Source organism: Trichosurus vulpecula, chromosome 8 (genome assembly GCF_011100635.1).
Source record: "Trichosurus vulpecula isolate mTriVul1 chromosome 8, mTriVul1.pri, whole genome shotgun sequence".
Lineage (NCBI taxonomy): Eukaryota > Metazoa > Chordata > Mammalia > Diprotodontia > Phalangeridae > Trichosurus > Trichosurus vulpecula.
Genome location: NC_050580.1, coordinates 141,636,088 through 141,879,880, shown reverse-complemented (window position 1 = coordinate 141,879,880; position 243,793 = coordinate 141,636,088). Strand labels below are relative to the sequence as shown.

The window sequence follows — 243,793 nt, the reverse complement described above, 5'->3', positions numbered from 1 at the left end:
TTTGTATCACATAGAGCTAGCTATAACCCCTAAAAAGATCCAAAATCTACAACAGCAAAAGTAGGTTTATTTTTGAAATACTGGTAGAATATCTATTTAAATGTGTGGGGTAAATGCCACCAGATTTTAAATATTCTAGGCATTGGTGTCAAACCCAAATAGAAATCCCTGGGGGTCTCATACTGACTTAGAAAATCAAGTGTTAACATTATCTATGCTGTACTGGGACAGCTAGGTGGCTCAGTGGTTGGAGTACCAGGAATAAGTCTTGCTGAGTTCAAATTTGGCCTCAGGCATGTACTAGCTGCGTGACCCAGGACAAGCCACTTAACCCTATTTGCCTCAGTTTCTGGGCTCTGGGCAACCAAAACTTTACAAGGATTGATCACAGTTTCAGCAGAACAATATTAAAAATTTTCATAAAAGTTTGAGCTGCTGGGGCCAATATGTACAGATAGCCAAGAAAACTTGATTTCTGGAGGTCCGATTTCAAGATAAGTTGGTTTTAGAAAAAGAGGAACTCTGTGACTTCCTGTGAACTTTTAAATGTTCTTACTTTCACAGCTTTTACCACTGCTGTACCCTGATTATTTGTGGGTCTGGGGATACTAAATTAGAGCTTATTATAACGCCATTCAATATATCGTAAAATTCTAAGTGATTTTATTATTCAAAGTACAAAAGGGATCTAATTATGTAGCAGTTTTTTTGGAAAACCCTGCAACAAGAAACCCAAAGGCTCCAGTTATTTCTGTTATAATTAAACTAGAATTTCATAGTTGGGAAGCACTTTAGTGGCTACCTATTTGCAAGAAAATTATTAAGGATAAGAGAAGAGAACGTCAGAATTGTTTGGAGTCTTACAAGCTCAATTAGATCCAATTCAGTAAAGAATTCACAAAGTGAACAGTAAAATTCATCCGCGGAACACGGTTTTTGCATTATTTAAACCCTGAGCCATTTTTCCAAGCTCGTAATCTTTGATTCTATTATTCACCTATGTTCCAACGTCAGCTTAAACTCAATGTCTGCAAAATAGAACTCTTCGCCTCTAAACTTTTAGCTCATGCTCTCAGCTTCTCCATGCCTGCAGAGGGCACCCCTCTCTCTTCTCACAGTCACCTAGATCCAGAACCTCCGAGTCATCTTTTGATTCTTGCCCCAGGGCACTCTAGTTGTTCCGCTCTCCAGAGCGAACAGTCCTAGGTTATGCTCGGGAGGAGCCGAGCCCCCGGGGTCTGCACTGCCTGCGGCCTCGCTACCAAGTACCCTCCCCACTCCCACTAGTTTCTTTGCGAAAGCCACAGGCTGCGCCCCTCCCTACACACACCTGGAACGGGCCCCCACGTCTCTGCCTCTCTGTTCCAGTTCAGGTGTCACTAATGCTTTCTCTGGCCAATAAATCAACAAGCATTGTTCATTCCTAGGTTCCAGCGGGCTTTTCCACCGACTTCCATTAGGATGTGGGCTTCTTGAGAGAAGGGGCTCTTACTTTTCCATTTGTCTCTCCAGCCCTCTGCACGTAGGAAGGAGGAAGGGGGTACCCGGCAGATATTTACGGAGCGCCTACGACGTGCCAGGCGCGGTGCTAAGGGCTTAACAAAAGCTTCGCTCATTCACAAATGCCTGTTGACTTGATTTGCAACCGACAGTCTGGACGATTAATTGTGCCCTTAAATCCGGGAAGGCCAGCTTGAGCCTCGGAGGCGGGGATGATGAATACCCCTCCGGAGGACTTTTCTGGGCTCACCGGGAAGTGCTGACCAGCGGGTGTGGCCCGGGCCTGGCCCTGGTCCCACCTCCCCGCCCTAGGGACTCAAAGTGACACCCCATCAGCCCCACAGCTCCCTCGGGCCCCACGAGGGAGATCCCATATGGAAATAACGAATCCCCGAAGTCTGATGACTAAAAGGCATGAGTCTAGGGAGCTGTCCAAGGGAGGGAAGGGAGGGGAGCGAGAGGAGGCCGGCACGGGGACCGAAGCATCTAGCGCTCCGGCCACCACCGCCTCCGAGCTCCCTCCGGAGCAGCCGGGGCCGTTTGGCCCCCGTGTGCCGCCGTAGAAGTCCGCTCCCCGGGTCTCCCTGCTCAACATGGCCGCCGTTCCCCGCGCCCCCGGCAGCCCGGCGGAGGACCTCTCGCGGAGGGGCTGCCGGCCACACAGAGTCGCGTGCCCCCTCCTCGGAGCAGCGGTGCGCGCGCACGCGGGCGCGTCCTCCCACACACCTCCACCTTTACCTCCGCTCTCCGCTCCCTTCCCCCTCCAAAACACCCTCCCGCGGGGTGGGACGGGGGCGGAGGCGGGGAGGTCCCTTCCGGGGGCTGGGAACTCTAGGGGCCGCGTCACGCCTGGCTCAGCCCCCGCGGCTCCTCCTCCTCCTCCTCCTCCTCCCCGCTCCGGGCACTCCTGTCTCCGCCCGCCCAGTGGGGAGGGGGGGGGGGCAGCCAGAGACCCAGACGGCCTGGGCGACTCCTCCGGGAAACTCCGTGGCCGTGGCTGGGGAAGGAAGAAGGCAGCCCTGCCTGCGCCGCTGCCCGCTGCCCCCCGCCCCTCACCGGGGTGGGTCACCCCACCACCCCTGCTGAGAAAGGGTGGGAAGGAAGGAAGCAGCCGCGGGGGGCACCATGTTCTCCAAGCCGCCCCGACCCACCTTCAGGTCCTACCTCCTGCCGCCGGCGCCGCCACCTCAGGTAAACAGCCTCCCCTCCCCCCGCCGCCGACCAGATCCTGGTGGGACCAGGACGGGGGGACGGGGAGTTGAGGAGGGGGCGCCCCTCCCCCACCTCAGAGTGTTGGGCTCGCGTGGGGATTGGGGGGGGCGGGGAGAAGGTCGAGACTTTTCCTCTTTTGACTCCGGTGGTTCGCGCTTCGTGTCTCCCAGGTGGGGAGGAGGCGGCCCACGAGTCCCGTGTCCCACTCGCGGAGCCATCCCACGAGAAGGCTTCTTCCTGTGGTGGGACCCTCACCAACCTCACGCCACCCCCGCCCAACATCCCCACGCAGGTTCGAGTCCCCAACCCCCCAAAACACCGACCGAGCCCGGATCGGAGAAACTCTCCCTTCCCAAGTCTTCCCCCGCCCCGCCTCCCGCAGTCGGTCCCGGGGAAACTTTTAAAAGTCTTGTGCCCCGGCGAGGAGCTCCTGGTCGGCGTCCATAACGCCGCTCCTCCGTTAGCGTGGAAGGAGCTGCTCCGACCCTTCCTGACGGGCCATCGCGGCTTAGGCACTGGCCCTCCGGATGCCCTGCTGCTGCCGCCGGAGAGCGAAGGTTGTGTTGGAAAGGGTAAATAATCGCCGCGACCATTGGGGGGAGGGAAGCAGGGCGGTCCGCGAGGTTTCCGTGGGAGCCTCGAAGCGTCAGGAGCTGTCTCTCTATCTAGATAGCAGGAGGGCTTAACATTGCGGTTTATGTGGTGCCTGTCACAGACCGCTTTGGCAGACCGGTGGAGCTTGTGGACCCCCTCCTCGGAATGTCGTTCAAGGCGTGAAATAAAATGCAAAGGAGGCCAACTAGCCTGAAAGGCAGTTATTAAAACCTTCTGAACAAACCAAACTCGTTAGACCTCAGGTTAAGAACCCTCGTCTTGTCTTAGAAGCGCTCGCTAAAAGATGAAAGAGTTTAAGGGCTTGTTATCAACCTAGGGGCCTTAGGCGTTAGTAACTGATGGATTGGGAAAATTTGCTTAACTTTCTCATTCTAAATAAGAAAATCAAAATTTTGAATTAAAATTTTTTAAACCCTTTAAAGAAAGTAAAAGAGATTCTTAAATTTAAAGCTTCTCTAATGTATTTCAGGATGAAGAGAAGAGGAATCCTGAGCCCAAGATTAAAAAGCTGGAACCAGTGCTTTTGCCAGGTAAACATTAATCAGGACCTTGACTGATATTTCATCTGAATGCTTCTCTAGTGGGCTGTCATTAGTAGAAGGGAGGTCTTGCCCCCAATTTTTCTAACTTTCTATACACTTAAGTATAATGGCTAATAGCACCTGTCAAGAATCATGATAGTATGAATACAGATTTAGAGCAGGAAGGGATGTTAATGGTCACCCTTTACAGACCAGCAAACTGAGGCCAAGGGAGAACTACACACAAGTAGTAAGTGGCAAAATTCTGACTCCAAATCCAGCAAAAGCCAATTAAAAAAATCTGGAAATAACTACGTAGTGAAAATAGTCTGCTTGGTGTTCATTTGCAACAGTAAGAATTTAAAGTGGTAGATTGACAGAGAAAATATTAAGGTCATGCTTTTAAGAAAACTTTAATGGTTTTTCAGTGCCTTTCAATTCTTTGTGGATAGCATGATTTAGTGAATATAAGACTTTTCAGAGCTTTCCGTTTATAATTCTACTTTGTATTGGACTTGTGTGAATGTCAACATTATTTGCAAAGTTTCTCTGCTTAGCTTTCATTAAAAATCATTAGGATCTCTGACAGGAGGGGATTTTAGAAATTATCCAGTGTGTTCGGTTTTTTGTGTTTGTTGATTTTTACAAAGATGAGGAAACAGGTTAGTTTGCTCACTTTCACACAGGTAGGTGATTGAATCCAGGTCTTTTGACTGCTGGTCTGGTGCTCATTTTACTAAATTAGGTTGGATTCTTTAGGAAGTATTAAGAAAAGGACCTTGAACTGTTTAGAGTATTTGCTGGGGAAAATATCCAAATCTCTAGGAAATTATGTTTGGAACTTAAAATGTAACTGAAATACAAGTTATTATGTGTGCAGTTTCTGGAGATTTTTTTAAAGTTATTTTATTCTATTCATTTCAGCAATTTAACAGACATTGGGTAACTACTGTATGCAAGGCACTATACTAAATCTAAAGTATTTCTGTGAAAACTTGAAGCCTTGGTAGAGTTAATTGAATGAATATATGGACTTTAAATTTTGTTTTAAAATTTAATGTAGTATGTAAGAACCCATTGACAAATACCAGCTAGGTCTTCTAAAGTGTTGTGTTAACTGCTAACAAAATGAAACTTGAATACTTAGCTACAAATACTTTTTTAATGTTTTTCTTTTTCCTCAGAGTAAATTTATAAGAAAACTTTAATACAAATACATGCTCTAATTCAACACATTCATAGCCACTTTAGGGACTTTTTGTATAAATATTCTTTTTAAATATGAAGCAGTGCTACTTTCAAATGTGTGCCTGTGAGCTATCTAAAATTTAAATTCTGTCCAAACAAGTAAAGGTTCCAAATTTCGATTCTTAAAGATATTTTCATGATTAGTTGAATCATTAATAGGGATTACATATTTTTACTTATTTTTAAAAATGCTTTTCATTTAAGCTATGATAAGCTGAACTTTTTTCTTCTCAATATGAATAATAGTAAATACTGACAAAAATTAGAATTAAATTATTCATTGAGTAGCCATTGCCTCCTCTTAAAAAATAATATAAATTATTTTAATGTCAAAAATATTCAAGTCATTCTGTTTACCTTGCAAATAATTAGATTTTATGCTTTTTACACTTAAAAGATTAAAAATTTAATGTGTATTTTTGCTTTAACTTTCTGAAAAATACTTAATTTACCATTGTTATTCAGCAGAACACTTAGTGACTGTCTTCTATGTTCAAGGCAATTTAGGTTATACAGAGATGAATAAAATCAAGATCCTCGACCAAGACAAGTCTCTTTATGTTTTTCCTTTTTCTGTCTTGGCTCTCCACCTTCAATTTTCATCAATAAGACTTCAGGGCCACCCAAAGAGCAAGACTGTTAGACCTTTTTCTAGAACATATTGAACAATATATTACTGTTAGAAACTGGCCCTGGCTTTTATTGAATCCAGAAACCAAGAAAAAACTCAACCGTGTCACCTGTGACTTTAGATAAGCTTGTAGACAAAAAATAATTGTCAAAAGATCAAGACTCATAATATTCAGAGTTAAAAGGCATCAAGTGCCTACTGTATACCAGGCAGCATTCTAAGTGCTGGAGATTAAATTAGACGAGATTAAAACTATTTTCTTCTTTAAGGAGGTTATCTCCAAAGCGGAAATGTATACACAGATAAGTACAAAGTATGTAGACAGTATATTCAAAGGAATTTCCTTGGAGGCAGGGGAGCACTCCAGCTGAAAGGATAAAGAAAGGCCTTATACAGAAGGGACAGTTGAGCTGAGCTAGGGATGCTAAGAGACAAGGTGAATTTTCATTTTACAGATGAAAAAAAATCAATGCTTAGAAAGGTGAAGTCGTAGAGCTATGAAATGGTAGTGCCTAAAATTCTGGTATTCTGACTCATGATTCAGTCTGTTTTCTCCTTTATCTCCGCTACCTTCTATAGTATTATCTGTATTAATTTTGACATTTAGCTCAGTGAACTAATTTCAGTTACCTAAATAGTGAATTCTTTAAGAGTTAAAATATGAAATCAGAGAATCATCTAAGTACAGTAACCATTTACTTAGTTTGGGCCTAATTCAAATGCTTTTAATTTTTTATCATTGGAGTAAAATTGTAAAAGAAGTGATTCGCTAATTTTTTATGCCTGATATTTTTACACATTTGATTTTCTGATGTATCTCTCCCACTGACCCCAGTTACCACATCTGACAGCCTATGAAACATTCCACCCCCATATTCTCACACTTCTCTATTGAGAGAAGTATGTTCTTTCTTCTGTTTCTGCATATAAGCTTATTACTGTTTTTGTTATTGTAATCATGTGCATATAGTCCTCCTGATTCTGCATTAGTTGCTCAATACTAGTTCATACAGATCTTCCTATGTTTCTCTGAATTCCTTATCTTTATACTTCTTACAGCACAGTAATACTTTATTTTCACATGCCTCAGTTTGTTGAACCATTCTCTAGTTGAATCAGTGTCTAGTTATTTGATACCAGAAATAGTGCTGCTATGAATATTTTATTATATGCAAATATACTTAGTTATTGTACATATTGTTATATGTAAATGTAAAAAAATTACGTTGATCTTTCTGCTTTTGTCATCTTTAAGGCATATTCCCTGTAGTGGATCACCAGGTCAAAGGGTATGAACAGTTTAGTGACTTTTCTCCCATAATTCTAAATTATTTTCTAGAACTGTTGGAACCAGCCATAAAATATATCATAGATAATCCAACTTTGTCTATTTCCATCTGAAATCATTTTGCTACTTTGAGAGGTATGGGGTAAAACCTCAGAGTTGTTTTACTTTATATATCTCTTATTGATTAAGCATTTTTATATGGTTGTTGACAGGGTTCAGGAAGGACAGAGATCAAAAACTTGTAGACATGCCCATATATCATGAATATTTTCTTTGGGAAAAGAATTGATAAGCAGTAAATAACATCACAAGAAATGAAATTTCCTCTATTTTAGCAAACAGAAAGACTTGTTGTTGATATTTGAGTCATTCCTGAATCAGCTTGTCTACATTACAGACAACCACATTGTCAGCAAAGATCAGAATCAGTAAAGAAGCTAGAAGAAAGAATAATTCTGAGAAAAAGATGACATATAGTTGAAACAGTTCCATCTTGAAGAATTTAAATAAATAATTGATAATAAAAATGTATGATGGACACTGGAAGGGCCTCAACACCAGTTATTATAATTTTATACAGAAGTTTAATGTTAATTATTTACTACAACAAGGGAATCAAAAAGAACCCAAACAAGACATAAAAAAGTTGCGTGAGCAAACATTTGACATACTTGCCAACTGGAGAGAAATGGTAGCTAAAGGCTACTGTAATTAAGACTATAAACTTGTTTGTAAAATCTCACCAAGCATGATGGATTATGGTCAGTATTGCCTCATAAAGCAGAGAGAAGCAGTGGGAGATTTAAGATCAGTTAGCAGAATTTTTCTAGAGATCTGACTGAACAAGTCATCCTGAGAGTATTTAAGTATGACAATGGAAGCAGGACAAGTATAAAATTGGAAATGATCTGTAAGGATTTTTATAACAAACAGGACAATAGAATCTGTACACTTGCATTCTAACATGACAGCCTCATGTATGTTGATAGGAAAGGTGAAAATTGCATTAATGAGAACAAAGAGGAGGAAAGCAGCAAGATTGGACCTAGTGTCTAAAAAGGAGAGAGATACAACAGCATTGTGAGAATGTTGACAGGAAGAGAAAGATGGGGGGTGGGGGAACCTGACCTCATTAATACTGAAAAAAGGCAGCAGAGAGAACAACAACTACAAAGCTTACTCTCTTATCTGTACAAAATCTTAGAGATTCATCTAGGCATCAGTGACATCTGGAGGTGTTAGTAGGGAACAAGGCAGGCTTTTTTTTTGTAATTGATATTCTACAGTGGACCACATCTTTACCTTTTTTCAGAAAGATATAGAGGATAGAAGATTGCACTATGTTTATTGTTTGATTATGAAAAAAGCATTTGATTCAGCAAATAACCACCTTTCAAGCCTCTTATCCAATAAAATATTTGCCATTCATACATTAGAATCATTCAGGAATCCTTGAAATATGTAACAGAAGTAACTCCGATCAGTGACTCACTAATCATAAATGTCAGAATCATACAACTGGGAGATGTATGTTCACCAAAGATGCCACTGTGATGGAAAAATCAAGCACAGAATTAAACTTTAAGAGGTCTGCTGGATGCTATTTATATGAATTTTGTTTTTGGATACTTGTTCCTACTCCCAAATTATCTTGTATTTAAATACTTCATTTTTTTGTATTTGTTCTTTTTATTCTGCATACATTTGTACATGTACTTAGCTATTACATTAGAATGTAAACTCTTTGAAAGTAGAGATTATTTTTCTTTTCGTATGCCCAGCACCTAGCAGAGTACCTGGTACGTAAGTAGGTGCTTAATAAATAATTGTGGATCAGCCATTGATTGGGTGACATTATGATGTTTACCTGAAGCTCTGGAACATTGTAGAGACTCCTGGAGGAGATCTAAAGTCATTCAAGAATTTGGCTTGACCATTCACATAGGAAAGACTAAATGGATGAAAAATATCTGTTGTCCAGATTATGACATATTGTAGAGCTTGTCCATCAGTATGCATATTTGAGACAGCTCAAACAGACAGATTGGACCCAGAAATAAATAAGAGGCAAAGAGGCTAGATTGCCTTCAGGAATTTGAAGAGCTCCCTAAATGATTCCAAACTTCTCCTGAAAACAAAAGTCAATCTTTTTAATACTAACACTGATATTGTATGTTTGTGAGACACAATGCAAAAAATCTTCAGGGAATTGAAAATGAATATCACACAGAAGGCAGTAAAAAGGCATTGCTGAGTGGAGCAGGCTATAGCATATGACTAATTTGAAACTTTGGAGAACAGGATTAAATGATGTCAAGAAAGGAATGTGTGTTAGGAAGAGAAGATGGGCTAGTAATATAGCACAGGTGGATTTCTTGAGTGCTCCACTAGCATCCCCTTTATGTGGGGAAAAAAAGCAAGGAAGGCTTCTAGCATGTTGGGTGGGACCTGCTATGGCAAGTTTATAAAAGGACATGGATGAGTTATTCAGTATAAGCAGATATCTGCATCAATGGAAGGAATATGCCTACCAGTCAGTGAATTCAGAAATTAAGCATTTAGGTTGATTATTTGCATCTATTCTTTTGAGTACTTTTTTCCATATCTAATAGTAACTTCATTTATATTATTGTGTAAATTCTTGGGACACTGTGGATCATCTAACCTACCTGTTCTCTCTTCTGCCTTCTCCCTTACTAATACCTCCAAGAAAGTCCACCAGAATTCATATTAAGAGAAGTGTTACTTTATTTTGGTGAATTTTTCTAGATTTCAAAACACCAATGATCATAGTGATTGAAGTGATTCCCAGTCATTATAGTCATAAGCTGACCAGGAATTCATTACAGAAACAAAAATATAGATGTTGTCCTTCTAAAAGCGGACAATCTGAGGATCCTTTAAAACCAGAATTTTGGTCTATACTTTGAGAAGTACTCCTGTAGGCATAGTTATATTTCAGTAGATTTGGTGTATTTAAATCAATTTCACCCTATTATAAGTATAATTAAAACTAGGCATCATTCATTGAGCATCCATCCTATAATGCAGTTATATATTTAAAAGAATTGGAGAGAAAAGGTAATTTATTTTTCCTACCTGTTTCACTCAACTTCTTAAGTATATATTTTCCTATTAGTTATGAAGGCCCTGCATCTTAACAGAATGTTTAGGATATAAATTGTTTATTTGAAATTATATTAATGAACAGTTGTACATTTTTCTTGAAACTTTCACTTGGTATTTCCGCCACGAGTGAGAAAATAAGTAGCTAAAATAAGATTTTATAACTTTATTTTTTATTTCTAACAAAATTAAAGAAACATTTGCACAGCGCACTTTGCAACCACATCAGCTGTTCCCCTGACATTGTTAAAACCCAACCCTGATGGATATCAATGAAACATTTATTTTGAGGTACTCAACTAATTTTTCATTTATAAACAAGCTTTTATGTATGATAGGGATTGGGACTGGACCTTTGGGTTTACATTGATACAAGGAACCCCAAGGTGAGAAATGCTCTCTATCAATACTGGTATATTATGAAGGCAGAATTTATGATTTCAAAGAGAATCATATATATGTCTGAATGGTTCAGAACCACAGGATATAAGGAATTCTCTAAGTAGAAGGCAGAAGAATTAAAGCATTTATTCAAGCTCGAAAGTAACAGATCCACGAACCAGCGTCCCCATTTTGATACTTCAGTCAAAAGCTTCCAGGCCCAATAAGTCCGCCTCACAAAAGTAACCAGGAGGCCACAGAGAAGCATGATGGTATTAGACAAAATCACATACATGCTTCCCCTGTCCGATAAAATTACCCACTGGCCTCAAGTCCTTGCTCAGCATTCCTCGGTCCACACGCAGGTTGGCTCTACCGGCAGCTCCTGCTTCAGCTTTATCTTCAGCTTCGACTGTAGCTGTCTCTGGCTCCAACAGAAAATCAATCTTCAAGCTGTCTTCTCTCCTCTTATAGAGTTTTTGATGTCATCAAGCGTCATCTGAATGACCAGAGCTTAGGCTCTGGTGATTGGTTCTTGAGTTGGCCCCTCCCCTTAGGACCCTGGGAGATTCACATCCACATAGATTAGGTTAACACCTAATAGAGCATGGCTCTGGAGTTAACACCTCCCCTTAGCCAGCCCCACCTTGGGCACTACCCCAGTCACCAGTCTACCCACAAAGCCCATAATAGGGCTTTGGGCCTGGGGCTTAGCACCTAGTAAGGCTTAATGAAATACACTGAGTTGCTCAAAGAAAACAAAGGCCATTTTGCTTACCAACACAACTGGTCAGCTTCTCTGCCACTTTTAGTCTTAGAGGTTTGCCTAAAACACAGAGACTAAATGACTTTGTCCATTCACGTAGTTTACGTCACAGGCGTATGAATTTTCAGGGTTGTGGAATTCTGTGTCCTTTTTCATGAACTAGAATCTAACCTTGAGTGGTTCCTTAAAAGAAAATGTGAGTATATTAGGTACTTCTATCTTTAATATGTTGAATCACTTCAGGTTTTGCACTCATTGAGTGTGTTATAGAGGGGATTCTTCAGGTGTGGGTTACACTAGCTTTGAGAAGCTTTCTAACTTTGAAATTCTGTGAGGATAACCTTGAGAGAGAAAGTGATAATGGCCATCTTAAGAATAAGTAAAGAATTCATGACCCAACAAGAGATAGCATTACAAAATGCAAAATGGATAATTTTAATTATATTAAATTGAAATGTTTTTGTACAAAAAAAGCCAATGCAACAAAAATTAGGAGGGAAGCAGAAAATTGGGAGAAAATCTTTACAACTAGTATCTCAGATAAAGGCCTCATTTCTAAAATATACAGGGAACTGAGCCAAATATATAGGAATACAAGCCATTCCCCAATTGAGAAATGGTCAAAGGATATGTATGAACAGGCAGTTTTCAGAGGAAGAAATTAAAGCTATCTATAGGCATATGAAAAAATGCTCTGGATCACTACTGATTAGAGAAATGCAAATCAAAACAACTCTTAGATACCACATCTCCTGTCAGATTGGCTAAAATAACAAAGCAGGAGGATGATACATGCTGGAGAGGATGTGGGAAAATTGGAACATTGTTACATTGCTGGTGGAGTTGTGAGATGATCCAGCCATTTTGGAGAGTAATTTGGAACTATGCCCAAAGGGCCATAGGAATGTTCATACCCTTTGACCCAGCAATACCACTTCTAGGGTTGTATCCCAAAGAAATCACACAAGAGGGAAAGGGACCCATATGTACAAAAATATTTATAGCGGCTCTTTTTGTGGTAGCCAAGAATTGGAAATTAAAGGGATGCCCATCAATTGGGGAATGGCTGAACAAGCTGTGGTATATGAAGGTAACGGAATACTATTGTGCCATAAGAAATGGTGATGATACGGACTTCATAACAACCTGGAAAAACCTACACGACATAATGCTGAGTGAGCAGAGCAGAACCAAGAGAACACTGTACACAACCACAGATATATGGATTCCGTGAGGACCAACCCTGACAGACTTCGCTCTTCTCAGCAACACAAGATGTAAGGACAACTCCAAGGGACTCACGATGGAGAATGCTATCTACATCCAGAGAAAGAACTGTGAAGTTTGAATACAGATTGAGGCACACTACATGCTCGCCTTTTTTTCTTCTCTTTTGTTTTTGTTTTTGGGTTTTTTTTTTTTGGTTCTGTTTCTGCTTTCTCATGATCCATTCCATTGGTCATAATTCTTCTCCACAACTTGACTAGTGTATAAATTAATTCAATACAAAGTTGCACATGGTAGTTATGCGAGATTCCATGCCGTCTTGGGGAGGGAGGGGAGAAAATCTGGAACTCAATTATGTAGAACCGTGTGTTGTAAACTAAAGATAAAAATAAATAAATAAATGAATGAATGAATGAATAAAAAAGAATAAGTAGATAAGGAATGTAATATGCAAGGCATAGGTTGATGTATCTTCCAGAATTTAGGAGAGTGGGTTTCATGAAATTTAGAGAAAATATAGATAGGATCTCATGATTTGAGACTCTTCTTGAAAAGGCGGTCAGATCAAAAGGAATGAGAAACTATTAGGATAAAATTTTGGTGAAACATTTAAAAAATGATTCCATTGAGGTACTGCTGTATATGTTTAAATCATGAATACCACAGCCTCCAAAGAATTAGTTATAGGTCACCAAAATGGCAATGGAAAGACATATTGTAGCTGTATTTTTATTTTTTGTTTGAATCTGTGTTTATCTGTGTGGAGTACTCTTGGTGTTGAAATTTCCTTCCACTGTTACAGATCCTTAGAAATTGTAGTCTTAGAGAGTTGACTTGGATTCTCTGAGGTTAAGCTACTTGTCCATTGCCACATAGCTAGTATGTACCTGAGACAGGTTTTGTTTTGTTTTTTTTGGCTTCGAGTCTAGTCCTCTATCTGTGAATGTGAGTATACTGCAGAGTATTGTTAGCAATGACCAATTGTCAGGAGGAACTGCGTACAAGAATCTATGATTGGAATGGGAGGTGGGATAGTCATCTTGTGAAAGTGAAATCTTAGTTCCATTTTCTCTTATATACTGTCAAGAGATGTAGAGGAAAGCCCTTAGTATGCTGCAGAGATTCCTACTTGAAGATTTTGGGGAGGATCTAGATAAGACTTTTTTACAAGACAAGTAGGTATGGATGACTTGCACACTTACAGCTGGAAGGAGTACTCATATCAGAGATCAGATATACTGAAATATCAAGGGGCGAAAGGGGGAAGTCTCAAAAGAGGCTGACTGTGGCTTTCCAACTTGAAGGGAGCTTAAAACTGAGAACAAACAAAGGAGTGGCATGACCAGTGACCCTGGTCACGAAGGATAAAGCCCTGAACCAGCTACTTCTAAACTTTAAAAATATCTGAAATTAAAAACCTTAAAAGTTATGAGCCAGAGAAAGAATAATAACTGACATTTGCATAGCACTTTGCATTGAAGCACTAAACATATATTACTTCTTTTGAGTTTCACAGTAAACCACTGAGTTAAATACTACAAATATTATTCTCAGTTACCAATGACAAACAGGTTAAGTGACAGTAGAGAAAAGGTAGAATTACTTGTTATTTTTATGTGTTTTAAAAAAATGTTTTATAGATGCCTTTTTTATGTCAAATATTTACACTACTCCCCCATCCCATGAACCTTCCCTTTTAACAAAGAAAAACATTTAAGCAAACTATTTTGTTATAGCTGTTTTCTTTGCATAATGGGAAGTTGATAAAACAAAGGTGAGTAATAGGAAGTTCAAATCTAAGATCTTGCATAGAGGATGAGAGAACTTAGCTGCCTTAAAGGAGTAGCAATCACCTATCTTTGATGAATTGCAACCTGGAACGTTAAAACTATTTGCAGGTACGATCACCCAATTGCTGTGAAGAGAACATTGAGGAAGCTCAGAGAGGTGACATATGACTGACTGGAAATAGGCAGAAGCTCTCTGAGATCTTTGGTAAAATTGCAATGTGCCTCAGAAACTGTCTCATTTAGCCCCTTGTTTTATAGAAGAAACTGAAGACCAGAGAGGTGAAGCAGCCTCCCTAGGTCAATATCGGTGGTAGTGGCAGAGCTGGGATTGGAACCTACCTCTCTGACACTAAAGCCAGGGGCTTTTTAGTGCTGTTGTCCCAGTTTTCAGAAATTAGAAGAAAATAGTTTCTTCCAATTATAGACCCATGAGTTTGACTTTGATACCTGACAGAATTTCAGAATATGCTATTAAAGGGTGACTTATGAGAACTTAGAAAAGAAAGGGCTGATCTCTGTCAGCCAGTATGGGTTCATGAAGAACAATAAAAGCTATTTTAAACTCATTTCTTTTTTGCCAAGGTAACATAAGTTAAATAGATATAAACCTGGATTTTAACAAGGCATTTAACGAAGTCTCTTTTCCTTTTGCGACCATTCTATATTCCTTAGTGTTGGGCTCTCAGTTTTTACACTCTTAATTTCTGCCCTCATATTAGGAGATTTCAACATACAAATTTATATTCCCTCAATTACTCTAAATTCTCATTTCCTCAGTTTATCAATTACGATTACCTACTTCTCCACTACACCTTAGTTAGATACAGAAATGATCATACTTTTGCTCTTACCATCACACACGAGTTTTGTATTTTCATGTTTGTGAACCCTGAAATTCCTTTATCTGGTCGTAACCATTTAGCGTTCCATCTTTCCCTGTATCTTACAGTCCTAATTCTGTTCTTTGTCCTTATGTCTTCTAAACCTTCCACTGCTCAGTTCTTTCCCAGGTGGTCACTGCTGCACTGGCTGGCTCCCTTGCCCATCTTGACCCCTTCGTAAGTCAGTTTTACTCTGTACTGCCTTCTGTGCTTGAATTCCTTGCCTCCTTGTCCTGTCTCTAGTCATGCTTCATCAAACCCCAGCCTTGGGTTGAACCCACTGTTCTTCGCCTTGGCTTCTATTCATATGCTGCTGAATGAAGTTGGAGAAAGTCATGAAATCATGCTGTCTTTATCCAAAATAAGTTTGTTGCAGAATCTCATCCTCTGCAGCAAGGCAGTGAGGGAGAAGGGAGACAGGAATGGAGGCACCAGATTATAAATTTAGAATGGATATATAAATAGCTCTATCCTACTAGCTCTACTATAGCTCCCTCCTTTGTTAACTTTTATGTAGTATTACTACCCTTCACGCATTCTTCAGTCTAGTCAAAATGCCCTACCAGCTGTTCTCCTTACTCTGGGCCTTTGTCCAGTTGGTCCCCCATGTCTGAAATTTCCCCCCTCATCTCATTAGAATAATCTCTAGTTTCCTTCAAACTGAGGTATGACCGCCTACGGGTATTTTTCCTCTTTCCTCCAATTATTAAAACATTCTCTCTTGAAATTACTTTTCATTATTTTGAATTTGCTTTGTATTTATTTATTTGTGTATGTACTTTGTCCCTGAAGTAAGCTGGACTCCTTGAGGGTAGGGACAGTTTTGTTTGTCTATCTCTAGTGACTAGCAAGTTGAATGATAAATGTTTGTGGAAATGGAATGAAAGCCTCTTGAGGACCAGGACTGTCTTCTACCTTTGTATCCTAGCCTGGGCCTTATGTGATTGTGGAACTAAGTTGATTTGAATTCTTTTAAAAAAAAAAGGAAGAGCTGCTTCTGTAGGTGTAGTTCAGTTGAGTTTCTTGTGACCCAAGGTCCTTAAGCAGTCTGCATATTCACTCTAGGGATATTATTGAGGAGAGTCTTGCTTCTGGAACAGATGAGGCAAAATGATTTCAATTTTGGCAAACATTTCCAAAGATCAGTTTTTAAATGAGAAATGTCTATGATTAGATCAAGTCCAAAATAGGTAATACCAGGTTAAAAAGATTTTGTATGTATTTTTATTGATAGATTTTTATTTAAAGAAAAAAAACTTGTATTTTGGAAAAACACTTTTCCATGCACTTTTTAACCCCTTCTCCCCCCTCCAATTTTTAACCTGCCTCAGGCAGCAGCCTGCCTTCACCTGTTTTCCTTCTTGGATGGCATTTTGAGAACTGTATTTGTGTGGCTATGTGGTTGAAGCTGAATATATTTCATTAATGTAAAAAAACTGGATTCTTGGCTAAGGCAAGTTGCTTTTAAATGGAAATTATTGTAAATATTTTTCATTTTGGAATGCTTTAGAAACCATTTTAGAATAGAAGATAGCATATTTATACAAAATGCTATTTTTGAATAAGTTTCTTCCCAGTTCTCTTAGTACTTATTTGTACACCAGTTTTTTAAACATAAGAATCTTAAAAAGCAAACACTAGTTTCTAAAGTAAAAAGGAGCAATTCATTTTGTGCTGTTATATATCTCTTTATTCTCATTTAAAATATTTCAGCACCTTTCAAAGACATTTTTTGTTTATTAAGTAAAATATTAAGTAAGATATTAAGACCTATAATGATTTTGTGGCCTCAAGTGTCACTTTGGAAGAAAAAAATACTGTTTACTGGATGAATAAATATAATAGGTAATACACATTTTAAAATTAAGTTAAATATGAATTTAGATGCATGAATATTTTCATACATGATGAGTTATCTAGAATAACAAATGTCCTTTTTAAAAAAAAATTAGGACCATGAAACACACAGAGTATTTTAGAGGCCGGGTGGCTTAATATAGAAAGAGTGCTAGACTTGCTATCAGAGAGGCCTAGGTTCAAATTTCAATTCTGACACTTAGTAGCTGTATGACCACAAGTATGTCACTCAGTATCGTTTAGCTCTAGTTTCCTGATCTGTAAAATGGGGATAATGATATCCATAGTACTTTCCAGAGAAAGTGAGAAAGGTACTTAACCTTGTGGTAAACTTGTGGAAGAAAATGTATGGGCTTACCATTTATACTTTGTCTGCATTTTGGGGAAGTGTCCTTAGGTATGTGATAATGGATCAGTGTGAGTATTGAGTACTACCTCATGGGGCTCTTAAAAATTAAATGAAGTTAAGTGAAGAGTAAATGAGATAATGTATATATGATGCTTTGTAAAGCTTAAAGCACTATATAAATATAAGATGCTGTTAATTCTAAGCATATGCTTATACCCAGGAGATTTTAATTGTTAGTTTTGGTTTGCTTTTAAAAGTTCCATTTTCAGTGTTCTTATAGTGAATTATATAGCCAAGAAACTTTGATTATATCACCAAATGTTTAGAATTTGATTGTTTTGACATAATCATGTGTATAAGAGTTGAATATGATGGACAGGCATGGATGGTTCCTACTTGTGTTATTGAAGGGAGCTTCTAGATAGATGAGATTGCAGGTCTATTTGAGTCACTTTACTATGGAAACCTTAATTTACTAGGCAAATGAAGAGATGATCAGACCGTATTCAAGTGGTACTCACTTTATAAAATAGAAGCTAAGGCTGTTAGAGTATGTGAAAATAAAAGCCTTTCCATCCATTTGACTCCCTCTTTCTCAGAGCTGTGGCGGGAATTAGAGGGTTAGGGTTGTTTGGTTTTTGGTTGAGTGTGTGTGTGTGTGTGTGTGTGAGAATAATCTTACACATTGTTTTTTAAAAAACTTAACATTCACTGTATGTGGCATAATACAGGGTGTTCCTAAAGTCTGGACACATAGGCAAAAATGCATGTTTTCAAGAAATGAAATGAATGAAATTTTCAACAACATTTTATTTAATTGGAATATTAACAAATAACATCTTCAATATGATTTCCATCATTTGTGATGCAAAGGTTGATGCACTTTGCAAGATTCACGTGAACTCGATGTAATAACTCCACATTGCTGTCAATTTTAGCACATTCACTCTTTATGCATTCGATAAGTGTGTTGTGTCTGTGATTTTCATTGAGTACACCTTCTCCTTTAGCATACCCCAGAAAAAGAAGTCACTGAACAACACGGAGTCTTTGGTGAAATGGTCAATGAGATGTTAATGAGATTGCCTATGTATCCAGACTTTAGGGACACCTTGTAGTTACATTATGATTAGAAGCAATAGTGTGTTGATAAGCAAAATGGGCTCCTTAGCACTTAGTTCAACAAGTGCCCTTGAAGAGTTTGGCTTTTGTTTGCTTTGACTAATTCAGTGTATTTCATGGAGTCTTACTAAGTGCTAAGCCCCAGGCCCAAACCCCTATTAGGTGTAAAACCTTAGTGGTGTGGATTGGCAACTAAGGTGGGGCCCAAGGTGGGGCTAACTCCAGGGAGGGCCTAGTTTACATGTCTGGGAGAGCAGAGGCTCTTAGACCACGTGGGCTTAAGTCACCTCTTTGTGACAATTCTAGGTCACATGGGTAAGTCCATGTGTGACTCACCCCTGACACTGAAAAAGATATAAAAACCAGGGGTTGGCTGTCTGTTCCTTGGAGCTCATTCCCGCAGCAGTGGTGGCACGAGTGACTCTGGGCCAGCCCTTGCTCTGAGCTCCCGGGCTGAACCTAGATGTTGGTAACTATGAATCTGTATTGGGTCTGTCTGTTGATGTTTGTACTTTGTTTGTAATTTGCTCTGAAGTTCAGTGTGCTGGTCTCTTCCTCTGAACTAAGTGAATGATATCTGTGTGCTGAATTAAAGTAAGCTTGCCAACCCCTTCCCCTTGCTTTCCTTAATTAAGCAGATCAGAAGAACCTGTGCTGCTGTGGTGCTGGCTGTGGGTGGATCTTACACCCCCACAGAAGCTGCTAGCCGAATTGTGGAAACAAATGTGAATGTGAGTTTTGTAATTAATGTTTGTAATTAAACATTAGCACAATAGAACTCCATTACATTCATATACCGCAACTTGTTCAGCCATTCCCCAATTGATGGGCATCCCCTCAATTTCCAGTTCTTGACCACTACAAAAATTAACTGGTGTCTGGTCAAAGCGATTATGAAATAATAGATTTAGATCTTCAAAGGACCTTGAAGGTCATTTAATCCAACCCTTCTCATTTTATAGATGAAACTGAGACCCAACAGAAGTTAATTGAACTTCCTGTGATCACACAGATAGTTTAGTGGCAGACCAGAATTCTAGCTGAGATACTGTGACCCCAAGTTGAACACTTGAAGTTCAGTACTCTTTCCATTACATTCCCATTTAACTTGATGTATGATACTTATGTGAAGGCAGTGCTGTAAGCTGTTCATTCTTACCGTTTCATTATAACTGAGTCATCTTAATTCCCCAAAATTTTACTGAGGCATATATCAGGGAAGACAGCACACAAAAGGAAGCTGAATTGGGGAGGCTGCCCAGCATGGAGGCATGATGATGGTAGAGTCAAAATCAAGGAGTGCTTCTAGTAGGAAATGAAGAATTGGCTGATTTCTGAGAAGCAAACAGTGTGATGCAAATAAAGTGAATGAAATGTTCTTACCAAGGGCCAGGAACCTGTAGCCTTGAGGCCACATGTGGCCTTCTAGGTCCTTGGGTTAGGCCTTTTGACTGAGTTCAAGTTTTCCAGAACAAATCCTTTTATTAAAGGGATTTGTTCTGTGAAGTTTGGATTCAAAGGGCCGCACTTCCTCACCCCGGTCCGCACACTTTGATCTGGTGATTCTTCTACTAGGTGTATATACTCCAAGGAGGCCATGGAAAAGAAAAAAATCTTCATATGCCCTAAAATAGTTATAGTAATGCCTTTTGTGATAGTAAAGAATTGAAAACAGAAATGGATGTTTATTGATTAGGGAATGGCTAAAGAAATTGTGCTACATGAATGTAATGGAATATTACTGTGCCATGGGAAATCGTGACCGTGAAAATACAGAGAAGCATGGAAAGGTTTATATTAACTGTACAGAGTGAATTAAGTAAGCAGAGCCAAGAAAACAATATACCTGATGACTACAATTAATGTAAGTGGAAAGAGCAACCACAAAACAATCAGAAGTGGGTATCACAAAATTACAAAGAATTAACATGACTCCAAAGAAGGGATAGGAGATTTCCACTCTCCGCCCCCATTTTCATGCCTTTGTAGACACAAGAGGTACATGTGTAAGGCAGGTTAAAGGTATTTTCAGACTTTTTTTTTTTGATGTCTTGATTGGTTCTGTTGATTTTTTTTTTTAAATATTTGTTAAAGGGAATGGCTGGAAGGGCCAAAAAGGAGGAAATTGGGAAAATTCTGGTGATTTAAAAAAAACTAAAAGATATCAGTGGGAATTTATTTTTTAAAAAAGGGAAAAAATTGTGTAATAGAAAAAATAGCCTCTAAGAAGTTATGAGCTTTACTGCATTGACTTTTTTAAAAAAATATTTATTTGATAAATTGAAAGCCCTCTTTGGTTTTCTTCCTCACTTAGAACTATTTGTAGCATGGTGTATTAAAAATCTTGGAGTTAGGAGTTGAATTCAGGGTTTAAGTTTTGGTTTTGATCTTTTCCTGTGACCATGAACTTTGTCTCCTGTTAAATTATTAGTCAATAAACATTAAGTGCCTACTATATTAAAGCACTATGCTAAGCACACTGCGGGTAAGGCAGTTCCTGCCCTCCAGGAGCTCACAATCTATTGGGGTTAGACAATACATTAAAAAATAGAGGTGATAATGGATAACAATGGAGATTATAATTGTACTGTGGATCTCACAGAAATGAGAATGGGATATGGGTTAAGTCAGGTTTGTGTTTGAAAAACAACAAATTTGGTAGTTTTATGTTGGGTGGATCAAAAGCAGGGGAACCAATTAGAAGGCTCATGTAGCAGTCCCAAAAGTACAAGTGAAACTTTAAGAACCAGATGTTTTGGTTTAAGGATTTTATTGTTGTCAGAGTTTTGTATATTCTCTCCACTGGAAATTACTATAATTCGCTTTAAGGATTTTTTTTAGTGGATAGCCAGTAATAATGTTTATTACCTCAATGAATTGAGTTCCCATAGAATTTAATATTAAAGAAACTTCGAAGATGGAAATTTCATGTCTTTGATATAACCTTAATACATTTCCATACATAAGCATTTGATGAGTTTAGATTTTCTCCTTGGGATCCAGATTTACCTGGTTTTTAGTAAGTTTCTTGTGTTACCTTGAATCATAAATTTAATTTGTATTAACTTGGGTTTTCACATTGTTACTTTGTGTAGTTTTATGTAAGAAGCAGTCTTTAAGATTTTTCTAACTTCGTATAAGTTTATTGACAAATCTCATCCTCTAACATAATTGCTTGACTGTTTGAATGACGTAAAGTATTGACTGCTGGGTTTGGAATGGTTTCTGACTATATTAAGAAAGAGATGTAGTGCTTGCTTCGGCAGCACATATACTAAAATTGGCACGATACAGAGAAGATTAGCATGGCCCCTGTGCAAGGATGACAACAGATTCGTGAAGCATTCCATATTTTGTTTTGGGGGGTTTTTTGGCTTTGTTTCTTCTTTCTCATGATTCATTCCATTGGTCATATTCTTCTTTACAACTTGACTATTGTGTAAATAAGTTTAATGCAAAGTTATGTGTAGAAGATATATTGGATTCCATGCTGTCTTGGGGAGGGGGGAATCTGGAACTCAAAATCGTGCAGAAATGAGTGTTGTAAACTAAAAATAAAAATCTTAATAAAAAAAGAATAAAACAAAAAAAGATGTAGCCACATTGCAATAATATTCACTGTGCTAAACCAGGCCCCTTCATTAACATTTAAATAATGTCACTTAAGAGTTAAGACTTTGTAATGTTGATATTTTTCCTTGCAAGAGACCTAGGCTCAGTTTTTAAAAAATATTTACATTTTATAGGTGTGAGTAGAATTCAGTTATTCCTACTGTTCGGTTTAGTCACAGAATGAGTTCTGTTATTCTCCATGTTTAGCATAGTGTACCATTCTCTCAGATTTGAAAAAGAGAAAAGGCTTCCTTTTCTTCTGGCTATAGTCTTATATTTATCTCTGGTTCAGATAGAACCAGACATGCAGATAGAACAGAAAGCATTATCTACCATGAGAAGGTACAGGGGTTGCAGTAGTACAACCTAGAGAATTATTAAGACTATAACCTGCTAATGTTTCCCAGAGAGCTACACACCTTTTGGGGCTATCCAACTAGATTTCATAGAATCTTAGCTTTAGGGGCTATGGTGTAACTTACTTGTACAGAAATCACCTCTGCATCTTCCGGAAGACCTCTAATGATAAGGAACTAAATACCCTACAAACCAGCCCATGACAATTCTAATTGGTAGTGAGTTTTTTCTTAAATTAAGTCAAAATCTTATTCTCTGAAGTGTACCCAGTTCTTCTTGTTCTTCTTGGGCCAAGTAAGACAAACCTAATTTCTTTTCCACATGACTGCCCTTTAAATACTTGAAGACAACTTAGTATCTCCTTCTTTTGTACGTGCTCTAGTTTTTAGCTTGTCACTGTCCTTAAAATGTGTTGATCAGCACTAAACACAGAATTCCAGATATGGTCTGAACAGAGAAGAGTGTTAAGACTATCACCCTCTTTATTTTTAACATTGTGATTCTGGTAATAAAGAGAGCTAAGCTTATTGCAAAGCAAAGACTTAAATTGAAGAAAGTAGTGAAAACCATCAGACCATATAGACATGATATAAATAATATCTCTTATGAATATGAAGCGAAGGTGATAAATAGATTTAAGGATTAGATCTGGTAGAGCGCCTGAAGAACTGTGGACAGAGGTTCTCAATATTGGAGGCAGCAACAAAAAACATTCCACAGAAGAAGAAAGAGCAAGAAAGCAAAATGGCTGTCTGATGAGGCTTTTACAAATAGCTGAGGAAAGAAGGTAAGGAAAGGAGAAAGGGAAAGATATACCCAGCTGAATGATAAATTCCAGAGAACTGCATGGAAAGATAAGGTTATCTTAAATGAACAGCGCAAAGAAATAGAAGAAAACAAAAGAATGGGAAAGAAAAGCAGTCTCTTCAAAAAAAATTAGCACAATCAAGGGAAAGTTTAAAATGGGTACGATAAAAGACAAAAATGGCAAGAATTTAAGAGAAGCAGAAGAGATTAAGAAGAGGTGGCAAGTCATTTCTAAAATACGTAGAGAACTGAGTCAAATTCACAAGAATACAAGTCATTCCCCAATTGATAAATGGTCAAAGGCTATGAACAGGCAGTTTTCAGAGGAAGAAATTAAAGCTTTCTATAGGCATATGAAAAAATGCTCTAAATCACTATTGATTAGAGAAATGCATATCAAAACAACTCTGAGGTACCATATCACCCCTATCAGAGTGGCTAACATGCCAAACAGGAAAATGATAAGTGCTGGAGAAGATGTGGGAAAGTTGGAACACTAGTTCATTGTTGGTGGAGCTGTGAGCTAATCCAACCATTCTGGAGAACAATTTGGAACTGTGCCCAAAGAGGCTATAAAAATGTGCATACCCTTTGACCCAGCAATCCTGCTTCTAGGGCTGTATCCCAAAGAGATCATAAAAATGGGAAAAGGACCCACATGTAGTTGGATTGGTATGGCACTGAATAGATAGATTAATTTAGGTAAAATTGTCATTTTTATTATATTAGCTCGGCCTAACCATGAGCAACTGATATTTTTCCATTTATTCAGATCTGATTTTATTCGCGTGAAAAGTGTGTCATAGTTATGTTCATATAGGCCCTGGGTTTGTCTTGGCAAATAGACTCCCAAATATTTTATAGTGTCTATAGTAACTTTGAATGGAATTTCTCTTTCTACCTCTTGCTGTTGGGCTTTGTCAGTAATGTATAGGAATGCTGAGGATTTATGTGGGTTTATTTTATATCCTGCAACTTTGCTAAAGTTGTTTATTATTTCAAGTAGTTTTTTACTTGATTCTCTAGGATTCTCTAAATAAATCATCATATCATCTGCAAAAAGTGATAATTTAGTTTCTTCTTTTCCTATTCTAATTCCTTCAATTTCTTTTTCTCCTCTTATTGCTACAGCTAAAGTTTCTAGTACCAAATTGAATAATAGGGGTGATAATGGACATCCTTGTTTCACCCCTGATCTTATTGGGAATGCATCTAGCTTATCCCCGTTACAGATAATGCTTGTCGATGGTTTTAGGTAGATGCTATTTATAATTTTAAGGAAGGTTCCACTTATTCCTATGCTTTCTAGTGTTTTTAATAGGAATGGGTGTTGTACTTTGTCAAAGGCTTTTTCTGCATCTATTGAGATGATCATATGGTTTCTGCTAGTTTTGTTGTTGATATGGTCCATTATGCTAATAGTTTTCCTAATATTGAACCAGCCTTGCATTCCTGGAATAAATCCTACCTGGTCATAGTGTATTATTCTCATGATGAGTTGCTGCAATCTTTTTGCTAATATTTTATTTAAAATTTTTGCATCAATATTCATTAGAGAAATTGGTCTATAATTTTCTTTCTCTGTTTTGACTGTACCTGGTTTGGGTATTAGTACCATATTTGTGTCATAAAAAGAATTTGGTAGGACTCCTTCTTCACCTATTTTCCCAAATAGTCTACAAAGTATTGGAATTAGTTGTTCTTTAAATGTTTGATAGAATTCACATGTAAAACCATCTGGCCCTGGAGATTTTTTCCTAGGGAGTTCATTGATGGCATGTTCAATTTCTTTTTCTGAGATGGGGTTATTTAGAAATTTTACTTCCTTTTCTGTTAACCTGGGCAGTTTATGTTTGTGTAGATATTCATCCATATCTCTAAGGTTGTCAAATTTATGGGCATACAGTTGGGCAAAATAATTCCTAATTGTTGTTTTGATTTTCTCTTCATTAGAGGTGACCTCACCCTTTTCATTTTTGATACTGGTAATTTGATTTTCTTCTTTCTTTTTTTTAATCAAATCAAATTGGCCAAAGGTTTATGAATTTTATTGGTTTTTTCATAAAACCAGCTCTTTGTTTTATTTATTAATTCAATAGTTTTCTTGGTTTCAATTTTATTAATCTCTCCTTTGATTTTCAGTATTTCTAATTTGGTATTTAATTGGGGGTTTTCAGTTTGCTCTTTTTCTAGCTTTTTCAGCTGTATTCCCAGATCATTGATCTCCTTTTTCCCTATTTTATTCATGTAGGTATTTAGGGATATAAAACTTCCCCTAAGAACTGCTTTTGCTGCATCCCATAAGTTTTGGTATGTTGTTTCATTATTGTCATTCTCTTGAATGAAGTTATTAATTGTTTCTCTGATTTGTTCTTTGGCCCACTCATTCTTTAGAATTAAATTATTTAGTTTCCAAATAGTTTTTTGCTTATTTTTCCATGGTTCTTTATTAAGAATGATTCTGATTGCATCATGATCTGAAAAGGATGCATTGACTACTTCTGCTTTTCTGCACTGGATTGTGAGGTTTTTATGCCCTAGTACATGGTCAATTTTTGAGTATGTGCCATGTACTTTTGAGAAGAAAGTATATTCCTTTTTATCCCCATTCAGTTTTCTCCAGAGGTCTATCATATGTGCCTTTTCTAAAATTCTGTTTACCTCCTTAACTTTTTTCTTATTTATTTTGAGGTTAGATTTATCAAGTTCAGAAAGGGGGAGGTTGAGGTCTCCCAATATTATAGTTTTGCTGTCTATTTCTTCCTGTAACTCCCTTAACCTCTCCTCTAAGAATTTGTATGCCTTACCATTTGGTGCATATATGTTAAACAATGATATTGCTTCATTGTTTATGGTGCCTTTTAGCAGGATGTAGTGTCCTTCCTTATCTCTTTTAATTAAATCTATCTTTACTTTTGCTTTGTCTGAGATTAGGATTGCTACACCTGCTTTTTTTACTTTAGCTGAGGCACAATATATTTTACTCCAGCCTTTTACCTTTACCCTATATGTATCCCCCCCGTTTCAAATGCGTTTCTTGTAAACAGCATATTGTAGGATTATGGTTTTTAATCCATTCTGCTATCTGCTTCTGTTTTATGCGAAGGTTCATCCCCTGCACGTTCAGAGTTATGATTTCTATCTGTGTCTTTTTCTCCATCCCAGTTCCCCCTGTTTATACTTTTATTTCTCCCTTTCCCCTTCTCCTCCTCAACAAAATTTTGCTTTTGACCACCGCCTTCCTCAGTTTACCTTCCCTCTTTATTCCCCTCCCTTATCTGTTTCCCACTTGCTACTTCTCCTCTCCCTTCTGACCACCCCCTTCCCTTTTTCCCCCCTTCCCCTCCTACTTCCCGTAGGACAAGTTAGATTTCTAAACTTATCAGGGTATGTTATTCCCTTCTTGAACTAGATCAGATGACAGTAAAGCACAAATACTGCTCTTCTCCCTCCCTTCTTTCCCTCTACTATAATATGTTTTTGTGCCACTTCATTTGGTGTAATTTACCCTTTTTTACTACCTCCTTACAGCTCCTCTCATTGCCCTCCCTTTATATCTCTTACTTATATTTTATATCTTTACATCAGTTAATTTATACAGGCATTCACAACCTATGTATATCCCTTTCAATTGTCATAATAACTGTACCATTCTCAAGACTGACTTATATATGTATGTGTGTGTGTGTGTGTGTGTGTGTGTGTGTATATAGATGTAAACAACCTGCCCTTATTGGTAAATAAGGTTTGTGGGGTTTTTTCCCCCAGGTTACCTTTTTATGTCTCACTTGAGTTTTGTATTTGGAGATCAAATTTTCCATTGAGTTCTGGCCTTTTCATCAGGAAGGTCTGGAATTCCCTTATTTCATTGAATATCCATCGCCTTGCCTGAAAAATTATGCTTAGTTTTGCTGGGTAGTTGATCCTTGGTTGTAGTCCCAGCTCCTTTGCCCTTCGGAATATCATATTCCAATTTCTCCTGTCTTTTAATGTGGAAGCTGAGAGATCCTGCGTGATCGTGACTGTAGTTCCACGATATTTGAATTGCTTCTTTTTGGCTGCTTGCAGTATTTTCTCCTTGAGTTTATAGTTCTGAAATTTGGCTATAATATTTCTTGGTGTTTTCAGTTTGGGATCTCTTTCAGGGGGTGATCGGTGAATTCTTTCAATGACTATTTTGCCCTCTGGTTCTAGGACCTCTGGGCAGTTGTCTTTGATAATTTCTTTGAAGATACTGTCAAGGCTGCTTTTTTCATTGTGGATTTCCGGTAGACCAATAACTCTTAAATTGTCTCTCCTGAATCTATTTTCCAGGTCAGTTGTTTTCCCAATCAGGTATTTCACATTTTTTTCTATTTTTTCATTCTTAACGTTTTGCTTTACTACTTCCTGGTGCCTTATAGATTCATTAGCTTCCACTTGCTCAACTCTAATTTTTAATGAGTTAGTATTTTCATTTTGCTTTTGAGTCTCCTTTTTTCAATTGGTTGATTTTACCTCTCATGGTGTCATTTTCTCTCTTTAGATTCTGTATCTCCGTAGCCATTTCACCAATCTTATTCTTTAGGGACTTGATTTCGTCTTCTTTTAGCTCCCTAATTTGGTTTTTAAAATCCTCCTTTAGCTCTTCCAGAAATGCTTTTTGGGCTGGAGACCAGTTCATATTACCTTTTGAGGTATCAGACACATCTATAGTGTCATTGCCGTCCTCTTCCATATTGATATTTTGATCCTGCCTGTCTCCATAAAAAGAATCTATTGTCCTCAGTTTTTTTGTGTTCTTCTTCATGTTGGTTTGCCTTTTGCTGTCTTTACAACGAATTTCTACCTTTGGGCCTCAGGGCTTTCTGTCCCAGCTTTCTTATTCTGGGAATTGTGAGTCTAGAATTATAACCTTCAGTTTCCTGAGGTGTGGGGAGGGGTCTGTTTCCCTGGTGTCTCACTCTCTATGGGTGCTCTCCAGCACTTGCTTTTCAGCAATGGTCTCAGCTGTTTGTTGTTTGAGCTGATGACTGGCACTTCCCCTGGGGGAACAAGATTACGTCTGGGCTCCTGGTGTTGATCCCTGTCGACTCTGCCCCTCTAGGACTAATGAGCTTCTACTATTTGTCCTGTGAGGCCCCACTACTTTCTCCTCTGTTTCAGTTCTCTTTTTTTTCCCCCAGTAATTCTCCGGGTGAGGGGGGAGGGATTAGAGCCGTTTACCTGACCATGGTGTCTTCCGGAAGTTCAAGAAGCCGAGTTCCTGGGCTGCCAGCGTCTGGAGTTGGTATTTTCCCGGCCGGTGGCGTTGAGCTGCCTCTCGTCGCTCCCACAGACTGCCATCCTGTGTTGGGAGTCCTGGGGATCTCCGCCGGTTTCGGGCGCCCAGCTTTCTCCCAGCCTGTCTCCCACGTGCATTTCCCAGCCAGCCGCTTCCGCTTTGGTCTGGAGCAGCTCCACAGCCGAGCACTCTCCGAGCCTACAGGTTCGTGTCTTCAGCCTTTCAGACTCTCCCGGCTTGGAAATTGGCCCCACGCAGACTGCTCGCGGTTTCTGACTCTCTCAAATCTGTTCAAATTCACTTTTTTATGGGAATCTGACAGACCTTGTGAGAGAGCTCCAGTAAGACGCTGCCTTCATGCGGCCATCTTCAGGACCCACATGCATAAAAATATTTATAGCAGCTCTCTTTGCAGTGGCCAAGAACTGGTGAGGTATATGAATATAATGGAGTTCTATTGTGCTATAAGACATGATGAACAGGTGGACTTCAGAAAAACTTGGAAAGACATACATGAACTGATGTTGAGCAAAGTGAACAGAACCAGGAGAACATTGTACACGGTGGCAAGTCCTTAAAGAGATAGGAGTACCAGATCATCTTACTTGTTTTCTGAGGAACCTATATTCAGGCCAAGAAGCAACAGCCACAGTGTACAAGGACTGATTTTGACAGACTTAGCCCATCACAGCAAAATGCAAGGACCTAAAATAATTCCAAAGTACTCATGATGGAAAACACCATCCACATCCAGAGAAAAAATTATGGAGTCGGAATGCAGAATGAAGCAGACTATTTTCTTTTTTATTTTGTTTTGTTTTTCTTTCTCATGATTTCTCCCATTCATTTATTCTGTGCAACATGACTCATGTAAAAATATGTTTAATAGGAATGTATGTGTAGAGCCCATAGCAGATTGCATGCTGTCTTGGGGAGGGAGGGGGAGAAAATTTAAAACTTATGGAAGTGAATGTTGAAAACTAAAAATAAATTAATAAATTGGGGAGAAAAAGAAGAGGTGGCAAGGATACACAAAAGAACTATATAGCAAAGATCTTAACATCACAGGTAACCATGATTGTATGTTTATTGATCTAGAGCTAGACATCTTGGAGAATGAAGTTAAGTGGGCCTTAGGAAGCATTGCTAACAATATGGCTTGTGGGGGTGATGGAATTCCAACTGAGCTAATTATTTAAAATCCTAAAAGATGTTGCTGTTAAAGTGCAGCATTCAGTATGCCAGCAAATTTGGAAAACTCAACAGTGGCTACTGGATTGGAAAAGATCAGTTTATGTGCCAATTCTAAAGAAGGTCAATGCCAGGGAATGTTCAAATTACCAAACAATTATGCTTATTTCGTATACCAGCAAGGTTGCACTTAAGATTCTGTAGGCTAGGCTTCAGCAATATGTGAACTAAGAATTACCAGAAGAGCAGGCTGGTTTTCAAAGAGGCAAAGGAACTAAAGACCAAATTGTCGGCATTCACTGGATTATGGAGAAAGCAAAAGAGTTCCAGAAAGACAGATACTTCTGCTTCATTGATTATACTAAAGCCTTTGACTGTGGATCACAACAAAATGTGGCAAGTTCTTAAAAAGATGGTAGTACCAGATCATCTTGTCTTCTAAGGAACCTGTATTCAGGCCAAGAAGCAATAGCTAGAACCAAACATGGAACAGTTGATTGGTTTAAGTTTGGAAACAGAGTATGGCAAGGCTGTATATTGTCACCTTATATATTTAAATTACAAGCAGAGTACATCATGCAAAATACCAGACTTGGTGTCAGAAGCCAGAATTAAAGTTGCCAGGAGAGTATCGGCAGTCTCAAGATTGGCAGATGACACCTCTCTGATGACAGAAAGTGAAGAGGAATTAAAGAAATCTCTTGATGAGGATGAAAGAGGAGAGTGTAAAAGCTGGCTTGAAGCTTAACATAAAAAAAAAATCTTGGCAATTATTCTCATTACTTTCTGGCAAATAGAGGGAGAAGAACTGGAAGCAGTGTCAAGTTTTATATTTTGAGCTCAAAGATCACTCAGGACAGTGAATGCAGCCATGAAATTAAAAGACACTTGATCCTTGGAAGTAAAGCTATGGCAAATCTGGACAGCATAAAAAAAGTGGAGACATCACCTTGTGGACAAAGGTTGGCATAATCAAAACTGTGGTTTTTCCAGTAGCAATGTATGACTGTATGAGGTGGGCTATAAGGAAGGCTGAGCACCGCAGAATCGACGTTTTCAAATTGTGGCACTGGAGAAGAATTTTGAGAGTCCATTAGACAACAAGGAGATAAAATCAGTCAATACTTATAGAAATTAATTGAGGCAACTCACTGGAAGGTCAAATACTGAAGCTGAAGCTTAAATACTTTGGCCATATGATGACAAGATGGGATTCATTGGAAAAGACCCTGATATTGTAAAAGATTGAAGGCAAAAGAAAAAGGGGATGGGAAAGGATGAAGTGGACAGATAGTGTCATGGAAACAAAAAACATGAATTTGGACAGACTTCGAGAGAGAGTGGGAAATAGAAGGGCCTGGTATGCTGTGGTCTCTTCAGGGGTGGGGAACCTGCAGCCTCAAGGCCACATGTAGTCCTCTAGGTCCTCAAGCACTGCCCTTTGATTAAAAACAAATTTCACAGAACAAATCCTTTTATTAAGGGGATTTGCTCTCTGAAGTTTGGCGGCAGGTTCCCCACTCCTGGTCACAGAATCAGATATGACTGAACAACAAAAGATCTCATTAACCTTTTGGCTACCTTGTCATTTAATATATTGAACTTACAGTTCTCTAAATATCAGTCTTTTTCATTTGAACTTTTGTCTAGTTACACTTTCCCCAATGTACTTGTGTAGTTGATATTTTGAAACCAAGCATAGAATTTTACATGAAAACCTATTTAAATTTCATCCTGCTAGATTTATCATTCTAAGCTTATCATTCTAGCCTATTGAGATGTTTTAGGATTCCAATTCTCTTACTCTCTGTATTTATTATTGCACACAACTTTATGTCCTCCGTGCAGTTGATTAACATGCCTTCATTGCTTTCATTCATGTCTTGCTACTGGGGAGGCTGAAGATCTCTTGAGCTCAGGAGTTCTGAGCTTCAGTGGGCTGACCTCATTGGCTGTTTCCACATCAGTATAGGGGATGAAGGGTGTGATTCATGTTGCGTAAGGACTGGTGAAACTACACAGGTTGATAACAGGAATCTGAGTAGCAGTAGGATGTGACCTTCCCTGCACTGCTGGCCCAGATGAATTAACAACAGGTCGAAGGATCTGTTGGATCTGTGACCTTCGTCTAGAAACCAACCACCATGTTGACAGCAGTTCATTAATTATCACTATTTGTATCCTACAGTTCAACTAGGTGTTATTTTTTGTTTTTCTTAAAAATCCTATTTTTCTTTTTGTAGGGGTTTGAGGTCTTTATTTTAGTCCCACTATCATCAGTCTTAGCATAGGACAATTGCCAACTCCCCTGTGTAAACTTGTTCTGCCAGTTGACTGAAATTTGCTAACTTTTAAAGTAAGTCAGTGTTGAGAGTTCAGTGACTTTGTATTAAATTTCAGTCAGTGTTAGGGTACTACTATTATAATTATATTCATTTATCTTCTCCAGTTTTTATTCACTTATCTACAACTTTATTAAATAAAGTTGGGTGTTGCCACTTTAACAGTTTTAGCAAGAATACAAGATTTTTAAACAAGTTTATTTTGAGATGGTAAATCATGTTATTCATATTAAACAACAGTTAGTTTTTATTTGAAGGACATTAAATAAGACATTAGTTTTTGTTTCCATTAATGATTTTGATAATAAAACAAGACAGTTCACATATATCTCTGCTTCAATTTCCTGCCATTGATCCTAGGGCCACTCACTAATCACTCTAGTCAGTGGCAGTCATGGATTTTTAAAGATCAAGAACAGACCATAAATATTTAGTTCTGCCCTCACTTTTCAGAAAAGAAAATTGATGCCAGAGAGTGATTTGTCCAAGGACAAAACAGAGCTCAAATCTGAATATACTTCTTCTAGTTCTCAGCCTAATATTTGTTCTGCTATACTAGAGCAGTGACAGTATGGTTTGAATATTGTGTTTTAGAATTTTAAAGTTGAAAGTTAACCATATTTTAGTAAATCATTGAGAATTCTTATTTTTGATACATTAAAATTTTTGTTTTAAAATATTTTAAAATGATATTTCCTTTAGTGAATGCTGATGAAAAATTTTTAATTATGAATTAAGTCATAATGTTAGCCCAGAGAGAAATTTTATATTCCTTTGTCCTGCATGTTATATAATAAATGTGTATATTTTTAACTTTGAGAAAATGAAACAGTAAGTGTTGGTCTGGGGAAAAGTAAAAGTTAATTTATTTAAAATGATCCCAACTACTAACACTTAGAAAGGAGATATATAACTTACTGCTTGCCCAGGATGACTTCAAATGAAATAGATTCAATCAAATTAAGATTAAGTAAAAAAAAAAAGTGCAAGGCATGAGGGTGTGTGTAGCTGCACCTAACTTTTCTATTACTACACCCAGAATAAAGCTGAAATCTTGGAGAAATAAAATTCCTGAATGACTCTTCACCAGGCATTATCAAGAATCAATATTAATCAGAATTAACAATCACTTATTAAATGACTGCAGCATTCTTAATGGCAAGAGAAATAGTTTGAACCATGTAGTGTGAGGAAGGAAATAATGTATAACGAAACTGGAAAGTTAAGTTAAATCCAGGTTTTGAAGGCCCTTACAAGCTATATACAATGTGTTTGTTTTGTCCTAGAAGCAACTGGAAATCATTATAGCTTATTAAACTAAGATGGTGGTTTTAGAATGGTGAGAAGGCAATGGATGGAAAAAGTATTGAAAAGGTTGAAGTGGCAAGATTTGGCAAATGATTTTATATGTAAAATGAGAGAAAGTAAGGAATTGAGTGATGCTGAGTGTTTGGGAACCTGAAAAACAAAGTATTTTTACATGTGAAATGAAAGAAAGTAAGGAGTTGAATGATGCTGAGAGTTTGGGGACTTGAAAAACTAAAAGTATTTTGTTGCCCTTGACAGAAATAGGGAAGTTTGAAAGAGGGTTGGATTTTGTATAAGAGATCTAAGTTCTAATTTGGAGACATTGTTTCAGATGATAATGGGACATCTAGTTTGAAACGTCTAATAGCTGACAAGGCAGAACTGGGAGGGAGGAGAGAGATTGGTGCTAGACAGATACAGATCTAGGAGTTGTCTGTATTGAGATGATTAAGCCCATGAGAGCTTCAGAGGTTACTAAGTGAGAATGGATATATAGACAGGAGGGTCTGAGGATGCACCATATTTACTCAGTATGACAATAAGTCAGAGGGATTGAGGCATGGTCAGATAGGTAGAATGAGAACCAGAAGACAGGAAACATAGAGGAGAAGATTGTTAACAGTGTCAGATGCTGTATAATGTTCAAGAAGGTTGAAGGATTGAAAAAAAATCCATTGGATTTATAAAAGATCATTGGTCACTTTGGAGGGAGCATTTTTTTCAGTTGAGTAATGAATTTGGAAGCCCGATAACTGTCATTTAAGGAGTAAATAAAAGAAGAGGAAGTAGAGGTAGTAAGTGTAGACACCCTTTGCTAGGATTTTGGCTGAGATAGGAAAAGAGATGGTTAGTAGGGTCTAGAGAAGATTTTTGTTTTGTTTTATTTTTTATTTTTTGGATAGGTAAGACTTTAGCATGTTTGTAGATAGTAGGAAAAGAACCAGTAGATAGGGAGACATTGAAGATGAAGGAGAGGAAGAGGATATTGAAGGGGAGCAGTCTACAGAAGATTAAAAAGGATGGAGTCGTGAGTACATGCAGAGGGGTTGGGATCGGCATTATCGGACTTGGGAGGAGAGTAGGACAGAGTGGAGAATGTTAGTAATTTTTGAGATGAAAATGAGGGAGTTCGTGGCCTGCTGTTGACTAATATATGGCTCCTGACAGATTATTATGTCTTGGGCTGTCAGATCAATAAAGGAATCCATTAACCTCAAGGACCTAGAACTTGTGAAATACCAGGTATTCCCTATGTGTATATGCTGTAGCCTTCTGGAGAGGATGTTTTTGCGTATATTTCATTTTCTCTCTTAAGCTGTGATGCATCTGAAGACTATATCATCATTAAGCCAGAATCAAAGATGTTAAAAATAGGCTAGAGTTAAAGTGTTAATATTAACGTATTTTAGTGCACGTAATAAATTTATAACTGTGAGAGTATTTAACTTGAGTCTTTTTTTTTCTTTTCTAAAGGAGAAATAGTTGTAAATGAAGTCAATTTTGTGAGGAAATGCATTGCAACAGACACAAGTCAGTATGATCTTTGGGGAAAGCTGATATGCAGTAATTTCAAAATTTCATTTATTACAGATGATCCAATGCCATTTCAGGTTTGTTTCTTACTTATAAACATTTATCTGTTTAATGTTTTTTACCATATGAGATATTATTGTATAAATTTAGAATTCAATGGAAAATGTAACACATTTGTTACTTTAGCAAATACATTAATTACAGCATTTACAACATAGAGGAATTCAAAACTGAGTTTAAGGAAAATATTTGGATATGCAGAGAAAATACAGTGTGTTCTTCTATGGATTGGTGCCATTTTAGAATTTACTTTGCTTGAGTATTAGAAGATATCATTTGGGTTTTCATCTTAGGCAATAATTATTTTCTTTATTCTGATTCTAAAAATACGTAACTTTTACATAAATTGAAAGACAATTGAATTTTTAAAGCAGAAAATCATATTCTCATAATTTAGAACAAAGTAATGAATTCTAAATGTTTCTATATTTATACTTTGTAACAGATTTTTTTTATTAAGTCTTTCTAGACTGATGTTACAAAATAGAATTGAAAATATTTGTAATGTTATATCAACTTGCTGGAAACCAATAATGTACAATGCATTTATATTAAAAATTGTTTTATTAATGTTCTTTTTTATATCACTGTTACTTCCTAGTAATTCCTAAGCAAGGAGTTTTCTGCTTCTCTTTTGAACCCTGCTTTAGGCACAGTCAAGCAGAACAAATGAACACATTTGTCATGTCTGAAAATGTATGTCTTGTACCACATCTGTTGTCCACTACCTCTTTGCCAAAAGGCAGGAGGCATACTTCTGTAATGTTGGTTTTTTTGAAAAGGCTTTAGCCATTAAATTCAGGCTTTAGACTCCAGGTAAAGTGGAGAATCCATCAAGGAAGATTATTTTTTTAAAAAATTTACTTTTTCCTCAACATATGTGTTTTTATTATTTTCATTTCTTAGTTCTATTAAAAAATAAAAAAAACTAGTTTCTCAATGAAACTTTCGAATACAGATATCAAATATGAAGTGAAATGGTGTGTGCATATATGTGTAGATGTGTGTATGTGAATACATATATGTAATAAATATTACATCTACTTGCCAATATATTATATATATATTTTTATAGGATTTAAGGAACACTGTGTGTGTGCGTGTGCATATGTATACATGTATATATGTAGTTGGTTTAGTTTATATGCCTTTAATAACTTGTTTGGTGAGTGTAGCATTTTCCTTGTCATTCTGATTATATGAATAATAGTTGAGAAAATGTCAGTCCTAGCAATTTTTTCACCATCTAAACTTTTTAATATGAAACTACATTTGTATCAAAATGCTTCCTATTTGTTGCAATTTTTTGGCATGAAAAAAGGCTCAGTTTCCTCTTTTGACTTAGAATTTCTTCTTGCTGTCAGATTCTCTAGATGAGCACTTCTAGGTTGTAGTAAGCTGTTTCAAGGCCAGAATTCTCTTTTTTGTGTTCCTTGTCTTTAACACAGTGCTTATTAGCACATAGTAAGTATTTAAATACTTTTCCTTATGGCCATATGCCATTGAAAAATACTGAGTTTGAGCATTGTGTTAGGGCAGTGCCTGTATGATACATTTATTCTATTCCTGTGAGACATCATTTTACTCTTTCTGCTCTGACTCCGTCCTTAACTCTGCAACCACAAATCAGGGGAAAATTTTATAATTGCCCTATTGACAATAATGTGAATTCTTCATAAGTGAAGTTAAGTTTGAAAATAATAAAAATACTAATAGCCAGTGAGTAAATAAAATGTAGCTTGCCAAATGATACTTTAAAAATTCAAATAAAAAATCAGTTCTTGAATAAGCATTTTACTCAGATAATTTTCCTCAATTAATATGAGTTATTGTAAATGGCATTGAAAGAGGAATAATTTTGGTGGTAGAGCTAAATGCTTTCTACTACAGGCTATATAGTACCTATAAGTATTTATGTGTAAAGTGAATTATATTCCCAAGTTCACTTTAAATGTGATTATAGCTTCATGTAGAGCTATCCCTGGAACATAGCATATAAACACGACTGCCTCCTCTAGACTTTTAGCAGTTAGGTGGTGCAGTGGATAAAGTATGGGGCCTAGAATCAGGAAGACCTAAGTTCAGATCTAGCCTTAAACACTTAGTAGTAACTCTGTGATCCTGGGCAGATCACTTAACCTTATTTGCCTCAGTTTCCTCATTTATAAAATAATCTGGAGAAGGAAATGTCAAACCACTCTGGTGTCTTTGCTAAGAAAACCCCAAAATCGGGTGATGAAGGAGTTGGACATGACTAAAACAACTGAACAACAGCAAAAACTTTTAAAGAGACAGCAACGACAATAACATCGCACATTCCTGCGTTCTACATTTTAATCCACTTCATTACACGTGAAATCTTGATGAGACTACAGTTTATCCTAGGTTTAGACTATCATAATAATTATATAGGCCCATATTCCTCTTGTACCTTGGCCTTGGTTGCACATTTTTTATTTTCCTTATTTTTAAAAGTGCCATAAAAAACTTCTCTAGACTTTAGAATATAGGTATTTAACTCAGTACGGCTGAAAACTTTTTAAGCAGAAATTTTTTTTATTTCAGAAATTTCATTATAAAAACCTTCTCCTTGGTGAACATGACGTCCCTTTAACATGTATTGAGCAAATAGTAACAGGTATGTACATACTCTTGGTAAATTATTTTTAACATGTTGATTTTGCTCAAGAATTGGAATATTGATGCAAGAGTCTAAAGTTACTTGGATTTCCATTAACTTTATTTTTTGATCTGTAAAAAGTTTCATCAAAGTTTATATTTGATGTTAAATGTTATTTGGGTTTCAACAGGATTATGAAGCTAAATAACAAGGTAAAAAGAGTGAATTTGAAGCTGTTATTTTGCAGCCACATGTAAGTGAAAAGAGTGCTGGGCTGTGGAGCCAAAGGACTCGGTTTCAAATCCTCACTCATGCATATGCTGCCCCTATGATCTTGGTTATTTTATTTGAAACTTCTTGAGCATTTATTTCCTTATCTCTAAAATAGAGATAATATTTGTATTACCTATTTCACAAGATTACTTCATAAACCTGAAATACTATTCTAGGGGTTGGCAAATTAGGACTCTTAGGCCAAATCCAGCCCACTGCCTGTCATTTTGTTAAAACCATTTACATTTACATTTTATAAAAATCACTCTTTACTCATAGGATATACAAAAAACAGGTGGCAAGCTGGATTTAGCCCATGGATCCTTGTTTGCTGACCCCTGCACTAGATGAATGAGTTATGTCATTATAAAGTAAATGAATGATTTTTGTGGCATGGGTATAAATTTTTATATTGTCTTGGTTGCTGCTATTATTTTTGAGTTAACAGATTTCAAATTTAACAATTTTATCTGGATAGTGATAATTTTTAGTAGTTTAATTTGAAAAACATTTATCTAGTTTCATATAGTCAACCCCCAACCTCTTCAAAATACACTCAAGGACAGTTGAAAAACATTAAAGACTAAATGAAAGCCTAAATTACTTAGTATTCAAACTATGATAGTTTCAATATTTTAAGTAAAATTTACCAAAACATTGTTTATTGATGGGCTGTGGAAATTATGCATTTAAAAACATAATTTAACAATGTTCTTTCTTTAAAATCTTCTTTCATTTCAGTAAATGACAATAAAAGGAAACAGAAGATCCTAGGCCCCAACCAGAAACTCAAATTTAATCCAACAGAACTAATTATTTATTGCAAAGATTTCAGAATTGTTCGATTTCGCTTTGATGAAGCAGGTCCTGAAAGTGCCAAAAAGGTAACATGCCAGTCAGTTTTAGGGTAGTCTTTTCTTTAATAGTATGCTTACTAATTTTTTGGAGTTCTTACTCTTTATGAAGCTTGAATAATTTGGTCCAGTATCACCTAAATAACTACATAGCTTACAATGCCTTGCTTATAGTAGGCATTTAATGTTTTATCTTGTTTTGAATAGTTAAAATATATTCTATTAATTATTATTAATATTTAATATTTTAAAATTATATTAATAATCAATATTAAAATATATTAACTGTCATTGCCTTGAGCTTGGTTCTCCATAGAGCCTACTAAATAAAGCAGTATTCAGCAAGAATCAGTCATAGGCGAAGTTAGAGCTCGTGAATTTGATGTTCTCTTGCATTCTGGGAAATGTTCACCTACCATTTAGTGAGGGAAGTTAAGGAGAGGAAACCCTTTGTTCCTATCCCATATTTTGGATCCTGACAGAACCAAGTCAGGGGTCTTACTTATCCAATATTGACTCTCTGGTAATGCAGTAAATGTCAGGATATTGTTCGGAATTTTTATTTAGTATCATACCTCTCCCCCTGCTGCTTCTCCCCCCCTACTTCATTAAGGAGTACACATGATCCTTCTGTCTTATTTTTGCTACGTATTTGGAGTAGCAGTATGTAATGGTGCAAAGAGAAACTTCACTCTTATGAGTTAACGTCAATCCACAAGCTTTTATTAAGCCCTTGGTATATATCAGGCACTTTGTTAGGGACTGGGAATACAAAGACAAAAAACAGAACAATCACTCTTCGTGACCTAATTATACACAGAATAATTGGGGCAGCTAGGTGGCGCAGTGAGTAGAGCACTGGCCCTGGAGTTAGGAGGACCTGAGTTCAAATTCGGCCTCAGACACTTGACACACTTATTAGCTGTGTGACCTTGGGCAAGTCACATAACCCCAATTGCCCTGGCTTCTCCCCTCCCCCCAAAAAAAATTCTTAAAAAACCAAAATAGTTAAATGTAAGGTTGGGAGTGAGGATATTAGCAATTAGGGGTGGTATTAAGAAATTTTGTGTTAGAAGGCGGTGTCTAAGCTGTATCTTGAAGGAAGGAAGTGGATTCTGTAGTGTAGAAGTGAAAAAGTAGTACTTGCCAGACATGTTAGCCATTATGAATACACAGAGATAGGAAATAGGTTGCACTTGCACTCTTTATGGAACTCCTGCTATTTTTTTTTCAACTCATGGGCCACAGGACTAATCCATTTTTTCTCCCTCAACTGAGGGGAAAATGTGTATTAAGTACTTTTTTCTATTTATATGAAACTGAGCAAGGTCTTTAATAAGGGACTAGAAAAACCATGTTCTGTTTTCAGGCTTTATAACTTAAGCTAAGATTAAAAACAAAAAGAATAGAACTCATCCATTGAAAAATAGTGAAAATAGTTAAAGGATTAGAAAATATTGCTGCATAGAAAACTGAGAAGGCAGTGAGACTATGAGATGGAAAAAAGAAAGGAAAGGAAGAGCCAAGATAATGGAGTGTCAGGAAAAAACTGTGGAGCTTAGTTCCCCATCACTATTCCTCCACAAAGATCTACGAAACATACCAGACCGAGTTCTGATTGGGAAATCCAAGAAAAAAAATTAGTCATTTTTCCTGCCCAGGTTAGCTTAGGGAGATAGACAAATCTATAGACCCTGGGTACAGGGTCTAACTAGAAAACAGTTTCAGACCTGTATAAGGGGGCCCAATTTTGTGCAGGGTAAAGGGACAGGTGCCAGTTGGCAGCTGTATTGTCTAATACCCAGTTCTGTGTCACATATCAAGGGTGGCCTAGGGAAGGGATCTGTGCTTCGGGGTGGTAATCCAGGGTGAGGCATGGTTGTGGGCCCTAGGTTGACTTCTTAGCAAGGAATAAGTTCAGGATCAAGCAGCAGTTGTGTGACTGACCCCAGGAGTAGAGTATAGTCTCAACTCCAGTCACCAGTCCAGTCTGAAGCTTACTGATGGTCACTGAGTCTAGCAGTAGTCTACTAGAACTCCAACCAAGGGCAAACCTACAACTTGTTGCATAGTCCCAAATCCAAACCAGAAACCTGCAGAGTTCAAACTAGGAGAGACTGTCTTGAATCAGACTACTTGAGAGTACTGAAAATTTATAGATTTCCCCAACTGGAGCTGTCTCTGAGATCCTGGAATAACATAATATTCAGTACCCCCAAAAAAACAGCAGTAGAACACTAAACTCAGCTCAGACTTTCTCTCTGGAAGTGGATAGAGCCTGGCCTTAACATAAAGTATGAATCAGGAAATAGGCTTTAATAATGAACAAACAAGAAAAATCCCACCATTAAGAGCTATTATGGTGAGAAGGATGCATAAGACATAATCCCAGAAAAAGAGAATGACTCCAGTATCTCTACAAGCAAAGCCTTAAAGAAAAATACAACTTGAGCACAAATTCAACTATAGTTCCTGTAAGAGATGAAGCAAGATTTTTTTTTTTAAGAATTAAAAAATGATTTAAAAAACCAAATGAAGGCAGGGGTGGGGGTGGGATAAAGAGTCTGGGGAATGGGGGATGGGAAAAGAAATGAGAGCTATGAAAGAAAGAATTGAAAAGAGAATCAGTAGCTTGGAACAAGAAATACAAAACCTTGCCCAAGAAACAAACTACTTGAAAAGTATAATGGACCATGTAGAAAAGCTAGTGACTGCATGCTACAATAAGAAATATTAAAATAAGTCCAAAGACTGAAAAAATAGGAGAAAATGTAAGTTATTTTTGCAAAAACAGCTAGAAAACAGATTGAAGAGAAATAATTTAATAATCCCTATACCGTTCTTCCAAAAAAGTATAGACATCATGTTTTAAGAAATGCTAAAACTTTTTTACTTTTATGCCCAGATCTCTTAATATCAGAGGACAAAGTAAAAATAGAAAGAATCCACCAGTTACTCTTTTCAATTCATTAAACATTAAGTACCTGCTATGTTTCCTAGGGATACAAATAAGAAAAGGGCAGACCCTGCCCTAAAGGAGCTTACAATCTAATGGTAGAACACAGTATATAAATAGAAGCTGAAAAGTGGAAAGGAGATAGTTTGATCCCTGGAGTTGAAACCAAGCAGAACTTGGAAAATGGAGAGTTACCTGGAAAGTTCTGAGCTGAGTCCTTATATAAAGGGAAGCTTTGGGAAGAGTTAATTGCTGCAACCTCCATTGAGAGGGAAGAGGCAACTGGTTCTGTAGAATTGAAACCAAGCAGAATTGTTGATGAAGAATTGAGAGTTTCTCTTGAAAGAAACCCCAAGATGAAAACTCCCAGGAACATTATAGTCAAGATTCAGAGTTTCCAAGTCAAATTAAAAATAACTGCAAGCAATCAGAAATAAACAATTCAAGTTTGGAGGAGTTACAGTCACAATCACATCCATTTAGCAGTCACCCTTCTAAAGGAACGAGGAACTTGGAATACTATGTATCAGAAAGGCAAAAGATACAGGCTTATGACCAAGAATCACTTAACCAGCAAAACTAATACGTCAGGGAGAAAAATTCATCTTTAATGATATAGTATAGTGCTTGTCTCACAACCTACAGCAAGAAACCCTAAAAAATATCTCGTGTTTCTTTCTCTTTTTAAGTAAACCTTATGTTGTTAATAGGCATAAAAATACAACTAAGTTATAATTAATGAGAAGTCAGATAATGCAAAATTTGGCTAATTACAAATCACAGAATGATATCAGGTCACATTTAATGTGAGCCAAAATTCAGTTAATGTTATGTATATGTTCCTAGACTAAAGTTTAACATACCACTTCATGTCGGTCTGCAATTGCCTAAGATAGAGGGCCTGAGAATGGTTTTCTGTTTCTATGATCTTAAAAGAAGAAAAAGGTGGGGAAGAAAAATATACTGAAGGTAGGAAAAGGAGAAGGAGATTGGGTAATACTGTTTCACATAATTGGGGTATCCGTATAAAATTAACAACAAAGAGGAAAGAGTAGGGGGAAATAGCTGATTTCACTCTCATTTGAACTGATCAAAAGAAGGAAGAATACACTCGAAACTGGGTATAGAAATAGAAGAGGATAGATGAAGGGATGGGTTAATCCTAAACAAAAACTCTCTAGGTGGATCTCAAAAAGGCATTTGAAAGAAAAGGCAAAAAAATGGTTAAGAACTTGTGATTGGATATTGGGAGAGGGAGAAAAAGGGAGCAGGAGACCGGAAGCAGGTTATCAGACCTAGAGCTTTGGTGCTGAGCACATTTCTTACTTAACAAGATGGAGCAGGAAACAAATAGAAGGAAAAGCATAAGAGAAGAGGATAGAGGGAAACAAGAGTTACTGTTAACCATCAATGGGATGAACTCATCCATAAAACTGAAGAGGATAGCAGAATGGATTAGAAAGTAGAATTCAGCAGTATGTTTTTATAAGCATTAAAGCAAGGGCTGGATCAAAATTGACCGTGTTTCATCTGAAGTAAAGAAAAAAATAAAGACAGCAATCATAATAGACTAGAGGATAACTAAAATAGGCTTAAAAAACATAAACTGGGAAACTACATGTTGTTGAAAGGTATCACAGTGTATTAATATCAATACTAAAAGTGTAACAACTAGCATAAAATTAAATACTTTAAAAGTTAAATCAGTTACAGGAAAAGAGGGACAGTAAAACTACAATAGTGGGTAGACCTAAATAAATCTAAACAAATAAATAAATGAAATGGTGGATTGGAGCACAGAACAAAATCATAAAGATAACCTTGATTTAAAAAAAAAAGTACCAATACAAAAAGCAAAAATGATGAATTCATAACCAATAATGAAAAAATAAAAATAATTATCAGAAAATATTTTACCCAATTACATGCCAAAAAGCTGACAATCTAAAGGAAATGGATGAATATTAAAAAAAAAAAAAGCAAATGTCCAGATTAACAGAACAAGAAATAGAGCACATAACTTCAGTAGAAATTGGATAAGGCATAAAAATATTTTCACACAGATACAATCAATGCAGTTAAAATTAGAAGAGAAACAGGTAAATGGAAAAAAAAAATCTTGGTAGCAAATTTCTCTTACATTGGGCTTGGCTGGAGTCAGGAAGACTGGAGTTCACATCTAGCTTTAGACACCTACTAACTGTGTGACCTTGAGCAATTCAGTTCGTCTCTAGTTTGCCTTAGTTTCCTTAGCTATAAAATAGGGAGATGTATATATACACACATATACATATATATACATATACATATACATATACATACATATACATATACATATACATATACATATACATATACATATATATATACATATATATATATATATATATATATATATATATATATATATATATATATATATATATGTATGTATATATATATATATATATAAAATTTTTTTTGGAGAGGGGAAGGCAGGGCAATTGGTGTTAAGTGACTTGCCCAAGGTCACTCAGCTAGTAAGTGTGTCAAGTTTCTGAGGCTGGATTTGAACTCAGGTCCTTCTGACTCCAGGACCGGTGCTCTACTCCCTTTACCACCTAGCTGCCCTGGAATATATTTTTAATAGCACCTACTTCCAGTATTGTTGTGAGGATCACATTGCATATTTGTAAAGCTCTGAGTGCAGTGCCTGTCATATAATAGTAGTTGTCCTTCCTGCTCGAAGAGAACCAAAGTAGCATCATTATTTTAGTCAAATTACAGTGTGACCGACTATGGCTAATCAGACCAATACAAGCTTGGAAGGCTGTACCACAGATTGGCACAAATAATCTGTATGAACATTTGGAGTGTGCATCTCATGTTTCTTTTGAGCTACTGCAGTTCTGCTTTGTTCATAGAACTTAGCCCGTTCTTTGAGGGGTCCTGTTCAGTGTTCCATGTCTCACAATCAGTTACATAGTTCTTCAGAGAGTATTCTTGTATTGCTTCTTCTGACCACTATGTGAGCACTTGCCTTGTGTGAATTCTTTGCAAAATAGTCTTTTAGGGAAATGGTCAATTGGAATTTGAAGCCAGCCTATCGGAGTTGAGCTCTCTGAAATAGAGTTTGAAGACTTGACAGCTAAGCTCAAGAAAGTCTGGTACCTTATCTTGCCAGGTGATCTTAAGAATATTCCTAAGACAATTCAAATGGAAGCAATTCAGTTTCCTGGCATGGTGCTGGTAGACTGTCCAGGTTTTACAGGCATATGACAATGAGGCTAGCACACTGGCTTTGTAGACCTTCAGTTTGGTGTAGGCAGTCTAATACCTCTTCTCTCCCACGCTTTTCCTTTGGAGCTTCCCAAACACTGAGCTAGCTCTGGCACTGCGTGTGTTAGCCACATCATCTGTGTGTGTATCCCTGGAAAATAAACTGCCAAGGTAAGTGAACAAAATCTCTCCATTTGTTGTAACCAATGTTTCCACATATGGATGATGCCATGCTGGCTGGTGGAGAACCTCTGTTTTCTTGGTGTTAATGACAGCCAAAATTAGCACAAGCAGCAGAAAATTGATCCATACTCTGTTGCCAGAGGCTGCATTGAGTACACAATCATCTATGAACAAAAATTGGAGCACCAGCTCTCCCTCCACTTTAATCTCGGCTTGTAGCCTTTTCAAGTGAAATAATGCACTATCGCTGTGACAGTTGGCTTTGATGCTGTTTTCATCCTCATTGAAGGCATCTGACAACATTACTGGAAACATAATAAAAAGCATGGGAGCAAGCAGACAGCTCTGCTTTATGTCATTGGGACTGGGAAAGCGTGAGAGTGTTGTCCATTATCCAGAACCCATGCGAGTATACCATCATGAAACACATACAATACTGATGAACTTCTCCTGGCAACCAAATTTTTCATGGTCTTCCACAAGCAAATCTGCTGCTGATGATGATTGATACAGGGAACTGATTCAGATGATAAGAATAAAAACAGTTCCCCAATTAATAAATGGTCAAAGATATGAATAGACATTTTGCAAATGAAGAAATCTAAGCTATCAATAGCCATATTTTTAAAAATGCTCTGAATCTCTAATTTGAAAAATACAAGTGAAAACATTCTGAGTGTATACCTCACACTCCTTTGATTGACAAATACTGGAGAGCCTATGGGAAAAGAGGTACATTAATACATTTTTGGTGGATCTGTGGACTAGACCAGCCATCCTGGAAAGCAGTTTGGAACTATCCCTCCAAAACTAGTGCATGCCTTTTGACGCAGCCCTACTGCTACTAGATCTATACCCCAAAGAGATCAATACAAGAGCAAAAGGACCCACATGTACGAAACTGTGACAACTCTTTTTGTAGTGTCAGAAAATTGGAACGTGGGGTGGTGCCCATAATTTTTGGAATAGTGGAACAAATTATCATATGTAAATGTTTAATAAATTATCATATGTGAATGTTATGGAATACTGTTGTGCTGTAAAAAATGAAGTGGATAGTTAACAGAAAGATTTGAGAACACTTGAATGAACCAATGCAGAGCGAAGTGAGCAGAACCAGGAAAAAAATTATGTAGCAACAACAGTATTTTAAAGATAATTTTGAAACACTTAGGATCTCTGCTAGATAACAGCGACCAAACACAATTCTGTAGGACTCATAATCATACATTTTACCTACCTCAGGATAGAAGTAATGGTCTTAGAGTTCAGATTGAGACTTTTTTTTTTTTTTTTGGACAGTGGTCTGTGTGAGGGTAAGCAGAGAAAAAAACACTTCTGTTGATTGAAAAAATATATAAAGAGAAAAAAAGGTTACACGGGGGTTTTATATGAAGGGCTAATATATGTTTTTTATTTTGATTAAGAAAAGACGAGTGAAAATGATCAAGCAGTTTTTGAGGTAAACCTAAGGAATTGAAGAATTCTGCTACTATTATACATTATGGTCGGGCAAGATTGTGTTGGAAGGACTTAAAGAGACTGTCTTCTAGGAATGTTTTGATGACTTTCCCAGCAGCAAATATACCTTTCTGTTCTAGGCGTTGGTATTCTTACATCATCTTAGAGACAACACAAACTTACTGACACTGAGATTGTTTTCACTTTTCTCCATAATGACACTGGAAAAGAGAAGAAAAAGGGAAGAGCTGAAAGCTGCCCTCAGTTATGTGAGGGCTGTTACGTAGAATGGGAAGTTGACTTGTTCTGTATTGCTTCTATGATCAGTCAAGTACCAAGAATTTATTTAGTGCCTGAAGTGTGCCAAGTGGGAGAGAAAATGCATTTATATAGTGCCTACTATCTACCAGGCACTGTTGAGTAATTTTCAAATATTCTCTCATATGATCCTCATAACAACCCTCCAACAAGGTAGGTGTTGTTGTCATCTACATTTTTGTTGTTCAGTCATTAGAGTCACGTCCAACTCTTCATGACCGTATTTGAGGTTTATTTGCAAAGATACTGGAATGGTTTGGCATTTCCTTCTCCAGCTCATTTTTTAAGATGAGGAAACAGAGGTAGACAGGATTAAGTGACTTGCCCAGGGTCACACGGCTAATAAATGTGAGGCCAGATTTGAATAAGATGAGTCTTCCAGACTCCAGGCCCAGCACTCCATCTACTGTGCCACTTAGCTGGCCAGAGTCACGTAGCTTGTAAGTGTCTTTGGCTGGATCTGAACTTGGGTCTTTCTGATGAGAGAGAACATACCATAGGTAGAGTATTGAATAGACAGAGAATTGGCCAGAAAGACCTGGGTTCAAGTTCTGCCTCTATTATATACTGACATATAGTATGTGACTTTGACCTAACCTCTAAGGGCTGTTGGCTGACTCTTTTTAAGACCATAAATAGTGGGGAAGGTCCTGACGTGCATTGGTAAAGAGACTTTCCTCTGTGTGCCCTAGTTGAACCATCTAGAGAATTATATTTCATTCTGGGTAACGTATTTTAGAGATTACATTGACAAGGTTGACATTGACAGTGTTAGCCGTCTTCCAGTATTCAAAGGCTAATGCATGGAAAACACCATTGACTTTGTTTTGCTTGACTTCAGTGTAGAACTAGAAGCACCTGGTAGAAAGTGTAGAAAGGCAGTTTGCCTCATTATAATGAAAAACTTCCTTGTAATTAGCATTTCCCCAAATAGAATGGACCCCCTTAGGAGACAATAAGTTCTTAATCACTAGAGAATTTTAATTAAGCTGCTATTGGACCATTTCAGATGTTGTAGAAGAGATTCCTGTTTAAGTATGGGTTGGACTGGATGACTTGAGGTGTCTTCTGACTTTGACATTCCACGATTTTAAGTCACAGGGAAGCAATTTTTGGTTTAATAAAGGAAAGCCAGCCTTCACAACTCTTGAAAACTGTCTTTGAAGTTGTATGAAGATTGCAAACTGCAACCATTTATCCCTGATGTAGCTAAATATAAGTAATGGAAAACTTTTAAATTAGATCTGTTACTCCAACAATAAAACAGTTTGCTTCATGAAATAGTAAGTTTTCTTCCACTATAACTGGGTGACTAGATAGATATTCATATACTGCTAGGGAGTTGGTATTACGCTAAATCCAAAATTTCCTAAAGTCTTTCTAACTCTGAGAATTTGTGATTCTCATGTTTTGCTAATCTAAGATATCTTTTCCTCATGTAGAATGATTTTAGGACCAAACTGATAGAATGTATTTGTAAAAGCATATTGCTTAAGTATTATCACTCATACTTAAATATGCCACTGTTCTATACTGTAAGAAATTTTGCTCAAAATGAAGTTCTCAGGACTAGATTATTTCTTTATTTGTAGTTTGAAATGAATGTGCAGTGTATTTCCACACAGGACCCAAGTGATTGCCAACCTAGTCTCTTGTATACAGTTATCCAGAGTCTAAGCATCTGGTAATGGTGAAAGCATAGAAATCTTGTATGTTTTATAAGATGAAAAATTATAATTATCTGTTAATGAATCTGTTTGGTAATTTTCTGAAATTTCATTTTTGCCTTGCATACAGTGAAACATGAATTGAACTACTCTAACCATTAAAATTAAAATCTTAATCTCTTAAAATCACAATTGGAAAGGTGTTCAGATTTAATGAAAACACTGAAGAACTTCCAGCCTTCTTTCCTTTCCTGAACCCGTTCTTTGTATGGCTCTTCAACTTATGGGAAGTAATTGCCAAGTTACTTATCATATTTGATGGTTAAGAAGAGAATGCTTTGTAAACCTTAAAGCACAAGTATGAGTTTTTTTTTATTATTATAATTGTGCTTCCGAAGCCTTGGCTGCTTTTGTTTCATTTTTGCCTTATCCCTACATCCCTAGCACCTAGTTCAGTGCCTAGAATATATTAAATTGATTAAATTGGCTTTAAAAAGATCATTCAAAATTAGTTTATTTTAAAACATTCCCATCTTTTCTCCACAGTATCTTCATTCTGTACTACTATTTATTTTCTGCAGTAATAGAGTAAACAATCTTTTGCAAAAGCATGTATAGATAAATTTTGGGGTGATAATTATTCTTACCATGTAGTAATTATTGATGTATAATTTTTCACCTAAGTGAAACTATAAATTTTGCAAGTCTGTCAATTTAGGAGTTGCTGTTAGAAAAAGAAACTGGAAGTGAAAATAGTCTCATTAAATAGTATACATGAAAACTATGAAGAATAAAGTTTTATATCAAAATAGTTACATCTTTTTGGCATTCCCTTGATTCCCAAGCAATCAGTTCTCAAAATGTGCTATGATGGCATGTATATTATGTATAAATGTGTACATATGTATGTTTGTATACACATATTTTATTTATGGATTGCAAAAATAAATTACACAAACACATCTAGGTAAATCCTTGTCTCCAATTTAGACTAATATGAGTTACCAAATTTATTTTCAAAATATCTGCAAGCTTCTTTAGACTGCTTTAAATGCAGATACTGCTGTACATACCCATTTGTTTCCTTGTATTAAGTGCCCCCCTTTTAGTGAAACAGCTTTTTTGCCTTCTTCACTTTATTTTTATATAGATGTATATTTTTAAAGGGCATTTTAGAAATAGATCTTATCTTCTCTTCCACCTTTTTTTTTCTTTTATAACAACAAAATGTGTACTCCCTGAGTTCCCAGTTAATTTTTCAGTTAAACAGGTACAATGGCTAATAATTATAGCTAATATTTATATAGCACTATCTCTCAAGCACTGTTCTAAGTGCTTTATAATTATCTCCATTTTACCAATGAGGAAACTGAGGCAGGCAGGTTAAGCAATCTGCCCAGAGTCATACAGCTAGTAATGTCTGAGTCTGATTTTGAATTCAGGTCTTTTCGACTATAGGCTTAGGACTTTATCCAGGCCCTTATTGAGTTATCACTTAGCTGTTTGGCTAAAGACTGAAGTCCTACAATTTTGTTTTCCTCACATCTTAGAGGAGGTAATATTCACATAGTAATTTGGAATGCTTTCCTCTATGTGCATGTATGGATTTCATATGTTTGCTTTTTATATACTCGTAACCTATTGATGGTATCATTTTTGGTTATAGGTCTCTCCATGCATGTGCGCTCATACACACATACACACAGGGTGGTTCATGCGATCACATTCTTTGTTTTTATTTGTTACTAAATATCTGAACTTTGGGGTCATATTCTTCACACATATTCATGCATATGAGAGTACTCATATATGATACTAATTAGCTTTGTAATTAGTCATAGTAATTAATAAGAATGCATAGAGAGCTTTCTTCGATTACTGGGAGATTTTAGAAAATGGAAGCTGTGGTTGTATGCATAGCTCTCTAAAGATTTAAGACCCTTAACAAAGAAATGGAAAATCCAGAGATATTTAAAGATGGTGTAATTTTGGAGTTCCCTCCTAAAGATAGCAGTCTTGGAAAGCTTTTTAAAGAAAATGAGTACTGAGCAAAGATTTGAAGGAAGAGGAAGGCATGATTTGGCAGAGGAATAGAAAGGGGCTTTCAGCAAAGTGTACAATATGAAAGATGGCTTGAAAGTGAAGAAGATAAACCAAGTATTTGTTCTGTATGGAAACAAGACTGTCTTAGGGTATAGTCATGTAGCTATTCTGTTCTTAAAATTTTTAGGCAACAATTTGGTGGCGAGGCTTAGGGTTTAAAATTAGGTGATTTGACTTATGGTGAAGAGAATTGGGAGCATTAGCAGGATTCTAAGGGGAATGTCAATCAAAATGACATTTCAAGATAAATATTGTAGATTGTAGAAAGAAGGAGATTCTTGGATTCAGGGTAGCAGTTCATGGGATTGCTGTGTCAATAAAGATGTAAGGTGACTAGGGCCGAAGATAACAATCTGTGGCCATAAGGAGAGAGAAAGCATGCAAGTATAATAAATGTTTTATAGGAAAAAAGCAACAAGACTTATAGCAAATTGAAATAATGGAGAAATGAAGATGTTACCAAGATACAGATCTAGAAATAGAATAATGATACTTATGATAGTGAAGGGAAAATACAGTAGGAATGGAAAGAATTTAAGAGGGGGGTAAGCAAAATGTGAATTAGGCTTACAGATTTTAATAAATATCAATATCCTATAAGCAATGAGAAAGAGACAATGAGTGAGAAGACATAGTTAGAGATTTAGATTTAGAAAGAATTTTCAGCCAAAGCTAACAATAAACCCTAGCCCATCTTATTTTTAACTTACTGTTTTAAGATTAGGAAATGAAGGGAAAATCGGTAAGTAAGATGAATTTTCATTTTTCATAGAAATTGTTTACATGTAGAATATGCGTGCTGAATATTATCATTATTATGTCTGAATATGTGGCTCTCATTTTTAGCAGTGTTAGTGAAGTCATCGATATTTCTGCCTTTGTTTTCTAAGATAAAGTGTCCTAAAGATATGCCTAAATTCAGCTTAGCTTTGAACTCTCCATTTATTTTAAAGAAGATTTTTAGGTAACATTAAAATATACAACACAACAGGATCTTTAGCCTCCAAAATGTTTTACCAGACTAACCAAAATTATCTTGCTTGCTTACTGCTAAAATAGTTAAACTCTGCCTCTCCATTATATTTTAGATCAACTTTGACTCACGTTTTCTACTTTTCTGTTCATAGCTAGGGAAGCAGGATAGTGTAGAGTAGTAGTGTCAAACTCAAATAGAAATGGACCCCTGTAGCCATCATCTGAACTTAGAAAACCACAAATTAACATTATCTGTGTTGTATTTTATTTTTATTTATTTTGTTAAACGTTTCACAATTACATTTTAAGCTGGCTCAGCAACGCTTGGTGTAGGATAATATATGTCTTAGATTTTATAGAATTCTTAATCAGGTCATGACTCTGAATCTTACTCTGACACTGGCAAGTCTCCTAACCTCTCTGAGCCTCAGTTTCTTCATCTGTAAAGTAGAGGTGACAGTACTTGTCTTACCTACCTCATATGGTTAATGTGAGAACCAGATGTGATGATAATATGTAAAACATCTTTAGTAAAAATTAGTAAAAAAAAATTGGCAAATTGGCACTAACATGCTGTAGAAATGTCAGCTATGATGATGGACTATTTATTACATTTCTTCCTATGGTTTTTTCTCTATAGTCTTACTTTGGTACCAAAAACCCAAAGAAATATCTTTTTGCCCAACAAACTACTTTTCTTAAAAAATAAATTTTATTAATATTTCTTGTTCTAATGTCATCTATATTTCCCTGTTTATCACCTTTAAAAGAGTCATTCCTTATAACAGAATAAAAAGCGGTAAGTAAAACTAACTCATTGAAAAATTTTTATGTTATATGCAGAATGTGCAGTGTCCACACCCGTGATCCCCTGCTTCAAGCAGAAAGATACCTGGGAAAGGGTAGTGCCCTTTTATCTCTCTTTTTTAGGTCCAACTTCCGCACATTCATACCAAAGTGGACTTCTTTGCACCACTTTGTCTTTCATTTTCTTATGAGTCTTTCTGTTCATTGAATTTATTTTGTAGGTCTGGTGAGCATGGGCACTTTAATCTGTTGTTGTCGTGGCTAAGTCATTTTTCAGTTGTGTCCAACTCTTCATGATGCCATTTGAGGTTTTCTTGGGCAAAGGTGCTGGAGTGTTTTGCTGTTTCCTTCTCCAGCTCATTTTACAGATGAGGAATCTGAGGCAAATACAAGGTTAAGTGACTTACCCAAGATCACACAGCTAGTAAGTGTCCGAGGCCAGATTCGAACTCAAGGAAGATGAGTTTTTCAGAATCCAGGCCCAGCAATCTATCTGCTGCATCACCTAGATGCCCTTTTAAAACCTGTGCTGTATATAAAAGTTGGCACATGCATGTTTAATAATAACTTAGCAATAATAAAATATTGTTTTGGGGAAAAACACGTCACTTCTTTTAAAAAATTTTTTGGAGCATTAAACTTTATTTGCTCAAAAGTTGTCAAAAGATGATTTTTACCAATACTGTACATTTAATAGTACCAATTATTTTAAATGAAAATTCTAAGTGTAGAATTTTTCCTAGGTGTGCCTTGCGATAGCTCATTATTCTCAGCCAACAGATCTCCAGCTACTCTTTGCATTTGAATACGTTGGGGAAAAGTACCACAATCTGGGTAAATATGCACATGTTGAATATTATTACTTTCATTTTGCATTATATAATTTAAAGCTATTAGGTTTTCATGTAGAAAATTCCAAAATACAGAAGATTTAAAGGATATCATATGCAGTAGTTAAAAGGCAAACATTAGGAGAATTGGCAGTTGTCAGATTGTCATATGAAAAGGACCCAGGTCAAAACCAGCCTTCTTTAAATACAGTAGTCATGTCAAATGTTTTACCATAGGTCAGTCTGACATATATTCTGATTAAAGAGTTTTCTGTTGGATTTTTAAAAATATATATTTTATTAATTGGTAGCTTAAGTTATGTTTACATATCTTGAATTGGGAAGAAAATAAGGGAGAGTTTAAAAGTATATAATCTTCGAAGTGACATAAACAGAAGCTGATATAAAATTGTTTAGTGAAAGCCACTTAGATTTTTAAAGTAATAAATTTCTATTTCTGATAGTAGTTCATAGTTAGGGTTTTGGAAAAATGTATTTCTGTAGGAACTAACATAAGACAGCCAGCGTCTATCTAGGCAGGCATTATGGAAATGGAACAGTTCTGCCAACAAATCTCAGGAGTCAATAGTGGTACCAGGTAGCACTCATCTGTATAGCTCTGCACATTCTGTATTTATATGAATTAAATTTTTATCCTTTTTTTTGGAGCGGGGAAGGCAAGGCAAATTGGGGTTAAATGACTTGCCCAAGGTCACACAGCTAGCAAGTGTGTCAAGTGTCTGAGGCCAAATTTGAACCCAGGTCTTCCTGACTCCAGGGCCAGTGTACTACTTACTGCGCCACCAAGCTGCCCCTATGAATTAAATTTTTATAAAAATTAGGGAATACCTTGATCAAGAAAAATCCTTATTTGCTAGTGACTGTGGATTGGCTCTTTTGCCCTACCTATGAGGAGAAAAAAAAAAGTGATTCTAGTCAACCAGCAAATGCTTATCAAAGGACTGCTATGTGCTTAGCACTATGGGGAATATAAATTTCATGTGAGGCCTAGTCTTTGCTTCCATTGAGTTGTCAATTTAACAATAGCAACATGATTTACAAATATGAAACCAAAAATAATTTATAACTATTACAAGGCTATTCCCAAAACAGAAAAGGTTGTGTAAGTGACAGTTCATTTGAAATTCAAAATATATTTTCTCTTTAAAATTGCCTTATAAATCATGGGTAGGTGTCTAAATAAGATGGTAAAAGATCTATTTAACCCATAATATCCATAAGATATAATACTAAGTAAAAATTAATATTACTGGGATTACACTGATATTACTAGTAATAAACCATACTTTTAGGAAGTTACTTTTAAGATCTTGGGAAGAAGGAACCATTTGATTCAAGAAAGAGGAGAACTTTATCCACTCAAGTGGATATGAGCTCAATCTAAGCATAATTTTGAAATAAGTCAGGTTTGTCTTTGGCATCTTCTCACTTCATAGTTTTCATCTCCCTCATTAACCAGTGATCTTATGTCACTGAGTATCTGACTTTGGTGTGCCAACCCAACATTTTCCCTTTCTCTACTTCTGAACCTGTGTTTGGCCTAAAAACTGCATTTCTTCTCCCTGCCACCCAACCAATAACAGCACCTATGGCATTTAGGGGCTCTTTTGCCAGTAAGAAGGGCATAATGAGTTCTTCAAGGGCTCTTGGTATCTATGAGTTGTTTGTAAACCTGTGTAACCAAGTGATACATTGTGTGGTACAGACTGTAAATATTGGACTTGAGTGAAAACTAGATTTGTCAACAAAGATTTCTAAAATAAACTTTTATAACTTATTGTATAAAACTCTTATTTCATAAAAAAGCATTTTGATAAAATTCATATGAAAACATTTTAACATAAAATTTTATAAACGTATGTAAAGTTTACATAAATTTCAAGCCCAAACTTGAAAGATAGGTTGGAGGGAGAGAAATTATTTCAGTCAAGTTAGTAGCACAGATAAAAACATTTAGAATGAATATAACATTTCTGGAACAGTGAAGAGACTCTTCACTGTTAAAAATTATCGCTGAAAATGAAGTTGATTGGATAAGATTGGAGATTGACTATAGAGTGCCCTGAAAGCCAAGCACAAGAATAGATTTAGTAAGCAATAGAGAGTTACAGTTTCAAAGCAGCAAACTAATGTGATTAAAACTAGCTGTTGTGGAAGATTAGTGTCACAGGAAGATGGCTTCAACAGATGTTAATATCACTAGCTGTAATCTGGGCATGATATGATGGGATCCCCAGCTAAAGTAATAGAAGTGGGGATGCTGAAGTAATGATTTTAAGGTAAAGATGACTGATTTTGTATAAGTAAATGGAAAGGCAGAGAGATGAAATGAAAATTGCTTCAAGGTTTTGAGCCTTCACAACTGAAGCAATAATGATGCTTTTTAAAGAGACACAGTGAATTTGGAAAGATATTTTGAGGGGTAGAGATGATTTTAATATGAGACCTGATGAGTTTGATGTAATAATTTTACATCTAAATGAAATTGTCTATTAGGTAGTTGGAGGTAATGATCTAAAAACTAGATAGTTGGGAACCTTCAGCATAGAAGATGCTGAGGCCATTGAGAATCCATGAATCCTTCCGCAGAGACAGCGGAGTGAGAATGCGGGATTAAGGGCTAACACTACAGTTGAGAGTGAGAGAGAGCAAGGGAAGTAATGGAAGGCCTGACCAGGAGAATGGTACTGAAGTTACTCAACTCCTCCAGTATTTCCTAGTTAGTGTTAACCCCTCACCGAGGGCATGGTCAAAAAGTGCCAATTGTAACAGAGATTGAGGACAGGGGAAGAGAGAAAACTGTTTGACCTTGTTAGTAAAGTGGTTGTCAGCAACCAGTTGCAGTAGAGTGGTAATGAAAACTAGATTGAAAGAGTGAAAGAGGGAGTATAAATAGAAGCAGTAGACTTAAACTGGTGAAAAGTTTGATAGTGAGGAGATAGATATAGTATCTAATTAGGGACAGTTTCTTCAGAATAGGTGCTTCCTATGCTTGACTGCAGAAAGAAAGGGGCCTTTGGAAAGAAATTATGGGATGAAGGGGGGAGTAAGGTTCTTCAAACATTGAAAAGGAATGGGTTCAGTCTAGGCCAGAGGTAGAGCAGTTAGCTTAAGAGAAAATAAGGGATACCTCTTCTATGGACATTTGATAAATGTGGAATCTCTATAAGTAGTAGGCAAGACCTCCAATGAGAGTAACCAGGGAAGGGAATTGGAGACTTAACCGAAAGTAATTATAAAACACAACTTTTAAAAATTGTAAATTACATTGATTTTTCTACAGCTAAAAACATTAATGGAATAGACCCTGGAGGTGGAGGAGTAACTGGTGGTAGTAGTCAAAAAACTCCTTTATTTGAAACTTTCTCTGATTGGGATAGAGAAATCAAGAGGACAGGTGCTGCAGAATGGAGAGTTTGTTCAATTAATGAGGGCTACATGATATCTACCTGGTAAGTTTTTTTTTTTAATATTAACATTTGGCAAGAAAAATTTCTCTTTAGTAATTAAATTGTATAGGCATTGCTTTTGATTTGTGATATTAACTTTAATTACTGATGATCTCTTAATCTTTTATGAAATCCTCATTCCCTTTGACTTTTGCAGTATTTGATACTGTTAGCTACTTTTTCCTCTTGAATGTTATTCCTTGGGTTTTCATGACACTTCTCTTTTAGTTTTCCTCCTACTCATCTTTCTGTCCCTTCTTAGTCTTCTTTGCTGGATTGTCACCCGTAATGCATCCTTTCCCAAACCATACCCCTAAGGTTCAATCTCGGGCCCTCTTTCTTCTCTCTCGTCTCTCTCTTATGACTTCATCATCTCCTGTGGGTCTAATTATCATCTCTGTGATGATCTCTCAGGTCTATATTTCCAGCGTTAATCTCCCTTTAGCGCTCCAACCTGTGCCACCACCTGCTAACTGGATGTGTGTGTAGATATATATCCCTTAAACTCTAAAATGCAACATACCCAAATATATACATACACACACATATGTGTGTGTGTATTTCTCCCATAAACCTCTGAAATGCAACATGTCCAAAACTGAGCTCATTATTTTCCCCCTCAGTCCTGCCTCTCTTGAACTTTTGTCAAGGGATCTACCATTCTTCTAGTCAGCCAGATAAAGGATCTTGATGTCATCCTTCACTTGTGTTGGAAGTAGCTCTAACATCAGCACTCAAGCCATTGAACAGTTAACAGAAGGAGGTTTATTTTGCTCTAACACAGCAAGGATACAAAACAAGGATATGGTGGCCCTTAGCTTCTCTGGACATGACCCCTCTCAACTCCATATGGAAACATGTCTGATCACTAGGGTACGAAATGATGAAGGACATGATGACTTGTGTCGTCTTAAGAAATCTACCAAGTCTGAGGTGCCTTAGCTGCCTATGGCTGGGATATTTTGTACCTTTAGGTAACTTCTGTCCTTTTTAGGACAGCCATTTCGTAAGGATTAGGGAAGGAGAAGAGGGCCTGGGCCTCTCCATGTTGTGGTTGGGGGAATAGAAGCTGCATCCTCCCATTTTTGCCTTCACTGAATCTCTCACATCTTGTCCCCTTCTCTTCACTCACACAGCTACCACCTCAGTTTAGGCCCTCATCACCTCCTGATAGGTTTCTCTGCCTCAAGTTTCTCTCAGTCCTTGCTTTATCTACACGAAATCCCAAACTACTTTTCCTGAATCTCATGTCTGACCATGTCCCTCCAGTAGCTCTGTAAACTTCAGGATTTAAAGTCCTTCAAAACCTTGCCCTTTCCAAGCTTATTACACATTATTCCCTCCCACATACACCTTGGTCCAGCCAAAATGTCCACTGTTCCTCATTAATGGCACTCCGTCACCTACTTCCATGCTTTTTTTCTGGCTGTATACGTCTAGATAGATTCATTCCTACCTTTAATCTTTCAGAAGACTGCTTAAGCATCACCTTCCATGTGAGGCCTTTCTTCATTGCCACAATTACTTATAGTTTCTCCCAAATCTCCTTCTACCTGTTTTGTATATACCTACATATGCACATTTTCTCCCTTGGCTAGACTATATGCTCCTCCAAAGGGGAAGAGGGAAGGAAGAGAATAAGCATTTATCTTGTCCCTACTATGTGCCAGACATTTGCACTAAGCTTTTGTTTTATTATATTTTTTTACACATATCTCATTTTATCTTCATAACCCTGTGAGGTAGGTGCTTATTATTCCTATTTTATAGTTGAGGAAACTGAGGCATATGGAGGTTAAGTGACTTCCTTATGACTAGCTTTCACAGCTAGTAAGTGTCTGAGGTCACATTTGAACTCAGGCCTTACTAATTCTAGGCCCAGCCTTCTGTCTACTGTGCCATTAGCTGCCTTATTTCCTGGGGCCAGGAAACTGTTTTTGCTTTTGTCTTTGTACCCTTGTGCCTGCCAGGTAGTAGGTATTTAATAAGTACCTGCTAATTGAATAGTACTGTATATTCCTTTTGTTAACCCTAGTCTTAGCATGTGAAAGATCCTGTTTATCCCTATTCAGTACTTTCAAAGGTTGACTTCTCTATTCTGTTTCATTATTTTCCAAATAGCACATCAGAACATAGTTCTACCTTCATTCTAGCTTAGTTCTAGCTTCTTCCTGAGTGTCCTGCCCCAAGGATTTTCTGCTATAGCCCCTATCAATTCACTTGCTTTATTCTACACTCCAGAATCAGAATACAGCTCTATGTTTACCTCCTTTGTTTTTTCTTTCTAAAGTATCTTGTCACTTTTTTATAACTGCTTTGCATATATTTGCATAAGTACTAGTTATCTCCCCCATTAGAATATAATAAGCTCATTGTGAATAGGGATCACTTTATTCTTTGTACTTTGGATCACCTGTGCCTGGAACTAGCACATAGCATCATTGATTGATTGCGTTGGTTGTGATAGAAATTTTCAGTATATAAGTGCTTGACTGACAAGCCAGTAATCAAATAGTCTTCTACCATTTTGTATTTAAACAAAAGGAACTAATGAAATGAAAATGTTTACCATAGCCAAGAGTATTTTTTAATAGTAATAGATTGCTTTTAAAAAGAAGCTTTATTTTGAAAGTCACTTAGGAATTGCTTTCTGGAAAATTTGCAGGAATGAATTATAAAATTTCATTTTTAAAATTAAGATATTCAATTTAATAAGCTGGTTTTGTGAAGAATGCAGTATGTAAAACCAAATCAAGTTTGAACCTCTGACACCAACAGTTTTACATGAAAACTTAGCAGAAGTAGAATTGTTTTAAACTTTTTAAAAAATTAATATATTAAACATCTTTTATATAAAACTACTTCTGTCAAGACTAGAACATATCCCGAACCTTAGTGTTCCTAATTTTAAAGACAGATAGCCAAGGAAATAATGATTAGCAGGAAATCCCTGGGAAAGGAAATGGCTTCTCGGGTACTTACTATCTGTAGTTCCCATCAGTACCTAGGTCATACAAGCTCCTTTAGAGAAGAGATTTTTTGTTTTGTTTTGATTTTTTATATTTCTTTTCAATGCCAAGCATGGTGCCTTGCACAAGTAGGCACTTATTAAATACTTCATTTGGTATTCCAAGTAACAACTCTTCATCTGGGGGATGAGTGGCAAAGCAATAGAAATGGGGTGACATGAACAGAGAGATAGGGCTGACAAGCAAGAGATGCTATTTTACAGAACTTCCTGCCCCATCCCTTATGACCGAAGCCTGAGGTCTGTATCAACAATACATTGTTTATTGAATGCTCACTTTGTACCAAACACTGTGATAGGCCTACAAAGAATTCCTCTGACCCACCAAAGATTTATAGCATTCTTAGAGATATGAAACAGATAAGTAGTTCAAGACCTTATATTGTTGTTCAGTCATTTCAATTGTGTCCAACTTGTGACCCCATTTAAGGTTTTCTTGGCAAAGATACTGGAATAATTTGCCATTTCTTTCTCCAGCTCATTTTACAGATGAAGAACTGAGGCAAACAAGGTTAAATGACTTGCCCAGGGTCACAGAGCTAGTAAGTGACTGAGGATGGATTTCGAACTCAGGTCCTCCTGACTCTAGGTCCAGAGCTCTATCTACTGTGCCACCTAGCTGCCCCAAGACCTTACATGCCTTGTATCAAATGAATAAAATAGGCATTAAGCCCTACAGGAGTTAGAACAATGAAGTCAAGAACTGCTAGGAAGGAGCAGCAGGACTTGAACCAGGGCCTTGTTGTGAAGGACCTGAATACCAGGCCCAGGAGTTTGGGCCTTGTCTTCTTGGTGGCAGAGAACTGTTGAAGGTTTTTGAGGAAATAAGAGATACTATGTCCAAAGTGATGTTTTTAGGAATATTAATCTGGCATCATTGTGCATAGTAGATTCTAGAGGAAAGACACAATGTAAGTAAGAGAAAAGGATACTGGCTTCATTGATGTTCCTCACACTTGACACCTCAAACTCCCAAGTGTTTTAACTGCCTGAATTTCTCTCCCTCTGATCTCTGCCTCCTAGCTTCCCTGGCTTCCTTCAACTTTAAGCTAATGTCTCACCTTCTACAAAAAGCCATTCCTGATCTCCCTTAAAGCTAGAGCCTTCCCTCTATTGGTTATCTTTATTTTATCATTTATGTCTTCTTCGTATATAATTGTTCCCTTGTTGTATCCATTAGACTGCGCTCCTTGAGAACAGAGACTGTCTTTTGCCTTTCATTGTATCCTAGGACTTCATCCAATGCCTGGCACATAGGTACTTAATAAGTGCTAGTTGACTGACTGACATATAGCAGTCCAACTCTGAGGTGTTAAAGGATCGGAATAGGGTGAGGTTGTAGGAATGAAAAGGAAAAAATCAATTTCAGAGGTGTTACAAAGGACAAAATGAACATTGGGAAGAAAGGAAAACTCCAAAAGACTCTTAAGCTTCTGAGATTGGGAGAAAGATGGACAGAAGGAAAAAAAAAAAACAAATCCAAAGAAGAACTCATTTGGAGAGAAGGATGTTTTGTTTGACATGCTGAGTTCAAGGTGACAGTATCTTGGTGTAGATGTTCTGTAAATATCAGTGTGTAAATCGAGAGGTTCACCATACGGATGTGGGAATGAAAATTTGGAGAGGTTCAGTAGTCAGAGATGTGGGGCTCAAATTCAAGCTCAAGGCCCATTGCTCCTTCTTAGCAGTTCCAGACATCATTGTTCTAACTGAAACTCAGGAGAGAAGTCAGGAATGGAGATAGATTAAACAGTTTTTGTCTAATCTAAGTTAGGTGGGATTCCTTTCTGGAAAGAAGGTTATAGAATAAGGAACAGTTCACTAAGAACTGAACTACGGGACATGCCTATAGTAACTGGATTGAGAGGTAGAATGGGAGCCAGCAAAAGAGAAAACACAGAAGTAAGAGAACTAGAATAGTGTAGAATGTCAAAAATCAAGGAAGAAGTTTCAAGGAACAAGTTAGTAAACAAAATATTAAGTGCTATGGACAATGCGAACCTGGAAAAAGAAATTCTGTTTAGTGATTGGAGGGGAGATCATTGAAGTAGTTTCAGTAGAATAATGGTAGCCTAATCCAGATTTCAATGAATTAAGGAATGAATAAGATGACAAGGAAAGAAATAAGGCAAATTATTGGTGGATAGGGTAGTAAAGTAAAAAAAAATGACTTGTTTAAGACAGGGAGAGAACTCTGAGGGTACTTTCTGGCAAAGGCAAAGATTGAAAAGATGGAAAGTGGGAGGAGAGTTGATGAATGAGACCGAAGGGGATAGGATCAAGAGCATAGGTGGATTAGCCTTGAAAATAGGGTCATCTCTCGAATAATGGAGCAATGAGGTCTGGAATCACAATCCTAAATAGGACTCCTAGCAATTTCCCTCCCCTCATAAATCCTGTTTTCATCTTGCCAGTGGTAGAGAGGGAGAGTGCAGTGTGTGAGGGATCAGAAGAAGGATTCCTTCCCCAGAGAAGCTAATATTGAACTAGAATTGCCAGGTGTAGTTCTGATAATGGGGTCAAGAAACTCTTGTACATTTCCAGATAGTACACCTTTAGGGGAAGAACAGAACTGAACCAACCTCCAAAGCATTTGCCTCTGTTTAGGAATGTCTTCTACCTTACTTTGTATTGACTTAAAATTGTCACGTATTTTAGTTCAACAGACTTTGGAGTGACAGCCACATTTTAGTCTCTGTTCTTGCATTTAATGTGTTTCGTTTACTAGGAAAGTTAAGGCATAGACAATTAGAACCGTGAAATTTTGAGTTTGGAGGGAGGACTTCCCGCTATAACATCTTTGTCAAATGTCATCTTGTTTGATCTGAATTTCCTATTTTTCCCCTTATGAACTACAAACATACTTCCCTACCATCCCCTGGCCGTACACCTAGCACACCTGAGTATGTATGGAGCAGCTTTGGTACAATAGAAGGAACGTTGAATTTGGAATAGGAAAGCCTGAATATTCATCCTAAGTCTTTAACATTTTAGCTGTGTGACTTTGGCCAAGTCACTTAAACTCCCTGTTCCTCATTCTCATCTGTGAAATGAGAATATTAATTTCTGCACTGCCAACTCTGTTGTTGTGGGGGATCAAATGACATATTAGATATAAAGGACTTCTTAAAAGTTATTTTAAATTGTCAACTACTAGTAGTAAGCAACAGCATATTTTCAATGGTGGACCAACACTGAAGAAGTTAGTATAAGGATCACCATTGAGAAAATGTTTGATCATGAAAGTAGTTTATCTGGTTAGGTGATCTGAGCAACATGTAACAAATGGCCCAGATGCTCTCTTGGGATGCTTAAAATATAAAAAGGACTTAGAAGAAAGCTCTAGCATGATGCATGGAAAGGCTGTGGGAGAATGTAGACAAGAATGACAGGATTACAAAGTGTTGATAGAGGAGAATGCATATAGATGAGATCACAGATCCATTGAAATAGTAACAGCTGGCATTTATACAATACTTTAAAACTTACAGAATACTTCCTCAACAATAACTACTCTCTGAGGCAGCTAATCTAGCTTTAATTATCAGCATTTTACAGATAAGGAAAACTGAAACCCAGAAGGACTCAGTGACCTACCTAAGATGACATCAGAGCTTGGTTTTCTGCCTCTTGCTATTACATTTGGAAACTGTTTGTATTACTGACTTCTACAAACTTTTTAGGATTAGTAGGACAATGATTTTATAGTGATCTTAATATGAAGGTTTTTTTTCCCTTCCCTTTCTAGCCTTCCAGAATACTTTGTAGTTCCATCTTCTTTGGCAGATCAAGATCTAAAGCTCTATTCTCATTCTTTTATTGGAAGACGAATGCCAGTGAGTGTGAATTTTATTTTATTTGATTAATATTAAGTAATATCTTGTGGCAGGTTTAGTAATTGTGCTTTGTTTCTTTCTAGTTATGGTGCTGGAATCACTCTAATGGTAGTGCTCTTATAAGAATGGCCCTCATAAAAGATGTATTGCAACAGAAAAAAATAGATCAAAGGTAATCAAGAAATATGCCTTCTAGTATGAGATGTTATTATTTTTCACAGATTATTTGGAGGTACAATAATGTGTTCATCTGATAAGGTTAGAGAATTACTTATCTACCACTTCTTTAAGCTAAGACCCGAAAATCTAAGAATTAATATAGATCAAATGAGATAATATGTATAAAGTGTTTTACAAACCTTTAAATCTTATGAAGTAGTTATATAAATGCTAGTTATCATAAGTTTTTGGGAAACTTACTTGAGAGCATTAGCCTTTATTAGTAGCAACAGAAAAGTTGTTATCACTCACTTCAAGAATTTCCTTGACTTCAACCCACTAGTCTGTTGAATGGGCTTCATATTAGAATATTAGCATATTCATATTAGGGTTTAAAGCATAAAAGGGACCTTAGCCACTCTTTAGTCCATCCCCTTTATTTTGCAAATGTACAGTTGAGAAAACTAGACCAAATGTTGTAGATCTAAGTTTTATATCTGAGGCCAGTGAATTGCAAAAAAATAGCCAAATCACATTATATAAATGACTCGTTTCATGGTAGTGGTGATAGAAACGTTGATTAAAAATACATAGCAATTTGTGAAGAAAATAGTATTTAGAACTGGAAAGGACTTTAGAAATTATTTGGCCTTACTTCCTTTTATATTTGAGGAAGCTGAGGTGCAGACAGGTTAATTGTTTTGCCCAAGATTACCTATAAGTTAAGACAGAATCAGGATTTGAACTCAAGTCTTAACCTCTCCAATCTAGGGTTCTTTCTACCAGCATTATTAAAGAAGTCATATTTAATGAAAGAAGGAAGAATTCGGTATCCCTTAGGATCATAGTTCTCATTTTTCTCCTTACTATAGCTGTATCAATCAGCAAGGTTCCATTGAAGATGTTGACTACTAGTGCTAACGAATTTATGGATAGCCTTTTTTCTTTTTCTTACTTATTTTTACCTCACTTTTAAACAAATTGGAAATTTTTACTCCATAATGTATATTTTTGACATTTATTTTACTAATATCAATACTGATTTAATAGAAATTTTTCTGTTAAAGGGAGGATTAATTCACTGCATTAGAATATATTGTATTATAAGTTAATGGTAGGAATTTAAAGTTAACTAGTAATCTTTTCTAAAATGCTTTTTACCATTTAAAACTGATTGATTCTTGAGAAGTGAATGAGTTTGCTTTTTTTACATATAGTAACTAAAGGATTTTGTTTTTATCAGGATTTGTAATGCAATAACTAAAAGTCATCCACAGAGGAGTGATGTTTACAAATCTGATTTGGATAAGAATTTACCCAATATTCAAGAAATACAAGCTGCCTTTGTAAAACTTAAGCAACTGTGTGTTAATGGTAATCTCATTATTTTTCTTTTTTATATAATTGATAACAACAGGAACTTATGATAGATATAAGCATATAGATAGATGTTTTTGTGACATTATTTGATTCATATGTCTAATAATTTGTGTACAAAACCAGAATATTTGTTATACATGATAAAAGACTTAATGAATACAAAGCTATTTCTTAAACTATATATTACAGGTACTCAAAACCAGGTTTTGGAAATAGAGAAAACAGAGAAACAAAACTGTGGCATGCATGCCTTTTAATTTAAGTTGTATTAGTGGCAAATTAAGATTTAGTCTAACACCTCCAAAACAGCATCTGTAATACTCTTCATTTTAGAACCTTTTGAAGAAACAGATGAGAAATGGTTGTCCTCACTGGAAAGTACTCGGTGGTTAGAATATGTAAGGTATGTATAAACTTTCTTTTGAATAGCATAAATATTGATACATTTTCCTAACCTAAAGATTATGAGATGTAATATATGAATCATCAGCAAAATGCTAAACAAATTCATAATAGTTATTTGATGTAAATATATAATTATATATGCTTATATATAATAAACATTATATAAAAATTATAATTTGATGTAAATATAGCATAAGGTATTCATATTTGATTTTAAATATTTGAATATACTATTAATTGGCCTTTATATATTTAATAATTTTTTCTCTTTTTCTAGAGCTTTCTTAAAGCATTCTGCTGAACTTGTATATGTGCTGGAAAGTAAACATCTGTCAGTAATCCTTCAAGGTACTTCATTAAATTTCTTACAATTCTTTTTCTTATGATAGCAATTATACTCTGCATTCAAGTAAATCATGTTTACATACCAAATACACTATTGTCAAGTATAAGGAACACTTGTTAATCTCTAAGAATGGAATGAAATTATAAATGACAGATAATCCCAATTATACTTAGTTTTAAAAGTATATTTCAAAATACATATAGTGATAATAGCATTGGTCTTGGAGCCAGAGGAACTGGGCTTGTTTTTTGGCTCTAACATTTACTAGCTTCTCTAAGACTCAGTTTCCTTATCTATAGAGCAGGGATCATAATACTCATAATATCAACTTCACAGAGTTGGTATAGAAAAAAGTGCTTCTTAAACTAAATTATTTTCATTATTATTATTTCATTCATTCAGTTTTTCTGGTAAGTGGATGAAAACAACCTCTTTCATATAGCACAGTACTTTAAGGCTGATGATGTACATGTAATCATTACAATGCCAAGGCTTATCCTTAAAAGATTGTTCTTTTTCTCAACTTTGTTGTCTTTTAGGTTAATGCTGTGCCTGATTTTGTTTTGCATCTAACACCTGCTAAATTATAGACTATGAGTAAACATATGTAATGTTGTCAAGAAATGATTTAATTAAGCAGAGTAGGTGATAATGAGAACTTGAGTATAAGTTTGGCTGTGTAGAGGCACTAATATAAATATTCTACTTGAGACATGATTGTGTAATAGCATACTTTATAAGTAATAACTTGTATCCTAGAGATATTGTTTAGGGTTGCATTGAAAAGAGTAAAGGTCCTAGAAAGATGTGAGCTCAAAAATTTAACCTTGGTTAAGTCACCTAAGCTCACGGACCTTCAGTTTGTTTATCTGGAAAATGGAAATATTTGTATTGCCCGCCATACAGGGTTGTGAGGTAAGTGCTTTGAAAACCTTATACTGTATAAATGTGTTTATTATAAGTCATAATAATAAAATGTTTTAAGATAGACTTTTAGTTTAAAAGTACATTGTCATATTTTACTGTTTGAACTTAAGAAGATATACTTTGGCTCTCTTTATTAAATTTTATTGGTCACTTGGCTATAGAATGTTCATTTACATTGTAGTTTTTTTTAATCAATTTTAGTTGATACTTTAAATGTTCATTTGAATTTTGTTAATACTGATAAATTAAGCACAGTAATCAGGTATTTCAACCTCCTTAGAGTGTTCTTGTTCATTTGTTGATTGCCTATTACTTTTTAAAATATTAAATTTTTATGGATTTGTATGTATTTTAAAATATCTGACTTGGTTATTAAGTTCTGTTTGCTTCTACAACAATCTTTTCAGACAATTTCCATTTTTCCTCATCTAAATTGCTTCCCTTTGGATCTTCAAAATTTTATTTTTGAGTTTCCTATCCTTTCTGGGCTAATTTTCACTCTAAAATTGTAGTTGATAGCGTCTTACCTATTCTCCTGGACGTTTTTTTTACCCTATAGCCTTAACTTTCTTAATGGATAACAGGAAGTTATGAATTCAAAAAGTAGCCTCTGAGATATTTTTTAAAAAATACTTAAATGGATATGTGAGTGAAGGAAAAGCTTTTATTGAGCCTGTACTGTGTTGAGTCCTGGGGCTACAAATACAAAGGCAAGACAATTTTTGCAGTGTAGGGAACTCATGTTCTAATGGGGGAAGTGATGCATATAAAGAGATATGGTGGCCAGAAAACATTATAAAGACATAGGGGAGTCATTTGACATACTTTTTTCCAAAACAAGTTGTTAGTATTGTTTTGATTACTGTTCCCTGAGCATAGGGTAGAAAGGACAATGAGGATGGGTTAATTGGATGAATGGAGTGAAAAATATTGTCTGAGTTAGATATGGAGGGCTATGCATGTTTGCACTAGTTGAGTTACCAGTCAGGACAGGATGACTCCATGTTGGTAGTTATGAATCTTCCAATACTAGGCGTAAGTCATAAATTGCATTCATTAAGATCGTCACAGAGTTCCTGAAACCTTCATTCAGGTCTTATTTATGATACATAATACAAGCAAATTTGTTTTTACCTTTTATTTAGCTCTCTCACCAGGTGACTTCATAAGCTGCCATAGGTTTAATTATCATCTCTATGCAGATTTTGAGCTCCAGTCCCTTATCCCACCTGCCTATTGAACATTTAAAAGTGGATGGCCCTCAGTTGTCTTAAACTCAACATTCCTAAGCAAGTACTCATCATCTTTTCCCTAAAAATTCTAGTCATCTTGGTGTGTAACCTTAATGTCATCCTTGATTCCTCCAGTTCACCTTATGTATCAAGTTAATTTCCAAATCTTACTTCTATCTCTATAACGTCGCCTGCATCAATTCCCTTCTCTTAGTAGTTCAGGCCCTCATCACTTCATGCCTGGACTATTGAAATGGCCTGATCAGTTCTTCCTGCCTCAGATCTGTCTGCTCTCCAATCTGTCTTCCAGGTATAACCATGTCACCCCCTTTCTCAGTAAACTCTAGTGGTCGGTTTTTTGTTACCTTTAAGGTCAAATATGAACTCCTCCATCTGGAATTTAAGCCTTCACAACCTGGTCCCATTCTGCCCTTCTACTCTGATTATACGTTAATGCTTCTTTATCATTCCTATGGTCCAGCCAAACTAGCATTACCGTCCTTCTTATGTGGCACTAGCTGCCCCCTGTGCTGTGAATGAAATTACTTTTGTATCCACTTACGTGCCGCCTTTCATATAAGACTTTCGCTGGTTCTCCCTAAATGCTGGTGCCCTCCTCCCACTCCAAATAACATTGTTTCTCTTTTGTATATGCCTATTTATTTACATGTTTCTCCTGATAGAATGTAAGTTCCTTGAGGTTAGGGGCTACTTTATTTCTACATTTGTATCCCTGGTGTTTAGCATAGTACCTTGTACTATGGATGCATCTGAATGCTTGTTGGTCAGTTGAGTGTCCTATATAGCTTAATTATTATCCTGAGGATCTTGCATAACAAATAATTTATAATTTAATTAAATTATAATTTAATAATAATGATAACTTATATAGACTTTAAGGTTTGTAAAATACTTTACAAATATCATCTCATTTTATCCTCACAACAACCCTGAGAGGTAAGTGCTGCTATTATCCTCATTTCACAAATGAGGAATCAAAGGCTTAATCAAAGGTTAAGTAACTTGCCCTGGGGGTGGAGCCAAGGTGGCAGCTCAAAAGCAGGGACTTGCGTGAGCTCTCCCCCAGGACCCTCCAAACACCTGTAAAAAATGGCTCTCAACAAATTCTAGAGCTACAGAACCCACGAAACAGCAGAGGGAAGCAGGGCTCCAGCCCAGGAAAGCCTGGATGGTTGCGGGGTAAGGTCTATCACACTGTGCTGGGAGCAGAGCCCAGCATGGGCTGCGCCAGGACCAACCAGACCGGGAGCCAGGCAGAACAGGCATAGCGCCCTAAATCAGTGAGCTGTGGCAGTTACCAAACTTCTCAACCCACAAACACCAAAGACAACAGAGAAGGTTAGTGGGAAAAGCTGCTGGGTCAGAGTGAAAGGAGTTTGCCTTTGGCTACTGCACCAGGGGCATCAAAGGTGGTGCAGCTCAGAAGCTGCTTCCAGAGCTACAGCTGCAGTTGCCTCTGGCCCCAGGCCCACCTGGTGGGAGGAATTAAATGGCAGATCAGAGCAGGAGTGCAGAGCCTGCTTTGCCCTGCCAGAATCTGGGCCACAATCATGGTTACCGGTTCTTGGGGGAGAAGGAGCCCTGGTGTAGCAGAGCTTGCTGTGTAGAAGTAGCTCTGAAACAGCAGCGCAGCCCCTAAAGCTTGGGACAAAGTACTCTCTACTCTACAAGCAGTCATACCCCGACGAAAAACTCAAGGGTCAAGTGGTTGGTTGGTAACATGAACAGGCAGTGAAAATGGTGTCAGATTCAGGCTCAGACTTCAGAATCTTTTTTTGGTGACAAAGGAGACCAAAACATACAGCCAGAAGAAGTCAACAAAGTCAAAGAGCCTATATCAAAAGCCTCCAAGAAAAACACGAACTGGTCTCAGGCCATGGAAGAGCTCAAAAAGGATTTGGAAAAGCAAGTAAGAGAAGTAGAGGAAAAATTGGGAAGAGAAATGAGTGATGTGAGAAAACCAGGAAAACCAAGGCAATGACCTGCTAAAGGAGAACCAAAAAATACTGAAGAAAACAACACCTTAAAAAAATAGACCAAATCAAATGGCAAAAGAGCTCCAAAAAGCCAATCCTCATTCAATCATTGAAAGGCAGAATTAGCCAAATGGAAAAGGAGGTCCCGAAGACCACTGAAGAAAATACTACCTTAAAAATTAGATTGGAGCAAGTGGAAGCTAGTGACTTTATGAGAAATCAAGATATTATAAAACAGAACCAAAGGAATGAAAAAGTGGAAGACAATGTGAAATATCCCATTGGAAAACCCACTGACCTGGAAAATAGATCCAGGAGAGATAATTTAAAAATTATTGGACTACCTGAAAGCCATAATCAAAAAAAGAGCCTAGATATCATCTTTCAAGAAATTATCAAGAAGAACTGCCCTGATATTCTAGAGCCAGAAGGTAAAATAGAAATTGAAAGAATCCACAGATCGCCTCTTGAAAAAGATACCAAAAAGAAAGCTCCTATATTGTCACCAAATTCCAGAGCTCCCAGACCAAGGAGAAAATGCTGCAAGCAGCCAGAAAGAAACAATTTGAATATTGTGGAAACACAAGATAACACAAGATCTAGCAATTTCTACATTAAGGGTGATCTGAGTAGGCCATCTCCAGGTTCCTTTTGAGTTTTAAAATTCTGTTTCTGGCCTTCAGTTACCTAAAGGAACCCATTTTTACATGATGCAAGATAATTTTTATTTAGAGAATTTGACCTCTGGTCTTCCCAGCTCCAGATCCAGCATTCTATCCATTGTGCCACCCAGTCACCTATCATATGATTGTGATTCTTCTGCAAATGCTAGGTCAGATTCCAGAGGGAAAGAGGATAAGCTTCTTTTATACAAAGTACTTAGTAAAAGTAATGGCCTTTTTAATACAATAATGTTCAGCAAGCAGTGTTATTTCATTTCCATTGCTCGAAAGGAATTTGCTTTTTTTTTTTTTTTTTTTTTTTTAGAAAATTTTAAAAAGCAAAACTGTATTTTGATTCACTTAATAAGAAAAGCATATAGAACTATAGAGACCAGACATGGTAATCATTGAAGCAATTAGAGATTTTTTTGTCCTTGCCACAGTGTGTGACATTTTTCTGTATTTTTAAATCTTTTTTCTTTCCCACAGAGGAAGAAGGAAGGGACCTGAGTTGTTTTGTAGCTTCTCTCGTACAAGTGATGCTGGATCCTTATTTTCGAACAATTATTGGATTTCAAAGTCTGATACAGAAAGAATGGGTCATGGCAGGATATCAATTCCTAGACAGATGTAACCATTTAAAGAGGTCTGAGAAAGAGGTATGAAAAAAAACTCTAAATGGATTTTCATTAAGTTCTGAGTATACAGTTGGTAAAATATGTGTTATTACGAGACTGATAATAAAGTCCAAGTGTGATTTTTGAATCCATAGTGTGTTAAGTATCTCTTGTGTCCAGAGCACTCTTCTAGATGCTGGGGAAGACACAAAATACAGATGGCACCATCACTAACTCCACAGAGAGGGGGGAGGAAAAAAAAATGTATATACATCCATAAGTATATCTATATATAACCAAAGGTTTTGAACATGAGACTGGGTGAATAGCAATACCTTAGAGGTTAAAAGGAAGAACGATTTTAGGAAGGAAGAAAATGAACTTGGTTTTGAACACATTGAGCTTGAGAATGTGGGTGGGACATCCAAGTGGAAGTATCCCATAGGCAGCTGAAGATGCTAATCTAGTTCTCAGAAGAGAAATCAAGGCTAGAGATACAGAATTGGGACTTACCTACATAGAGGTGGTAATTAAAGTTATGAGAGTAACTGCTACCACTGAGTATAGAGAAAGGAGAGCATCAAGCATGGAACTTTGAAGATTATTCATCTTAACCAATTTGTGAGCAACAGTCAACAAGTATTTATTAAGTAATCAGACTCTGCGCTAGGTGCTAGGGATAGAACTACAAAAGGGTGACAGTCCTTGCTATCAGGGAGCTTTCATTCTACTGAGAGGGTAAAGTATGTTCACAGGTAAGTAAATATAGGAGATGGAGAAAATAAATATGAATTGATGCACAATGGGTGGCACTGTAACAGAGAAGGATTTAGAAAAAGCCTTTTGAAGATAGTGGCACCTGAATGAGCCTTACAAGAAGCTACAGGAGATAGCAGTGAAGACAGCATTTCCCATATGAAGGTGGACTGTCATTTATAGGGTGCAGAAGTAAACCAGCTTTGCTGGAATGATATACCAGGTGACCCAAAAGACTTAGGACAGTTTTAAGCCTTAATACCTTAAAACTGCCCTAAGACTTTTGGGTCACCCTGTGTGTTCAGCCTGGAGAAATAGCTTGGAGCCAGATTGTTTAAAGGGCTTTAAATGCCAAACAGAGTAATTTATATTTTATCTTAGAGCGAATGAGTAGCCAATGAAGTTTCTTCAATAGGGATGTGATATGGTCAGATCTACCGTATAAGGGGAAAATAAGTTTGGTAACCCTATGAAGGACAAATTGGAGAGGGGAAAGACCATACCATTAGGAGGCTATTATAACATAGCCTCTTATTATGAGGTGATTATAGCCAGAACTAGAGTGGTTTGGCTATGAATAAAGAGAAAGAGACAGATTTGAGAGATAATAAGATGTGGTGGAAATGTAGAAGACTTGATGGTTAATTGGGTTATGGGAGTGGTACCTGAGAGTGAAGAGTTAATGATGACTCTCAGACTGAACTTGATAAATTGTGAACCTGGAAAAATGGTGGTACTCTTAACAGAAATAATGAAGTTTAGGAGAGGAATGCATTTAAGGAGAAGGGTAAGAGGTTCAGTTTTGGTTGAGATTTCTTTGGAACATCTAAGTGTAGCTGTCTAGAAGACAGTTGGAGATTGGGAACTAGAGCTCAGGAAAGAATTGAGGGCTGTGACTATAGATTTGGAAGTCATCTGCAATATAGAGTTAATCATCACCTCCATGGAAGCCATTGAGGTCACAAACAAAAGTCCAGGACTGAAGACAAGGAGTATGAAGCATTTTAAAGATGTAGGAAGAGACTCAGAAGACTAGTGTCAGAAGCCAAAGGGAAGTTAGTAAAGGATGTGATCAGTTTTAACACGTGCTACAGAGAGATCAAGGACAATGAACTAAAAAAAGGAAACTTGAATTTCATGATTCAAATCTGTGATCATTGGTAACCATCAGGAGAGTAATTTCACTCGAGTGGTTGTGGCAGAAATCACATTGGAAGTGGTTAAGAAGAGTGTGAAAGCGGATTCATTAAATAAGGAAAATTTTTTAATGGAAATTTAGTGGGGGAGAGGAGATAGATATGGAAAGTGAATTAGAATGCAAAAGGTCAAAGGAATTTTATTTTAGGATGGGAAAAAACTCAATGTTTTGTAGACAAAAAGGGAAGGAGTCAGTGGAAAAGCAGAGATACAAAATACAAGAGAAAGGGCAAACTGACTTCTGCATCATGGTACATAGTGAGGGATTATTAGCCTTAGAGAGGAGTGGGGAATGAGATAGTATTTCAGAATATCACATATTCCCTTTTTTATATATTGGAATATACTTTAAACATTCTGGGGGAGTTCATTATATAAAGAAACCTTATAGTGCTTCTTTTTATGATATAAAAATGTGCTTCTGAATTACCTGTTTTTATAAAGTCAGAGTTTGGTACACCATATTTTCTTATAGTAGGCCTCATCTGTGCCATTTAAAAAATAAAGTAGTGCTTTTGTAAGGGGCAGAATTTAACACTTGAATTAGAAAGTACTGGATAAATGTGAGCCATTGTTATTGCAGATATTTGGGTTTTGTGCACATTAGACTAATTGTAACTGGGAATTTAATACTATTTGTTCCTTTAAGCTTAGGTTTATTAAGGCAAATAAACAATGTTCCTGGGACCAAGTACTTTTGGCTGTGGTTTTTTCTCCCCTGAGTTTATTCTTTGTTATCATTCTAAAGAAAATAGATATGCTCATAAATGTGAACAGCTGAGGTACTAATTTTCTGTTTTGTTTTGCTAGTCTCCCTTATTCCTGTTATTTCTGGACTCCATCTGGCAGCTGTTAGAACAATATCCAGCAGCCTTTGAATTTTCAGAAACTTACTTAACAGTGCTGTATGACAGTACACGGATCTCATTGTTTGGCACTTTTCTTTTCAATTGTCCTCATCAACGAGTAAAACAAAGCACAGTAAGTACAGTGTTTTCGTTTTAATTAGCTTCTATTTCAGTTTTAGTTCTGTTATGAGGTTATCTAAAAGTTTAAAGAAGAATTCAGGAACTTTTTTTATAAATTGTCAGTTTTTAAATCTAAATTTGTGGAGTTAGTTTGTTTTTAATTAAATTTTAGTTTTTGTTGTGAACTTAGTCATTAACAGGCTTTCAGTATACAAAGAAAAACAATAAAGAGGCTTGTATTAGAAACTAAACTGTCGTATTTATGTTTAAGAAATATATACTAAATGTAATAATGTAGTAACAAAACTGTTGTATTTGTTATCCCTTCAGCACTTTTTTTATTCTTTTATTAAATTTTCATGTTGTTGTTAGTTTTTTTTAAAAAAATAAACTTTTTTATATTTGGACTGTTGCTACTTTATGTCTTTATAGGACAGTTAGTGAACTGAATATTTTCTGAATTTCATTAAAGTGGAGGAAAAAAAGGCAAGATCATTTCTCTGTATAGAGTAGAAAGGAAGAGAAAGAAAGCTTGCTTTGGAGAGAAGAATTTTTTTTATTAGTGTATGACTGCTAAGTTATAACCTAAGAATGTCAAATACATTATAGTATAATCATTTTAGATTAAGGCAGTGATGGAGAACATGTTTTTCTATAACAGTCCATAGACCTACAGAGACTCAGTCACTGGCTAAACTGTGAGTAGGAAGTAACAATCAGACTTTTAAAAGCAGTTTTTGAAGAAAAGAGTAATAGACTGTACATGAAATATGAATATAGAAATATATTCCTATTTTGGGACTAAGCCTTTTTAAAATGTGCTATGAGCCAGATCCAGAATTCTTTTAGCTGTAAGGGCTCTAAAATACTAGCTCACTGTTTTCTTTTCTCACAAGTAGGCATCTCATAATATTTTGGTGCCACAATGGAGCTATCATTTTTTTTTATGCATGCACTCCCTCCAGTGATAGTGATTAGAACACACTTGTACTTGCCCATCCTGTACAACTCTTGTCCAAGCCCTGTCCTTCCTGGAGCAGAGATCATCCCTCCAACTTGTATGGATCCAAGTGGACCATGTGGGATATCCGTAGTTATTCCTTACTCTAGCTTTGTAATTTTGCTGTTTTTTTCTGATCATACATTTCTCTGATAAGTTCTTTTGTGTTTTGTCTTCTATATAATTCCTTGTGTATGCTGTCCCATAGACTGCTTATGGCACAACATGGTTCTCCATTGCCTTTGAGTGATCCTCAATTTTGGTTGAGTTCTTGAGTCAGCTTTTTATTTTTTTCTAGCACCTCTCTTGTTGTTAGCTGTTAGGTCTTACCATTGTCACTGTGCCTGTTTCTAGGAAACTATTCTTCAGTCAAACAAAAAGCATTTAGTAAATGTCTGCTATGATCCATGGTATAGTAATACCAAGTACTGTGCTAGTCACTGGGGATGGAGACACAAAACTTAAACAATTCCTACTCTAAAAGAACTTAAATTCAATTGGGTTAGGTTAACGTGTACATATATAAATATATACAGAAAAAAATAGAAAAATTTATGAGGTAGTTTAGGAGAGAGAGCAAATTGGGGCTATTAGATAAGATTTTTTAGGGGGTGGAACCAAGATGGAGGTATGAAGTGAGCATTTTTTTTCTGTACTCTCTTACCACGTTCCTCCAAACAACTTTTAAAAGCTGTCAAATTTGAGTTTTGAATGGGAATACCAACAAAAAGTCGCAGTGAATCATTTTTCCGGCCTAGGGCAGCACAGGAAGATAGAAAGAGAGGTCTACAGACTCTGGGGTGGGGGCAGACCAGGTGTACCTGGGATATGATGAGAGCAACAGCAATAACAGGACCACCAGTACCAGCAGCAGCACCCAGGGCCAGTAAGGGGTAGAATGCCTGGTTAAAAAGATTCCAAGGGATAGACTCCTGTGTGCCAGCATTGAGTGCAGGATCAGGCATTATTAGGTAGCTCTGTTATCCTTTACCTAGTTCTAGGCCACAATTCCAAGGTGGAAAGGAGCAGTTGTAATTGCAGGAGAACAGGGACCCTACCTATGTAAGGTTGAGAGCACAGACCAGGAGGGCAGTGATGAGAAGAGCCTCTTGAAGGAAGAGGAATTTGATGAGATAGCTATGAGAGGGGTTATATTCCAGGCATGAGGTGGTCAGAGCAGCAAAGGCAAAGAGACTAGCCATGTATGAGGAGCAGAGAGAAGGTCAGTTTGGCCAGACCATTGATTGTGAGGAGGGGAATATTGCGTATGCTTTTATAATGAGTCATAGTGCTGGTGTAGGGCCTGATTGAAGGTCTGAGGACTGCATAGATTTCGTGAGATCTCTCCTAGTTAATAGGATCAAGGAACTTGAGCTAGAAGGGACCTCACAGACTGTATAGTCTAACCCCCTCATTTTATTGATGAGGAGCAATCTCTCTGGCCCTCAGAATGGTCTACCCAGTGTTGTCCAGTTAGTGTCAGAGATGGGATTTTGACCTCTGACTCTAGAAATGACTGCCTTTCACATCATGTCATGGTTGTTTATACGTCTTACTTTAGTTTACTTCTTAAGGTAGCTAGGTGGTACCACAGTGCAGAGCCATGGGCCTGGAGTCAGGAAGACCAGAGTTCAAATTTGGACTCTCTCTAGCTGTGGGACCCTGCGCAAGTCACTTAACTTCTCTGTGCCTCAATTTCATCAACTATAATTAAGATAATAACAGCACCAACCTTCAAGGGCTGTTGTGAGGATCAGATGAGATACTGTTTGTAAAGTACTTGGCATGTGGTAAGCGTTCTAGAAATGCTTATTAAACCCTTTTTTTCCTCCTGATTCTTTGTTTGGAAAGACATCTTCAGGACTTAGAAACATTCTTACATACCCTGAATGAAGGATACACTGTAGACGTAAATAGCAGTATCTCAGCTTTGTTATGCTAATTTCCTGTCTTACCTGGCATTGCTATGTTATAGTTTAATTTGCCTTTGTTTTGTTTTTTTTTTTTTTTAAGGAAAAAAAACTCTTGGCAAACCCAAACATGAATATATTCCTTTGGTTTATTGTAAACATTTCATTTTAGTGATATAATCTAATGTAATCTTGAGAGTAATCAATATTGATTCTTTGCAATTCATGGAAAACTGGCCACTGATTTACTACTAATGTTGCTGTTCCATAACCTTTCAAGTAACAACACAATTATAAATCCAAAGATAATTTTAGCTGTCTTCTATTCTGGGAACACATCAGGTGCTTGGGACAGGTGTTTGTGACAGATCTGCTACTTAGGCTCTAGAGACAAGGCCTGTAACTGCAATTTCAGTAAGAAAACTCCCTTGACCGAGGCAGATGAGCAGTTGTTTTACAGTTTATAGGACACCAAGAGGTTAAATAACTTGCCCAGTGTTGCACAGCCATAGTGGTCAGAGTCAAGACTAGATCTTCCTGGCTTTGAGGCCAACTTTCTTTACACTTTCACAGCATTGGGGATACAGAGAGGGACAGTCTCTGTGCTCGAAGAACCTCTGTTTTACTTGGGTGTGGACTGTGGATGGGAAAAAATAGGTGACATGTTTCCAAATAAATGTAATACAAGATAAAATTTGGCTAGTGCTAGAGAGAGACATTGTGCTGTAGTGAAATTTTGAACATGAGAATTCAGAAAATTAAGTATATCCTGAGAATGATGTCTCAACTTTGAAGTGAATTAAATTTAAGTGAGGCAGAGCTTGGTAAAGTCATCAGCCTCACTCTTTTCTCCAAAGTCATCAAAGTTCAGTGGCAAGACAGAAGTCAAGATGACTGGCTATGGCCTGGGAAACAGTGGATGAAGACCTTGGCCTTTCTAAATTCAGGTCTTTGTTAGGACTTAGTTTGTCTGAAGTAAAGCCTGTTCAGTGACTTAGAGCTAGGCAAGAACTGAGACCCCAAAAAAATGGCCTAACTTATCACAAAAACAGCAGTCTAGGAGGGGAAGACCCTTAAAGTTTTTGGCCAGAACAGAAAACAATTGCCGTTCATATTCATTCTAAGCCATCACCTCAGGCAGCTAGGTTGCAGTGGATAGAGTGCAGGCCTAGAGTCAGAAAGACCTGAGTTCAAATGTGGCCTCAGACTTGTCAGCTGTATGCCCCTAGGCAAGTCACTTAGCCCTGTTTGCCTCAGTTTCCTTATCTTTAAAGTGAGCTAGGGAAGGACATGGCAAACTTCTGCAGTATCTTTGCCAAGGAAACCCCCAAATAGAGTCACAAAGAGTTGAACATGGCTGAAATAAATGAATACCTTAGATGGGTTCAAGTCAGGAAGAGTTGAACTCTGGGAGTCAGAATTCAAGACAGACAAGTTGTACCTGGTCCAAAAGGGGGCTCATAGATTTAGACCTAGAAGGGGAAACCTTAGAGGCCATCTAGTGAAATGCCTTCATTTTATACAGGAGGAGACTCAGGTCCAGGGTTGCTCAGGGCTTACAACTATAAGTGTCAAAGCAGGATAGATTGAGGAAATTTAAAGTGTTTTAACCTGGAGAAGAGGAGATCAGGAGAAAGGAATTGGTTGTCTATGATAGCAATGTTCAAGTAAATGCTGTTGAAACAATTTTTTTTTGAACTATACGTTATCCTTTCTGGAATCATAGATTTTCCAAGTGCCTTACATTATCTGAGGTGGTCAGAGAAGATGGAAATCCATGTGTGAATTTTCCATATAACTGATAAATTGACTTGTAAAAGTGCCAAAACTTATTTTATTTTTAACCATTTTTGATGGAGACATTTCTAAAATTTATTGAATCCTTCCCTGCAAGTATAAATTAAAAGTACTGAACACAACTTGCCTTTTTTAAAAAATGAATTTTTGGTTTGGTTTTTTTTACATTGCTAAGCTGGTTTCCTCCCCTTTCAAACCAGAGAGCTATCCCGTGTAACTAATAATATTTTTAAAGAAAAGAAAGAGAAATCAATAAAGCTGATCAAGAAGCCAAAGAAGTATGAAAATTGTGCATTATATCACATGGTGTCTATGATCTCTTCATCTTTACAAAGAGGAGGTTGCTTCTTTGGAGACATGTTTGTAATTTAGAAATATCCACTTTTGATTATTTTGTGGTTTACATTGTTATGGTCATTGTGTATAGTGGGTTTTGTTGTTGTTTTTTGGTTTGTTTTTTTTTTTTTGCTCTGCTTATGTCTTGTTGCGTCAATGCTTATGTTTTCTATGAGTCTTTATATTCATCATATTCATTGTTTCTTAATAGCAATTATAGTCCATTTTATTTATATACTATCATTTGTTTATCCATTCCCTAATAAATAAGCTTCCATTTTATTTCCAATTCTTTGATGTTACAAAAAGTGCTGCTATAAATTTTTTATTGTGTGTATAAGCCTAATAGTGGAATCTTTGGGTCAAAGTGTTTAGACATTAGTCACTTAATTTGCATCATTCTGAATTGCTTTCCAAAATTGTCGTGTTGATTCACAGGTCCATAATGAGAAGGGAATTATGATTTTTATGTTAATCTTTATGATATGTGATGAATATACCAATAAATTAAAATTCTGAAGAATTGCCTTTTCCAGCTTGTAAGTCAGAGCTTATAATGCAGCTTGAAATGATCATTCAAACTTTAACAGTGCTCACAATCACTGCCTTGTACCTTAAGTGAAGTGAATCAAAGATTGTAGAACCTGTTTCCGTCACACAACTCTGGTTCTCTGCCCTAGGGAGGATGGTCACAACCCCAAAGACTTGACTCCAGAATTGTTGTGAGATTTGTGGGTTTCTCATGGGAAACCGCTTAAGCTTGTTGTTTGTAATCCACCTTCCCCCGTCCCTTCCCACTTGATTTATGTATGTAATCTCTGTCTTCACTTCAGCAAGGTAGAATTCTGGTCAAGAGAATTCCCAATTTGCAAATCTGTTTCTCATAATGAAACTAATTAATTATATAACTGTCTGATTATTGGCACTTTGTCTCTGGCCTGCTGTTTTGTCATTCTCAGGTTAGAGACTGGCTCAGTAAAATCCTGTTAACATTAATTGCCGTCAGCAGTTTTTAAGGGGTGGACATAGGTGGAGCCTCAAGCTCTCCAGTACAGGGGAGAAGTGACAGGTGCCACTGGATCTTTTTTTCCAAGAGTCCCAACTCACCTCTCTGACAGGTTCAGTGCTCACTTTTCACTTCATTGCAGGTTTAACCTTTTGATAAACAGCTCCTGATTACTGGCTCCTTTATAGCGGTGTTAACAGGATTTTTGCTGAGCCAATCCCTAACCTGAGAATGCTCGGTGCTGCACAAAGCAGGCCTAGAGACAGGAGTGCCAGTTATCAAGTAGTTTAATTAATCACCTTCAGAGCAAGGAATGTTCTCTTAGCTGAAATAAAAGCACAGGTTATATACGTAAATCACAACTAAGAAAGGGCAGGGGTTGGAGGAGGGAGGAAGGTAAATTACAAACAATCATTTAGTGGTTTCCCATGAGAAACCCCTAAGTCCCACACAACAATTCTGGAGTCTAGTCTTTGGGAGATGTGGCCACCTCCCCTAAAATACAGAACCAGAGTTCTGTGATGGATATAGGCTCTACAGCCTTTGATTCGATTCACTTCAGGTACACACAGAGGAGGATGCCAGTGATTGTGAGTCTTGTCAAGGTTTGATTGATCAGTTCAAGGTGCATTGTGAATCTGACTCACTAGCAGGGAAAGGCAATTCTGCAAAATCTAATCTATTAGTATATTCATTACACATATTATATTGATTATTATAAAAATTGGAATTCCCTCCACAGCAGAGACTGACTTTCTGCTTTTATTTGTATTCTCAGTGCTTAGTAAAATAGTAAATGGATAATAAGTACGTCAGGGTTGGTTTGATTTGCTTTTTTCTTATTAATGATTTATAGCATTCTTTAATATGGTTATTATTAGCTTATAATTTTTATTTTAAAAACTTTGTTTTTATACCCTTCAACCATTTTTGTACTGGAAATTGAGATATTGTTTATCTTGCATAGCAAACTCTTAGAGAAATTTGATACATTTTTCCCCCATTCAAGCACTTCTCTTTCTAGGTACATTAGTTTTGTTTGTGCTTAAACTTTTCCATTTTAAGTAATCAAAGTTTATTTGTTTTATCTTTTATAATTGCCTTTTATGTTTGGTTAAGAATATAGCTCCTACACAAAGCTGTGAAAGTTATATGATCTGCTTCTCTTCTCATTTGTTTTATGGTATGTTCTTTAATATTAAGGTCATGTATTCATTTAGAATATATTAGGGAATTTGGTGTAAGATATTTTAAGCCTAATTTCTGCCAGACTGCTTTCTAGCTTTCCCAGCAATTTTTGTCAGACAGTTCTTTAGTAAGTAATTTGATTTCAGGTTTATGGAGCATTGGGGTTATTGAGATCTGTTGTTTCTGATTTTCCTTTATCCAGTCTCTTCCATTGACGTACCTGTTTATTTTTTTTTGACCAAGACAAAATGGTTTATGACTGCTACTTTATAATAGAGTTTGAGGTATAGAAGTGCCATTCCTTCTTCATTCCTATCTTCTCAAAATGAGTTTTGTTATGATAAAGTATCACTTAGATAATCTGATTGGTATAACATTAAAACTATAAATTAACTTTGGTAATAGTGTCATTTTTTATTATGTTGGCACAGTTCAGCCATGAACATTGAGAGAATGATTCCTCTAGCTTTTTTTTTTTAAAGGAACATTTTGTAATTGAATCTGTACAAGTATTTTGTGTGCTTTGGTAGATTGAGCCTCAGTTTTTTTTTTTTGTTTTGTAGTTATTTGGAATTGATTTCACTTTCTATTTTGCTTTTTGAACTTTTTATTATATACTAGTGCTTTGATTTTGAGAGTTAATTTTGGAACTTGTGAATTTACTTTAGCTCAATTGGTATCTTTGCTGATTCCCTAGGATTTTCTAAATAAGCCATTGTCATCAGTGGGTTGGGAAAGTTTTATGTCCTCTTTGACTATCTTTATGCCTTGAATTTCTTGCTCTCATTGCTGTTGCTAGCATTTCTAGAATTATATCAAGTTATAGGGTAGAGAGTGGACATTCTTGCATTATTCCAGTATTTACTGGGAAAGCTTTGAATATGTAGCTTGCTTTTGGTATTCAGTAAATACTTCTTTATATTTCAAAAAAACTATACCTATACTTTGTAGGGTTTGGTTGGTTTTTTTTTTTTAGCATAATTGAACATTGTACTTTGTCACAAGCTATTCCCCTGTCTTTCTCTCCTTTCTCAAAATCATGTGGTTTTGAATATTTTTACTTTTAATGTGATTGTGTTCGTTGTTTTCCTAATGTTGAACCATCCTTGTCTCCCTGGTTTAAATTCAGCTTGGTCATAATGAATGACTTCTTGGATGAATTGCTATAGTTTGACAGGATTTTATTTAATTTTTAATCAATCTTCATAATATTGGCTTGTTCACTGTTTCCTGATTTAGATATTAGGATTATATTTGTCTTATAAAAGGAATCTATTGGACCACTCTATCAACTTTTAAGAATAATTTATGTAGTTTGACACTAACAGTTCTTTCAGGTATTGATAGAATTTTCCTCTGAATACATTAGGACCTGGAGCTTTTCATTGTTATTATTTCTTATTCAATTACTTTTATTTCTTTTTCTGAGATAGGATTATCTGAGATGTCCGTTTGGTCTTCAGTTATTTTGGGTTTTTTATATTTTTGAAGATATTACTCTATTTTGTATTTCCAACTTTGTTGGCAACATACAAAACAAGAAAATTCTGATGATTCTGTATTCCTTCTGATTTTGTTGTCATTTCACTTTGTTTGCTATTTTGTAAATTTGGCTTTTTAATCAGGTTGGCTAAAGATTTATCACTTTTATTAGTCTTCTCATAGAACCGTCTTTTACTTTTACTTCTTTATATATATAATCTTTCTCCCTGAAATTTAATATCTCCTCTTTTGTGCTAATTTTTAGCTGTTGGATTAATTTTGTTTTATTTAATGACACTTGTGTGTTTTTTAACCATTTGTGATGGGAAACTTTCTAAAATTTATTGCATATTTTCCTGCAATTATTAACCAGAAAGTACTGAATACAATCTAACTTGTAAAAAATTGGTTGTGTTAGATCAGACACTTCTCATCTGTCACCAAAATTTTCACATAAAGTACATATCCCCAAAACAGTTAAGCTACATTGCCTAATAATAATGTAAGTGTGCCCGATATTGGGGAGGGGGGACATGTATTTATCATAACTCCTCTGAAACCAAGTTTGGCCATTGCATTTAATTTATATTCTTAAAGTGTTTTCATTTATAGTGTTCATGTGTATTCTTTTGACTCTGTTTTCTTTGCTCTGAATCAGTTCATTCCATTGTTCCCACTTGTATGAATATGAATTTAGAATCTCTGAATTCTTCATATTTGTTACTTCTTGCTGCACAATAGTGTTCCACTACATATTTACTGTACTTTGATCATTCTTCAAGGAATAGGTATTCACTAACATAATATATCCTGCTGTAAGTATTTTGGTATACTTAGGACCTGTCAGTAGTTGACTTCTTTGGGGGCATATTGGGGAGTAGTGGGATTGTTGGATTTCACATAATCCAAATTATTTTTCAGAACCATTGGATCAATTCACATCCCTACCACCAGTCCTAGTAATGTGCCTGTTTACTGTCATTCCACTTCGTCATGTAGCACATTGCAAACTGGGATATTAAAGTCCAAATATGGTGGCTCCACTGTCATTGTTACAGAAAAGCGTTATAGAAGTCTTGAATGATATTTTCTGTTTCTCTTTTGTTCATTGGCTTTTTTCCCTTTACATCCTTAGAAACCTTCAGGAAGATTTGTCTTAGGTTGGCCTCTCACTAAACTTTCTGTAAATTCATTTTTCCCTTTGCCATTTTTTAATGTTTCAGGAGGCAATACTGCCCACTTATCCACTGTCCCCTCTATAAGATTTTAGAAGTTAATTTATATTCTATGTTAGTATTGCCTTTAACTGCACATGGTTCTACATGGGAAGGGATCAAGTGTTTTGGGGTGCTACGGTACCTTATGGGCTCTTTTCTCCTTATTGCAGCAATTTATTTAAATTTGTTAAACTTCACTAGGAAATGGTGATAGTTTCTTTTTCTGAGATGCCTCAGTTCTACACTGTCTTCTTATCATTTTTTAAATTTGGTGTTGATTTTGATCTTTGCTTTTAACAAGTCTCCAGTCTGACTATACAGAGACAGTTGAGTCTGAAAATTACTTCCATCTCAGTAGGCAGTTGCATATTGTCTGTTAAAATGCAGTTTAAAATTTTTTGTGATTTGAGGGGTGAGGGGTCATCTTGCCATAAACATAATTGTGTTTAATAACTTTTTTTTCCAGGAATTTGCTATTAGCAAAAATATACAACTGGGTGACGAAAAGGGCTTAAAATTTCCTTCTGTTTGGGACTGGTCTCTTCAGTTTACAGCAAAGGATCGCACCCTTTTTAACAACCCCTTGTACATTGGAAAGAGTGCACCACGTGTACAAAATGGGTCAGTGAAATCATTTAAACGGACAAAGGTAATTATGAAAACATTGAAAACACAGACCTTTAATAATTGCATCCATGTTTTGTTTACTTTAAAACCAAAAGTTATAATAAAATATAGCCAGCCCTTGTGGCTCTGCAACATGGGGAAAGGGAAGAGAATAAGCATTTCTGTAGCACCTATTTTGTGTGAGGCCCTGTGCTCAGGGCTTTATAGATATGATCTCATTGGATCCTCACAACAACCCTGGGTACTAGGTGCTGTTATTATCCCCAGTTTACAGTCAAGGAAATTGAGCCAGAAAATAGAGGCTAAATGATTTGCTTGGGATCACACAACTAGCAAGTGTCTGAGTCAGGTCTTCCTGACTCCAGGCCCAGCACTTTGTCCACTGTGACACTTCGCTGCCCTCAAAATGAGGAAACAGAAGATTATATAGGGGAAAGGGACTTGCCCAAGGGTTATACAAGTAGTAACTAGAGTTCCACTTTCCAAGCTCAGACCCTCCATAGTCTGTCCCCTTCTGCTATACTGCAGGGGTACACTGAAAACCTTAGCAGAGGTTTGCTAAAAATATTTTCTACTGAAATTGCCTCAAGTTCTGATTTTTCTTTTCCAGTGTACTTAATCATTTTATATGCAGTATCATGAGTGATGTCATTTGAGATTTTTTTTCTAACTGAAAGCCTCTCATTACTCAGTGTTCTTTCCTGTTATGTAGAAAGAGGAAAGTTTTCAGAGTGAAGATATAGGTAAAACCTTTAGTCATGCATAGAAAAAGCATAATTATCAAGGTCATAAGGTTAAAAAGAAAATTAGGGTAAGCACAGTATTCCAAAGGAAGAAAATTAAATGGTTTAAAGTTGTTTGAGGCTGAATTCCCTCAAACTTAAATACAATATTCAGCTTATTTTAAAAACTTATGTCTTCTAAATCATTATTTTTGTGAATTAGAAAATAATGAGCATATTTCCCCATACAGAAAAATTATAGCTCTACGTTGAGAGGAATGCCACCTTCCTTTAAGAATGGAATCATCAGTGACCAAGATTTGCTTCCAAGGAGAAATTCACTAATACTGAAATTGAAGACAGATCTTCAGCAAACTGACAGCCAGAGCACTGATATGGAGCAATATTTTAGAGACTGGTTTTCAAAACCTGTTGACCTGCATGGTGTAATTCTGCCCCGCCTCTCTGGAATACACATAAAACTGTGGAAACTCTGCTACTTCCGTTGGGTTCCAGAGGCCCAGATTAATAATGGCGGCTTCATTACAGCATTTCACAGAGTATCTCTATTGGCAGATGAAATAGATATGCTCAGCAGGAGTCTTCGACAGTACAAGAGCAGTCCCATGCAAGCTAGCTCTTCAGAACTGGATCAGAGTAGAATATACTTTAGAGCAAATGGTCTAAATGATACATCTGGGACTCCGGAGTTTCTTTCCTCTTCATTTCCATTTTCACCCATAGGGAATCTTTGCAGAAGAAGCATTTTAGGAACACCATTAAGCAAATTTTTAAGTGGTGCCAAAATATGGTTGTCTACTGAGACTCTAGCAAATGAGGACTAAAATGTAGTATTTTCTGAACATTTGGGAGAAAATGGTAAATCTTTTTCCTCCAAGTTAACACTGCTAACTGTGGCATCCGAAGCTGTAATAATTTCATATACAAGAATAATAGTTGAATTTTGCACAAATATTTAAAAGCAAACTGAATCATGCTTCAATCGCACAATTTTCAAAGTAGGCATAAACCTTGGTTTTGATTTTTTTTCTCCTGAATTTCATAGGTCTGGGCTTATTTTCAGGTGATGTGCAAGCAAAAATTTCATTTACTAATTTAGAAGATGAATATGATTATGCTAATCAGATTATTTTTTTTGCTGCATCTCTTTTCCAACCACCAAATGAGGTTTCTCTGATTAGCAATTCAAGGAAGCAAAAGCAAATATTTTTAAAAATCTAGAGTAACCATATTGCCAAAAATAAGTTGACAAGTGTGGGAGCAAAACTTTGAAACTAGGCTTTAGTGTTTCTATATTTACATACTTCTCTAGTTATGTTATCTCTAATTGGTTTCAACTAATGCTTATATTAGTGCACTGTGATCATAATTTATTTTTCAAATCATCGTGTTAAAGAATCTTTAGAACAGGGTTTTTAAATTTCGTGAGCTTCCCTTTACTACACAGGAACTAACTTTAAAATGATATGCACTGTTAATCGTAAAATGTTTGCTGTAGATAATATAATTATAGCCTTAGAAGTGCCTTTAATTGAAATGAACTTTAAGATATGTATACTACACAGTGAAATGTAATTTCCTTTTAAATAGGATGTTAAAATCGTAATGTGTATTGTAAACATCATTTTGATATTCAGATTCATAAAACTAACTGGAAATCAGCAAAGCCATTATTTGGACCTTTAAACAGCATAGAGCATTAAGTGCCAGTATATATATGGAATGCCTTTGATAGTGTCATTTAGAATGAACCTTTATTTAGAAAGATCTTGGCAGAAAGATTTTATTTCAGTTTTACTAAGTCATTGTCACAGAATGAAGTGTTTCTTTTTCTGTTATGCTAATTGTTCATTTTTATATTGGGAAAAATTCAGTATATGCTGTGAAGATTCAAATTTTGGTTTTTCCCTCTGGAAGGAATATCTGCAATCCTAAGGAAAAGGAAGTATTCATTCTATGTGTCACTGGCATTTTGATAAATTTAATTTTTGATACATTTTTTGATGTCTTATTAGAAGAATTCAGATCACCTAGTCAGATAACAGGTCTAAATAGTCAACCAAGGATAAACAAATTTGGGTCCAAAGGACCAGAGTGGAAGACACAAGATTTCTTAAATGCTACTGCTAACTTTGAGCAGGGAAGAGAGAGCCTTTTTTCCGATGTGCAACTATTTTTGTCAGAAACATTGTGAGAAAAGAGACAAAAGTGAAAGAGGATTATGGAAATAGGGACACAGAAGTGCACTTCACATTTGTTTGGGGGTATTTTGTTCCAGCCCCCTAATTAAACTATTGTAATATGCACATATTCATTGCAATAGCATTAATACCCCAGCCTTTCTAGCAGTGGCTTAAACCTTAGCCAAAGATGTGTTTGAGTTGAAGCTTTGGGTACAAGAGCTCTAATATAGGATCCTGATTTTGAGGTTTTTTTCTACACTTCTTCCCTCTCTCCTCACTCCCTGTTTAAACAGTTTTTTTTTCTTAAAAAGTAGCCAAATTGTTTACAGTTTCTTAAACTGCCAACTCATTTGGGATCTTTAAAATTTTGACTAAGTAAAATAACTAACTAGTCAGTATATTTCACTTTGAAAAAGTGACTACTGCCCAGGAACAATAAATTTTTGCATTTTTTAAAGGTTTTCTAAGATTGTGTTGTATCTATATATTTAATGAGTAGCTGTTTCTATTTGATGAATAATTTGCCTTTTTACAAAATTGTTTGAATGGTAATTGCTTCTTGGATTGAAGAAGCAGAAATGTTTTTATAACTTGTCTTAAGAATTTTGTCTTGTTTATAAAGTCAAGGTTTTCCTAGCCTGTTGGATATAAAAATAAGGGTTACTGTTAGTTTATATTGGAACCTTTTTGTTATGTAAATATTTGTAATAGCTTATTGATTGAAAATCAGTTCTTAGTCCCTTAAAGTGCTGTCCATTTCCTTTCCATTTGTTCCAAGCTGTTTCCTCCCTGTTTTTGAAGCTGCTTCATTGTTAACATGTAGACTGTTATGAATTCAAACATTGGATTTAACTAATTTTCTATAGTTGTCTCCCCTTAGCCATACATTTCTTTTAACTTTAAAAAAAATTTTTTTTACAAATTTTAAAATTAGGTACTAATACTGATTTATAAAGATAAAAAAATCTTTATATGAGCTTATTTTTATATCATTTTCTAGTGAAAATCTGCATTGGTTCTCATTGGTCTGTTACAATGATTATTGTGCCATATTATATTGTACACAGAATTAACAACTGCTGAAATTTTAAATCCGGCAATTAAGAGTGGGTGAAATGAAGCTGCATTTAGCTACAGCTAACAAGAAATGATGCGATTGCAACTACAGTAAATATACTGTACCAAAGAAGTCTGTAATAATGGAGAATCCCATATGAACATTCTGATAAACCTCCTTATTTTTTACAATAATTGTGCCAATGTACTTTCAGTGATATTACTTAAACATGTATAGTGCCTGGCCATTTATTCTCAGATGGAAATTTATATTAAAACCAAAAATATTTCTAAACTTTTATTTAAGTAAAAGATGACTTGTCCCAAATTAATAGGTGAAAACTATTCCACAGATCTTTTAGTTATAGTAACTGCTTATAGCAGTAAACTCAGTTTTGTAAAAATTGATATTAAGTGAAATCTGAAACCTTTGTGCCTAACAATGACTGTTACTTGAGTTAAGTAGGATTTGGCAGGAATATTAGAAATCTTGTCAGTAAGAGGCAATGAATGTGAAGGAGATCTTGATTATTGAATAAAGTTTTATCTTTCCTCAGTGAGTTGATTGTTGTATTCATCAATACAGAATCATCCCTTTGTCACATGCATAGAATCCAGTTGAGTAGTTCAAAGACCTAGTCGCCATGGCTACCTTACATAAACAATCTCAGATGTTTTACTATCATAAAATGATAAATTTATATTTATAGCATTAACTCCTTTCTAAATTTGTTTGGGATATGATTAGTCAGCCTCATTAACCCTGCCTATATGTCAAGGCCAAGTCAAAATCTGGTTCTTCACAACAAATATTTTTGAATACCTGATTTGCGAAAGGGGCTGATACAAATGAGGCACCTGAAGGGCAGAGAAGTTTAATTATGTACCAAGGTCATATACCTAATTTTAGTAGCAGAGCTGGAACTACCACAATTTTGTGGGATCTAGTTTCCCCCCATACTGAAAATCCAAGTCTGGAGTATCTAGCAGCTTTATTTTCATTTACTACATAAACATATTGATAATATCAGTTAATTTAAAAAAAAAAACAACCTTGTCCTTTGGGGAGAAAATAGTATCAATTACTTTTAGAATAATAATTTACAATTGAAAATTGATCTTTGTACACATCAACAGGTAGTCCAGATTTTTCTGGAAACAGTACCGCATTTGAAGGAACTTACAGCTAGCTCTAAGGATAATAGCTGACATTTTTATAGTTTGTGCACACCTGTATGAGGTAGGTACTTGGGATTTTATTGTCCTTGATTGTTTTCCCTTGGACTCAAGAGTTTCGAAGACCAAAGAATGAATCGCTTAACAGGCCAGCCTACTGGCTATGAACCACTTACTGCACTTAGCTAGGCCAGTCCTCAGAAGGCAGTCTGTCCCAGGACTGTATGCCTTTCTGAGGTCCATTATTAGCATAGTGTCTGAGAATCCAGGATCACTCCCATTCCATGAGAAGGCATCCAAATAGGAGATTGTTGCCTATTTTTTGTTCCGGCTCAGAAATGGTCGCTAAGCTGGAGTCAGGTTTCTCCTGACTAAATATCCCTTGTTAATTATTCATTAATTATCCTTTAATTTGCATGTCAAAGAAACAGCCCTTGGATGCCACTAAGAGATCATAAGTATGCTTGAATTTTGTGACATTCTGGGAAAAAGCCACATTCTACTTTCACAAGGAAATACTTTTGATCAGCAGTCTTGTTTGTGCTTATTATTGCACATTGAACTAGTGGAAGGTATGATTTTTTTTTTTAACATTTGCATCTGAAATGGAAATGCAGAAAACTTCCTATTTAAAGAATTTCAACAACTTTGCTATGTAGTATTCCAATCAGGTTTGTAGCTACATAGCCTAACAGCACTAATCTAAACATTGTGTAGTATAATCTCTGATAAAGTATTTTCTGATGAATTGTACTAGTGGGAATAAAGCATTAAAATATATTTGACATGCATAAGGAGTATTGCCTATATATATACATAGATAGTTCCTGGGCTTGCTAATTGTGTTGACATAAGCCATGGTATAGCTGATGGAGGGATATTGTGTTAAGTGCTAGGGATACAAAGGCAAAGATATAGTTTCTGTCCTCAAGGAACTTACATTCTAATGGAAGAGAACACAAGTAGACCAGTGTTGCTGGAATGTAGAGGTCTGGAAGAGTATAGGAACGAGCCATTATTAAAAGCTTTGAATGCCAAACCAGAATTTGTATTTGATCTTTGAGACAATGGGGACCCTCATGCTCATTGAGTGGAGGGGGTGGCACGTTCAGTGTGGAGTGTGGGAGAGACCAGGCAGGGAGACCAGTTTGCTATTGCAAATCAAAACCAAGCTGAGCTTCTGGTGGAAAATGGAGTTAGCTGGGAGAGATGCTAACTGACCTAACTGATCACCAAATGAAATGGTATGAAGCAGAAAAGAGGGCCTAGGACAGAGCCTTGGAAGACAACTACGGTTAGTAGGCATTACCTATAGGAAAATCCAGCAAAGGACACTAAGGAGCCATCAGACAGGTAGGAAAAGCACCAGGAGAACAAGGTCATGAAAACCTCACAAGGAAGAGTATCCAGAGTGATCAACAGTGTTAAATGCTACAGAGAGAAATAGGGATCAAGACTGAGAAAAATCCAGTTGATTTGGCAATGGGTAACTGGAGAGAGCAGTTGTAGTTGAAAGATGAGGTCATAAGCCAAATTGCAAAGGGTTTATTAGAATAAGAAAAATGGCACCACTAAAGGTAGATGGCTCTAACAAGAAAGGATTTTCCAAGGAAGGACATGCTTCTAAACAGCAGGCAAAGAGCCAATAGATAATGGAGATTAGTTAGATTGGGGATGATTAATGAAGGCAACCTGCTGAAGAAATTTGGAAAGGATAGGATCAAGGGTGCATGTAGAAGGGTTGGCTTTGGCAAGAAGAATGGCCAGAGTGAAAGAGGAGATGATAGTAGAGGAAGATATCCGAGTGATGTGAGATGAGGGGAGAAGGAGGCACTTTGAGCAGCTAGCCTCAATATGCAGTTTTACAACCTTGCTCCAAGAAGCAAGTGTTCTAATAGTATCAAACCAAGCAGGTGTGATTCAAAAATGGAATGTGTGTCTAAGACTCAGCATAAAATTCTGTGAAGTAGATGCTACTATCTCCATTTTAGAGAGCTCAGATGAAGGTACGATAACTAAAGCGGCTATTACTGACCTTAACTCACTGCCATATTCTCTAGATCTGTGTACCAGTCTGAAAATGGACTGAAAAAAAAGGGGGGGGCAGCTAGGTGGTGCAGTGAGTAGAGCACCGGCCCTGGAGTCAGGAGGACCTGAGTGCAAATCCGGCCTCAGACACCTGACACACTTACTAGCTGTGTGATCTTGGGCAAGTCACTTAACCTGCCTTCCCCCACCAAAACAAACAACAAAAAAAAGAAAAACTGCTTTGGACAAGTACCAGTTTAAGTGTTTGATTAACAATGTGTCCATACTACATATTACTAAAATGAGTCCTTAAACCTGGTAACAAACAGTCAAAATTAAACATGTAAAATGTAGCAGTAACATTTTATTCTTTGGGAAGAAAAAAAAAGCAGCAGCAAGTGACAAAACATGATCCAAATTCTGTAATCTTTAGCTGAGGCATTTGCTCTTAGCTCCGATTGCAACCACATGGCAGACTTCGACTTGGGCTCCCAATTGTTGAAGTTCATCCAACCAAATCATCTGCTTGTGGGAAAGACGATCATTGGGCCCTTTAACTTCTACCAACTAGAATAAAAAAAGATTAAAATGTTACCAATGGTTTAAGTGAATAGCTGTCAAAATCTATAACATTTAGCAGGACATTTTTTTTTGTTTGTTTTTATCAACTGCAAGTGTTTATTTTTTAAAATAACCATTCAAAAGTCATCCTTCCTTTGCTACATAAGTTCATAAAAGTTAAAGACAACCAAGAAAACACTTCACAAGAAAAGAATTTTCTTGGGAGGGGCAAGAAGGGGAACCTCATAGCAGTGATTCATCTCCAAACATAAATTAACAGGTTTGCGACAATAATTGTTGAAGAAATTCAAGTTATGTATCTTAGGATAGGACTGTTAAATGATCCCATTATTAGCCATATGCCCTAAAGAGATCAAACAACGAAGGAAATTCAGACCCATCTACACAAAAATATTCATAGAATAACTTTCTTACAGCAAAACAACAGCAAATGGAAACAGTGAGCATTTATCAGTTGGGGAATGAATGGCTAAATATATCAATGTGATGGAATATTAAGAAACAGTAAAAGGAAAATATAGGAAAGCTTATATGAATTAATGCAGAGTGAAATGAACATTTTATACAATGCCTGCAACACTGTACAACTCTCAAACACTTAAGTACTATGATCAGTGCAATGACTAATTGTCTCCAAAAGTTAGAAGATAAATCATGTTGCCCTCCTCTTAGCAGAAAGATGAAGGGCTGGAGAGGCAGAATGAGAATGGAAATTTGTTTTGCTTGACCACAACTATGGGTTACAAGGGAGGGCTTTTTTTTTGGAGGAGGGGAGGAAATTTACATGAGGATTTGAGAAGTAAGTAGTTTAATAGTAAATAAAAGCTATGATTTGGGGTATTAGACTCATTGGTAATTACCATTCAGTAATTCAAAGGTGAACTGAGAGAAGGTGTTAATATAATTAGATATATGACTTTCAAGTTTTATCAGAGCTTACCTTAAAGTGATTATTGGAGGTATTCCATACAACTAGATCTGGGAGACCCCCTCTGTGATGCCGAAGGTCTTTAGCTAGTAGTCTACAAACGCCACTTAAGAAAGGTCCTCCAAAACAGGATACTAGGTCCTTTAAGGCAAAACATGAACTTCTTTAATGTGTTTTGTTGTCATTTTAAAAAGTAGTAAGTACCTATAGTCTTAGAACAAATGAAAAGTGCCATATTAACCCAACTCATTTATATCCCCAAAATGAGATCTTTTAAAGGAAATAATTTCATTAAAGGAAAATATAAGAATATAATGAAGAGGAAAGCACCATGGCATGTTAGATGGAAAACAATCTCAGAATAAGGAAGTCGAGGGTTCAAGTCACCTCTGACATATAGGGGCTGTGTAACCCTGGGCAAGTCAATGTACCTCTTAGTAGATCAGACAATTTTCCAAGATGATAATTAAAAGACTTTCATTGGTGAAGGATATTTTTTCACCAAGAGTTCCCTATACCAATGAAATCATGGATCTAGAGTGGAGAAAATACACTGAAACACAGTACCAATTATATGCTGCTCTCAGTTTTTTACATGAACCAGATTTGGGATTTATAAGCAGAAAATACAATAATCATTCTTAGCCTATCCAATGAGCACTCTAAACTCCAGAAACACAACTAGGAATTCTGGCTTCTGAAACAAGTGTAGGGGTAGGTGGGTAAAGACCGTGTGATTACTGCTGGAGTAAGAGAAGGCCTTTGGATCCCACTTCCAGCATGAACTGGCCTTAACTTTTATTGTACCACAGGTGGCTTTCAGGTCCTACTTGATGGGGGAAGGGTAGTCCATCCCCCAGAATCTAGCCTGTACTTCTATATTACAATCAGTGGCTTACACTCTCCTAGATGACAGATAAGGGACCCATTAGTGGGGGAAGGCAAAGTGGTGGAAGACTCAAGCCTGGGATGTTGCTAGAATGTGTGGAGGATGTAGCAGTGAACCACTGGAACCCAGAAGATAAAAATGATGGCAAGTGTCAGCCCAGGGTCTGGAAGAAGCTAGCAACTTGAGTGAGGGAACAAGGATAGCCATAGATCTGGGGGCTGTGGCATAGTGCTAGAAGACTGTGAGGCATGGGGACAGTAGGCCAGAGGACCTCAAGGGGAAGAAACAAACTCTTAAATGTTGGCACCCTGGGACAAAGCTCCAGTCACCTTGTCCTTAGTGGCTTTGCTAAACACCTCAATCAATTCCTCAATCGACAAACACTCATTACACAACTATTATGTGCTAGAGACAGGAGAGATAAAGACAAAGAAAGGAGGTCACCCCAGGTCCCAAGGAGCCTGCTCTCTACTGGGGCTAGGAGCAGCGGGAGGGGGAGAGTGGGTGAAAACTCTGTGTGTGTGTGTGTGTGTGTGTGTGTGTGTGTGTGTGTGTGTGTGTATACATATAGGTAGGTATGTATCTATGTATGTAGTATGTATATACAGAATAAATACCAAATAAAAGATAGTTTAAGAAGAGTGGGCACTAGCACTAGGGAGAGGAAGAATCAAGAAGGCTTCATTTAGAAGGTAGTGCTTGAACCGAGTTTTAAAGGAAGTAGGGGATTCTATTATGTGCAGGGGAGAAGGGAGAGGAGGGAGGGGAGAAGTTTAAAGCAGGAAGACTGAAGTAGAGAACCATCTGTGAAAAGCAGAAAGGAGGCCAGTTGTGCCGGACTACAGAGTGAAGGAAGGACAGTAATGTATAGTTAAGCTGGAAAGGTAGGTTGTGGGGGCTTTAAAAGCCAGGCAGAAGAGGTTCTATTTTACCCTAGAGGCAAAAGAGAGCCACTAGAATTGATTGAATAGGGGAGAAAAAGGGTCAGATTTGCACTTAAGGAAAATCCCTTTGGCAGCTATGTGGAAGATGGAGGATCAGAACATGGAGAAACCAAACATGAGGCCACTGCAACAGTCCAGGGTAGAGGTGATGACAGCCCGAACCAAGGTGCTGGCCATGGGAGTGAAGAGCAGGCCTTAGATGGAAAAGGTATTGTAGATGCTGAAAAGGCAAGATTTGTTTCCAGACTGGCTACGTGGGGTGAGAGAGAACAAAGGGTCAAGGATCATGCTGAGGTTAATGAATGTGGAGAACAGGAAAAAAGAAAGCATCTGACCCTGTAGAAGTAGTACAAGTAGCAATGACAGAGGAGTAAAGAAGGCAGATGAGAGTTTCTGGTTGTAGGTGTGGGACTGGATAAGTATAGTGAGAAACTGGTTGATTCAGGGATAGAAGGAGACTCCTATAACCCTTGGTTGTGGGAAGATGCTCAGCAGAAGCTGCCCCCAATTTATTTGGGAGAGATTATTTTCTGGCCCACCTATGGTAGGATGTCAGATACTTCCCCTTTACCTGTGCTTGCTGAAGAGAAGAGAACCTGTCCCAGCTGACTCCTGACACTACTTTACCCTCCTGAGCATTCCATACATTTGCAATCCACTCTTTCAGAGTCTCAGGAGAAGCCTTGTGAATCATCTGAAGCCTAGACTCAATGGCATCGCGTCTGTTTTCATAGAAGCTATCTGTGTACAAATCCAATGGGAAAGCCTGCATAGAAATGTAAATATGCTCTGTAATATGGTATCTAACTGGAATTAGAGAAATTTTCAAAAGCTGTCAAGTTTTTAAAGGTCAATTTAAATAAAATGTCATTCTCATCTAAATCTTTTTTCTTAAAAGGTTATGCACCCATAATGATGGTTGTGTGAAAGCAATTTGTGATGCTAATTTTTTATAGCTGATACAACCTCAAATGGTGTTTTAGGCTAAACAATAAGAGCTTAATAGGAACCCATATGGCATATTCTGAATTCATAAGATTTAAGATTAATTTACTAATAATTTGGAATTCAATATAACTATTATTTAAAATATCAGTATGACAAATATATAGTATAAAATAGTATGCTATAGTATATAGTAATGTACATAGTACAATAAAACAATTTTAGAATATCAAAAATTTAAAATAAATGTTTTCAATCCTCTATTACATATGAAACTAAATAGCAAAAATGAATTATTTGAAAAATTGCTTAAAGATATATAAAAATATATATAAATACCTGATAGGAGTTTCTAAAAACATCTGGTATCCCATCCATGAAAATGATGTCCCACAGTAGAAGGCTATACAAAGTAATAAATGTGGACCCTTCCCCATGAATACCTAGAGCAAAAGTCATATAGATATTCTGATTTTCAGTAATAAAATAGACATCTGACAAAGTTTAATTTCTTCCTTTGAGTTAACTGAAACAACCCCTCAAACAGATGAACATTTACCAAATGTTTAGTTTTCAAATCAGTAACAGAAATTTTTTTTAAGACTATCATATGGTATAAAAATATATTATGTATTGGTATTGCTATTTGTTTATGTAAGGGAGCCTGGTTTAGAGTAGCAAAATTTTATTCTTGAGACAATTAAAAATCCTTTTTTCAGATATCATCAACTATGTCATTTTGGACATTTCAAAGACCTACTGGAAATGGTGCAGTCTGGGGTTGCTGGAAACCCCAAAATGTCAGGGTACAGAGTGGCATCCAACTGGAATGAATTCACACACTGAAACCTTCTTCCAGCCTACCAATAGAAGTGGGCAGGGTTCCTAGTGAACCTACAACTTAATGGGTGTGAGACTGATGCTTATATACAAAAAGAACAGTGAAAGAACCTGGATGGGATTGAGGAGTGGTAAGTAGTCCGGGGTGGGCCAAGAGCAACAGTGAAAGGACAGTGGTGAGTAGTCTGGGGTGGGCCAGTTGCCTTGGACGGAGGCCAGTGATCTGGGCTGCTGAAATGTATGGGAAAATTCAGGGACTGGGTTGCTTTCAAAGACATGGTCTTTTCCTTTTAGGGATCCAGGTCCCATCACCCCATCAAAAATCCAGGAAGAATCACACCTGTCAGATTGGCTAACATGACAAAACAGGAAAATTATAAATTCTGGAGAAGATGTGGGAAAATTGGAACACTAATACATTGTTGGTGGAGTTGTGAACTGATTCAATGATTTTGGAGAGCAATTTGGAACTATGCCCAAAGGGCTATAAAAATGTGCATACCCTTTGATCCAGCAATACTTGTAGGGCTATATCCCAAAGAGATCGTACAAACAGGAAAAGGTGCCACATGTACAAAAATATTTATAGCAACTCTTTTTGTACTGGCAAAGAAGTGGAAATTGAGGGGATGTCCATCAATTGGGGAATGGCTGAACAAGTTGTGGTATATGAATGTAATGGAATACTACTGTGCTATCAGAAATGAGGAGCAGGAGGATTTCAGAAAAACCTGGAAAAACTTAATATGAACTGATGCTGAGTGAGGGGAGCAGAACCAGGAGAACACTGTACAGTTACAGCCACATTGTGCAATGACTAACTTTGATAGACTTGGTTCTTCTCAGCAATGCAAAGTTCTAAGACAGCTCCAAAAGGCTCATGATGGAAAATGCAATCTACCTCCAGAGAAAGAATTCCAGAGTCTGAATGGAGAACGAAGCATACTATTTACTCTCTCTTTTTTGATTTGTTTTGTTTCTTCTTTCTCGTGGTTCATTCCATTGGTTATAATTCTTCTTTACAACATGACTGATGTGAAAATATGTTTAATATGAATGAATATATAGAGCCTATATAAGATTGCACACTGTCTTGGGGACGGAACAGAGGAGAGGGGTAAAAAATTTAAAACTCAAAAGCTTGTGGAACTGAATGTTGTAAACTAAAAATAAATTAAAAATTTTAAAAAAAAGAAATACATAGACGTGTCAATACATAATATACAGAAATTCTCAATAGTAAAACCAAGTCAAAGCAAAGAGGCAAGATGTAGAATCTAATTCTTAATCAGTAGAAAATGGAGAGAAGCAAGAGGAAGACATAGAAATGGCCAGAAGCTGGATTCCCATCACTCTGGATAATAGTTAAGGATATTTGCTATTTGTTCTCAGAAGATTAAAGGCAAGTATGCAAGCAACTGGCCTCACAGTCAGTAACATTTATTAAGAGTCCTACTATGTGCCTGGTGCTGTGTTAAGCCCTGGAGATGCAAAAAAAAAAAGGCAAAACACAGTTCTTCCCCAAAGAAACTCAAAGTGTAATGCTGGAGACAAGTGTACAAAGTGTACACAAAACATGTGTACAAAGGAGCTATATATGGGATAAATAGGAAATAACTGAAAGCATTAGAATTATGATGGATTGGGAAAGGATCCCTGTAGAAGATGGGATTTTAGCTGGGACTTCGAGGAAGCCAGTAGGTGTAGATAAGGAAGGAGAGCATTCTGGGCATGGGGGACAGCCAGAGAAAGCCCAGTCAAGAGATGGAGTGTATAGTCCATGGAACTAACTGCCAGGAAGCTAGCATCAAACAATTTGAGTACTACTTGTTCACATCCCTTTATTACTTATCTCTTGTGGAATGTTTTTGCTCAGGCTGACCCACCAGCAGGCTTGCAACAGAACAGAAACAAGGTGATGAGGGCCTGAACTAGACTGGTGACAGTGTCAGAGGAGAGAAGGAGGTATATTCAAGAGTTATTACACAGGTGAAATCGATGGACATTGGCAACAGATTAGATATGGGAGGTAGAGATAAGAGACAGCAAGAGTCCAGGAAGACACCTACATTGTGAGGTAGAGGGATGAGGAGGATGGTATATAATAATGGTGGGGAGGGGTTGCAGAGGCCTTGGGGGAAAGATAATAAGTTCAGTTTTGGACATGTTGAGTTTAAGTGAGAAGGAGCAAGATTTTTTTTTAAATGAGCTCCTGAAATAGATGTGGTCTAACAAGGGCAGAAGAGTGACCAATTGGTTTGATACAACTCAGCAAATAGCAAAGACCTAGACCCATCCATCAATTGGCTACAGTGCATTTAGAAGTTACAATAGTAGGACAAATGCTATATAAAAACTGCTTTAAGTTTGAGCCTACTTCTTCCAGGGACCAGGATGGTACAGGAGTCAGTACTGCCCTAGGGGGTAGAGGGAAACATTGGTGGATGCTCAAGCCAATGGCCTTAGGGAATCATACCAATTCTTTCGGTTTACATCTAGAAAGCCAGCAGACAGATGTAGCCTTGCTCGCAAACCTGAAATGCATTTGTAAGAGTGAAATCTGGAATAAGAATTCTTTGAACCATGAGCCACATGGGGTGGTGGGTTGGGGAGGGAGAAGACCTCATTTAGGAAAAATGCAAAGCCCTTTACATTTTGGGGAACCCACTGGAGAGATTCTCCACCTGGGACTTTCATTACTGGAGACCCTGGATCCACTAGGAAAATAAGAATATTATTTTCCTCTTTCTTTTAAACTGCAGTTTTCAGTTTGGGGGTATATATATACTTAAAAGTCAGATGAATTCTTTTGAGACAATCTTTGCATGTAAGAATGGTTATTATGTACCGTTATCTGTTATATCACTGTAATCCAGTATGCACACTTCAGTTAACGTGAGAAACATTTCGATTTTGAACCCTAAAATACTAGTGACTAGTAGTTTGCCTAGAGCATGCTATGGTAGCTCGTAATGTTCCTATTATTTGCTTTTACTTTCTAGCTTGCCCTTATTTGTGATATGAGAACCTTTTGGAAATCAGCTCCATTGGATGAAGTCTGCTTGCTAGCATAGAAATCCCAAGCATTCAAGTCCTTTCCCTGGGAGCCTCGCCCCTGTTCAGGGCTTACTTGATATTATATTTAGTCTCTAACTCAGCCTATCTGTCCTGGTATTGGGTGAGTTTGGAATTCCAGTAAATGTCCTTGCAGTGGTAGGTGTCTCCTGGGGAAAATTCCAGGAAACTCTGGGAATAGGGACTCAAAGCAAATCTGCCTACAGTTCAAGGAGGATTAACTACGGCACCAGGACCCTGAGAGGAAGTCTCACGTGCCTCATGTAGAAAGACATCTTAAAAATCTCCTATAGACCATACTGGATGGCCTCATGCAGGGTTGTATGTGGTGATGGGATCACAAGGAGTTTTCACCAAGGACAGTCTGGTTTCTCACTGAAGGGTGGCAATGGGGGATGATGAAGTCGGCTCTAGGTCACATATCACTTCAGGGAGAGCTCCACATGATCTAGACACTTCTGTAGGGGCTAAGTTTTCCTTTTTGAAATAGGAAGCTTTATTTTATTTTCCTTTTTACATTAGTGATTAAGCCTAGGATGTGTGTGAGGTGGGGGTGAAGACTCAGAGGAAAGAGATCCCTTTAAAAGGAAAGGAAGAAAGTGAAGTACCCCAGTACCCCCAGAATTCAGTGCCAGTTCTGTTGTACCACTTTGTAGCTGACTGACGAGTGGTTAGATGGTGCAGTGAATAGAGCACCAGGCTTGGAGTTAGGGAGACCTGAGTTCAAATGTGGCCTCAGATACTAACTGCATTTTCTTGGGCAAGTCACTTAACCCTGTAAAATCTGTAAAATGAGCTGGAGAAAGACATGACAAACTACTCCAGTATCCTTGCCAAGAATACCCCAAATGGGGTCACAAAGAGTCAGACATGACTGAAATGACTGACTGAGCCCAGAGTGGAGGGGCTTCCTTATAGGAAAGGTAGGAGGCAAGAACCCCATCCCTTAAAGACAAAGGACCAGGCAAATTAGTTTGGTTTTTGATCTGAAGGGTGAGGAACTGACTTCCAGTCAACCCAAGGTCCCCAGTCCCTGTGGGGAGAAGCCCACATGCTCAAGGAACCTCTGAGTAAGGGACCTCTGAGAAAAAGGGCTTGGTTTTCTTTTCTGTTCCTTTTTTTCTCTAATGGATTATTTATTAAGTTGGGGAAGGGCCTCTTTGCAAGAAACATCACAGGGGGTAAATGATAATTATATGTTAACAAAACAGAGAACACAAAAGAAATAGAGGAATGCCTTCAAAAATGCGAAATACTCAAACTAACAGAACACCAAATAGAGATCTTAGACAATCAAACCATATTAAAGAACTGGCTGTAAAAGAACTACGGGGGGGGGGGGGGCAGGGAAACTGATCCACATGGCTTCACAACAGAATCTTAGCAACTATTAAAGGATAATTGATACCTCTACTGTACAAATTATTCTCAAAAGTTGAGAAAAAAATACTCTACCAAACTCCCTTTATGAGACATTATAGTCCTAATTCTTTAAAAGGGAAGAATTAAGCATAGAAAGAAAACCATAGACACCCAAAACTGGATGTCTTGTAGAAATCTTAAACTCAACATGAACAAAACTAAATTCATAATCTCCCCCCACCCCCAACCCTGTCCTCTTCCAAACTTTCGTATTACTATCAAGAAATACCACCATCCTCCCTATCACCCAGGCTCACAACCCTGGTGTCAACCTTGACTCCCCAGTCTCTCTCATTCCCACCTCATCCAATCAGTTGTCAAGACCTGCTGTTTCTATCTTTCTAACATTTCTTCTATATGCAGTCTTCTCTACTGTCACACAGCAACCACCCTCTTGTAGGCCATCATCACTATCGCACTGAACTACTGCAGTAGCCTGGTTGGTTTCTCTGACCAAAAGACATTCCACAAATATCTAAGTAGTCAAGTGATATGAAGAAACAGTTCTCAAAATAAGAAATGTAAACTATCATCAATCATATAGAAAAATGTTTCAAATTATTAATAACAATACAAAATTATTACTGTGCAGTTACTGTACAGAGAAATGCAAATCAAAATAATTCTGATGTTTCATCTCACATTGACCAAGATAATAAATATCACAAAAGACACAAACAGTCAATACTTAGAGGGACTGCGGCAAGTCACACCAATACATTATTGGTGGATATGTAGATCTAATCTAACCATTTTGGAAAGCAGCTTGGAATTACGCAAATAAAGTGACTAAAATGTCTATAACCTTTGATCCAGAGAGTCCAGTGCTAGGCGTATTACCAAAGGAGGTCACTGACAAGACGAAAGTCTCCATGTATACCACTTTTTTGGTAAATGTTATTTTATTTTTTCTAGTTACATATAAAAATAGTTTTCAACATTCATTTTTGTAAGATTTTGAGTTTCAAATTTTTTCTCCTTCCTATCCTCCTTCCCCAAGATGACAAGTAATCTGATATAGGTTATACACGTGCAATCATGAAAACATATTTCCACAGTAGTCATGTGAAAGAAGGAACAGAACAAAAGGGAAAAGCCACACAAAAAAGCAAAAATAAGATGCTTGAATCTGCATTCAGACTCCATAATTCTTTTTCTAGATGTGGATAACATTTTCCACCATGAATCTTTTGTAACTGTTTTGGAACACTGTATTACTGAGAAGAGCTAAGTCACTCATAGTTAACCACAGCACAATGTTCCCCTGGTTCTGCTCCTGTTACACAACAATTGCAGCCACCATGGCTGTGTAAGGCCAACGACACCAGCACACAGGAGGGCTGCTAGCACAGGTAAGGAAAGCAACTTTAAGGGATTTACAATCTCAATTTAATTAAATATACATATATCATGTATGGGAAAAAAGTAGGAATCATGTAGGGGAAAACAGCACCCTGAACTTCAGAGAAAACAGAAACTGAAATTACAAGCAGAAATTATACAAACAGAGCAAATAACACAATTTAGCAGCAGAGCTTCTGTCTGTCCGTAGCAATACATACATACATAGTTATCAGAGAGAGAAGCACCAGCATCTGGGTTTTCAAAGCCTTAACAGCTACCCAGAGTATCATCAGGTGAAATCACAGAACGCTCTTCCAATGAGTGAGCCCCCAAAGCAAAATGCTGACTTTGGAGTATATATATACTTCTTCAGGGTCAGCCCAAGGAGGCCATCACAACCATGTGACTCAAACTCATGTGACTTAGGCTTTCTTGTGACTTAAGCAGGTCATCAAAGACTCTTGATTCAAGCAAAGACTCCATTCAAACAAAGGCAAGCAAGGCTCAATCAAAGCCATTTGATTACCTTAGTGCTGAGAAGCACTTCAAAACAAAAAAACAGCAGAAAAAATCCCACTTTGCTTGCCATTACAGCTCCCTTCACTCAGCATCAGTTTATATAAGTCTTTCCAGGTTTTTCTGAAGTCTGCCTGCTCATCATTTCTTATAGTGCAATAGTATTCCATTACATTTACATGCCACAACTTGTTCAACCACTCCCCAATTGATGGCCATTCCCTCAATTTCCAATTCTTTCCTACCACCAAAAGATCTATAGAACACTTTTTGTGGTAACAAAACTGGAAATAAAGTAGAGGTCCACTGATTGGGAAATGGCTAAACAAAAAGTGGTACATGAATGGAATAGAACGTTACTGTGCAATAAGAATTGATGACCACAGAAAAGCACACTTACATGCAAAGTGAAATAAGCAGAACTAGATGACAACTACAGGATGACCACAACAATATAAATGAAATGAACAACGATCATGAAACTAATGAACCTGAGTGTTGTAAAATTATAAAGGACAAGCCTGACACCAAAGAAGAATGATGAGAAGATATCACCCCTTGCCGCTGTGTAGAGTGAGAACCATAGAATGTTTGACTTTGCTGTGTGCTGACTGGATAGAGCAGGAAGTACAGGTGATATAAAACAGGAGACACTTTTTAAAAGCTGGTTACATTACCTTGGTCAAAACCATTCTGCCTGTAATAGGCTAGAGCCAGCTCTTCAACTGAACACATGACCGTGGTTGGAGTAAATTTGTCTCCTTCTCTATCAGTTTCCTCCATAAGAAACACAGACTTTCCCATTCCACTTTGGGGACACATTTTCCCTTTTATGGTCACCTGAACAATATCAAAACAGATATCAAAACAAATCAGCCTACCTTAACGCAACTGTTTTCATGCAGTAACAAGATGTTCTCAATTCATAACTGGCCTGGCCAGACCAGATCCATTTTCAGTAGATAACATAAGCATATAACTGATAATCTTACAACAATAAGAAATGTAGAATGTATACTGCTGTTCCCTCACCTCCCACCCACCCCAATGACAGCACGTTACTGCTAGAATTGACTGCTCTGGAATCAATTCAGGATAAAAAACCAGCAAAATGCCACTGGAAGCTTCTTTCTGCAGGTAGTATAAAGAAAACCACAAGGATAAGAAAGAACTTTTATTTACTTGAAAGGAGGAAAGAAAAATACTGGACTTGGCATGTGTGGAGTAAATCACACATTCTGTGAGCAACTGCTCATAAAGATAGGAAGATGAAAAAAAGGACAGAATTTGTTCAAAATGTGAACAGAAAACTTAAATACTGAAAGATAAAAAAAAAATAGATTGGTCCTAAGTTACTGGCTGTATAAAAGAGAAAGGACAGTCAGTTAATCTTGACTATGTGGGAACCAAAAGAAATTTACTTACATGGGTAACATCTTTAATAGTTATAACTGGCATTTTATGAAAGAGGTGGCTGAATTTTTTACAACTCGGAGAATCTTTTAGTCGCACTGCTCGTTGGTAAAGAGAAAAACGATGTCCTGTTCTCACATGAGGATCCAACAACCCTTCTGTGATACAGTGAATAGCCTAGAGTACAACACAATCACACCTGAGAATCTTAAATATGGCAGACTTTTTTTTAGTTTAATGCAGTACTGTGAATTATTCAGCTTAGCAAATTAGCAAAAAAAAAAAAAAACACTTTAAAAATTAGGCTGCTGTAATGAATTTTGCTTTATGGAGTTCTTAAACTCCCCTGATATTCCCCATAGTAAATGTTTGATAAAGCACAACTTGCTAGCTGGTTACCTCTGTTACCCAGTTACAGAACACAATAAATACTGGCTAGGAAATCTTTGCAAAGAACTTTGGAATCACACAAACCACAGTGCCAAATAAGCACTACATCACAGATCTGTTCTAACCCCCTCATGTTATTCATGAGGAAGCTGAGACCCACAGGTAAGTAACTTGCCTAAGGTTACATAAATAGGTAGTAAAAAAGCCAGGACTAGAAACTGGGTTTTAGCCCAGGTTTTCTTTGAATTGTTCTTTCCACTTTCTTAATCTGAGGGAAAGAAAACCCAGCAGCATCTAGGGCCAAGTTTAAAGGAATAAAATCTAAACAGTAAGTGCAAGGCAAGAAATGATTGGCTAAATATGTATTTACCAGGAGATCCTTAAGTCAAAGGCAGTAATACAGCATTTTTATTACTTTTAAAAGCATTGGGTAAACACAGCAGAGAGGACTAGTAAAGGAAGCCTCCTTACTCGCCTGTGTTGTCACTTCTTTATAATAATATGCTGTCTATTTGTTTATTTCTTCACTACAGAGGTTTGGAAAGGGTAGAATAAGAATATTCAAGGATTGTCAACTAAGTCCTATGAGGAAAGGCTTAAAAAATTGGGATTCTTTAGCAACAAAAAGAAAGCTGAGGAAAACTTAACTATCTGAAAGTACATAAAATAATTTTCAGATAAGCAACCCTGGGAATTATCTGATATAAATCTAGATATTAATTCTAAGCTTATAGGTAAATGAAAGGAAGGCAGCAAAGCCAAAAGACTTTCTGGAGCATCTTTACTGTTTCACACTAGCTAAGAAAGCATGGAAGTAATCAAAGAGATGAAAAAAAAAACACCATACCTGGACTTTTAAAGAGGAAAATGACTTTTATTCACTTGAAACACTTTGAGCAGTGTTTTTAGACTTGCAACATAAAAGAAATAGGCACTATCCTACATTCCATGGTTAGTTCTTTCCACCCTGAAGTCATCATAATTTGCTTAATGTGCCAGTTGAAAAAACAAAAGCCCAAAGAGGATCAGACTGAACCATTCAATATAAATGCAACACTGGAATGAAGATGGGGGTGAAATCAACAACTGGACATACAAAGAGCTACTGTTCCGATTCAGCTGTGCTTAATAGTCTTTTGATTCCCCACTCTGCCCTCTGATAATGTCAGCCAACAAAACCACTTTCTACTTCAAAGCTCTTCTACTCCCCTAATCGCAGTATTGGGTAGGAACAGGTGAACCAATTCAATGGTGTGAGGTTAAACATTCAATACATTATATAATCGTGTAGCAAAATACTACACAGGGTTTCAAAACTTTGTTTTTCTTAATCATGGAATGATACAGTAAGAAAATGGGCAGAACATGTATTCTGTCATTATCTATTTACAGCAGCTCTTAGAACTCTGACCCTGGAATAGGGAAGACCTATCTGTGTTCAAAGCCAGTCCTAGAAACTACCTAGTTGTGTGACTCTGGGCAAGTCACTTAACATGTCTGACTCAGTTTCCTCAACTGTAAAATGGGGATAATAATGGCACCTACCTCACAGGGCTGTTGTGAAGATCAAGTAAGATACTTTTAAAGCACTTAGCTCAGTGCCTAACACATAGTAAACTTTTAATAAATGCTTTTCCCTTCCCCTCTGCCCCTTCTCCCTGGGATCTCTCCTGGGTACCACTGACTCCACATATCCTAAATACAATGCCTTCCCCACTCCTGACCCTCCAAACCCACTGTGACCCAAGTTTCCTGTTTCTGTTCATGGCAAGAGCATCCTTCCAATCAGTCAAGAACAAAGCCTGGTTATCATCTCTGGCTCCTTCTATCTTCCTTGTTCCCTAAGTCTTACTGATTATGCCTCCAAAATGTCTTTCTTATCTAACCCACTTCTGCCACTTTAGTTCAGGCTTTTATCAATAATAACCTCAGTTAGTACAAAGAGCCTTCTAATTGTTGTCTCACCACCAGGAGATTAAGCTTCCCCAAATATAATTCTGATCATCTAATTATTTAAAAATCTTTTCAGAAAAAAAACCCTTCAAATCAATACTCTTCACAATAAACAAAGCATGATTAAATGCCTGCAGTGTGCATATTACCATGTGCTAAGCTCTGACTAAAACAAGTAACGGTCCCTGCCCTCCAGGAGCTTACACTATAATGCCTACCAAATATAGTCCAAAGGCCTGGCATTCAGTGCCATGTTCTAGCTTCAACCATTCTTTCCAGTCTGTATTTCACTACCTGCCTTCTTAGGCTCCAGCCTGCTGTCCAAACCTGCCCCCTACCTTTGCTTTTAGGGTTCTCTCATCACCTTTTGTCTGATGAAATGCTACCCATTCCAAACCCCAGCTTAAATCCACCTCTTTCAAAAAGCCTTCTCTGGTCACTCAGACAGAAGTACTGAAACGGAGACAGACCTAGATTTAGTCAGAGGACCTGGGTTCAAATCCTCATTCTGCCTCTTTTTCTGGGGCCTCAGTGTCCTTATCTGCAAGGTGAGAGGAATAAACTAGACCTCTCAAGAGAAACTCTCAAGTTCTCTTCCAATAACAGTCTATGTTTCTATGATCCCATAGAGCCTCACTCTTAACTCTTAAGAGTATGCTGCATATAGTTCTGATAGTTACCACATTCCCCTTTGTTGTTATTGTTGTTGGAGGCAGCTAGGTGGCACAGTGGTTAAAGAACCAGGCCTGGAGTCAGGAGGATCTGAGTTCAGGTCCAGTCTCAGACAATGACTAGTTGTGTGACCCCTGGACAAAGTCACTTAACCTTGTTTGCCTCAGTTTCTTCATCTGTAAAATAAACTGGAGAAGGATATGGCAAACCACTCCAGTATCTCTGACAAGAAAAATTGTTATTCTGCACACTTATTTTTTCCATTAGGTTGTAAGATTCTTGAAGGCAGAGAAGGTCTTATATTATTTCTATTTACCCCCACAGTGTTTTTTGCATAATAGAGTAAATGATCAATAATGATTGAGTTTAATCTATTATTTTGACACTTCAATAAAATTATTCAAGTAGTTGCACACATGTGCTAAGTAATATTAAGAGATTATTTCTTAATATATTTACCCTCACAAAACAAACTTATTCAACATTCAGGGTAAATAGGATATCTAACTTTCATGAGACTATCCTATATTAAATTCAATAACCATTTCTTAAGTACCTGTTATGTGCTAGGCACTGGGGATACAAAGAAAAATATGAAAACAGTTTCTGCCCTCAAAGGACATATGCTCTACTGGAGGGCACACGACAAATTCTGCTAGCAAGACATTGTAATTTAAAATTAGTTTGGATTAATTATCGGACCTCTATTTAAAAATTTTCTTTAGAATCCTTATGAATTTTTTTTGGGGGGGGGGGAAGGCTGGACAAACAGAAATGATCCAACAAAGAAATGTGTGTTTTAATTACTATATTTTTTCAAGAGTCATACTCAAGTACTTTAAAAGATTTATATGGCTTTTTAAAATTGTAGCACAACAGTTGATCATCTATTTTTTAAAAATTTAAGTGTTACTTAATAATGATACCTGCTCAATACGTTTCAAATGTTGATGTAAATTAAGTGCCAGTCTGTCCCACCATCGACCTCTGCTCTCAAGACAATATATTTTTTGTGACAAAAGATTTTCGAGTTCTTCCACTGCTTCCTATAGCAACAAGAAGCTTTCATTTAGACAAATGAAAATTAATTCAAGATGAATTAAATCTATAAAGCAGTTAACATCACCAACTAGAGTTATAAATCACACTTCCACCCAAAGATGAAGATAACACACCATTCATTTCACATGCACTTTGAGTTATCTCTCATGTAGTAAGGACAAGTTGGATAATCACATTTTTCATCAAGTCATTCTTGTAATCAAGTACTGAGAAGGTCAGTCAGGTTTCAGAAATGTGGTTTGTGTGCGTTAACTTTTCACAGTTTTTCTCCAGGCCATGCAAACAGGGCTTTCAAACTACCATACTCTGGTCAACTAAACAAAACGGCCCAGGTGTGACTCTATTATAATTATCTTTCCACAATGAACTTTTACAATAGAGAAATGCCAAGAGCAGAAATAAACCTTAACCGTTCTCACAAATTATTCCTGGTATAAACACAAAGTCAATTTCTGGTTTGTTTTTTTTTAACTTCCAGTTATTTCCTTTCCAAATAATCCATGACACCTGGTGAAAAATGGACAGAGGTGAGAGTCTATTCTCATATCAAGCTTGTATTTTACCTTTACTTTTTATCTCTCTTTTGATATGTACATCCTGTCAGATCTATTCGGCAGAAGAGGGTAAAAGAAATGATTATTTCTCTCTTATGTTAATAACCAATTATTAACTGAGATTAAGGTTTTCCTTTTCTATTTCCTCATTCCGAAATAAAACCCTGTAGGTTATTCAGCCAGTTTCTTAAGGATATTGATGATAGATGAGATTGCCCAAATCCTTAGGGTACGAGCTTTTCAATCTTGGGTAGGACCTGACTGGACCTGACTAGAAAGCCTTACCAAAAAGTCTTACAGAATTCAGTCTAGGTGAGATCTTGCCCTTAGGAAATAAGCCCCTGTTCTTGGGACCTTCCATTAGAATTCAGGGTGATCCAGCTTACAAAAGGGGAAGCCAGCCAGCGAGGTCTGGGTAGAGATGGATTCCTTTGCCCAGATTGCTGGAGGCAGCCAAGTCTCAAGATTAGGTCATATTCTCTGCAGGAGGAGCTAAAAACTTTTTGCCCACCTCCTCTTTAACATGTTCGCCCCCCTACTGAATGTTAACCAATCACAGAGAAAGACAAATGACCATCATTTTATTATCTTCTAGCTATAACTAATAAAACTGATTATTAATTACCCAGAGATTATGTCTCTCAGACTTTTCATTCATCACAAAGGGAAACAGAATAAGGGTTCCAATAATATTTAATAATCTTAAAAAGTCTCTTCCTCTCTTCCCTACCCCACAAAAAAAATCCAGTGAATTACCTATATTGATTATTTTAACAACGTTACTATTGGCTACAAAAATGTAAGAAAAAATTCAGAGCTAGTCCACCTTGGCAGCAAAGAAAAGATTAAATCATGCAGAAAGTTGATTTTTTTTATAATCTTAGCATTTATATACCTAAAAGAGCAGAAAAGTATCTAAAACATACCTCATACATGTGCAGTCTTTGTAGTATTTCAACTGCTCTAGAGAAAATCCTTGTATAAACCCACCCAACAGTAAAACACCGAAGGAAAAGAGGTAAATCCTCATGGTATCTAAAATAAAGTTGTCATATTAAGAATTTAATGTTAATTACAAGTTTGATAATGTGTGCACAGATCTGGGGTTTCAGAGTGAATATTACTTACATAAATGCAGATCACAATCTCCACTGCTTAATTAAAAGCATCTAAGTGGCACAGCAGCTAAAGTGCTGGGCCTAATGTCACGTCTTTCAGAGTTCAAATCAAGACTCAGACACTAGCTGTGTGCAGCTAGTACACTACCTGCGCAAGTCATTTGACCTCTGTTTGTCTTAGTTTCCTCAACTATAAAATGGGGAAAATAATATCACCTACTTCGCAGAGTTACCGGTTATCAAAAGCTTAAAAATAAGCTGAATGTGTTTAAAAACCACACATTATACACATCAGCCATCGATCCTTTACATGATTTTCCACATCCTAAGTACAAATAAAATAAAATTCTTCTTTCTGTCCAGGTTTTTAGTTTTAGTTCTTGAGAGGCAGCCTTGCATCATGAATAATTATCTGGACTTGGACTCAGCCAAAGGCGGGCTCCAGTTTCATCTCTGACACATACATTGTGGCTGCCACTTCTCTCAGGGTCTCAGGCAACTCTCCTAAGACTACAAGCAGCAGAACAGCTGCCGATCTGCATTAGTGAAGGGAGCTAGCTCCCTACAGCATTAAACAAAAAAACCAGTATTCTTGGGTCACTCTGCTGGCCACTCACCATCTATTTCACCCACCAGCCGGAATCTAATAGGAAGGGTTACTAAAGAATAACCCTTCAGGGTGGATGAGTAGTTCCTTTAAGTAAAAACTATTTCCTTATGGGATTTATACTCTAAATATTCTAAAAATAAAAGGATTTCATTGATGAATATTTTATAAATGCTGAATGGTGAAAAGAATGAACAGGATAGAATTTCTTGATAATACCTAAATAGTGAAGATGCTTAGTAACAGTCACATATGAGATATCTTGTGCTGACCACATGGAACTTTTAAAGCAACTGCTCACTCTAGTTTCATCTGTAAAATTATACCCACTTGAATTTCCATTTGATGAATAAACCTTGTATGTTTCCCATAACCTCTGCACCATTTCTTTGTTTCTTCTGCATTTCAAAGTCAGCTGACTGGTCAGCAGCCAATTAAATGACAAGTGAAAAACAGACTATTGTTCACACAAATTTTTGGTGCTCAGAAAAGTGCACATTCTTAAATAAGAGTTCATTCTAAGCTTTTGGATTGTTTTTATTTCGCACAATGGTATTCAAATAAGCAAGAAATATAATGCTTCCAGCTATGTTGTAGGTCTGACCACAGAATTAATCAGCATGATATTCATGCTCCTCCAACCCCCCCAAAAAAGTCTTACATAAACTGCACATGCTTGTTGGGATATGCATTTGAAGATGCAGCTATAAGCTATTACCTTAGGGACGGATGATTTTTTAGCTTGTTCCAATCCTCCTTTGCACATTTGCAGAGCTCATTAGCTTCCTTCCAGTTCCCATTAACCATAGCAGTAGAAATATCATTCAACATATGAGTAGCTGAAGCATATCTGATGTTTTAAAACGTCATAATGAAAAGGCAAGTGAAAATAGCATTTGTATAAAAATGAATGAATTTAACCCACTTATTACACTTAATTTCTCCTCAAGATCAATTTTTCAAAGTTGGAAAAAACATAGTAGTCCAATCTAGTCAGTGTTACTTAAGGACAAAATGCTTACTTTTGTAGCTATAATTTACTAATACTCTAGTAACCTACAAGAGCTAAGACATTTTGTTCCATGAAATAATTCACCGACCGGAAGAATTATAAAATACAGAGCTGAAGAGAAGTCTATACTTTGAAGTACTTTGCTTACCATCTATCTCTGAGAATAAGTTTTTAACTTTTTCTTATGACTCCGGCGCATATTTGACAACCTACTCATTCAAACATAAGTGTCCTTCCCAAGTTCTGAACACTACTGAGGCCTTTCAGAAACAATGCCAGTAATACTAAATCTGAATGGCTGACAATGTCAGATATACAGTTGCCGCTATATGAGATAAATAGACTGTGTTTATAAGCAAAAACGTTGAACTATTACTTGTGAGCCATGAAGAAGGCTCTGAAAACACTGCAGATGACTTGGCAAGGCAGAAGACAGAGGTAGCATTAGTCTATTCTTCAGCAAAGGGAGCCTCTTCATTTAAAGACAGTCTAAACCAAGTGAAGACAGAAGGCTAGTTTTTTTGTTTGTTTGTTTGTTTTTTAAAAAAACAGGGGAGGGCCCATCTGACCATTTCACAACTGTGACAAGTTTCACCTATGGATGTTCTGAAATCAACATACCTCAAAGGAAGAGCATCATCTCTCATTAGCCCTTAGGATGTCAAAAAAAATCAACTCTAACATTGCCATTGAGTCCTCACATTTGCCACAGTCATATTTAAAATATTTTCCTTCAGGTTCACTTTTCAAAGAAGAGAGTCTGATAAGGCACAAAAACTGTCGCATTGTCAAAGTGAGAAACAAAATAAACTACACAGTGTAACAATTTCTTTTAAGTATGTTTCTGTGTCCTTTGTTCACAAACAATTCCACAGCAAAATCTCCTGAGAAAAGGGAACCCAAAAACAAATAATTTCAAATATGTCTGAAGAAGCCCAGATAGGTTTCTGGACAATCAAAGAAAGACCGTTTTATCAGTACGCTAAAATTTAAGCTCCCTGAAGACACAGATTTTTTCACTTCTGTCTTTGTATCCCCAGTCCATATGAGGTACTTAATCAATGCTTGTTGAAATGAATTAAACTTTTCATACATAGATAAAGATAACAGATTCAAACTCTGGTTTCAATCACTGCTATCATTTATTCACTTTTTAACCACTTTTTCCTTAGTAACATGGTAATAGCCATTATTAGTATTTACTATTCAAAGGGCAGTAGAAATGTGTTAGGGAGGTTGAAGTTTGTTATGACATCTATCATAATTCCATTTTCAATAGGATCAAAGATTAAATACATTATGTAACATTATTTAGGAAAACATGTATTTCTTTAATACTATTCTTAAAGATAAGCAGATCATCTTCAGTCTTGCTAGTGAAAACAATGTATTTCATTTTAAGAAAATATTATTTAGAGTGAGATAAAATAATGAATTAAAGGAAGTGAAGAAGGATAATAAATTAGAAAAACTGACTGCCCAAAGCAAATGGCTTTGGCACACTAATTCTAAGACCAGTTTCTATGTAGTTCATATACTTACAAAATTCATTATTCTCACATACAAAACAAAAAACTAAAAAGTTTGTTTTTATTCTGAATAATACTGGCAATCAAAAACGTATTAAACGTCACAAAAACGATTAAAGTCACCTGGCATAATCCTACCTGATGAGGTCTTCTTTATCTTGGAAAAGTGGTGTTTTCCTATTTATTGTGTAACTGGGAAAAGTCATTCGGCCTAGGTTGACCATTAGCACTGTGAAAAGTTGGCCTTGCCCACCACAAGCAGCATCTTCTTCTTCCACTGAATCAGTCAACGAAAATAGCAGCAAAATACGGGAAAACACAGCCCGAGGACCTTTACAGATCCTTACAGACTGTCCTACCAAATCCTTTGCCCTAGAAAAAAAATTTATAATGTCATTTTGTCATTTTTTGTCATTTTAAATATATTAGCTATAAGATATTAAATGCAAATTACTCAAAAACTTCACAAAAGAATTTTTATAAACCTAAAGAGTGCATATTCATTCTGTGATGAAAAAATAAGGATATCAAAATATCAAAAAAGTTGTTAATCACTGCAAAAAATTACATTTGCATCATCAGCAATTCTCAACTCCTGATCCCAATCACTTTTTCAAACAAATGAAAGGTATTTGTATGAATTCTCATTATTATTATCACTCCTTGGTAGAGAGAGACATCACTTTGCATGCTTAGAAACGGTACAGCAGTCAAAGGAAAGCCAAGCTGTACAGTACAATCAGTTTCCACCTCTGGGGGCTAGCTCTATTCCACGGTTAGTCTCAGGGATTCCTTGAGGCCGCACAGGACTGTCTGTGAGGACAAAACACTGGAAACAAAGCAGTGGCCCTTCCAATAGGAGATAGCTGAGCAAACTATGGACTGACCTTAGGAGCCAGGAGACCTGGGTTCAAGTTCCAGCTCTTATATTAACTGGGTGATTATGGACAAGTTGTCTAACCACCAAGAGCCTCAGTTTCCTCATCAGTAAAATGTACATAATACTATTTAGTTTACTTAATTCTTAGGGTTGTTATCAGGAAAGTACTTTGTAAAACATAAACTGCTAAAGAAGTGTGAGTGTGAATAATAACAGATAAATGTGATGCCTTTTAAACATTGTCATAAGCAAAATGAAGCAACACTATGACCAGACCAACTGTTACAATCCAGCAAGACTCTTAAAGATACTTTAAATGCCCCCTGCTGATATCTCTCATTTTAAAGGGGCGAAAAATACACACACACACACACACACATACACACACACGTATACAAAATGCCCCCTGCTGATATCTCTCATTTTAAAGGGGGGAAAATACACACACACACACACACACACACACACACACACACACACACACACAATATGCCCCCAGCTGATATTTCTCATTCTAAAGGGGGAAAAATACATATTACATATGTATATATATATATGCATACACATATATATAAGTATACATATATAAAGTACACATGTACAGCAGCAGAATAAAAAAATTTTCTATTGCAACTAAATAGAAAATTGTATAATAATTTTGATGATAGCCAAACTTGGGGTCTATATAACATCTCTAGGGTTAAAAATCTTATTTGATAGTGATTTTAGGCAAAACTAAACTAGCCTTGCCAAAAAAGAGAAACCTTTTCCTAAGATTAGTGACCAAGCGTGCTGACCTAATTTCTTTCATAATCTAACCAGGTATAATGAAAAACACACTAGACTTGGAGTCAGAAGACCCAGATTCTAATTCTGGCTTTAATAGCTGATTAGCAGCTATGTGACAATGGGTAAAATTCAGACTGTTTGGGCCTCAGCTTTCTCATTGCAAAAGAAAACAATATTAGTACTATTCCACTACTTCACAGGGTTATAAGGATCAAATGAGATCTCATGTATAGGTGAAAACATTCTGAAAACTGCAAAGTATCATACAAACATAGGATATCATAATTTGTACTTACTAGTAAGGTTTTTGGGAACATGGAATAAAACAACATAAAATATATTAAGAAAGTGATGCAAGTATAAAAGATACCTAGAAACTTGTTGTTGTTGTTCAGTCGTTTTAGTTATATCCAGTTCTTCGTGACCCCATCTGGGGTTTTCTTGGGAAAGACACTGGAGTGGTTTGCCATTTCCTTCTCCAGTTCATTTTACAGAATGGAGGCAAACAAGGTTAAGTGACTTACCCAGGGTCACACAACTAGAAAGTGTCTGAGGCCAGATTCGAATTCAGGAAGATGAGTCTTCCTGACTCCAGGCCCAACACTCTATCCACTTAGGAACTTTATAATACTTTAATTATCTCACATTCTGCAATCAATTAACCTTGGCATATGTCATCAAAGTTATTTTTAGTCTGTAAAGTTTTTTGTTTTCTTGGTATTTAATGGGGCCAATATTTGCAAAATCTATCATTTTACCTTCTTACTATGAATAATATTCTAATGGATCCGTGCTCTCATAAATTTGGATGTTTCCTTCAACAATGCAGATTGCAACCTATCCTGTACAATTCTTGTACATGTTCTTCCCTAAGTTTGCCACAGAAGTGCCAAAATGCTAGTGGCCTTCACTGCTTTCTCATGACACTGCAAGTACATCAGTACAGTTCCCAGGCTGACCAGTGGCTATCCCTTGCTCTAACTATGTTACCAGCCCTTCTTTTGATCATATATCTCATCTCTGACTCCTGTTCTTCAAAGCTCCTTTACTGTTATATGTTACAGTCTGCTCACACTCTCCCCACTGCCCTCTGTGTGATGATACTCATCTTTAAGTTCTTTGGAGACTATAGTGTTCCATGTCTTACAGCCAGAGAATACCAGTAGAATTCTGATATTAAAAAGATAGACCATTGTTTCCAGGAGGAGTTTGGGGTTATTAAAGTAATTTTATGACTTCCTGAAGACAATCCAGTCCTCTTCTTTTTTTAATTCTAGGGCAACTCATGGTCCCTCTGTACTGCCTGTCTCACACATGCACACACATGTACATGTATACATGTATTTGTGTACATATACATCCCATTTGTGTATGCATGTATATACATATACACATAAAGGGGTTATTGTCTGTGTATAAAATGTCCCTTTGTGTGCCTATGTATCTACACACATACATATACTGATGGATAAGCTCTAACTTGTCTGTCCAATAGCATGTCATAATCTGTGCAGCAGACATTCTTCATCCACTTGGTTTTTTCCTGTGTGGACGGAGAGGCCATTTCTTTCAAATGCTTATAGTTCTCCTTTCAGAAGGCTCTGCAACAGTCAATTTAAAAAGCATTTGACATGCATTATCTCATTTAATTCTCACAACTTCACTGTGAGATAGGCGTTATCACTAGTTTGTGGATAAGGAAACTTTAATTAACTTATCAAAGGTCAGTAGCAGAGACAGATTGACTGGTTTCTTTCATTTTACTGTACTGTTAGATGTATGCCTATCTCAAGGAAAACATAATTTCTGTTAAAAATTCCTACTTAAAGTATTTCACATGACCGGGCAGAGATGGACGGGCAATCTATACCACTGGAAGGAATACATATTGGTGAAATAGGAGATCCATTTGAGAATCTTATATAAAAAAAAAAGTCTAATTCATGGTAGGTACTCTAGAAGTTGGAAGTTATTGACATAAGGAGTGAAGTTAAAAAATCTCAATGGAAAACAGTATTAGAAAATCCTAAATATTTCTATAGCCTACTTTGTCACTTCAGGTCACCTACACTAAAAAGCAATATTCATAAATGTGGGTTTGGTGGAACATTTTTAAGAGTTGTAAAACTTCATTTAGTGAAAAAACCTATGTCTAAAGGTCAAAATATATTTAATTATCAAAACCTGAGGAACAGAACTCTTAAGTGAAGCAATATGCCCATGGTCTTAGAATTTTCACATGCATAGGTCACTGGGAAAACAGTACAAAATGTAAATTGTCAGAACTAAAACCACTTTCAAAACAGGGATAAAGCTGAGACTATAAATGAAAAAATGCTGAGGCTTTTAATGAAAAAAAAAATCCATTGTATTTTCATTTGGGGTAGTAAGTTGTATTTCTATCCACGTATTCCTAATGTTAAAATATATTTGGCATGTCATAAATAATGATTAAAAATATTACCACAGGAAAAAAAAAAGGTTCCTGGCCCTCTGTGCTCAGGAAAGGTAGTATATTAAAATATACCTGGACTGATTTTTTATCCTAAAATCATATGGGAATATGAAAATTTCTGCTTAGATAAATCTTCAATGTATTAATTACAAGGTATAACCCACCAAAGAGTTTGCCCCACTTGTTTTATTGCTTTTTCTTTGACAGGCATTATTAGTACTGTATCTTAGTTATTTGACCAGATGTGATTTCATCATTGTAGAGAACTCCAAGTGAGGAAACTGTTTTCACTGATAAAGACAGAACTTCTGTTCTTAAGAGTTCCCTGGGGCACTGAGAGGGCAAGTGACTTGTCCAGAGCTACACACCTAGCAGGTGTCAGAGGCAGGACTTGAACCCCAGACCTTCCTGCCACCAAGGCTGGTTCTCTATCCATCATGCCATGCTGCTTCCTCTGTTTTTGTTTTTTTTTGGAGGCAATCGAGGTTAAGTGGCTTGCCCAGTGCCACATTGCTAGTAATTGTGTGAGGCCAGGATTTAAACTCAGGTCCTAACTCCAGGGTGGTGCTCTAACCACTGCACCACCCAGCTGCCCCTATTTCCTCTGTTTTTGAAAACACAAGATTTTGCCTCTCTTTTGGAAAACCTACAGTGTTACAAGCAGTCCTGTGTTGCCTGTACACTCCAGCTAGGAATGGTCATATTTGTAATCTTAAGAAAAATAAATTATAGTTTTGTTTTGCCTTTTCATTCAAGCCAGTTAAAATAAGCACCTGACTTCTACAATGAATACAGTGTGTGAAAGCATTATTTCTTTAACTCATAAAGGCAGTTGGAAGTTTTTTAAAATCCAATGGTACCTTTTCAAAATCACTGCACCAATGCCGGGCTGATTCTTGCCAAAACTGAAGACTGAACGCTGTTTGGCCAACCTGAGCAAAGTGTCCACCAGTTGCTGTTTCTGTCCATTGGGATTTGTCAAGTGAAATGTCTTTGCTAAGGTTTTTATCTCAGGAGCAGAAAGCAGTTCAAGTACTTCAGAGAGTTCTTGTAATTCAGATTCTAGAGAAGCAAAAAGCATAAGCATTTAAAGTGGAGTAAGTATTTAAGCTACTACAAACATAACCTTTCAACAACAATTTCATGGATAATTCTTTCCCAAGAGCACCTGTAGTTTCCAGCTCTTTTGTCAGTGGGACATAATTTTTAAAAAGGAAAAAAGGATGGTTCTTATCCTCTAATGATAAGGCAATGGGTAACAGGGCTAGGAGGGCACCTACCCTTCCCAAGGAGCAGTGGAATTTTCTTCACCAAGAGCTAGGCTATTCTAACAATTAAATGAGTAAATAAACTATAACTTATAAGTTGTGACAGGATATCAGATGGGACTCCACCTATTAAATCTCTCCTTCCTGAGTTTGCACAGTGCCTGAAATTCTACCATTAGAGTTTCATTCCTTTGACCTTTGACAATTTGGTCTCCAAGAATTGCATATATTTCAATGAATGCACACATGTACACATACATACACACATGCACACACAAGTTCCATTTTCTCCGAACTAAAATCCCCAAATTTAGCAAAAGCTCTGAGAAACTGTGGATGTTTATTATCCTGGTGACAAGAGACATAAATAGGTGGAGGTCAGTCCTATCCTTCAGCAAAGTCACTTTGGTGACTTTGGATTATGGATCAGAATGGGGCATCTTGAAGCAAGGAAACCAATTACAGTTATCCCTTCCATACTGAGACTTTCCTTATAACAGTTTCAACATATCAAGGGTCAGCGTAAGAAATTAAATGGGAATTTTTGGGGAGTTCTGCGAAGCTGCAGATGACACAGAAAAAGTTTACAAACTCAGAAATGCGTAAAATATATGTATAATATTACATAACATCAACATATTTTATTGTTAAGACCATAATAATTCAGACTTCCCTGGCACAAAGGAAAGGCCAAACAATTTTATGCAGATTCTCCAGAACACAGTGGGCACTGTACCCCTAACCCCAAGATGCAGAATGGATAACTGTAGAATATTACAATAGTCCGGTCAAGAGGTAATGAGGACTTAAGCTAAGGTGGTGTTCATGGGTGTTGAGAAGAGGTAAAAATGATAAGATTTGGCAACAGGCTGGATATATGAGGTGAGTGAGAATGTGGAGCAATATGAAGTTGTGAATATGGGAGACTGGGAAGAGTGTGGTGCCCCCAACAGGAGCAGTGAAGTCAGAAGAGCGGAATGTTTGGGGAGGAAGGATACTAAGTTCTGCTTTGGACATGCTGACTGTGAGATGACTAGAAGACATCCAATGTATACTCAGGTTCACTTCCATGCTAAGGTATCAAAGTAGGAATTCATAATACCCAAATGGATCTGTGATCTCATCAATGTAGGAGCTCCCTCTAGGAATGCAGACTGTAACCAACTCATGCTGTCCATCCTGTACGACTCTTATCAACATCATACCAAAAGGTTGCCTTGGGGTTTCACCCAACATGCTGGAGGGCCTTCCTTACTCTCTTCCAATAATGTGAGTGGAACACTGTGGCCTCACACACGTCATCCGTTGCTACTGTCACATGATCAGCCTCTAGCGTCATATAATTTTTTGATGATATGCTTTATTGCTCTCCTTCTTCAGAGTTACACATTGGTTATATGTTGCAATCTAGTCACACCCACCATGTTCCTTTCCACTGCCTTCTGTGTGTTGTACTTCTTTAATTCCATTTTTATATCTTGCAAGGAATACTGAATTATGTAATATATAGATGGGAGACATTTTGTTGTAAAAGAGCCTTATTATAATGTGGTATTACATTCTACTGATTCAAATATCTTCTCATTATCCACAATAGGTTCAATGGGATCTTACATTTTTCATGTCTTTCAGTCAATTGTGAGCTGAGATGTTGTTCCTTATTGAATATCCTCTGAGAAGGCCTGACGGCTGCTGGGATGGAAGTCCAGAAAGAGATCAGGGAGTCATGGCTGAATCAGATTTGGAGTAAGCACAGCTGGTATGGGCACTTCCTCAAATGAAGGTTTAAGGACAAACTCATCAACCAGAGAAGAGGTGGAGGTTTTGCTGCCACAAAGAGGACCACTGGGGCAGAGTTCCACAAGGAAAACCTAGAAATTCAGGCTAAACCAGGTTTGGAGAGGAAACTGTCTCGGAAAGCGCTAAATATAGCCATCTTGGAAAGAACCAGGTCAGTTATAGATGCCTTCAGGGGGCTCCAGCAGGGGAGGGCAAGGCTTGTCACATCATGGCTTTCCTTTTCTTTCCCCCAAAGCCTAGGCTGCCTACACAGTCACAGTGGGGACTGCTGTGAAGAGCAACAGACTATTCACATTGTTTGAATAAACTGGGAATCACTAACTATAGTCCTTCCTCTAAGATGGATGACCATCAGGCCTTCCCTCTGCCCTTCCACTGTACCATCTAGACCTCTGGAACTGCTGTCTGCCCTGCTAATACACCCTAAGGAGCCCTGGATATTGCCATCCACCCAATGCTGTGCCCTTAGGACTTCCAGGTCTTTCTATCTGACATGAAACTAAACTTTTCTATATATATATTGTCTCCCCTAATTAGAATGTGAGCTCCTTGAAAACAGGTTATGTCTTACTTTTTCTGTTTGTATCCTCAGACCTTAGCCTAGTGCTTAGCACAGAGTGAGCTCTTAATAAACACTTCTTCAAGGTCCCACATGTACAAAAATATTATAATATTTTGTGGTGGCAAAGAATTGGAAATTGAGGGAATGTCCATCAATTGGGGAATGGTTGAACAAGTTGTGGTACGTGAATGTAATGGAATACTATTGTGCTATAAGAAACGATGAGCAGGCAGATTCAGAAAAACCTGGAAAGACTTATATGAACTGATGCTGAGTGAAGTGAGCAGAACCAGGAGAATATTGCACACAGTTACAGCCACATTGTGCGATGAGTAACTTTGATAGACTTGGTTCTTCTCAGCAATGCAAGGTTCTAAGACAACTCCAAAAGGCTCATGATAGAAAATGCTATCCACATCCAGAGAAAGAATTACAGATTCTGAATGTAGATTGAAGCAAACTATTTGCTCTCTCTCTTTTTTTCTGTTTTATTTCTTCTTTCTTGTGGTTCATTCCATTGGTTATAATTCTTCTTTACAACATGACTAATGTGAAAATATGTTTAATATGAATGTATATGTAGAACCTATATCAGACTGCATGCCATCTTGGGGGAGGGGAAGGAGAGGGAGAAAATTTAAAACTCAAAAGCTTGTGGAACAGAATGTTGAAAACTAAAAATAAAATTTTTTAAAAATGTAAAAAAAAACCACTTTTTCATCCATTCACTCAATATTTTAGAAGATAAAGATAAGGTGGTAAAAAGTAACAGGCAAACTTTAGCAAAATTATTGATTTCAACTTGATTCAAAAATAAAGCTTTTAATTCTATCGAGAGTGGTAAGACTCTCTGAGGGGCAGCGCAAATTCCTGACAGAGGAAGAAATCAAGAACAGAAAAGTCATTCCTTTTTGTGGTACTTGCTAATGCAAGTGTTCTTGGGTCATTTTCTCTGTTCCAAGTACACCAGCATCAACAGAGACCATATAACAGCAGACAACATTTAGTTTCCTCAGCATTCTTAGTCTGGGCTTTGATCAACCCCAGTTTCAAATGATTAATTATCCCAAGCAGAAGACTGAAATTGCCAATAATTCAAATAACCAAAGAATTAATTCTTACTGATTACCAATCAGATGTACAGTGCTATATTCATGCTATTCTAAAAGCAATTCAGACATTATGCTCATTTCACATTTCTTATTACCAATCATACCTGTCTGCAGAAAGCCTACTTGCTTTAGTTCTTCAATCACTGGTGATAAATCTTGGCCAATTTCTCCATAATCTAATTTGTTAGTTTTTATCCAAACTTGCTTGCGTTGAAAAAGTCTTACATATAACTTCTGCCCACTTGCTGAAGTGATTAAAAGGGAAAAAAAAATAAATATATTAACTTTCTTCATAAAAATAATAAATATTATAGATTTAATAACAGCTGGCATTTATATAGCACCAACTATTTGCCAGGTACTAGGCTAAGTGCTTTCTAATCTCATTTCAACCTTGGTACTATCCCTATTTTACAGTTGAGGAAACTGAGGCAAACATAGGTTAAGTGACTTGCTCAAGGTCACACAGCTAAGGCTGAAGCTGAATTTTAACTCAGACCTTCCCAAACCCAGGTCCAGTACTCCCTCTACTGCACCATCTAGATGCCTCATGACTTCCATTATTTTTCAGGAATGTATATGCAAATATGCTCTTTAAAGTAAAAATGTTTACAAGACTGAATTACAGTACCTCTTCTAAGAAATTTTTCATCTCTTTTTGGAAGAGATAACAAGATAAGAGGGTTTTGAGCCAGAAAGGAAGTTAGAAATCATCAGTTCTAACCCTCTTATTTTACAGATGATGAAATTAAGGCCTTTTATTTCAGGTAGAATTTATTTTTAAGAGGGAATCTATTTTATTCAGATTAAAGAGTTTTTTTGCATGTCAGAAACATCACTGAGCATAGTGGGTAGTGACTGGACCTGAAGTCAGGACAAGGTGGGTTTAAATTCTGCTCTATTTACCAGCTGTTTGACTCCGGGAGAGTCACTTAAACTCCCCAGTTGCATCATATGTCAAATCAGAGTACTAGAATTGACAGCCTCTGAAGTCCTTTCAGCTTCTGTGACTACATTCCCCATCTGACTATGTCTGAATTCGAAGAACTGAGTGAAGTCATTACTTCATAACCTAATCCCGACCTCTCCTTGCCTACTGCTCTTTTCCTTGAAAGGGATCTTTCTGACTCATAAAATGTTAAGCTAGTCTTCTTTGCCTAAACAACTGCTAAGTTATAATCCACTCTAAAATTACAACATGAATCTTCCTTTTCAACTTTGTCACTAAATTAAGAAAAGTCAAGTCAAGTCTTTCCTACAAAAACTAAAAAAGGAAAAAATCTAACTGAATTACAGTTACTTACAGCATATAATTAAGTTCTTTTGACATAAAAAACTGAGAACATACAAACATGACTATCATATTATGGAGCTTAATCTTCTAATTTCAAGTACAGCTTATCATAGAGATTCCTAAACTTTTATATTATAGACCCCTTTAGCAGTCTGGTTAAGTCTATAGAACTATTCTCAGAATAATGGGGTTTGGTTTTTTTTAAATTCACAACTGATAGAAATACTAGGTGTCAGATTTGACTGAAAATAAAGATGTAACTGTTTTTTCCTATCCCAGTTCATGGATCCTTGAAATCTATCCTGAGACTCAAATTGGGCTATTACAATCTTACCTTCAATTTTTATAGGAGTCCAATCCAAAAGTGAACTGGTTGTTTTTTTTTGTAAATTGTTGGATTAGATATTAGTTTAATATCTAGATATTAGATTTTGTTAGACTATATCTAACAAAATTAGACTAGATTTTTGTCCACAAGAAAAATCTATAAAGTAATCACAAACCAAAGAAATGACTAGTTTTGAAGAAGCATTGTTCTAGGAATCCAGAAACCCTAGTTCTAATATTATTTTTTTCACTAACTAGCTTTGTAATCTTGGCAGGTTACATTCTTTGGGCCTCGGTTTTCTCATCTGCAAAGTGAGGTTAAGCTATGTCATTGCTTTTTGGAGCTCTAAGATTCTATAACCTGTCATAGGAATTAACAACCACATCCCTTTCTCATTTTTGTAAAAGCAATAAAAACAATTAGCAGTGGATTTCAGACAACACAAAGAAATATGATTATAAAAGATTTGCTTTGAGAGACATGAATATGAACATGCAGAACTTTCATTAGGGAAAATGGTCACACTTCTAAATTATAATGAAACACACAACCCATTAACTATTCAAATTGAATCCATGATAATTCTCATTAATTCAGCCTGCACCAGAGAGTAGAATTCTGAATATTCTTGATAGGACAGTAAACTTGACACCATTATGTCCTTTTTTCTATTATGAGTAAAAGAAGGAAGTAAAGAGGGATGCAGGGCGGATAATAGGAAACAATTATCCCCCAAAGAGATGTTTTTACACATTAAGAGATAAAATAATTAGGGAACACAAAAATGATCACCACACTGAGACCTACAATAGAACTCTTGCTCATCAGCAAGTTTTAAACATTATTACAAACCCTTGCTCATCAGCAATATTTAAATATTATTAGCTACTTGTATGGCATCTATGCAAATGTAGGTTACCTGTACACTAGAGGCTTAGTATGGCCCAAAGTCAGCTTTTTGCAACTCCGGTGAGATCTCCAGTTTCCTGTAGGCATTCCTTTTATTACATAAGACATCTTAAAGTAACTTTTCCTTCAAATTTGGACTATTCAATTCTAGGTAAAACTGACTTCCCATAAACAGAGGGGTAGGTTGTAAGTTTTAAAAACTTATTTTTATTACTGTTATGGCTCTACTTTCCATTTCCTTTTTACCTTTACTTGAGAATAAGTGCAATGGTCCATGCTAGCTAATACAATATTTGCAAAAGGAGCAGGAAAGTTAAAAAAAAAATAGCGGACTTCTCAACTTTTTCTTTTTTTCTTGCTAAACAACAAAATTTACATTTTTCTTAGGGGGACTGTTCTTTTTTTAAAAAACGTGAGTCTCATTTATGTCAAATATTTTGTAGCACTTACTAAAATGAGCTTTCATTATAACCATACTATCACCTTAAGACATGAAATACTATAGAATTAAATATTACTAAACACAATGACATTCTCTTACATATGAAGTCCTATGGTCAAGAACCTGATGATGAATAAACTATCTTAAAAAGCTACCGTCTATTATATAAATATACTCTTGTGAAGATTCTGAAAGCAAATGCGACTCTGAAAGTACAGCTACGTTCAACTAACAGACACGTGGTACAACTGAAACAATTCTTTCCCACAAGACGAAAGTCTTCTGGATACCTGATAGCTTATAAAACTTTGTTAAGATCGCCATATCCTGTTCATCAAAGAGCTTCAGATCATCTTCATTCTCAAAAACTGCTTTTAGTACCATTAGAAAATTCCTAAGGTAATATGGATGTTCCGGAAAATCAGAGGTCAAGTCCAAGTTACCACTACCCTGACTGACTTTTTCTGATTGATCATCAGCTGGCTCCAATTCTTCACAGGGTTCCAAAAAAGCAGAGTCATGAACAATTTCATTTTTTAAGTCAATGTGACTTTCCTTCAGCAGTGTTCTTGTGTTATCTCTTTCAGAGTAAGTACTTACAGAACTATTACATTTCACCGCCAAATCAGCTGATGGCAAAGCATTTTGGGGCCACTGAGTTTGGTCTTCTGAGACAGCAGTCATTACTTGATTATATCCAGTTGACTGTACCGTACCCTCTCTTCCACTTTTGCTACCCACAACTTCAAACTTCTCTGTCTTAAGAATATTCTCTGAAGTTGACAATTTACTACCATGAGTTTTATCCATAAAATCAAATGTGGGGACTGATATTCCACATTCAAGGGCATCAGTCTGACTTCCATTTTCTAATGTTTCTGTATCTTCCAAGGTGTATTCAGAAGCAGTGCTTTCTTTATTAAAGCATGCAGCAGGCTTTTCGGAAACAAAACAATTTTCCTTTTGAGATCCACTTCCCAAAATCTCATCTTCATCCAAATCTGTGGCAGGGTTGGCTTGTACTTCATTAACAGCTAGAGGCATCAAACTTTGTGTCCTCAGAACTTCACGCTTCTCTAGTTTCTCATTTTTAGCTCCTAATTTTCTAGCTTCTATGTATCGTCTGGACAATTTTGATGACAGGCTTCCTAAGGGAATAATTTTTATCGTCTGATGTTTCAACTCTTCTCGACTACTGTTTACTAAGTTATCATTATTCTTAAAGTATGGACTAGTTTTCTGTGTCATATCATTTTTTACAGAATCACTTTTGATGGGGCACAAACTTATCTGTGGAGGCGAAGACTGCTTTGGAGGCGTATACTCTGTGGTTGTTTTGGCTAAATTAGTTGGAGATAAATTTGGATTTACTGAGCTTTCAAAGTCTGTTCTATCAATTTGAATTACTTCATTATTGTTCTGCTGGCACATTTCATCAATGTGCCTATTTAAATCATATCTTGGCACCATTTGACCACAGATAGGACAAGCAAGTTTGGCTGGGGGCACATTGTTAAAAAATGAAATAATAGAATTGGATTTGAATAGCCCCCTTTTAGCCCTGGTTTCATTCTTTTGATTTTTACTTTTTGACAAACTTTTACGAGGTCTCTTTCCTTCAGGAGAGTTGTCTGACATTTTGAGAACAAGAAATGATATAACACAGGTTGCTTCATATAAAAGAGGGTAATGGTGACATTCTAATTTTGAAGTGATAAAAATTGCAATTGTTTTGTTTCATGTTCTTTGCCCGGACAATTTCTTCTTCCTAAAAGTAAAGAAAAGACTCTTAGAAACATCTAATAGTTTAACAAAAGAGGTGAAAAAAATCAAATGCTTTAAACACTGAATGACAATGGCTTAGAAGAAGGCCACTAGATAGGAGACAGAAAATTCTGCCTTTAGCCCCTAGTCTCATTGTGCCACTTACAATAGTTGTGTGACTTTAGCAGCCTCTTTACCTAAGATTTATCTTTTCTTAAAGAACTATTTTTGCTTTCTTTTGTTTTTCTATCATCTAGATTTCCCCCAGCATTCCACCCCTTCCTTCCCTCTGAGAGCTATCATTTGTAACAATTAATTTTTTTAAAGAAAAAGAGGGAGAAAAAATTCAGCAAACCTGATCAATTGAAAAAACCTGATATTGCACTGTGAACCCCCTACATCTGCAAAGGAGGCAGTAAAACCTATTTTCTTATTTGTATGAGTGAGTTGACCCAGGTTATCTCTAATTATGCTTCAAATTCTAAAATTTAGTGATAATAGATACGAAAATTGAACTGTAAAAACAGATGGCTTATTCAGCTTTAAGAACCATAAACTGTTTCATTATATCACTAATATTTCTAAACTAAAACTGCATGATCATAATCAATGGAAACATTCTCTTTACGTACCATAAATCAGTCACATAGACTTTCCCCAAATCTTTTCTTCTGCCCATTCTTTGAAACAGCACAGATGTAAAAGAAGAAATAAATTTTTATTTTTGTGGCTCATGTTAGTCTAAACTCCTTGCAAAAGCTTCCAGGTACAGCCTGCAGAGACGAAAGGTGGAAGGAGATGTTCAGATGTGAATATTCCATCTTCAGAATCCCGAATGCCCAAAGCATCCAAAACCCTAATAGCTACACATAACTATTCCTCCAGAGAATTCACAGTGACTTGGGATGTTTCTCTAAATTAAGGAATACTCTCCCTTTCTTATGTCAGGTAGGGGGCACAGTGAGTGGAGACCCAAGTTCAAATCTGGCCCATGCCCTTACTAGTTGTGTGACACTGGGTAAGTCACTTAACCACTGTCCGCCTCAGTTTTCTCAACCGTAAAATGGGAATAACGGCACCTACCTCCCAGAGTAATGGTGAAGATCAAATCAGATCTTAGCACAGAGCCTGGCATATAGCAGGTGCATAATAAATGTTTATTGAGCTGGCACAACGGCTTCATACATGCTTTTGGATGGCTTTAGTAGCTCCTTGTGTGTACTTCCAGTTGGTAAACATACCCAATTTGTATTTTACATTTACCCATTTGTGAGAATGTCGTCTTCTTCCAGTAAAACGCAAGTTCCCTACGGGAAGGCATTCCTTAATTTTTGTCTATTTCCCCACGGGACAAGCATATAATAAACGTGTAATAAATGTTTACGGATCGATAACGAGCTCGGAGCTGGACCGGCCTTAGTGCCCATCAACTCCAACCCCATTTTACAGATGAGGAAACTGAGGATCGATGAGGTCACTCAGTTAATAAGCACGTGGAACAAAGCTCGGGTACTGCTGACTGATCCAGGCTGCGCTGACTTATCACAGTACATGTTGGCTCCCCGCCCCCTGCCCCTGTAGAAGGGAAGCTCCTGGAGGGCAGGCACTGATCCACTTCCGTCGGTCTCCCCCCCAGCCAAGCACGGAACGCGGCACACAGCAGAGTCCGGCACTGACTACCCGGCGGTGGGGCGGCTGAAGGCAGGAAAGCCCAGAAGAATTACAAAGGAGATGCGGGAGGGGGGGCCAAGCAGGTGCAGAGCGAGGTCACTCCGTCTGCGATCCCCCATCCCCCACCCCAGGGACTGCACACGGTCTCCTCGAACGTGCCCAATGCGCGCGCACCTCCCACTACTCCCCCAATCTCCTCCCGCCCCGCCCCCTGATCTGTGGCGAGAGACAGGGTAAAGAATCCTCCAAAGGGGTTGGGGGGTGGGGGGGATGGAGAAAAGCGCAGGGGTTAGAACAACCCGGAATCATCCGCCTTCTGCCTCGCGGTTTCCCTTTTCTCACCTGGTTCCGCGCTCCAATGCCCCCCAGACATCCTCAATCTATCTCTCTCTCTGGGCAGCTTCGGCCGCGCAGGCACAACAGGAGGAGCGTCGAGCGATCGATCCCGTTTAAACCTTTGGCTGGAGTTTTCCATTTCGAGTCAGCTGAAGAGAGTTTTCCGGTGACTCCCCTTTGCCTTTTTCTAAACAGCTAGGTGGGGCAATGGATAGAGCCCTGGGCATTTAATTGGGAAGATGTGAGTTCAAATCCAGCACCTACTTTCGGATTAAAAGAGATATTCGTAGAGGGCTTAGCATAATAGGCTCTTAATAAATGCTTGTCTCACCTTGGGGTAACGAGTGCTTTGTACAGAAAGGTATTTAGGCTGAGCCAGCCTCAGACACTTACAAGTTGTGACCCTAGGCAAAGCACTTGGCCTCAGTTTCCTCTGCGGTGAAAAGGGGATAACGCTAATCCAATCTCCCAGGGTTGTATGGATGAGATATTTGTAAAGCGTTTTTTCAAACCCTAAAGCATGATATATGCCATCTATCCAATATCAAATCCATATATCAGATAGATATCCGAGGCGGACCTAGGAATCACTGCCTTGGGTTTATTTTGCAGCTACACCCGTTTCAAAATTGCTTGGAGCCCCGGGGTTTGAACATAGTCCTTTAGGGGACTTCATTACCTTACAGGATCGTTCAGAGGACCCAACGAAATAATGAGCAAGAAAAGACGCGATGGGAGCGTCGTCTATTACTAAGACACAATAAATGCAGGCAGTATCTGCAGACGAGTTGAGCTAGGCTGAATCACTCATCAAACCTGGCAAGCTCACATACCTCAATGGCTTGTATCTTCAAGTGGAAAGCAAACCTAAACTTTTCTGCTTTTCACCGCAGTTTCAACATTACCCATCCTAACGGGAAGCTCTTTAGGTAAAGGCTGCGGACCACCTTTATCATACTTATAGCGGCAGCTGGTGGCTCAGCGGAAGGTGGACCTGGAGAAGGGAAACCCTGGGTTCAGATATGACCGCAGACACTTACTAGCTCTAGGACTGTTTATTAATCTTTCAGTTTGCTCAACTATAAAATGGAAATAAAAGCACTTTCCTCCCAGGATTATTGAGAGAATCAAATGGGATATTAGCACAGTGGCTGGTGCATAGCAGGCTCCATTTAAATGCTTATTCCTTTCCCTCCAGGCTCCTTATTTAAGATCAGCATTGGAGAGATTCTGCTGAGAATCAGCTTTAATATCAGTTCAAACTACAGGTATCTCCTGTAGATTGTCTCCAAATCAAATAGTCAGGAACTGCTTCATCACTCATCTCCAGTGTCCCTTATTAGAACATTTGGGATTTATTAAATGTTTGTTAAATTAAAACTATGGGAGGAAGATGATTTAGATGGCACTAAAACAACCTACTTTTCCAATGAACTGCCGCCCTGCCTTTAATTCACTTCCTTTTTTCAATTCCCTCTGCTGTTACTCGTTATTTTGTCCTCTATTGATCCCAAGTATGGATTGCTAACAGGCTTAATTTAGATGCCTCCAGGTTCAGGTGAGAACCTAGCAATTTTGACAAGGCAGTTTTCAACTCCATGAACTAAAACCTGTTCCAGGAGTGCGATGAAGGGGGGATAAAAAAATATTTTTTTTAAATGTGAAAACCACTCCTTGGTCCCTCCCCGTTATGATCCCTACATAAACCAATTTGTGCTTTTCCAAAGCCATAGACTATTCTTTGCCTCAATCTATGACTTTGTACATCTGTCACTAACTAAAGGCAGGTCTAGATGAAGTAGATGCATCAGTATTACATCATCACTACTTTAAAAAAAAATTCCAGTTTTGATTATTTTATTGACCTATGAAATAGTTTCATCTACAAAATGCCATCACGTCTGTAGATCATCACCTCTAATCTCACCACCAGGACCTCTAGTCTTGATTGACACCACCTCCCTCAGCCTCTCCCCTCTAAATGGAGGGTTAGAGGGCAGAGTACCAAACTCTTTCCAAAGCTTTCCTTTATAGAGAAACTGGACTCAGCTCACTCCATTCTGCTGCTCTGCCTGGTTCCAAATCCCGGGAACAAGCTGCCCCAACTGCCAGACACCCCCTGGTACCTTCCCCTCTACTGACTGTTTTCCTGACTCCTTTTTGTGTACTGTTGCTCCCCCACCCCCATTAGATTGTAAACTTCTTGAGGGCAGGGGCACTTGATAAATGTTTAATGGATTGGATTGGCAGCATCACTCTTCCACAAACATCTACAGGTTTAGTCTTCAAAACTTAAGAAAACAAGTGCAGCTAGGTGATGCAGTGAGTAGAGCACCAGCCCCGCAGGACCTGAGTTCAAAAGCGGCCTCAGACATCTGACACACTTACTAGCTGTGTGACCTTGGGCAAGTCACTTAACCCTAATGCACCTTGCCAAAAAAAAAAAAACAAAAAACTTAAGAAAACACAAATTTGTTATAGTGAAAAGAAAAATATCCAAAATTTTATTAAGAAACAGGATGATAAAATCAGTATTTGCTTTGTTTAATATTTACATTATGATAAATTATGTTACAGCTTGAGTTTATGAACAGAAATTTCTTTTTTCTTCTTCTGCTTTTTTTGTGTTTTCTTGGCATCCTGTATTTGCATTTTCACTTGATCTTGTAATTGAGAAAAGAAGGCTTGAGATGACTTCAGTGCCTTGTCTTTACCTTCATCCTGCAATAGGAAACAAAGCATGTATAAAAAGTATTTCTACAAAACAAAGTTTGTTTTTTATCTAATTGAAGGCCTATTAAAAGTCATATAAAAAGTCATATACCTTATCCCCAAATATTAACTTCATTTTTGATGGAGTTGCTATAGCATAATTTCTAAATATGGTAGATTTCTTTCTTGGTCTTATACATGTCCCCCACATTCCCCAACAAAAGAATTAGGTAAGTCACCACTACCACCAGAAATGTAAATAAAAGCAAACACCACTGAGTAGCTGATCTTTCTTTGTAGACACAGAATATGCTGTTATTTGTTTCAGGTAGGGAGGTTTATATAAACATGGCAATTTCAATATAGGAAGCCAAATTTCACCAATCCTCAGTCTAAAACATTGAGAAAGAAATGTGTGCAAATTTGGGGGTGGGGCTGGGGGAGGGGGAGAGAAAGAGGCTGTAAAAAGTCAATAAATTAAGCTTCTAAGTATTTAATCATTTTACTGTCTGAATCAGTAAAACCAGTAAACACTAAAATAAATTTTGTGATAAATTAACCTTATATTTTGTAGCTACTTTTTTCTTTTGACTTAGTGACATATTTTAGTGATATTTTTCTCACAAGGAAGAAAACAATTACAAACAATAAGGCCTGAAGGGCAAAAGAGCTGTACTGAGTTTCCCCCCAAAATAATTTGAAACAAAATATAATCAACCTATCATGTGAAATTCATAATTTAAGTCAATCAACAATCTACCTGGACTGCTACAACATGAATTATTCTGTTACAGCATACTCTAATTATAGAATTAGAACTAAAAAGGAATTTAAAGATGCCATTGAAACCAATTCACCCAATCAGGACAAAAGGAGTGTATGTGTGTTAAGGTCAGCCAAACACAGCAGTAACCTTGACATCTACTTTTACATGAGTGCTCTTATTAAAAAAAGGTGTTCATTATATTCAGCCATGCCTTACCTTTAGTATAGAAGCTTTGCCTGCTTTGGTTAGTTTCTTTAATTGTGCAGATGCTGCTGCTTTGTTTTGTTTTGTAGCCTGTTCGGCGTTAGTTTTTGCTAACAGTTTTTGCCGTCTTTCCTTTTCTCTTAATTTCATACGCTTATGATATTTCTTCTTTCTTCGTTCTCGTTTCTTGTCTGTAACAGATTTCTCTGCATCTGTTTTTATATCCCCTGCCTTATTTTTCTCCTACAAAAACAGAAATGATACCTTTAACTCACCCTCAAAATTCAAGGAACAAGTAGAGGCAAGTAATCTCATTTTACAAAATACAGTAATAAGAGCCTCATAATTCCAGAACAAATCAGTGACACAGATCTGATATGACATATAGGCAGTCTTCCAAATTATTAATGGACACATTCCAAAAGTTACTTTTAAAATTTGTTTTTGAAAACATGAAGCACATTTTCCCACAGAAACAATAAAATAAATTGGAGTTAGGCTCTCAGGCTGACCCACAATGTAGCTGAACTGTGATGGTAATCAGTAAATCACGGTTTATAATATTTCGGTGGGAAAACATGCTTAAAATTCCAACTTAGGATTCAATTCAAAAAGTAAAGGATCAACCACACGCAGCTTCAAAGATGAAGTCTTGCTAGGAGGACATGAGAATTAACAGCTGAAGATAGGATTCACAGTATCATAGACGTAGAACTTTAAAGGATTTTAAAGGCCTTTAAAGGCCCTCTAGTCCAATCCCCTAATTTTGGAAGTAAGAAAACTGAGGCCTAAGCTGATTAAGTGATATGCTCGAAGTCACACTAGTGATAAGTGGCAGATGTTTTTTTCCAATGCATACAGTACCAGGACTTGTCACAGAATGGGGCAAAGACCATCATCCCTCTGCCACATACACAAAGAAGGGGAGTGAGAGTGGACAGAGGAATGAGAAAGGACTAGCTTCTTGGGTAGAGGCCAGCAGGGCAGGTAACTCATTGTCTGAGGCAGCGATTGAAACGTATATAATATTTGTACATAAGAGATTGCCTATATATCTAGTGTATCCAACTTTTAACCAGATATTCTAATTCCATTATTAATGCCAGATTCCATTGTTAATAAAAGTTAAAAGGGGAAAAAAAAGTTTTCTGGTAGATTTTTTACCAATGCAGTTGGCATGGGGTCATTTAGAATAATTTTTGTTATTGAACTGTAACATCAAAAAACTAGAAAAGAAAGAAATGTAACATCACAGATACAATTAAAATAGTATCTTTCTTTTATCTTGGTTCAGACCTGTGGACTCAGCTACCTTCTATCTTCAATGACACAGATTAGTAATTATTCCATAATTTATGATTTAAAGAGTTGCCTGAAACCCTGAGAAAATAAGTGACTGGTTTATAGTTACACAGTCTACCCCATATCAGAGTCAGGGCTTGAACCAAATCTTCCTGATTCCAAGGCTGGCCATCTATGTACTATTACTGCTGCCTCTTCATTAGTCTTTTAGGCATTTATGTAGCATTTGATATCTACTAGCTGCTTTTAACCCTTTTCTATTCCTCTTGATAACCAGGAAATAAAGGACTAAGATTTAAATTTAAATATTACATCACAATATTAACTGTGTGAACATCCCTGGAAAAGACAATAATGACAAAGCAGGAGAAAGACTGTATTATTCTTGTTAATTTACATAAAATTCACTATATAAATCTTTCCTTCACAAAGGAAATAAGTGAAAGACATTCAAAAGCACAAATACCTAAATTACAAATGTGTAATTTATAAAAGTGCATCTTCTCATATTTGCTTCTTACCTTGATTTCCTCTGGAGCTAAGAGTGCTGCATCACTAACATGTACTGGTGCCACTTCCTCCATAGTTATAGCAGGAAGATTAGAAACAATTTTAACCTCTGGAACAGGCTACAAAATGAAATAATATAAAATAACATTTTAGGAATCACTCTAAAAATACAATAGTTATCATAATGCTACTGATTTGAAATCTTGTATGGCATGTGTGATATAATAAAAATCTGCATAAATGAGGTAACATTCGGGTTAAATACTGATTACCTAAACTTAGACATGATCAGATCAAAATGAACCTGATGAAATAATTGTGAAGTCATCAGTTTTTTGAGACCTACCCAAAACCCATCTTTAGAAGGAGGGAAAAAGAAAATCTAATAAATTATAATCTTCAGATCCTGATGAGATTTTTTAAGGGAGGATATGGGAGATGACAGCTGACATCAGAGATCAGAGAAACAGATTTAGAACTGGAAGGGCCTTTAGAGGCCATCTATTCAAGCTCTCTAATTTTATAAGTGAGTAAACTAAGGACCAATCAATTTAATTTTGATATCTGAAAAAAATACTAAAATACATGTATCAATTTGCAAGTGCCCAAAAGAAAACAAGATGGGTAGTAACCAAAAGGCAAACTTATTTTCTCTTACAACAGAAAGACATTTTTAGTTATAAATGGGATTACACATTTTGTCTGGTCTAAGAGGTAAGAACGAAGATGAATGAATGGACCTCACAGGGAAGCAGATGTAGAATGTGAATATAAGGAACAAATTCCTAAAAACTAGAGCTATCTGAAAATGGAATGGGGCTTCATCTTGAGACTGAGCTTCTCATCACTGCAAGTGTTCAAACAAAAGCTGGTTAGGGACATCACTCACAAGAAGTTTCCTAAGTGTCATGATTGAGTGTCAAATCTAGGGAACACTTGGAGGAAAGCTGGGCAGGCCTTAATGGATTGACAAAAATTAGATGAGTGGAATGAAGAGGTAAAAACACGCAAGAATGAACAAGGGCACAGTGTTAGGGAAGGGTAATGGGCACACTGGTGAGAAATACCTGTTATCAGAATAGGGACAAGGAAGTGGGGCAGTGAGCAGCAGTGAGATGTGAATGGCAGGTGGGAGTCAGTGTACAAAGTTTTACGTATCAAACTGAAGAGCAAGTCATCTATAATTCACAAGAACCTTAAATCCTAATATACTTACTGGTTTAGGTGTAAAATGAAAGTCAGAAAGAGCATCCAGTTTTTGAAAGAGTGAATCCATCATCTTCTGAATTTCTACATGCTCTGGGTTTTCTTCTTCCTCTTTCTTTTCCTAAGAAAATGAATTCAGTAACTGAGTTTAACACAAACCTCAGAACAAAACTGCTTCTGAGGATAGTTCTATTGTCCCAAGAACAATTTTGGGCTTATGTTTTAAAGGGCATTTCTGGAAGCCCACTAACTGCTACATACTGACTGCCACCTAGTATCTAATTCCAAGTTAGCGCATTTGAAAATGGCATTCCCAGAATGTTACTGAATTGACGACAGTTTGTAATAGTGACCGCAGTAAGGTCAGAGTGCCCCAACTAGGATTAGATAAGAACCAAACAGGAAGGTGAACGGCTATTTGCCACTATGCTCTAACTCCAAATCTTGACCCTAAATCACTCTCAGTCTCTAAATCTTGAAAGGAGACTAGGATGGCTCAAGGACTGAATTGGAGTTTGGGCCTATTCTGGGGAGGGTTGTGGGGGTGAGAACTCAACTAAACCCAAACTTCAGATCAACTCCCGAGTAGACACAAAATTTTCTACCAGCTCCAAATTATAGAATGCCTTCAACTTCTACCAAATCTAGTCAACTTTCCCATTCCCATGCAAAATCTGAACATTTTGCTAAGAAATCATATGCAAATTCATTCAGTTAGTATGTGCTAGAATTACAAGTGTATGATCTATCTTGTTAATTAATGAAGTCTTCTTTACATGATTCCAGTTAGCTGGGGGTGTGGGACAGAGGGGTGGAATCCTGTATTCCCCAGGAATAAATCCATTTGGTTTATTTTACAAACAGTATGCCAACTTTAAAAGTTACCACTGAGAAATTACCACAATTATAAAGATACTTTCACTTATCCTAGGAAAGCTGAAAAATAAAATCCTATCAAAGAAAGTATTTCTATTTTCTCACAGAAAACACCTTCGATAAAATGTTATTTTTCTACCCAATTTAACTGGGTAGAAAACCTACCCAATCTAACTCACTTCAAGAAAGAAAAAAAAATTCATGAAATTCTCAGTTTCTCTTTCTTTAATAGCAAAGGGTTTGTGCTACAAGGTTTCTTACCTGGTTAAGTTTGATGTATTCCTGCTCATAAATTTCTGCAAGGCTCAATTTACTCTTTTCATGATCTAATGTTAAACGCTTCTTATATTCAAATGCCTCCTCTTTTGGTTTTTCTTTACGTACTACATCATCCCAAGCCTAAAAAATAAATAGGGGAAAATCTTAATTCAATAATTTTATAAAATGAGTATGGCCTTCCTGAATTTGCAGGGAATATATATGAGGGAACAATTCAGTTCTAAAACATGACTGTTTTACTGTGTTTCAGCAGAAGCAAAAATAAATTCTTCCAAGATGGTAATAATACTTGTGCACAAATTACTATTAACACTCAGATTTCCCCATGAGAGTTATTTAACATAAAGCCTGCCATGAAAAAACAAAAAAACAATATTCAAGTACTGGGGAGGGTTTTGCAAAAGGAAGAAAAACTATTTCTTATACATTTTATATTAGGGAAGCAGAGATAGGTGAAGGGACATATAGCTAGTTAAGCTTTATTTTAATGGTCTCAGAATAAGACCAATTAAACAAAACTTTTATTTAAAAATATAAAATGGTCAGATGTTTAATATTTCTAAATATAATATATACTCACCAGGTTATAAGATGTGTCTAGAGCAAGGAACCCTATGTTGTTAACTATAATCAGACTGATTTCAAAGTCCAATAGATGTCACTATCCACTCTTTCCCTAATGGCATTATAGGGAGGAAACACGTGCCTTCTGACCATATCTTGCTCCTTGTACCTCCTCAAAATTTAAAATATCAGCAAGATATTAAAGCATGGAAATGACTTGAGCAGTCTCTTCTCGTTTTACCCCACCCTAGGCCCATATCAATCACAAGGGAATGAATGTATCTTCATAATAAAAAAGGTTCTAAAACCTTGTCTAAACAACTCAAATTTTTAGTGAAAAGTATATAAAAATATTTGAGAACTGTTAAAATAAACAACAAATAAAGATCATGCTTCAATCAACAAAGAATCTTATATTCATCTCTGGAAATGTCAGTGCCATAAATGAAATCTTATTAACCTGATCTTTTATCCTTTGTTTGATGATATCCTCGAGTTGCAAAGTGGTTTCCTCAGTAATTACAGGTGCTAAAAAAGGAACATAAAATAGATTATTAAAATGACCAATATTAAACAACAATGCACTATTATTTTTTAAAAAATATTTCAATCTCCATGTAGAGGTTCTTTCTTTTGATCACAATGCCTTGGAAAAACAGAACTCTTATATCAGGACTGTTTGAACTAAAATGAAGTCCAAGCCCACTTTAAATCAACTGATGGAAGAGAGAGTTCCATAGCAGCAGTCAAATGAGTTGGACTGTAGTTGATTTTGCTACTTCCAAGCTGTAAAACTCTGGGCTTCAATCTCTTTAGACATTAATAGGGACAATCCCACTTGTCCTGCCTTCCTTAAAAGGTTCTCATGAGAATAAAATACCAAGTGTAAAGGTACTTTTAAAAATTTAAGGTCACTACACAAGATTTGTAAAATGCTATTACTATTAACTAGTACATAAGATGTGATGAACATAGTAAGACCTTTATCTGCTCCCTGCCTTCTTAACCTATCCCCAAATAGCCTAGCCAGAAAAGAAGTTTTTACATGTGTGTATGTATGTTATATTCACATAGATGTTGTTTCTTAAGCTAATCACCTTGAGAGATTATTTTATAATGTCATTGTTTAAAACATTAAAAAATTTGGTGGGGAATTTCTGTTAAGAGTCAAAAGACTTTCCTCATTCCCTATATGTGGTTTTGAAGGACTTTTGGCTATTTCCAAAAATCAGATTCATGTTCAAATGACAAATATTTGACATCACTGAGGATCTTAAAGACTGTGACATAGTTTCATGGACAATTCTAAAACAAATCTATTTTAACCAGAATTACCAATGCTGTGATGAATACAAAGGTTTCTAAGACAACTACCTTAAAAATATAAACTCATTTGCCTAAGTCCTATTTGTTTTTAAAAACCAATGTACCAATTATAATATTTTACAATTACATATATCCCAAGTAAAAAACCTACAGCATCCCAATGAAGACATTAAATTTTAAATTTGTATTGTCATATTATCAAACTATATATCAAAATCTAAATCGTTTCCTCCATTATACAACAAAATTTAAGTATTAAAGTTAAACTCCAAAGCACAGTTTATCTGTAATAAATGGCATTTACATAGTGCCTTAAGGCATGCAAAGTGGTTTTCATAAAAAACCATTATCTAATTTGAGCCTCGTAACAACCAAGGGCTGAGCATTACACGTACCTACATTTTTACAGGTGAACAAACTAAGGCCCAGGGTGCTTAGCTGATTGGCTCAAGGTCACATAGTATTTGAGACAGGATTCAAATCGAAGTCTTCATGATTTAAAATTCTACATTTAGTCCATGTTATGCTTCCTCTTAGTTTAATGTATCCAACATGTTTGTATTTGCAGGGCAAATGAGCATTACATTGGGCCATCTTAAGGGAAAGGCAAATTTTCTTCCATATCAGCAACTTGTGGGTCAAGAACTAGCCAACCACTTGCGTTAGGAGATTCTTCTTGTTGCTTGTGGGCAATAATGGTGTTTTATGTGTCACTAGAAACCCTACAAATTACCCACTTATTCCATTCATTCTTTTTTAAAACACTCCTTTCCCCTAAATGTATAGTGCTTTAGTCCTCAGTTATCCTGACAGGCTAGTGTCTAACTGGAATTAGAAGGGACCACATTAGCCACCTACTCCGACATCTTTATAAAATACCTAGCTAGTGGTTGTTCAGTTTCTACTTGAAGATGTCCAAGGAGGAGGAACCCACCACTTCTTAAACCAGCGCATTCCAATTTTGGACAGCTTTAATTGTTAGGAAGGTTTTTCTGATATTAATCTTAAATTTGTTTCTTTTCAATCTCTGCATATTGTTCCTGGTTCTTCTATGGGGCCAAATACAGCAAATCTAATTCCCATCCCACATGACAGTCCTTCAAAGACCTGAAGACATCTCCTCTCAAAACTTCTTCTCCAAGTTAAACACCTCCAATTTCTTCAACTGATTCTCATATGACATGGACTCAAGATCCTTCACTATCCTGGCTCCCCTCTGAATACTCTCCAGCTAAGCAATGTACTTTTTAAGCCATGGTGCCCAGAACTAAACACTATATCCCACAAGAGGTCTGATGAGGGCCTAAGTGCAGTAGGGTTATCATCCCCCTCTTCCTGAAATCTATGCCTTTTAATGCAGCCCATGATCACATTTGCTTCCTTGGCTGCCACATCAGTGCTAACTCACACCGGACATGCAGTTCACCAAAACCCCCAGATCTTTAACAGAACTGTGATATAACCACATTTTGCTCATCTTTTATTTATGGAGCTAATTTTTTTGTACCCAGGTGCAAGGCTTCTTTCTATCAAATTTTATCATATAAGATCCAGCCCAATAGAGCACTGGATCTGGAGTTAGGAAGATCTGAACCCCAACCTTGGACAGTAACTATGTAACCCTTGGCAAGTCCCTTTACTCATCTGCTTCACTTTCCTCATTTATAAAACAAGGAGAGTAATAGCATTTACCTCCCTGGGTTGTTGTGAGGATCAAATAAGATAGTTGTAAAGCCTTATTAGATTACCCCCCTGTTTACAGAGGAAGAAGCTGATGCCCAAGGATGTGAAGTAACGCTTAGGTTCACAGAGGTAGGGTTAAGCATCATTCGCTATTTTGGAAAATAAATGCTTGATTCCTTATCAAATACTAACTTAAAAATGGCACATAAACAAATATCAAAGTACAAAGACAACATTTACCCATCCTGACTGCATGGTCAAAGTGTAATGTTTCTTCTAGAAGGCTGTTTTCTGGTCTCTTTTGTCCCGTCACTTCCCCCTGAAGCTGCCAAGGTTTCTGTTCCAACAACTCTTTCTCTAAAGATTTAATTCTTTCTGCCATCTGAGGATAAATGGAGAAAAGTACTTATTTCATTACTTTGTATTTTATTTCACTGGTGGGACAGTCTCCATACATGCTGGTCACAATTCCCTTTACATTAACAAATGGCCTCTGAGAGGGGTGGTAGTCAATCTGGGTATAATTCTCTGAACAATGGACAAGACTGGACCTCCTCTTAAAACCTTCCCAGCTTGGCAGTATCTACGAGAACTTGTGCAGGCACAGCCTTCAAGACCATGTGGGTGACCTCCATGCATTAGAAGAAGACTTTAGTGAGTTAGGAAAATGTTATATTAATATTCATGAAGTAATAATAGTTTACATTTATATACCACTTTAAAGTTTAAAATCACTTTATATCTATTTTCTCAAACAACATTAAGAAATGGCAAGTCATAGCTATTGCAAACAAATGTTTTGCTTCTTTGTACAATATATATTGGCTATACATTACCTTCTCCTGTCTTTGTTCAAAAGAGGATTTTACTCCATCAGAACTATTCTTTTCACTGAAAACATCTGTGTCTTTGGTTTCTTTGTCATCAGGCAAAGCAAAGGTCACTCTTTTCCCAGCTTCATGTTGTTTATTCTCATTTTCTTCAGTTTCATCATCTTCATCCCTAAACCATTAAGACATTTAGCAAAGGAAACACTATTTACATGTATCTTCTGTGAAAGGAAAAAAAATTATTTCCCAATAATAAAACTTTTCCATTTTTAAATATACCATACCCAAAAATCTAACAAGTTTTCGATACTTCCAAAGTCATGAAAACTTATAAGAAATCAAGAAAGAATCATTTTAAACCAATTCCTATATAGGTTAAAAAAAATGAGTTCATAATATTCATTTAATACTAATGTATTCAACATAATATATTCAACAACATTTATAATTTCTAATAACTGATGACATAATGTTGACATCAGTGATTTTTATTAAAAACAGGAACCAAATCAAAGAACTGTATAACAAAACTATAAGCTATTATGAAGCCCTCCCTGTCACCTGCGGGGGTACCTCCTCCCCATCCACACACTGAGATAAATATGGGTTCTCTGGAATTAACATCTTGAAATAATAAAGTAACACCTTCCTAACTGAAGCATATGACAACTCACATTATAACCAGACAAAAATTGATGGGCAAATTACGTTACACAACTTAAAAAGGATGACTCAAAACGCTTACTCTTCAGAAATTTCTTCTTCTTCATGATCAGTTTCCTTATTCTCATCTTCATCCCCATCCTGACCCAGTTCATCATTATCACTTGCTGTGTCTTCACTTTCAACTGGGTCAAAGAAATCTTTGTATTTTAGGTTTCTGGAACTTTTACCTGACTAAAATAAAACATTTAAACTTTTTGCTTAAAGAGAGTAAATGACTTTAAAGATAAGCTTTTTTAAAGTTCTTTCTACATGGTGAAAATTATTTTCCAATGAAAGTTAATAAATGAAATTAGCATTTAAAAGTAAAAGAAAAATACAGCGTGTAAGATCAGCATGTAGATAATTCATTGATTTTTAAACATAGAAATATTTAAATTTGGCAAGAGAGAACACAGAATTCTACCTCTCTTAATATAAGAAATATCAACTGATAAGCATTTACTATGTTAGACATTAAGAATACACAAATAGATATTAAACAGTCTCTGCTCTCAAGGAACATATAATCTATTAAGGGAGACACAATGTACACACATATGTATATGTATGCTATGCATATGTACATATAAAATAAATAGAAGATCACGGTCAGGGAGGGGAAATACACTAGCAGCAGAGAACACAAAAGGTTTCATGTAGAAGATCTAAGTTCTGAAAGGAACCAAGGACTCTAACAGGCAAAAGGGAAGAGATAGTGAATTCTAAGAGAGGGGACAGCTTATACAGGGGCATGTTATACCATACATGAGAAAAGAGCAAGGCCAGTTTGACTGGACTGTAGAATGAAAGGGGAATATAAAAGGCAGTCTGGGTCCAGGTTGTAAAAGGTCTCAAGTGCCACATGAAGGCATCTGTATTTGATTTTGGATGTAATGAGGAACCCTTAAGTTTAAGAAGAGGAGTGATATGGTCAGACCTGTGCTTTAGGAAAATCGCTTTGGCAGCAATTAGGGGATGGAATGGTAGGGAAAGACTTGAAGCAGGGAGACCAGTTTGGGAGGCCACTACGATAGTAGAGACAAGAAGAAATGTGGCCCTGAACTAGGAGGTAGCCTTATGGGTTGAGAGAATACTCTGGATCCAAGAGATGTTAAATGTAGAATTGACAAGTCTTAGCAACTGACGGGATATGTGGGATAAAAGGGACTGAGAAGTAAAGGATGACTCTGAGGTTTCAAACTTGGGTCACTAGAAGGATAATGATGTTCTGGACAGATACTGGAAAGTGTGAAAGGAGTAGGTTTAGGGGAAAAGATGAGAACAAAGATTAAGCACACCCATGTCAAGACTAAGAAATATTCAATGTACTTTAAAATTATTAAATTCTATAGGCCCTAACCTTTCTATTTTGGTTGGTTGAGGTTTTATGGGAAAACAGAATATATCAGAATATATACTCACAACTTACATAGCAATAGGATGGATTAGAATAAGAAAGTAATGAGTTTCATTTTTATTTGCTTTAACATACCTGAATTATTCATTTAAGTCCCAATGAATTATGAGAATGGAAGCCCTCTCTATATTAAAGACACTTTAAATATCTATAAAAGGAAAAGGGCAAAATTTAATCATTAGACAAAAGAACACTTTACCTTTTTTGGAGAGTTTGTAAATAGATCACCATCCTCATCAGAAATAATTTCTTCAAAATAATTAACATCATCTTCATCATCTTCCTTTTTTTCTTTCTCCTCTTTTTCTATATCTTCCAAAAATGACTCCATTTCAGACAACTTGAAAAATTTATCATCTACTATGGATTTCTCTTTTGATTTAATAGATACTTTTGGCTTCTTGTTCTGACGTTCTAGTTTATCAATATCAAAGTCAAGGTCAGAATCCTCATCGCTAAAATCCAAACTTTCCTCTACATCAATTTTATTTAACTTTTTAATTCTCTTAATGTCTTCTTCCAGACCATCATTAACTAGATCTGACTTTTGCTCCAGCCCTGAATTCTGTTCTATTTCCTCTTCATTGTCAATATCCATCTCTGAGTCAACCTCTTCAGTCTCTGGGAGAAGACAGAGTTGCTTGTCTTTAACATTTGCACTGACAGCTTTCTTAAAGTACCGTAAAACTGGTTCATTCTGCAATTCTAGTTGCTGCCAAATCTGTTCATCATCAAAGTTTTCTATGACCAGCTCATTTAAAGGGCTCCCAAGAACGACATCAGTCTTGAATGTTTTATGTAAATCATAAAGTGCTTTTGTTAAAGATGTAAAATTTACAGCCAATCCATCTTGAACACTATTAAGAGAGGAAAAGGTCAATGAATTTAAAATAATAACTTCCACATTTTTATAGTCACACTTCTTTTAGCTTTTATTTAGTATTTTATTTTTCCTGTTTTTAAAACTTTGAGTTCCAAATTCTCTCCCTTCCTCCCTCCTCAGCCCCCTTCACTGAGAAGGCAAGCAATTTGATACAGGTTATATACACATGTAGTCATGCAAAACATATCCATAACAGTCATGTTGTGAAAGAAAACGAAGACAAAAAAAACTCAAGAAAAATAAAGTTTTAAAAAAAGTATGCTTCAATCTGTATTCAGACATCATCAGGTCTTTCTCTGAGTGACAGAATCCTAATAAAGCTGCCCCCAGCCCCAATATTCTAACTTTCTTATGAGTCCCACTGAACAGCAGGTATGTCCTGACTTAACCACACAATCTGACTTTAACATTACCACTGGCCCTCAGACTCAATATAGCCATCGCCCCTAGCTAGCCACTGCCCCCAAATCCAATTCACATATTTGAACAGGTATATTCTTGTACTCAAGCACAATCACATCATCCATTTAGCTCAAGACAGGACCACAATAGCTAGCCAATCGGAGGTCAACAGGACCAGGATGTTTGACCACCATTCCCCATTACCTAATCCCTTAACAAATCCCTCCTGCCTTTCTCATGTTCATAATTTCTGTTGTGTGATTACATCTTTTCCCTATAAAAATCCATCCTGCTGTCACTGAAGTTGCTGGTTCCTCTTGGAATCTAGTCTGTTTCATGAGGGGCATCAATCCTCAATAAATGCCTATACTTAGGTCTGACTCTGGATTCTTTGAGATGGTGCTGCCACAACATACCATGAAACCACAACAGTTTTTGACATCCCTGGGTGGGCACAGTCCCAGTTCCCATACCATGAGACTAAACAGACTGTAACATGGGGATGGATAATATTTTTCATCATAAGTCCTTCAGAGCTGACTTAAGTCACTGTATTGCTGAGAACAGCTAAGTCATTCACAGCTGAACATCATATAATATTGCTGTTACTTTGTACACAGTATATTTCACTTTGCATCAGCCCATGCAAGTCTTTCCTCATTTTTCTGAAATCATTCTCTTACAGTAAAATAGTATTCCATCACAATCACATACTACAACTTTTTCAGCCATTCCCCAGCTGATGTGCTTCCCCTCCACTTCTAATTCTTTACCCCCAGAAAAGAGCTGTATACTTACAATTTTTTAAAATGGATTAAACATAACCACATGCCCACATCATTTTACTGAGCAGTAAAATTAAGAGAAATTTTGCTACTCAGTAACTTACTGTAAAAGTTTGTTGAGGGAGGCTGTTTAAAAAAAAACTACAATAAAATAAAGTTTGGAGATAAGCAAAAGATTCAATTATTCATGCCACCCTTGCCTCTATTACCATCATCCTAGCTAATCAATTTGTTGAGGAACTTTCCTACTCCCATCCATCTTCTACTCAGCTATCAAAGTGATCTTCCTAAAGGGCAGACCTGACCAAGTCACTCCCTTAGTCAATAAACTCCAGTGGGTTTCTATTACCTTCAGATAATATAAAATCCTCTGGTTTTTAAAGCCCATCATAACCTAGCTCCTTCTTACCTTTTCAGTCTTCTTACACCTTACTCCCTTCCATGTACTCTATGATCCAGTGACTCTGGCCCCCTTGTTTTTTCTCACACAAGACACTCCACACACACAATGCATTTTCTCTGGCTGTCTCCCATGCCAGCAAAGTTCTCTCTACCAATCTCTATTTCCTGTATAGTTGTTTGCATGCTGTGGCTCCCTAATCCCCCACCCCCATTAGACTGAGTTCCTTGAGGGCAGGGACTATGTATGCCTTTCTTGTATCTCCCTGGTTTAGCATAGTGCCTGGTTGTGTGCAGAACTAAGCACTTACTGGGTGTTTGTAAGACATGTAAAACATATAATATACTAAAACAGAGGAGGCCTTATGAAATGTAATCAATAATGTACGTACGGTACAGATTACAACACATCTAAGCCTTTTTATCTTTTCCAATTCTTAACCGTGTCATCCATTAAATCTTCCAAAGGTCTAGGACGCTTGCCATAACAAAGTGTAACTGCCAATACTTTAGGCCTCTTGCTTTCTTCACAGGTTATAATGGAACTGAGATTCTCAGGATGGGAAGAACATTCAGATAGTCCACCCTACACCTGAACTGAAATCCCCTCTACAATATGACAAATGATAACCTAGACTCCACTAGAACTTTTCTGGTGGTGAAGAGCTCACTACCTTCTGAGAAAGCTCATTCTACTTTGGCCAGCTCTGATTTTTAAGTTTTCTCTCTTCACCTTCTACCTACTTTTTCTAGTTTGGTCCTTTGGTACCAAGCAAAATAAATCTAATTCCTGTTACACAACAGCTGAAGACAACTGACATTTACTCACTGAATCTTCTCTAGACTATATAGCTCTAATTCCTTCAATTGGTCCTTGTAAGTCATTATCTCAAGTCCCCTCTTCTGAACACACTCCAGGATAGTGGCGGTTCTCAAAATTCTTAAAGTTTGGCTACTGCTTCCTCAGTGAAGGATCTGTCCTGATAGAAATACAGAATCTAAAGGCAGGAATGGAAGTCAGAGAGCATGTAGAATACATTGTACCCTGGATCAAGAAATGCTTTTAAGACAGCATTGAAAGGTTCTGTTTGAAGACCCCCCCCCCCCCAGTAACAAGGAATCCATTACCCTTTGAGAAAGCCTATTCCACATTTAGACAATTCCATTAATTAGCTTCTATTTCTCTACATCAAGTTCAAATCTGCCTTTCTGCCACTAGTACCTATTACTCCAAGTTCTGCCTTTTGAGATCGAAGGGAACCAATCTGTTTTCTTGTCCACATGAAAGATCTTCAAAATACTTGAAGGGCAAACCCTAATCCTTTACAAAGATCTCGAATTGGCTACGAGACCTTGAAAATTCTTCGATAAATTTCATATGGAAATTAGCAGAACTGGTTGATCCAAGTGGTCTCTGGTGTATTCAAAGCCCCTCTACTTTTCCAGTCTTCTTACATCTTCCTCCTTCCCCCAGGTACTCTTTAATCCAGTGACACTCTCCGTCCCTGACCATGGTCATTCTCACTGGCTGGCCCCCAAGCCTGGAATTCTCTCCCGCCCCCATCTCATTCTGACGCTTCTTCCATCAAGTCCTAGCTAAATTCTCACCTTCTACAGGGGGCCTTTCCCGCTCACTCAATCAATGCCTTCCCTTGGTTGATTATCTACAATTTGCATACAACTTGTTTGTCTACAGTTATTTGCATGTGTGTATTAGATTGTGAGCTCCTCGAAAGCAGGGATTGTCTTTTGCCTTTCTTTGCATCTCCAGCCCTCACCAAATGTAATTTACTGAAATCCCCAAACACTACTGTCACGAGGGATCTGGTGGGTAACCCTTGGCGTGTAAGGCAAAACCACTGGTCTAACTGCCCAGGCTGGACTGTCTGTAGCAGCAAGGACGTAGCGCTTAAAATGCTACCTCCAAAGAGACTGCGATGCCGGAGTAACAATGATAAACCATCTTTTCTCCCGCCCCTCACCCCGGCCAGACAAGCCCGTGGGAAAGAGCCGAAATCGAGAGCTGAGGCCTAGTGGCCGTGGCCTCCTCCACGCCGACTCTCCCACCCCAGCCCCGGAGCTCGAGAATATCAGGATGCTTACGTGAGGAATTGCTCTGGGTGAGCCGTAGACGTGTCCAGCTCCTTCAGGCAGCGATCCAGAATCTGCCGGCGCCTGCCCCGTAAACTTTTCTTCGACATCTTGGCCGGTCCAGGTCTCACATGGAGCGGAACAGGAAACACCGGAAACCGCTCAACTAAGAAGCCGATCCAGCCCGAGGGAACTTCCGCCTATGGGACCATGGTTCCGTAACACACAAGTTCCTAGGCCCCTCCCTCCTTCTCAGGCCCCTCCCTCCTTCTCTGGCACCAGTTCACGACCTATCGCCGCGGCGCCGCGCCTGCGCTACAGGAAGGAGCGCCTGAGGGAAGTCACTGAGGAGCCGTTAGTGACAGGGGTCACTACTGCTTATCAGGCTGGGTAGAGAATCTTTAGTATTAGAGAATCCTATAGCAAGCACGGGATGGTCATTAGATCAATTTTGAACTCTGTTTTCTGCGAGACTGTCAATAAAGTTGGAGTTGAAAGCCCTCGCAGTAGCTCGACCTATCACAGACAGCCGAGCCTGCCTCCTCGTAGTCGCTCCGCCAATCGCAGCAGCCACAGGCTCTCCTAAGGCACGCCCCTCACGTCTCCCCGGCCCCTCCTTCTCCTAGACAGGCCACTCCGCCCAATCCCGAGGCCGCGCGCCAGCCACCGCCTCCTCCACTCACCCACCAGACCCACCCCCCTCGGAAGATGGCGCACGTGCTGAAAGTGGTCCGGTGTCTGTCAGCTGCGGTACGGCCTGCAGGTGAATACCTCTGGGATGGTATGAGAGCCCCAGGGCGGGCGCCGGGTGGGTGGTCCGGTAGGAGGCTGAAGAGAGCTGCCTCCGCTTCTAGGCAGGGAGTAGACTGGACTCAGAGGCCTTTCAGAAAACTGGTCGGGGGTGATGGGGGAAGGTTTAGAGTTGTAAGAGACTTGGGAGAGCATCTGGTATTCCCCATTTTACAGATGAGAAAATTGAGGCCCAAAGAGGGTGAGAAGACCAAGGTCACACAGGTAGTAAATGTGAAGAATCTAGATTTGAACCCACGATCTCTGACTCCACTGTATTAGGCAGAAACTGCGAGCAAGGTGCCCCCTCACCCAACCAAGGAACCCACTCGAGGAAACCTAAACATTTTAAAGTCCTTTATCCGCGTTCAGCAATCGTGCACAGAACTGGGATTTTTTTTTAACGGGTGGGGACATTTGAGGACAAAAGGACAAGGTAGTCCTTCCTGAGGAGGAGGCCGGCAGGGTGAATGCCACTTGTGCCAACCTGCCATCCCCAGAGGGCAGTGGAGATTAAGTCATTTGGGGAAAGGTCATTTAAGAAGGCGTTCAAAGTGTGTTCTTTCAACCAAACTGGATTTTTCAAAATGACTTTTTAAAAACTCCAATAAAATAAATGATCAGTTTTAGCTCATGCCCCATAAAGTAGTAAAAGAACCAGACCCAAAGCTTATAAAACTTCCGTGATGGCTTATGATTATGTCCCATAATGATGGTGAACACACTGCATTCAGAGAAGCTACTAATAGTAACTTAACATTCATATAGCACCTACTGTGTACCCGGCACTGTGCTAAGGTGCTTTTATCATCCGCATTTTGCAGATGAGGAAACTGAGGCAAACAGAATTAAATGACTTGCCCAAGGTCACACAGCTAATAAGTTTCTGAGGCCCCATTTGAATTCAGGGAGATGAGTCTTCTTGACTTCAGGCCTAGCAAGTTCTCCCCTATACCACCTAGCTGCCCCACTGTGTTAAGCACTTAGGGAAGAAAGGCCCTGCTCCCAAGGAGTTCACAGCCTTGTAACTACTTCCTGACTTAAATTCTGCTGCCATTTCTAGCCCCATTCCAAGCCCCTTCTAACCAGTTACAGCCCAATTAATCTTCCTAAAGAAGTTCTTCAAAGGTACCAAATTACCTTCTGAATAAAGGCCATGCTTAGCCTGGCAGCAAGAGTGTGTGTGTGTGTGTGTGTGTGATTTGTTAAATAATCTAGAATTGCTGTAGTAGCTGGGATACAATAAAACAAACCAATCATAGCCCTCAAGTAGCTTACACTGGAAAGAAAGCAACATGTAGATATATGTTAAATACAAACAAAGCAGATACAAGGCAACTTTGAATGGGAAGGCATTAGCAGCTAGAGGGACCAGAATATAGAAAGTGGTGCTTAAGCCAAGTCTTGAAGGAAACTGGTATTACCAGAAGACAGGTATGAAGAGGGAGAGCATGAGGGACAGTAACTGCAAAGCACAGCGATGGTGGAGGAAATCTCCCGTGAGTAATAGCAAGGAAGCTAGTATGGTTGGATTACAAAGAGGGGAGTACTATACAAAAAGACTGGAGAGATAGAAAAGGGCCTGATTGTAATTAAATGCCAAGTAGGAGGATTTATATTTGATCCTAGATGTATTAGGGAGATGTGATTTGTTGAGTAGAGGGCTAACATGGTCAGATCTGTACTTTAGTACTGTATATAAGATGGATTGGGGTGCAGAGAGACCAATCAGGGTATTGTAAGAGTCCAGGAAAGAGGAAATGAATATCTGACCTCAGTCCTAAGTAGAGAGAAGGGGTCATATTTAAAAGATGTAAGGATAGAAATTCCATGATTTAGCAATTGATTGGATATGTGGGGCAAGGAAGAGTTAGGAGTCAAAGATGATACCCTAGTTACAAACCTGGGTCATTGGAAGGATGATTATACCCTCAACAATAATAGGAAAGTTTGGGAAAGGGGGAGGTATTTGGAGGAAATTGATTTTGAGATGCCCATGAGATATCCAATTCAAAATGGGCAGTAGGCAGTTAGTGATGTGGGACTGAAGCTCCAGAGACTACGGCTGGATCTCTAGATCAATCTGAGAGTGATGATACTTGAACCCATGGGAGTTGAAGATGTCACCAAGTGAGAGACTACGGAGAGAAATCAGAAGACTCTAGGACCTAGTCTTGGGGTACAACCACAATTAGGGGGTATGACAAGGATGATGATCCAGCAAAAGAAAGTGAGGAGTGATTAGACAGGAGGAGAACCAAGAGAGAAGAGGATCACAAAAACCCAGACAGTATCAAGTGAGTATCAAGTGCTATAGAATGAACAAGAAGACTGAAGATTGAGAAAGGGCCATCCAGTTTAGCTGGTGAACGATCGTTGATAACTTTAAAAAAAGAGCGGAATTAAGGTGGCCAATAAGGTCAGAAGCTGTTTTGCAGAGAAATCGAAAAGCATAAAAGGAACAGAAGTGGAGGCAATAAGTATAAACAGGCTTTTCCATTCTCTTCACTTACCCCAACCAAACTTTAGTCAAGCTGCACTTAACACTGTCTAAGCTTTTCCGTTTCTCCATGCTTTTGTTCACATTTGCTCCTTAAAATGCCCTCCCTTGCCAGCTCCACACATGTTATTCTTATCCATCTTTCAATATCTAGCTCGGATACCATGCTCTGTGAAAATATCTTTGCTCTCCCCAGCTAAGCAGTTCTTCTTCTGAATTCCCGTATCACTTTGGACCTCTTTATTGAACTGCATTTGGGTACATATAAGCTCTTTGTAGGAACTGTATTTTAGGTGGTCTTTACTTCACTGGCATGAAGGACAGTGCTTTGGACGTAACATTTGATAAATATTTGTGGAATAAATGATTGTGCATTTCTTTTTTTTCCTTTCCTTTTTCCTCCTCCAAACAAAGGAGCAACTGTTGTTTTGACAAGAAAACGTAGAGCTGAATTGGAGACCTGAGCCAACCTAGGTGAGGCTGAGATTGGCAGTGTTCTAAATTAGTCCTAAATCTTAACTCGGGCATTGATATCCACAGGCACCGTATGAGTTGATTTTCAGTGGTATAGGACCTACCACCACAGCGTTAAGTAAAACTGCAAAGTATGTCTTGGTTTCCTTCTTTGAACCCATTTCCTATCTTCTGCACCTTCTTCCTTCTCCAAATGGTGTGTCCTGCCACCATCTGTGTAGTGTCCCTCATTCCTTCCAGATTTGCCCTCATGCTCCAGAATTGCCCTATTTTTTTACCTTGTTTGTTCCCCTGTCCTAATAAAAAAATCCTAGCCTTGACTTCTACTAATCACAGTTAGGTGTTGGTCTGACGATTTATAGTTCCAAGCATAGGACCTTTGTACTGTGGTATATGAATGACATAACACTAGGTCCATTTCACCATGCGTCTCATACGCAAAATTGTCATAGCAGTTAGGATATGATTAAGTATGTGGCAAAGGTCAAACATCAGTGCATAAGAATTTGGGAAAGGCAGAAATCATTTAGAATTAATTCAATAATGTATGTATTATAATGATGTGAAATCCAGTCTTGCATGAATTAGATTTTTAATATCACTTGTGACTAACATTAAATGACAAGGCGAGGCAACTGGGGAGATGCATGGAACTACCTAAAGCAGTATTATGAACAATTTTGGAGACTGCTAAGTTAAAAAAAGAACTTTTACCAGCCCATTGTCCCCATGAGCCAATTTTGTAGCCACTACAGATAATACTACACATTACCCAATTGTCTCACTGAATGCTAGCTTACCATTTTACTATTCCTTTGACATAAATATTAGCAGATAAAGTTAGAGCTCATGCAGTCTTCCATAGAATAATGGAGTAGAAAATATCAGCCTGATTGGATATGTCCACATATTTATAAGACTGACTTTAAAACTCCAATACACCAGGGCTTCATCAGGCCATTTTCCTTGGGAATTGGCTACGTTCTATGCTCTCTGCATGAAGACCATTATGATCCCCTTTTGGGTAATTCAGTAATTAAATAACATAGTATGGAATGTAAGAAAGACTCCATTCTGTTTTAGTGCTTTTTAGCTTCAGAGTTCCATTGTACAATGTTAATAAGAGAAAAGAACTTAACTGTGGGGCCCTTAAATTCCCAGGGACCCGAAATTTCACCAGAATGTAGTCTTTTGCTTTCTTCAGTTGATAAGTAACATTGTATACTATTAAAGTGTTTTTCTTTAAGAGCTAGCAACATCAGTGTCCTGTAGTCTTTTCTCATGCTAAATGTTACAAATTGAAGTTTTATAATCTAGATTATACTTGAACCTTATCTACCATAATTCTGATTTTAGATTGTTTTCTTTACGTGATGATGAATATTAAAAAGTTTTTTTTTTAAAGCTTGCTATTTAAAGAATAACAAATAGCTGAGAAAGTGTTTCACACTAAGGGTATTGGATTAGAAGTAAGTACACTGGATTTTGAATACCAGCTCTGCTGTTTACAACCTGTGTGATCTTTGGAATAGCACAATCTTTCTGGGCATCAGGTTTTTTTTTTTTCACCTGAAGCATTTCATCCATGGCTAGCTGATAGGTCTTTTTCAGCTCTAAATCTTTCCTAAAAGCCTGTTTTGATCATTAAGCATGCATAATTATCTCAAAGATAGATGTTCAATTGTCCCACAGCTCCTGCACATTTCTGTCCTTTATCCTTTAATAGGAGGGATGGGAGTATAATACCTTAGAGGAAATTCTGATAAATTGTTTTAGTATTTCTTATGATCTTCAGTTTAAGTGTTATTTTTCTTCTCCATTTACTATTTTCCCAATTTAATTTCATGTGGATGGGACGTAGGTTTTGGGTTTGTTTGTTTGTTTTTGTATTGCTGAAGAGTACTCATTTTAATGAGTTTAACCACCAAATTTGAGAACGTTTACTCTTGTTCTATACCTCGTTACCTCGTGGCGAAATGTGGTATACTTTAAGGAGCAGTGATTTTGCTCTTCGTCTGCAGATACTGAAGCAGATCCACAGTTTAGGAGACAGTCTACAAAGTTAGCCCGGCTGTCAGATTAATCACACTGCAGCCGACCTGGGGATTAGTGTTTTTGAATTTCACCGGGCTCCTCCTAGGACAACAGATATATTGTCACCGAGCCGTACTGAAAACCTTTCCAGTTTGCTAGGACCGGGCAGAGTTTGGACTTCGAGATAGTTGCCTTCAGCAAACTATATTGGTACTTGTGGCATACTGGAAAGAGGACCAGCCTCAGTCAGAAATACCTGGGTTCAAGTCCCACCTTGAACACTGCGGCAGGTGAAGGTTGGAATGACTGAGGAAACAAAGGTTCAAATTTCAGAGCATATTGATTTATTAAGCAATGCGTGCCAGCTGCATAACAAATCAGGACAAGGCTTCCTCAGGTTTAGACCTGGACCCTGAACACAGGGGAAGACAGATTTTTATGCATTAAAAACAATTAACCAAATAAGACAAATTAATTAAAAGAAAACAATTAACCAGGATGCAAAATTAGGTCATCAGATTTCTAATTGGAGGAAAGATTAGGTGCAAGAGTGGGGAACCTGTTGCCTTGAGGCCACATTGGGCCCTCTAGGTCCTCAGTTGGCCCTTTGACTAAATCCAAACTTCATAGAATAAATCCCCTTAATGAAAGGATTTGTTCTGTAAAACTTGGACTCAGTCAAAAGGCCACACCCAAGGACCTAGAAGGCCACATGTAGCCTCAAGCCCATAGGTTCCCCACCCCTGGTCATTAAGGACTTTTCAAAGTGGGAGGGGGGAGAGTGAACAGGTGCAATTCTCTCAAATCAGAAAAAGAGGTGTCCCACTCCCCTCTGTGTCTATATTCAATCAAAGGAACTTAGAAACAACAACTTATTGACCAGGATGGAGCCAATTTTCAGATAAGACATATGGGTTGCTTACGATGTATAATTGTGAGAAAACTCCTTGCATCACTCTTTGGATCTGACTGTGTTTCTAGTCATCATAACCTTTGTGAAGGGTCTCTAAGCAACAGGGACAGGTGGTCCAGCTTCCTAGCCATACAGAGCTAGATTTAAAACAATGCAATTAGGTTTTCCCACAATTTTGAATAAAGTTTTCTCACAAGATCCATAATTAAATAGCAAGGAAACTGAGCTAGCTTGAGAATTGAGTCACAAGATGGAGTCAGTGTGGTTCACCCAATTCCCTCTACTACTTGATGTTTTAATTCCCTAAATTATGTTGTTGTTGCTGGATCATTTTGTTGAGGGAGAAATAAACCCAGGGATGTAGAAATCCCAAACCAAAGTTCCCAAGGCAAGGCCGCCTGGAATGAATTCAAGGACCCAAGCATTCTTTAAGTCAAGGAGCCAAAGATTTATTACGCTTTACATAAATAAAGCAGGCAAGAGTTCTTAGGGAACCTGCAACCATACAGGGCTACAAGGAAAGTTTAAGTACAAGATTTAGGGACAAACTCTGTCAATTAGGTGTTTTGGGGTGGGATTAGGGAGTGGTTTAGGCATGATGAAGGGATGGTCAGTTCTTAAAGGAACATGCACTTTTTGTATCTACTGCGCAGGTATCTTACCCAGAGTTCACCGGGAAATAGCCCAAGGTGGGGGGCAGGAGGAGGTGTGTTTTTTGTTGTGAAACGCCACTGAGTCACCAAAAGTTCACAGCTGACTGGGAATATCCAGGTGGATTCCATCACGTGTCTTGTTGGACAAGATTAATGTAAGGGAGTATACATTTGACTATGTCTAGGATATATGTTAGACTCAGTGTAGTCAATTATCAATATCCTGAATCAATCTATAATTGGGCATAGCTGCTTACTGAGGAAGAAGCAGAGATAATTTGGGGCACGCTGCCCTTTAGCTAGAAAGAGAGACTGCTAGGGCCAATGCTTTGAAGCCAGGGAGAGATGCGATTTTAGAACTGGAGTTCAGGCACAGACACCCAAGCAGAGGCTAAGGGGAAATGTGATATTAGAAATAGGGTCCAAGCACAAGCACCCCATCAATTTCAGTCATATCCAATTCTTCATGACCCCATTTGAGGTTTTCTTGGCAAAGATACTGAAGTGGTTTGCCATTTCCTTCTCTAGCTTATTTTACAGATGAAGAACTGAGGCAAATAGGGTTAAGTGACTTGCCCAGGTTCACAAAGCTAATAAGTGTCTGAGGCTGGATTTGAACTCATGAAGTTGTGTCTTCCTCATTCCAAACCTAGTGCTGTATCCAATTGTAATGGCAAGCAGGGTGGTATTTTTTGCTGGTTTTTGTTTTGGAGTGCTTCTCAGCACTAAGGTAGTCAAGTGCCTTTGAGTCTTGCCTTTGTTTCAATCGAGAGTCTTTGAATTAGGAGTCTTTGATGACCTACTTAAGTCACGGGAATGTCTAGGTCACATGGGTTTGAGTTGCATGGTTGTGACGTTCTCTGTGGGCTGACCCTGAAGAAGTGTATATATACTCTGAGGTTAGCATTTTGCTTGGGGCACACTCATAGGAAGAGTGTTGGTGTGGAGACTGTAGGTAGCCATTAAGAAGCCCCCTGGCTTTGAAAACCCAGATGTTGTTGGTGCTTCGTTCTCTCTGGTAACTATGTATGTGTAGTTTTGATCAGACAGCTAGAAACCTGTCTGTTGATTTGCGTTATTTGCTTTGTTTATATTTTCTGTGTTTGCAATTTCTGTTTGTATTTGCTCTGAGGTTCAGGGTGCTGACTTTTTCTCCTGAACTAAGTAAATGACATATGTACATTTAATTAAAGTGAGATTGTAAACCCCTTAAAGTTGCTTTCTTTGGAAAAGCAGATCAAAGAATCTGTGCTAGCAGCCCTCCTGTGTGCTGATGTTGTTGGTCTTGTTGTTGGTCTTACACTGCCACAATAGCTGCAAGTAACCACTGTGCCACCTAGCTGCCCCAATTTCCTCAATACATACTGGCTGTGTGACCCTGGGCAAATCCCTTAACCTCTCAGGACTCCAGGTGACTCTAAAACTATAACTTGTAGAGCAAATACTGGTCTTCATTGGTGGAAGGAGTTTCCTTTCTGGGAGTTCCCTGTACAACTGAAATCACAGATCCATTTCAATCCAAGGTTAACTCTACACTGTAATGAGGCATTGAGTAGGATTAATGGATGACCAAAATATTACTTACTTAAATATGTGATTATCATTTAAATTCTATCAATCAGTACATAAGATTATGAAATATGTCTTCTTCATTTACCTTCTCTGAATTTGTTTCATAATTTCAGAAAAATGTTAGCTATACATAGAAGAAAATAGAAGCATTTTCTCTTATTTTTATATTTCTAAATCATCTATAGTACCCCTTAAAAGATACAGTACAGTGTAATATGTATATTTAGATTTTTATTAAAAGTAGAAAAGATTTATATTGATTTTCAAATGAATTATACCATTGTCATTCAATTTTACAGGGGCTTTCATCAGACTGCAAACTCTTACTCCAATAGTAAGGACTTTTTCAGGGTCACACCCTTTGTCTCAGAATGTTCCAGGAACCTTGTGGAATCTAGGTCGATTAAATCATGTAGCAATTGCAGTACCGGACTTGAATGTGGCCAAGTCTTTTTATAAGAATATGTTAGGGGCCCAGGTAAGTGAGGTGGTCCCTGTTCCTGAACATGGTGTCTCTGTCGTTTTTGTGGAACTTGGAAATACTAAGCTTGAATTACTGCATCCGTTGGGAAACCAAAGTCCAATTGAAGGCTTTCTGCAGAAAAACAAGGCTGGAGGAATGCATCATATCTGCATCGAGGTATTATGATCACTTACCTAATATTTTAAATATTTCTTTTTTCCCTCAATTATCCTTGACTTTCTAAGGCTATTGATGATATTAAAAATCTTTATTAGAGATTTCCATGGATTATGTTGGTAATATTCCCAAAACATATAAGCAGTCTGCCCTCAAGACATTAAGAGAAAATACTAAAATATTTTCACCATTTTCTAATGAAATGCAACTAATTCTTCTTTAAATCTACAGAGGTCTGTATCTTGGGAGTCATCACATCTCCTAAGGGTTTGTGTGATTTTTAACATTTGTTTGTATCCAATAACAATGCCCAGAAAAAACATGAGTCCTTCAAGAATATACTTGCTATAAAACCTTGAGCTCCAGAATGTCCTATTTATATTCAGATAAGACTTGATTTTTGAGGTACAGGACAAAGTCACATTTTAGTTAGACTTCATTTTTCAGGACCTCAAGAATACAGTAAAATAAAATGTTGAATCTGAATATAGGTCAATTATAATCCAAAAGAATCTTGGATTTATTCATAGATGACTCCTGCAATTCAGGTCTTTCCTAGAATGGATTGTAGAGTTATATTCAAGGACTTCAAAACCACTGATGCCTACAAAAATGAGGACTGGTCACTAAAGATAGCTCTATTATGAGTAACACAGAAAGCAAAGCCAGACCTCTTAGGGTGACTCATTTACTGTTAGCTATTGCTTCTGGAAACTTTCATCTTATTTGTCTCTAGCACTGGGGTGGGGAACCTGTGGCCTCAAGGCCACATGTGGCCCTCTAGGTCCTCAAGTGCAGCTCTCTGACTGAATCCAAACTTCACAGAACAAATCCTCTGTAAAATTGTAGACTCAGGGGCAGCTAGGTGGCACAGTGAGCAGAGCACCAGCCCTGGAGTCAGGAATACCTGAGTTCAAATCCGGCCTTAGACACTTGACACATTTACTAGCTGTGTGACCTTGGGCAAGGCACTTAACCCCGATTGCCCTGCCTTCCCCCCTACCAAAAAAAAAAAAGTTAAAAAAAAATTGTAGACTCGGTCCAAAGGCCACACCCAAAGACCTGGAAGGCCACATGTGGCCTTGAGTTCAAAGGTTCCCCACCCCTGCTTTAGCATCTCTACCACATTTGGTTTTACTATCTACTTTGGCCTCCAGCCTCTTGGTATTACCATGTAATTTGCCAGTATATCATATGGACCACCAGGTACTTACATCCACCCTGTAGCAATAGTGCAACTAGGTGGCACAGTGGATAGAGTGCTGGGTCTGGAGTCAGGAAGACTCATCTCCCTGAATTCAAATCTGGCCTCAGAAACTTGGTAGCTGTGTGACTCTGGGGCAAGTCATTTAACCTGGTTTGCCGCAGTTTCTTCATCTGTCAAATGATCTGGAGAAGGAAATGGCAAACCACTCCAGTATCTTTGCTAAGAAAACCCTAAATGGGGTCACAGAGCATCTAAATGACTAAAATGAACAACGGTAGCAATTTATATGGATTCCATCAATTAGTATGTGAATTACTTAAGAACAGACTTGTCTTGCTTTCGCATTTGTATCTCCAATGCTTAGCACAGTACTAAACACAGAATGAACACTTAATAAATGTTTTTTCAAACACTGTCAATCATTCATTGATTTGCCTTGACTGATGTGCTGCTTCCAATTCCCTATAAGCTAGGTAACCAAAGAATAGAATTTACTTGCATTGGCCTGGGAAGACAGTGCCAAGTATGTTTGAATTATATTTAAAATAAGACTAATTTGGTTCTGGGAGAAGAATACAGTATTCGTATAGTACATGGACTTTGTGAAATATATTTTGTCTCCCAAGGGAACTCTTGGTTACTTTCTAGGTTTGAGCTGGCTTTCAGATACCTAAACTTTGTGAATACCTGACCTCTAGATAAGAAAGGAGAGATATGACTGGAATAACTTCAAATTCACATTGTTTAGAATGATATTTTATCACTTTTGCCTTCAGTTATGTGAAAACTCGTTTTAAAGTGAGTCAGAAAACAACCTAGCTTATGTAATTAATTAGGCATTTTGAAGAGTTTTATATAGACAATTAAGTGCATCAATCAATAAACATTTACTGAGTGCTACTCTGTATCAGAAACTATACAAGGTACTAGGTACACAAAAGCAAAAATGAAAGAATTTCTTCCTTTGGGGGGCTTTTAGCTGTGGGAGACAATACATATATGTGAGGGAGACACAAAATAGATGCAGTGTAATTTGGGAGGGGCAGTGTTAGCATCTAAGGGAATTAGGACAGGTAAAAGTTGAACTGAGCCTGGAAGGAATGAAATTAGGAATCCTAAAAAGACAAAGCAAGGAGGGAACACAGTCCAGAAATGTGAGACAGCCAATGTAAAAAGAACAAAGATGAGAGATGGAGTGATGTGTGTGAAGAACAGTAAGAAGACCACAAAGTCTGTGAAGGAAGAGTAATATGTAGTAAGTCTTAAAGAGTAGGCCTGGCCAGGTTGTGAAGAACTTTAAATGCCAAACAAAGGAGTTTTTATTTGCTCCTAGAGGTAATAGCCTTCCAAATTTATAAGGCAGGAGACTGGCATGGTCAGATCTGCAATTTAGAAAAATATCTTTGGCAGCTTTGTGGAGAGTAGTTTGGAGTAAGGACAGATTTGAGGCGGGGAGAACAATTGGGAAGCCATTGCAATAGGCTAGGTGAGAGGTCATGAAGGCCTTAAACTAGTGTGGCAGCCATGTGAGTAGAGAAAATGGAACAGATTCAAGAGATATTGTGGAGATAGAAAAGATAAGATTTAATAGTAGCTAATATTTATATAACACTTTAACGCTTGAAAAGCACTTTGTAAAATATTATCGTATTTTATCCTCACAATACCCCTGTGAATATGAGCCATTATTTTTCTCTTTTTTTACTGTTGAGTAATCTGAAGCTTAAATAGAAGCTTAGCGACTTGCACAGGGTTTCTTAGCCATTAAGTGACTAAGGCTAAATTTGAACTCAGGTCTTCCTGACTCCAGGCCCAGTGCTTTATTCATTGCACCATCAAGCAGCTAATTGTGTAAATGGGGTGAGGGAGACTAAGGAATTAAGACTGATGCCAAAGCTGTATATTTGGGTGACTTCAAGGATGATGCAACCCTCTCTAGAACTAGGAAGGTTTGGAAAAAGAGTGGGTTTTGGGGGAAGACAATGAGTTTTGTTTTGTATATGTTGTGTTTAATGTGCCTGTAGGATATTCATTTCAAACTTTCCAGTAAATATTTCATGATACGGAGCTCAGGAGATAGACTAAAATTGATATGAGAGTCATAATCATTAAGATCGTAAACACATGTGAACTAATGGAGTCACCAAGAGAGATAATGTAGAGAGAGACTAGGGAAGCCATTGTTGGGGTGCTTGAAATGGATGATAAACCAGCAAAGGCAACTGGGGAAGAGTCAGGTAGGAGGAGGACTAAGAGAGTACAGTCATGAAAACCCAGAGAGAAGAAAGCAACTGAGAGGAAAGGATGGTCAACAGTTATACAAAGGGGTCAAGAAGAATGAGAATTGAGAAGGGGCAATAAAATTAGGTGGTTAAGAGATCATTGGCAACTTTGGAGAGATCATTTTCAGTTTCCACATTTCAAAGAGCTGTGAAGAGAATAAGATGAGGGGAAGAGGAGGTAATGAACATAAACATCTTATTCCAGGAGGCTGGGAAGGGGATGAGATTATAGGACAATAGCCTGGCGGGGAAGGGTCTAGAGATATTTTTGGTTTTGTTCTTTTTTTGACAGATAGGTAAGACGGATATATTTTTAAGTACCAAGAAGGAACTGGTAGATTGGAAGAGGTAAAAGATTAGGGAAAGTGAAGGTATCATTATGGGAAAAAATTTGCTAGAGAACAAGGGGATCAAGAGGTTGACCCTGGCAAAGATAAAGGCCCTCTCTTCATCAGAGACTGGAGCAGGGGAGGGAAGATTAGAGGATGATGTCATAGAGTTGTGAGATGTAGAGAAGGGGAAAAAACAGTTTATGGAAGATGCCTTCCATTTTCTCAGTAAAGAGTAAGGTAAGGTCCTGACCTGTGAGGGTTGTTAGAGAGTTATTGTGGAAGACATGAGGAGGGAAGAGAAACAGTTCATATGGCAGTATCAATTTTAGCAAAAGTCCAAAGGCACCTTTCTCTTTGTAAAGCCAATTCTATTAAAGTATTCTTTATTTAAGGGGCAAAGTGATCCTTCAAGTTCATTATATTCCCTATCTTTTTCTATCATAAGTGGAATGTTTTAATCATGCTTCAGATTTATTAATCACCTAGTATTAAAACTTCAGGAACCATTCTTTATATTTCTTGGTGCAACAATCTCGAAAGCAATTAGTGGATTGGAATTAATAAGTAGCACTCTGAAATACTATTGAGGGCTTAGACAGAATCCCCCAATTTTTAGTTGCTATGGTAACATCATTGGGTGCAAATGCAATTAAAACTTATTTTATTAATTTAGATATTCATTCAACATAGGTATGAATTGGAAATTTCTCACATAGAGCTAAAAGCTACAAAAGATGACAAGACTTCCATAGAGTGCTGCAGCTAACTTAGAAAAAGGACTGCAGATCAAGATTAAGGTCAATAGATGTGTGAAGAAACTTTTAAATTGTATTAGCAACACATCCCAGGAGTTCAAAACTCATTACAATCATTAATTAAGTCTTTTAATGCCCCTGTGAGTAAGGTAGAGGAATTCATATGTCATGGAGATGTTAAGAAGTTAATTGAATGACTAAAGTATCTAGAAATAAACTCCAGCTATTTCCATTTAGTTCATTCTGTCTTTATGACTTCAAGTTTCTTACATGTATAGTGTTTTCTTGAAATAATGAATTTATATCCTCTGGAGGGTTACTAAAACATGATTCACTATAGCACGTTTTGGCTGAGATCCTGTCAAGGGAGTACTAAAGCAGATATCTATAGATTTTTAATGGTCAAGAACAGTGATTTACAAAGTAGGGTTTCCTCACTCCATAGCATATGCAACACAATTCATTGGGATGAAGAAAGAAAATATTAAAACTTAGAACCAGGCCCTTTAGTCACTACCATGAAGTGTTAAACAGAGCTCTCAAAAATAATGAAGAGTATTACTCTCTTTTGGAGAACAAAAAGATGTTTGAACTCTTAAGAAATAAAATTTTAAAAAATTTTAAATTGTTTATTTCATCTTTGTCTCATAATTTTAAATTTCTATTAGTGTAGTAGTACACATGTATAGAATTTGTAAACATATATCGTGCATGTGTGTGTGTGTGTGCGTGTGCACGCATGTGCAGTGCTCTTAAGGAAATTTAGAGATTCCAGATCTACAGTACTAGAACTTAATGCTTCAACATCATACTGAGTATTATCAGTATTATCCTTAACAATATTAGAGATAGGACTTGCTGCAGTTTTTTAAATCTAATACTTGATAGGTACTTTGTAGACATTATCTCAGTTCCTTATAATCATTACTGTTGAGAAAAAGATAAATTTCCTCATTTTGCAGATAGAGAAATTGAGGTAAAGAACATATAAGTCAATCAGCAGATCATGAGTCAAAAACAAAGTTGAGTATAGAACTCATTTTTTCCTAACCTTTTTTAACCAGTTCACTGATTGTATTGAGAAATATCATTGGCAAGTAGGAACATGGCAAAATTATTACAAGACAATAGGCCAGCTTCTTCAGGATGAATTCTGCTCTTGGAGTGCAGAAACTATTTTCATCTTCGTAACCCTAGTACCTACCATATAACAGATGCTTAATAAATATTAGTTGAATCTAGAAATAGACTAGCCTTTGCTGCTTTCAGATAAGCATGCAGTTTTGAAATGATCTTTATCATCAATCTCTTATTTCTGTCCTATGCCATCACCCTTGCACTAGCTAAACTTTCCTACTTTCCTTTTCTTGACTTGGTGTACCAGTTCATTTCTACACTGACTTCATCTATTAAGCCCCTTGCCCCCTTATCATATTGCTGATCATGCCCTGCCATGCTTCTCAGCCTTGGACCACTCTTACCATCTACTGCCTTCTCTCCTTCACATGTGTTGTTGAACCAAAACGAAGAAAATCACAAAACCATGCTACAAATTCATACTATAGAACCCTTTTACACCTCCCCAGTTAACTCACTATCAGAGGTAGGTAGGTGGTGCAGTAGATAGAGCACTGGGCCTGGAGTCAGGAAGACTTCTGAATTCAACTCTAGTCTCGGACGCTTAGTAGTGTGACCTTGAGCAAGTCACTTAATCTCTGTCTACCTCAGTTTTATATAGTGGCCTCTAACTTCTGTTTGGTGTTCAAAACCCTTTATAACCTGTTTCCCTCAATGCTTTATACCTTATACTCTTTTATACTCCCCACCCCCTTCCCCATGCTCTGCAATACAGAAATACTGACCCCCTTGCTGTCTCTCCAGTTAGACCCACCATCTTCTGACTGGATATTTTCACTGGCAGTTCTCCATGCCTGGAATGCTCTCTCCCTTCATTTCTGCCTCCTCACTTCCCTGACTTGCTTTAAGTCCCAGCTAAAATCCCACCTTCTGCAGGAAGCTTTTCCAATTCCACTTATTTCTAATGCTTTCTCTCTTTTGATTATTTCCAAATTAATCTAGTATGTACCTTGTTTATACATTGGTATTTGCACATTGTTTCTTCCATTAGGTTTTGAGCTCTTTGGGAGCAGAGATTGTCTTTTACCTTTCTTTGTATCCCTAGTGCCTAGCAAAGCCTTGGTACATAGTAGGTACTTAATAAATATTTAACCGATTGACCCTGAAGGTATCTGCTGCAACATAACAGCTTCACTAATATTGTATAACTGGGATATTCAGAAATTATTTTCCTAAACAAAAGCCTTGAATTTCTTTTTAGCTTTAAGGATTGGTGCTTTTTTTACTAGCTGTATTTAACCTTCTATTGCTATACCTTGCTTTGAAATGTCAGAGCCACCCATTAGAGAAAAAAAAAGCCACAGTTCAATCAACTGCATTTGTTCATTTGAGGCTCTCATTATGTCTCACTTGATGATTGTCATAAGCCCCAATAGGTCTTCAAGCCTTTAGTCTGCTCCCAAACATCCTACCCGTCACTGCTAGAGTAATTTTCCTGAAGAACAGCTTTGATGATATCATTTCTTCCCAAAAACCTTCAAAAGCTGCCAATTTTCTACTGAAATCCAAATTCCTTAGCCTTAGCATTTTAGACCTGTCACAATCTGGCTTCCATCTGTCTTTCAAGCCTTCTCTCACACTGCTCCCCTTCAAATATGCTACTTTCTAGTCAAATTAAACTATTCACTCTTTCTTAAACTAATGTTGCCATTTCCCAACTTTGGGCCTTTGTTCAGGTTGTATCCTATATGCTTCATTCATTCTCTTATCTTCTCCCTTCCTCAGGTATCCTCTCCTTCCTTCCTCCTTTCTTCCACTTCTGAGTTTAGTGCTATTTTGAGTGTCTGAAGTACCAAATGTATGGTGTTCAGATTACTGAGGCATCACTCTATTTAGGAAATGTTTAAAAGTATCAATTATTTTCATATCTGCAGGCAATTTCATTCTGCTAAGACCAAAGCATCTTTTAAATTCTTGATTAGTCTTGCTAAAAACTTAATCTCCCAAAAGGTAAAGAGAGAAACTACTATTCAGAACTTAATTCTGATGAACAAGGAAGAATTGGTTTGATGTATAAGTGATAAGAAGGAGCCTTTGAAGCAAATGATAATATAATTTTGTAGCTTATAATCTAGAGGGGAAAGGATGCAGAAGATAGATGGGATATTACCTTAGGATTTAGGAAAACATTTATAAAGCTTTGATAGGTATGGTATAGGTCCAGAGAGTATAAAAATGAGTACAGCTTAAAAGAGAAGTGGTATTAAAAAGCAAAATTCTGACTGCATAATCATAAGTTATCTGAGGGAAGAAAAAGTTTTCTTTTGATTGTCATAAAAGAAACCAAAAGATTTGTACAAAAGATGACAGAGGGGCACCCAAGACTAACATAAAAGAATTACATAAACTTTTAAGAATAATGCTAGGTTGAGTAAGTTCTTAAGGTGGTTGAACAAATATCCAGAATAAGTGGAAGTTCATGAAGATAGCTAAGGAAAACGAAAAAAGATTTTATAAATTGTATTCCATTTGAGGGATTACTTTTTAGACAGCAATAATTAGAAAGTGATAGACTCCATGTAATAGCAGAAAGCAAAGGTCCTCAAGTTTTGTGCCATTCTTTGTTTCCCATGAGGGATCATGTTCTTCAAGTTGGGAAGGATAAAAGGAACATAATAAAGAAGTAATTCAAGTCCAAGATAGTAGAAATGTACCTACAATTTTAAATAAATTTATGCCTGCAAGCCCAGATGAGTCACATCCGAGACATAATGGAAAATAGAACTGCCAGAAAACTAGATCCAAACAAATGTTCTAATGCTCAGGGATTAGTAAAAGTTAGATTCCCTCCTCATCGCCATGTGTTGGCTTCCATGGCTTCCTTCAAGTCCCATCTAAAACCCCATCTTCTATAGGAAACCTTCCCCAGTCTGTCTCAATTCTAGAGCTTTCCCTCTGTTAACGATATCCTATTTATCCTGTATATTGCTAGTTTGTACATATTTGCTTGCTTGTTGTCTCTCCAATGAGATTATGAACTCCTTGAAGGCAGGGACTGGCTCTTCTCTTTTAAAAAACAAACAAAAAAATCCCCAGTGCTTAGCACAGTGTCTGGAACATAGGAGATACTTAATATATGCTTATTGACTGACTGATTGACTATAAAATACCAACCAAGGAACTTGATGCCAATAGCCAGCAAAATTTTATAATAAGTTATTAAACGTATGTCTTGTAAATATTTTAAAAAGAAAAGGTTCACTAGAGCTAGCATTAGTTCCTCCAGAACATTAGCTTTACTAAGTGGGTCCTTGGAATATCTAAGGCTAACCTATTGTAACAACAATGTTGCTACATAACTAACCATATCCAGTGCCTTCTATCTTCTTGAAGAAAGTATTTATAATATATGAATGTGAGCCTTTTGCCTCTTTCATTTCTTAATCATGAACTTGAATTCTAATTCTTGCTAGAAGAGCTTGGATTTTAATCCTTTTTCTTTATATTCTTGTAATAAGCCTCTTGTAACAAGGTTGCTGTGGAGGTGAAAGACTAACACAAGACCAACAACAAGAGCACACAAGAGGGCTGCTAGCACAGATTCTTTGATCTACTTGGTAGTTGAATGCCTCACAAACATACTCTATTGTGTATACAAAAATAAATTACAACAGTGATAGGTACATAAAGGACAGCATGAAATCCATTTGGCTAAACTGAAAACTATAGAGACCTTAAAGGAAGAAATTAGAAGAACACAAAGAAAATACTTTTCTCATAGGGAGTCAAAGAAAGTAAAGCAAGAAAACAACACACACACATATACACACATTGTAAGAGATATAAAAAGCAACAGAGAAAATATTATTTAATTATGTCAGTTACAAAAAGCACCAATAGATGATAAATGGCTTCCTCCTTTTTTAGGGAAAATATCAAAAATAAAAACAACTATGACCAAATAATTACTTTTGATAGTAGAGCTGGAAATCAAACTAAAATAGGGAAAGAAATCATTGAAAATTTTAAAGTTTAAAAGTAACTATGTCTAAATTTTAAAAATTTAAAAATCTTAAAGTAAAAGTATCCAAATCAGCAGATCCTAGTATTATGTCCTTTTTTTGGGTTTTGCAGATGTTATTTTAATACCATTTGTGGTTATTTTTAAGAGCTCTTATAAGACAAATGTGCCTGAGACCTGGAAATCAATAATTATAGCACCCAGCTTTTGAAAAAAAGGAACGATGATTGCAGCAATTAAAGTTCAATCAGCTTACCTTCGGGGTCTGAGAAGATACAGAACATTTCGTTAGTTGATTTTAAAAAAATCTAGGAAAGACAAGACAACACAATAGGATGATTTTACTTCCACAAAATATGCCCAACCAAATTAATTTCCTTCTGTGATAGTTATATGCCATGCGAATGTGTCAATATAATATACTTAGACTTTGAATAAGACTTGATTCCATTCCATATGGAATTTTTTAGCAACAACCTACATTTATGTGGTTTGTATTATACTACTATTGGATGGCTGCACAGTTGACTAAAGGATTGTTACCCAAGAATGTTGTTTATTGCTGTTTGGTGACAGTAGATTCCTTTAAGGATGATACTGCCCAGCTTCAATTAATATAGGGAAGGCTAGAAGGCAGTGTCAGCCTTACTTGCCCAAATATAAAAACATCCACTGTCCTTGCCATTGGTTTAACATCAGTCCTCTGGAGTTGTGGTTGGTCAGTGCATTGATCAGAACTCTTAAATCTTCCAGAACTATTTTTCTCTACATTCTTATTATTGTATAAATTGTTTTCATGGTCTGCTCGTGTCACTCATCAGTTCATGTAAGTCTTCTCAGGTTTCTCTGAAACTATCCCTTTTATTTCTGCAGTTCTTTTAGCTGCTATCAATTTGTCAGTGCTGACAAGAATACCTCTACTGCCCTTAGCAATATCATATGGCGTTACTAGCTTTGGTCCTGGTAGTGATGGGAGGTGGGGAGGGGTGGGGAGGGGCACATTACATAATCCATTCAGTTATGCTTTTCTACAGAAATAGAGCTCTGTGCTGAAATAACTTCATGAATGAAATTAACTTATTCTCTTAAGTGATAAACAGCACACATAGATGCCATCTACTTCACTATGCATCTATTATCTGTAAATAATTGACTTGTATTTACCTGCTTAGGTGTAGTACCTTTCACGTATATAAAGTTCACCATAGCTAGCCACTTCTGGTTCTTACCTGTTTCTTTTGTCATTTTAGAGTAGCCTCAATATAAAATTTACTGCTGGGGAGGTATGTTTAGCCAGATTAATGCTAACTAGTGCTAGAAAGGGGATCTGGACCTTTCACTGAAGTTTACACTTTAAAAAGACATAAAATGCCCTTGATTTTATTTTGCTGTTTCCTTTCATGTGCACCTGTAAGAAAAAGAAAGAACGTTTTCAATCTAGTCGTTACAGGGTTTCTTACCTATCCCTCTTAACCTCGACTTTTACCATATAGTTACTTTTGTAATCAGGCTTTTAGCATGTATCATATCTGATTTACTTTTTATACCTTCTTAGTTTCTACATATTTTTTTCATTTCTAAAGAATAACTAATAAACATTTAAAGGACTTATTTAAACTCTGTAAACCCTGCTTACTCATTTCTCAAAACTTTTTCATAGTTTGAAAATTACATTTGTTTCTGAGATGGTTTCTAGGCTCTTTTGTCTTGGATCTCTAGCATTTCATGTAGGCCCTTAATAATATTTACTTAGTGCTGGCTTTTTTATTTTGGCAACTGCTTTACATCAAATTCTCTAAGAAACAATGAAGCTATTGTGATTGCATGCAATATCATTTTATCTTTATCCTTTCTTCTAATTTGGTGTTAATTTTTACCTTTGATGTAGCTAGTCCATGGTTTGACTACATAACAAGGTAGATTCAGAAATTACTCCCACTGTAGTAACCAACTGTTTTTTGTCTGTTAAGATATAATCAATTTCAATTTTTTTCTGTGTTTGAGACTAACCATATCCAGTGCCTTCTATCTTCTTGAAGAAAGTATTTATAATATATGAATGTGAGCCTTTTGCCTCTTTCATTTCTTAATCATGAACTTGAATTCTAATTCTTGCTAGAAAAGCTTGGATTTTAATGCCTTTTCTTTATATTCTTGTAATAAGCCTATTTTATGTTTATTGCTTTGGAAGCCTGGTGCTTGATATGAGTCTGATTCTGTTATTCTCAGAGGAGACTTCTGGGTGGGAATAACAAGCCATTGAGAGAGTCTTAGAAGACAGAACCTTCCAATATTGAATCCAGCCTGTCTAGGGGACCCTAATTGACATAGGTTTCAAAAACCCACAGCAGATTAAAAGCAACAAACTAGAAATAGACAGTTACCCCGATAAGCACTGAGAATTTGTGAATGACATCAAAGGAGAATATTTTTTTTAAAAATGAACTAAAACCAGACCCAACAATATACAAAAATTCAAAACCACAGAGTTTGAGGGCCCATTGAGGACTGTATATAGCATAGTATCGTAACTAATATTCATCATGAAGTTTTTTTAATAAAGGTGTAAGGAAAAATTTTGGAAATATTTCCCTCTAAAATCATTAAAAAGAATTTTAGCACTTAAAAGGGTAAAACCTTGATCATCTAAATAGCTACTCATACTTATTTCCTGAGGGTGCTAGATAGCTAAAATTTTATTCTAAATAGATATATGGGGGAATCACTGCCTAGCCTTAGAGGTTGTATGGAACTACTTGTTGAATATGTGTTTACGTTATCTAATCTCAACTGGCTACTCACTATTAGCAAGTCAGTCCTAATCTTCCCTGATTCTCTATCCTACACCTAACTTAACTGTTCCAAAACTTTTCTTCCCTCCGCTACTCTCATAGCTAAGGACCTGACCTCACACTTTACTGATGAAATAGCAATTATCTGCCCTGACTTCCCTTTTCTCTCCTTGACACCATCCCCCATTCTCTGCTCCTTTACACCTTCTGACAATGAAGTGGACTTTTGTCTCACCAAAGCTAACCCTTTTACACATTCCTTTAATCCCATCCTCTGCTGTTTTCTCCAGAACATTGCCCCCTCACAATCCTCTCTTTCCTTTTCTTTTTCCTCTCTTCTTATCTTCAACTCCTACCTACTGGTTCCTTCCTCCCTGTCTACAAACATGCTAATGTCTCCCCCATCTTAAAAACACCTTCATTAGACTCTATCATTCTGTTAAATGATCATCTCTCCTATTCAGAATCAAACTTTTAGAGAAAGCTATTTTTTATCTCTACTTCCTTTCCTCTTTTCTTAGTCCTTTGCAACCTGAATTTCAGCATCATCCCTAAATTAAAATGGCACTTTTTCAAAAAAAAAAAAAAGAAGGAAGGAAGGGAAGGAAAATACTCTTATAATCCTGCAAAACAAATTCTCATACTAGTCATACCTGAAAATGTATGTCTATCTCTGCATTAAGTTCATCACCTCTCTGGCAGGAAGTATGTGTTTCGTCTTTAGTGTTCTGAACTTGTGATTTATTATTGCATTGATATGAGTAATAAAGTCGTTAAATTTTTGTGTATTTTTGCCCCTACAATATGGTTGTCGAAAAATTGTTCTTCTAGCTCTGCTCACTTCACTCTGCTTCATTTCATAGAGAGCTTCCCATTTTCTTCTGAAACTGTCCGTTTTGTCATTTCTTATGGCATACTAATATGCCATTATATTCATATATCATAATTTATTTAGCTATTCACTAATAGGAGGATAGCCCAATAGTTTCCAATGTTTGACTACAATGAAAAGAGCTGCTGCAACGATTTTGGTACATAGAGATCTTTTTTTTCTTTCTTTCATCTTCCTGGGTTATTTGGCCTAGTAGTAGCAAAATAGCAGTAGTATAGCTGGGTCAAAGGATAGTCATATTTTAGTATCTTTTAGGGTAAAGTTCCAAATTGCTTTCCAGAATGGCTAGGCCAATTCAGCCAACAGTGTATTGGTGTGCTTGTTTTCTCATAGCCCCTCCAGCATTTGTCATTTTCCTTTTTTGTCATCTTAGCCACAATCAGACGATGATTATGAGGTAGAACCTCAGAGTTGCTTTAATTTTCATTTCTTTAAATATTAGTGACTTAGAGCATTTTTTACTTGCTTGTCAATGTCAGATTTCTTCCTCTCAAAACTGCCAGTTCATATCTTTGAACATTTATTTATCGAGAGAATGGTTTAATCTTATAAATTTGAATCAGTTTCTTATATAGCTTGGATATGAGACCTTTATCAGAGAAACTATTGCAAAGATTTTTTCCCCCATTTACTAGCTTACTAGATTTTAACTATGTTAATTTCCTTACTAGATTTTAACTACATTAATTTCCTTATGCAAAAACTTTTAAATTCAAAGTCAAATTAAACTCAAAGTTAAATTAAGTAAAAATTGAGCCTCTCTATTGCTTATTTAGTCATAAACTCTTTCCCTATCCATAGATCCAAAAGGTAATTTCCTCCTTGTACCTCTTATTTGTTTGTGATGTGACCTTTTATATCTAGGTTATGTATTAATTCAGAACTTCTCTTGGTATATGGCATGAGGTATTGGTCTAAACCTAATTTCTGCTAGACTACTGTCCAGTTTTCCCAGTAGTTTTTATCAAATGTTCTTTCTTTTTCCCATTACTGCCATCTATGACTTTGAAGTCGTATCTTCCTGACTCCAGACCCAGCATTCTATCCACAGTGCCACCTAGCTGCCCCAGAGTATCATTTCCTCATTTTGGACCCTGTCTCCCTATTAATACAACATAAGGTCACCAGTAGGTTGGTCATTAGATGATGAATTCTGTAGCTATGACAGCCCATGAAATAAAATACAAAATAGTCCTCCTATAGTATAGTGAATGTGGCAGGGCAGTAGAAAAAGGGCAAAGACAGTTCTAAGAATCACACCCTTTTCAAGCAGTTTGTAAGTATTAATTTAACTAATATAAGTCTTGGTATTCTAAATATGAGATCATTGTTCAAAGCAAATAGGAATTCTACCATAGGAACTGAACCATACCGATATTGACATTCTCTCCATTAATGAAACCAAAAGTAATTCTGCCTCTTCCAGAGCACTTTTCCTTTTCTAAATAGTCACAGTTCATCACTTTAATATGTTAAAGAATGTTGCTAGGGATTAAAGTAAATATCATAGGTTTGTAGTTTGAGGACTCCATCCCCTTCCCTTTTTGGAGCACGGGGACATTTGCACTTCTCAGTTCTGTGGCACCTCTCCTGTTCTCATAAGATTTTTCAGAGATCACTGACAGTGGCTCAGCATTCACACCTGCAAGTTCTTTGAATACCCATGGGCGTGGATTTATCCAGGCTTGGTGACTGGAACTTATTGAAAACAACTAAAGGCTTTTCTTCTATCCATATGCGAAGCTTTTGCAGTCAGAATGGAACCCAGCTTTTTTTAGTCTGAAAGATAATTGAGGCACCTGTGGATAGCAGGAAAAAAATTCACAGAATCTGAAGGTATAAAAGACCTCAGTAGCCATCTAGTTCAATCCATACAATTTACCCATGAGAATTCTTACGTTTTGCAGTTTCTAACACAGGGAAATTCAGCAATCTTCTTCCTGGAAATTTTAAAAAGTATGATTCTAATGTGTTTTAGATGATTTAAATGTAGTCCTGACTGAAGACAAAGGATATACTTTAGATTATACAGCCTGCAGGCCACATGTAGCCTGCAAGGACTGTAGCCCAAACCAGATTAAAATGTAACTGGGAAATATTTAACAAAATAAAAAAGACAATAAAACTTATATTACACTTTAAAACTAAGTAAATACATGGCCCACAGGGATCCTTGTTATGAATTAGTGGCCCTTGTTTCTACTTGAGTTTGATACCACGAGTTTAGATGGTTTTTTAAAGATCTTCTCAGTATCAGGATGTGGTGATCGGATGTCTTTGTGTGCTTAAACATTTTTTTCTTTCTTTTTCACAGGTGGATGATATAGAAGCAGCTGTGACAGATTTAAAGCAAAAGAAGATCCGTATTCTGAGTGACAAGGCTAAAATAGGCGCACATGGCAAGCCAGTCATTTTTCTTCATCCTAAAGACTGTGGTGGTGTCCTTGTAGAACTTGAACAAGCGTGATCTAAAGTTGGAAAAATTTTTTAATGCGAGAATTTCCTATGAAATATTACCTTGTATGTGATCCTTGTTCAAATCCCAAGTTATACCTTGACTTAAAAGTTCAAACATCAAACTGACAGAGAATTAAAAGGATGAAATAACAAAAACGTTATTTATTTTTACTTTTCCCTGATCTATGGGGTAACATTGGTTATTCAAACCTTTAATACAATTGTAAAAATCATGTTTATGGAAATAAAATTATCCATATCTTTAAAATGGTGTGATGTAGATGGACAAATGTTTAGGAGTGTCCTATTTAACAATCAAGCTGTTCTGCAGGCTAAAGCTTTCTAGATTGTTTGGGACCAACTCATTTTCAGAGCAGACTACTTTGGGCCAAACTGTTTTAAATATTGGAACATGAGGGGCAGCTAGGTGGCACAGTGAATAGAGCACCAGCCCTGGAGTCAGAAAGACCTGAGTTCAGATCTGGCCAAAGACACTTAACACACTTACTAGCTATGTGACCTTGGGCAAGTCACAACCCCAATTGCCTTCCTCTCTCAAAAAAAAAGTATTGGAACATGAGAATGGAATCATATGTGGAAGTTTGAATAGGTAAATAAACAGATGACTGGATCTGTGGCTGGGCAGTTTGTTAATGGTATATATTGAACAGAGTACTGATTATTGGACCTCTGCAGGCATATAAAACAAATGGAAAGTCCTCATTTGCAGAATTTACATTCTAATTGGGGAAACATACATGAATACACTTTTGAAAAATGTATCGTGTAAGGGGGTGGCAAATTGAATAAATCAAGTTCTCATCCCACTTAAAGTTAGTGTCAAGATGCTATGCCCTGATATTTTAACCAGATAATATTTCTTACTGAATTAATCAGTCTTAGGCTTTAGATGAAGTGAGGAAAAAATCCTTGACCAAATTTAGATATCTTTGAAAACCATTGGATGAACTGGAATGATGTTACATAGGAAGCATATTTAGATTGGTTGGGGAAACTTGGTCAAACCCTGAGGGTAATCTTTAAAATAGTGATCCAGTTGGGAATTGAGGTTTGATTTTTGTTTTTTAGAATCTTGTAGGTTAGGGTAGGAATCTACCAGCCAAGCTCTAAGAAGGGGTCACTTGGGAGAGAGAAGAGTGCCTTGGCCTTTGTCTCCCTTCCTTCTTCCCCACATGACTAGAAGACAACCTTGTGGACTTCTGATAATGAGAGGATTAAGCCTTTTCATCAGCATCCTAGCAGCATCCCCAGAATACCAGCAGTGACAGCAGTGTCTGCAACAGGTGCCAAAGATAATTGCAGATTCAAGCAGATTCAAGACTCTACAAGAAATTCAGCAGGAAAACATCGATGCTAAAGTGAATATCTTAAGGATTCCAGCAAAAGGACTTCCAGGATTTACCCTATCCCCCCATGAGATCTCCAAGCTTGAACTCACTTTCCCCCAAATTCTTAGGAAAAAGTAAAAGAAAATGATCACAGGCCTTTGGGGGAGTATTTTGTATCATCTATACCACTGAAGTAAATACCTGTTTCTAACAGCTAATAAAGCCTGATTAATTGATATCAACTAATAATTATGGAAAGAAGCACCTCCATGTGGACTCATGACTTGGCACTCCCCCTAGAACCCTAAGAGTATATATAGCAGGTACCATCTAGAGAACTTACCTATCATTGCCAGCGAGAGTTAGGAGAATATCTCTAAAACATTCACTATAAATTTAATAACTGTCAATGAAAACAATAACATAAATAAGACAAGGAAAAATTTTATTCCAAACTCTTAACTTTTATGAAGGAAAATCCAGATGAATTAATCAAGCAAATAAAGTGTTTTTGTTTTGTGTCTCCTTTCTAGCCTACCTAAAGTTTTTCTACCTTTGGCCCTATTTTATATCTTTTCTTTTCTTTTCTTGTTGAATATACCTTTTTTATGCCTCTAATTCATATTTTAATTTTGTGTCTCTAGTATGTCTTTCGTATGTAACAAAGTAGTGGTTATTTTCTTCCACTACATATCCATGTCTGATAAAGTCATTCTAATATCTTAACATGATGAGGTGACCCTGTGTATTTTTTTAATATACTTTAGTAGGCGTGGTGTAGTGGATATAGTGCTAGGCTTAGGAAGATCAAAGTCCAAATATATTTACTAGTTAATCATGGACAAGTCATTTGGTCTCTCTGAGTCTCTGGTAACTCGTTAAGACTTACCCACTAAGTTATAGGTGAGCTGTAGTTTGTTGAGATGGAAAGAATTCTCATACCAAAGATACCACAAATCCTTTACTTTTTTGACATTTTGAAAGCAACATTCACAACTGGAAAATAGAGAGTATAGGTCCTAAGGGATGAACTTAGAAACATAGTAAGAGCTAAGCAAAGTTTTTGCCAAAAATTTCAAATGGAACATTGGTGATGGAGGTAGCTGGTGAAGCTGATTTTGGGAAATATAGATAGGTGAAGGGTAGTATTTTTTTTTAATTCAAAGCAAAGGCATTTATTGAGATGGAATAGTAAAAAAAAATAGTAGCAATGAAAGATTTCATCTATAAGTTTAGGGCACACTCTCCCAGAAATGCAACTTCAGCAGGAATAATGAAAGAAGAGAATATTTGAAGGGATACACATGCAAGGAACATGCGTGTTCAGCACAAACATCTGGCAGGGCAACTTATGTTTCTCATGCTGCAAGGCCACTGATATCTTTTTAACGATATTGTACTGTTCACACTGGACCTGCTCTCTGGATGATAGGTACTATATTTTATCCCAGGAATTTTCCCTTTTTGGTAGAGAATGTGGGCAATTCAGAGCCACACTCCTAGAGGAGTTTAATTTAGTCTGGAGCCAGTTCTTAGTAATTGATTGGTTTGTACACCACAGGTCCTGATCTTATATACTTATAAGTAGGGAAGGGAGAATTTGTCAGGACATACCTGGTCAACTGAAGTAACATCAGTTTGGCTAGCAGCGGCCGTAAGGGTGTAAGACCCAACAAGACTAGCAACAAGAGCTGCCAGCACAGGTTCTTTTGATCTGCTTTACTAAGGAAAGTAGCTGTAAGGGGTTAACAATCTTACTTTAATCCAACATACAAATATCATTCACTTAGTTCAGGAGGAAAAGCCAGCACCCTGAACTTCAGAGCAAATACAAACAAATTACAAACATACACAATATAAACAGATCAAATCACAATTCATAGTTACCAGGAAAGCATCAACATCTGGGTTCACAAGGCAGGAGGCTCTTAGAGCAGCACAGAGTATCCACATCAACACTCTTCCAGGAGTGAGAACCCCAGGCAGAACACCAACCTTTGAGCTTTTATACTCTGTTCAGGGCTCAAAGGATTCATATCCAATCAGCAAACGGGTGTGAGCCTGGGGCTTTACACTTAACAAAAGGGTGTGTGCCTGGAGCTTTGCACCTAGTAAGACTCAATCAAAGACAATTAATTTAGCATTCTAAAACAGTAAAAAATTCCCACCTTAATTACCAATACAACTGATTTCTCCCCAATTCCACTAATAAACTCCTAGAAGATAAGTCAAGGAAAAGGGGCCTTAAAAATCTTAAAATGTAAAGAAAAGTTAACACTTTGTTTCTCTTTGGAAGTGTAAAAAACTTCTCTACTCAAAACTGATGTGATTACTGGGAAGCCAGCTATTGGCTAGCTAAGTATGGGCTGCAACCTTAATGGTCCTTTCAAAAGTGAAACACAGTCTAAACAGGCAGGTAAGGCAGGAGACAACTCCTAAAAGGTGACTTCTGGAAGCAGAGAAGAGAATCAGCTATGGAAAAACATCTTCCTCAAGAGAGAATTGTTCCTCACTGCTAGGAGGAGGGAATTTTTCTCTCTTTTAATTATGGCATCTTGCAACAGAGCTCTTTACCTATCAGCAGAGAGCAGACCCAGTGTTGAGGCAGTAAATAGCACTGAAAAGTATTAACTCTGTGAATTGAGAAGGAAGCCTATCAGTAGTTGAGCTGCTGAAAACAACATGCCAAGAGAGCTTGGTTGAGCACTCTACCTAGAAAAAAACCACTTTGTAACTGCATGAGAACACTACAAGAAAGGGAGGGATGTTGGGTCCTGCATTGCTGGAGGTGTGAGTTATCTGGGCTAGGTATATTCTCTATATGCTTACCTCTCTACTCATATACCCTATGTATATGCCCACCCTTCCCCCTGCTGCTGTGCAGTTGTAGGAGCATGCCCCAAGTACATGAGGCATACTATTTTGTTACCACTGTTCTTACAACGTCATCTCAGTAATTGCCCTTGCTTTGAGCTATGCCTACTTGCAAGGATAAGCACATCAGGGAGGGGCTCATGAGATATGGTTATAAGACTGCAGACTGCAAACTGGGGTAGTGACTTCCCTGGAAGCTCAGCCTCTGAATATGTACTGGGAAGTAGCCCCCAAAGAGGGCCCTTCATGTAATTTAGTCCGCTTGTAAGGCATGGAGTGGTAGCTACAAGTGAAAGACACTAACACTGCATAGATCCTATTTTACCTATGTTTTCTCTGTGAAGGCCAGTCTTCATTTTGAAAAAGAGAGACCAAAAAGGATCAAAAGGGATTTCAGACTCAAGATGAATTAAAAGGTAGTAAGAGAGCACCTGAGGCAGCTAGATGGCTGTGGCAGGCCTGCAGTCAGGAAGACTCATCTTCCTGAGTACAAATCTGGCTTGAGATACTAGCTGTGTGACCCTGGGCAAGTCAACCCTGTCTGCCTCAGTTTCCTTATCTGTAAAATGAACTGGAGAAGGAAATGGCAAACCACTCCAATACCTCTGCCAAAAAAACCCCAAATGGGGTCATGAAGAGTTGGACATGAATGAATAAGAGAGCATCTAGCTACCCTAAATGTGTCCAGATTGCCTAGTTCAGAGACTGAAGATATGATAGCTGAAGTACTATCAACGATCTTTTAGTAATCAAAGGGAATAAGGAAATGGTACAGGATTGGAAATGAGCATGTCCCAATTAAAAAAAAAAGACAGGGTAGAACCTCAAAAACTGTAGGCTTGATTTATGGGAATGGGAGGATGGGTGGGAACCTTGGACAGCAAGTAATAGGAGGTCGAGGTGGTAGGAAGAAGTAGAAGAGACAGGAGGGAGAGGAAACAAGAGATATGCACAAACATAAAAACAAAGATCAGGGGTAGAATTTGGTTGGGAAAGTATATGTCTATATATATATGTATGTATGTATGTATATGTGTATGTATATATCTACAGCTATAGAAAAATATATCCACACAATTGTAGCCTAGGGGAGAGGGGGAGGGGAAAAAAAACAAAGTAAAAAATGCACAGCAGAGAACAAAAGCAAACTTACAGGGAAGGAAAGAAAAGATGGACAGCTCAAGACAATGTGTAGAATATATCACACAGGCTTTCTTGAAATGAAAATTTGTCACATATTCTGAATCCTCTCATGTTCTGCTATGCAAATGACATAATTTCCCCCCTTTCTTACTTTATATTTAAGTTCCAACATTTAAGTTTATGATATGTTTTTGTTTCTTTTCTCTATTCTGTATTTGTGTTCTGGTGTTTGTCTAAAATAAAATTTTAAAAAAACTGTAGGCTAGGGGAGTTTGATGTCAACTTATGACAAAATGCCTAACTAGATCGTTAAATGGGTTGTAAAGCCCTTAATAGAAGACACAACAATCATTTTGAACCAGCAAGGTGCACTAAGAAGAAATCATTCCAAACAATCCACATTTCATTTTTGGCATGGTTACTATATCATTATAGGAGGAGAAAACTAGCTTAGATCACATTTGGGAAACTGCAAAGTGCTTTCAAAGATTCCGCACTATTGCATTTTGCAAAAGCACTCATGTTCTTAAAATGCTGCATGTTTAAAATCATGGACCAAAATCTAGGAAGAATAAAAAATACAAACGGTCAAAACGCAAGGGAAAGATGTAGTGCTTTCAAGTAGACTGTAGCATGTTACCAGTGATGACTTCTACTCAATCAAGGACTTACATTGATGGGAAAGGAAGTAAGTCAATTAGGTAGTAAAAATTGAAGACTAAAGGTGGACAATTCGATGATTCATAAGAAACCCTTGAGATATTTTTTTTAAATGTGAGAAAGACATTTGGTAAATATCCATGGATAATTTATGGAAAGATATGGGCAAAATTCAAGTAGAATAAGATCTACATTGGTAGAGTAGGAAATACCAGCAGTGAAGAAATGAGATCCATCAAAGTACCACATACTATATAATGTGGTATAGTATAATATTGTTCTTACAAATAATACTGCTGTAATAGCAAGCACCTTAGCATACCCAGAATGGCCTGCTAGCACAGGTTCTTTGATCTGCTTTTAAAAGAAAAATAGTTTTTAAACGGGTCAACAATCTTACTTTAATCAAACGTATATATCATTCACTTAATTCAGGGGAAAGGTCAGCACCCCGAACATAGAGTCAAACAGAGAAAATACAGAGAAAATAGCACAGATCAACAGACAGATCCAATGAGAGAAGCACCAACACCTGGGTTTTCGAAGGGGGGCGGGGGTCCTTAATGGCTAAACAGAGTCTCCTCTGGCCAAATCACAGGAACGTTCTTCCAATGAGTGAGCACCCAAAGCAAAACCTCACCTCAGAGTATACCGTATTTCCCCATGTATAAGATGCACCTTAATTTGGGGGCCTGAAATTTGAAAGAAAAATGTATTACATAAAGTTATTGAACTCGAGTTTTATCCATCTGCTCATAGCTTTCAGGCATCCTTTGGGCAAGTCTGGTGCATGTACGCATGCTTAGTCCATTCTGTTTCATGAGCCTGAAGCACCAATTGCGTCCTCCTTTGAAATCAATAACTTCTTTTTCAGCAGCAATTCTTCTTGCTTCATGCTGAACCATTTTTGTGGACACAGGAACTTCAATTGCCCTTTGCTCTTCAATCCATATCTTCAGTTCCTTCTCTAAATCAGGCCATTTTGCTGACTTGCCTCTCATGGCCTTCTTCTGCCGTGGCATTTTCAGTAGGGTTTCTTCTTCCTGTAGCCAGTCTCAGATTGTTTTCTCACTTGGAGGAGGACCAAACTTAGGTTCAGCAGCACGATTTCCATTCACTTTTGCAAAGTGGATCACTTTTAACTTGAATTCAGCACCGTATGAAAATCTTTTCTGAGCCATTTCTGGGCGAAACGTGGCAAAGCATAACCTAATATACCGGTAACAAATGTGAAACAATGAGCACAAAGACAACAAGTGCGAAAAAGCAGGAAATGTGAGTAAAAACATCTACATCAATGAGTGCAAAAACAACCGCGAAAAAGTTGGAAACGTAAGTAAAAAAATCTACAACCACTGTATAAGACGCACCCAGTTTTTAGACCCCAAATTTTTCGAAAAAGGGTCATCTTATACGTGGGGAAATACGGTATATACCCTCCTCAGAGCCACAGGGCATCACAACCCTCATGACTCAGTGCCTAATTAGAAATTAGCAAAAGGTATGAGTGATCCTTCCTACAAGCAAGCTTCCCCCCAAGGCAAGTCCCTCCCCCAATGGGCTCCATGTGAAGCTTATTAATGGGCAGTGAGGATCTTCAAATACCATTAACATTACAACTGCCTTTTCACTACATGGTGGAAAGAATACCAACCCTAAGTCCAGAAAGACCTGGATCAGAATCCTAGCTCCCAGTCTAACTATGGCCATGGGCAAATCACTTAACTTTTCTGAGCCTCAGTTTCTTCATATGTACTACAATACTTCAAAGGATTCTTTCATGAGGAAACCACATTGTAAGTTTTAAAATGTTATTTAAATGTGAACTGCTGGAACAAGTATTAAAAACCCTGCTAGGTAAGAGGATTTGGAGGTGTAAGAGGCCTTAGAGATCATCTAGTCCAAAACTCTTATTTTATAGATGAAGAAGTCAAGGCCCACAGAGGCTAATTAACATGTCCAAGGTAATATAGGTAATGAGAGGCTGAGCTGACCCGCTGATTCCAAATCCAGTACTCCTTCTGCTTGCATATTCAGATGTCAGCAAGTATTTTTACAGTTACTCATGATATCTTTGACTAAATAAAACATACAGGCTAGATTATATAATAGCTAAGTGAATTTGGAACTGGTTTATTGGTCAAATCAAGTGTTGATTAATAGTTGAAATTCAAATGATAGAGAGGACTTTAATTGCAGGACCCAGGACTTTGCCCTTGGTACTATATTGGTCAACAATTTTATCAAGAACTTAGGTATTGCTATGCTTACTAAATTTTAAGAGAGTTAGAAGCTAATTCTTTAAATGGAGCAATCTAATGAGGTGAAATTTCATGGGGCTAAATGTAAAAGTCTGTACTCAGGATAAAAAAATATCATTTTCTCAAGTGTAGGATGGGGGACTATATGGCATAATAGTTCATATGAAAAAACTCATGTATTTTAGTACATATTTAGAATATTTAGTGTAGTTCATAGTATAATTTAGTACACTTAGAAAGGTCAATATGAATCAGTAGTTTGGAGGGGCTGACAAAAATGTTATTCTAGCTGTATTACTATGTCTATCATATTCCCTCCACCCTACTCATCATATTACAAAGTAAAGTGAGCAGAACCAGAACACTGTACACAGTAATAGTAATACTGTACAACAATCAACTGTGAATGACTTAGCTTTCTCAGCAATACAATGATCCAAGACATTTCCAAAGGACTCATGGTGAAAAATGCTGTCCATCGCCAGAGAAAGAACTGATGGAGTCTCAATGCAAATCAAAGCATACTATTTTTCACTTTCTGTATTTTTTGTCTTTGAGTCTGTGTCCTCTTTCCTCACATGACTAATATGGTAATATGTTCTTCATGATTGAACATGTATAACCTAAAACAAATTACTTACTGTCTCAGAAAGGGAGAAGGTAAGGGTGGGAGAGAGAAATTTGGAACTCAAAAAATATTTTAAATGAATATTTAAAATTACTTTTACATGTAAAAGGGGAAAAAAATATAATTAAAAATATTGTGACTCTGGGTTCTCATAGGTATATGAACAGAAAACAAACTTCAACACATTCCACCAAATTGGAAAGGCTTCAAGTTCTGGCACCAGATTGCCTGTGCTGTATGAGTACCTGCTTAAGTAAATATGCATAGGCTAGTCCCCAGCAGACTGGCTACTGGGCCGTGAATTCTTTGGGCATAACTGATGAAATAAAGCAAAGTATAGAATGACCTTCTGACCTTCAAATCAATAAATCAACCAACAAGTATTTGTAAAGTGCCTACTATGTGCCAGGAAATGTCTTAGGTGCTAGGGATAAAGAAGATGATGCCTGAGATGAAACTCAAAGGAAAAGAGGTACTCCATAAATTGGAAACAAGGAGGGAGTGCATTCCAGACATGGGGTACAGTCAGTGTAAAGGGGTGGGAGATGATGTCTTGTGTGTGAGAAACAGAAAAAAGGCCAGCTTGACTAGATCACAGAGTACAAGAGGGAGAGTAATGTTCAGTGAAGCTGGAATGATAGCTTGGGCCTAGGTTGCATAGGGCTTAAAAGCTAAACAAAAGAGTTTACATTTTTATCCTAGAAGCAATAGGAAGGCATGGGAGATGCTTGAGAAGGGAGAGCACATGATCAGATCTGCATTTAAGGGAAATTACTTTGGTGTATTGGATGACCCGGAGTAGGGAGATACCTGAGGCAGGGAGACTAACTAGGCCCTTGCAATAATCTGGGCTAGAAGTATCAGGGCCTCAATTAAGATGGTAGCTCTGTGAATGGAGAGAAGCGGTCAGGTCTAAGAATTGTGTGAAGGTAGAGACAGCAAGATATGGTAGCTGGTTGGATATAAGGGGTGAGAGAAAGCGAGAAATTTAGAATAATGCCAAGATTATTATCCTGAGACACAGGAAGGATGATGGTGTTTTCAACAGAAATTGGGAAGTTTGGAAGAGATAAGAGGAAGAAAATAAGGTCAGTTACAGGTCAAATTGAGATTAAGAGGTCTTCAGAACATTCAGTTAGAAGTCTTTTTTTTTTTTTTGCATCTCCCATGTTAGAGGGGGAATGATGGAAAAGGGAGCTAAAAATGCTAAGAATGATACAGTTTTCAAAATGTCAATAAACATTGAGTTCAGCTGTTGGTATTTTAAATATGAGATCTCTAATGACCAAAGAATTTATATATGTCTAGAGGAACTAAACCATAACAATGTTGACTTTCTTGCCATAAATAAAAGCAGAAGATATAGAAAACTTGAAGCTAAATTAAAAGATGGCTTTTAGATTCTTCTGGGGAAAAAAGGATATAGTGGGATTGGTTTCATCAAGGCAGTAATAAACATCATTTGTGGAACACTTGGTCAATCTCACTTTGCAGCAAACACAAGGAAAACGAACATCACGAAGATAATCACAGCTTATGCACCAATATCATTTTCAGGGTATGAAGAAGCAGAGTAATTCTATGAAAAACTGGATAATATCCTCTTGACCAAGTCACATAGACTGATACTGGAAATGTACCCAGAATGAATGCAAAGGTAGACCAGAATAATAATGAAAAATGTGCTAAAAATGAGGTTTTAGAACAAGAAATAAAAGGTAAAAAGTTGTAGACTATTCAGAAAATTTATGCCTATATATCATGAAAATTTCTTTAAGGGCATAGCATCACAATAAGCAAAACTGACTATATTTTAAGAGAGAGAAAACAAGTAGTTCCAGAAGTGAGTTATTTTCATAACAGCACTCTGTATGAAAATGTCTAGACCATTAATTAGGGCAAAATCAATATCAAAGAAAAGATAAAAATGAGAAGATGTTGCATGCAATTACAGTAGCTCTGACATGCCTTCTTCGAACAAACTATTAATGTTGAAACTTGGAAATGAATAAAGTGAAAAGTATCCACTTTGATTTTCACCATTTCTTATGGAAGTTTACCTAATCTAAAGTAGTCAACATGATGAAGAGACCTAAGGAGTCAAGAAACCATGTCAGCCAGAAAATACTTGATGCCCTTGCCAGCCAGAGAGACATGGTACCAACAACAGGAGAGTATGAACTCACTCGTAAAATGTGAAAGAGGAGAATGAGAGAAGATCATGAAAAGCATTGCCTCAGAAAATAGCAAAAAACAGTACAAGAAAAAATAAAACTACAGAAAGCTTGCCAAAGAGATCCTACTAATCAGGTCATTTAAAGAGCATTAATAGTTTAAACTAAAAGAACAACAAATAGTCAAAAAATGGAACTGATTTCTCAACATTTCTATAACAATCAATTTTCATCATTGGTGGTGATAGAAACCGCTACATTTGGACTCAACATCATACAAATGGATTGCTGTATGACTAAGTAGAAATCACACTTAGGAGGAAATCAGCAAAAGCAAATGGACCAGATCAAATTCATACAGATGAAGTACAAGCTGCAGATAACATAATTTGGAAAGTACTTATGGATTGATTTTCAAGATTTCAAAAGAGAAAGATACCAAACAACTGGAAAATGTTATCACAGATGCTATTATCCCAAATAGGGTGACTGAGAGGAAGTCAGAAACTACAAACATATTTACTTATTTTCTCATCTCTATAAAATCTTTATGAAAATGTTCTATTCACATATCAAGGTTATCTTTGATGAAAGTATGAAAAAATAATAGGAAGGCTTTCACAGATGATTTTCTACAGCAGACTACATATCAACAATTGACTGAAAGACATCACAAGAGCCTGCTGAGTTTGCTGTTTATTGATTACAAAAAAGCATATGCTTTAGAGGAGTGAAATACAGCCTTAAGGGCTTACTTCCAACACAGTATCTTTCATACGTATGTTAAGATCATACAAGATTCCCTAATAGAGGCACTCAGAGATACTTTTGCCCATTGATCTTGGTAACAAATATTCAGTGGAGAATAATGCAGCTTGATGAATACACAGAAATTTTTTTGTCATTCTATGGTGGGATTCTGTACAGAGATCAACTGGAAAAGTAATTTCCTGTGAATGGTGAGGTACTTTAGATGCTCTTGTATTGATTTCAATAAGGCCCAGAATATGACAAGTTTGCCTCAATGAAATTCATGTCCATTTAACAGACATTTCCACATAGAAAAAACAAAAGGATGAAAAATACCTGTTGCCTTAACCATGTTTTATACATTCGGGCAGGCAGTCTGTTCAATTAATCTATCAATACATGTAACTTGGAAAGACACTGAGTACCGATGGACAATGAACTGAGACAAAAATTGAGTTGGAGAGTATGAGCATCCTTTCTTTACCCTAGCTAGAAAGGTTTCAAATGTTGGATAAATATCTCTGTCTATATGTATATACACACATATATACACACTTATTAGTAATAATAGTAAAAAGGGTTCATCCATTCTTATGCATTGTTAATATAAATGAATACTTTATTTGGTCAAAGGCTTTTTCAGTATCTATTGACATAATCACATGGTTTTTGTTGTTATGATGAATTATGCTAATTGATTCCCTAATTTTGAACTATTTTTGCTTTTCTTTTATAAATCTAATTGGTCATAGTAGAAAATTTTTGTATATAATGTTATAATCTCTTTGCAGTATTTTTAAAAAATTTACGCCAACATATTTGTCTATAGCTCCCTTTCTCTGCTTTCCATCTGATATATCAGAACTATATTTCTCTCATGAAAAAAAGCTTAGGAGAGTCTTTTTTTCTCAATTTTTGAAAATAATTTTTTATAGAATAGGTATTTATTGCTTCAAAATGTTTTGTTATGAACTACAAAATTATCCACAAACATGAACATTTCTATGAATAAAAAAGGCCAAGAAATGTGGATTTATATGAAACTGTAAATCTACTACATACAGCTTGTTCCTTTCAATATTCATAAAATTTAATATGGTAGCACCAACATTTCCCTACTTCTCTGTGTCCCCTTCTCAACTTCCCTCAAATCACTTCTATGCATTTTTTGAAAGATGTTTCACCAATGCTCCTTTCTTTTCTTTCTTTCCTTTTTATTTGCTATAACCATTATCATACCCTTTCCCCACTCCAACTCCACCTGTCAAATAAAAACCCACTCATAATACACATATATTCAATCAAAACAAATATGTATTGTAATCATAATGTCTGGAAATGTATGTTTCATTTTTAATCTACAATCCATCACATTTTACCAACAGATGGGAGGCATGGTACCTCACGAACTATGATCTTTGGATTCATGGTTGATTAGTGTTTTAGTCAGAGGTCTTTTAAAGTTGTTTTACTTGATAATGTTGTGGTCATTGTATAAAGAGTTCTGATTCTGCTCAATTCACTTTGGATCACTTCATGTGAGCATTCCCAATAGAAACAATAGATAATTTCACTAAGAAAATAACAAGACTGAAACATTACACCAAAATGTTAGGAATGCATCCAAAGGTAGTCCCTAGGGCAAAAATCTTAAAATATCCCAAAATCTATTAATCAACAAAAGAAAAAGAAAAAAATCAATTATTTAGATATGTGACTAAAACACTAGGAAAGCAACAAATCAAAAACCCTAATTAATCACAAAATAGAAATTTTGAAATTTATAGGAAATGAACAAAATTATAAATGATTAAGTTGATAAATTTAGAGCTTTTTTGGGTAAAAACTAATGAAATAACTGTTGACAAATAATTTTTAAAGAAGAGAAAAATCAAATTACCAAAATTCACAACAAATGAAGAAGAAATAGAAGAAATTATTAGAAATTATTTTGCTCAATTACATTACAACAAAATTGATAAGAAATGAAATGGATGCATAGTCACAAAAATATAAAATGTTCAGATAAACAGAACAAGAAGCAAAAAACTGAAATAATGCAGTCTATATTCAAATAACACAATTTGTATGTAAATGATATGATATAGGATATGCGTAGCAGCAATTTAGATTTGAAGATCTTTTCCACCCGTTAATAGGTTATGTGACCTGTTTACATCACAGGAAGCCTAAGTCACATGTGGTGGGGGAGCTTCCTGACAGGAAAAGGAAGTTAGGTCACAGGAAAATGCACAGAGATAGATAGAGAGAGAGAGAGAGAGAGAGAGAGAGAGAGAGAGCATGAGCCCAGCGAGCAGTTGTGGCTGCTAATGGCCACGCTCGTGGTGGTTAGAACTGAACAGGCTGACTTAGCTGTACTGTGAGTTTGTTTTGGGGAAGACCGCAGCAGGGCGTCACAGAGGTTTTGGGATGGCAAGGCTCCAGGCTGTGCTATGGTGTTTTAAGTTCCTTACTGTTATGATAAAGTGGGCTGACTGGCTGTGGGAGCTGAACATTTGGTTATGGGATATGATTTTCTGGTGTCTGAATAAATGTTGAACTTCTTTTACCTTCTTTATGGAGAGTCTCTCATACTTTGTGATACAGAACTATGTAGGCATATTCACAATTATCGTTGATGTTGTGTTTATTGCCTTACTGATACAGTATGATATATCATATAATATCAGAAATTCCAAAAGGAAAAAAAAACAGGATTTGATGGATTTATTTCCAAGTGCTTTCATTAAAATATCGCATAAATTGTTTGCGAGAATAAAGTAGGAATCCTACCAAATTCCTTCTATAAGACAAATATGGCCCTGATTCCTAAACCTGAGAGAGATAGAGCAGAGAAAGAAAACTGTAGTCCAATATCTCTAAAAAATATTGATGCAAAAATAATGAATAAAATATGACAAAAGAATATACAACAATATCTTTAAAAATTATCCCCTATGATGAATTGGGGTTATATGAAGAATGTGGGGTTTGTTCATTTTTTAAAATTTATATGCATACTAGATCATATTCGTAACAAAAAACAAGAGAATTAGGAGATTAGTGAAGGTATCCAGATTAGAAAAGATATTTGAGCTACACAAAATACCTGAACAGCTATGGGAAGGCATTTTTGTGATGTTATTAGCTGAAAATTGATTTATGGCAAGTAGAAAGCAATTTTATCATTCTGAAAGAAGCATACTTCCCATGGGGGGCGGAATTTCCTAGTAGTATTTCTTTAGATTTCCTTAACTCATCTACCCATATGTCCTTGTAGTATTACAAAGTCTTTAGAAGTCCACAGCCCCAATTTTACAACTTATCCCTTTTTATATTAATTTATGATTCCTTTGTGTCTTTGTGTATATTTTTAGAAAAGTATCATGGCATACCAAACATTTTTGATGTTTCTATTTAAAAGACATAATACAGTTTTTTGAATATAACATTTCCACCAATCTTTTCCACTCTATTTTTCGGTTTATCTTTGTATTAGATTTATGCTGCTCTGTGAAAGGAACATAAAGTTTCCCACTATACACAATAGACTGTTACTACCTATTTTTTAAGCAAATTTTAGATTTTTCTTATTAATTTGGACATTGCTAATTAGTGCCTATATAGTTAGTAATGGTATTTTCATTACATATAAAGTTTAGGAATATATCTCTTTAGTCATGTTAAGTACATTCTTTAAAGCTGTGTTCACAATTCCTGATTTTTTTTTTGGAAGGGGGAAGGCAGGGCACTTGGGGTTAAGTGACTTGCCCAAGGTCACAGAGCTAGAAGTGTGTCAAGTGTCTGAGTTCAGATTTGAACTCAGGCCCTCCTGACTCCAGGGCCAGTGCTGTACTCACTGCACCACTTAGCTGCCCCTAATTCCTGATTTTTTCGAAATACACTGATGTTTAGTAAATTTTGTCCCAGCTATTCACTTTCATTCTATCTTTACTTTTTAAATGTGTTTCTTATATTCAGCAACTTATTGGGTTTCATTTTTTCATTCTGCCAAATCTCCCTTTGTCAGGAAGTTAAATTCTGTCATAATTATAACTTGTTAGGCTTGTATTTTTCTCCATCTCATTCTTGTAAATTGATTTCTCCCCTTTATTTTTTCAAGTTAGCACTTAGTTCTACAGGTTTCTCTAAAAAGGTTTGTCTAATAAAATTTGAGTGTGTGCTTTCTTTTTCATTTTATTTGTTTTCCTGTAGAAGGAAGAGACATAGAAAATAATTCATTGAGTTTTCAATTCCTCAGAGTGGGTTCTCAGTCTATGTTGTTGATAATGGTAGTGTTTATATCATTAGAAAGCATTTTTAAAGTAAGATGACCTAAAATTTCACCCTTTCCTATTCCCAGATTTTGCTGAAAGCCTCAGACTGAAGGAAGACTACTAGGAAATGTGTTGCTAAGTTACCTGACATTTCCTTGGCAGATCTCAGTATACTTCATCTTTTATTGAAAGACCTAAAAAAGATCACCAGGTCATTATCAGAGGTTCAGTAATTTGTTTGAAGTAGTTTTAACATCCTTAAGAGAATTATTAAGATGTGCACTAAAATAGAAATCTTACTATTATTGCCTATCTGTGTTTGGACTTTTATGAAAATTGGTATCAGTTGTGGTACAGGTATTAAATAGTTTTGAGTGGAGCAATATTATACTAAGTAGTAAAAAGGGGGAAGTAAATGTATGTTACCAAATTCAGGTACAAACTGAATTTTTACAAGTTGATATAGTCATCCTCCTTTCAAGCCATTTTAAAAACTTGGAATTCCATATATCATATTTGCATAAAGCAAGGATGCATCTATATTATAAATACAGTTTAATCACCATATTTTTTAAATGTGAAGAAACTGGGAAAAATGACAAAGATAATTTTAAAATGGTAAGTAAGGCTTACCAAGAGAAATTGATGAAACTCAGGTTGTTCAACAGTGGAAGGAGAAAGTTAAGTGGTGACTTGATTACTGCCTTTGAGCATATGAAAGGTTTTTATGATGGGGATGCTGATAAGTTATTTTTCATGTCTGTAAAAATCATATGTTGTGGGAATTCATGAATTTAAATTATATTCTCAACTCATACTGTCAAAACTTGACACAGGATGAGCAGAGCAATTGGCCAGCTTGCTTATTTTGACTTTCAATCAACTTCTTTTCCTTACTCCATGCTGAGGATGGAGACCAGGTTGTTGAAAATTAGCCAAGTTGTTCTGCTTCTCCCCTCCTTTCTCTGAGCTGTCTGTCACACCAATCCTGGGAACTGAATTAAATGGGAATTGAATTGAGTCCTTTGGTTGACCATAAGGAGTCTTTCCTCTTAACTACAAGTATGTATGAGGGAACAATAATGCCTTACCTTTTTATCTCTTGATAGACTTTAAATATGGCAACAAATTTCCTTTTTGACATGTGGCCCTGGGGCCGTTGTCCCACACAGGGCTCCAACTCTGCATTAATGTGGACTGAGTTTATACTAAGGAAGACTAGGGCATGCTGTCTTCGGGCTGGAGAGAAACTGCCTGAGACAGTGTTTTGAGGCTAGGGAGAAATGTAATTTTGGAATTGGGATCTAAGCACAGCATGAAAGCACCCCATCAGAACTATGCCTAAATGGACACTAAACTGCAAATTTTCTTACCTACTACTAATCCTATACCCCAAAGAGATAAAAAAGGATTCATTTGTACAAAAAATATTTATAGAAGCTCTTTATAGTGACAAAGAACTAGAAACTAAGGAGATACCCATAAATTGAAGAATGGCTAAATAAGTTATGGTATGTGAATGCAATAAAATGCTACTGTGCCTTAAGAAATAATGAAAGGGATGCTTTCAAAGAAACCTGGGAAAACTTGCATGAAATGATAAAGAGTAGGAGGGGCAGAGCCAAGATGGCAGCTAGAAAGCAGGGATTCGCTTAAGCTCTCCCCCAAATCCCTCCAAACACCTATAAAAATGTCTTTGAACAAATTCTAGAGCTGTAGAACCCTCAAAATAGCAGAAGGAAGCAGGTCTCCAGCCCAGGACAGGCCGGATGGTCCCTGGGAAGGGTCTATTGCAAGGTGGTGGGAGCAGAGCACAGTCCAACGTGGGTTGCACCAGAGCCAACGAGACTGGGAGTCAGTCAGAGCAGGCCGTAGGGCCATGTATCACTGAGCTGTGGCAGTTACCAGACTTCTTAATCCACAAATGCCAAAGACAATGGAGAAGGTTAGTGGGAAAAGTGCTGGATCGGGGTAAGCCCCCGGGGCAGCGGGAAGCTTCTGTAGCTGCTTCCAGACCTCCAGCATCAGCTACTTCTGGAGTCCTTGGCCCCCACAGTTGGGAAGAATCAAGCAGTGGATCAGAGTGGGAGTGCAGGGAGAGCTTTCCTAGTGCTCAGGCAGGGTTCTCTTGCTTTGTCCCACTTGGATCTGGGTCACAGTCCTGGTTGGCAGTTCTTGGGGGAGGAGGAGTGCTGCTGTGGCAGCTCTACAAGCAGTCATACCCTGACAAAAAGCTCAAGGGTCAAGTAGTTGGCTGGGAACATGAACAGGCAGTGAAAACTGACTCAGACTATAGAATCTTTTTTTGGTGACAAAGAAGTCAAAACATACAGCCAGAAGTCAGCAAAGTCAAAGAGCCTATATCAAAAGCCTCCAAGAAAAAAAAATGAATTGGTCTGAGGCCTTGGAAGAGCTCAAAAAGAATTTGGAAAAGTGAATACGAGAAGTAGAGGAAAAATTGGGAAGAGAAATGAGAGTGATGCAAGAAAATCATGAAAAACAAGTCAATGACTTGCTATAGGAGACCCCAAAAATACTGAAGAAAACAACATCTTAAAATTAGTTTGGAGCAAGTGGAAGCCAGTGACTTTATGAGAAATCAAGAAATTATAAAACAGAACCGAAGGAATGAAAAAAATGGAAGACAAGGTGAAATATCTCATTGGAAAAATCACTGACCTGGAGAATAGATCTAGGAGAGATAATTTAAAAATTACTGGACTACCTGAAAGCCATGATCAAAAAAAGAGCCTAGATATCATCTTTCAAGAAATTATCAAGGAAAACTGCCTGATATTCTAGAACCAGAGGGTAAAATAGAAATTGCTTCTTGAAAAAGATCCCAGAAAGAAAACTCCTAGGAATGTTGTAGCCAAATTCCAGAGTTCCCAGGTCAAGAGAAAATACTGCAAGCAGCCAGAAAGAAACAATTTGAGTATTATGGAAACACAAGCAGGAAAACACAAGATCTAGCAGCTTCTACATTAAGGGATTGAAGGGCTTGGAATATGATATTCCAGAGGTCAATGGAGCTAGGATTAAAACCAAGAATCACCTACCCAGCAAAACTGAGTATAATGCTCCAAGGCAAAATAAGGATTTTCATTAAAATAGAGGACTTTCAAGCATTCTTGAAAAAGAAAAGACCAGAGCTGAATAGAAAATTTGACTTTCAAACACAAGAGTCAAGAGAAGCATGAAAAGGTAAACAAGAAAGAGAAATCATAAGGGACTTACTAAAGTTGAACTGTTTTGTTTACATTCCTACATGGAAAGATGATTGTAATTCATGAGTATTAGTGTAGTTGAAGGGAATATACATATATATAGTCAGAGGGCACAGGGTGAGTTGAATATGAAGGGATGATATCAAAAAATAAAATAAAATCAAGGTGTGAAAGAGGAATATATTGAGAGATGGAGAAAGGGAGAGATAGAATGGGGTAAATTACCTCACATAAAAGTGGTAAGAAAAAGCAGTTCTGTTGGAAGGGAAGAGGGGGCAGGTGAGGGGGAATGAGTGAATCTTGCTTTCATGGTATCTTACCCCACAGGAAAGTAGGGGGAAGGGGATAAGAAAAGGGGGGTGATAAAAGGAGGGCAGATAGAGGAGGAGGTAATCAAAAGCAAACACTTTTGAAAAAGGACAGGGTCAAGAGAGAAAACTGAATAAAGGGGGATAGGATAGGATGGAGGGAAATATACTTAGTCTTTCACAACATGATTATTGTGGAAGTGTTTTGCATAATGATACATGTGTGACCTATGTTGAATTGCTTGCATTCTTAGGGATGGTGGGTGGGGAGGGAAGAGGGGAGAGAATTTGGAATTCAAAGTTCTAAAAGTGGATGCTCAAAAAAAAGTTATTTTTGCATGCAGCTGAGAAATAAGATATACAGGCAATGGTGTATAGAAATCTATCTTGCCCTACAAGAAAGTAAGGGGAAAGGGGATGGGTGGGGTGGAGTGACAAAAGGGAAGGCTGACTGGGGAAGGGGCAATCAGAATATATGCCGTCTTGGAGTGGGTGGGAGGGTAGAAATGGGGAGAAAATTTGTAACTCAAAATCTTGTGAAAATCAATATTGAAAACTAAAAATAATAATAATAATGAAAAAAAAAGGAGAAATGATAAGGAGGAAAATAAGCAGAACCAGGAGAACAATTTCTATAACAAAGCATTATAAAGACAAATTTTAAAAGACTCAAGAACTTTGATCAACCATAATCCTAGATGATGAAGCATGCTGCTAACTTCCTGACAGAAAGAAGATGGATTCAAGATGTAGGATGAGACATACATCTTTTGATGTGGCCAATGGCAGAATTTGTTTTGATTGACCATGCATTTTGTTAAAGGGATTTTTTTTTCATTTGGGGATGGTTAGGTGGCAGGGAAAGAAAATAAATGCAATTCACGCAATCCAAAAGAGGAAAAAAACTTTAATCTTTGGTTCACAATCTCTATCTAAAAAGTCTAAAATACAGATGTAAGTCTGTGTGCCATTTGTAATAGAAGGGGACAGTTCTGGGCAGGGAAGACATTATAAATGTAAATCTGTGGTGAGTGTTCCCGTGAGCACTACACCTGCTCTCTCGGGGAGTGTAATAAAATGCCTTCCTCTGCCCAAAAAAAAAAAAATAAAAAGGAGGAAAAAAAAATAAATGTAAATCTGTGCTGTGCTTGGCAGAAGAAGGATGAGGTAATAAAGTAGCTGGAAGTGGAGGGAAAAGTATTAAATTTAGAGTTAAAAGATCTGGGTTTGAATCCTTTTAATGGCAAAGTGGGACGTTTTGTTGTCTTTTGTTTTGCAGTGCTTCTCAGCACTAAGGCAATCAAGTGCCTTTGATTGAGTCTTGCCTTTGTTTGTAGGAAGGCACATACCCTGTTGCTAATTAGGTCCTGAGAGGTGTGAAACTCTCTGACTCTGAAGGAGTGTATATATACTCTAAGGTTAGCATTTTGTTTGGGGGCTCACTCATTGGAAGTGTTGGTGTGGAGACTCTGGGTAGCCGCTGAGGAGCCCCTTGGCTTTGAAATACCCAGATGTTGGTGCTTCTCTCTCTGGTAACTATGTATGTAATGCTATGATCAGACAGATAGAAATCTTTCTGTTGATTTATGTTATTTTGCTCTGTTTATAATTTCTGCTTGTAATTTCTGTTTGTGTTTTCTCTGAAGTTCAGGGTGCTTTCTTTTTCCCCTGACCTAAGTGAATGATATATTTATGTTTAATTGAAGTAAGATTGTAAACCCCTCAAAGTTGCTTTCCTTAGAAAAGCAGATCAAAGAACTTATGCTAGCAGCCCTCCTGTGTACTGGTGTTATCGGCCTTACACAGCTGCAGTAGTGGCAAGTAGCATTGTTGTTACAATCCTGAGTTAGCCACTTACTGGGATGGGGGAGGAGGGGAAAATAGGGAGGAAGCAATATCCTAAAGCACTGTTAAATGAAAGTCAGACTAATTTTTCCTTTAAAGGTATTGAAAATGTAATAATAATAGCTAGCATTTATATAGTACTTACTATGTGCCAGGCACTGTGCTAAGCACTTTACAATTTTTACCTTATTTGATCCTTACAGCAACCCTGAGAGGTTGATGCTATTATCATCCCCATTTTACAAATGAGGAAACTGAGGTAGAGGTCAAGTAACTTAGCTAGTTAACGTGACACAACTAGTAAGTATTTGAGGCCACATTTGAAGTCGGGCCTCCTTCTTGACTCCAGGCCTTGAATTCTATTTACTACACCACCTAACTGCCCTAGGGAATATTCTTGAGATCGAATTGTTTCAGAGAACTAAAATTCTGGCCCTTGATGTTTGTCCTTTATTTTCAAAGATGTCTTGATGTGAATTGGATTTCAGTGAGGCAGAGTTGCACAGAGTCATCAGCCTCACTCTCTTCCAGAGTCATGGTAGTCAAGACAAAAGTCAAGACAACTGATGATAGCCTGGGATGCAGTGGATGACATTAATGTCTTTAATGTCTGACCAAACTTAAATGCCACCTTCATGGCCATTAGAACAAATTGTTCTCATCTGCCCATTCTGCCAAGGGAAGTCTTCACATGCTTGGTGTAGACATCCCCTTAACTCACTTATTGGTTTGAGGTCTGTCAGTTACCCTCAACCTGGTTTAGCCATCTGCCTAGATGGTTTTACCAGGTATGGTTACTATGCATGCAATAGCTTCTTGGAACCACAGGTGAGAGTTAGGTGACAGGTTGGACACAAAGGTGGATGAGCAGCCCTGAAAAGTGCTCATTAATCCCTCACACCAGTGGTGCTCCTCTTCCCTTAACACTCCATACAGCCATTTGGCCTTTGGTGTGGCTTCCTGGTTACCCACATAGGAAAAAGACATTTTCTTATGTTTGAGCAGACCAAGGGCAACAGAAAGGCAGGGGAGTTGTGCTCAGGTGAATCAACTAGACATCGTTGCTGCATATCTTTCCTCTGCTCAAGCCAAGTAAATATCCTTTTGTTACCTATCAGAACTCCTACCCTCTGGAACCAAGTGGAATAAATCTAATCTTCCTTCCCTTTAAGTACTTGAAGGCTGCTTCATGAACCCATTAAGTCTTTTCTTCAGCTTAAACATTTCAGGGTCCTTTCAACTCACCCACATTGGGCAGGGCCTCCACTAAAATACAAAAGCCAACCAGGTGAGAGTACTGGGAGATTTCCAACACCCTTAGTTTGTAGATGAAGGAAATGAGGCTCAGAATGGTTCTGGGACTCTTCTGAGGTCACACAGGTAGTAAATAAGAGGATTAAAATTCTCAGCTTCTACTTTAGCACAGTGAGTGGCACATAGTAAGTGTTTAACAAATATTTCTTGGCTTGACCTCCAAATTGAATGCTCTTTCTATCATATCACCCTGCTTGGACCCTATGGAAATAATATCATTATGGAACGTATTCTTCAGTTTCCTTGGAAATAAAGACTTCATCTCAAAAGTAAGTTTGGCAAGACTAGAATCCTCTATTTCCGAGTGGTTGCAGCTTCCTTAATTCATAATTCATGAATGAATTTGCTTTGCTTTTCCCCTCTTTCAATTCCAAAGATTTGTCTGGGGCATGCATTACAACTTCCTTATCTTCTTCATGGTGTAGAAAACTACAAATAATGTTGAGTCTATAAAAGAAACTATTGCCTTTGATCAGCAGCCATTGCATACTACTGGCATTTTTTTCCCCTTCTCCTTACAGTATCTCTTAAAAGTGGTCAACATGTGCTCTTCCTTTTCTCTATCTTCATCGTTCTTCCCATTATCCTTGCTCTGGGAAATTTTATTTCCCTGGTGCCCTGCCATGAGGGGTGTCCTGGTAGACATTTAACAACTGTCTGTAAAAGAGAACACATGGATGACATACTTTTAAGTTTAATCTGCATTATTAACACTTTCTCCATTGCTTTCTTAAGCCTAGACAATCACCAAAACAATAAATGAAGCCCTAATTTGTAACATTCATTGCTTTCTGAGTTATAAATGCTCACTCTGAAAATTTATAATTGGCTCTCATGAGCTGGTATGAGCCAATCCTAGCATACTATTGTCTACCCTCCAAGAGCAACTGCCTCTGCCATATTCTCTGGCCCCTTGTGTGACACTCCCCGCTCTCCATCCATTAGTGTCATTAAATCAAATCTTCTCAAAGGGCCAATTTCTCAAACGTGGATGGTTGCCCTTTCACCTCCTTTTTTCCACCTGTTCCTTTCCCCTTCATTCTTTTAGATGAAGTCATTATAGGTGCCCAGGAATCATCTGTTAAAATACAAATCAAAGGAGACTAATGGAAATTGATTGTATTGGAATATGCAAATCAAGAGAAAACAGGAGATTATTACTATAAAAATGCAGGTGCCATACTGTAATTAACACATTTGTCAGCCATGAAAACTTTAATGTGAATGAGTTTACCTTATCCTCTCTGCCTGAGAGCATGTTGACAAATTTGTCTGTCTCACTCTCTGTTTCTGAGTCAATGAAGTCCAGTGACAAGACAAAGTCAAGACAACTGGCGATGGCCTGGCGTGCAGTGGATGACCTTGGCATGTAAGGCCAAGCTCTAAGAGCTCCGCAGCACTTGCTTTAGTTGCCTTTATGGCCATTGGAACAAATTGTTCTCATCTGCCCATTTCACCAAGGGGAGTCTTCACATGCTTGCAGCTGACATCTCCCTAACTCACCGACGGATTTGAGTCTTGCCAGTTCCCCTTGACCTGGTTTAGTCCAGGTTTAGTCCACCTGCTGAGACAATTTTACTGGAGTATGGCTGCCGTACATGCTACAGGTTCTTGGAGCCACAAATGTGAGAATTGTGTGACAGGTGGATACCAAAGGTGGATGCGCAGCCCTGAAAAGGGCTCAGCAGCCCTCACACTGGAGATACTAGTTCCCCTGATCACCCCATACGCTCCCATTGAGAAACATAATACAATTAGGAAAGAGTCAATACCTGGGGTATGGGCTGCTGAGCTGAGTGAAGGGCCAAAGGTAGAAGGCTGGGTCTAGAGCAGAAGCAGAATGAGTCACTGTTGTCCTTTGTAATCAAAAAGGACCAAAATGACATCACAATGTCAGGGTTAGTGTACAATATGTCCGACAGGCTGATCTATCTGTATGAATATTCGGAAAGGAGATGTCTCTAAATTTGTGCATTTCATGTTTCTTTTGAGCTACTACCATTCTACTTTGCTCATAGAACACAGTGTCTTCTTTGCTGCAGGCACGCCATGCTGGATGGTCCTGGGCCAGTGTCTCCCATGTCTCACAGTCAAAGTTCCTTAGAGAGACCTTGAGAGTGTCTTTGTATTGCTTCTTCTGACTTCCATGTGAGTGCTTGACTTGTATGAGTTCTCTGTAAAATAGTCTTTTAGGCACGTGTATGTTTGGCATTCAAACAATGTAGCCAGTCCATTGGAGTTGCATTTTCAGCAGTGGAATTTAAATGTTTGGCAGTTCAGCTAGAAAAAGGTACCAGTGTCTGGTACCTTATCTTGCTAGATGATGTTCAAAATCTTCCTAAGACAAAGCCAGTGGAAGTGATTCAATTTTCTGGTATGGTGCTGATAGACTGTCCAGGTTTCACAGGCATACAGCAATGAGGTCAGCTCAAAGGCTCTGTTGGCTTTCAGTTTGGTAGGCATCCTACTACCTCTTCTCTCCCACACTTTTCCTTTGGATCTTCCCAAACAGCCAGCTCTGGCAATGTGTGCATCAACCTCATCATCTATACACGCTTGGAGAGTATACTGCCAAGGTAAGTGAATTTATCCCCAGTATTCAAAATCTCATCTCAAGCTTATAAACAATGATTCCATGCATGGATGGTGCAGTGCTGGCTGACGGAGAACCTCTGTTTTCTTGGTATCAATTGTCAGGTCAAAATTAGCACGACGGTAGAGAATCGATCCATACTCTGTTGCATCACAGCCTCAGAGGCGGCATTTTGAGTGTACCAGAATGAGTATTAAGATCAAGAACAACAGTCCCCATTCTCAGTAACTGAGGTTCACCCTGTAGAGTGTGTGCGTATGCATATGAGTGGATTGTGCACATCTGTGATTTAAGGGTGTGTCTTGGGTGCAGCTCTTCAGAAGATTCAGGTTGTCCCATAGAATGAACTTCAACCAGGCAGACATTTTTTGCCTATACATTTGTTCCAGCACATTCTAGGTCCTAGTGACAATCTTCACAAGTAATAATAGAACTGTGGAAGAGTTGACAATAAACTCTGGCAAGTAACATATATGAAGAGCACAATTGTGACCCTCTAGTAATCTCTTCATAGGAAAAAAAAAACCTCAGTTAGTTGATGGGATTGAAGGTGCAAGCAGCCCCAGAGTCAAGCTACAAGTTGAGGAAACTGTTGAAATTGTGCCTCCTGTTTATTTCAGGATCCAGGTCCTGAAGTCTGACCCTAGACCACGTGTCTTTGGATTTTGTTCTTCATCTTAGTACTCATCCTGGTTCGGCTCCACATGCAGCCTTCTGCTTTTGACCTCTTTAGCTCAGCAACTTACATCCTGGTCACTAACTATAGTTGTGTGATGTTTCTGGCTGTCCATGTAGATTTTAGCAAAGTTGAAGGTAGTAAGGGGCAAAGGTAGAGACAATGAAGTGTAAGAGAAATGCTCGTTAAGACAGTAAATGAAGCATTATGGGATTCTGAAGCTTTGTGTAACTCAATTGTCTTTAAAAAGGCCAGGACAATGAACTTGACCCCAGGACACAGACTGCCTTATTACCTTTGTCTCCAGCACTCATTTATATAAAATCCAACAAGAATCTAGGAAATATATTGGAGCTGTCACCATAAATTTGGGTGAAGTCCCTCTTGGAGGGAACCTAGCTCTGAACAAGGAACAATTATCAAGCAGAAGAGGGATAATTTCTTACCGCTTTTGCTTGGGAGGTGACAAAGTTTGCTCAAAACACTAAAGGAGGGTTTGCTACTCAGGTTTTTTGTTGTTGTTGTTTGGTCATTTTAGTCACCTCAAACTCTTTGTGAACCCATTTGGGATTTTCTTGGCCAAGATCCTGGAGTGGTTTGCCATTTCCTTCTCCAGCTCATTTTGCAGATGAGGAAACTGAGGCAAACAGGGTTAAGGGACTTGCCCAGGCTTACTCCACCAGTTCACCAGTTACCAGTATGAGGAGGCCATCCTGACACACTCATATTATCCAGTGGTTAATTCACAACTCTTGGGCATCTAGGAGTTTTCCAGTCCTCTAATGCACCGCTGCTACAGCTTCAAAAGTCTTTCATTTAATTTCTTAAGGCACATACACGTGTTTATGCTTGCCCCTCTGTGTAATGAACCCACCCTGATTTTGCTGCAGTTGGATACTTCCTGCCTTCGGTGCCTGAATTGCTCTATATGATAGCAGCCATTTTTAAATGGCAGTGGGTAATTAGGTGTTTCTTACAGGTTACTTAATGGTCTTAAAATCTCCCATAAATTCATCCTTTTTAATTCACTTTACAACATCTTATTTCATTTTATTATTATTTGGTCTCAAATATCTGACAATATTTGGTTTTAGAAAAATGATTAACAAAATAATAGAAATTATATTTTCATCTAATAATATTAGAATTTATATATATTTTGGCAAACTCCCACAATACTGCTACCACAATGTCTCTAAAGGCAGCATGTTTTGTAGCATAGCATTGAGTTATTAGAAAGTAATTCAGCATATTCTATTTTCCTGTAAATAAAGCAATAAGCTTTATTACTATCTTATCTCGCAAGTTGTAATAGAAGAGGTAGAAATAGCAATGATCATATTGTTAATTATAGAGAACCAATTAAAATCTTTATGCTGTGATGCCCCTTGAAAAATTGGCACTTAGAGTTTTGTAATAAATTATTTCTACTCTTGCCATCTGGTTTCTAAATCTTACCAGTCAGGGCATGCCAGCTATTGGGGGCAATTTGCAGGAATCCAGGTAAAGACCACTTCTGTGGAAAGCGTGGGTGGCCCATAGTCTGGATACCCAGAGGCAAATGGGAAGCCATGCTGGGTTAAGCCAGACTTCATTCGTGGAACTAAAGAAGAGTCAGGAAAAGGACCAGAAATCTAAAGTTATGGAATCAGAAAGAATATAAGACAAAGGGAAGCAATTGGCATCAATGAGATGGTTTGGTTACCCATGAGAGGGCTGGTGGTTCTTTGTTGTTGTTGTTTGGTTGTTTTTTAGTGGTGGCAGGACATTAGCCCCATTCCCTCCATATTCCACTGTGTTGGTATTGCGGTTCCATTTCATTCTCTTTAGAACTTTCATTCTCTCTAGAACACATTAATGGAACTCAAGACCATCGCTTCGTAGTACAACATTATTAGACCATATCACTCGTTTCTGGGGCATGTACATTCTCCCTTATTTTTCATCTCTTTTCCTTGAGTCTACAACTCCACCAATTTCCTAAATGTTAGAGTAAGTAACCAGGCATAACCTTGTTACCTCCACAAATCCAGGATCTCTTGGACTATAAATTACTCTGGTTCACCCATGATTAATGGAACTGGGCAAATATTTGGTAGAAGTAGCTCATGGTCAAGTTGAGCCAATCACAATAAGGGCCAGTGAAATACAGGATAGAGGCAGAGTAATGAGGCTAATCTTAGCTACTATCTAAGTGAGAAGGAAGAGACTTCTCATCTTTTCTTCCAGGGTCAAGGAATATTTCTAAATATTTCTAAAGATCTATCAATATACAAGTTTTAAACAGTCAGCCAGACCATTTCCTTACACATAAGGGCTCCCCAGTGGTGCCATGCTATTTGACCATCTGTTTATATGCCACATTGGCTGCCTAATGTGGTATGTTGTAAGTTTTCCTGGGGAGTTTCTAACTTGTCCAGGTCGTCATGAACTGTGAAGACTACAGTACACAGAATGGGTCCAACAACAAAATAAAAAACTGGGCATGTTAAAAGGGTAGGCTTTGAGTAAATAAGTAAATTGCATTAAATAGATGAAAAGACAGATGATAGATTTAGATAAAGTATTTATTAAGTGCTTACTGTATGTTAGATGCTATGCTAAGGCCTGGGACTAGGAGGAGACAATATGTGCTCATTATTATAATAGAATCTAGAGTGAAGAGTAGGACAATCTAGTCAGCTTGATAAGAGATATAGCATTTGATATTCTACTTAAGGGTCTGGTACATGCACTTTGTTTGCCCAATCAACAGGCTCTAATACATTGTGAAAAACTAATTTTTTATATTGAGGTCCATGAACAATGCAGACTAGAATTGTGAAATAGACTTGAGTTGAAGGCCCTACCATCTTTCCAGTCACAAAGATTTTGTAAACTTAGAGTCATCCTTGACTCGTCCCTTCTTGATCCTACTCCCACAACATTTCTCAAACTTGTCTCCTTCTCCCTACTCACACAGTCACCACTCCAGTTCATACTTTCATCATCTCTTGCCTAGATAAGTATCATAACCTTTGTCAACCTGAAAATTTGGTTAAAGCAGGCAAACAGGCTAGGTGATATGTAAATTCATATTATTTATTCCCTTCAAGCTAGCAGCATACACACATATATGGAGCCAGATGAAATCTTACTATCTGAACAAAAGAATGAGAAGGTTTAAATACATTTTAGAACAGTTCCAACTCAGCATTTCTGTGTCACTCAAATTTATGATCTCCATGTATGTTTAACCATGATACAAGAAAAAGACTTTTCTTAATTGAATAGGTTGTAAATACAATAAGATAAAAGAGTTGACAAAATGTCATTTGAAATTACAACCCAGGATCTCTATGTTTAATTGACCATTAACATGCTACAACATAGTATATGTCCATAAAACATTAAGATAAGAAAAAGTCACATTATTCAAGATAGCATCTCTGGTTAAGGGTTTCATCCTTAATGGCCATAGACAGAGGAAAGAATGCTCTTAAGTCAGCCCCATCTGGGCTTGTTGACATAGGAAGGGAGGTATTCTTTGAGTTTACTCAGAGAACAAAGAAGCTGTTAGGTCCAGGCTTTTCTTTTGGTTGATTAGTTCAGGCTCTAGTCCCTACTGAAGTTACTAAATTGATATTAAATGATTATCACCTTCCAACTGTCCTGCTGGTTTCCAGTCTCTCTCATCTCCTATTCATCTTCCACATGGATGCTGAAAGACTCTTCCTAAGCTATAGCACTGACCATGTCATTCCTGCTCAAAAACCTTCAGGGACTCTATTGCTTCTGGGACAAAATACAAATAAAGTGTGGCCCCATCCCACTTTTCCAGCCTTAATACTCTCTTTCATGTATTTTTTGTTCCTGCCAAGATGGACTATTACTCCATCTCTTGCCTCCATGAATTCACACAAGCCATCCTTGTCTAGACCAAATTTCCTCCTCCTTTTACCCTCAAAACCCTTTTCTCCATTTAAGGTTCAGTGCAGGTAACCGTCAAGCCTTCCTTCATTCCCTTGCCCCTCCCCCCTCAGATTTCTCCCTCCTTCCATTACTTTTTTATTTACTTATCTATGGAGGCCAAGGTCTCCCACTGCATCTGGGCCATCTCCAGTGATCCTGATCTATATGTTGCCACTGGACCCAGATGACTTCAGAAGACAGAGTGAGTCTGGTGACTTTGCATAGCCCTTTCTCACTTAAATCCAATTCTTGAGGTCATTGATCCTCTTTGAGAACAAAGTACAAACAACAACAATTGAATGATATTTATTTATCTATGCACATTTTTCTTCCCAGTGGAACATAAGCTTCTTGAGGCCAGGGACTGTCTTATTTTTGTCTTTGTATTCTTAACCCCTAGCCAAGTATTTTGCACATCCAATGTGCTTGATAAAAGTTTGTGGCATTGAATTGAATTGACCCCAGAAGAGGTGATTTGAAAGGGGAGACCTTGGAGCAAAAATATTTCTTTCAAGAATAAATGAGCAACCTTCATAACAGTAGAAGATTCAGTACAAGAAGGAAGTAAGCCATCTTATTCAGGGTATCTACCACTTGCAGAATGGTACTCATGAGATGGGGAGGAAATACATGACAAAAACACCCACCTAGTAAGGAGATAAGTTGGCAGGAATTGCAATGAGCCCCAGTCACATACTTCACCAAAATACCAACTAGCAGATGTTATGTCATATCCATGGCCACTGAAAGTCTCACATGACCATATATAGGTTTTGAGCAGAGCAAATGGCCCACTGAGGCTACCCAGAGTCTCCACACCAACACTTCCAATGAGTGAGCCCCCAAACAAAAATCTCAGGAGCTCCTGAGATCACTGAAAACTTCTACTTCTGGAGGTTATTGGAAAGCCTTTTGATCTTGTTAGTCATTAGTTATATCTTCCTGATTCCTTTTGTGGAGGGTAGTAATGATTTTTTTCCAATTTATGAGCATCTTCCTTCTTCTGATGTCTTGAGATCAACCATTGACATTCACTCCAAAGGCTCTGGAGGAGAAAGTGAGGCTGGTGACCTTGCATAGCTCTCCCTCACTCAAATCAAAGTCAACTGCAAGTTATGTCATCATTTCCTTGACATCATGGTCCTCTTCAAAAATGAAGGACAAACACAACAATCTGAGATCAACTACTCAACACCCTCAAAATTGTGTCTTGTCTGGCATGCACATCCTTTGTGTATATTTTTCTGTTTCTGCTTCTCTTCTCCCACTCCTCCCCTTTTATTTTGTGTTCCATTTCTACTACCTCATGCAGCACCTTGGGGATTTAAATGTTAGAGTCCAAATGTAGTTGGCTTATTATCACTAATGGACAAAATGGTTTCTTATAGAAATATGAACAGATGATTTCCATTTTCATCTGCTTGTTGTCTTCCTTCCAGTTTCATGCTTAAATCCTCTTAGTATGATCTAGCTTAATTAGGTCTTTCTCTAAGTTTTCCTAAACTGGTTTTCTTTTTTTTTCCTTCCATATCCTCTTTTTACTGTTTCATAAATGCTGCTGCTCATGGTATCCCACTATCTCTCCAGAAGATTTTATGGATCTAGGCAGCTAGATGGTACAGTGCAGCGTATCAAACTTAAAGAGACATGAAGGATAACTAAATCATACATAAGGATCCCTGTGGGTGATTAGAAAATCATATATTAATATTACTTATATTCTATTATATTTTAAATATTAAATTACTTATTTTATTAAATATTTTGTTAACTATTTCCCAATTATATTTTAATCTGGCTCAGGACCACTCAGAAGTGTTGTGGACTGCACACACCCCATTGGCTCCAGGTTTGACACTTCCAGTGTGGTGGATGGGGTTCTAGAATTGTAGTTAAGACCTGAAAACCTCATACACTGACTATCTAGTGAAACTGGGAGGAGTGGTCTAAGTTAAGGTCCCACACTCCCACAATACCAACTGGGTATGTTGTAAGTAAGAAAGTGCAGATCTAGGACTCTTTGGGTTAATTTTGCCCCTAAGTGGATTGATCTAGTAGCTGTTGGGGAAAAAATATAAAAGTGGTTTTTAGGACTTTGGCAGGGAGTTCCTGAGCAACCCCCTCCTTGGGAAATTCCTTGCTGATTGCTTTTAACCTCCTTGCTAGAAGCTTTTATCTTAACAACCAGCTTTTTAAACATCACAGAAACTGCTTTTATTTTTCTCAATTGTACAATGAGGATAATAGTATTTACTCAAATAGGGTTGTTTGAGAATCAATGAGTAATATATCTCATTGCAATGAAAAGCACTTTGTAAATTTTGAAGCATTATATAAGTGTTAGCTATTAATTGATGATGATGATGATGATGATGAAGTTATAAACTGGTTTTGGTTTTGACTGTTAAATCTTTATTCCTTGTCAGGAATATTAAGTGTTTATGCTCTGAAGGAAGCTGTTACTCTTTTGATCTCCTCTTTATGACAATTGATTTGCACATATTAAACTTGCTTTAAAAATTGTGATAATTTGTATCAATGTCTGTTCTTTTATCCATTCCACCCCCTCCTTTTTTTGCACCAATAGCTTATGTAAGCAGTTCGAGTTGGATTTGTCTCAATCACATGTTGTATTATTTCATTGTCATTCTTCTAATTTGGTCCAGACTTTTATTTTTCTATAAGTCAGTGATCTGATTGAATACAAATAATTCTGAAATGAATTCTGGACACATCAGTAACCAATGATCTCCTGACTCTTTTTGAATTTTCATTATGACCTCAGGCTTGGTGAGGTAAAAATAACTTCCTGATTTCATGTTCATGCTCCTATTCAACTTATCAGTCATTATTGGAAGCCCAATCATTTGCTGAGTACATAAAAAAGTTAATGTTCCACTTTGCACAAGACCTCAAAAAATGTTCTTTCTACATCATCTTGACAGAAAAAGGACCTGTCCATTTTTAGGCAAAAGAAGTCAACTTTTTTTTTTCCAAGTCAAGACTATTATAATCTAGACCAGAGGTTCACAAATTTATTTGGCCAAGGCTCTCTTTAAAAAAAATGCTCAGTGTCCCCCTAGAAATCTACTTTCTTTAACCCTTTAATTTTTTTTTTTTAATTTGCATCATTTTAAAAAAATGTAAAACTAAAAAATAATGCATCTTAAATTTAATAATTTATTGTAAATTTGGGGTTTTTCCCTGCATTGAAATTTTCATGATGCAATATTATGTCATGTAACTGTATAATATCGCATTGTAAACAAATCATTTCATGCACATATTCCTACCAGTGCATTCTGGACTTCCCGACAATGGGGGCATGTAATCACTATTACTTTAGCTTTGTTACACAACAGATGAAATGTATACTAACGGTTTTTCAAAATTTTCTTCTCCTCTTTCCTTATGCTTCCATGCCCCCTTATTTTTATTCAACACCCCCCAATTGCACCTAAGGCTACTGTCACCCCCTGGACTATTCCAGTGCCCCCTAGGGGGCCATATTGCCCTCTTTGGGAACCTACAATCTAGACTATCCACAATTTATCTTGTATATTTCTTGTTTGTACGGAGCTATTTGCATGTGGTCTTCTCCATTAGACTATGACCTCCTTGAGTGCAGCGGCTATTTTTTGCCTCTCTTTGGGTTCCCAATGCTTAGCACAGTGGCTGTCACATAGTAAGCACTTAATAAATGCTAGTCAACTGACTAACTAATCTATATTCTCCCAACTCCTACCAACCATCTCATCTCTGTGACTTTGGTACTTATCTCCAAAAACTCTCTCCTGAGATGGTCCTTCATGACCAGATTTGAAGTATTAGCATTTAATTAATGAGCTTTTTATTTAATTTTTATGTTGTGAACTGGGATACATGGTTTTGATGATATTTTGTTTGGACTTTCAGTAATAAAGTTTGTGTGGTTCTCATTTCTCCCTTCTGGGGAAGTGTGGGAAATACAAGTAAGCATACTTGTATGGAATGCCTGTAACTATGTTGTCTGGGGTCATGTGTACCAAACAATGTTTCAGTCTATTTATGGAGAAGTTCTTAGTTGCATTGAACTGAGGTTTTCAAGGACTCAGGATTTATAACATTTGAGAACCATCAGTGTACACCCACCTTCTACTGGAAACATTCCCCAATGTCTCTTAATTCTAGTACCTCTCCTCTTTTAATAATTTCCTATTTATTCTGTATATAGCTTGCTTTGTATATGTTTGCATGTTGGTTCCCTCATTAGATTGTAAGCTCCTTGAAGACAGGGACTGTCTTTTGCCTCTTTTTTATCCCCAGTGCTTAATACAATGCCGGGCACATAGTAGGTCCTTAATTAATGTTTATTGATTGATTAGTTGAATGTGGTTAAATTTTTATAACCTTCCCTAGAAGAAAATTAAGTACAAAGTCAATTAAGTATGAAATCTATCTATTTTGATTCTTCTCTTTCTCTCATATGCATGTGTTTATGAAACATGGATAAAAAACTGGAGTGGGGAGAGAGGGGGGAAACTGAGAAAACAAAAAGTCTTAAAAATGTACACCCTCTAAAAACTCTCCCAACTTTCCCTATGTGCTTAAATCCCCATTAATCTCTAGTTCCTGATTTTTTCATTACCTGGCATCTGCCAAACAGGTTGTCAGACTGTAGTGATCTGATTTGAATATGTCTGTGCTTTCATGGTAGCTTAAGGGCTGTTTATAATTTTCACTTAATAGACCCCTTAATTAACAACATATTCAATACTAATATTTTATACATCATTTTTTTCCAGGCATCCAAAGTAAATTTTGATTAAGTTCCAAATTTAGCTTGTCTCAAAGCAAAATAATTTACTTTTGAAGTACCTGATGGCATTCTGCACATGAGACACAAACTGCAGAGGACAACATGAGGGCTGGAGGTGGTGAACTCCTGGCTACCTGTAGGAGCCCAGCTCCGCCATGCCTTGTTCAAAGAGGCATTTGACCATTTAGGAAGTATGCAAAACCAGGACCAGCCCTGGGAAACAGAAGTGTTTAGGTTACCCTTGTCTCCTGTTACGCACAACTAACTGAAGCTCCTCAAGAAGGATGGAGGGGATGGTAGCACTGTATCTATTGGTTCAAAAGCTCCCTTAGTATAATAATAACAGCAACAACAACTAGTATTTTTAAGGTTTATCTCATTTTCTTTCTTTCTTTCTTTCTTTCTTTCTTTCTTTCTTTCTTCGTTCGTTCGTTCGTTTGTTTGTTTATTTATTTATATTATCTCATTTTATCCTCACAACAACCCCTAGAGGTAGGTACTATTATCACCCCCATTTTACAGATGAGGAAACTGAGGCAGACAGCCCAGTGTCACAAAACTAGCAATGCTCAATGTTGAACTGAGGTCATCCTGGCTCCAGATCCTGAGCTCTATCCAACATGCCACCCTGTAGTTGAATGAAGTAGGATGCCCCGGGCTACTGGCATCATTAAAGTACTACATTGATCTCTCTTATTGATCTCTTATCCTGTACCCTGATTCAGTCCAACTGTCCCAGTGAGTGGGTGGTGACAGAGCATTATGTAACTAAGGCCAAGAAGCTATGACAAGGTGCTGAAATTTAGAGGATACCAAGAACACACGTACTCCTTCAGGAGGAAGAAATAACCGAGCTTGTTCCTGAGTTAGCAAAAATAACTAGTTAGGATAGGAAAGTACCAGATGGTGCACTTCCTTTTCCTGGCAGTTATACCCCAGGGGAGCTGCTCCTTAGCTTGGCTGCACACTATTTCTCCCCTGGTGGCGCCTTGGGATCTCTACTCACGGAAGGGGGATACCAGGGCCAAGTGAAGAATTTTTTTGAGGTTGGAGTAGACCTGCACATATTTGTAGAAAGTAAAGAAAGATATGGAAAGAGTAGGGACAAAGAGAGAAGTATTGATGGTGTAATCACTTTGAGAAAATGAGTGAGGATGACACTAAAGGCACAATTAGAAGGTCTGACCTCGTCAAGGAGAAGGTTCACCTCTTCTTCAGAAATAAAAGTGAAAGAAAATACAATGGGTAAAAAGGTAGAGTACCTTTGAGGTATGGAGTAGGGGAGAAGAAGGAATTCATGGACGCTCTCAATGATTTTTTTTTAGTCATCTAGACAATTAGTTGACAACTGGCTGTTTTGATCTGTCACCTGGAATATTGACAAGCTGCCCCACAACTAACCTAGGTGGTACAAGAAAACCAGAACCATAGAATTTCCGAGGTTGAAAAGATCTATCTCATTTTTAATTCTAGCTTTGTTGTGAAATTCCTATGTGAGCTCTGGTGAGTTACTTCTCTGGACTTCAGTTTCCACATCTGTAAAAGGAAGGAATCCAACTGGGTGACATCCAGGTTCCCTTCTAGCTCTAAATATACGGTCCTAATATTACTTGTGTTACTTGCTTACTCATTTGTGCCTAAACCAGATCAATTTGCCAGATGATCTCGTTAGTTAAATTCCACCAACCCTGTGTTCCCATGATCCCACTTTATTTTTTCGAAAGACCATGAAAATAGTTAACAAAGATCTCACATATATCTCTGTCATATCTGATTAAGTAGCTTGGCATTTAACATATGAAAAAGACAAAATGTGTTAAAAACAAAAACTTTACTAAGGCATATCACAGTAGTAAATGCAAAGACTTACTGGTTCATTTGGTAATGTTAGAAAAGATTCTTCGTGAATAGTCAGATATGCTTTTACATTAAACATTTAAAATTTTGATCAGCTGAACATTGAGTATTAACCGAGTGTTTCCTAATATGCTCATCGCTATGGGAGGAAACGGAAGAAGTTTAAATCATGACACAGGGGAAGGAGTAATAGATTTGAAGAAAGAGAAGATCTGGATTAAAATCCTACTTCTTATACTTATCAGTCATGTGACTAAGGGCAAATCACTTAAACTCTGAATCACAGTTTACCCATTTGTCAGATGGAGATAATTATACCTGCCATACTTACCTTTCAGAATTGTGAGGATGAATATGAGAAAATATGTGGTAAGTTCTATATAAAGGTCTATTATTATTATTATTATTATTATTATTCATGCCATCAAGGAGCTTACTATCCAAACACTGAAACAAGCCTAAGACACAGTAATAGTGCATATTTATCGGACGCTTTCCTCAGAACAACCCTGAGAGAGGCAGCTTAGTTGGGTGGCCAGAGAGCTGGCCCTGGGGTCGGGGAGACTCGGTTTCAAATCTCCTACCTCACGATACTCCCAACCAGTTCTGTAAGAGAGCAGTTCTCAGAGTGTGGTCTGTAGATGTCACAGGGTCCCTGAGACCCTTTTAGGGTATCTGCAAGAGCAAAACTAATTTCATAAAATTATCAAGATTTTTTTTTGCCTGTTAAAATACTCCTTTCTTTTCTTACCACATATTTGGGTGAGGCCAGATTTCTTCATTTGTTATCGTTCAGTCATGATTGACTCTTCATGACCCCTCATGGGGTTTTGTTGGCAAAGATACTGCAGTGGTTTGCCATTTCCTTCTTCAGTGGATCAAGGCAAACAGAGGTTAAGTGACTTGCCCAGGGTCGCATAGCTAGTGAGCATCTGATCTGATCTGAACTCAGGTCTTGCTACTCCAGGCCCAGTGCTCTATGCACTGAGCCACCTAGCTGCCTCCAACGTATCTAACACTAAACGCAAAAACAGACACAAGAGTCTAGCTGTCTTCTATTAAGCCAGACATTAAAGAGATTTGCAAAAACATTTAAAACAATGCCATTCTTCCCACTAATTTTTAAAATATTTTATAACATATAGTTTTTCATAAAAATGTTATTTCTGTTAGCATGTGAATTAGCTTAGTCTTTAAATAGGTCAATAAACATTTAAAAATTTTACGTTTTAATTTCTAACATAGTAAATATAAATTATTATCTCCCACATTAAAAAAAAACTCTTTGGAGTCCTTAATAATTTTTAAGAGTGTAAAGGGGTCATTTTAAGAGTATAAAGGAGTTTTTAGGAGTATAAAGGGGTCCTGAGAAAAAAAAAGTTTGCGAATCACTGTTATGATACTGTAAGTTGCAAAGGTGGTGCCAATTTGTATTAGTGAATGGAGTTTTCTCCCTGGGAGTTCTCTATGCCAAGGAAATCACAGTTTGAGTCAAAAAAGAAAACCAGCTGTGTCAGGTAGGTATAAGTCTTATTATCCCTTCTTGTAGTTTAACAAGGGTTGCTAGGTGGTAGAGTGGATAGAGTGCCAGGCCTGGAGACAGGAAGAGTCATCTTCATGAGTTCAAATCCAACCTCAGATACTTGTTAGCTGTGTGACCCTGGGCAAGTCATTTAATCCTGTTTACCTCAGTTTTCCCATCTGTAAAATGAGCTGGAGAAGGAAATGGCAAACTACTCTAATATCTCTCCCAAGGAAATCCAAAATGGGGTCATGAAGAGTTGGGCATAACTGAAATAACTGAAAAACAATAACCAAAAAGATTAATAGCATTCTGCCTTCTTGAAGCTCAAAGATGTTAAATAATTTCCTGAAAGTAGTGTATCTTATTAGCATCAGGACCAATATTCATATCCAAGGCTCTAGTACTTTCTATCGCACCACACTGCTTTTCATGTGAAGTACACCTTAAAAATACCATATAGGTGTATGCAACATTGTTTGGCAAAGACTATTGTTGCTAGAGTAATTTGGAGAGGAGTGAGATTAATTATTATTTACTTTTTGAGAAGACTTTGTGGAGGAGGTGAAATTTAAGTTGTTCCTTGAAGGATAGAGGTACTTTTGTAGGTGAAAAGAAAAGGTTGAGACATTCCAGCTGAGGGGACAACAGTAAAAATGCAATTTCTGAGCCCCTTTCACATTAATCTATGTGGTTCTGACATGCCATATTATGAGAAAGATTTTTTGATAAAGATTATGTCTCTCTTGTGAATTTCCTTCTTCACCTCCATGGAAAGGACATATGACTTAGACCTTTAATATGGAGCAAGAAAAGTATTTAGAGATCATTTAATCCAACGCCATCATTTCATAGACAGGGAAACTGAAATCCAGAGAGATCAGGCCTTGTCTAAGGGTCCACAGGCAATAAATAGCAAAACAGACCTGCAGACCTAGGCCTTCGGATTCCAAATTAAGGATTCTTTCCCAGAGCCTCCTAAAGTGGGTTTGGGTCCTACTGAAAAAACAAACAAACAAACAAACAAAAAAAATTTTCAGCCTTCTCTCTCATCCAAGGGCAGAGAAGAGGGAAGAAGAGAGGAGGGAAGGAGAGCCAACCTCCCTAGACAAGCTAAATATCTTTACAAGGAGTTTTTATTGATGTGCAGAAAAACCTCAAGTATGCCCTGCCTGGTATACAAATTAAACACGGGATAGAGAAAAAAAACCCTTTTATTCTTAAAGCATATAAAAGACAAAGTTTAAAAAACATAAAAATCAAATCAAAACCATATATTTATTATTAAAATTACTAAAATTCACATCAGTAAATAATCACAAAATGCAGTCTCACCAATTGTAAGACTCATATGATGCAACATATTTACATATTTAAAATTAACAAGTTGTAAAATAAGCTACTTTTTTGTTTTCCACTAGATTTTCAATTTTAAAATGTATATAATTTTGACATGAGATCTTATTTAACTTAAAAACTAAAAGAAAATACAATTAGAAATATTTTTAAAAATAAATGATATTTTAGAGGTTAAAATATATATGTAGGTTATTTAATCTTTTATAATCAAATAATAACTAACCATTCAAAACATATACTTTATTATAAGAAAATATTCAATATAAAATTCCCCAATTGCAATGTTTCTTTTCATAAAAAGCTACATTTTAAAAACAATCAATTTACAAAAGTCATGCCTGTGCATAAGATAATACTGCACTCTAATACAGTCAAAGCATTGAAGCAAATATTAATCCAGAGATGGAAATACTTGGAAATGTTTGGTGCTAGACAGAAATGTGTAATTATTCAGAATTGTGCATGTTTTGAACATGATATATATATATATATATATATATATATATACATACATACTACATATATACATACGTACATATATATGTTTTGTTAAGAATTACATTCAAAGATAATTATACTTTCTTCTTAATATGCTTTTCTCAGGTCAGTCCACTTTGCATTTGCTGCCCTGCCTGGCTTCCCAGGATAAGCTCATCACTTCTAAGCTCACCACCATGCTGCTAACTCAAGCCTTGATTGACTCTACCATGGCTCAGCCTCCTCTCCTCTCTCTTTGGAAGCCTGGAGGACCACATACCAAACTCCTCCTAATGCCTTCCTTTATGTTGTTGTTGTTTAGTCATTTCAAATTATGTCCGACTCTTTGTGACTCCATTTAGAGTTTTCTTGGTAAAGACACTGGGGTAGTTTGCCATTTCCTTCACCAGCTCATTTTATAGATGTGGAACTGAGGCAAAAAGGGTTAAGTGACTTACTTAGGATCACTCAACTAGTAAGTGTCTGAGGCTGGATTTGAAGTCTGCCTGACTTCAGGTGTAGCATTCTATCCACTGTGCCACTTTCCTTTATTAAGGGCACTGCCTTGCCTTCTTCTATTAAGGGCAGAAACTAGACTTTAAGATCACTACTTTTTGGATCTGCTGCCCTGCCTGGTTTCAACTCCATGAAACAAGGTGCCTCTGCACCAGCCACCACCTAATATCCTGTTTCAGCCACCTCCGCCCCACTTTCCTGGCTCCTTTTCTATATTGTCTCCTCCTTTAGGTTGTAAGCTTGTTGAGGGCAGGGACTTTCTATTTATTAATTGTTATGTTAATTGTTGTTTATTAAATGTCTTTATCATAGTGCCTGGTACATTGTATGGGCTCAATACATATTTATTGGACTGGATTTAATAGTTCTTTGGTTGATCAGAGTCTATATTTGGCCAACATATGACCAGATTTTTACAGCATTATTCTCTTTGAATTTTGCCGATTTTACAATGGATGTCAAACACAATGGATAAATAATGATACTACAGAGAAAAACAAAACCATACAGAACATTATCTTAACAGACTGCCAAGCCCAGTAATTTGTGTTGATTCCTCTCCCTCTTACTACCAGCTTCCCCTTCCCAATTCTCTAACTTCTTATCCATCCTACTCTTTCCACTCCCTACCTATGTTTTCCTAACAAAGACACTATTCCTTTGTCCTTTACCAATTTTTTTCTATTTTAAAACAGTGCTGCCCACAGAGATTGTCAGGGGGATCTTGCTCTGGCCTTACCAAGGAAGGAAAGAAGGAAATAAGTATTTCTTAAGCACCTACTATATGCTAGGGATGGTGCTAAACACTTTAAAAATATTATTTCATTTGATTCTTATAACAACCCTGGAAGGCAGGTGCCATTATTATCCCCATTTTATAGGTGAGGAAATTGAGGCAGACAGGATAAGTGACTTTCAAGGTTAAGTGACTTGACACAGCTATTAAGTGTTTAAGCTGGATTTGAACTCAGGTCTTGACTCTAGACCAAGCACTATAGTCATCATACTACCTAGCTTCCAAAGGTGATACTTCTATGAATCTCTGGTCCCATTGATATGGAAACTCATCTCTGACCACCCATGTCTTCTTGTCCTGTGCAATTCTGGTTTATGCCTTCACAGAGTTATATAATAGAGGATCTGTTTGATGTCCTGGAGTCGTTTTTCTAGGTCTTTTAATGTTACACGGGTACCAGTGCATCCTCTTCCCATCTAACATTTTCTGGAGGCAAATTAAAGAGGCAGTCATCTGCTTACCATTGTCTGAGGTGGGGTGAGGGGAAGGGGAGAGTTAATTGGATTATTCAATTAGATTAAATATGATTAAATTAGTTTAATTAGATTAGTTGATTCTTCACCTCATCGTTCCACCTCTGCTCAACTTCTCCTTGTTCCTCTCCCTGCCGATCTTTTGTATAATTCATACACACCTTGAGCATGATTTTGGAGATAGTGGGTCCCTCAATATATTTCTCACAGTGTAGGGAGATATTAGGTAGGACTGCAATAGTTATCTGATTGTCCTTTCCCTGGATTCCCATGATGATTGGTTTAGGTAGTATTGAATTATGTAATATTTGAGTTGAAAGTGCTTTATGTTCGTTATCTCATTTAAATCTCATTGCATCCCTCTGAGGTAGGTGATACAGGTACTGTATAGTTATCCCCATTTTACAGATGAAGAAAGAGATTAACCGACTTGCCCATGGTCACACAAAATATCAGAGATGGGATTTGAATCCAGTTAGGAAGTATCCACTATCGTTCAATCAATATAATTTTAAATACCTGCTGTGTACTAGGTGGTGTGCTAGGTGCTGGAAATGCAAGTAGGAAGAATGAAACAATCCTTACTCATAATAAGGTTGCAAGAGCATATTCGCATACACACATACATGTGCATGCACACACATATACATACAAACCAGGAACTGTCCCCCATACCACCCCACTCCCAAGTCCTTGTGAGCATGCTTAGAATTTTACTAATATAATTACCATGATAATATGTAATGAAAATACCTTGTGGGAACTTTGGATTACACATAAACATTCTGAAACTGGTTCTGGTCTGCTTATCATATCATAAGAGGTGCCTCTTAACTCACTGTAACTGGCGGTGTGTTCAAAAGGCACTATTCGATATAGTTCTCTTGGTTTGGGCCCTTCTCTTCATGTGACCTCTTCTTGCCTTGTGAGAAACAATGCTGTAAGGAGATGAGGACTTTCTTGGACTTTCTTTCCCCGAGGCTGACATGTGGCCTGTGAAAATAGGCCTGGGCCCTTTCTGTGACCTTTGTACTTTTGTTTTATGTGAAGGAGATGCCTGTGATCATTTGAGTTTTGTAAGGTCGGGATATTGAATCATCCAAAATCTAGGAGTCCAAAAGTAAAATCCATCTCAGGTTTTGCAGCCAGCCTAGTATTTATACCCCAAAGATGAAGGGCCAAACTTTGAGAGCCAGACCATTTGTAACTAAGACCTGGCAATGATGCTCCATTTGGAGATAAACTTGATAGAATCAATGTTAGGTTAAAATTGCATTGTCTAGGCCAATAGAGTAAGGTAGTATAAGACAGTGTGTTCCCCCAGGGTGTTAGGTAGAAATGTTTGTACTTCTGTTGTTACCGCACCTTAGCCCTTTGGAAAACTCAATTTATATTAATAGTTTAAATGGAACTTAGTCACTAGCAGTCAACAGTGTGAACACTCCTAGAATCTGGGCTCAAATTATTAGTGTAAGAAAAGAAACATTCTAACTCTTCAGTGGTACTAGCAGTTGGAAGTTGTTAAGTCTGTGCAATAGATGATACCAGTGGTATATCTTAAAGGAATTTATGAGGAAGAGCTAGGAGGGAGTGCATTCTGGGACATGGGGGATGCCCAATGCAAAGCACCTCATTCACAGGAGATGCACTGCGTGTGAAGAAAAAAAGAGACCAGTGAGATTGAATTGTAGAGATGGGATCGGGAGTAATGTCTCATGAGGCTGGAAGGATAAGATGGGGCTCAATTGCATAGGCCTTTAAAACCTAAACAAAAGAGTTTATATTTTATTTTAGAGGAAATAGGAAGGCCCTGGAGTTGGTTGGGTAGACAGTCAGATAATCAGATCTACACTTAAGGAAAATTACTTTAGCGTCAGTGTGTATGATGGACTAGACTGGATAGAGATTTGAGGCAGGGATTCCAGTCAGGAGATTCTCACAGTGACCTGGGTGACAGGTGATTTGGGGGACTTAACTAAGGTGGTAGCCATTTGAGTGGAGAGATGGGATCAAATGACTGGATATGTGGGGCGAGGGAGAGTGAGGATTCGGAGTCAGTGCTAAGATTATGAATCGGTTACTGACACTATACCATCTTTTCCTCCAAAATGCTTAAATTCAAACCTAAAAGTTGAAAACAAAAGAAGTCCTAAATATAAAATCCTTCAATTGTCTGTGGGTCAGTTTCCCTATAGTGCCAGATGAGGATTACACAATCTAAAGACGGTCAGTCCTGGTCACAAGAGTTTAAATCTCTCATTTTACAGATGGAGAAACTGAGGTCTAGAGAGTTGAAGTCAATTCTTGCCCAAGATCACACAACGAATTAGTAGCATCCAGGATTTGAACCCAGATCTCTTGATTCTTACATTCTTCTTACTTCTTACATTCCTTAAGAGGGTGAAAAATTCACTACGAGGCTACAGACAGCTACTGGGTTTCTGTTTATAGCTAAAACAAATTTTAAAAAAAAGAAAGAAAAAGAAAAATGCATCTACCAACCAGACCAGAGTACTGCCATTCTTCTGAAGCCTTTTTTTATATTCTGTTTCCACAGCCCCAGGCCTCCCACACAAAAAGAAATTTTCCCAGAGGCTAAAAGAAACCTCTTCCTTTACACCTTATAGGTAGGTTTCTCTAATTTTATATTTCCTGGGGGTGGCTTATTAGTTGTACTTTTACTGCCTTGGCTGGGGCAGTGTGTCTCCATTAGTCCTTTCTGTTGTGTATTGGGGCTGAAGGAGAGCATCTCACTCTTTCAAACCCAGTTGTCTCCCTACATTTCCCTCTGGGAAGCTAGGCAAGGTAATTCAAATTACCCAGGGATGCTTCCTGAAACACCTCTAAAAGGGAGGGAAAAGGAGCCTTCCAGTGTAAGACTCTGTGGCACTCTCTCATGCAGGGGAATGAAGATGGCTCAAGTGGTTTTGTTTCATAATTCAACCATGTCAGAGTAGATCATTCTATATAAAGAACACAGGATCATAGATCCCAGATCTAGAAGGCACCCACCTCAAAGACCATCCAATCCTACCCCCTCATTGTAGAGAAGAGGAAATGAGGTCCAGAGAGGTGACTTCTTCAAGGTCACACAGAAACTGAGTATCAGAGGCAGAATTCGAGCCCAGCTTCTCTGAATCCAGTCAGTGTTCTTTTATTAGACCACACTGTGGATATTGGATTATTTAATATCTCATTTAAAATTTCATAATTATTATTGGTTTATTTATTACTGCAGATTCTAGGGACATATTTTGTAGAGTACGTATGTCATAAAATCAGTTTTTAAAGTTAGAGGTTTGTTTTCTTTCCTTCAGGAGACGGTGATTTTTCGAAGTAGGCCAAGGCATTTCCCAGTACCTCTTCTTGGTACTTACTCAAATAAAGCACTAAAACTGAAAAGAAGTGATAGAGTTGAGGTCATTTGAGTGAATTCTTGCCCAGCTAGAAAGCAGAGAAGAAAGAGACTCAAGTTTGTGGGTGTGAATAAAAGAGTAAAGACCTAACAGTATTTGAACCATTCAGGAAAAGCATAGACTAGTGGAAAGCAGTTTCATCATCTACACAGATAGGAGATATTTGTGTATGATTTGTCTTTCAAACCCATTGGATTCCTCCATCACTGTTTGTTCTTTGAACGCTTCCACATAGTACCAAGGACAAAAAGGATCAGCTCTGTGGAAAAAGACTCTAAGTGCTTTCATTTTACAGTGGAATAGAAAAGCCATATCAACAACACACATATACACTCAATTCTAGGAAAAAGAAAAATTCCTATATTTGGCTTCTCCAAAGTCTACAGAGTTGTTGGCAGGAATTCAAAACAATTGCAGCAACATAGAACAAAAGAACCAGGATAAAGGTTGTCAGCTCTAACTAGACCTAAGGTCTTGCCCTATGTTGATTTATATGACAATCAGGGGCATTATGGGCATTGAAACGAACCTTGTCACCCCAGTTACACATAGTTCCTTTGCAATTTTGTTAAGTGAAGACCACACAAAGGATGTTTTGAAAGGACACGGACTAAGGATCAGGGATGTGACAGGGGTAGAAAGGAATTTTCTAACACTGTATCAGGAAAGAGTCAGAATCCTGTAAGAGGAAAAGCAATTTAAAAGACAGAACTTAAAGTTTAAGAGCTTCACTAACTAGTTGGTTCACTGAGGGTTTGAATCATAAAAGAGCTAAATGTTTCTGCAGGGATTATCCAGTTAAAGAGCTGACAGAACTCTGTTCTTGAGCTGCTTTAGTGGTATAGAGAACAGTGGGCAGGGAAAACTGAGTAGTGGAAGATGACTACAGATTAAGGGAGAAAGCAGCTCATTGGATGACATCACCAAAGGACATGGCTACCCTGCAGCACTGGAGAGATGAGTCATCCCAGACAAGTGTGCCTGCTGTGGCCACATGTTTTCCTCATATGTGTCTTGCCACATGTGTTTCCTGAATGTATATTCCTCACCCCCTCCATTGATGGTATGGGAGAGCATATCCCTTTGTGTATAGGGAATCTTATCCCTTATTTTGCTATCCTATGTAATTAAATAGCTTTTGCTTTAAACTGACATGTTCTCTGGTTACTTGGTAAATAAATGTTTTTATTTATGTGCTAAAGAGCTATGGTTTTGCGTGGATACTGATGCAATCCCACAATAAGCCTCAAACTTGAGGTAGCACTCCAGGGTCCCACATATGAAGGGGTCCCCTAAATACTATCTTTGAGAGACTTCTTCCCCAAGACAGAGCTAGTAAGGCATCATGAGAAGTGCCTTGGACTTGGAATTTGGAGAAGTATGGATTCTAATCCAGACTGTGGTACTTGTGTTAGCTAGGTCATCACAGGCAAGTCTCTATATCTCTCTGAATGCCATCTGTTTTCCCCTTTGTAAAAATAATACATATTTCATGGGTTGAATACCTGTAGAACCCACCTCACAGGGTTACTGTGAGGACTGAATGAGAAAATGCACAGAAAGTACTTTGTAAACCTGAAGGAATTATATAAACATCAGCTATTATTCTACCTTCCCCTATATGGTGCATCTGGTGATGTGTGTGCATCAGCTACAAGGAGGCTTCCTATTAGCTAAGTCACAGATGAGTGACCAGCCTCTAATCTAGCAGGCTCCATTAGGAATATGGAAGACTCTCTTGACTGGATCCTCCAGGAAGGTACTTCTGCAAAGAAGATGTAACACTACTATCATTTCACATCTTTAGTTTCTAAGACTTATCAACCTTTAAAGGGTTATTTATGTCTCAGACTATGGTAATTCCAATGCAGCAGAACAAGGAGAAGCCATGGCTAGCAAGCCTAATATCCACTGTCTTGGATGGAGAAGTCGTGTGAGAATAAATGATGTTTTACCAAAGCCTACAGTTTCTTTTCTGAGGGCATTGCACTTAACTCCATAGAGACTGCCCAGGGTTTTGGCCACTGCTATGCTCCTTTTCTTGCCTCTATCCAATCCCCCTGGATTTGGTTATGTGTGAACTCTTGAATGACTCAGCACGAGTTCCTGTTTATTCTCTTGGATCGCAACTGTGAGCCTGTCCTAGGACCCTGCTAATTGTTTTCTAATGACCAGTACTATAGGCTTTGTTCTCTCCCTATGGTGCAGAGGATTAGACAATTTACATTTCCAATGACTGCTGCTGCTAGGTGAGTGAAGGCAATATGACTTGACCCCACGTGGTCCTAGATTGTAAGAGTAAAGCCATAGGAGAGCCTTTCATTGAGCTTCCAGTTAGCGGCATTCTGCTCCAGCCGATCGGATTGAAACATCAATTTCCACTTTCAACAACTGAAACTATTCCACTGAATTCAACAAACTAGCTCTGTTCAGGCTTTGGAGATAGAAAGACAGAAACAAGACAATCTCAGCTTTCCAGGATTTTGATCATAAGCTCAACAGATTTGGATAACTGATATTTTAAAAGACATCCTAGGTCAACTTTTTAAAGAAATAATTGTACAATTCAGGACCTTAAGTGTTTATTACTAATACTTAATATTTTCTTTATCAGCTTGGAGTCTTTAAAAGCCCTTCTTGGTAGCTTCTCCACAATCTTCTCACTGGTTTGGGCTGGCTGCTTAAGTCTCAGCAGCTGGTTACTGCCTCAGGTGGAGAAAGCCTTGTCACCTGTTTAAACCAAACTCAGGGAAGGCCTTGGTTTGGCTATTTAGTTCTCCTATATGCTTGTGCTTTATAAATTTGAACAGATTTTCATATCTTTTTTTATTTGATCCTCATAACAACCCTGTAAGGTAGGTAAAACAGTTACTATTTTCTCGATTTTATAGGAAGGAAAGTGAGTTACAACTAGTTGGTTAGAAAGAGCATTGTCCTGGGAGTTTAGATACCTGAATTTTAGCTCTGGTTTATCTGCTGATTTGTGGTGTGATCTTGGGTTCTTTATCTCTCGGTCTCAGTTTCCTCATCTGTAAAGAAAGGAAGATTGGATGGGAACAATATTTCACGAACTATGTTCTTATATAATTCTATTATGTTCTTTCTGAGATGAATAGGGAGTCCATGAGAAAATTTTTATGTGGATAATAGTTTCCCCTCTAAAACATGAATTATGAAATTATTTATGTATCGCTTATTCCAAAAGCCTCTCCCACTGAGGATTTAGCTACTGTTAATGCAGCTTTACAAGACAAATAGGAATTAGCATTTGGGTATGGCATCTTTTGAGAAACTGAGAAGAGAGTTATTGGAAGGAGTTTAATAGAAACTGTGGAGAAGACAGAGAAAAAGGATAAGGAAAAACTTCTTTCTTGGGAGAACTATTGTTGTATTCTGCTTATCATTTTTGCTTGGAATATTACCAATGTAGAAACTGAGCCCCGTGTGCTGTTGCATTTGCCTATATTATGATTTGCCCACCATTTATTCAGAGGTCTATCACATGATCTCAAGCTGCCTTTCTTGTCAAGAGTCTGATTGTTCATGGGAGAAACTGTGATAAAAGTGAGTAATGGGAAGAGTATGTGGACATGGGCACCCAACCATTTCACACCTGCAGCGTGACTGTACTAAACTACCAAAGCAGATGGGCTACAGATATGTTTTTTGGGGGGGGCAAAACTCTTTATTGGCCAGAGTAACTGTTTGTGGATTTTTTCTTGTGTGTCCTTTATGGGTGGGCTGTTGGTGGTTATTCTGCCACCTTTGGTGCAAGGAACTGGTTCCCAAACCAATTCCCAAATTATATACAGGAGAGATTAGGATGATGCAGTTGAGGACAGAAGAGTGATGTAAGTCCGATTGTGGGGCTGCACCATAAGTATGGTTAGCACCAAATGGGGGGTTATTGTTTAGAATTTTGCCACTGTTCTGGTTGTTGTTCAGTTGCATTTGACTCTTTGTCCCATTTGGGGTTTTCTTGGCAAAAATACTGGCAAAAATTCTTTGCCATTTCCTTTTCCAGCTCATTTCACAGATGAGGAAACTGAGGCAAACAGGGTTAAGGGACTTGCCCAGGATTACACAGCTAATGAGTGTCTGAGGCTGGAATTTGAACTCAGGTCTTCCTACCTCCAGACCTGGTGCTCTATCCACTGTGCCGCCAGCTGCCCAGAATTTCTGCCAAGTTTATTTGAATGAACCCATGATCTCCCATTCCCCTTTCAAAGTTGTATATGGCAGCCCTCTCATCAGGGGAGACCATTGCATACATCAATCTGAATGTAGGGTGGCTGCAGTACTTACCACCTGGAGTGTACGAAAGAGCTGCTGCATAAGTTTTGATCCCCTTTTAGAAATCTGCATCTACCTGGACTGTAAACTGTCTCTGAGATAACACTAGCCCTTCCCATTTTAGAAATGTGCACCCTTTAGGATTGTCTTCTATTATCATGAAATTCATTTTTAAAAATAGCATAGGGTTTGAACTTTGGGCCTGGCTGCATTCAATGTGTTTTTGCACAATAAGCTCCTTTTAATTTTCTCTACCCGAGTTTGCTTCATTACTGAGGACAAAGGCCTGAACAAAGATCTTCTTTTAACATTATCTTAACTGTTATTTTATTATAAAAAGAATTTTATGAGGAGTGAGCCTGGACTTGAGTGTGGCTTGACAAAAGCTGAAGAGACTTTTTTTTACTATCATGGTTGGAGAGAAGCTGGAAAGAAAGAAGATGGAGACAGGCTCTCTTTATTGATAAAAGGAAGGAAAGAGACAAGTTTTTATTAAGCCCCTACTATGTGCTAGGCACCATGCTAAGTGCTTTGCAGATAGAATGTTTTTGATCCTTACAACTTTAGGAGGTAGTGCTATCATTATCTCTATTTTACAGCTGAGGATATGGAAGCAGTCAGAGGTTAAGTCACTTGCCCAGGGTCACACAGCTAGGAAGTGTCTGAGGCAATATGAAGGTACAAAATGAGCAGTTAAGTGAGATTATAAAACTGTTGTGCATGGGGAGTCATCTTTAAAACCCTGTTACATGTATCTATCAACATACTTATTATTTGTAGCATTTTTTTTGGTTCTGAAAATAGGCTTAACTAACTCCCTCTTCAAAATTCTGACCTTCCTTTATCTCAGAATTCGATCCAATTTAACAAACATTTATTAGGCATCTACCTAGGGAAACAAAGATAGATACCATTCAGGCTTTAATTACAAGGCACTTATGGTGGGAAGAATACACAAATAATTCTGATGCAAGGATATTGAGGTGAGTGCAAAGTGGAAGACCAGGAAAATTACCATGGAATAGCTGAGAAGAGGGATCACTATCAACCTTGGGGTGAGTGTAGGGGCTGAGCTGTGTTGGGTTGGTGAAAGAAGGTTCCATGGAGGAAGGTAGGGTCTTTAAGAAACGGAAGGACCTCAATCGACAGAAATAGGAGGAAAATTCTTTCCAGGCAAAGGGGGCCAGTGTGGACATGTCCACAGATGAGAAAGGGCAGACTCTACTGTAATGTAGAATATTTGTAGGTATGAGAGATAAGGTTGGACAGGTAGGTTGGAAGTAGATTGTGAAAAACTTTGAATGTCAGTTATCAGGAATTTTTAGTGTATTTAGCAGGCAATAGAAAAGAAGTAGGATAATGATATGATCACAGTGGTGTATCAGGAAAAGGATTTTTGGAGCAATGGAAAATATTGACTGGAGAGGGGAATAGGCTAGAAGTAGGACAACTAGGTAGAAAGCTGTTACGATAGACCAAGGGAGAAGAGTTGATGGGCTAAAGACTTTAAACCCTCCTTGCAATAGGATGAACAGAGATGAGGGATATTGTAGAGGCAGAAATTGTGTGATTTGGCATCTATCTAGATTTGCAACTGGGACAGGTTTTATTTTTTGTTTGTTTTTTCTTCTCATTCTTCTCATGTGCTGAGGTAATGCTCTCTCTCCAGGTGGCAGAAAATAGCTCTGGATAATTTGAATATCTGAAGGCAGCTAGGTTGTGCAGTGGATAGAGACCCAGACTTGGAGTCAGGAAGACTCTTCTTCCTGAGTTAAATCTGGCTTCAAACACATGAGTTGTGTGACCCTGGGCAAGGCACTTAACCTTGTTTGACTCAATTTCCTCATCTGTAAAGTGAGCTGGAGAAGGAAATGGCAAAGCACTTCAGTATCTATGCTAAGAAAACCCCAAACGGGTCAAGAAGAGTCAGATAGGACTGAAATGACTGAACAACAAAACCAATGCCAATAACTCCTTAGATTTGTGTTCAGGAAGATTTATAGGGCTTAAGACAATTGGGAAGAAACTGGGGGGATTTCATCAAGTTTTCTAGGTCAGCAAAAAATAATCAGGAAATAAATTTCCTAGGTAGCAGGAGTAAGGAGAATATCTGACTTCAGTGTCACCATATCCCAGTTTGACATTGGCAGTGCAGTAGAAATAAGAGAAGAATGTATTTCTGACCTTGGGGAAATTCTGTGAAGCTAAAGATGAGTAGAAACTGTTGAGAGGCTTTGGAGTGGAGGCACTCTGATCTGGGGCTGTGTTTGTGTTGTAAAACAGGGAGAAACAAGGTCTCTTGCTAAGACAGGGAAGCTCTGAAGTATATCCCTTTGTATCACTTGGCAAGGCCCACCATTATTTTTTCTCTAGAGAAAAGGGCTAGCAGTGCCACCTACTGGGAAATGTGGAGGACTACAGTGGGAGCCACATACAGAGGAACTATGCCAGACCATGACTTCCAGGATCCCTAACTACTGCACAAATGGAAAACAAAACAAAAAACAAATATACATTTATCTGGGTAAGCTGCTCATTGGAAGGGGCCATTATTTTCCACGAGATAATCTGAGTTGTGTTTCTTTTCTTCAATCTATAAGTAAGATTATTAAGTTTTTTAAACTGTGTTTGCAAAGGGAGTTAATGACAATACACTGGGCAGTGCCATATACTGAGGTTGTCAGACTTTCTGGAGTGAGACAATGAAACAGAAAAAAAAGAAACGCCACCCCCCCAAAGTATATGCAGGCCTTTTGTGTCATATGAAAGTCTCTGATACAATGGTCAACACATATAGGAGAGAGAAGAATCAAAGATAACCTGTGAGGTAATGAACCTGGGACAACAGGAAAATGGTAGTGTCATTAATAGAAATAGAAAAATTAGGGGAAGGTACAGATTGGGGGCGGGGCTGAAGATTAGTTCCATTTTAGACATATTGAGTTTGCAGGGTCAGCAAATTTGACTTTATAGTTACAACTGACATTTGGTGGAATGGCACCCAGAACTGGGATACAGTTTTGGGAAGGTATGCTTTGTTCAAAAACCAGAATATATAAAGGGGCAATATGGAGTAGGAAGGAAGTAAATAAGCATTTATTATATACCTGCAATGTACCAGGCACTTGCTAAATGCTTTAAACATATTGTCTCAGGGCAGCTAGGTGGCGCAGTGAGTAGAGCACTGGCCCTGGAGTCAGGAGGACCTGAGTTCAAATCTGGACTCAGACACTTGACACATGTACTAGCTGTGTGACCTTGGGCAAGTCACTTAACCCTGATTGCCCTGCTTTCCCCCCTCCAAAAAATTGTCTCATTTTATCATCATGATAATCCTGTAAAGCAGGTGCCATTGATATCCCCATCTTACAGAAGAGGAAACTGAGATAGAGATTAAGTGACTTGCCCAGGATCACACAACTAATCAGTATTCGAGGAACTTCTTGAGAAGTCTTACTGATTCTAGGCCCAGTACTCTACCCACTGAATCACCTAGCCGCCTCTAACAAGAAGCATTGTAAATTAAGAAAGTATATTCATGTGAGGACATCCAACTGTGGGGAGCATGGTAGAGAGCATTTGAATAGAAAACAACTGAGGCAGAAACAGAAGCAATATTGTCACCAGACTATATGATGAACCAACAGGACAGAAAAGAAATAGATGAGGAGTTTGGTAAATAGAACTGAAGCTTGATTTAGAAGTGATGGGGGATTTCAATCATTTAGACTTCTGCAGGTAGCTCTTTCTACGTCAAATCAGTGCTAGTAGTTCCTTGAGTTGCTTAATTTCATCCTTGAAAAAGTGGAGGAATTAATAGGGGAACTTCCATTCTGAGAAGGAGAAGGAGTGGTAAGGATGTTGTGAAATATATGTATGAGCTAAAAAGAAGATAGACTCTTCATGTAGCAAGAGTGAGAAATAATCAGGGAACAGACTGCCTATTGTCTGGATATACTTGAGATGTCAAGAAATTGAGGAAGGCCCCCAGCACATTGATAGAATCCCTTGTAGCAGATTTATGGGAAAACATGGACATAAGATGAACACAGGATGGACAGACACGGACGGGTTGTAATATGCATTGTTAGAGGGAATATCTACATTGACGAAGTAAAAGGTCCATTAAAATATTTCAGTATGTTAAAGTATCCCTCCCTATTTGCCAATGATCTTTTTCTAGGATTACCATGTACATTATTAACTATTTGCATTTACCATTATGATATGTCTAAGTAGAATTTTTGTATTGAACACATTTTGTCTTTATCATATATTAAATACCAAGCCATTTAATCACATATGACAAAGATATATGCCAGATTTTAGTTAATTAATTTTATGATCTTTTGAAAAAGGACTGTGGAATCATAGGCATATGAGGGGCAGTAAAATGGAATGGAGGGACTCATCCAGTGAATTATTCTGGTAAGGATATAAATGAATAATTAAGTAATATGAAAGTATCAGAGACTGTAGAGGTTATGTAGTTGAACCTCCTTCATTTATAGATAAGGAAATGGAGACCCAGAAGTTCAGTGATTTGCCCAAGGTAATAGAGATAATAAGTGGTAGAGCTGAGATTTGAAGCAGGATATCTTCCAATTTTGAAATTCTGTGGTATTTATTGTCATGTTCCATCTGATTAGCCATTTTTGGAGGAAGTACATTGATGAGAACACCGATATATTTGGATATTTTGGAGATCAAAGGAATGCTCTTAACATAGTTTACCTAAGTTTTAGCTGATCGTTAGATAAGATCTTGTGAATTTTTAAGTGCCCAGATGTAGGCTGGTCAATAGTATAGCCAGATAGATTTGGAACTTGTTAAATAGCTGGACCCAGAGAGTAGTCATTCATTGTTGAATTTTAATGTGGAATAAGGTCCCAAATGGAGAGCCATGTGGGTTTTTGCTTGGCCATTTTTTTCAGATAACATTTTTATTAATGACTTGGGTAAAGGCATAAATCTCATACTCATCAAATTTGTAGATGACATAAAGCTAGGACAGATAGCTAACATGTTAGATGAAAGAGTTAGGATCTAAAAAGATAGTGACATGTAGGAACACTGGGCTGAATCAAATAAAATGAAATTTAATAGGGATAGATGTAAAGTCTTTTATCTAGATTAACAAAATCAACTTCACAAGTAGGAGGTAGGGAAGTTATAGCTAGGCAGCAGTATCTGAGAAAGATTTGTGGGGGTTTATTGGACTGAAAGCTCAATATTGTTATTAGTCAAAAAAGCTAATATGATGTTAGATTGCATTGGGAAGCATAGTGTCCAAGATTAAGGATAGGGATTCACCCTCACCCCGATTAATCATAGAAGGATAGACTACTTGAAAGAATTAATAAATTAAAAGTAAACTCGGTATGAATAAGTCTTTGCTTAATTTGAAAGAATCCTAGGAGCTTTGGTTCTCTGGATGGAAGCAGATGACATCAAACAGATTTTTTTTTTTTGGTGATTGAAGGCCATTGATCCCAACCTGTGGAGTTATGGTTAAAACAGGAAACTGAAGTCTGAAAGTTCAACTATTCTAGCAACATGCCAGTTGATTGGTGGCCAAAACCATTGATGAAGGACTTCTGAGAGGGAGTTACCTTAAGGGAAGGAACAAGTTTATTTCATCCCCCCACTCCCCTTGACCAGCTAATTGTTACCTTCTGTACTTTAAAATATCAGAAGATCTGGAGCTCCTGTTAGAGTCAATAGGAGCATCCCTGCACAATAGTGATTGAAAGCAGAGAGATACACATAAGATGATTTTCATGAAGACTCTACAAGAGGAGAAAAGGACTTACAGAAGTCAGGAGCTGTGTGTTACCCTTATGTCACACATGTTCTCCACATATGTCCCTCACTATCTCTGTACTTTAAGTATGAGGGAACTTGTAGGTGCAAGGAGAATGGTGCCTTTTTTTAAGGGGTGAGGGGTGTTTTGCAACTGTCTTTGTTAGTCAAACTCTTTCCTAAAAGCTAATTGAGGCTACTGGCTGATAACCAATAGATAGCCCACCAGTGGGGGCTTGTGAGCAACAATCTTAGAATCTGTAGCTCCTCATGGTCACCCCTAGAATCAGAAAAGTAATATTAGAAGCTTCCTTCTGGGGATCCAACCTGCCAATATGAGTGATTTTGGGGAAGTGGCCCTGGAGAGGGGTATTATACTAGGCCAGAGAGGTTCTAGTTCCATCATACTCTGTCTGCTCTTCTCAGATCACAATCTGGAGTATTAAATTCAATCCTGGCTATTACATTTTATGAAGGTTGTTAAGTTGGAGGGTGTTTGGAGGAGAGTGATGAGGATTAAGCTTGTTCTGCTTAGCCCCTATGGATGGAACTGTGAGTAATGGGTAGAAGTTTATAGAAAGACAAATTTGTGCTTCTCAAATACTCAGAAGGATTGGATTTCATTGATTCAAGAGTTCTCGCCAATAATGCAGATTGCAACTTCCTGTCCATCCTAAGTGATTCCTTCCTATGTTCTTCCAAAAGTTCTCCACAGGGAATCTGCCCAATTTTCTGGAAACCTTCTTCACTTTCTCCTGAGTATATCAGTGGCACACTCTGGCTGTTCACTGTCATCATTTGCTCTTGTCATATGACTGGCCCATCCTTTCTTCTTGTCAGAAAATACCTTGATGATGTCCTTTATTCTTGTTCTGAAGAGTTTTCTGTTGGTTCTTGGTTCTGGCCTGCTCACATCATGCATCCCATCATTGCCCTCTGTGCGATGCTTATATTTAGCTCATCAGATGCAATGGTCTACCATCTCTCTCTGTCATATAATTATACAGGTAAGATGTTGTAACAACAATTTGGCTAGCAGCAGCTGTTGAGGTGTAAGACCCAACAAGACTAGCAACAAGAGCTGCCAGCACAGGGTCCTTTGATCTGCTTTTCTAAGGAAAGCAACTGTAAGGGGTTAACAATCTCGCTTTAATCACACATACATATATCATTCCCTTAGTTCAGGGGAAAAAGCCAACACCCTGAACTTCAGAGCAAATACAAACAAATTACAAACATACATTATATAAACAGAGCAAATAAACACAAATCAACAGACAGGCCTCTTATCTGTCTGAACAAATCACAATAGTTACCAGAGAAGAACCAATGGGTCTGGGTTAGCAAAGCCAGGGGGCAGTTACAATAGCTTGCCAGAGTCTCGATACTCCTTCCATGAGTGAGCCCCAAAGGCAAAATGCCAACCTCTGAGTTTATATACCCTATTCAGGGTCAAAGGGCATCACAATATGGGACTCAAACCCATGTAAACTAGGCTTTCCCTTAATGTAAGCAAGTCATCAAAGACTCCTGATTTAATCAATAAAACAAAGGCTGGACTCATCAAGGGCAATTGATTAAACAAGTGCTCCAAAAGAGAAAACAGTTAAAAAAAAGTCCCACCTTAATTACTGTAACAAATGTTTGTATTGAAATATAGGTTTTTGCTTTCTTGGGAAGCATGGGATCAGCAAAAGAGCTTTGCAGTTTTCCTCAAAGCAATCTAACCTCCCCATCTCTTTCAACTCTGTTTAGTTCTTTGTCTATCTATACTAACCACGCCAGATATACATTACTTTTGGGCAACCTCTATAGGGTGTCCAGACAAATGCATGCTGAAATCTGGGCAATGGGCATTTTTCATCCACTTGGTCTTTCCTGTGTGAATGGACAAGCCAGATGCCTTTTGAGTGATTAATTATCTCTTCCAGGAGGTTTTTAATGCTCCGAGACCTAATATAATCAGCATAATATTTGCAAACAAGAGCTTCCGGAGGACCTCATCATACAAAGGGAATCGCTCCTAAACCTGGACTCTGCACTGGATCTCCTTTATCTCAGTGGCAAACATCTCTGGTGGGCATATCTTTCCCAGTTATATGCCTCATCTCATATTTGTCATAAGAAGTGGACAGAACAGTTATTTCTGTTATTGCATCTTGCAAGGAAATCTGCAGGATTGTAATGAATGGATGAGAAACACCTTGCTATAAAGGCACCTTAAAGTTGTCATTTTGATCTATCCACTCAGTTAAATACTTTTCCATAATAAACAACCAATAAGCCCATAGGATAATAAGTTCATAAATTTAGAGCTGCAAGGGACCTTGGTGGCCATTTAGTCTTACCTATTAATTTTATAGATGCCCTAGGTTGGGTCTGGTTCAGGCTAGTCTCCTGATAGAGAAGAATATTCAACTAAGATAGGCATTGAGGCTACCTCAAGTTGATTTAGCTGAGTGAAACTCAGTTACTTGTTGTGATCCAACAGCCAACAGCCTTTGTTACCAGTCTCATACTTCCTTTCACCCTCGCTAATCCCTATGGCTTGACATAGTCATTCAGTCCCCTGATTCCACCAAATCTGGAGGAATCTTATTGTGTTTTAAGGAAAAACTAGACTAACCTTCATGGGAGAAGGGATTAAGATATTACCCCTACCATAAAAGGTAGGGAAGTGAGGGGTTAAATGACTCCTCTAAACTCTCCCTTCTTCCAAACTTCCATATTACTGTAGAGGGACAACTATCTTCCTAGTCACCAAAACTCATAATATTGATGTTATCCTTGAACCCTCCCTTGCACTAACCCTACATATCCAGTCTGTTGTCAAGTCATGTTTCTACCTTCACAACATCTCCCATATGCAACCCCTTATCCTCACTCACACATCTCCCACTCTGGGGCAACTCCTCATCACCTTATGACCGGATTATTTCTTATTTTAATAACCTCTTTTTACCTCAAGTCTCTCCAGTCTATTATCCTCTTCACTGCTGAAGTTATCTTCCTAAATTGGAAGGGCTGAGATTTATATTCTCTACATCTTATAGTTAATTGTGAGATGATAAAGATATGGTCCATCAATGAACATTACTTGTGAAAAACCTGCTTGTTCCCTGATAATAACCTCATCGAGGTTATACTTAGTTCATGTATAGATGATTCCCGTAAAGATTTTGTATAGACAGGAGAACAGGCATATTGACAGACAGTTATGGATGGTTTCTTGGTCACCCTTTTTTCTTTTCAATGTCAATTAGGTGTGGAATTTTTCAACTCCTTTGGTATCTTCCCTTCTCCTTCATGTACCTTCTTTGTCCTTCAACACTCTTACAACTGTATTTGCTCCACCACAGATTTTTTTTATATTTACTAGTTCAATTTTCTTCTCCTCCACTTTTCTTTTTTCCACTGCATCATGCTGCCTCTCTTTAAGAACCTCACGGTCTGTGATATTAGGGTCTATGTGTGGCACTTTCACCATCCTTGATGTGAAAGCAGTTTGTTAAAATGTTTTGGTTTTTTTTTACCAATCTTTTTCAATTTTCTTATGTTTGTAGGCCTCTTTCCCTTTTCATCCTTGAATGCTCTTGGGATGACTTTGTTTAGTCTAATAAATGTCCAGTCTTTCTTTAAACTTGCCTTATCCCCTACTGTTTCTCTCTGCTTTTTCAGATGTTACTAACCAATCGCTGGCCATCATTCTTCTATGTAATGATTTTCAGATTAGTTTATATTCAAACCTGGTGTTTGAATATCTCTCCATTTGGCATTACTTTGGCTATTTTTTAGTGCAGATGTTCAGTTTCCTTTAGATGTTCAAATACGAACTGCCTAAAGTTTGATCCGGATTGTCCTAAAAAGAAAACAAAAAAACACTTTGAGCTTTTAAGATTGCTAAATCATTTCTGTCCTATGTTGGTAAAGTGTCTTATTGGCATTAAAAATGAAATTAGGCATATATCAAGGATTGATGAAATTAGACTGGTAATTGAATTCAATGGAAAAAGGGATTTACTAGGTGCTTACTATGTGGTAAGGGTATTTTGGGTGGTTTGGTGACTAAAAAGTGGAGTTCCTACCATGATTCTTTAGCTTTTTTAAAATCCACATTAAAAGACTATACCAAATACTTTGTAATTTTGGTTTCATATGTAATATAGCCCCAGTCTAAGACTTCTGAACATATTTTAAAAATTGAGTAAGTCATTTGGAAATTAGTGACAATGTCACTCCTGGCATCAGAACCATAACTAGGGTGGGGGCACTGGGCCTTTGCGCCAGGGCAGATAATTTAGAGGGCAATAAGAGTGCAAAGAACCTGATTTCTCCCCCTGAATTATCTCGTAGGGAAGCATGGTTCCACCCCTTTCAACAGCCTAGAAGATTCAAGTGTGGGGGTGGGGGTGGGGAGAATGAGCCTTTTCTTCTTTTTGCCTAGATGAAAAAATTGCTTGTCACACTTCTTACCCAGTACAAACAAAATCAAGACTTTCACACATTCCATCTGCTTTGTATAATGCTGCCCCCTGGTGTTACCATTTTCATGATGTCATTGCTTTGGGGGTATAAACTCCAAGCCTCCTTTGGTCTTCATAATGCCTAGCACAATGCCTTGCATATATTAGGCCAGTCAGTTAGGCAACAAAAGCGTTTAGGAAGCACTTACCATGTACCAAGTAGGGGCTTGATAAGTGTATTTTGAATTAATAAACTTTGGAACAAAGGTAGTTATTGTTGGTGGAACAGGTTCATTAGATGGTAGCATTTATCTACCTAAGACAATTTAAAGGGACCCAGGCTCTCACTCCTGCCCCTCTGTGTCTTTAATTCCCTCCTGTACTAGACCTACAGCCAGATGAATGTCTAGGGTGGCTTCAGGGAGATGAAAACTACCCCAGTAGTGATCGTGGCCAGGAAGCCGCCCCCTGTTCAGGATTTGGACCACTCTGTTCTTACTTTCTTTCCCAAATGCCCTGGTCTCATCAGGAAACATTAAACTCCAATCCCTGTTAGGGAGGCAGCTGTGGAGAGATGAGGGTTGGAGGCCTCTAGCAGAAGGAAGGGAGAGGAGGGAAAGCTTTGCCAGGCCTAGCAACAGTATCTAGGGTTGCGAGGTTTTCTCTCTTTTTCTTTCCCTTCCCAGCATTAGAGAGCAGCTTGAGTTATACAGATTCTGGGGTGCCGGGGCTTGTCCTCTATTCAGCTTCCTGGGTTAATTAGTAGTCTCTGTGTGTGGCTCTCAAGCAGTCACACAAAAGAGCTGTTGCAGCTGCCCCTTGTTCGTCTTCTCCAGGAGGGTGGGTGGGGGGGAGTGGGGGGGAAAACCATTCAAGCATTTCCCAAGACAGGTAAGGAGAAGAAAGGAAATAAAGCTTAACTTGTCAAGCGAGTGCAAGCCCTTGTGTTTGTGCCTGATGGGACCTACCTTGGTATTTGCAAAGATAGATGGAAAGTAGACGGAGAGGTCAGCGACAGAAAGGATGAATGTTTTTCCAGTCCGGGGGATAGTGCATGCTTGGCCCCCCCCCATTCCCCCTCCCCCCCAGCCCTAGCGTCTGGGGGAGGGATGCTGCTGCCGCCACCAAATCGCATTCCCCAGCCACCCCGCTAAAGCATGCAGACAAGTACCAGAGATGTACAGGGAGCCAGGTGGGGAAGGGGATCTGGGAGGAGGGCAGGGCAGGGGAAGGAGGGCTAGGAGGCGCGCGCGGAGTGGGCTGGGGGTGGAGGGGGCTTGCTGCTGTCTCAGGGCTTCTTTAATGTGGGAGTAGTCTGCTCGGATTTGTCACTTTGATGTGTTGCCTGGAAAGGTGGTGGTGGTGGTGGTGGTGGTGGTGTTGTTTTCTAGCACTGCCTGCTGCATGCAGGGGATGGATTTCAGAGAATGTTCTTGACTGGTACGGAACAGCTTTCCTTTCTTCCTGCTATTGTGGTAGATAGTGCAGTGGGGTGAGTGGTCAGAGGGAGGTGGGGGGGGGGGCGGGGGGACGAGAGCGGAAACAAGCCTTGCTGCTTCTGCATCTTCCTCATTTCTAAATAATTAGGGAGTGGGAAATGTCCGTATCCCGGAAAGGTGCTGCTTTTACCGATGGGGTCAGCCCCTTTCTTTCTTTGGAAGTCTTTTATTGTGCTGTGTTGTGGGGCTTTTACACCTCCCCCCTCCGTTTTTCTCCCTTGCATCTTTGAGTAAGTAAATGTCTTCTGGAGAGAGGGTCATTTTCTCTATATTAAGGGATGCTGTGCTTTAAAAATAAGTGTGCCTGTACTAAGTCATACCTATTTGCATCTATTGTGCACTGCAGGATAGCTGGAAGTTCATTTTCCTTAATGCACTTGAAGATGGCATAAAAGTCCCCATGTAACTCAGCACCTCTCCGAGTTTGTATTTGTCTCTAGATTTTCATGCCTCTAGTGTGGCAACTGAATCAGATCTTTTGATCTTTTTTTCCCTCCCTTTTTTCCTTTATAATGAGGTCTGGAGGGAAAAGCCACCTAATTAAAAATCATACATATCACTTTTTCTTGGGATAAACAGTGTGACAAACCTGAATATGCATCTTTGGGGCAAGGTTTAGCTTGACTCAGTGAAAAGGATTCTGATATTACAGGGAGGAAGGGTACTGAATGCGGGTGCTGAATGTTCAGTAGGGAGGAATTGGCATGATATACTTTAACAGCTGACAGGTTATGCTTTCTCATTTATGAAGTTTACTTGTTCACTGTATCCTTCTCTGGTTGTGATTACATCCTGACAAGGACATAAAAGATCACCCTCTTCCCCCCCCCCCCCACCATGTACCAATATGATAAGAATCCCCCCCCCCAAGCTTTCCTAGTACTTAATGGCTACATAGAAAAGATACTTTGTAATCTAGCTAGATTGCTTTCTGTTAAATCTACTGTATAAAACCAATGTTTTTAAATGATGAATTGAAAAATCCATAAAAAATTACGCATCTTTAAATAACTTTTAAAGTTTATTATTTGAGACACTAGCTTTTTTCAGAGAATAGACTGTCTTCTGAATTAGCACACTGTTAAGAGACCTAAAAAAATAGATCTGGAGAGAAGTCTTCTTTGCATTAATGTTGTTGTTGGTATTTCAGGCATAGTATCAGTTTTATTAGTTGTTAATTATGCTGAGCCTTAGTCTTGACCTGTTTTTTTGCTTTCATAAATAATGATTGCCTGAATAGTCTGTGATTTCTAGGGGAAGTACAAAAAACTAGACATTTGTAATTGTACATTTGTTTTCTTATCCTGGAAGACATAAAATACAATATCAAAATGGTAATATAATTTAAAAATATGTTTACATATGAATGATAATTTTGATGCTGTGTAGTAGTTGATGCCTTATGTCACTTGCCTGTCCTCCCCTCCCCCTTTCAGAGCTTTTTTTTTTTTTTTTTTTTTTGTTTTGTGAGGCAACATTGAAGTTCTAGCAATCATTTTTTTTTTTTTTACTGGGGGTTTGGGGATTTTAAAAGGAAAACTTTTCTTCAGATTCACACTTCTTGTTCTACCTGAGAAGTGCTGAGAAATATATATGTTGTTCTCCATTATCATCCCTTTGGGTAAAAAACAGTCTCCTACATGAAGTAGCAGCTGCTTTTTACAGTGTTTTTGTTATTATCTGGAGATGTGAAGGTGGAGCTATTTTTCTTTTTTCCATCTTGTCCCTCTTCTCTCCTCCTGTTTCCTCCGCCCTCATTCCCTCCCTCCCCCCAGACTGCAGATTTGAGTTTACTTAGCTGTGACTTCTGGAGACTTTTTGAGGCAGTATTGAGAATGCAGTCTATCACGTGACCTCTTGGATGCTTTGAATGTCACTACTTCCATTTCTGTGCTAAGAATCCTATGGACCAGAGAGTGGAATAAATATTCAGAGGACCTGATGGAGAGAGAAGTCAGGCAGAAAGTTACAAGAAGGTATTAAATCTGTCTTGACTCGGGAGGAAAATGTCCAATTTATTAGGAAATGAGTTTTAGCTTGCTGTTTTTCAGTTTTACCTTTCTTCATTTAGAGCTTAACTCAGGTATGATTAATAAGCATTTGAAAAGAAATTCTTTCCAGTATTTGATGGCCTGAAGAATCAAGCCAGGTCTATATGATGCCATTAAATAGTATTGCGATGCAGGAATTACTTGTTGACTAAATCATATAGGTATTCAAATGGAATTGTTTATTAGCTAGAGTGGTCACCTCCTAACTGACTTTATATTTCCAAAGAGTTGTTTTCAGTCACCTAGGAATAAATACCTAGGCTTATCAGATCCTATGTGAGTAGATCCTTATCAGATCCTCCAGAAGAGAGGGAGTACTGAAGAGGGATTAATTAACTTCCAACAGAACTCTCCTGATTATAGTGTTATTTTCTGAACAGACCTGGCAAAGGTGGTCTGCCCATGAATTGTATGAATTCTTGGCTTAGGTACATACTTAACCTGGAATTCCTCTAACCTTTTCAATGGAGTCTTTATTTTTTTTTAAATTTAAAGTTTCCCAAGAATAATTGGTGGTGATAGATTGTGAAGAAGAATAGCATAAATATTTGACTTGTCAACTGAACTTCAAAAAAATGTTAAGTAAAAATAAAAGATAATTGTAAAAAGTTCATCACACCCTCTAGAAGCTAAGATATTATGTTAATACACTTTTATCTTTTCCTAGACACACCTGAAGAACTTAGAGGAAAAGCACATTTTCTGGTGATGTTGCCATCAGGTTGAGCTTTGTTTAAAATTGGGATGCTGTGCTAGTTGTGTTTGCCCCTGGAATAAGGTGGAAATGGGGGGAGGGCTCACTGATGGAGCTGTGGTGGATGTATTTTAATATGTAAACTAGTAGAACCGTAACTAAGGAGGTGTAACCAAAGCTTTGTCCAAGGATGAAACTTTAGAAGGTTTAACTGAGTTAGCACTTCGAAAGAATGATTAGATAAAATAGAAAGCTACTACATGGGTGCTGCTTCTTCCTCTCCCTAGCCCCTCCACTCCTCAGTAGCTGGTGTTCTGCCTTAGCAAAGCCCTGGTCGACCTCTGTTCCTTTCTTCCTTGTAACCTCTCAATATTCTGGGACTTCAATATAGTAGTACTTGCCTCAGGCACAAAAATAGCTATTGCTAAACAATATTGTCCCGTAAATCAGACTGCTGTTCTCGTACATTGGACTTAGGGTGGGCCAGAGATCGAGGGGGAAAATGTCATATATTTGTCTTTAAAACTTTAGAGAGAGTCATAATCCCTTATCAGTGGCTTTATATTAGGAGCAAGATCTTTAATGCCATCATTTTTTAATACTCGTAAAAGACATTGAAGTAATCTAGGGGATTTTTTTTTCTCATTTTACAGATAGGGAAATTGAGGCCCCAGATTCAATAACTTGCTCAAGTTGCTTCAGAAAGTTAGTGGCAGAGGCTACAACTTAGTTGACCCAATAGCTAGGCTACCCCTTTGTAAAAACAATATTGGGTGATTACAGATTGCACACTTCAGTGCAGCGATGGGGCAGGCATTGGAGAACTATGACAGGTATGCCAGATGCAGGTGATTTTTAGTAGACACAGGCTAGCATCCTTGCTGAGGGCCTCCAGTGCCTCAGGTAGGAGGGGAAGTTTGTGGTTGGCACTTCTCATTTCTCTTTCTTTGCTATTCTTTGGCCTTCACATTGAAACAGTCTCACAAGAGTGTTAATTTGAGGCCACATTTTGTAGCAGAAAGTGTTGTTCTTCTAGTCAGAGATCCGTGTTCAAATACTAACTCAGACCCAGGGCAAGCGACTGAAACTTTGAGTGTCAGTTTCATCATCTGTAGGGTAGGGATAATCATACTTAAAGTAACCTCTTAGTAGGCTTGTGAGAAAAGTGATTTCCCTGTAAACCTGGAAGTGATACATGGGAGTTATTAGTGTTATAGATGTTCCGTCCATCATATGGCAGAACTAGAAAGGGCTTAGAGATCATGTCTGCTGCTGCCCAAGCTCTTGGCCTCAGACCTATTTTGCTTCCAATGCTTCTCAAACTTTTTGGTCTCAGGACCCTTTTACAGGCTTAAAATTATTGAAGACCCACCCAAAGGGTTATATGTGTTATATCTATTGACAGTTTATCATCTTAGAATTTTTAACACTTTCGTATTGTTATGAAAATAGTTTGACTAACCCTATCCTAGGGTTCCTCTGGACCACACTTTAAGAACCACTGATCTAGTCTAACCCTCTCATTTTACACATGAGAAAGCTGGGGCCTAGAAGAAGGAGCTAAATTGTTCAAGGTCATTCAGCTAATAAAGGACAGACTTCTTCTCTTTACTATACCAAGTTTTCCTCCTCCTCCTCCTCCTCATAATAACAAGAATAATAACCATAGCTAACATTTATAAAGCATTTTAAGGTTTGCAAAATGACTTATATGTGTTATTTCATCTGCAGAGTAGATTTTACTATTATCCCCATTTCATAGATAAGGGAATTGCCATTGAGAAAGACTGAATAATTTACCCATGGTCACATGGCTACTAAGCATTTGAGGACTGGAATTCAGGTCTTGCTGGGTCCAAGTCTAACACTCTGTGTACTGTGCCATCTACCTGCCTCCCTATAAGATCTTCTCTTTAGCTAAAACATGAATTTACCTTAACTCTCCCCAGGGGATGTTTGAATTTTATTTTATTTTTGTTTTTAAGTTTTAAAAGTTTACATCACCTTTGTTTCCAAATACAGCACTCTCTCTCTTCCCCACCCAGCAAGCCATCCCTTGTAACAAAGAATGGAAAAAAGAAGGGTTATTGAATTTTAAAAGAACCAATATGAATCTTTAATTTGTTTCCCATTTGTTTCATCATCATATCTTTCTGTATTCTGTTTTCTGTTCTCCAGTTGGTGTTCTACAATGGGCACCCTCCCAAAAAACTGAGGGGATGCAATGTGGCTTAATAGGTAGAGAATGTAGGCCTTGATGTCAGGAAGATCTGGGTTTGAATCCTGTCTCTGATAGTTATTGGCTATGTGGTCTTTGGCAAGTCACTTACAGTCTTTGAATCTCGGTTTCTTCTTTTGTAAAAGGAGCATAATACTATCTGTATGACCTACTCCATAAGAGTCTTGTGAGGCTCTAATGAGAATGCCTATAAAGTGCTATGCAAATTTTTAAAGCTCTTGATACATGCAGGATATATTTGTTGTTATTATACCAGACCTTCATAGGCAAAGTTGGATATTGAGCTGATTTTGGTGGCAGGTCCTATTTTTCATAACAGAATGGGGAAGAGTATGAGAAGCTACTGCCCAAGTCAACTCTTTTGACTTGTGGATCTCCTGGCTTCCCTGACTTTCTTTTCCTAACCTCAGTGGAATTATTGTATTATGCTATTTCAGACAGCCCTTAATTATCTGCATACAAATTTACGGATTACAGGAATACTTGAAAGATCTGAGATTTCATTAGTATGGGGGAACTTTTCTACCATGGTGGTAGCATTTTAACTATGACTCAGTAGCTATGTCCTAGGGAATTGCTTGAGGCACATAAGGGTTAAGTGACCTGCCACATGGCTAGTAAGTGTTAGAGCTGGAGTTTGAATCTGTCTTCATGTCTCCAAACCCAATCCTGTATCTACTGTTAAACTACACTGCTTCTGAATTTATGGATTATTTGGAATAAACCTTTGCTGTTTTCTGCAACCCAAAGTGCTTATGGACATTCTTCCTTGCCATGAGCTGGTATATTGTCAAGTAATTATGCAAAAGAATTGAATATTGGCTAAAACAGAATATAATTAGGAAGGGTCAATCTGCTGGAAGAACTGGCATGCTAATATAAAATATAAATGATTAAAGAAAACCATCCCGTGTTTTCTTCCAGTAGGGCCCTATTCCAGTGCCTCATTGTGGCGCGGAGGTGGCCTTTGATTCTGAAATAACTTCCAATCAGAATGTGCACTCTGGGAGATTGTGCCAAGCTAGAAATGTTTCAAGTATGACCATAGTGACAGCCTTTCTGCTACTTGAAGATCATCTTAATTAGGTCAGGAGTGGTTTTTCCACTAGAAGGTTGGCCACCAGGTGATGAAGATTTTCAGCCATTCTCCAGGTCGTGAAGACCATCCACCGAGGCCTTGTGTGGTTGTTAGCTTTATCAGTCTATGGAGAACTCACACTGATGAAATCACATATCCTTGATTTAGCTACTGATTTGACTGTATGCTATTTCGGGACAATCTGTCTGACTGTTCAGCTGGTTAATTGAGATTTGACAATAAGTGGATCTAAAATTAGCTGTGGCGTATTGAGTAATCATAGCTGAATCTTATCACCAGCCATACTCTTCCCTTCCCTGCCACACACCTGGACCATAGAATTTTGAGAGCTGGAAGGGACCTTAGAGATAATTTAGTTCAATTTGTCTATAGTTAAAGAAGCTAAAGACCTGACAGGTTAGATGATTTGCCTGAGGTCACATGGCTAATTGGATACCTATCCAGACTAGAACCCAAATCTTCGTGCTAGGCCTGGTGCTTCTCAGTATACCATGATAGCCCATTTCCCTAGCCAAAGCAAAGGATATACACAAAGGGGACTTGTCTTTAGTTCAGCTTGGCCCAAGTTGGGTTTACCCTTAGGAGTGTTTTCAATGTCTTGGGGTTAGGTATTGGGTGTGTTTGCCTGGGTAAAACATGCAAATCAAGGGAAGCTGTAATGGCTGTTGACTTGGAACTAATAGCACAATGTGGAGGACAGGATTAGTTAAAAAAAACATTTAATGAAGTACCATAGTTTAAAAAAAACGTAGGTAGGCCATACCAAACCCCTAAAACATGTCATCCGTGAACCAAGAATAGACCCACCTGGAGAAATTGTGTGGAGAAGCGCATAGGCAGAAAATGTGCATGGCTCTTAGTGTGGGTGCACAGGGATAACTAACATCTATAGTACTGCAGGGCTACTGAGGTTCCCTAGTGGTATAAGAGGATCATAGATTTAGGAGGTCATCCAGTCTAACCCCATCATTCTACACATCAGGAAATGGAAGTTCAGACAAAGGGGGTGAATTGCTCAGGGTTACACAGTGTGGGAGGCGAATCCAAGTCTTACTGACTCCAGGGTCATTGTGGTGTTTCCACATGGGTCTGAACCCTCTGCTCATGCGGTTTCTGCCAAGGTATCCTCATGGTTTGGGAATTGCTACTAGACACTGGTTCAGTATTCACTGTTGGGTGTTTTTCTGCCGGGTGTCTGCTCAGCTTCTCTCTTCTATGAGCTTCTGATTTGCATCTCTTCAAGGTGCCTGCTGGCCAACTCAACTCTTTTCTGCTAGGAAGCCTTTCTCTGATAAGGGCAAGCTGACATCTCCTTAGTTGTAGCCAGATTTATGAGCTAGCACCATAGCCCAGCAGAGTGTCCCCAGCCTAAGATTAAATCTATATTTTGAATTTCACTTTGTCCTGCTAAGAGAGTCCATGTCCTTATCCCAGACTGATAGCTACCTTAGGGTTAGAAGGGCTTTGCAACTCCCACTTAATTTCTTGTTGTAAAACCACACTTTTTATGAATAATTTCAGAGGCTGCCCTTTCAAGAAACAACCTGGACATTCCCTCTGCTCCCCTCCCCCACCTTGCTCGGTTTTTCCAACTCTGAAATTGCTCTTGCTCTTCCAAGCAGATGAAAAAAATGGGGGCGGAGGGCAGGAGGAGAACACTACCTCGATAAGCAGACCTGTGTGAAACATCCATCTCAAAGCTTCGTTCTGATAGAGATGTTCCAGAGCTGTGATTTCATCACTGTAGGTCCCTGTACCAATGCAGAGCAGCACAACATCTGTAACTTTCTGATGAGTTAAGTGACTTCCCCATTAGCACAACTCTCTTCTCTGCTGCCAGGGATTGCCAAGCTTGAAGTTACTGCTTCTTCAGTCTTATGACTTTCTCTGTATTTGTATCTCTCTCGAGACTTTGCCTCTGATCCTTCTTGGATGTTGTGTCTCCTACTGGCCAAGTAGCTCCCCTGCAAAATTACATGGCCACAGGGGGTGAGAGAAGAGAAAATTCCCCTTAACCTCTGTTGGAGTCTTCTCTACAGGCAGCTCCTGGATTGCAGTCTTGCCCACTGGCAGATATGCCTAGGGTTTAGCTATTTAAAACCCCCAGGAGGGTCACTAATTTGTTTACTTAACCAATGGAGTTGTTTCTTTCTAGACTCTCTTAGAGAAATGCTTATGCCTTGGTACCACCAGGTGTGGCCAAATTCCTTTTTATGGTTAGTTTTTCACTTCTTTTAAAACCTTGTGATTACATAAAGGTCTTTCTGGTGATGGTAGTAGGGTAGAAGTTGATCAAAGGCCAATTCTCTTATGAGAGCATTGCAAATTTCATTAAAATATATCACTTTTACCCTCAATTACTATTGCATATTGACTTTGAAATACCTATTTTTTCATTTATACAAAAACGAATTGGAAGAAAACATGTAGAAATCAGTGTAGGAAAAGAATTAAAGCAAATATCTGGAAAATGAAATTTTTTTTTTAAAACGTTCACTCATACAGACCTGGATCATTCTGGAAAAGCATCTCCTATCTTACCCTTCTCCCACAAATTATCAGATGAACTTCCTCTGTTCTCTGCTATTCATGGTTTGGAGAGCCTCAGCCCAAGTACATGGCATCAACTGTTATATGAAAATATTATATGTTG

At 37.6% G+C, this 243,793-nt stretch overlaps 4 protein-coding genes and 1 non-coding gene across 6 annotated transcripts; 3 read left to right on the top strand and 2 right to left on the bottom strand.

Moving 5' to 3' along the window:
* Positions 1-2,196: 2,196 nt before the first annotated feature.
* MTMR10 (myotubularin related protein 10) lies at positions 2,197-89,377 on the top strand. The gene is made up of 16 exons (XM_036735169.1): positions 2,197-2,691; positions 3,797-3,857; positions 34,868-35,004; positions 37,553-37,625; positions 38,622-38,764; positions 53,206-53,296; positions 56,597-56,765; positions 63,539-63,626; positions 63,710-63,798; positions 65,029-65,159; positions 65,499-65,568; positions 65,848-65,918; positions 71,224-71,393; positions 74,115-74,285; positions 84,675-84,857; positions 85,809-89,377. Exons 1-16 carry the CDS (start codon positions 2,626-2,628, stop codon positions 86,400-86,402), a joined length of 2,307 nt encoding a protein of 768 aa, XP_036591064.1. The 5' UTR covers positions 2,197-2,625; the 3' UTR covers positions 86,403-89,377.
* On the top strand, positions 21,765-21,870 carry LOC118830435. Its single transcript, XR_005009070.1, has one exon. It is a non-coding gene; the product is annotated as a U6 spliceosomal RNA (small nuclear RNA).
* Positions 89,378-92,350: 2,973 nt separating the features above from the next.
* FAN1 (FANCD2 and FANCI associated nuclease 1) lies at positions 92,351-129,504 on the bottom strand. Of its 2 annotated transcripts, none has more exons than XM_036735508.1 (15): positions 129,433-129,504; positions 128,052-128,192; positions 125,946-127,423; positions 122,787-122,927; positions 118,801-119,002; positions 113,955-114,188; positions 111,994-112,125; positions 110,477-110,585; positions 108,861-108,980; positions 104,932-105,096; positions 104,184-104,346; positions 96,649-96,752; positions 95,936-96,130; positions 93,544-93,672; positions 92,351-92,588 (listed from the first exon to the last, which is right to left on the bottom strand). In XM_036735508.1, the coding sequence occupies exons 3-15, from the start codon at positions 127,291-127,293 to the stop codon at positions 92,451-92,453; spliced, it is 3,180 nt and encodes a 1,059-aa protein (XP_036591403.1). In that variant the 5' UTR covers positions 127,294-127,423; positions 128,052-128,192; positions 129,433-129,504; the 3' UTR covers positions 92,351-92,450. The 2 variants fall into 2 exon arrangements, with proteins under 2 accessions (XP_036591403.1, XP_036591404.1); XM_036735509.1 differs by lacking the exon at positions 129,433-129,504 and adding an exon at positions 128,503-128,521 and having other exon boundaries at positions 92,373-92,588.
* Positions 129,505-131,907: 2,403 nt separating this feature from the next.
* On the bottom strand, positions 131,908-148,524 carry MPHOSPH10 (M-phase phosphoprotein 10). Its single transcript, XM_036737043.1, has 11 exons — positions 148,379-148,524; positions 144,006-144,663; positions 142,430-142,581; positions 141,691-141,856; positions 141,095-141,236; positions 138,306-138,373; positions 137,264-137,401; positions 136,137-136,247; positions 134,932-135,039; positions 133,121-133,351; positions 131,908-132,147 (listed from the first exon to the last, which is right to left on the bottom strand). Exons 1-11 carry the CDS (start codon positions 148,474-148,476, stop codon positions 131,998-132,000), a joined length of 2,022 nt encoding a protein of 673 aa, XP_036592938.1. The 5' UTR covers positions 148,477-148,524; the 3' UTR covers positions 131,908-131,997.
* Positions 148,525-149,000: 476 nt separating this feature from the next.
* Positions 149,001-174,024, top strand: MCEE (methylmalonyl-CoA epimerase). The gene is made up of 3 exons (XM_036769484.1): positions 149,001-149,129; positions 157,601-157,941; positions 173,614-174,024. The coding sequence occupies exons 1-3, from the start codon at positions 149,075-149,077 to the stop codon at positions 173,764-173,766; spliced, it is 549 nt and encodes a 182-aa protein (XP_036625379.1). The 5' UTR covers positions 149,001-149,074; the 3' UTR covers positions 173,767-174,024.
* The last annotated feature ends 69,769 nt before the right edge of the window (positions 174,025-243,793 follow it).

Coding starts and splice junctions, on each gene's coding strand:
- MTMR10 (XM_036735169.1), top strand. CDS start 2,626: ATGTTCTCCAAGCCGCCCCGACCCACCTTCAGGTCCTACCTCCTGCCG. Junction 65,919..71,223: donor TCTGTCAGTAATCCTTCAAG/GTACTTCATTAA, acceptor TCTTTCCCACAG/AGGAAGAAGGAAGGGACCTG. Junction 74,286..84,674: donor AACGAGTAAAACAAAGCACA/GTAAGTACAGTG, acceptor TTTTTTTTCCAG/GAATTTGCTATTAGCAAAAA.
- FAN1 (XM_036735508.1), bottom strand. CDS start 127,293: ATGTCAGACAACTCTCCTGAAGGAAAGAGACCTCGTAAAAGTTTGTCA. Junction 105,097..108,860: donor ATTTGAAACGTATTGAGCAG/GTATCATTATTA, acceptor GTTGTACTCTAG/GCTATTCACTGTATCACAGA. Junction 96,131..96,648: donor TTTTTAGAAACTCCTATCAG/GTATTTATATAT, acceptor ATTTCTATGCAG/GCTTTCCCATTGGATTTGTA.
- MPHOSPH10 (XM_036737043.1), bottom strand. CDS start 148,476: ATGTCGAAGAAAAGTTTACGGGGCAGGCGCCGGCAGATTCTGGATCGC. Junction 144,664..148,378: donor CACCCAGAGCAATTCCTCAC/GTAAGCATCCTG, acceptor CTCTCTTAATAG/TGTTCAAGATGGATTGGCTG. Junction 135,040..136,136: donor TTCATTTTACACCTAAACCA/GTAAGTATATTA, acceptor TTCATTTTGTAG/CCTGTTCCAGAGGTTAAAAT.
- MCEE (XM_036769484.1), top strand. CDS start 149,075: ATGGCGCACGTGCTGAAAGTGGTCCGGTGTCTGTCAGCTGCGGTACGG. Junction 149,130..157,600: donor AGCTGCGGTACGGCCTGCAG/GTGAATACCTCT, acceptor TCAATTTTACAG/GGGCTTTCATCAGACTGCAA. Junction 157,942..173,613: donor TGCATCATATCTGCATCGAG/GTATTATGATCA, acceptor TCTTTTTCACAG/GTGGATGATATAGAAGCAGC.